General features: G+C 43.5%; 5 protein-coding genes, 4 non-coding genes and 1 pseudogene across 10 annotated transcripts; 1 reads left to right on the top strand and 9 right to left on the bottom strand.

Annotated features, from left to right (window-relative positions):
* Positions 1-35,890: 35,890 nt before the first annotated feature.
* On the bottom strand, positions 35,891-61,554 carry Nop58 (NOP58 ribonucleoprotein). Of its 2 annotated transcripts, none has more exons than XM_048344946.1 (15): positions 61,308-61,554; positions 57,496-57,572; positions 55,814-55,866; positions 49,079-49,200; positions 47,944-48,080; positions 46,589-46,653; positions 45,974-46,108; positions 44,975-45,120; positions 43,753-43,879; positions 41,652-41,815; positions 40,012-40,146; positions 39,727-39,788; positions 37,414-37,547; positions 36,841-36,977; positions 35,891-36,534 (listed from the first exon to the last, which is right to left on the bottom strand). In XM_048344946.1, exons 1-15 carry the CDS (start codon positions 61,350-61,352, stop codon positions 36,484-36,486), a joined length of 1,590 nt encoding a protein of 529 aa, XP_048200903.1. In that variant the 5' UTR covers positions 61,353-61,554; the 3' UTR covers positions 35,891-36,483. The 2 variants fall into 2 exon arrangements, with proteins under 2 accessions (XP_048200903.1, XP_048200904.1); XM_048344947.1 differs by lacking the exon at positions 61,308-61,554 and adding an exon at positions 55,495-55,611.
* On the bottom strand, positions 43,585-43,668 carry LOC125350965. The gene has a single exon (XR_007210869.1). It is a non-coding gene; the product is annotated as a small nucleolar RNA SNORD11 (small nucleolar RNA).
* Positions 44,839-44,921, bottom strand: LOC125350966. The gene has a single exon (XR_007210870.1). It is a non-coding gene; the product is annotated as a small nucleolar RNA SNORD11B (small nucleolar RNA).
* LOC125350960 lies at positions 55,630-55,714 on the bottom strand. The gene has a single exon (XR_007210865.1). It is a non-coding gene; the product is annotated as a small nucleolar RNA SNORD70 (small nucleolar RNA).
* Positions 56,434-56,522, bottom strand: LOC125350959. The gene has a single exon (XR_007210864.1). It is a non-coding gene; the product is annotated as a small nucleolar RNA SNORD70 (small nucleolar RNA).
* A 7,784-nt stretch (positions 61,555-69,338) lies between the features above and the next one.
* Sumo1 (small ubiquitin like modifier 1) lies at positions 69,339-86,393 on the top strand. Its single transcript, XM_048344948.1, has 5 exons — positions 69,339-69,489; positions 78,407-78,481; positions 79,896-79,973; positions 80,471-80,542; positions 85,562-86,393. The coding sequence occupies exons 1-5, from the start codon at positions 69,478-69,480 to the stop codon at positions 85,628-85,630; spliced, it is 306 nt and encodes a 101-aa protein (XP_048200905.1). The 5' UTR covers positions 69,339-69,477; the 3' UTR covers positions 85,631-86,393.
* A 2,776-nt stretch (positions 86,394-89,169) lies between these two features.
* On the bottom strand, positions 89,170-187,143 carry Kiaa2012 (KIAA2012 ortholog). The gene is made up of 23 exons (XM_048345740.1): positions 187,060-187,143; positions 185,622-185,903; positions 173,765-173,924; positions 171,390-171,542; positions 166,495-166,637; positions 165,291-165,474; positions 164,853-164,995; positions 162,002-162,170; positions 158,090-158,236; positions 156,644-156,808; positions 153,287-153,400; positions 140,522-140,606; positions 132,506-132,566; positions 116,956-117,093; positions 109,906-109,978; positions 101,799-101,883; positions 98,790-98,955; positions 97,968-98,079; positions 94,747-95,084; positions 92,058-92,260; positions 91,348-91,520; positions 90,660-90,867; positions 89,170-89,631 (listed from the first exon to the last, which is right to left on the bottom strand). The coding sequence occupies exons 1-23, from the start codon at positions 187,141-187,143 to the stop codon at positions 89,493-89,495; spliced, it is 3,525 nt and encodes a 1,174-aa protein (XP_048201697.1). The 3' UTR covers positions 89,170-89,492.
* A 17,754-nt stretch (positions 187,144-204,897) lies between these two features.
* Positions 204,898-205,492, bottom strand: LOC125349934 (stress-associated endoplasmic reticulum protein 1). Its single transcript, XM_048344199.1, has one exon. The coding sequence runs from the start codon at positions 205,332-205,334 to the stop codon at positions 205,134-205,136; it is 201 nt and encodes a 66-aa protein (XP_048200156.1). The 5' UTR covers positions 205,335-205,492; the 3' UTR covers positions 204,898-205,133.
* A 22,732-nt stretch (positions 205,493-228,224) lies between these two features.
* On the bottom strand, positions 228,225-233,170 carry Fzd7 (frizzled class receptor 7). Its single transcript, XM_048344949.1, has one exon. The coding sequence runs from the start codon at positions 232,142-232,144 to the stop codon at positions 230,420-230,422; it is 1,725 nt and encodes a 574-aa protein (XP_048200906.1). The 5' UTR covers positions 232,145-233,170; the 3' UTR covers positions 228,225-230,419.
* Positions 233,171-251,134: 17,964 nt separating this feature from the next.
* On the bottom strand, positions 251,135-256,167 carry LOC125350848 (annotated as a pseudogene).
* Between the last annotated feature and the right edge of the window lie 32,191 nt (positions 256,168-288,358).

Below are 288,358 nucleotides of genomic sequence, written 5' to 3' on the forward strand. Positions count from 1 at the left end.
TAAACAACTTTATTTATAAATACGGAACACAAATTGACAGGGGCTGGGAATATAGCTTGGTGGCAGTGCACTTCACAAGATGTTTGAGGCACTAAAGACCACCTATAGCACCACAAAACAAAAACAAAACCAACAACAAAATGGTAGGTAAAGGGGGCTGGGAACATGGCCTAGTAGGAAGAGTGCTTGCCTCCTATACATGAAGCCCTGGGTTTGATTCCCCAGCACCACATATATAGAAAATGGCCAGAAGTGGCGCTGTGGCTCAAGTGGCAGAGTGCTAGCCTTGAGCAAAAAGAAGCCAAGGACAGTGCTCAGACCCTGAGTCCAAGCCCCAGGACTGGCAAAAAAAAAAAAAAAAAAAAAAAAGTAGGTAAAGATCATCCAAGTGTTGGAATAAATAACAAGGGAATGAAAACAGGAACAAAATGGCTTGATTGACTACATGGTTAGAATCCTGACAGATTCTTATTTAGTGTTAAGTGAGTCTCATCATTGGGTTCCCAGTTACGCAAAATGAGTTTTGATGGTTGGAGCTATCTTACCATGTTACTGTCACATGTGAAATAATATATACAAACTGTATGGCCCAAGTGAAGGGCAGTTAAATCTTGCCTTTTTAAAACATCTGTCTTGGGCTGGGGATATAGCCTAGTGGCAAGAGTGCCTGCCTCGGATACACGAGGCCCTAGGTTCGATTCCCCAGCACCACATATACAGAAAACGGCCAGAAGCGGCGCTGTGGCTCAAGTGGCAGAGTGCTAGCCTTGAGCGGGAAGAAGCCAGGGACAGTGTTCAGGCCCTGAGTCCAAGGCCCAGGACTGGCCAAAAACAAAAAAAACAAAAAAAAACATCTGTCTTAGTCTTACATTGTGTCAGGACATTTATCCTAAAAATAAATCCACTCATTAAAGCACATACTTCATCAGTAACTCTAGCTCTTATCTTTTTCTTTTTAAGAGTTTTGTTTCTTTTTCCAGTCCCAGGACTTAAATTCGGGTCCTGGGCTCTCTCCTGTTCCTGAGCTTCTTGTGCTCAAGGCTAACACTCTACCGCTTGAGCCACAGCGCCACTTCTACTCTTTACTGTTTATGTGGTACTGAGAAATCAAACCCAGGGCTTCATGCATGCTAGGCAAGCACTCTACCACAAAGCCACATTCCCAGCCCCAAGAGGCTTGTTTTTTTTTTTAATGGTATTGGGGATCAAATCCAGGGCCTCATATGTGCAAGACAATTGCTCTATCACTGAGCTTTACCCAAATACCCAAAAGAGATGTCAGATGACACTACAATCAAGCTGTACATGTACTTAAATATTTTAAAACATATTTCAAGTTAGGAAACATCTCATCAACTATTGTGAACAAATTTAAAACATATTCTGGAATGTTCAAGAAGCACAAAAAGTTAAAATATTCACGTTTTAAAAATACATAACATGGGGCTGAGAATATGGCCTAGTGGTAGAGTGTTTGCCTGGTATACTTGAAGCCATAGGTTCAATTCCTCAGCACCACATATATAAAAAAAAAGCCAGGAGTGGCACTGTGGCTCAAGTGGTAGAGTGCTAGCCTTGAGCAAAAAGAAGCCAGGGACAGTGCTCAGGCCTTGAGTCCAAGCCTCTGGACTGGCAAAAAACATAATAATAATAATAACATGTAGATAGTTATTTTAGTTTGGTTTGTTCATCTAACAATTGCTTTATCATCTTTCAAAAAAGAAAATAGCTGTGGACTGGGAATATGGCCTAGTGGCAAGAGTGCTTGACTCGTATACATGAAGTCCTGGGTTCGATTCCCCAGCACCACATATATAGAAAATGGCCAGAAGTGGCGCTGTGGCTCAAGTGGCAGAGTGCTAGCCTTGAGTGGGAAGAAGCCAGGGACAGTGCTCAGGCCCTGAGTCCAAGGCCCAGGACTGGCAAAAAAAGAAAATAGATAAGCACCCATGGCTCACTGTAATCCTAGTTACTCTGAATTCTGAAATTTAACGATCCCAATTCAAAGCCAGCATGTATAGGAAAGTCAGTAAGGCTCTTATCTCCAATTATCCATCAAAAAGCCATAAATGGAGCTGTGACTCAAGTGGATCAAAAAAGGTAAGCAACAGTGCCCAAGTCCTGTGTTCAAACCCCAGTACTTGCACACACAAACATAAAATAATTCCAATGAAGCAAGAGCATTCTTAGTTTTGCTAACGGACATGACGTAAGGAATGCTGGGAAATCATTCAACCTATCAATCTTCTCACATGGAAAATACACACAGTAAAATGCACCCACTTTACAGAGTTGTTATGAGAACTAATTAAAATCTTTAAACTGCTTAGAAGTTCCCATAGGCAAGGCAGGCCAATCTGTCAAGGAGAATTAAGTAAGGCATATAAGAGAAGATATCGGTCATCTGAAAACTGAAATTGTCTCTTGCTATGGGACTTGAATTTGGACTTGGCAAATGTAATTTAGCAGAAGGAATGCTGTTACACAACTTTTTTTTTCTTTTTTTTTTCTGCCAGTCCTGGGCCTTGGACTCAGGGCCTGAGCACTGTCCCTGACTTCTTTTTGCTCAAGGCTAGCACTCTGCCACTTGAGCCACAGCGCCACTTCTGGCCATTTTCAATTTATGTGGTGCTGAGGAATTGAACCTAGGGCTTCATGTATACGAGGCAAGCACCCTTGCCACTAGGCCATATCCCCAGCCCCTGTTACACAACTTTTAAGATACATATTTCAAAAGCATATAATATTCTCTTCTCATTATTTCATTCATCACAATATCTATATATGTAGTACCAACCACCCACACATAGTGCTTAATTCATTATTCAAATATATATACCGCAAGCAGACCCTTTTTGTGCCACTAAATTTTTTTTTTGCCAGTCCTGGGCCTTGAACTCAGGACCTGAGCACTGTCCCTGGCTTCTTTTTGCTCAAGGCTAGCACTCTGCCACTTGAGCCACAGCGCCACTTCTGGCCATTTTCAATTTATGTGGTGCTGAGGAATTGAACCTAGGGCTTCATGTATACGAGGCAAGCACCCTTGCCACTAGGCCATATTCCCAGCCCTTTATGCTTTTTATGTAGTGCAATTGTTAATAGTTTTGTTTTTTTTTTTTTGTTTTTTTTTGGCCAGTCCTGGGCCTTGGACTCAGGGCCTGAGCACTGTCCCTGGCTTCCTTTTGCTCAAGGCTAGCACTCTGCCACTTGAGCCACAGCGCCACTTCTGGACGTTTTCTGTATATGTGGTGCTGGGGAATCGAACCCAGGGCCTCATGTATACGAGGCAAGCTCTCTTGCCACTAGGCCATATCTCCATCCCCTGTTAATAGTTTTTTAATATGAAATTTCAGAAGTACTGTATATGCCCCCAGAAAAACAACTGCTAGTTTGGTATATATTTTTTCACTTTTCCCTTTAATTAATATGCATATATATACATATACACAAATATATATAAATACAAATTTTATACATACATATGTTTAGAGTAACTAATGCAGCTCACACCCGTAATCCTGTCTACTCAGGAGACTGGGATCTGAGGATCTCAGTTTGAAGCCAGCCCTCACAGGAAAGTCTGTGTGACCCTTTTCTCCAATTAACCACCAAAAAGCTGAGGTAGAGCTGTGGCTCAAGTGGTAGAGTGCTAGCCTTGAGCAAAAACACTATGGAATAGCACCAAGGCCCTGAGTTCAAACCCTAATACCAGCACAATAAACAAAACTATGGTAATATGACACTGCCTTTATTATTGTTATTTTGTATTTAAGTTTTGAATTGAGAATTATGAATCCTACCTACTTTACTCTTTTCCAAGATTATTTTGGCTTTACTAGGTTTCATTCCTTTCCATATGAAATTCAAGATGAATTTACCAATTACCACAAATAAGACATCTGGGCTAGGCATTATGGTTCCTAGTACTTGGGAAGCTGAGGCAGCATTTGAGGACAATCTGAGCCACATAGCAAGATCCTGTATCGGAAGAACAAGTACAACAACAAACTAGCTGGAATTACTGCTATTCAAATTTCACTGTTATTTATTACACATTATTTCTTTTAGGACATTTACTATGCCAGTATTATCAACAAATTCCAAATTTACTATTTTTAGCTTTCTAACCTAGTAACAGGATCCTAAAATTACAAAATTTGTGGACTCTTATCTTCCATATCCTACTTTGCATAAAAGATCCACATAATTTAACTTAAAGAACCTTTTTATAAGAAAAGGTACAACACGGGCTGGGAATATGGCCTAGTAGCAAGAGTGCTTGGTTTGATTCCCCAGCACCACATATATAGGAAAGGCCAGAAGTGGCGCTGTAGCTCAAGTTGGCAGAGTGCTAGCCTTGAGCAAAAAAAAAAAAGCCAGGGACAGTGCTCAGGCCCTGAGTCCAAGCCCCAGGACTGGCAAAAAAAAAAAAAAAAAAAAAACTATAATGTGAGCTGGAGATGTAGCTTGGCATCGAATACTTGCCTAGCATTCAATCCTACAATAAAATAAAAGGAAAGAAAAAACACCACACAATATCAGAAATATAGAGTTTAATCCCAATGAGTTTTAATAAAACATTGTTTTCAACTTCTTTTCCTGCTTTTTTATTTAAACATTATTTGAGAAAAAGCAACAAGGATTCTTTGCTCCCATTGAGGCTTTTTTAAGTGGAGCTCTCGCCTGGCAAATAAGACCTACACCCTTGAGAAATTGTCATCTTAAAGCAGAGGTGGGAAGAAATCAGCCTGCAGGTGCTTGGACTGCATAATAGAGCTGCATAATCAACTGCAGGTGGTGACTGAAACCAAGTAATAAGCAAAGGGTGAGCCTCACTGTCTGCAGGACTCAACTTGATACGAAATCAAGGGAATTCAAAAACAATCTCTAGCAGTCCAGGATTTGGGCCTTTGTTTTTCAGAACATGGTAATAATTTTTCACAATCTTTTTCTTGAACTTTCTGTTTGTAGGTCCTGCCTTCCTGAGGATTCTTTTGACAGTCTTTCATTGTGTCTTCCTGAAGGTCTAGAAGTACAATTAAGCAAATATGAGGCCTCCTTCTAGCTCTGGAGAGTAAGAGAATAATCCCAGAGCTAGTGAGCAAGATTTTTTAAATAATTATTTATTGTCAAAGTGATGTACAGAGGGGTTACAGTTTCACACGTAAGGCCATGGGTACATTTCTTGTACTATTTGTTACCTCCTCCCTCATTCTCCCCTACCCCCACCCCCTGTGAGCAAGATTTTTGTTAATGTCCTTATTATTCCAGTTAGGGTCAAATTAAAGGTTGCAGACCCATTCTATGATGCTACATCAAACTAAAATACTATGATTACTGTTTTACTCGAGAATTACCATTATTAAATCAGTCTCCAGCACTAAGTACCCTTTCTTTACCCTTAGATTAATATCAGTCTGTTTGGCTCTTGTCACAAAGGGAACAAGGTAAGCCTTATTTATCTTGAGATAAGCAAAGTTATCTTTGCCACATCTACTTGTACCTTTCTTTCCCATTTTCCCAGGAACCTAGAATTCTTTTTTTTTTTTTTTCTTTTTGGCCACTCCTGGGGCCTGGGACTCAGGGCCTGAGCACTGTCCCTGGCTTCTTTTTGTTCACTAGCACTCTACCACTTGAGCCACAGCGCTACCTCTGGCTTTTTTTTATGCATGTGATTCTGAGGAATCAAACCTACGGCCTCATGTATGCTAGGCAAGCACTCTACCACTTGGCCATATTCCCAGCCCTGAACCTAGAATTCTTTTTTTTTTTTTTTTTTTTGGCCAGTCCTGGGGCTTGGACTCAGGGCCTGAGCACTGTCCCTGACTTCTTTTTGCTCAAGGCTAGCACTCTGCCACTTGAGCCACAGCGCCACTTCTGGCCGCTTTCTGTATATGTGGTGCTGGGGAATTGAACCCAGGGCCTCATGTATACGAGGCAAGCACTCTTGTCACTAGGCCATATCCCCAGCCCCCTAGAATTCTTATACTAGCCTTCTTGCCTTTAATTAATCTGTATATAAGCCCGTCTATATTAAGATATTGGTGTTATCTTAATCTTTGGGTTATTTTTATTTTTGTCAGGCATGGGGCTTGAACTTGGGGCCTGGGTGCTGAGAGCCACCAGCACTGGCTTTTTTGGGGGGATAGGGGCCAGGGGAGGCTATTTCTATTTCAAAAGAAACATTTTATAATTGATACAAATGTATATTATAATTTATGCTTATATTTTATACTTCTACATTTATAATTTATAATATAAATATACTTTATATTATTTCCACCACGTAGAAAATACTTTTTTTCTCCTTTGGTGGTACTGGGGTTTGAACTCAGGGCATTGTACTTACTAAACAAGAGCTCTACCAATTGAGCCACTTCAACCCTAAAGTCCTTCTCTTTCTGTTAACTGGGCTGGCCTATCTCCCTCCTTCAAATCCTCGCTTTCTTTAAGGCTTCTTAGTAAGACTCTCTAAGAAAGTTTCTATTCTCTCCTATGATCCTTGTAGCCTTTTGTGCTTTATTCTTCTTGTTAATTTTTAAGGTTGGCCTTTTTTTTTTTTTTTAATCAGGGGGCTTGAACTCAGGACCAGGGCACTGTCTCTGAGCTTTTTCACTCAAGTCTAGCACTCTACCACTTTGAGCCATAACTCCACTTAGGGTTTTCTGGTGGTTAATAGGAGGTAAGAGTCTTACGGACTTTCCTGCCTGGGCTGGCTTTGAGCCGTGGTCCTCAGATCTCAACCTCCAGAGTAGCAAGGAATTCAGGCGTCAGCCATCCATATCTGGCTGATACCATTCTCTTTTAATTCTACCAGCCCTTTTCTCTTCTTAAATTATGGAAGGCACACTCTCACCTCTGAGCCTTTGTGCTTGCCATTTCCTGTGTATGGAAAGCTTTCTCTCCTTTCCCATGTCTTACCTCTTCACTTCCTTTCGCCTCTGCTGAAATGCCATTACCTCCTCTGGCTACTCTATCAAAAAGAGCTCTGTTTCCCTTGAAATCATTTATCACTATAGAAAACTATTTATTTGTTTTGGGATTTGTTTCTCCCACCAGAATGTAGTCTTCATAAGTAAATGAACTCCATTGATTTTGTTGTTGTGCAGAACTGGTATGGGTCCTCAGTAAATACTTGTGGAGTGAGTCATGAATGAAAGGCCTTGGAGCTGTGAAATCCTCATCAGCCTTAGTTTCTCAGCATATTACAAGAATCAAAGAACCTCCTGTTGAGCATCAGAGATTAGGAGAGCATGGGCATAGATGAAAAAGTACTATGAGGGCTAGTTGCAAGTTAATAAGTTATTCTATGTGCTTTCGTGGACTCTAGCAGTACATATGAATCTCCTTGGTCAGATGCAGAGGAGTTCATTACTCTTGGCACAGTAGCATGAGCACTGACATTGATTCCTCTTGCCTACGAGTTCCAGTGGTGAAATACAATGAGCCCAGATGACACCTGTACCTGAGGAGGGCTGCGTGACAGGAAAGGAACCCTGAGACAAGAGCTCAGCACTCTGTGTCTGTGTCTGTGTTCCTGGGGCTTGACTTCAGAGCATGGGTTCTGTCCCTAAATTGATTTGTTGTTGTTGTTGTTGTTGTTTTAGTCAGTCCTGGGGCTTGAACTCTAGGCCTGGACGCTGTCCCTGAGCTCTTCAGCTCAAGGCTAGGACTCTACCACTTTGAGCTTCAGTGCAACTACTGTTTTTCTGGTGGCTATTTGGAGATAAGACTCTCAGAGACTTTCCTGCCCAGGCTGGCTTTGAACTTCAAGTGTCAGATCTCAGCTTCCTGAGTAGCTGGCATTATAGGCATGAGCCACTGGTGCCCACCTCAAATCTAGCATTCTACCACTTTAGCCACAGCTCCACTTCTGGCATTTATTTATTTATTTATTTATTTATTTATTTATTTATTTATTTATTTATTTGTGGTATTTAATTGGAGGTAAGAGTCTCAAGGAGCCAATTAATCCCAGAAAAATCTGGAAGTAGACCTGTGGCTCAAAGTCCTACAGGGCTAGCCTTGAGCAGAAAGAGCTCAGGGACAGTGCCCAAGCCCAGAGATTGAGCCCTAGGACCAGAGAAAGAGAGAGAGAGAGAGAGAGAGAGAGAGAGAGAGAGAGAGAGAGAGAGAGAGAGAGAGAGAGAGAGAGAGAGAGAGGCTCTGCCTACATTACATAGTTCAAGGGAGAAAGTCTCATGGACTTTTCTGCCAGATCTGGGTTTTAACTGGCCTCCTGAGTAGCTATGATTATAGGTGTGAGAGTGACCGGCACCCCACTCGGCTCAGCACTTTTTAAACACAGTAGCAAACATTGTTATAAGCAACAAACAAGTCAATTTCTCTCCCTCTGGAGCGTGCTTCTTTACAGTTAGTCACTGTAGTCACCTTGACCTACCTTGTTATCTGTGTGACTAGATATAAAAATTGGTTTATTAAGATGTGATTTTCGAGGCTGGGAATATGGCAAGAGTGCTTGCCTCCTACACATGAAGCTCTCGGTTCGGTTCCCCAGCACCACATATATGGAAAACGGCCAGAAGGGGCGCTGTGGCTCAGGTGGCAGAGTGCTGGCCTTGAGCGGGAAGAAGCCAAGGACAGTGCTCAGGCCCTGAGTCCAAGGCCCAGGACTGGCCGGGGGGGGGGGGCGGGGGGGAAGATGTGATTTTCATTGGAAGTGGGCTCAAGTGGCAAAGTGCCTGTCTAGCAAGACCTTGAGTTCAAACCTCAGTACAGCCAAAATAAAAACACTTCCACCAGGGCTGGGGATATAGCCTAGTGGCAAAAGTGCCTGCCTCGGATACACGAGGCCCTAGGTTCAATTCCCCAGCACCACATATACAGAAAACGGCCAGAAGCGGCGCTGTGGCTCAAGTGGCAGAGTGCTAGCCTTGAGCGGGAAGAAGCCAGGGACAGTGCTCAGGCCCTGAGTCCAAGGCCCAGGACTGGCCAAAAAAAAAACAAAAAACACTTCCACCAAACTGTTTTATATCAAGAGACTGCTGAGTTGCATAGTTTGGCACACTTAGTAAGAGTTCAGTGATGTCAGGACCCATGGCAAAGTATGTCCTAACAGAGACAGCAGAGTTATCACTGAAGGAGAATGACCCTGAATGCCACCCATTTCACACATTCCCACTAGACATCAAATCCTAGCTAAGAGAAGCATTTAGTAGGCGAACATCTTCAGGACATTTCCCAGCTTTTTATATACAGATCTGAACAATCAAATATAAAAAGTGAAAGAGCATGGAAAGTAAAACAAGCTTCATATAATTTTGTTTGTTTTGATAAAAGTGTATTGTGTAGTAGTTATGTGGCAATGTTTGCAGTGTCTCTAGGGCTTTTTATCAGTTAAGAGTAGCTATTAGGCCAGCAGTGTACTTCAATGATAGATCATCCGCCTACTGAACACAAGGTCCTAAGTTCAAACCCCAGTACTAAAAGTCAAAAGAAAACAAAAAACAAAATAAACAGCACTAGAGTCATTTTGTGTGTGTCTGGAGAGGAAATAAAAGCTCCCCTTGTCTTTTATTAAAAAACATAAAAACAAGGTATGATCTCTTTTGAGTTTCATTTTATTTTTCTGAAAGAGTAAACTTAAAGGAACTTGAAGCCAGAGGCTGAAGGCTCACACCTGTAATTCTAGCTACTATAGAGATTGAGATTGGAGGTTTGCAGTTTCAAAAGGCAAGTCCATGAGAATCTTATCTCAAATTAAATTACCAAAAAATCTGAAAGTGGCGCCGTGGCTCAAGTGGTAGAGTCCTAGCCTTGAGCAAAAAGCTCAGAGACAGTGCTCAGACTGACCCCCCCCCCAAAAAAAAAGAACAGCAAAAACTTTTCTACACTGTTGCACCACTACGCCTCTCACCCACAGCACGGTATGGGGTCTTTTTCCCATCGGAACAAACCTGTCTCTGAGAAGTCAGTTCAAAGATGAATAAAAGAGAAAAATGATACTTGGCTCTGCCTACTTTACATGGTTCAAGGGAGAATGCATGACATGAAAGCCAAGAACGTTAGCACTTCTAAGGCCCTTTAGTTACCATCTAGTCCCACATTGCATTTTACAGATGAGGAAACTGAGGCTGAAAGCTTTAGGACCTGGAAGTAGCCATGGCTTGGCACATTCCCTGTCTCTACTTCATTGCCTCATATTACATACAAAGGATTTCAAAGATACAGGGCACCTTTGTTAAGGTTCTTTTGATTGCAAGCAGGAGAAAATATTCTAGCAGGTAATTTATTATAAAGACACAATGACAAAATGTAGTCAGGCCTCAGGAGGGCCGAGCCAGGAACTAGACTGAGACAGCTACTTTATCAAAGTCTCTCTGTATCTCTGGAACCATGTGGTCTCTAGTCTGTTTAAGTTCTTTGTTCCTGTAGCTTCCTCTACCTCTCTACATTCTTTTCTTTTCTTTTTTTTTTTTTTTTTTGTTGGCTGGTCCTGGGTTTAAACTAGGTGCTGTCCCTGAGCCTCTTTGCGCTCAAGACTAGTGCTCTACCACTTGAATCACAGTGCCACTTCTGGCTTTATCTGAGTAGTTAATTGGAGATAAGATCTCATGGACTTTCCTGCCTAGGCTAGCTTTGAATTAGGATCCTCAGATTTCAGCCTCCTGAGTAGCTAGGATTACAAGTGTGAGCCACCAGCACCAGCCTCTCTGTGTCGTCCCTTCCTTCCTTCCTTCCTTCCTTCCTTCCTTCCTTCCTTCCTTCCTTCCTTCCTTCCTTCCTTCTTTCTTTCCTTCCTTCCTTCCTTTCTTTCTCCAGTCCTAGGGCTTGAACTCAGGGCCTGGGCACTGTCCCTGAGCTTCTTTTGTTCAAGTCTAGCACTCTACCACTTGAACCACAGCACTCTACCGTTAAGCCACATTCCCAGCATCTCTATGTTCTTAATGGGAAAGAGCCATCAGGTCTATTTTCGTTACCTGATAGTCTGGTTTAAGCACTTCACTGAAACAAAGTAGATCTTTGTCTACATTTTCAGAAGAAGAAATCAGACTGGTTCATCTTGGGTCAGGTGTTTACTCATATCTGATCCAATTAGTTATGGCCACCAAGGCAGAGGGTAACATCGAATGAATGGAGGGATGTCTCTACTCAGGATTAGCTAAACTGTGAGGTTAGAGGAGACAGCCTTCATCAGACTGCTCTCAATTTTGACATCAATTATACCTTTGAGGGGTTGAGCAAAATACCCCATAGTTGATAATTCTGCCAGAAGAATCACAGAAATCATGGAGAAATTGTATACTCACAGATTCTGTTTATCACAGGAAAGGACAGAAATTAAAATCAAGCAAGGAAAGAGACCCCTAGGAGGCTCGTAGCCTGGGTTCTGGTTACCTTCTCTTTCCCTGTGCAGTCATGGATGGCATTACTCATCCTGGTCACCGTGTGATAAGATTCACAATATATTTATTGCCACCCAGGCATGCTTGTGGAGTCTTGACATCCAAAGTCTTTATTGGGGTTTGCTATGATATTGCTATGTGATTGACATTCAGTCTCTCCATCTCCCAGAGGTCAGGCCATCAGTATTAGCCCTCCAAAGATCAGATGTTGTGTCCTGTGGCCTTTTGTTCTAAATCATATTGCTGGGCTGTCCAGTGGAAAGAGCCTTAGAAAAACACTCCTCTCTCAGGCAGGGCTTTGCTCTCCCATTTGCTGAGGACAGAGGGACAGACTTCCCTTTAAGTAAATTTATCTTTCTTTTTTTCTTTTTGTGGTACTGGCCATTGAACTCAGGCCCTCATGCTTGCTAGGCAAGTACTCTATGACTAGAGCTACAATGTCAGCCTAATGTAAGTTCAAAAAAAAATTTTTTTTGCTTGTTCTGTTTTTTGCCAGTCCTAGGGCTGGAACTCAGGGCCTGAGCACCACTGTCCCTGGCTTCTTTTTGCTCAAGGCTAGCACTCTACCAATTGAGCCACAGTACCACTTCTGGCTTTTTCTATATATGTGGTGCTAAGGAATGGAACCCAGGACTTCATGTACACGAGGCAAGCACTCTAGCACTAGGCCATATCCCCAGCCAAGTTAAAATTTTTATGTTGTTTCTGGGGCTTGAACTCAGTGCCTTAAACCTTTGCTAGACCTTTTTACTCACAGATATCTCTACCACTTGAGCCACAACTCTATGTCTAGCCTTTTGTTGGGCAACTGGAGACAGAGTCTCAAGGAATTATTTGCCCAGAGTGGATTTGAACCACAATCTTCAGATCTCAGAAAGAAGCCTGGCATCAGTGGCTCAAATCTGTAATCCTAGCTGAGATCTGACATTCATGGTTTGAAGCCAGCCAGGCAGAAAAGTCTGTGATATTCGTATGTCCAATTAACCACCAAAAAGCTGAAAGTGGAGCTGTGGCTGAAGTAGTAGAATGCCAGCCTTGCATGAAAAAGCTCAAGGACAACTCCCAGCTCCAATACTGGCACATAAATAAAATAAATCATAAACACCAATATTAGCTAAGTCAGATAATATTTTTCTTCCTTTGGAATTTTTCAGCCTTTATATATGCCATATATCATACTTTGTTATACTTAACTATACAGTTCTTTAGATATATTCCTTCTGCCTCTATTTTTATATCATAAGCAAAGACCATACTCTTCAACTGCTTCGGTATTTACCTTGGCACCAGCTATAAAATAGATCCTATAAATAAATTTAAAAATCATGTTGAATGATTTCAATAAAGACCTAAGAAAGTGGGATTTGCAAACCTTTATGTTCTGGAACCAGTTAAATTTCATTTAGTTGCTATGGCACAGATTACTGACTTAAAAATATACAATGACATTTACAATAGCAAAAAAGCAAGTTAAATATATATTAAGTATACATAGGCAACATAAGAAATATGTTAATAATATATCATTGAAACACACACCCACCCTAGAAGGTGAAAAGAACAAATTATTAAAAGTAGTTATCACTGACAGACTATGGATAAATTGTTCCTTATGCAGATTTTTCTATAATGAATCCATACAACTAGTAGAATCTTTTACTGACAGACTACGGATAAATTGTTCCTTATCCAGATTTTTCTACAATGAATCCATATAACTAGTAGAATCTTTTAAACAAGTATTAATAAAATTTGTCGGTGGGTGTAGGTGGCTTATGCTTGTAATCCTAGATATTCAGAAGGTTGAGAGCTGAGAATTGCAGTTCAAAGTTCATGCAGGAAAGTCCTTGAAACTCTTATTTCTGTGTAACTACCCCAAAAGCAGGAAGTGGAAGTGTAGCTCAAATAGTAGAGCATTAGAGCATTAGCCTTGAGCAAAAGAAAAGAAAAAATTAAGGGGCCAGGCTACTCAGTACGCTGAGATCTGAGGATTGTAGTTTGAAGCCGGCTGGGGCAGAAAAGTCTCCGTGAGACTCTTATCTCCAATTAACTACTCAAAAACCAGAAGTGGCACTGTGGCTCAAGTGGTAGACCACTAGCCTTGAGCACAAAGAAGCTCAAGGAGAGTGCCCAAGCCCTGAGTTTAAGCCTCAAAATTGCAAAAATGAAAAGTTCAGGGACACTGCTCACACCCTGAGTTCAAGAACCAGGACTGGCACCAAAAAAAGCAGGAGGAGGGGAAGGGGGAGAGAGGGGAAGAAAAGATAGAAAGAAAAAAAAATTAAATGTGTTACAGGCAAGCCATAAATCATTATAATATCAATACATTCATATTAGAAAAACATTACCCTTTAAATTGACATCATCTCTTTCAGATTCATTGGGGGATTGCTTAGTGCAAATATGAAATGCTAAGAATAAAATTCATGGCCATGAACTACATAGCAAGACTTTTTCTAAGAGAAAGAGAGAGAAAGACAATGAGAGGTAAAAGTACCTCTGAGGTTGAGTGGCCATTTTGCATTTATATATTTTAGAAATTTTATTTTTTAATTAACTTATTATTATTAGTGGTAGTCCTTGAATTTGAACTCAGGGCCTCTCACTTACTAGGCAGACAGTCTACCACTTGGGCCACTCTGCCAGGCCCATGTAGAAGTTTTATAAAAATAGGGGTATGTTAGAGAGACACAGGCTTGAAGGCCACTTGAAAGAGCTCTAAAGGCCAAAATAGGTAACACAATATTAGACTATAACTTAAAAGGGCTGGGGATGTGGCTTAGCTGTAGAGTGCTTACCTAGCATTCATGAAGCCCTAGGTTCAATTCCTCAGTACCACATAAACAGAAAAAGCCAGAAGTGATGCTGTGGCTCAATTGGTAGAATGCAAGCCTTGAGAAAAGCAGCTCAGGGATAGTGCTCAGTCCCTGAGTTTAAGCCCCAGGACTGGCAAAAAAATAAAAATAAAAATTCTGAGGACTGGGAATGTGGTTTAGTGGTAGAGTGCTTGCCTTGGATGCATGAAGCCCTGGGTTTGACTCCTCAATACCACATAAACAGAAAAAGCCAGAAGTGAGTCTGGCTCAAGTGGTAGAGCTCTAGTCTTGAGCATAGTGAGGCTCAAGGACAGGGCCCAGGCCCTGAGTTCAAGCCCCAGGACTAGGAGAAAAAAAAATTCTAATAGAAAATAAGAGAAAAGGGAAATCTTTGCAGAAACCATAGGTGGCAAATGCATTCTTAAATAAATTACTCCTCAAAAGTGTTCTAACAAAAGATTAAGAGGGGGCTGGGAATATGGCATAGTGGCAAGAGTGCTTGCCTCCTACACATGAAGCTCTCAGTTCGATTCCCCAGCACCACATATATGGAAAACGGCCAGAAGGGGCGCTGTGGCTCAGGTGGCAGAGTGCTAGCCTTGAGTGGGAAGAAGCCAGGGACAGTGCTCAGGCCCTGAGTCCAAGGCCCAGGACTGACCAAAAAAAAAAAAAAAAAAAATGATTAAAGGCTATGATGGGGTAGGTCCCTTGAAGAGGCTCTCTGATCTTTATAAACTGTGTTTTGGGAACAGAACATCTTAGCATTTGGTCTAAGAACTACAGGTTAAGTACTTAGGAAAAAATTGTCAATCCAGGCACTGGTGACTCATGCCTGTAATTCTAGCTACTCAGGAGGCTGAGATCTGAGGATCATGGTATAAAGCCAGCCCAGATAGGAAAGTATGGGAAACTCTATTTTTTTTTTTTTTTTGGCCAGTCTTGGCGCTTGAACTCAGGGCCTACGCTCTATCACTGAGCTTCTCTGTGCTTGAGCCACTTGAACCATAGCGCCCCTTCCAGCTTTTTCTGTTTATGTGGTACTGAGGAATCGAACCCAGGGCTTCATGCATGCTAGGCAAGCACTCTACCACTAAGCCACATTCCCAGCCCTGTGAGACTCTTATTTCCAATTAGCAGCCAGAAAACTGGAAGTGGAGCTGTGGCTCAGTGTGGTAGAGCACTAGCCTTGAGCAAAAGAGCACAGCGACAGTGCCCAGGCCCTGAATCCTAGCCCCACAACTGACAAGAAAAGAATGGTCTAAATGTTCACCTAGGTACTGCAAGAGCCTGTCTGTCCTTGCCTGTGGCTTTATTCATCTGTCCTTGTTTTCTGATAGGTGCTGGGATTTGACATATAAAAAGAACATTTTCCCGCTGACTACTGCTAGCCTGGGGCTTCTCAGGATCGGGGCCTGAGTCTAGGTTCTGGGAGGGCCAGCAGACGCATGATTATGCACAGAGCTTTCTGTCTGATTGTCCCATCCTCCACTTGGCAGCACAAGTACAAAGTTCAGGAGATAAAAGGCTTCCACAATACCAAACCAATGGAAGTCAAAAAGATTCCTGAAGGTGGTTAGGTCATAACGACAATTTCGCTCTTTCCTTTTTCTCCTTTCTTTCTTTTCTTCACATTTATAAATCAGGCAGGATTTTGAATCCCCTGGGCTGTTTTCCAGCTTTATATTCTAGGAGAGCAACAAAGAATTTGGTGCAATTTTAATTGCTTCCAAGATGAGCAGAATCCCTGGAAGATTCTTTTCTAGCTTCCTAGGAAGGGAAGAAAATAAGGAAGCAGTAGAAAAAAGTCTCTTTCTCTGATGCAGCATCATTGTCCCCTACTTCATATTTACTTTCTTCATTGATCAAGGCGCTGCCTCTGCTGAAAAGCAAAAAAGAACTCCCTACTTGGACCCATAAATGAACTAAAGGCAGGATAAATACTAGCCATTCTTGCCTCCATTTTGTATCTATGTCCTTTGCCCTGAGCTATTTTCTCTAACATTCCCTTTATAGCCATTGTGAATCTAGCAATCAGCTGACTGGAGATCAGACCACACGCGGCTTGTCAAAGTCTCTTTCTGTAAAAAGGCCCTAGTGGCCACCCTGGGACAATGAGCCATTGCACCACCTGCAGACACCTCTACCCACTGGACAGGTGTTTGTGACTAGACCCTTTATGCAAAGCTCTCTCTCCCTTTCCCCAGTTCTTTGTTTACTCCTATAGCTCTCCTCTGTTACCTGGAAATGACTAAGGATGTTCTGAAGTGCTGCCATATAATTAAATCTTCTTTCTCTGCCCTTCACCATATCTCTTCATTGGTATACAGAAGCAAGTGGCAGAGCACATAAATTGTAGCCCACATCTGTAATCCAATCACTCAGAAGTCTGAGGCAGAAGAATCACTAGTTCAAGACAATCCTGGAGTTGGGGCCAATAAGGAAAAGTAATGGAGTGCGTGAATCTGATCAAGGTACTTTGTATACAAATATGGACGTGTTAAAAATGTAACTTCTTAGCCAGGCACTGGTGACTCATGCCTGTAATCCAAGTTACTCAGGATGCTGAGATGTGAGGATCGAGGTTCAAAGCCAGCCTAGGTAGAAAAGTCCATGAGACTCTTATCTCCAATGAACCAACAGGAAGTAGTGCTGTGGCTCAAGTGGTAGAGCTCTAACCTTGAGCTGAAGAGCTCAGGGACAGTGCCCAGGCCCAGAGTTCAAACCCCACAAAAGACAAAAAAATAAATTAATTAAAAAATGTAACTTGGGGCTAGGAATGTTGCTTAGTGGTAGAGTGCTTGCCTAGCATGCATGAAGCCCTGGGTTCAATTCCTCAGCACTACACAAACAGAAAAGCCGGCGGAAGTGGCACTGTGGCTCAAGTGGTAGAGTGCTACAGCCTTGAGCAAATGGAAGCCAGGGACAGAGATCAGGCCCTAAGTTCAAGCCCCAGGACTGGCCAAAAAAAAAAAAGCCTGGAAAGGACCTCTGACTCAAGTGTTAGAGGACTAGTCTTCAGAAAACAACAACAATAACAAAAAATGTAACTTTTTTGTGCATCTAATTGATGCTAATAAGAAATGTGTGTGGATGGGGAATAAGGAAGAAACAAACAAAGAAGTAACAAAGAAAAGGTAGTTGTTTTTTTTGTTGTTTTGTTTTGTTTTTTGGCCAGTCCTGGGGCTTGGACTCAGGGCCTGAGCACTGTTCCTGGCTTCTTTTTGCTCAAGGCTAGCACTCTGCCACTTGAGCCACAGCGCCACTTCTGGCCATTTTCTGTATATGTGGTGCTGGGGAATTGAACCCAGGGCCTCATGTATACGAGGCAAGCACTCTTGCCACTAGGCCATATGCCCAGCCCGAAAAGGTAGTTTTTTTTAAAAGAAATTTTATAGTCCCATTAATATTATTTTGTTTCTCTTTTTTTTTGTTGGCCAGTCCTGGGCCTTGAACTCAGGGCCTGAGCACTGTCCCTGGCTTCCTTTTGCTCAAGGCTAGCACTCTGCCACTTGAGCCACAGCGCCACTTCTGGCCGTTTTCTGTATATGTGGTGGTGGGGAATTGAACCCAGGGCCTCATATATACGAGGCAAGCTCTCTTTGCCACTAGGCCATATCCCCAGCCCCTTATTTTGTTTCTTTTGTTAGACTGCTAGGGATAAAAACCCAGAATCTTTTGCATGCTAGACAAGTGCTTTACTGCTGAGCAATATCCTCCCCATTCTTTAGGCATTTGGGGTTTTGTTGTTGTTTTGGTGCCATTATTGGAGTTTGAAACTAGTGATTCAAGCTCTTGCTTATTTTTGTTCCACTCAAGACTGGCACACTACCACTTGAGTCACAGCTCCACTTCCAACATTTGACTGGTTAATTGGAGATAAATGTATCACAGACTTTTTTTGCCCAAGGTTAGCTTCAAACTGTGATCCTTAGATCTCAACCTCCTGAATAGATAGGATTCATGTGTGAGCAATGGGATCCAACTGCCTTGGACTTTTTAGACAAGGTTTCAGTGTATCTCATGCTGGACTCAAACTTTTTTTTTTTTTTTTTTTTGGCCAGTCCTGGGCCTTGGACTCAGGGCCTGAGCACTGTCCCTGGCTTCTTCCCGCTCAAGGCTAGCACTCTGCCACTTGAGCCACAGCGCCGCTTCTGGCCGTTTTCTGTATATGTGGTGCTGGGGAACCGAACCTAGGGCCTCATGTATCCGAGGCAGGCACTCTTGCCACTAGGCTATATCCCCAGCCCTGGACTCAAACTTTTAAGCCTTCTGCCTCTTCCTCCAAAGTGCTAAGATTATAGGCATGTGCCACAATGCTGGTTTCACAGTATCCTTCAAAGCAAAAAAGTATTGATGAAGCTCTATTTATCTTTGTCCCCCTCTTTCCCATGTGTCAATTACAGTGGTAATATGAAGTGCAAAAGGGAATGAAAACTAAGTGTACAACTCAGTAAGTGCTCAATAAAGGTCATGTTCTATGTATAGCAGAGTGTACAGAGTACCTGCCATCTGAGGTCCTCCTGTATTTATAGTCTCTTCAGACTCTAAAAACGAGTGTTGCAGGTTATTTGACACTAGTTGCCCACTTTCACATACTCTTTTCTTAGGGTTTTGTTTGTTTGTTTTGTTGGTCATGGGGCTTGAACTCTGGGCCTAGGCACTTTCCCTAAGCTCTTCAGCTTAAGGCCAGTGCTATACCACTTTGAGCTACAGCGTCACTTCCTGTATTCTGGTGGTTAATTGAAGATAAGAGTGTCAAGGACTTTCCTGCCCAGGCTTGCTTTAAACAGTGATCCTCAGCTCTCAGCCTCCTGAGTAGCTAGGATTATAAGTGTGAGCCACTGTGCCTGTCTTTCCTTAGGTTTTGAATTACCAAGCTTATTCAGTATCATTATATTTTGACACTGTAACTAGCTCATCTGGAATGAAGCCACACCCCTTCTGTTTCTAGAAGCCTCTCAGTAGACATCTGACTTCCAAGGAACTAATAAGAGCTGGTCTGGATGACAACTTTCAGGTCAGCAAAGACTTTGGGCTGTCTTCTTTGGGGCACTTAGCTTTTTAAATATTAAAGACTATTTTTTAGAAGACCCTCTTTTAAAATATATGTTTTATGTTCACTTAAGAACCATACTTATGGGCTGAGGATATGGCCTAGTGGCAAGAGTGCTTGCCTCGTATATATGAGGCCCTGGGTTCAATTCCCCAGCACCACATATACAGAAAACGGCCAGAAGTGGAGCTGTGGCTCAAGTGGCAGAGTGCTAGCCTTGAGCAAAAAGAAGCCAGGGACAGTGCTCAGGCCCTGAGTCCAAGGCCCAGGACTGGCAAAAAAAAAAAAAAAAAAACATACTTATCTGGCACTGGTGGCTCATGTCTGTAATCCTAGCTACTCAGGAGGCTGAGATCTGAAGATCATAGTTCAAAGCCAGCCCAGGCAGAAAAGTCCATGAGACTCTTATCTCCAATTAACTACCAGAAAACAGAAATGGAGCTGTGGCTCAAAGTAGTAGAGTGCTAGCCTAGAGCAGAAGAGCTCAAAGGCTACATCCAGGCCCCGCGTTCAAGCCCCAGGACCAACAAAAACAAAAACTCATACTTTAGAAATTGGAAAAGGCATGGCTTAGTTGGCAGAGCATAAGCCAATTATTGAAAGCATCAGGTGTCAAATTCAAGGTCTAATCTTGGGACTTAAAAAATTCATATTTTAGCTGGGTTCTGTAGCTCATGCCTGTAATCCTAGATACTCAGGAAGCTGCAATCTAAGGATTGAAGTTTAAAGCCAGCCAAGGCAAGAAAGTTCAAGTCCATGAGTCTCTTATCTCCAATTGACTACCAAAAAAAAAAAAAAAAAAAAAAAAGCTTGAAGTAGAGCTGTAGCTCAAATGGTAGAACACTGTCTTTGAGCAGTCCCCAGGCCCTGAGTTCAAGCTCCAGCACAGGCACAAAAATTTTTTTAAATTATAATTTAGGGCTGGGAACATGGCTTAGTGGTAAAGTGCTTACCTAGCTTGCATGAAATCCTGGGTTCATTTCATTAGCACCACATCAACAGAAAAGGCCAGAAGTGGTGCTGTGGTTCAAGTGGTAGAGAGCTAACCTTGAGCAAAAGGAAGCCAGGGACAGTGTTCAGGCCCTGAGTTCCAGCTCCAGAACTGGCAAACAATAGATAGATAGATAGGTAGATAGATAGAAAGACAGACAGACAGATAGATAGACAGACAGAGAAAGATATGTATATATATAGTTTAGCAGAGCATAGTGGCTCATGTCTGTAATCCTAAATTAACAGTCATAAAACCAAAAATGTTTAGTGCTCCTTTGTAAAAACAGTCCACCAATCCCTGGTTTGGGTTATTTGTTTGTTTGTTTGTTTGTTTTTGTAGTGCTGAGGACAAAAACCCATGACCTTGGGCTATGCTAGGCCAGTGCTCTACCATAAGTGATATCTAGTCCTTCTAGTTCAGATGAGGAGAAAGTTTTGTGATAGGATTTTAATAGTGGGCATCTGCAGTTAACAGAGTGTCTATGAGTTCCCTTTTGGCAGACATTAGAGTGGTTGGGTTGTGATTTTGAACAGGTAGTGTTTGAATAGTAGGGAATGACTGGTCTTCATGCCAGGATCCTGGAAAGTCTGTTCCTCCAGGCCTGGACACTGTAGTTTTGTCCTTGGGCTCCAGCCAGTCGCCTACAGATGGCCAAAGGGAAAAAGAAGACTGCAATTACCTGGCAGTATGCCCAAGTATCCCGCCTCCCCCCCTCCCCCAAGTTTGGAGCTTGAAATTCCTGGCAGTAAAAGAAAGGATTTCCTCCAGAACACAATTACAGTAATGCTTTGGCCAGCCAGTCCCTAGGTTTCACAGGGTGGGAAAACATCTGTGGTTTGGGAAGAGGAAAGAAAGCTCAATCCCAAGAGCTGATGAGAGATTAAGACAAACTCTAAGGGAGTCTCTGAGAAGGAGAAAAGCACATCTGGAAGTAGAGAAAGAGGAGCAAATTCATTAAAGCTATCTGGGCTTTCTTTCACATCCCTCACTACAGATCACTTAAGACCAAATCACATCAGTTCATCACAGAGCATTTTCACAGTGTGTTAAGCAGGTAGAAGCTTCCAGTTCTGTCATCATAACTCTTCTGTGATTCTAATTCTTCTGGTATTGAATAAGGATGAGACCTGACTAACTTCAAAACCAGGGGGCAATTTCTCAGCTTGATGTGTAATCAGGGGATTTTGGGAGAGCCATGTGCAGGGAACTGTAAGTCTCAATCTGTTCATTCATACTTTGTGCTTCCCACCTTGTTCCTTCCTGGAAAAGCCATGCTGATGACAATGTAGAAACTACAAAACTAATGTAAAACATATGCTTCATAGCTGGGTATGGTGGTATATACCTGTAATCCCAGCTATTTAGGAAGCTGAGGCAGAAGTACTTGGTCCCAGGTGTTCAAAGACAGCTCAAGCACACATGGTGGATCACAATCTATAGGAAACCAACCAACCAAGAACCAACCAACAAACAAGCACAACAAAACAAGTAGCCAGGTCTTGGAATGTGGCTTAGCCAGGCATAGTGCTTGCCCAGCATGCACGAAGCCTTGGGTTCAATTCCTCAGCACCACATAAACAGAAAAAACTGGTGCTGTGGCTCATGCAGTAGAGTGTTAACCTTGAACAAAAAGAAGCTCAGGGACAATGCCCAGGCCCTGAGTTCAAGCCCCAGGACTGGCATAAACACACACACATACTCACGCGCACACACACACAAAACACAAGTAGCCAATGATATAAAATATGTCTTATATCAGTCTTTGGCTATCAGTTCATATGTGTATGCATGCGTATGAAGCAATGGCTCACACCTATAATCCTAGATGCTCAGGACTCTGAGATCTAGAGGATCTGGCAGATTGAGGTTCAAAGCTAGCCTGGGCCAAAATGTCCGCAAGATTCTTCCAGCAAAAAGCCAGGCTAGAGGCATGGTGTGGCTTAAGTGGTAGAGTACCAATCGCAAGCAAGCTGAGCATGTACAAGACCCTGAGTTCAAACCCTATTATACTTAGGCATAGGCTTGGAATCCCAGCATGTGGGATTTCTGAGTAGCTCCCGCTAAAGAAAATAGGTTAAGCTGGATGAAATGGTGTATTCCTGTATCCTATCTATTTGAGACAGCTGATATTGGAAGGATTGCAGTTGGAGACCAGCCTGGGCAAAAAGTTTGCAAGACCCTATATCAACACATGAATACTGGCATGAACCCCTCTTCCCAGACATGGCAGGAAGCATTGATGCGAGGATCTGGGTGAGAATAATGAGGGCCAAAAGCAAGACTCCATCTCAAAAATAAACAAAACAGGGCTGGGAATGTAGCCTAATGGCAAGAGTGCTTGCCTCGTATACATGAAGCTCTGGGTTCGATTCCCCAGCACCACACATATAGAAAATGGCCAGAGGGGGCGCTATGGCTCAAGTGGCAGAGTGCTAGCCTTGAGCAAAAAGATGCCAGAGACAGTGCTCAGGCCCTGAGTCCAAGCTCCAGGACTGGCCAAATAAATAAACAAAACAAAAAATGCCCAGAAGCATGGCTCAAGTAGTAGAGCACATATCTAGCAAATAGATTAAATCTGGCATGGTGGCATAGGTTTATAATTCCAGCAAGAAGTAGAAGCAAGGGCTGGGAATATGGCCTAGTAGTAAAGTGCTCGCCTCATATACATGAAGCCCTGGGTTCCCTTCCCCTGCACCACATATATAGAAAACGGCCAGAAGTGGTGCTGTGGCTCAAGTGGCAGAGTGCTTGCTTTGAGCAAAAAGAAGCCAGGGACAGTGCTCAGGCCCTGAGTCCAAGGTCTAGGAGTGGCAAAAAACCAAAAAAGTAGAAGCAAGAGTACTGTGAGTTCAAAGGCTAGCCTTACAATGGCAGGGTACAGCCATGTACCACCACACAGGAAACTTTTGCATAAAGTACCTTGTCTGAGTTTCCAAGTTTTCCTATGAGAGAAACAAGAAATTATTTCCATTTTATAGACAGGAAAAATGAGGCTCAGAAGGACACTAGTTGACTTGTTTAAGGATACAGCATATTAGGTGGTGAAATGCAGCACTTTTACATATATTATTTTCTCTGACCACTGGTTGAGAGCTTTTTCCCTTTCTGACAGCTGGCTTGTGGCCTCTCCATCATGCCTAGCTGGTTATTACCATGTTGCTGGCCCAGCAGATTTGAGGATATAAATAGATGCATTTGTTGTCTGGCTGATTCTTTTCCTGGAGTCAGGCACATTTTTACCAATGCTAGGAACCAAAGCCTTCCGTTGGCTTGGCTCAGGTTAAGAAGGCAGATTTATGAGGTTCCAAGAACACACAGGATGGGTCCCCTTCTCCTCATCTCTCCTCTTCCTCCTCTTTTTCCTTCTTTCTTTCTTCCTCTTCTTCCTCCTCCTCCTGCTCCTGCTCCTCCTCCTCTTTCTTGCTACTTCTGGGACTTGAACTCAGGGCCTGGATGCTGTCCCTTAGCCTCTTTGTGTTCTACCATTTGAGCCACACCACCACTTCTGGCTTTTTTGAATAGTTTATTGGCAATAAGAGTCTCACAGGGACTTTTCTGCCCAGGCTGGCTTTGAACCACGATCCTCAGCTCTCAGCCTCCTAAGTATACAGAATTACATGCATGAGACACTGGTCCCTGGCTTTCTTTACTTCTATGATAGATCAGCTCGCCTGGTGAGTAGGACATCAAAGGAAGAAGGTTTCAAGATGTCAAGACAGACTGTACTGTACTGGAATGCAGCTTTATTTCCAAGTCCATTAGCTGCCAAGGAGAGGGGTCTCTGTTGCTACTTCTGTTTTCTAATGCATTCAAATGAGTCAGTAGCTCATGGTTAGTAGAGAAAGGGATGACCATTTCCATTTCCCAGGGCTGGGAATATGGCCTAGTGGCAAGAGTGCTTGCCTCGTATACATGGGGCCCTGGGTTCGATTCCTCAGCACCACATATACAGAAAATGGCCAGAAGTGGTGCTGTGGCTCAAGTGGCAGAGTGCTAGCCTTGAGCAAAAAGAAGCCAGGGACAGTGCTCAGGCCCTGAGTTCATGGTCTAGGACTGGCCAAAAAAGGAAAAAAACCCAAAACTCCATTTCCCAGCTTTGTCTTCCTAATTTCCAGAATTCTGGTCTTTACCTGTGATCCCTATTGGCTATATCCCTGTAATCTGCCTTTCTCTGGCACTGCTGGCTCATGCCTATAATCCTAGCTACTCAGGAGGCTGAGACCTGAGGACTGCAGTTCAAAGCCAGCCCAGGCAGAAAAATCTATAAAACTCTTCATTTCCAATTAACCGTCAAAAAAGCTGGAAGTGGAGCTGTGGCTCAAAGTGGTAGGGTGCTATTCTTGAGCAAAAAAGCTCAGGGACAGTGCCCAGGCCCTGAGTTCAAGCCTGATGACTGAGAGAGACAGAGAGACAGACAGACAGACAGACAGACAGACACACACACACACACACACACACACACACACACACACACAGAAAGAGAGAGAGAGAGAGGCAAAGAGACAGAGACAGAGACACAGAGACACACAGAGAGAGATGCTTGTTTTGTTGGCTTCTGTGCCAGTCCTGAGGCTTGAACTCATAGCTTTTTTGCTCAAGGCTAGTGCTCTACAACTTAAGTGACAGTGCCACTTCTGGCTTCTGGGTGGTTAATTAGAGGTAAGAGTCTCATAGGTTTTCCTACCTGGGTTGGCTTCAAATCCTGATCTCAGCCTCCTGAGTAGCTATGATTACAAGTGTGAGCTACTGGCACCTGGCTTAGCAGGAAGTTTTGATGTCTAAGGTTCATTTTGTCCTTTCTGAAGGCAGCAGCTGCCATATTTTCTGCTTCCTGAACTATCTCTTTCATCCAGCAAGTGCCTGACATGTAGTGATGTCCCAAGTACTTATTGACTAAGGACGTCTTAAAGATCATGTAAAATTTAGCTAAGAGCAGAATTAAATGCAGGCTTGACCCTGGGCTTGGGAGCTATCCCTGAGCTTCTTTTTGCTCAAAGATAGCACTCCAGGGGCTGGGGATATGGCCTAGTGGCAAGAGTGCCTGCCTCATATACATGAGGCCCTGGGTTCGATTCCCCAGCACCACATATACAGAAAATGGCCAGAAGTGGCGCTGTGGCTCAAGTGGCAGAGTGCTAGCCTTGAGCAAAAAGAAGCCAGGGACAGTGCTCAGGCCCTGAGTCCAAGGCCCAGGACTGGCCAAAAAAAAAAAAAAAAAAAAGATAGCACTCCACCATTTGAGCCACAGCACAACTTTTGGCTTTTTCTGAGTAGTTTATTGGAGATAAGAGTTTCATGGGCTTACCTGACTTCCAACCATGAGTCTCAGATCTCAGCCTCCTGAGTAGCTAGGATTACAAGTGTGAGCCTCCAGCACCTGGCCACACGTCTATACCTTTAAAAAAGACTTTTTAGAAATATATTTATTGCCTGGCTTATGAAATGGTAAGCCCCCTGCACAATACCTTAATAATAATTTAAAAAACACTTTATTATGAGAAAATCATACGATTGGCATCATATATCTATATACTACATATCTCAACAATGAACTTTTTGTATTTGTCTCATCTACTAACAGTGATACATTCTGCTGAACCGTTGAAAAATAACTTACAAACATCAGGATTTCTCCCCAGCAGAATGTGCCTTTAAAAATTAAAGACAGGGGAAGGGGGAGGCAGGGGAAAAATGAGGGAGGAGGTAATAAGTTGGATAAGAAATGTTTGTTTGTTTTTGGCCAGTCCTGGGGCTTGGACTCAGGGCCTGAGCACTGTCTCTGGCTTCTTTTTGCCCAAGGCTAGTACTCTGCCACTTGAGCCACAGCGCCACGTCTGGCCATTTTCTGTATATGTGGTGCTGGGGAATTGAACCCAGGGCCTCATGTATACGAGGCAAGCACTCTTGCCACTAGGCCATATCCCAGACCCTCTGGCTTCTATTTGCTCAAGGTTAGCACTCTGCCACTTGAGCCACAGCATCATTTCTGGCTGTTTTCTATGTATGTGGTGCTGGGGACTTGAACCCAGTGCCTCTTGTATACGAGGCAAGCACTCTTGCTACTAGGCCATATCCCCAGCCCTGGATAAGAAATGTACTCGCTGCCTTACATATAAAACTGTAACCCCTCTTTACTTCAGTTTGACAATAAAGAAAAAAAATTAAGGACATGCTGGGAATGTGGTAGAGTGTTTGCCTAGCATGGATGAAGTCCTGGGTTCATTCCTAAGCACCACATAAACAGAAAAAGCCAGAAGTGGCAGTGTTGCTCAAGTGCTAGCCTTGAGCAAAAAGAAGCCAGGGACAGTGCTCAGGCCCCGAGTTCAAGCCCAGGACTGGCAAAAATTAAGGACATTTTCCTATAAAACCACAATACCATTATCGCATCTAAAATTTTAACTATAATTTTCTACACTCATTTAATGCTCAGTTCATATTATAGCTTTTCAAACTGTCCTCAAGATGTCATTTAAAAAAATGTTAAGTGACTTTTAAATAGTTGTACAAAGGGGCTTCAATTCAACATGTCAACTTATGTGTACAATGCACCTTGTGTCTCAAAACCATGGTAAATCAAAGTTCAAACACTGTATGACTTTTTTTCCCCTGTACTGGGGTTTGACTCAGAGCCCCATGTTTGCTAGGCAGGTGCTCTACCATTCACACCAACCCCTACCACCTCGCAGCCATTTTTGCTCCAGTTATTTTTCTACATGAAGTCTCATGGTTTTTGCCTGGGCTGGCCTATACTCTGATCCACCTAGCTATAGTTTCTGAATAGCTGGGTTGACAGGTATACACCATTGCATCCAACTTTTTGACTGATATGGGATCACACCGGACTTTTTGCCTGGGCTGATCTGGACCCAGGATCTCTGCCTCTCAAGTACTACCTGTGTGTATGTACTACCTGTATAACCAGCTGTACCCAATGCTTTCAAATCCCTTCTAATCCAAACTAAGGACCAAAAAAGTCTTTCCAGTAAAAGACCAGTTAAACTCTTTACAAATTCTGGTGTGGATGCATATAAACTTAGACATACAGTATACACAGTATACTGTGTATGCAATGAACGGATATGGCTATATTCTCAATAAAATTTGTTTATTAGTGTTGACTAGATTTTGGGCCTCAAGTGGTACTTTGCCCATCTCTTCCCTATGCTTTCTTTTTGTTGTTGGTTGTGGGGCTTGGACTCTGGGCCTGGGCACTGTCTGTCCCTGAGATCTTCAGCTCAAGGCTAGTGCTCTAGCACTTTGAGCCACAGCTCCATTTCCAATTTTCTGGTGGTTTATTGGAGATAAGATTGTCACCAACTTTCCTACCCGGGCTGTCTTTGAATCACAGTCCTCAGATCTCAGCCTGAGTAGCTCAGTGGAGTGAGCCACCAGCAGCCAGCCCTATACTTTCTTTAAATAACATATTTTAAAATGTTTTAATTTGGAAGCCAGTGGAGCACCTGCCTAGCAAGTAGGAGGTTATGAGGCCCAGCATAGCCAAGTAACAAATTTTTTAAAATAAAATTTTCACCTAAGTGGGCTGGGAATATGGCCTAGTGGCAAGGTGCTTGCCTCATATACATGAAGCCCTGGGTTCGATTCCCCAGCACCACATATATAGAAAAGAGGGGCTGGGGATATAGCCTAGTGGCAAGAGTGCCTGCCTCGGATACACGAGGCCCTAGGTTCGATTCCCCAGCACCACATATGCAGAAAACGGCCAGAAGCGGCGCTGTGGCTCAAGTGGCAGAGTGCTAGCCTTGAGCGGGAAGAACCCAGGGACAGTGCTCAGGCCCTGAGTCCAAGGCCCAGGACTGGCAAAAAAAAAAAAAAAAAAAAATTCACCTAAGTAATCAATAAAATACTAACAAAACTATCAATAATGACACAATGAAATAAGAATAGTTTTATTTTGAATTGTTTACCTAATTATGAAGAATCTGAAGTGTTGGAGCTCATACTTGTAATCCTGACTATTCAGGAGGCTAGTAAAGATCATGGTTCAAAGCCAGTAGGGATGGAAAAGTTCTTGAGTGAAAAAACCAAGCAAGAGCACGAGGCATTGAGTTAAGCCCCAGTACCAGCACACATAGGTAGGTGCACACGAGCACACACATCTACATACACATTCACAATGATGAACAAAATTAGTGATAAGGGCTGGGGAGATAGCCTAGTGGCAAGAGTGCCTGCCTCGGATACACGAGGCCCTAGGTTCGATTCCCCAGCGCCACATATACAGAAAACGGCCAGAAGCGGCGCTGTGGTTCAAGTGGCAGAGTGCTAGCCTTGAGCGGGAAGAAGCCAGGGACAGTGCTCAGGCCCTGAGTCCAAGGCCCAGGACTGGCCAAAAAAAAAAAAAAAAAAAAAAATTAGTGATAATGACATAAACCAGTAATCTTTTTTTTTTTTTTTTTTTTTTTGGCCAGTCCTGGGGCTTGGACTCTGGGCCTGAGCACTGTCCCTGGCTTCTTTTTGCTCAAGGCTAGCACTCTGCCACTTGAGCCACAGCGCCACTTCTAGCCATTTTCTGTATATGTGGTGCTGGGGAATCGAACCCAGGGCCTCATGTATATGAGGCAGGCACTCTTGCCACTAGGCCATATCCCCAGCCCTAAACCAGTAATCTTATATCCCTAACTCACTGGATTTGTGTGTTCTCAGCAAAAGACACAGTGAAATTCTTTTGTCCCCTTTCCCATTCTTAATTTTCTTGAGACAGTCTCCCAAATGTAGCCCAATATGGCCTCAAACCTACAATCCTCTAGCCTTCACCTCTTGTGAGGAGATTACAGATGTGTAGTTACTATGCAATCTGAATCTGATTACTTCCTATGATGTTGATCTAATTACTTCCAATGATGCTGAAAGAGATGTATCCAATGGTCAGTTAGATTACATGTGTTTCTCACTTTTGCTAGGGGAAAGGGCACATGTAGTATTCTGAGTATGTCAACATACACTACATGTGTGTTGACATGTGTGGTAAAGAATTGAGAATCTTCCTTTGCAAGTGATTCTTCCTATAAAATCAGACAAGCTCTCAAACATGTCAGTGTCCTTTGTTGTCTCATTTACAGACATGGCTCTCAAGTATTATGACACTTGAGTAATCAGGGGCTGTGTTTTTACTAAGCATTTGTTGGCTTTTGGTTATTATTAAATTTTTTTTTTTTTTTGCCAGTCTTGGGGCTTGAACTCAGGGCCTGAGTCCTGTTCCTGAACCTCTGTGCTGAAGGCTAGTGTTCTACCACGTGAGCCACAGCACCACTTCTGGCCTTCACTGTTTATGTGTTACTGAGAAGTTGAACCTTGGGCTTCATGCATGCTAGGCAAGCAATCTACCATGAAGCCACATTCCCAGCCAGTTTTGGGTTATTTTTTTAAAATAAGGAATGCATTCAAAATGATACTAACAATATAGGAGGATTTGTTATGGAACTGGACATCTTGACCAGATGAACACTTGGAGCCTATAGCTTTGTGCCAGCATAGTAGCCCAGGAATTCTACAGAGCCATTTGCAAAGCAACTGGCAGGTGGCCTGTGGGGCTTGACGCTTTGCTTGAAACAGGGAATAGAACTTCCCATCTTAGGACCCCCAAGCTTGTGTGAGCCTGAGGTGATCTATTGAAACTTGTCCCTCTACAGGAACAGTAAACTCACTGCTAACACTCAAGCCATTTGCAATCTTTTCTTCTTTTTTGCCAGTCCTGGGGCTTGAACTCAGGCCTGAGCACTGTCCCTGGCTTTTTTTTTTGTTCAAGGCTACCTAGCACTCACCTCTTGAGCCACAGAAACATGTCTAGCTTTTTCTGTTTATGTGGTGCAGAGGAATCGAACCCAGGGCTTCATGCATGCTAGGCAAGCACTCTACCTCTAAGCCACATTCCCAGCCCTTACGTACATTCTTAAATGAAAATATCCCCATTATCTTATGGCTGCTAAGAAAGTGTTTCCTCATACACTAACTTGCCCTTCTCAGTATCATAGAACACTAGTGTTAGAGGTATTCTGCCTCCTTTCAAATCCTATTGTTATTTAAATGACACTGATCATGTTATTAACCATTCAGTGCACGTTTCCAAATGTATAAAGCAGGTAAAGCAACAGTACTTGTTAGAGATAGTTGTGAAATAAAATAAGTCTACAGGCTGGGTGCTGGTGGCTCATGCCTGTAATTCTAGATACTTAAGGAAGCTGAGATCTGAGGATCACAGTTCAAATCCAAGGCAGAAGTCTCTAGGAGACTCTTACATCCAATTACCTATACAAAAAACAGATGTGGCTGTGGCTTAAAGTGATAAAGTGCTAGCCTTGAGCAAAAGAAATCGAGGACAGAGCCCAGCCCTAGGTTAAGCCCCACATCCAAAAATACATACATACATACATACCAGTGCTGGACAGTGTTCCATAAATGTTAATTATCACTTTAAGCCTCATGCTTTTTATTTCTCATGTTGGGCGGAGTTGACCTGACTCCATCTTGATTAGGGTAACATGGTAGCAATTAAAATTAAGTATTAGGTCAACCTGACCCCAAAATTCTGCTTCTGTAAATGGCTTGCTTAACTTGTTTGTTGCTTGGTCTACCCCCTGCATCAACCCCCTACATCTGTGCTACGCTTTTACCTTTATAAACCCCAGCTCCAGGACTGTTAAGAGGTTGCAGTTTCAGCCCGCAAATTTGAGCTGTGTCCCTGGGTGGTCAGTTTGCTTTTTGCTTCCCCAATAAATCCATCTTTTTGCTTGAGACTATCGCTGAGTGGTGGACTCTTAGAGGGACATGGAATCCCTTCCCTTGAACCTGTAACACTCCTAGTGGAACACTTATTAGACAAGAGCTCTACCACTGAACTCCCAACTCTGTCTGTTTGTCAGCCATGGGGCTTGAGCTCAGGGCCTGGGCATTGTCCTTGAGCTCTTTTGCTCAAGACTAGCACTTTACCACTTTGTACCACAGCACCACTTCCAGTTTTCTAATGGTTAATTAGAGGTAGGAGTCTCACAGACTTTATTGCCTGGGCTAGCTTTGAACCACAATCCTCAGATCTCAGCTGCCTGAGTAGCTAGGATTACAGGCATGAGCCACCAGCATCTGGCACTATTTTAAACCTATATCCTCCACCAGGGCAATTCTGCATGTAGTAATGTATTCCATTTAAAATCCAGTAAAATAGATTGGCATTTGCTGTGCTTTGTGGTTGAAAAATAAATAGTAGAGGCTATTTGGCTATGAAAGTTAAGGCTGGTATAAACAATAATTTAGCTCCCATCATTAAGTTTATAGCCAATCACAGTAAGACCAGGAAATGCTTAGCCACTTGCACAATGTCTGGGACACATCCACAGATGTATCATCTTACCAGTACCTTTCAGATCTCTCAACACTGTTCATATGGTTTTCATGAATGTGTGCTGCTTTAAAATTTCTCACATAGTACTGTAAACTCAACTAAGTTTTCCCTTCTTATACTAAATAAACATAGAACACTTGTAGAATCAACAAATTCATTCCTCCAATTTTTTTTTTTTTTGGCCAGTCCTGGGCCTTGGCTTCTTCCCGCTCAAGGCTAGCACTCTGCCACCTGAGCCACAGTGCCCCTTCTGGCTGTTTTCCATATATGTGGTGCTGGGGAATCGAACCGAGAGCTTCATGTGTAGGAGGCAAGCACTCTTGCCACTAGGCTATATTCCCAGCCCTCCTCCAATTTTTTTGTTTTTGCTGGTGCTGGTATTTAATCAGGACCTGGGTGCTGTCTCAGCTTCTTTTGCTCAAAGCTAGTGCTCTACAACTTGAGCCACAGTTCCATAGCTTTTTGGTAGTTAACTGCAGATAAGAGTTTCACACTTTTCTGCCCATGCTGGCTTTGAACCACCATCCTCAGTTCTCAGCCTCCTGAATAGCTAGAAGTACAGGCATGAGCCACTGGTACCCAGCCTAAAAGCAAATTCTTACACACACAATAAAAAATGATCATCTTAATCTTGCCTTACTTATGTAGGTAGATACCCCCCAGGGGCTCAATTACCTATGGCCAAATAGCACAGCTGTGACCAGCTGGTATTCTAGGTGCTCCTTTTACCAAAATGCACAGGCCTCCTGATACCTTGGCCAAGTAAATTCTAGTTGAAAAACTCCTAGTTAAGACAACAGTAAGGAATACTGGTAAACTATCGAGTTGGTAACCCCTAACCACCATACACAATGACAATGTGCCAAAAAATATATTATTGGGGGCCTAACCTAGACTTAGTGAATTAGAAACTTAACTTTTATATGGCCCTCCAGGGCTGGGGATATAGCTCTAGCTCAGGGTAAGGTTTATGTTTAGCATGTGAAAAGCCTGGGTTCGGTCCCTGGTACACAGACACAGACACACACACACTTTTGGCTGTTCTGGGACTTGAACTCTGCCTCTGATTCTCAATTTGTTGCTCATGGTTGGTGTTCTATCACTTGAACATGCTTCCAGTCTGGTATTTCTTCTTCTTTTTTTTTTTTTAAGTGGCCATGGGTCTTCGACTCAGGTCCTGGGCACTGTTCTTGAGCTCTTATGCTCAAGGTTAGTGTTCTACCACTTTGGGCCATGGCTCCACTCAGTCTGTTTTTTATTTTTTGGTAGTTTAACTACAGATAGTGTTTCAGACTTTTCTGCTCAGGCTGGTTTCAAATTGCTATCGTCCAGGCCTCAGTCTCCTCCATAGCTAGGACTACAGCTGTGACCACTGGTGCATCACTACATTCTTATATATTTCCAACTTCTCTTTAAATTCAAACCAAGCAACCAAATTGTGGTAAGTCTAGAAAAAAAAAGTCAACCTTTTGGTAAAAGAAATGACTGGATCAACAAAAAATTACTGAAAAGGAGCTAAGGGGTAGAATGCATCACAGCATAAAGTCCTGGGTAGAATCACCAGCACTGTAAAAACAAAACTGACAAAAACTACAAAAAATAAGAATCTGAAGTTAGTTGTATTTAAAAATCGATTAATATGCTGGGCACTGGTGGTTCACGCCTGCAATCCTACCTACTCAGAAGGCTGAGATCTGAGGATCACGGTTCAAGGCCAGCCAGGGCAGGAAAGTCTGAGACTCTTATCTCTAACTACCAGAGAACTGAAAGTGGGAGCTGTGGCTCAAAGTGGTAAGAGTGCTTAGCCTTGAGCTGAAGAGTTCAGGGACAGTGCGTAGGCACAGAATTCAAGCTCCACGACAGACATGACTTTAATATCCACCACTGAAAATTAAGGCCCGATTATATGCCAGAAACAATGGCAAACAAAACAAAACAACACACCATAGGCTCACTGTTCAGGAATGAACTTATCAAGGAATACAGCAAAAACTTCAAAAGAAAGCTCCTAAGAAATATCAATGTTCAGAGCAACTAACTTGGGGATAAGCAAGTTCTGAATGTAATTTACCTTATTACTCTTTACTGCCCTAAATGTGGATCTTCATCTAATACCACTTGAAGTATGATAAAAATGTGAAATCACTGGTTTCACTCAATGTGGACAAGAGACCTATATATATTTTATATTTTTAGGCAATTCATATGCATGAGAATAGTGCTTATTCAAAAGTGCTTGCCTCGTATACCTGAGGCCCTGGGTTCGATTCCTCAGCACCACATATACAGAAAATGGCCAGAAATGGCACTGTGGCTCAAGTGGCAGAGTGCTAGCCTTGAGCAAAAAAAGGAAGCCAGGGACAGTGCTCAGGCCCTGAGTTCAAGCCCCAGGACTGGCCAAAAAAAAAGAAAAAAGAAAAAAACAGAAGTTGCTGGTGGTATCCTACCTACTCAGAAAGCTGGGATCTGAGGATTTCATTTTGAAGCCAGCCTGAGTAGGAAAGTTCTTGATTCTTATCTCCAATTAACCACCAGAAAACTGGAAGTGGAGCTGTAGATCAAAGTGCTAGAGTGCTAGCCTTGAGACCCTTGAGCAAGAGTACAGACAGTGCCCAGGAGCCAAGTTTAAACTCCAAAACAGACAAAACAAAAACAAAACCCCAACTATATTGAAAAGGCATTTTGCTTCATTAGCACCAAGAATCAGAAATTCCTTTTGCGTTAGTCATCTAAGTAATTAAGACTCCAGTTCTTAAGAAAACAGAACTGTGGGATTTCAGCAGGCGTTCCCAAGGCCTGTAAATTATTGAAAATAGAAGTTTATTAAACCCAACACTCAAAGAGCATTAGACACAAAGATTTTTGTGTATGTGTGTTATTGGTCACAGGGCTTGAACTCAGGGCCTAGGTGCTGTCCCTGAGATTATTAGTTCACTTTGAGCCACAGCACGACTTCCTTTTCAGGTGGTTAACTGGACATGTGTCTCACAATTTCCTGCATGGGCTGGCTATGAACCATAGATCTCAGCCTCTTGAGAGGATTATGGGCATGAGCCACTGATGCCTGGCTGTGTTTGTATGCACATCTGGGTGCTTGAATTTAGGGGCCTGGGCATTGTCCCTAAGTTTTTGCACCCAGGGTTAATGCTCTACTGCTTGAGCCACAGCTCTACTTCTGGCTTTTGGGTGGTTAGAGATAAGCATGTCATCGCCTTCCTTCCTGCCCAGGCTGGCTTTGAACTGTGCCTGACACATGTAAAGCTTTTGACTGAATTAGCTCCTTAGCACTCCTATTATCTTCAAAGGTTAGAGCAAGGTGCCAACAGCTCATGCATGGAATCCTAGTTACTCTAGGCTGAGATCTTAGACCCAAGGATTGCAATTTGAAGCAATTCTTTGGGGGAGGAGTGGTGTGACTTAAGTAGCAGAGCACCAGCCTTGAGAGAAAAGGCCAAATCAGCCCAAGTTCAACCTCTAGTACCAGTGTGTGTACACACACACACACACACACAGTTAAGATGTATTTCTTGCCAGACACCAGTAGCACATACCTGTAAGACTAGCTACTTAAGGAGGCTGAGCTCTGAGATCACAGTCCCAAGTCTGCCTGGGCAGGAGAGAAGTCCTGGACACTCCCAATTAACAACCAAAATCCTGGAAGCAAAGCTGTGGCTCAAGTAGTAGAATGTCAGTCTTGAGCAGGCTCTAGACCCTGGGTTCAAGCCCCAGTACTGGCACAAAAAAAAAAAAAAAAAAAAAAGGGTGTGGGTTAGGGGGAAGAGTACAAGGCAATGAGTTTGAGTCTCAGCACCACAAATTTTAAGTTAAAATAAAGGTCCAAAAATAATTTTGTTGTAGCCAGTTACAGTGGCTTATGCCCATAACCCCAGCTATTCAAAAAGTAAAGACCAGGAAGATTGTGCTTCAAGGACAGCTCAGGCAAAGGCTTAGAGATTTCAACTAATAAAAAGCTAGGCATGGTGCCGGGAATGTGGCTTAGTGGTAGAGTGCTTGCCTAGCATGCAAGAAGCCCTGGGTTTGATTCCTCAGCACCACATAAGCAGAAAAAACTGGAAGTGGCTCAAGTGGTAGAGTGCTAGCCTTGAGCATAAAAGAAGCTCAGGGACAGTTCCAGGACTGGTAAGGAAAAAAAAAAAGAACAACAGCTGGGCGTGGAATCATGCACAAGACAGTGGTTCTGCTGCCTGGTCAAAACCAGACTTTACTTGAAATGGGAGCACAACTCCAGGGGTAGAACACTTGTAGACCAACATTAAGGCCCTTCATTCAAACTGAAATACTACAAAAAGATTTTGCTACATTTTTAAAGAACAGTGCACACTAAAGTTACAAAGCCATATTTTTTTCCTCTGTGAAAGGATACCAAAATTTCGGCACATCTTTTAAAATTTGACCAAAAAAATCTTTATTTAAATAAGAGGCAGAAGGAGGTTAAACAGAAGAAGTGAAAAGTCAAAAAAAGGCAACAAAAGCACAACAGCAACATTCTCAAATTGGTCCCACTGATTTCCACCTTGCAAAGAGAAGTTCCAAACTAGATAATAGGAAGTCACACTTTAGCAATAATGATCAGACAATCATCAAATGCCAAACAAATATACAGGGCTCAAGATTCTCTACCTAAAATGTAAAGAGATCACAGAACTGCCTTATAATACAAAGAATATACCTTTATTTTTTTTTCACATATCAATACCTCTAAGAACTGATGACATGATGAAGTTAATAAGAGTTGATGTCAAGATGCCAAGGCCTCAAAATCTATGGATGATTAATCACTTTAATTCAGCCTACTCCTGTATTTGGAGTGCACTTCTGGTATACTCCTAGAGTCATAAACATGAAGTGTCCAGGTGACAAATTTATGGTTCCTTTCATTAGTCGTCAGTGTCTCTCTTTTTTTTCTTTTTCTTCTTTTTCTCTGGACTCTGAAAGTAAATAGAAAAATGATTTTGAAAAAGCTGTAATTGTATGGATAAACAACTTTCCCTAACAAAATGCAGAATAAAAAAATGCCAATATAGTGAGCTTTTTACAGATCATATTTTCTTCCTCAAAGCAAACTCATTTTGAGGTAGAAAATGTGGGACACTGCCCTTATTGTACAAATAGTTTTATATTTAGCTTCTCTGTGAAAGAAAGCCCTTTATTCAACGACCTGCTCATTTCTGGCAGAGTAGATTAAACTACTGAGACCCTGACCACACAGAACACCGATATTAAAAACGACATACAGAAATTGCTGTGCTGGTGCATGGTTCTTCCTCAGAGACTGGTTCTTCCTTAATGTGTTTCTTTTTATCTTTCTTCTTCTTCTTCTTTACAGATGTTTCTTCTTCTACTATAACTACATTTTCATCCTCTTCTTCAGCTAAGTAGAAGAAAATGTAAAGATACAACAATGAAGCATTTTATCAGGAATTTAGTGTGAGGAGTCTCACTCCTTTTTGTCTAACTCCCAAATAGCTTATGTGTTAAGAAATTGAAGTTTCTGTAAGTTTACTGTTTAATTGTATATATTCTTTTGAAATCTGACATACTTAACAGTAACTTCCCAGGCAACTAATATGATATTAAACTACCCTTAGCCCATTAGCTTTGCATGGATGCAATGGTATTTCTTTTAAAAATTCCAAGTTCTAGAAGATTTACACTAATTATAAGACATTGTGGTGCACATCTCAGCACTCTGGGATACTGAGGCAGGAGTGCTGAAAATTAGAGGCCAGTCTGAGATACCTAGTGAAACCCAGTCAACAAATAGTAATTATATCATTACAAGTTTTTAATTAAAAATGCAAACCAACCTTTAACTTTGATCTTAGATTTTTTTGCTTTCTTCTCGATTACTTCATCGTCTTTATCTACCTCCTCGATTTTGCGTTTTTTAGAACAGGTTGGAAGTGTAGAATCACCAGAAGGATCGTAAGTCTTCACTTCACTGAAAGAGCCAAAGATCTTAGAAAATCCCTGAAATCACCTGCAACTGAAATAACTCAAAAAACAAACAAACAAACAAAAAAAAAAGAAACTGGGGCTGGGAATATGGTCTAGTGGCAAGAGTGCTTGACTCATATACATGAAGCCCTGGGTTCAATTCCCTAGCACCACATATATAGAAAATGCCCAGAAGTGGCGCTGTGGCTCAAGTGGCAGAGTGCTAGCCTTGAGCAAAAAGATGCTAGGGACAGTGCTCAGGCCCTGAGTCCAAGCACCAGGACTGGCAAAAATAAATAAATAAATAAAAATAGATAAATGAAACTGCTACAAGAGAATATTTACTTACAACCAACATACACTACTGCTGTTTTTTTTTAAAAATAGCTTATGGCTGCCAAAGTTGTTAATATTTTTGCCTTCCCCCCAAAACAATGCATCCCAATCACCCTCACTGGCTTTATCAGTCTCCCCATCCCACTATTCCTCCTCAAAACAATTTTAACAGGTTTAATTGTTGTTTCATACATACAAATAAAGGTCTAAGTAGACCTACAGATGAAAGGCTATAATCATTTGATTTTAAGAACAAAGGTCCAGACATTTGTCAAATAAACATACAAAAAGAAAAATGTAATATTTTTCTATGGTAAAACGTAGAAAATATATAAAGTATAAAAAATAAAAACAAAAGTTAGTTGAAGAGCTAGGAATGTGACTTAGTGGTAGAGCGCTTGCCTAGCATGCACGAAGCCCTGGGTTTGATTCTTCAGTGCCATATAAATAGGAAAGGCCAGAAGTGGCACTGTGGCTCAAGTGGTAGAGTGCTAGCCTTGTACAAAAAAAGCTCATGGACAGTTCCGAGGCCCTGAGTTCAAGCCCCAGAACTTGAAGAAAAAATAAACACAAAAAGGTAGCTGAAGGCCAGGCACTCAAGCCTATAATCCTATATACTCAGAAGACTTAGATTCATAAAGACAGCAATTCAAAGCCAGACAAGGCAGAAAAGGCAATATATAAAACTCAAGACAGACCTAAATTCCAGGATAAAAAAAGGTAAGCTGGTTAGTAAACTGAATTTAGGAGTATCATCATTCCAAGTCAGCCAAGGTAGAAAGACTATGAGACTACTTCATGTCAATGGAAGCCTAAAATATGCAGATTAGGTATGTCCCAGGGAGAAGGCAAGACTCAGTTGAGATGAGGCCCAGGTTATAATCAGGTACTACTAATGAAAATGTAATGCAGTCAGACACTGGTGGCTGGCAGTTCAAAGACAGCCAGGGCATTAGGCTAGATTCTTATGTTCAATTAACCACCAAAAAAATAAGAAGCCCACAGTGGAACTGTGGCTCAAGTGAAATAGTGTTAGCCTTGAGCAAACAGAGTAGCACAGAGTACTCAGGCTCTGAGTTCAAGATCCAGGATTGGCATAAAAAAAAGTTAATGTCCTTAAGAACACATTTGAGGGGCTGGAAATATGGCCTAGTGGCAAGATTTCTTGCCTCGTATACATGAAGCCCTGGGTTTGATTCCCCAACACCACATATACAGAAAATGGCCAGAAGTGATGCTATGGCTCAAGTGGCACAGTGCTATCCTTGAGCAAAAGGAAGCCAGGGACAGTGCTCAGACCCTGAGCTCAAAGCCCCAGGACTGGCAAAAAAAAAAAAAAAAAAAACAAAAAACTGAATGTGTACACTTAATACTGATATATATATATAAATAAATACTGATAATTATTTAAAATGCTCATAGGTTTGAAATAGTCTCATCACAAAAAATAACTTGTAATCAATCAATGCTAGCATGACTTAGTCATCCCACAAAGTTAAACAACTTTCACTTCTCCATTGAAAAAACGTATATATAAAGAGATTAAGTGGAAACTGGACCTGAATACAAGTCTAGGCACTGTTCCTGAGCTTTCATGCTCAAGGTCACCACTCTACCAACTGAACCACAACTGCAATTCCAGTCCTTCTGGAGCTTAAAGAATCTCAGGAAGTTTCCTGTCAGGGTTGGCTTATCCTCAGACCTTAGCCTCCTTGGTAGCTACAATTACAGTCAGGGGCTACCACTAAGCATGCAACTAACTGAGTCGTGTATTTTTTTTTAAGTCTCTCAATAAGTTAATATTCAAATGAAAAACTGTTCATTCTCTCTAAAATATACTCACTCACCTTTTGTGTTCATACTTTTCTGCTTTTGCCAACGCCTTTCCTGATCCACTTATTTTTCTTATCTAAAAAGAATGAAATGATTGTTACTGTATAGCTATATCTTAATGTCAAAATTTTTTAGGATATGCTAAACTCAGGAGCTGTTAACAGAATGCATAAAAAGTGTGTTACACATACCAAAATGTTTCACAAAGTAACAAATTATGCTACTACCTTCAGGAAACTACTCACAACTTATAACCTTTTGACAGGGAGTATTTGTAATAAGCAGGATGTGGCTCTTACCCCTCTGTCCTCCAAGCTTCTCAATCTGGCCTCTAATTTGGCTCTGTTCTCAACTCCCATTGCGGAACTGGAATCTTCACCAAAAGCATCATAACGAATAGCCAAAGCAGTTTTGGCTGCCAGCATCCGAGAAATCTAACAAGAAGCATCAATTCAGAGGCAGTCAGACCTTTACTACATTTGGAAAATTCTCTCAATAGTTTGTGAATGAGAAAACTGCAGCTAATTACCATATCAAGGCTTACTGTAGGACATTAAAATCAGGATTTTTTTAAATCAACCACCTTTGTCCTCACTTGCTTGGCAAACACTATCACTATGAGTTATACCAACAGAATGACCTACTGTATTTGTTACAAAAGAATGGCAAACTATATATCATTTGATACTTTGATAGATACAGGTAGATAATTCTTATCTAGCTCAAACCAATTTTCATTGTTCGTGAGTTTCTACTTGGTGATACTATTTTTATATCTTGAATAAATTTAACAGCCTTAAATATTTTTGATTCATTTTTACACTGATGTTTAATTTTATTTCCATTATTAGGCTATGAATTTTGTTTAACCACAAGTTTATGTACTCCAAAAAAAACTGAAACCTAAGCTGGGCACCATGGCTCATGCACACCTGGAATGCAGCAGCTACCCAAAAGGCTGAGATCTGAGGATCATGATTTGAAGCCAGCCCAGGCGGGATAATCTTAGAGAATCCTATCTCCAATCCACTACCAGAATACCACAAGTGCCCCTGGGGCTCTAGTGGCAGCACAAATACAGGCAAAGGGACAGGGCCCAGGCCTCACTTCAAGCCCCAGAACCAGCAAAGGAAAAAACAAAGAAACTAATATCTATTTAATTCCAGAATATGTGGGGCTAGGAACGTGGCTTAGTGGTAGAGTGCTTGCCTAGCATGCACGAAGCCCAGGGTTTGATTCATCAGTAGCACATAAATAGAAAAGGCCAGAAATGGCACTATGGCTCAAGTGGTAGAGCTCTAGCCTTGAGCACAGAGAGGCTCAGGGACAGTGCCCAGGCCCTGAGTTCAAGCCTCAGGACTCGCAATTTTTTTTGTTTTAATCTCAAAATGTGTTATTTGCCATTGACAACAAAACAGATCTCTACATCTAGTTATTGAAGGATTCAGTGAAGTCTTACTTATGTATTCAGCCCAGTGCATATGCTATTGTTGTACACGCACACACACACCATCCATAAAGCAGCAAGAGAAACTGTGCTGGTGGCTCATTTGTACAACTAAGATCTAAGAATTGCAGTTTGAAGCCAGTTCAGGCAGAAAAGTAAGTGAGACGCTTACGTCCACCAAAAGCTGGAAATGGAGCTTTGAGTCATTTGATAGAGCATCAGCCTTGAGTAAAAATGCTAAGTGGTAAGTGCCTAGATCCTGAATTTAAGCCCCAATATTGGTGTGTGCATACATACAATGCTTGTAATAGGACAAAAGTTTCTAACTTTCTGAAGGTGCAAAAATACCTTTTCACTTAAAACAATGCAGTATCTTCTAATCAGAAAGACAACGAAGATAAAATGTGCAACTAAATACAGAATAAAAAACAAAGTGAAGGGTTTTTTTTTTTTAAGTATAAATACAAAAAGCCTAGCTTCAGAAAAACTCACCTTTCCTTTGTTTTTGGGACTTGTCTGGCCTACCAGTGAGGCATGATAAATGAGACCATATTTAGGTGTGTCTCGCCTAGACTTGAGGGCTCTAAACAGTGCCTTTTCTGCTCCAAGAATCTGAACTGTAGATGCTGCATGCTTGGCCAAATTCAAAAGAGAACCTACAAAAAAAGTTATAAAGATTGTACTTCCAGGTTACCTAGTTTCAAAGTTCTTTGTATAAACATGAGATACACAGTATAACTAAAGCCTCAATAATAAATTAAACCTCACAAAACAGAGTCTTGTTTTGAATTCTCTGAAAATACAAGTGCTTTTTTTGACTCTTCAAACAAATGAAAGGTATATGGTAGATGTCTATGACAAAATAAAAGTTAAGCTGATTATAAATTCTATGTTGCTCAGCATTACTGGCTCACACCCGTATAATCCTAGCTATTCAGGAGGCTGAGATCTGAGTTTAATGTCAAAACTGCAGGCAAGGGCTGGGGATATAGCCTAGTGGCAAGAGTGCCTGCCTCGGATACACGAGGCCCTAGGTTCGATTCCCCAGCACCACATATACAGAAAATGGCCAGAAGCGACGCTGCGGCTCAAGTGGCAGAGTGCTAGCCTTGAGCGGGAAGAAGCCAGGGACAGTGCTCAGGCCCTGAGTCCAAGGCCAGGACTGGCAAAAAAAAAAAAAAAAAAAAAAAAAAAAAAAAAAAAAAAAAACTGCAGGCAAAAAAAAAACAACCCTTGAAACTCCTAATTCCGTAACTTCCAAAAAGCTGGAAAGTGGAGCTGTGATTCATGTGGTAGAACACTAGCCTTGAGCAAACAGTGCCCATGCCCTGAGTTCAGGGCCCATGACCAACACAAACAAATATCAATGGTTACCTATGTGCCAGAGATGGTATTGCCATTCTATATTAGCATGACAGACACTGTAATTGCTCATTATCTAGACATCAAATATCCTACTGCCTTAGACATGTATAAAGTTAACACTTCATCCCTGTTTCAGATATAAAGAAGTAGGCCCAGAAAAATAAGATGCCTTGCCAAATGTGTTGCAGAATGCTTTATCAGAAAATACACCAAACATTTCAGTTAAAAATCTTGAAATGCACCCAGGTGCAGGTGGTTCATGCGTGTAATCCTAGCTACTCAGGAGGCTAAGATCTGAGGATCATAGTTTGAAGTCAGCCCAGGCAGAAAAAGTCCCCATGAGACTTATTTCCCATTAGCCAATCAAAAACCAGAATGGTGCTGTAGTTCAAGTGGAAGAGTGCTAGGCTAGCCCCAAGCACAAAGAGGCTCATGAACAATGGCCAAGCCCTGAGTTTAAGTTCAACAATCTAACCCTCCCCCACAAAAACCAACTCAAAACACTAGTAAATATTTAATGTGTAAAAAAAAACCTTATTAGTTTATGCATCTACAAATTTAACCCACATGAGTTCATAAAGACAATAAAACCAACCCAGATGATTACAATCTTATAGCCAGTCAAGTGCTATTTCAATTAAAAAATGAATATGGGTGACACTTAAGAACCCCTAATGAATTTTCTGACATCTCTCCAGTAATACTGCTATTTCTTTATTTTTATATTATTTTATTTTTTTGGCCAGTCCTGGGCCTTGGACTCAGGGCCTGAGCACTGTCCCTGGCTTCTTTTTGCTCAAGGATAGCACTCTGCCACTTGAGCCACAGCGCCACTTCTGGCCATTTTCTGTATATGTGGTGCTGGGGGAATTGAACCGAGAGCTTCCTGTGTAGGAGGCAAGCACTCTTGCCACTAGGCCATATCCCCAGCCCAATACTGCTATTTCTAAAAACTATATTCAAATCTTGGTTGTAAGGTTTTCGCTTTTGGTGCTGAGGATTAAACACGTCTTAATACTATAGGAAATGCTAGTCATATCATTTTGACAGTGGAACACAAGTGTCTCAGAAGAGGTAGTGACTAAAGATGCCTTCATTATCCAAAAGGTAATCAGGCAAACAAATAAAAATCATCATTGAACACTTGGTCCTTAAGTCTTTAGTAAGGACAAATTAAATCACCAAACATCAAATATTCATTCTTGCATTATCATATCAAAACTGTTACCTGCATGAGCAATAAGCCGTGCTCCAACTAATTCTCCAACCATGACTGTAACATTGGGTGCAATGGCCATCATTCGATTTTGCAGATATTCATATAGCTGGGTTCTATATTCAGAGATTTCAATCACCTAGTATAAGGAACAAAATGAAGTTGCAAACAAGTTACAATTATAAATCTAGTAAGATACTGGATTCTAATAGCTAGACAAGATGCTACAACCTATAGTCCCAGTTATTCAGAAAGCTCAGGCAGAAGGATCATTAAATTTAGATGATCAAGCTGCCTAGGCAACACGGTGAGATGTCTCAAACTACAAACAAGTTCCCTTAAATTTCTCAACTATCAAAAACAGTTTGGTGCTGGTTTCCCATAAAATATCCTGAGGATTATATTAGAATAGTGCATGCAGTCATTTATAATAATTTCTATAGATAACAGGTTAAGTGTTAGTCATACTATCCTATTTATTTAAAAACTCCAAGGGCTAGACATTGTCATCTTTTCTAACATTACTGGATAACTATCTCCAAATTTTGAGATAAAAGACCATGGGTTATAAATATAAAACTCAAAAAAGTAGCTTGTCATACCTTTAAACCTTATATATATTTTGTGCCAGTCCTGGGCTTGGACTCAGGGTCTGAGCACTGTCCCTGGCTTCTTTTTGCTCAAGGCTAGCACTCTGCCACTTGAGCCACAGCGCCACTTCTGGCCGTTTTCTATAAATCTGGTGCAGGGTAATCGAACCCAGGGCTTCATGTATACAAAGCAAGCACTCTCGCCACTAGGCCATATTACCAGCCCCTACAAGCCCCTACTGGGGCTTGAACTCTGCACCTCATGGTCTCCCTAGCTTTTCTGCTCAAGACTGGCGCCCTACCATGAGCCACAGTTCCAGTTTTTGATAGAGATAAGTCTGATTTGTCTGCTGAGGTTGGCGAACCTGGATTCTCCAATCTCAGCCTCCTGAATGCGAGCTTTTATGGTTCTGTAATAAATTTTATTAGTTCACTATTCAGACAATAAAGCTAATTATATAAATTATTCTACTTTAGTATCCCCCTGACTACTACACAGAAACACGTAAGATGGCATCAGATGAGGTAGTGACTGAATACCCTCATATTTGCTTTCAGGTGAACAGAGTGTAAAAATCATCATTGCCATCAGAAAATTATTACAGGGCTTGAAAGACAATATATTCTATACAGGTGCAATTTACCTGGGTGCAAAGATGCAGAATGTTGCAAATATCTTCTTCAGAAACCTCTGTTCCCATAGATATCTCTGCAGCAGCTTTCACTTCAGCTTCCACTTCCTCTGGCAGTAATTCAGAAAGTGTGGCAGAGGCATAGTTCCTCCTGTCGCCTATGGAATGTTTGCAGAGGATGAGGAAGAATCATTCTTCAACAAATTGTTAAAATCCATCAAACAGTCAAAAGAAAAAGTAGCACAAGCCAATGAAAAGATGCCTAAACAAAACAAAGTGAGTAAGTTTGATCTACTAGTTTTCCTAAGTAAAGGTTATTAGAGATAAAACTCTCTCAAACAATCCCCCTTCAAAATAACCCACATCTATTATTCTAGCTACTCAGGAGCCTGAGGTTTGTTATCAAGGTTCAGCATTAGCTGGGAAAGATAAATGCAGCAGAGAAGCCCATGAGATTCTTATTTCTAATACATCAGCAGAGTTGGGGTGGGAATGTGTCTTAGTGGTAGAGTGCTTCCCCTAGCATGCATGAAGCCCTGGGTTCAACTCCTTAGTACCACATAAACAGAAAAGGCCAGAAGTGGTACTGTGGCTCAAGTGGTAGAGTGCTAGCCTTAAGCAAAAAGGAAGCCCAGGGACAGGCTCAGCTCAGCTCAGCCCAGCTCAGGCCCTGAGTACAAGCCCTAGACTGGCCAAAAACAACACACAAAAAACCCCAGCAGATATGAATGTAGAAGATGGCTCAAGCAATGGCACTAGACATGAGCAAGAGCCAAACAAGTACAAGAAAGCTAGGTAACTCTGCTCCCTATTGGATAGGTCATCAAAATCAAAATTAAAATCCATTTGACATTTACGGATTTATTTCCCAAACCTATAAACTTTCTATATCTAGGTAACTAACTAGACTGGAGATGTAATTCAAGAGGGAAAGTGCCTGGGGATCTCAGAGAAATAATTACTATTATCCATGTTTTGGGGTATAATCAACTAAAAAGGATAAACACTTACCAACTTTCTGTAAACATTTGCAGTATGTCAAATTATCTGAAATAATTTTTCCTAATTCAGGGAAATGCCAACCATACCACTCCCTACATCGCATAATGTAGTTGTTCAGTTCTTTATCCAAGTCATCTAATAAGGCTAGAGTAGATTAAAAACAAGACGAAAGTACATTAAGAAAATTGTATTATTTAAAATATAAAAGATTTACCTTTAATCAATTTCAAGATTAAGTGATACTAAGCAGATTTCAATATTGTATACTAATACTATCCATTTCCAGAACATTTTTCAGAGTCCCAAATGAAAACTCCATACCCTTTAGTAACTCTGTACTAGCCTTGTTATACCATTTTCTTCTATGTACATTTGCCTATTCTATATATGTACCTCCTCATAAAAGTGGAATAATATTTCATTTGTTCTCTCAAGCTCGGGTTTATATATATAAAATACTAATAATGTGATTCACATTATTTCCAGCAAGTCAACTTATGGGTAGTTTCACTGTTCTCTATACTTACTAATGTTAGAATAACAAGTCTCAATAGTAGCAAAACAACACACACACAAAAACAAAACAAAAGAAATGGATTAGATCTTGTCATATACTGTACTTACAAATTGCCTGAACAATCATTGTGTCTACTTTATCAGCACTAAATTTCAGTCGGTATCGAGACAGGCTGCGGAGAAACACATGGAATAAAATTAATAACATAGCATCTAAAAAAAGTATTTAAGGTTTTTCCTTTGCTGGTTCTGGGGCTTGAACTCTGGGCCTAAGTGCTGTTCCTGAGATTCTGTTTACTCAAGGTGAGTGTTCTACCACTTAAGCCAATTCTGGCAAATTGAGTAGTTTACTGGAGATATAGTCTGATGAACTTTCCTTCCTGGGCGGGCTTCGAACTAAGATACTCATATCTTAGTAACTAGAACTACAGGCATGAGCCACTATCGCCCAGGTATATCAATATTGCCTGGCCCTGAGCACTTCAGCTCAAGACTAGTGGCTCTACCATTTGAGCCAAAGGACCACTTCCTGCTTTCAGTTTAAGTATGAAAACAAGCTAGATACGAACACACTGAAAAATCAGAGTATAAACTTTTTTAAATGTACTGTTTCCTATTGTAATCTAATTGCATTTTCATAACATGAATTATTTTGTGTATGACAAATAGTTAAAAGTTATATTGGCTCTTATTTGTTGGCCAGTCCCAGGGCTTGGACTCAGGGCCTGAGGTGAGCACTGTCCCTGGCTTCTTTTTGCTCAAGGCTAGCACTCTAACTCTTAAGCCACAGCGCCACTTCTGGCCTTTTCTGTTTACATTTGGGAAAAGCCAAGTGAGTAGATTAAATGACATATGACTTAGCAGAGATTAAAAAACAAAAACAAAACAGGGGCTGGGAATATGGCCTAGTGGCAAGAGCGCTTGCCTCCTACACATGAAGCTCTCGGTTCAATTCCCCAGCACCACATATATGGAAAACGGCCAGCAGGGGCGCTGTGGCTCAGGTGGCAGAGTGCTAGCCTTGAGTGGGAAGAAGCCAGGGACAGTGCTCAGTCCCTGAGTCCAAGGCCCAGGACTGGCCACAAAAAAAAAAAAAAAAAAAAAAAAAAAAAAAAAAAAAAAAAAAACCAATAAAATTGAATCAAACTATGGTAGAGAATTGCTACAATAATAAAGAGTCCAGGCAAACAGAGCCAGATGGTGTGGTTTCCAATCCTGATTTGACTACTTATCAGCATCAATTTCTGCACAATATGATCATCTTCATAACCAGAACACTGCTATATAAGCTATTAAAAGATGCTGATTCCGAAGTGGCTATGGCTCCAGGGGTAGAGAAGTGTGGCTATGGCTCCAGTGGTAGAGAACTATCCTTGAGCTGAAGATCTCAGGGACAGTGCCCAGGCCCAGAGTTCAAGCCCCATAACCAACAGCAACAACAAAAAAGAGCTGACTATTCTCACCTGTGTGCCAATCCAAGACACATGGCTGACATTTCTCGTGGCTCTACTCCAGGGATTAATCCATCCATTTGTGATCGGATTCCTCTCATAAGTTCATTAACAACAGGACTATGAATACAACTCAGATTCAGCTTTTCCTACAACAAAATTTGTATTAAATGAAAAATGGCTCTCTTGAAGTTATTTTGCATATATTAAAATACTGATACTTCTCAAACTATGTCTTGTATTTTATAAAAACTACATAGGGGGTCTGGGAATGTGATCTAGTGGCACAGTGCTTGCCTAGCATGCATGAAGCCCTGAGTTTGATCCCTCAGCACCATATAAACAGAAAAGGCTGGAAGTGGTGCTGTGGCTCAAGAGGTAGAGTGCTAGCCTTGAGCAAAAAGAAGCCAGGGACAGTGCTCACGCCCTGAGTCCCAAGCCCCAGGGCTGGCAAAAAACAAAAATCTTCCTAGAACCAAAAACCAATACTAAGAGGGGCTTTTGTTATGTCAGATTATGTAACAACATAACTATGGGTAATTTAATACACTCAAAGACTTCAATCAAAAGTCCCAATCCTTAGGGCCCTTACAAATAAACATTAGTATACCTTAAATAGTCCCAAATACATATATGAAAGATTATATACTCTATAAACACTGAAATACAAGTTAAAGCAGAATATACACAGTGTTAATAGATTATATAACAAGGTTAAAGGTAATTTTTATGTTTTTGTTCATCTGTATTCTACACTAAACAATAATTACGCTTGGTTCTGCCAATTCTAGTGTGAATTATTAATGGCCTAGTCAAACAAAGACCAGTATATAAGTGAGGACTTAAGACAAATTGTAAAGGTTAAGATTTGTAGTTACTAACGTATGAAACTAACCTCTCTGTACATCAGTTTGATAATAAAAATTTGAAAAAAAATAAATAAAAATAAAAATCTGGAAAAAAATAATTATGAAAAAGGGGGAAAAAAGATTTGTAGTTACTTTGCCATAGGAGATCTCACTAATAGGCATAAAAGAAAATAAAAGAAAGCCTTTCTCTACTAATTTATGGGGTGCTGGGGAATGAACCCATAGCTTCATGTATAACATTTGACTTTTACCAGTGAATATCAACTCCCAGATTTTACCTTTATGACCCCTCCCAGTTTAGCATCAGCCACTGCCAAAGGTTCATGGGCTTCTTTTACAATTTTCTTCAAAACTTTCTTCAGCTGCTTATTCATTTTTCCCTCCATGAGGGCTGTGAATGCTTTTCAGGAAGAAGGAAAAAATAAAGATTTACTCACCATCTTTTAACTAAGAGCTTATCTTATTTAAAATTTACAGTAAAGTAAGTATTTCCTTCAAAAGGCTTCAATTGAACACCTCTTCTGAAAGAGTATGTGTAACAATCACATAAAAAATGATAGCATGCTCTGCTCTGGTAGCTCACGCCTGTAATCCTAGCTACTTAGGAGGATTCTCATCCTGGGGACTGAGGTTCAAAGCCAGCCTGGCAGGGAAGTCTGAGATTCTCATCTCCAATTAGCCACCAGAAAACTGGCAGTGGAGCTGTGGCTCAAAGTAGTAGAGTGCTAGATTTGAAGAGCTCAGGTATAGCACACAGGCCCAGAGTTCAAGCCCCATGACCAACAAAAACAAACACAAACTGATAGCATGGCTGGGTACTCAATTACAGATTCCTAGCTACTCTGGAGGCTGAGACCTAAAGACTGCTACAATATCAATGGAAGGAGGCATTTTTTCTAATGTGCTTGCCCATGATGTGCTAAGTCTGATCCTTAGCATCAAAAAAAAAAAAAAAGGGCCAGGAGTTTGGCCTAGTGGTAGATTGTTTGCCTAGCATGCACAAAGCCCTGGGTTTGATTCCTCAGTACCACATACATAGAAAAAGCCAGAAGTGGAGCTATGGCTCAAGAGGTAGAATGCTAGCCTTGAGCAAAAGAAGCTTAGAGACAGTGCCTGGACTCTTGAGTCCACGCCCCAGGACTAGCAAAAAATAAAAAAAATTTCGTCCATTAAAAACAATTGCTTAGGGCTGGGGAAATGGCCTAGTGGCAAGAGCGCTTGCCTCGTATACTTGAAGCCCTGGGTTCGATTCCCCAGCACCACATATACAGAAAATGGCCAGAAGTGGCGCTGTGACTCAAGTGGCAGAGTGCTAGCCTTGAGCAAAGAGAAGCCAGGGACAGTGCTCAGGCCTGGAGTCCAAGGCCCAGGACTGGCAAAAAAAAATAAAAAAATAAAAACAATTGCTTAGCTGAGATCTGAGGATCAGCTTGAAGCCAGCCCAGGCAGTAAAGTCCCCAAGACTCTTATCTCCAATCAATCACAGAAAAACCTAAAGTGGCTGTGGCTCAACTGGTAGTGTTAGCCTTGAGAAAAAAGGAACTCAGGGACAGTACCCAAACCCAGAGCCAGGCCTCATGCCTTTAAATCCTACCTACTCAGGGGGCCGAGAGCTGCTGAGGATCACAGTTTGGAGATAGCCCAGGCAGAAAGGTCCATGGAGACTCCAATTAAGCACCAAAAAGCTGGTGGTAGAGTGTTAGCTCTCATGTGACACTAGCCTTGAGTGAAAAAGGTAAGGAACAGTCTACAGGCCCTAGTTCAAGTCCCAAGACTGGCACCAAAAATAGACAGCTTAACATTTACAAACACTTATCTCTCTTTTAATGCAAGTTTGCTGTCCATTACATGTAACATAAAAAATCTTATCAAGACTAAAAATAAAGCCAGGTACCAGTAGCTCATGCCTGTAATTCTAGCCACTTAAAAAGTAGGCCGAAATCTGGATATAGAGGCTGAGATTTGAAGCCAGCCTGGGCATCTCACCTCCAATTAATCAATAAAATGCTGGACTGGAAACAGCTTATATAGTAGAGAATCAGCCTCCCCGCTTCTCCCCTGGGTCAGGGGGCTTGAAGTAAAGGCCTGGGCTTTTTTGCTCAAGGCTGTATCACTCTACCACTTTGAGCTACAGCTCCACTTCTAGTTTTCAGGTGGTTCAAATGAAAGTCTTTATAGCCTTTTCTGCCTGGGCTGGTTTTGAACCACTATCCTCAGATCTCAGCCTCCTAAGTAGCCAGGATTACAGGTGTGAGCCACCAAGGTTGAGCTTAACAGTAGTTTTGATAGAAAAAGCCAGGCAAGAATTGAAGCTGAGTTCAAGATCCAATACAAAAGAAACAGAAGGAAAAGAAAACCTACCTCATGACTATTTCAAAAAACTAAGTAATTTTTAAATGAGCATAATTCTGAGTACCACTGTGTCATCTATCACCTATTGATATTAAAAGGGTGCTTTGTAGTCAGGTGCTGGTTCAAAGCCAGCTCACCAGGAAAGCCTGTGAGACACTTATCTTCAATTAACCAGCAGAAAACCAGAAGTGGTGCGGTGGCTCAAAGTGGTAGAGTGCTAGACTTGAGCCAGTGCCAGTCCCTGAGTTCAAGCCCCACAACCAGCAAAACTTAAAAATAATAAATGCGCTGTGCTTGGGCAAACATTAGGCTTATCCATTTAGTATGTTTAATAAGAACTGATAAAAAGTTTGGAGCACAATATTCTGCAAAGCATCAAGCTACATCCCCAGCTGTTGAACTGTCAGGAGATAGAGGAAGCTGAGTCACTGAGGTGTGACCCGGAAGGACACACCAGGGCCTTGACCTCTCTCCACTGTTTCCTACATGAGTTGAACAGCTTGGCTCCATCACAAACTTTCTACAATGATGTTTAACTTTACCATAGGCCCTAAAACCAACGGAACTGAGCGATCATAAAAGGAATCCTTCAAAATTCTCAGCCCAAATAAATATTTCCTCTTTAAAGTTGATTTTTCTCAGGTATTTTGTCCAGTGGTAGAAGGCTGACACAATTAGTAGACATGTTGTTTTAAAGTTTAAATTCATGAAAAATGAGGAATAACTAAATGACAGAGATTAGGGATTAAGTTAGTTATTATACTAATTAAACAAGGCAAGAGGGCTAGGAATATGGCCTAGTGGCAAGAGTGCTTTGCCTCATATACATGAAGCCCTGGGTTCGATTTCCCAGCACCACATATACAGAAAATGGCCAGAAGTGTCGCTGTGGCTCAAGTGGCAGAGTGCTAGCCTTGAGCAAAAAGAAGCCAGGGACAGTGCTCAGGGCCTGAGTCCAAGCCCCAGGACTGGCCAAAAAAAAAAAAAGAAGAAAGAAAGAAATCCAGAAGCAGCTGGGTGCTGGTAGCTCATGCCTATAAGCCTAACTGTTCAGGAGGTTGAGATCTAAGGACTGTGGTTCAAAGCCAGCCCAGGCAGGAAAGGCTGTGAAACTCTCATCTCCAATAAACTACTCAGAAAAAAAGCCAGAAGTGGAGCTGTGGCTCAAAGTGGTACAACATCAAGGCCCTGAGTTCAAGCCTTAGGATTGGTACAAAAAAGTAAGTAAGTCCAAGCTGGGAATATGGCCTAGTGGCACGAGTGCTTACCTCATATACATGAAGCCCTAGGTTTGATTCCTCAGCACCACATATATAGAAAAGGCCAGATGTGGCACTGTGGCTCAAGTTGGCAGAGTCCTAGCCTTGAGCAAGAAACCATGGATAGTGCTCAGGGCCTGAGTTCACCCCAGGACTGCCCTCCCCCCCCCAAAAAAATGCAGTTTATCTATAAAGAGGCTATTTTTTTTAAAAAAGTAAATAAATCCAGTAGAGGCTACTTGGAACCTGGAATGCAGCAATCCTTCACAAACCCAGGACTTGGCTACATCATAATCTATGTGAACAATGCCCCCTAGAGTAGGAAGAGAGCTAATTCAGTATTGCATGTTTTACCAAGTTCAGCCTAAATAATTCTCCAGTACATTACTATAGTTATGCTTATGGCTGTAGGAGGCTGTTTACTGATACGTTAATGAAGGAGCACTAGCACCATTTATATGAAAAATAAACTAGGTAAAAAATGTTAGAAATAAGCCTCTTCAACAAATAGTGTTGGGAAAACTGAACATTCATTTAAGACTGAAACTGATCTGTCCCCTTGCACTAAGATCAACTAAAAATGAATCAAGACCTCAACAGACCTGAAACCTTGAAACTACTACAAGGAGTAGGAGAAACATTAGAACTTATTATCAAAGGCAGGAACTTCCTGAAGATAGTTCCAGGGGCTTGGCAAATAGGAGAGACTCAACCAATAGGATTGCATAAAACCAAAGTTTCTGCACAGCAAAGGACAGAGTTACTCTAGCCTAGAGAATGGGAGATCTTTAAGTAGCTGTATATCCAACAAGGGCCTTGAAAATGATTATGCGTGTATATAAAAATGAGTGGGGGTGGGCTGGGAATATGGCTAAGTGGTAAAGTGCTCACCTTACATACACGAAGCCCTGGGTTCAATTCCTCAGCACCACATACATAGAAAAGGCCAGAAATGGCACTGTGGCACAAGTGGTAGAGTGCTAGCCTTGAGCAAAAACAGAAGTCAGGGACAGTGCTCAGGCTCTGTGTTCAAGCCCCAGGGCTGGCAAAAAACAAAAAAACAAAAACAAAAGAGTGGGGCCTAATATCCAGAATATACAAGGGGACAAGAAATTACTCCAATATTTAATAACTCAATAAGTGGACAAAGGAGCTAAATAGACTTCACAGAAGAATGGCCAGTAAAACAAATGAGGAAAGGCAAATCAGAACATTATGATTCCATGTCACCCCAGCAAGATTAGCTATCAAATGCTGGAGGGACTGGGAGAAGGAACCCTATTACACTGTTGGTGGAAATGTAAACTAGTGCAGCTACTTTGGAAGGGGGTTTGGAGATTCCTCAAAAAACTCAACATAGAACTACCCTATGATCCAGGGGTACCCACTCAGGCATCTATCCAGAATATTTCAAGTTAGGATATGGTAAAGACAATTGCACATATTGTTTCACTATTCACAATAGTTAAGGGAAGGAAACAGCCCCGATACCCTACAATGGATGAGTGGGTTAATAAGCAAATGTACATATACACAATAGAATTTTACTCATTTATTAGAATATTGTCATTTGCTGGAAAATGGGTACACCTGGAAAAATTATGTTAAGTGAAGTCAGTCACAGAGAGACAAACAACATGTTTTCTCTCCTATATGGAAGCTAGACTCTTAAAATACGCAAACACACAAAACTAAAGAATTATATATCCTGTAACTCCTCTAAACAACTACTAAATATCAGGAATCAAACACATTTGGGAGGAGGGAGGATAACTAAAGAAGAGTGCAAATTTATTCATCATATTCAATGTATACTATGTAAAGACTAAACTATGTAACTTGAGAGTAGGAATGGGAGGGGAAAAACAGGTCAACATTGATCAAGAAGCACTGTGAGGGAACAGAAGACACTGTACAAAAGAAAATGTACTCATTATCGGACTCATGTAATTGTAATCCCTCTGTACCTCACCTTTACAATAACAATAAGGTAATTTTTAAAAATCATTGTACTTATAACCTGACTTAAGGAATTGTAAACTCATTGTACAACTACTTAGTGATAAAACAAAAAAGGGCTGGGAAGGTAGTTTAGCAGCAGAGTGCTTGCCTAGCATGCTCGAAGCCCTGGGTTCAGTTCCTTAGTACTACATACACAGAAAAAGTTGGAAGTGGTACTGTGGCTCAAGTGGTAGAGTGCTAGACTTGAACAAGCTCAGGGACAGTGCTGAAGCCCTAGGACTGGAAAAATAGTAAGTAAATAAATTAAGTAAGCTGGCTCCATTGCTTAATCCTCTACAAGGATATTCCACTAACAGTCTAACAATTAAATGGATCCCTAGTTTTCATACTGAGAATCATGTATATTCTCCCTACAGTTCAAAATTAAATAATTTAAAGCCATAGTTTCCTACAGTTCTCCACCTTCAAATTTTATCACCAAGTAATTGGCTGATTTGTGACACAGATTTTAGGCAATATCTGCCCATCCCATTTTGATAAACACACATAAGCATGTTTAAGTCACTTCTAGTTAGGCAGCCCTATCACTTTATGTATTTTGGCCTACAGAGAAGTCTAGCTGAAGGATATTTAAGTCATTCATTCCTCTGAATCACTAAAGTGTATGAAGATGATGCTACTTTATAAACAAAACTCCTATGCCACTAAAGTTTGTGTATATAAAAAAAAATCCATGAGACTGGGAATATAGCCTAGTGGCAAGAGTGCTTGCTTCGTATACATGAAGCCCAAGGTTCGATTCCTCAGCACCACATATATAGAAAAGGCCAGAAGTGGCACTGTGGCTCAAGTTGGCAGAATGCTAGCCTTGAGCAAGAAGATGCCAGGGACAGTGCTAGGCCCTGAGTCTCAAGCCCCAGGACTGGCAAAACAAACAAACAAAAAAACCCAAACTAATCTATTAGCTTTCCTACCACTTTAACAATACTGACATGCTTTTCTGAACTAAAAATGTATACCAGAGAGCATTATTATTAGTTATTTCTTCTACTGTGAATCCTGGCTATTCTCAACTTTACCCTCAATTAAAATGACCAGAGCTGTGTACTTGACCACATTACCTTGGTCCTTTGTAGGACAGCTTTTACTGAATTGTGCTTCAGCATTATGCTGTTGGTATCCACAGGGAGATCAACTTAATCACTTCTCACTCTCATCACATTGGGGGGGAACCAGCCCTATGGGGAAAAAGCTAACTCAATGTTGTCTCAGTGGTAGTGACGAATGAGTGATATCACTTAAATTCAGTTTCAATGAGAATGCATCATTGACAACATTGAATAAGGTTAACTCAAGGCTCTATAAAGTTTTTAAATAAGGAAAACAAATCAGCAATATTTAAAATTGAGAGAAAAGAAAGCATCGCATTTCTTACTTTACCTGCTAATGCTTCTGCTGTATCCTGAAATTTCTCAAAATGCTTTAGCTTTACTCTAGAAAAATAAAAGAGAAATAAGAAAAAAAGTTGTTATACACAGCACAATGATTTTTCAAAAGCTACACAGCCAGTAAAGAAAAGTTGAGTGTTTCTCAAGTATATATTAATAAAAGAAACTCGCCTGCAGTTGAAAATTGGGGTGCAATGTCAGGATATTCTACATAAGATGGCCCATTTTTCCAATGTTGGGTGAGCGATGTTTAGACTAGTATACAGGCTTTGAGGAAAACATAGGCCAAAAATGAATATGAAGATGAAGATCAAACTCTGCAGCTTTAAGTTGGATTTAGACAGCTTTTACTATAATAGCATAGAATATATCTAAGAACAAGTATTTGAGTTTCTAACCCAGAAATCTCATGATATTAACTTGTCTATTTGTAAATGCCACTAAAAAAATAGCTATTCTTAGATCACTTGTGTGAGATGTAACAGTTTACATACAAAGAAATGTATGTCAGCCACACATCATAGTACAGTATTGGAGAGGCCCAGGCAGCAATTTTGGGTTTGATGACAGCTTGGTGGGGTACATAGTGAAAGAAATGCAGAAATAAGTTAATTCATTGTTGTCTCAGTGGTAGTGACGAAATTTTGAGTCAGATCACTTAAATTCAGTTCCAACAGGAATACATCATTGACAACAATGAACCAGATTAACCCAGAAAAGCATTTAACTATTTTAAGAACACTATTCTTCCATTTGCCTAAACCAGTTTTGTCTAAACAAGGTTCTTTTACTGGGCTAGGAAATATGCTGGAAACATGCTTGTATACTTACCAAACAAAGATTTAAGAAAAAACAACAATTTCATCTTGTTCTCCCCAAGCCTACCTCCATGAGACACTCATCTCCAATTAACTACCAGAAAACTGGAAGTGGGAGCTGGGGATATAGCCTAGTGGCAAGAGTGCTTACCTTGTATACATGAAGCCCTAGGTTCAATTCCTCAGCACCACATATATGGAAAAGGCCAGAAGTGGTGCTGTGGCTCAAGTTGGCAGAGTGGTAGCCGTGAACAAAAAAAGAAGCCAGGGACAGTGCTCAGGCCCTGAGTTCAAGCCCCAGGACTGGCAAAAAAAAAAAAAAAAAAAAAAGAAAAGAAAAGAAAAAGAAAGAAAACTGGAAGTGGCACTGTGGCTCAAAGTGGAAGGTGCTAACCTTTAGTGAAAAGGCTCAGGGTCAGTGCTTAGGCCCAGAGTTCAAGCCCCACCACTGACATTATCTCACTGTTTGCCAAGATTTCCCCAAATCTAAAGACATACTATCATTCGTGCAGTGCCACAGTGATAGACATTTATTTTTTGCCACTACAAATGTTACCAAAAAAACCCTGAATACTCTTTGGCATTCCCCAAACAAAATTCATAATTATATGTGGATCCTTCCAAGGACCGTAATACTTGCTCAATGAGTATTTCATGAGTAATAGCCATCTCTCCTCCCATTCACTGCTTCAGCTAGATATCAAAGATGGGCTACATCCACTTTGTCAGTAAAACTTGAGGAAATCAGGCATACCCTTCTAGGATTTACTTACTATTTTTTTAAACAAAGAGCAATGAAATAGAAGAAATAAATGCTATGAAATAGGTAGAAAACGTAAGTTTCAAGATCACTTACATTTTATTTGCTTTCTCTGGAGTTTCAAACTCTTTCCACAAACTATCAACTTCTTGAAGTTTCTTCTCATTTAAAACCTGCAAGAAAATATTTTAAGGTTTTTTTTTCTCCCCACCAAACAGTGTAGGCATAAATGGCTACATTCTTTCCCTTTTTGTTTTTGTCAGTCATGGGGCTTGAACTCTAGGCCTGGGTACTTGTCCCTGAGCTCTTTTGCTCATTTACCACTTGAGTCACAGCTCTACTTCTGGCTTTTTGGTACTTAATTGGAGAAGTTAAGACTTTCCTGCATGGGCTGGCTTCAAACCTTGATACTTAGATCTTAGCCCTCTGAGTAGGTAGGAGTGCCTTGGCCCTGAATTTAAGCATAGAACCAGTGAGCATATGCATGCATACACACAAAAACCAAACAATGTAAAGAGAGCATGATGAAGTTATTTCTCCCACCGAAGCAACAAGATCATTGTCTCATATTGAATAAACTTTTCATTAAACTATTAATGTTGGATGTGGTTGGGGGGTCTTTGAGAACTATCGTGCTGTTTGTATTTAAGTTTAGGAATATACTATATACACTTTCATGGAGACATAATTCTCTAGGCTTCAACAATCTAGAATTGTATGTTTATACAACTTTTTGTCCTATTTGTTAGACGTTAACAAAATTCATTTTTTTTCACTTAAATCCAGAGTAAAAAAAATAAAAAAGCCAGGTGTTGGTGGCTCACACCTATAATCCTAGCTACTCAGAAAGCTGAACTGAGGATCTCAGTTCAAAGCCAGCCAGGACAGGAAAATCCAGGAGACTCTTATTTCCAATTTATACTACCAAAAAAGCCAGAAGTAGAGCTGTGGCTCAAGTGGTAAAACACTAGCCTTGGGTACAATACATTAGAGACAGTGTCTAGCCCTTGAATTCAAGCTCCAGGACACCAAAAAAGAAAAAAATATATAAAATACTGTGTTTAGTGAAGCATATCTACAGATATCATGCATATCGTAAGAAAATACAAATTTTTATCAAACCCATTCCACAGGGCATTAACACCTGCTGTTAGAATCTAGTATGTATTGCACAATAAATAACAATACAATATTACAAATCAAATATGTGGAAGAAAATTTTAAGGATTCTGTTACTTAGACTTAACCTTTTGGAAGAGGAGATAAGAGTGACAGGAGGGACTTGGAATATGGCTTAAGCGGTAGAGTGCTCCCCTTTCATGCATGAAGCCCTGGGTTCGATTCCTCAGCACCACATAAGCAGAAAAGGCCGGAAGTGGAGCTGTGGCTGAAGTAGTAGAGTGCTAGCCTTGAGCAAAAAGGAAGCCAGGGACAGTGCTCAGGCCCTGAGTCCAAGCTCCAGACTGTCAAAAAAAAGGTGTGTGTGTGTGTGACAAAAGGCTGCATACATGTGAACAAATAAACAAATCTCCTGGTTCAACTAATTGATGCCAATAAAAATGCGAAAACGTTATTAAAACACTAGGTATATTTACAGGACTTGAAAAGTTGAAGTAAATCAAACTAGAAGACTACGAATAATATAGTTTTGGTAATCAAAAATTACAGGCTTCTGGGCTGGGGATATAGCCTAGTGGCAAGAATGCCTGCCTCGGATACAGGAGGCCCTAGGTTCGATTCCCCAGCACCACATATACAGAAAACGGCCAGAAGCGGCGCTGTGGCTCAAGTGGCAGAGTGCTAGCCTTGAGCGGGAAGAAGCCAGGGACAGTGCTCAGGCCCTGAGTCCAAGGCCCAGGACTGGCCAAAAAAAAAATTACAGGCTTCTAATAATTCTACTGTGTATCATGAAGAATCCAGACATTCTCTCAAATTTCATGGATCATGGTAGTTTCAACTTTTAAAAATTGTTCAGATAAGGTAACCCTGTTTAAAAGTTGAGGCTCCCAAAAGCATGTGTTTTCTAGCTGAAAAGTGTATTTGAAGATAACATTTAGGTAAGAAAGTTGGCGTACTTTTTTTTTTTTTTTTTTGCCAGTCCTGGTCCTTGGACTCAGGGCCTGAGCACTGTCCCTGGCTTCCTTTTGCTCAAGGCTAGCACTCTGCCACTTGAGCCACAGCGCCACTTCTGGCCGTTTTCTATTATATGTGGGTGCTGGGGAATTGAACCCAGGGCTTCATGTATAGGAGGCAAGCACTCTTGCCACTAGGCCATATCCCCAGCCCAAAGTTGGCATACTTAAAAAATACTATCACCGGTTCTTAAACTGAAGTTAAGCAATGGAAGTGTAATAAAATTATAGTGACTCGTGTATACTAAGTTTGCTAATATTTTGATATTGGAAACAAAAACCTGGCTATTATGTTTCTAATCGAGCTAGGACATATTGAAGTAACATTACAAATGAAGTTACTAAACATAGAACTTCTCTATGACCAAGTCATACCACTCTTGGGCATCTACCCAGAACATTTACAAGTAGATACCGTAAAAAAACTTGCACATCCATCCATGTTCACGGCTACACTATTCACAATAGTCAACTTATGGAAACAGACCTGATGCCCGACAGCAAGTGTGTGGATCAATAGTGTGGTATATATACAATGGATTTTACTCATCCATTAGAAAGAGTAAGATTTTGTGTCATTTTCAGGGAAACGGACAGACCTAGAACAAATCATGCTAAGTGAGTTAATGCAGAGAGATAAATGGTGCGTGTTTTCTCTCATATGTGGAAGCTAGGCCTAAAATATAACTGGATAGGACAACCTATACAGGCCTTTAGGTATCCACAGACTGAAAGAGGATACCATTAGAGAAGGAACCCAAAGATGTAACTTCCTCAAAATATTTAAAATACTGTTTACTGAAACGAATTCCAGGAAATGGAAACATATTTGGGGGCTTGGGCTCTTTTTGCTCAAGGCTAGTGCTTTACCACTTGAGCCACAGTGCCACTTCTCGCTTTTCCTTTTTATGTGGTACTGGGGAATCAAACCCAGAACTACATGCATGCTAGGGAAACTCTACCACTAAGCCACATTCCCAGACCTGTTGTAACAATTTTTCAAAGCAAAAATAAAAGAAACCTTGTCCCAATTTTCTATCACCAGCAGCTTTCTCACTTAAACTTAAAAATGATGAACTACCCGATCCGCTCAATTATATCACACCATTAAAAAAGCAAGCCTCACAACCCAAGCTGGAAACCCTTCGTAATTAAGCATGCTAACAATATAAAAACGCATTTAACCCTACAGCAGTCTTGTCATTTCTACCTTCAACATTTCCCAGTGTTTCCCTCCTTGCCAACTAGAATCCAAGCAATCTCATCTTGCCCCCCCCCCACCCCAAACTCCTTTTCTTGCCTTCTCGCAACCTAGTCTCCACACAGTAACCTCATTCAAAGACAAATCATATCAAAGTTCCCGATCATTCCTAAGAACACTCACATTTAAACTCTGAGCCTGGGCGCGCGCGCGCGTTCAGTGACAGGACTCGCCAAGCACGTGCGAGGGCCTGCGTTTGATCTCCAGCGCCGACATAGCTAAACTAAAATCCCAACTCTACACCATCATTTGCAAAACTATTTAGTACGACTCCAGTCCATGTCCAACTGGGATCAAATCTTCCGAACAGAACGGGTAGACCCCCCAAATGGCGGGACCACGTGTTCACTGCAAACACCGAGTTCTCAGGCTCCCCACTCATTTTCCGAGCCTTGGCGGCTCCAAAAACTACTCTCAAGATCCCGAGACGTTTGGGCCCCTTCTACGGTCCCTTCATCTCCCCCCGTCTGCTCAACACAGAAATTCTTCCTCACACACCTCAATATTCCACCTACCTTAAAGATGGCGTAGCCAACGGACGTTTCAAACAGCACCAACATGGTGAAGGTCGGTCAGGGCGCCCGCCAAGACGTCTGTAACGAGCAGAGGCTAAAACGCAACTTTTACAGCCACGAAAAGAGCCGCCAGGCCGCGGCGGGGGACAAGATGCGCACGCCTCCCTGCAGAGAACTGCTGCGCACTACCACGCGTTCCACGCCGAGCTGCACAGGAAACGCAAATAGGCGCCTCTCCGCGAGGATTCTGGGGCGGTGATGACACTTCCGGTCGGAGACTATCGCGGCGCTAGCAGTCACTTCCCGGGATGTTCCCGCCAGCCTAGACATGGATGGAGGAGGAGGGGCTAGAGTGGTGTGGAAATATCGCGAGATATCCTAGGGGGCTGTCCGAGATTTGACTCTGGGAAAGGCCGAAGAGTCGGCTTTTCGCTTTAAAGGCTCCCCTCACCCTTCGAGATGTATATGTGTATATAAATGCATGTGTTCTGATTAGTTTTTTGGAAATGTGAGTCTCACGGACTTTCCTGCCCTGGACGGCTTCGAACTGCGATCCTTAGATCTCCAATTAACTACTCAAAAATCGGTAGAAAAGCTGCGGCACAGAGCGGTAGAGCGCTAACCTCCAGCAAAAAGAGCCAGGACCCGAGTTCAAGCCCCAGAACCGGCAAAAGGAGATAAGGGAATCTAGGGGGCGGAGAAGCATGGTTCAGATTGGCTGTATTCACAATCCATCACAGCCAGAGAGGCAAAAAAAAAAAAAAAAAATCGGGAGAGACATGAATTAAAAAATGAGATGGAAGAACTATATTTATAGGGGCTGGGAATATGGCCTAGTGGCAAGAGTGCTTGCCTCGAATACATGAAGTCCTGGGTTCCATACCCCAGCACCACATATATAGAAAAGGCCAGAAGTGGCGCTGTGGCTCAAGTGGCAGAGTGCTAGCCTTGAGCAAAAAGAAGCCAGGGACAGTGCTCAGGCCCTGAGTCCAAGGCCCAGGACTGGCAAAAAAAAAAATAAATATATATATATATACATTTATAGTATATTAATCCAATATTTTTCTGTCTAGTCTCAGCAATAGTGCCATTTGCTAGAGTGAATTATCTTTTGGTCTTTGTTTTTTTTTGGGGGGGGAGGGGTTGCAAGTTCTGGGGCTTGAACTCAGGACCTGGGCACTGCCCCTGAGCTTTTTTTGCTCAAGGCTAGCTCTCTATCACTTGAGCCACAGGGCCACTTCCAGCTTTTTCTGTTTATGTGGTACTGAGGAATTGAACCCAGGGTTTCATGCATGCTAGGCAAGCACTCTACCACTAAACTATTTTCTCCTTAATTAGGTAATTCTTTAACTGAATGAATGCTTACTGGAAGCAAATATTTTCCTTTTATGTTGCTTAGCATTGTTTCTCCAAAATTAAATTGAGCTACTTATTCAGCGAGAAATCGCTTTATAATGCATTTCCCAGAATCAGTCCTTGAACAGTGTCATTTACATAATCATCTCAATGATACTAAAGAACTGACTCTGATTTGAGATTTGAATCTTGGCCAATTACACCGATTGTCTAGAAATTCCCTCGTGCAAGAAAAATAAGAATCAGTATTTTCTTAAACAGGTCAAGGAGAGAAGTACAAGAAACAGAATATGGGAGACTAATATGAAAGGCTTTGGATTTGGAGCCCCAGTACCTTCACACACACAAAAAAAACATTTAAAAAGCTCTGTAGGGCTAGAAATGTGGCTTAGTGGTAGAGTGCTTCCCTAGCATCCATGAAGCCCTGAGTTTGATTCCTCAGTACCACATAAACAGAAAAAGCCAGAAGTAGCACTGTGGTTCAAGTGGTACAGTACTAGACTTGAGAAAAAAAAAACAAAACCTAGGGACAGTGCCCAGGCCCTGAGTTCAAGCCCTAGCATTAATAATAATAGTAATAATAATGATAATCACAACAACAATAGTAATAAATTAAAAGTTTTGTAAACAGCCTGAATAGAGTTTGAACAGTCTAAAAAGTTTCGAGGCTAGAAAATGGGAGAAAGTGAGGGAAAGGGTAGTATTGTCCAAAAAGAAATGTACTGGTTACCTGACTTATGTAACTGTAACCTCTGTAGATCACCTTCATAATAACAATAAAATTTTTTAATTTGGTTGTGCATTGGTGGCTCACATCTGTAATCCTAACTACTCAGAGGCTGAGATCTAAGGATTGAGGTTTGGAACCAGCCATGGCAGGAGAGTCTGTGACACTCTTAATTCCAATTAACTTCCAGAAAACCAGAAGTTGAGCTGTGGTCCAAAGTGGTAGACACTACCCTTGAAAGAAAAATGCTCAGAGACACAATCAGGCCCTGAGTTCAAGCCCCACAACCAACAAAAAATAAAAAGTCTGGAGGCTAGTTTACTCAGGAAACACAGAAGATGTGGGTGAATTGTATTGCCTAGCTCTATAATCAACTCAAGAAAGTCTCATGTTTGGCTAGCTAAAATATAATTACACTCTTTCATCAGTTTCTTGTGACCTTGACCTATACCTAATTCAAATTCATGGTCAAAATTGTTTGTGTGGCTGGGAATGTGGCTTAGTGCTAGAGGACTTGTCTAGCATGCATGAAGCCCCGGATTTGGTCCATCAGTACCACATAAACAGAAAAAGCGAGAAGTGGCGCTGTAGCTCAAATGGTAGAGCCCTAGCCTTGGGCACAGAAAAGCTCAGGGACAGTGCCCAGGCTGAGTTCAAGCCCCAGGACTAGCAATAAAAATAAAAATTAAAGTTTGTGGCTGGGCATCAGTGGCTCATGCCTGTAATCCTAGCTACTCAGGAGGTTGAGAAATCTGAGCGTTATGGTACAAATCCAGCTTGGACAAGAAAGTCTACAAGAATCTTTTTTTGGAGGCCAGTCCTGGGGCTTGAACTCAGGGCTTGAGCACTGTCCCTGGCTTCCTTTTGCTCAAGGCTAGCACTCTACCACTTGAGCCATAGTGCCACTTGAGGCTGGGCCTTTTCTGCTTATGTGGTGCTGAGGAATCAAACCCAGGGCTTCATGAATGCTAGGCAAGCACTCTACCACCATCCACATTCCCAGCCCCCAAACTTTCCTCTTTTTAAGTTGGTAATCTCAGGCATTTTGCTACAGTAATAGACTTGACCAACATTAATGGCTACTGCATCAATAGATAACAGGAAGTTTTCAGCTTCACTATGATCTTATAGGACCACTTTGTATGGGTAGCCAGTCATTGACTATAATGTTATTGTGTGAAGTATGCCTTTAATTCATATTGAGTTATTTGGGAGTCTTTAACTTCCATTTCTTATATAATGGGCAGGAAATGTTTCTATCTTCCATTTTTACCCGTTTTAATCCTGTCATACTAAGATAAATCCTTGCTAAAACGTAGATATGAATGTGAGAGAACTAGGGCTAGGAATGTAGCTTAGTGGCAGGGTGCTTGCCTAACATGCTTGAGGCCTTGGGTTTGACTCCTCAGTACCACATAAATAAATAATAGGTAAAAAAAAATTTAAAGAAGAATTAAAAAAAAAAGAAGAGAGAACTAGTGAAGTTGAAAGAACGAATTAGGAAAAAGTACAGACTGAACATGATTTTATCTCTTTTTTTTTTTTTTTTTTTGGCCATGGTGCTTGAACTCTGGGCATGGGCACTGTCCCTGAGATCTTCAGCTCAAGGCTAGTCCTCTACTACTTGAACCACAGTGCCACTTCTGGTTTTTCTGGTGGTTAATTGGAGATAAGAATCTCCTGGACTTCCCTGCCTGGGCTGGCTTTGAACCTCGATCCTCAGATCTCAGCCTCCAGAGTGTTGTAGAGCTGACTCCATCTTGATTAGGGAAATATGGGTAGGAAATATTGGGGGGAATAGTTGATTCCATCTTGGTTATTAGGTCAACCTGACCCCAAAATTCTGCTTTTATAAATGGCTTACTTGTTATTTGCTCTACCCCGTGTCAACCTCCTACATCTGTGAATTTATTGTGTGCTCTACCCCCTGCGTCAACCCCCTACATCTGTGCTACGCTTTTACCTTTATAAACCCCAATTTGAGGACTGCTTGGGGTCACAGTGTCAGCTCCTGAGTATGCATTGTGTCTCTGGCCGGTCAGCCTGCTTTTCACTGTCGCAGTTCAGCTCCCGAGTTTGTGCTGCGTCCCTGGCTGGTCAGTTTGCTTTTTGCTTCCCCAATAAATCCATCTTTTTGCTTGAGACTGTCTCTGAGTGGTGAACTCTTGGAGGGACGGGGAAATCCTCTCTCTCAAACCCCATAACATTTCTAACCCCGTAACACAGAGTAGCTAGGATTACAGGCATGAGGCGTTGGTGCCTGGCTTTTGACTTTGCCTTTCTAAGCAACTGATTTTTGCTGGTTAATTGGAGATAAAGAGTCTCTTAAGATTTGTCTGCCTGGGCTGGCTTCCAACTGAAGGTCTCATATCTAAGCCTCTTGGGTAGCTAGGATTACAGGCATTGCCACCTGCATCCAGCACCCATTAATTTCTTACATGGATTGAAACTGTTAATTTCAAGGGAAAATCCCAAATATATGAATGTCATTACATTCCAATTTTGCACAGCAGGTTTTATGAGTATATATTCTTTCTTTCTCTTCCTTCTGCTTCCCTCTATTCCCTTCCTCTCCCTTTGTGAGACCTCTTCTCAATGGAAAACTAGGTACTATGATGTGGGTGTTTTTCTAGGAAGGCTAACAAGAAGTCGAAAATAGACAGATAATTGGCCAGGCAAGCATCTAAGCAGGAAGTAAGACTATTACAAAATAACCAGTGCAAAAAGGAGCTACAGATATGGCTCAGTGGTGGAGTGCCTGCCTACCAAACATAAGGCTTTGAATTAAAAAACTATGTACTTCCAAAAAATAAAAATATTTCTTAGATGCGCACTGGTGGCTCATGTCCATAATCCTAGCTACTCAGGAGGCTGAGATCTGAGGATTGTGGTTTGAAGCTAGCCTGTGCAGGAAAGTCTGTGAGACTCTTATCTCCAAATAACTACTAGAAAACCAGAAGTGGTGCTGTGGCTCGTAGCCTTGAGCCCAGGCCCTGAGTTCAAACCTACAACTGATAAAAAAATAAAAAGTTTCCAAGTTTTTCTAAACATTCTAAGTTATAACCTAATTAACTGCCAAAATGTGCTAGTGATGTCATCTCCATTTCCATCTTTACTACTATTGATCCAATTCTCACTGTTGTTTATCTTCTAGAGTAATAATGTGCTTCCTATTATAGGCCAACCTACTATAGGCCTTCTTGTACCAGTCCTGGGACCTACACTGAGGGCTTAGGCACTGTCTCTAAGCATTTTTGTTCACGAATAGCACTCTACCACTTAAGTCACAGTTCCACTTGGGGTTTTTGGTGGTTAATTGGAGATAAGAGTCCCATGGAAGCTGGGTGCTGGTGGTTCATACCTGTAATCCTAGTTACTCAGGAGGCTAAGATGTGAGGATCGTGGTTCAAAGCTAGCCCAGGAAGAAAAATCCATGAGACTCTTATCTCCAGTAAACTACTCAGAAAAAGCCAGAAATTGCACTGTGGCTCAAGTGGTAGATCATTAGCCTTGAGAAAATGAATTTCATTAACAGCACCCAGGCCCTGAGTTCAAACCCCAGGACCAGAAAAAAAACATCTCATTGACTTTCTGGACCAGGCTGGCTTAGAATCTCAAGCCTCACATTTCAACTAGGATTTCAACTAGGATTATAGGCATGACCCACCAGCCCTTCCTTTTTGTTGTTGTTGATGATGGTACTGATACCAGAGATTGGACTCAAGGCTTTGCACATTCCCACTTTTTGCTAGCTATCTGGATGGAGTGTTAAAGACTTTTCTGCTCATGTTGGCTTTGAACCAAGATTCTCAGATTTCAGCTTCCTGAGTAGCTAAGATTACAATTGTGAGCCACCGACTCCCTGTTCCTATTTACAAATAGTTTCATACTTCCCCTACCCATCTACTTACAGCTCTTTTCCTTTCAGAATGAGCTGCAAATTTCTTTAAATGGCTTCCCAGGCTCTCTGTGAATATATCCCCACTTTCCTCTGTGTTTCACTCTCACCCCTGATTTCCCGAACTAAGCTTGCACAGAACTTGTATAGAACTTGTCATATCTGTTCCTTCTCCACAGCCCTATATTGCTCATACTTTGTCTAGCTCATCAGTTTGCAAAGTATGGCTTATGTACTGCTGGAGGACTCAAAAACTTTTTTAGAAATGTGCAAGGTCTTTGTAGATAGGATTAAGTTAAGCAACGGTTTGTTAGGCAGTCACTACCATTTGAGCAGTCCTTTAATATTCTTTGTGAAGAGATGTAGCCATTTCTTCCATGTATAAGACATAGCTTGGGAAACACACATATTCAGGTTAGTTCATTTGTGAACTTGAGACAAATGGGAGCCACCCAAAAGGAGGGATAAAACAATCAGATGCTGGCAAGCCTCTTTTCTATAGGGACCATATTGTTATCCTGGGTAATGCCTAGATGACCTAGCTGAATTTCTTACCCTATTCTTGTTTATCCTTGAGGCCAAGATGCCTGTAGACCTGGTGGGCTACTAGAAACTGGTTGGATTTAAAGATGGATGCCAGAGTGACCCCCAGACCAGCTCCACCTAATACCATCTGCCTGCTGATAACATACTGCTGGGGCCATAGTACTGGACAAAAACCAACATGACCACTGAAAAGAACCATAATAGGTGGGCTGGGAATGTGGCTTAGCGGTAAAGTGCTTGCCTAGCATGCACAAAGCTCTGGATTTGATTCCTCAGCACTACATACACAGAAAAGGCTGGACGTGGCTGTGGCTCAGAGGTAGAGTGGTAGCCCCAGGACTGGCAAAAACAAACAAGCAAACAAAAAAAAAACAATAAAAGGAGCAAAAAGGGGCAGCAGTTTCTGGATGAGTTTTGAGAAGTTTTTGCCCATTAACAGAAATACATGAAATTTCCTCCCTTTTACTAGTGTCTCTCTTTTTTTTTTTTAGCTCTATATTTACAACCTCTAAGTCCTCTTTCCTCATTACTCCCAGGGTTGAAAGCTGATTTGTGAGGTTATCTCTCATTTCTTTTTGTCAGTGGTGGGCTTGTGCTTTCACTGCAAAGTCAACAAAGGACATAAATGAGGACTCAGAACTCACAGCAGCTATAAAGTTAAAAATGCTGCAGACGTGTTCTACTCACCTAGTGGCAAGCTTGGGCCAGCCTCCTGAAAAGCTGCCTTGCTTTAGTAGTCAAAGCTGACCAATGAGCTGCCTACAGCTGAACGCGGACGTTGACTGAAAACTCCAGAATCTTGAAACCCTCCCTTCATCCCCTCCACCACCCCCGCTTAAAAATAAAAGTTCTTGTTATTTTATGTACTCAAGATTCAAAACATTTACTCTCTAATTTGTAGCATAAATAACTATTAATGTAAGACTTTTTTTTAAGCATTTAAAAATTAGTGTATACTTATAGGATCAAGAATCCACAAAAGGGAGCAGTGGCTTCATAAAGCGCTATCCTTGAGCAAAAAACACTCAGGGCTATAGCGCCCAAGTCCTGAGTTCAAGCCCCACGACCGTAAAAAAAAAAAAAAGACTGTCGCACTGTTGCTTTTGCTGTGGCGATCAATCAAGGTCACCTGTTTGGCCGGGAGGAGGTGCAGGTAAACAAGAAATGTTGGTTCTTGGGTAAGTGTCAATATTTAGGAAGAGTTGAAGAGCAATCTAGGAGGAGACAAAAGCAGTATCTAGGTTCAGAAGGCCGCCAGGATGGCTACCCACGTCCAGACGCCAGGCCCTAGGCCTTTTCCTCTCGGCTGGGTGGTGAAAGTTCAGTCCGAGGTGCGGAGGCTTCTGGTTCCCGGGGGAGCCGAAGGAGCCCCCAATTCCCTGCCTCAGCCTCCGACAAAGCCGCTACTCACGGCCGGCCGCTTCTAGGCCACTCCCCCAGCTCGCTTTCCCGCCGCCCTTTACCTCTCCTGCACGCCCCGCCCCCGTGCGTGTGGCGGAAGTGACGCAAGGCGTAAGCGGAAGTCCCTGCAGCCGCGGTGTTGTGCTGTGGGGAAAAGACACGGATTTGTAAACCCCGGAGCGAGGTTCTGTCCGCCCGAAGCCGCCGCTGTGCAGAGACCTCCGGGTGAAGTCACAGTCACCATGTCTGACCAGGTACTGGGCGCGGAGGTCTCGGTGGCGGTCGTCGGGGCCTGGCGCCGCTGGCCCTCCTGCTGCTCGGCCGAGCGCGAGCGCGGGTGGGGGGGGCCGGTGGTGGCTGGTGGAGACGCGGGGGAGGGGAGCGTGAGGTGGGGGAGGGGGAGGCTGGTGGGGGCTGGGCCGGCATGGAGGGGAGCCGGCTGGGCCGGGGGACTCCCGGGCCTGTGGCGGGGCTCCGGGCGCCGCCCCTCTCGGGGCTCGCTGCGCATCCCCAGTGCTCGGGCGCTTCTGGTCGCAGTCTTTTTACGTCGTCCCACTTCTTTTCTCCCGGGTGGACCAGGTGCAGAACCCCGCTTCCACCTCCTGAGAGAATCCCCCGGGAACCCGGCCGTCTCCTCCAGAGGTCTGATTGCAGAAGCAAGGCCTTAGGCCCCAGTTATGTAACGGGAGAGAATCTCTGCCTGGGAGTCTCTGTGTCCCTGAGAAGTGGCTGCACTCTACTTCTTGGTTCTTTGGTCCGGGCAGAAGGAGACCCAGTCTCATGTTGCTGAGAACTTAGGAAAAGCTTCTTTCAGTACGGTTTGTTGCTAGGGCCAGCTCCTCCCCCCCCCCCCCCCCCCGCTGCTTTCTTCTGTAGCCTTTTTCCATCTGGGGGTGCAGCGCTGTCTTCTCTGGACTTTCCCACTTCTTACTCGGGATTGGCTCATCGACTCTCCAGTTGTAAGAGAGCACTCAGAATACTCAGGAAGCTAGACCAAGACTGTTGAGAGCAACAAAAGCCATTTTAGCTAAGCAGTAACTTCCAAATGACTGGTGCTTTTGAGGAAAATAGTAGGAAAACTGTAGAACAGTTTCAGAATAATTTGAAAAAGCCGCCAGTGAAAGGCAACGTGCTCCATTTCAGGGTTAGTCTCAAGAATTTTGCCTGGATTTATTATTCGATTAGGAGTGATTGATTTTTTTTTTCTCTGAAGATTTTATCTTGTTCTAACTAACCAATTTTGTGGCTCGTTTTTAATCCTCAAGGTTTTGCTCTGGTCTTCGTTCAGATGACTTTGGGTTTTAAAAGTACTTTTGGACTTAGTGATAATTCAGAAAACGTTTTAATTTCATGATGTACTTGAACTTTTAAATTTAACACAGTTATTCCCTTGGCTTTTAACCCAGTTTTGTACCAGTTGGTGAGAGCAAGTGATTTGTACAAAATCCTTTTTTTTTTTTTGTTAGCCCTGGGGCTGCACTCTGGGCCTGGGTGCTGTTCCTGAGCTGCTTTATGCTTTAGCTCAAGGCAGATGTTCTACCATTTGACCCACAGGGCCACTTCCGGGCTTTTTTGTGTAGTTTATTAAAGATAACAGTCTCAGGGACTTTTCTACCTGCTTTGGCTTCGAATTGCGATCCTCAGATTTCAGCCTCCTGAAGTAGCTAGGATTACAGGCATGAGCCACCGGTGATTGGCTTACAAAATGCATTTTAAAATCTTACTATCTAGATTGGTTTTGGATTTATTACTAATAATATAGATTAATTCCCAAGTTGGCATGAGAATAGCATTATTAGTGTCTCCCTAGGCAGTTACTTACTTTGTTGCCAGGGAGGAAAGAACAGCTGTAAATGCTTAGTCTTTGTCAGCCTTGTATTTTGATGCTTGAACATAGCTAGAAAGCATGTTGAAGTTTATGATAGCCTGATAGAATAATTTACAGAGAGAATAGTAAAAGTAAATTGTAGAATTATTTTTGCTCCAGTTTGAAGTCAGATTAAGAAGGAAGTAAAGAAATATTTAAATAAGGGACAAAAGACACATTTTTTTCCCCAGGGGTATCTTTGAGGCCTTAACTCTTAATACTAGGACATTATTCTTTTGGTTCTTTTTTTTATTTTTGTCATTTTAAGGTTTGAACTCAGGGCCTCATACTTGTTAGGCTGGTGCTCCACCACTTAGCCATGCCTTCAGCTCTGCTTTTTGCTGGCTATTTTGGAGATGGTATCTTTCAGACTCATTTTTCTGTGCTGGCTTTGGACTGAGATCCTCCAGATCTGTCTGTCTAATCCTAGGATTACAGGTGTGAGCCACCTGGGCCTGGCTACTCTTATTCTTTGGTGGATGTTGAGTGAAGTTTTGGGGGGTTTTTTGGTCGTGGTGCTTGAACTCTGGGCCTGGGTGCTGTCCCTGAGCTCTTCAGCTCAAGGCAAACTACCACTTCAGCCACAGCGCCACTTCCGGACTTTTCCTGCCCTGTCTGGCTTTGAACCACAGTTCTCAGATCTCAGCCTCCTGAGTAGCTAGGATTACAGGCGCCAGGCTTGAATGAAGTTTTCTAACTCTGATAGGCCACAACACAGTAAAATGTAGAAGCAGATGTAAAAAAATCCAGCTTGCTTTTTAAAAACTGAGCCAGACATTGAAGATATTTGCAAAAATGCAAATTTTTTTATTGGAAATTAAAAAAAAAATTTTAGGGAGGTGTCAGTCTTGGACTTCAACTCAGTGCCTGGGGCTTGTCCCTAGGCTTTTTCACTCAAGGTTAGTGCTCTGCAACTTCGAGCCGTAGTGCCACTTCTGGTTTTCTGGTGGTTAATTGGAGATAAAGAGTCTCATGGACTTTCCTGCCAGGGTTGGCTTTGAATCAAGACCCTCAGACCTTAGCCTCTGGAGCAGCTAGGATTACAGGTGTGAGCCATTAGCTCCCAGTGTGATTTTTTAAAAAAAACTATTTTGTTTTATTTATTTATTTTTTGCCAGTCCTGGGGCTTGGACTCAGGGCCTGAGCATTGTCCCTGGCTTCTTTTTTTGCTCAAGGCTAGCACTCTGCCACTTGAGCCACAGCACCACGTTGGGGCTTTTTCTGTTTATGTGGTACTGAGGGGGCTAGGAATGTGGCTTAGTGGTAGAGTACTTGGCTAGCATGCTTGAAGCCCTGGGTTCAAGCCCTACAACCCACCAAAAAAAAAATTACAATATTTTTCTATGTTTTTCTATTTTTTTCTCCTCCTTTTGGGGGGAGAAGGAAAGTGGAATGGCAATGTGATAGGGTTCTCCTATGTAGCCCAAACTGCCCTCCAACTGTCCTCCCAAATGCTGGGATTACTGTGTGTACCACCACACTCAACTACAACATTTTATCCTGTATCTTGGTGCAGTTTGTGCAAATGTGTTAAACTTGTGAAAATTTCTGTAGACCTTGTGTGTATTTTTTTGTATGTATATTAAATTTTGGTAGAACCTTTTAAATAACTGGTCCTAGGTATTCAGAACAATGAGCTAAGAGAACAGAACTCCACCCTTCCTTCCTTTAGGTCTTTCCTTCAAGGTCTTCTTTGGCTCAGAAAAGGCAGTGAATGTATAAATAAGGGGGAAAATTCTGAAAAAGCATCTTAAAGAAAACATGGCCAAGGCTGAGAATGTGGCTTAGTGGTAGAGTGCTTGCTTATCTGGTGGTTTGTCCACTAACCTGTATAGTAGTTATGTGTTGCAGAATCTCATTGCTATATGTTATTTCAGTTTCTGGAGTGAGTTTACTTATCCTTCTGCTTTTGAAGGATATCAAATTAGATTTCTAGGATTTTTTTTTTCCAGAGACCAGCTTGCTATTAACTTTTCTCCAGAAACAAGTCTAGACATCATTAGTTCAGGGATGATGGATCATAAAAATAGAGAGGCTTGGGGGGGATTAGAGGGGAGGGAAGGTGGGAGAAAAATGAGGCAGGAGGTAACAAGTATGACAAGAAATGTGTGTAACTGTAATTCTTCTGTTCATCACCTTGACAATAAAATTAAATTTTAAAAAATGGAGAGGCTAGTGAAAGTGTTAGCTTATCTTTGGAAATTTCAAATCCTAGTGTTCACATGTTTTTATGAAATTGAAGTGAATTATCTCTTGTTCCCAGACATGAAATAAAATACTGAAAAGATAGTTTCTTGAACTATTGTGTACAACAGTCACAAGATCTTTACTTAAACTGGCTATTGTGTACAAACATGAAGCATGAGTAAGATTTTGTAGTTTCATACTGGAAATACTGCTTTCAGTTTGTTAAATCACTTAACATTTAATGACCTAGTATTGCCTGATATCTTTCTGCAGGAAGTTATGTCTGAATGGTATTGAAAGAGGGAGTAGGTTGAGAAAGCAGAGATAATTGAGATAGAGGATGTGTATTCAAGGAACTATAAATAGTTTATGATGACTGGAGGATAGAATACTTACAGGAGAGATAGGAGATTAAAGATGGATTGCAAGGCAAGAATCAGCATAGGAAAGATCAGTCTCTGTCAGCAAAGGAGTTTGAATTTAATCCTTAAGATTTTAAGCAGATCAGATTGTAGAGACATAGTATTGATAGCAGTTTGGAGAATTAATTGAAGGAGCAAGAGTATTAAAACTGTTCCAGTAAAGTTAATGATCAAGGAGTGCCTGAAGTAAGGCAATGGAATAGACAGAATGGGATGTGCATGATAGCCACTAAGGATTGTTAGAATGATGAATGATTAAGAAGGTTAAGGGGCTGGGAATATGGCCTAGTGGTAAGAGTGCTTGCCTCCTACACATGAAGCTCTCGGTTCGATTCCCCAGCACCACATATATGGAAAACGGCCAGAAGGGGCGCCGTGGCTCAGGTGGCAGAGTGCTAGCCTTGAGCCGGAAGAAGCCAGGGAGGGTAGGGTGCTCAGGCCCTGAAGTCCAAGGCCCAGGACTGGCCAAAAAAAGTTTATGAACTGGGCAGGCTCATGCCTGTAATTCTAGTTACTCAGAAGTCTGAGATCTGAGGATCAGATCAGCCATGAGAGTCCGTGAGACTCTTATCTCCAATTAACCACCAGAAAACCAGAAGTAGCACTGTGGTTTAAATGGTAAAGTGCTAGAGTTCAGGGACTGTGCCCAGGCCCAGAGTTCAAGCCCCATGACTGACCAAAACAAAATATAAAAAAAAAAAAAACCCAAGAAGTTTAAGAGAGCCAAATGCCCGTGGCTCATACCTGTACTACTCAGGAGGCTGAGATTTGAGGATTGTGGTTCAAAACCAGCCAGGACAGGAAAGTCTGAGAGAGACTACTTCCAATAGCACCAAAAAAAGTTGCGAGTGCTATCCTTGAGCAATAAAACTCGGGGACAGTGTCCAGGCCCTGAGTTCAAGTCCCAGGACCAGCAAGAAGAAAAGAAAAAAGTGAAAAATAGTTTGAGGGAAACAGAAGCCAAAGATGCCCCCAAGCCTCTGTTGTTGGCAGCTGAATGCTTGTTATGTAAACAGGACATTTATTGTAATTGGGAGTTAATAGGCTTAAAAAATATATTTTTTGTTTTGTTTTTAGTGCTGGGGATTGAATCCATACAAGCATACATACTAATCCACACTAAGCTGGGGATTGAACATACTAAGCATACATACATTTTATGCATTGAGCCCAAGTTCTGTAGTTAGTTTTAATTTTGGCTTTCAGAAAGATGTTAAAACTTATAGAAGAAAAAAAAAAAAAAAAAAACTTATAGAAGAGTTAGGTTTTCTGTTCAGTTTTGGACATTTTCATATTAAGATACCCAAAAGGGACATTAGCCCTGGCACTTGTTTGAGTATTAAACAGTAAAGTTGGGAAAGAAAGACAGGTGTAAGATATCACAAGAAATGTACACACTGCCCTACTATGTAACTGTACCCTTTTTGCACAATACCTTGTCAAAAAATTTTTTCTATAGCCTAGTGGCAAGAGTGTTCGCCTCATATACATGAAGCCCTGGGTTCGATTCCCCAGCACCACATATATAGAAAATGGCCAGAAGTGGCACTGTGGCTCAAGTGGTAGAGTGCTAGCCTTGAGCAAAGAGAAGCCAGGGACAGTGCTCAGGCCCTGAGTCCTACGCCCTAGGACTGGCAAAAAAAAAATTTTTTTTTCTTTAATAAATTACAAAAAAAAAGAAATGAGGGGAAAAAAACCAGTAAAGTTGTCAGGTTGGAGAGAATGATCGCTACATATACATATATATGTATGTATATGTGTGTGTGTGTGTGTGTGTGTGTGTGTATATATATATATATAATTTCTCTACTCCCATATCCAGATGTGGGGCTTGAACTCTGTCCCTGAGCTCTTCACCATTTTACCACTTAAGCCACAGTGCCACTTTTGGTTTTCTGGTGGTTAATTGGAGATAAGAGTCTCAAAAGATTTTCCTGCCCAGGTTGGCTTTGAAACGTGTTCCTCAGATCTCAGCCTCTTGTGTAGCTAGGATTACATGCGTGAGACATGTTGGAACGTGGCCTGTAATTAATATTTGAGAGGTACAGTAAAGAGCAGAAGATCTAAGACCATTAATTCGTTGTTTTTTGTTTTTGTTTTTTGCCAGTCCTGGAGCTTGGACTCAAGCAGGGCCTGGGCACTGTCCCTGGCTTCTTTTGCTCAAGCTAGCACTCTACTTCTTGAACCACAACACCACTTCTGGCTTTTTCTGTTGATGTGGTACTGAGGATTCGAACCCAGGGCTTTGTGCATGCTAGGCAAGCACTCTACCCTTAAGCCACATTCCCAGCCCCTAAGGGCTTTAATTCTGAGAAAGACTAGCCTTTATGAACATGACAAGATGAAGAGACAGTAGAATTTTGGAAGCCAGATAGATTTGAAAATGTCCACTGAATTGAGCTTTAAGGAGACCAGATAGTAACTGTTGGTGAGGTCAATGTGGAGTGTAATGGTGAGGCTTAAACCAGTGTATAGAGGTTTTGAGGGTAAAAGTAGGGAGAGCAAATAGTAATTTTGTTGTTGTTGGTCATGGGGCTTGAACTCAGGGTCTGAGCGCTGTCCGCAGTTCTGTTCCAGGCTAGTGCTGTACCACTTTGACCTACAGCTCCACTTGTTTTCTGGTAGTTGGAGATAAGAGTTCCAAGGACTTTCCTGCCTGGGCTGGTTTCCAGCTGTGATCCTCAGATCTCAGCCTCCTGAGTAGCCAGGAGGTGAGAGCCACCCGTGTCCTGCTGATTTTTTTTTTTTTTTTTTTTTTTTTTTTTTTTTGCCAGTCCTGGGGCTTGAACTGGGCATGGACACTGTCCTTGAGAAACTAGCATTCTACCACTTTGAGCCACAGAGCCAGTTCTGTTTTTTTCTGTTATGTGGGTACTGAGGAATCGAACCCAGGGATTCATGCACGCTAAACATGCACTCTACCACTGAGCCACATTCCCAGCCCTCTGATTTTTTTTTTTGTAATACAGTACTTCAGTTTATCAGTTGATGCAAATTGATGAAAGAATGAAATAGATGTTGTTGAGATAATTTAAGGATAAAGGGAGAGTCCAGTTCATGGTAGGTTGCCATCCTGAAAGTACAAGGGCTTGAATTCATGTCCCAGTTATCACAGAAGAGAGAGGGGAAGGGAAGTCCAATTCAACCGAATCCTTGTGTTCAAAGTTAGTGGTAAGGTGGGTGCTGGTATCTCATACCTGTAATCCTAGCAAGGAATACAGGCATAAGTTACCGATGCCCACCTCCAATTTTTTTTTTTTTTTTTTTGCCAGTCCTGGGCCTTGGACTCAGGGCCTGAGCACTGTCCCTGGCTTCCTTTTGCTCAAGGCTAGCACTCTGCCACTTGAGCCACAGCGCCACTTCTGGCCGTTTTCTGTATATGTGGTGCTGGGGAATCGAACCCAGGGCCTCATGTATACGAGGCAAGCCACTAGGCCATATCCCCAGCCCCCACCTCCTACTTTTTGTTACTCACCTTTCAAATTCGAGTCCATTTCACCTGATTTTGTTTTCCACCAGACCTTATCTTTTTTTTTTTTTGCCAGTCCTGGGGCTTGAACTCAGAGCATGAGCACTATCCCTGGCTTCCTTTTGCTCAAGGCAAGCACTCTACCGCTAAGCCACATTCCTGGCCCCCAGGCCTTATCTTCAGACTTGTATATTAATGTTTCAGGTTTGAAATACTAAAATTGTCTAAAATACTAGATGTAAAACTGAGTCAACTGTAATATACATTAAGTCTATACTTTGATTTTTCTAAATTATCTTTGCTTCTGCTGTATAGTTGATTTACATACCTTAGTAAGCATTTTTTAATTGGGATAAATGCTTCAGGATAGGCTGTGAGTGTTGGATTTGGAATGTTTGACCATGAATTTATGGAGGATGAACTCTGTGTAGTTAAGAGGAGTTGATTGTAGAGCAGTTTCTAAGTTGGTTCCTATGTCCAGCAAGCAGCATCATCATCCAATAATTTGTTAGAAACATGCTCAAACTGTCCTCCCTCAAATACCTCACTCAGGTTTGAACTTGCCTTGCTTGGATAGCTGTTCTACCATTTGGGCTATGCCTCCAGGCTGGTGTTTATTGATGCAATTATGGGGCTTGAATTTAGGGCTCTAGAGTGCTGTCCCTGAGCTCTATTTTGTCAAAGCTAGTGCTCTGCCACTTGCCACAGCTCCAGTTCCAGCATTTTGTGATAAATTTGAGATGAGTCTTAGACTTTTCCTGCCTTTGCTGGCTTTGAATTGCAATCTTTAGATCTCAGCCTTTTGAGTAGCAAGGATTACAGGGGTAAGCTGCCTACTCCTAGCCAACTGTTGTTGTTTTTTTTTTAATTTTTTATTTATTCGTTTTTGTTTATGTGGTACTGAGGAATCGAACCCAGGGCCTCATTCATGGTAGGTAAACATCCTGCCACTAAGCTACATTCCCAGCCCCCAACTGTTTTTAACAGATGCTTTGGGTGTCTTTGATGCATAGTAAAGTTTTAGACCATCACTTTGAGTATGATGATAAAAAAGACCTCTTCTAGATTTTTAGTGAACCTGGATTTGGGAAAGTAATTGACTTAGGACTATTTTGCAGAGAAAGAAATAATTTCTGTATTCGCAGGTGCAGATTCTATACTCTAAATAGGTGCTCATAAGTAATTAAGATATCATTTAGCACCTTATATCTTGAAATTTCTTTCAGGAGGCAAAACCTTCAACCGAGGACTTGGGGGATAAGAAGGAGGGAGAATACATTAAACTCAAAGTCATTGGACAGGTGAGTTTCTTCCCTCTCCCCCTCTTCTCCATAATTAGTCTCTATGGTATGAACAAAAGTAAAAAAATATGGTTAAGACAAGTTATTTTAAAAATTGTATCTTTACCATAATGCATCTGTTGAAGGAAGAGGAGGCTGATATTGGTTTTTTGGTTGTTGTTGGTGGTGGTTGTGAGGCTTGAACTCTGAGCCTGGGTGCTGTTCCTTAACTCTTCAGCTCAAGGCTTGGAGATGAGTCTCAGTTTTACATCCAGTCTTTCCTGCCTGGGTTGGCTTTGAACCACTATCCTCAGATCTCAGCCTCAGTAGCTAGGATTATAGGCGTGAGCCTCTGGCACCTGGCTTGACATTACTTTATGTTCTTTGCTTTAGATTACCTTAATTTTTCCAAATAGAACTCTGTTCTTGATTGGCATTTGTGAATCAATCCTTTTCTTTTCTCCAGTCCTTTTCTCTTCTGGCATCTCATTTCTCTAGATGTTTGTCTGTGTCTTATTAATTCCTTTGGATCTATTATTTTATGATATGTGTCATTTGCTTAAGTTTAACCATTTTCTGTGCCTTTTTGATAGGAGGGGTTCACTTGTTTTGAGTTGCTATTAGAAGTTTAATTTTGAAGAAATGCATCCTTTTTTTGTTGTTGTTGTTTTGTTTTTTGCCAGTCCAAGGGCTTGAACTTAGAGCCTGAGCACTGCCCCTGGCTTCTTTTTGCTCAAGGCTGGCACTCTACCACTTGAGCCACAGCACCACTTCTGGCGCTTTTTTCTATATGTGGTGCTGAGGAATCAAACCCAGGGTTTCATATATACAAGGTGAGCACTTTACCTGTAGGACTTATTCCCAGCCCGAAGAAATTCATTCTTTAATATAAAAACTTATACTGATAATTTATTTTTGTGTGTGTATGCTGGTTCTAGGACTTGAACTCAAGGCTTGGGTGCTGTGCCTGAGCTTTTATTGTTCAAGGCTAGTGCTTTACCACTTGAACCACAGCTGTACTTCCAGTTTTTTAGTGGTCACTTGGAGGTAGTCTCTGAGATTTTCCTCTCTGGGCTGGCTTTGAACTGTGATCCTCAGATACTGGTCTCCTGAGTAGCCAGAATTACAGTGGCTCAGCTTATACTTATATGATAATTTTAGCTTCAAAGACTGATTATCTTTGTTTTATTAAGCTTTTTTTATAATAGGTAAATAAAAAGGCTTATTTTATAATAGGTAGATAAAAAGCACCTATGAGGATAATTTGAGTGTTTTGATGAATTCTGTTAATGATAAAGGAATATTTTAGTGGAAAAATGTGACATGGTTAATGTTTCTGTAGTATACATGTAATATAGATAATTAAGTAAATTGCTTTACACAATGTAAATAATTTATACAAAGAGAAATAATAGTTTTTCTTTTATCTCTTTAGGATAGCAGTGAGATTCACTTCAAAGTGAAAATGACAACACATCTCAAGAAACTCAAAGAATCATACTGTCAAAGACAGGTTTGTGGGCCTGGAAATGTGGCTTAGTGGTCAAGTGCTTGCCTAGCATGCATGAAGGTACTCAAGAAACTGAGATCTAAGGATAGTGGTTCAAAGCCAGCCTGGGCAGAAGAATCCTCAAGACTCTCATTTCCAGTTAACCAGCAAAAAGCCAGAAGTGGGCATGTGGCTTAAGTAGTAGAGCCACTGTTACGAGCCAGAAAGCAGAGCAAGAGTGAAAAGCCCTAGCTAGGTTCAAGTTCTGGTACTGCCATTTAAGAAAAGAGAAAAAAAAACACTTCTGGCTTTTGGATGTTTAATTGGAGATAAGAGTCTCTTACTTTCCAGCCCAGGCTGGCTTCTATCTGTGACCCTCAGATTTCAACCTTTTGAATAGACAGGATTATAAAAGTGAAGCCACTGGTACCTGGATTAGTCTTTTTTTTTTTTAATATTATGGTCTCTTGGTTGCTCCATATGAATTTAAGATTTACATTTATTTGTTTATTTCTTTTCAGGGAGTTCCAATGAATTCACTCAGGTTTCTCTTTGAAGGTCAGAGAATTGCTGATAATCATACTCCAAAAGAAGTGAGTAGCCTCTTAATTAATTTTTTTTTTTTTTTGGTTGGTTGTGGGGCTTGAATTTTGGGTCTGGACACTGTGCCTGAGCAGCTTTGCCCAAGGCTAGCACTCTGCCACTTGAGCTACAGCATTACTTCCAGTTTTCTAGTGGTTAATTGGAAATGAGTCTCCCAGACTTTCCTTCTTGGGTTGGCTTCGAACTGTGATCCTCAGATCTCAGCCTCCTGAGTATTTAGACAGATGTGAGCCAACAGTGCCTGCTGAATTAAAAGTTTTAAGTTAAAAAAAGAAATAGGGGCTGGGGATATGGCCTAGTGGCAAGAGTGCTTGCCTTCTATACATGAGGCCCTGGGTTCAATTCTCCAGCACCACATATACAGAAAATGGCCAGAAATGGCGCTGTGGCTCAGAGTGGCAGAGTGCTAGCCTTGAGCAAAAAGAAGCCAGGGACAGTGCTCAGGCCCTGAGTCCAAGCCCCAGGACTGGCCAAAAAAAAAAAAAGAAATAAAGGGGGCTGGGAATATAGCCTAGTGGTAAGAGTGCTTGCCTTGTATACATGAGGCCCTAGGTTCGCTTCTTCAGTACCACATATATAGAAAAGGCCAGAAGTGGCGCTGTGGCTCAAGTTGGCAGAGTGCTAGCCTTGAGCAAAACAAAGCCAGGGACAGTGCTCAGGCCCTGAGTTCAAGCCCCAGGACTGGCCAAAAAAGAAGGAAAGAAAGGTGTTGGGATTGTAGCTCAATGATGAAGCATGTGCTTATCACACAGAAAGTCCTGTTTTTTTTCACCAATATTACAGAAAAAATGTGTGTGACACATGAATGCATAAATGTACATATATTTTTGGGAGTATGCTGGGGTTTGAATGCAGGGCCTTGTATTTGCTAGGTAGGAACTATCAGTTGTGCCACTCTGCCATGTCCATCTGTCTGTCTGTCTGTCTAATCTATAATCTGCAGTCCTAGGGCTTGAACTCAGGGCCTGAGTGCTGTCCCTAAACTTTTTGCTCAAGGCTAGTACTACTTTGAGCCACAGTTCCACTTTTGGTTTTGTGGTGGTTAATTGGAGATAAGAGTCACATAGACTTTCCTGCCAGGGCCGGCTTTGAACTGCAGTCCTCAAATCTCATCCTGCTGAGTATATAGGATTACAGTGTGAGCCACCAGCACCTACCTGGTGCTTGTTAACTTTTTGTTTAGTCTGACCTGAAACTTAGAGCTTTTTGATCTCTTATCCCATCTCCTAAGCTAAGATTATAGGCATGAACCACTGCATCTGGCCAAAAGAAATGAACAAATTGTCTGTTCAACAATTTGGTTCACAGGTACAAAATATCCTTGCATATTCATTGATTGAAGTGATGCATCACTTATCAGAGCCAAATGTCTTTTTTGGTCAGTCATGAGGCTTGAACTCTGGGCCTGGGTGCTGTCCCTGAGCTCTTCCTACTACTTTGAGCCACAGAGCCGCTTCTGGTTTTCTGATGGTTAATTGGAGATAAAAACTTGTGGACCTTCCTGCCTTGCCTAGGCTGGCTTTGAACTGTGATCCTCAGATCTCAGCCCCCCGATTAGCTAGAGTTACAGGTGTGAGCCACCAGGGTCCAGCCCAAATGTCTTTAAAAACAATTTTTTTTTGTGTATGGCTCTTGAGCTGAGGGCTTCACACTCTCCCTTGGCTTTTTCACTCAAAGCTGGTGATCATACCTCTACTTCTGGCTTTTTGACAATTAATTGGAGATAAGAATCTCATGGACTTTTGGCTTGAGTTAGCTTTGAATCTCAGTCCTCAGATCTCAGCTTCCTGAGTAGTTAGCATTGTAGGTGTGAGCTACAAGCTTCAGCTTAAAATATCTTTGTGCGTTTATCTTTTTTCTTTTTTGGTAATACTAAGACTTGGGGACTCAACTCAGGGTTTCACGATTTAACTTTTGTTTTGTTTTGTTGTTTTTTTGCCAGTCCTGGGGCTTGGGACTTAGTGCCTGAGCACTGTCCCTGTCTTCTTTTGCTCAAGCTAGCACTCTACCACTTGAGCCACAGCGCCATTTCTGGCTTTTTCTGTTTATGTGGTACTAAGGAATCAAAACCAGGATATCATGCATATTAGGCAAGCACTCTACTGTTAAGCCACATTCCCAGCCCATGATTTAACTTTTTTTTTTTTTTTGCCAGTCCTGGGCCTTGGACTCAGGGCCTGAGCACTGTCCCTGGCTTCTTCCCACTCAAGGCTAGCACTCTGCCACTTGAGCCACAGCGCCGCTTCTGGCCGTTTTCTGTGTATGTGGTGCTGGGGAATCGAACCTAGGGCCTCGTGTATCCGAGGCAGGCACTCTTGCCACTAGGCTATATCCCCAGCCCCATGATTTAACTTTTAATAGTTTATTAGCCTTGTCTTTCCTGAAATTTATTATTTTATTTATTTATTTATTTTTTGCCAGTCCTGGGGCTTGAGCTCAGGGCCTGGGCACTGTCCTTGAGCTTCTTTTGCTCGAGGCTTGCACTCTACCTCTTGAACCACAGCACCACTTCCAGCTTTTTCTGTTTATGTGGTTGGTGCTGATGAATCGAACTCAGGGCTTCATGCATGGTAGGCAAGCACTCTACCACTAAGCCACATTCCCAGCTCCAGAAATTGATATTTTTTGAAGACTGTGAACCAATTTTTTGAGTTTCTTATACTTTGGGATTGTCTTTTTCCTCATACCTTGACACAAGCTGTAGTTTTGGCTACAACACATAGGACTTATCTCAGGGTATAATAATTTGTAGCACATGAAGTCCCTTATTGATGATAGTAATATTTATTGTGCTGGTCCTGGGGCTTTAATTTCCTGAGTTTTTCGGTTCATGGTTAGTGCCCTAGCACTTGAGCCACAGCTTCACTTTTCTGGCTTTTAATACCACTGGCTAGGTTATGTTAAATAATTTATTTTTATGCCAGTCCTGGGGCTTGAACTCAGGTTTTGGGTGCTGTTCCTGAGCTTTTGTGCTCAAGGCTAACACTCTTATACTTGAGCCCAGCTTCACTTCCAGCTTTTGATGCTTAAGTAGAAATAAGATTGTCTTTCCTGCCTGGGTGAGGCTGGCTGTGAATCTGGATCCTTAGATCTCAGCCTCTTTAAGAGCTAGGATTCCAGGTGTGTGCCACTGGTACCCAGATGGTGATGTTAATTTAGATCACTCAGTTTTTGTTATAATCGAATTATGCATAGGCATATACTTGGAAACTTCGTAGATATTCTTTTGTGATTCTTTCATTAATATCTGTCACTTTTTTTTTTCTTAATTTTGGTCATGGGGCCTGGACACTGCCCCTGATCTCTTTTTGCTCAAGGCCAGCGCTCTACCACTTTTGAGCTATAATTCCACTTCCAGTTTTTTAGTTGAGATAAGTGTTTCCTGGACTTGCCTACCCTGCTGGCTTTGAACTGTGATTCTCACATCTCAGCCTTCTGAGTAGCTAGGATTTCAGACATGTGCCACCAGTGGCCACATTTCATCACTTTCTTTTACTGTCTGTCACAATAAGATGCTTCAAACTCACCTTGTACATTCCTTGCCGTAATTTGGCATAATCTCTGGCCTATCTTAGATATTTAATACATATTATTGCTACTTTATCTTGAGTTTAATTTAGCACATTTACTTTTCAGGGAAATTTTGAGGCACTGGGAAAAAGTATTTCAAGAGCAACTTCCTGGTGCTACTGTTCTCATGTTTCTACTGATGTACTTTTGTTATTGTTGTTGCTGGTCCTGGAACTTGAACTCAGAGCCTGGGCCCTTATTTTTTTTGTTCAAGACTAGCACTTTGGGGCTGGGAAAGTGGGTGGCTTAGTGGTAATAGAATGCTTGCCTAATATGCGTGAAGCCCTGGGTTCCATTCCTTAGCACCCCATACACAGAAAAAGCCGGAAGTGGCACTGTGGCTCAAGAGGTAGAGTGCTAGCCTTGAGCAAAATCAGCTCAGTGACAGTGCCCAGGCCCTGAGTTCAAGCCCAGGACTGCAAAAAAAAAGAAAGACTAGCACTTTATCACTTGAGCCACAGTGCCACTTCAGCTTTTTGCAGGTTAATAGGAGATGAGTCTCAGACTTTCTTGCCCATACTGTCTTTGAACCCTTTGAACCTTGATCCTCACATCTCAGCCTCCTGAGTTGTTAAGATCATAAGTGTGAGCTGTGCCCCAGCTCAAATACTTATTAAAGTTTGTATTAAAGTTTGAAAACACATGCTGTCTTCCTGATTTGAATGTTTGGAATTTTATTTCTTTGTACCGTTTACCCAGACTATGTGATATACACATATACACATATGTGATATACTAAGTTAACCTGTGCTCCAGATACTGGAGACTAAATTCAAGGCCTTGCACTTACTAGGGAAGTGCTTTTCCAATGAGCTAAATTCCTAACCCCAGTAGTTTTAGTTTTTATCTGTTTTCTTTTTAGCTTGTGCTAGATTTGAATTCATCGCTTCAAACTTGCTTAGATGGCACTCTTCCACTTGATTCACTCCTCCAGCCTGGGTTTTTTGCTGGTTATTTTGGAACCAGAGTCTTTTGGACAGGAAGTCCTTTTCTGTCTGGGCTAGCTAGCTTCATTCAGAATGCAGCTCCCTGGATCTCAGCTTCTTGTGAAGCTAGGATTACAGGTGTGAGCCACTGACATCCTGTTAGCACTTTGGTTTTATATAGTGAATCGTTTGGGAAATGAAATTGACATAGGAGAGTAAAATGGCTTGGATAATCTGAATCAGAAGGAGGACATAATTCTATGGTTATTCTGTTTCTGGTGTTGGAGGTAAGGGTGTTTGAACCTAGAGCCCTGGACATGGCAGGTAAATCACTAAGTGATATCCCCAGCCCTTGTAGGTTCTTTAGATCAAAGAAAATAGGATTCATAGAGTGCAGTTAACTGTAGAGCACTGTTGTTGCCACTTGCACTTTAAAATGGTGGCCACATAATTACAGCTAATTTTAAAATAGTGCATTTATATTCTATTACTAACATTTTTCTCCTCTTACAGCTGGGAATGGAGGAAGAAGATGTGATTGAAGTTTATCAGGAACAAACGGGGGGTCATTCAGCGGTTTAGATATTCTTTTTATTTTCTTTTTCTTTTGCCTCAATCCTTTTTTATTTTTAAAAATAGTTCTTTTGTAATGTGGTGTTCAAAATGGAACTGAATACTGGCACTCCATCTCTTTAAAACATCTGTTAATTTGAATTCTAGTGCTCATTATTCATTATCATTTGTTTTCATTGTGCTGAATTTTGGTGATCAAACCTCAGCCCCCTTCACATTGCCCTCTCATTTAAAAAAATGACGTATGTGCACAGAGAGGCCACTTTTCAGGACTGCAATTTTAGGTAAGATCGACCAATGCGAGTGTTCACAAAGACTTTCCAATTGGCCCTGAAGTTCTAGCATGTGATTGCCTCACTCCTGGACTATGACTTTCAGTGGTAGATGGAAGTTTTTCATAGAACTGAACTGTAGGAAAATGACCTTTCCTTAACTTGAAGCTACTTTTTAAAGTCTGAGGGTTTGGACCAAAAGAAGAGGAATATATCAGGATTGGAATCAAGCTGGCAGACGTGGTAAGAGTGATGCTTAACTCCAAAGATGGCTTCACTGAAGAGAAAGTGTTTTAAGATTTAAAAAAAAAAATCTTGTCAGAAGAACCCAGAAAAGTTCTAATTTTCATTAGAAGTTAATAAAGTTGTTGGTGAAGAAGTGTATACAACAGAACACTGCTCCTTTTGATTTTATTTGTACTTTTTGGTCTGGGACATGGGTTTTAAATGGACACTGTCTGTACCAGCCTCATTAAAATAAACAATATTTGTAAAAACTGCATTAGTACTCATTTTATTTTAAATGTATAAAAGAAAAAAACTAAAGGTTTTCTTGCATAGTACTGGAAATTATTTGTATATGGTACAAATATTTCTTCAGTACTATATGGTGATGATGTTAATAACGTTCACTGAAAGTTTTCTAAAGTGCCTTCTGAATCAAGGATTTAATAAGACCATAGTATTTTTTTAAATACACAATGCTTTGCTTTTTTTAAAAAATGGACATTCCTGTATGGTGCATTTAATGGTAGTTACCCAATTCTGTTGAATAAATGGGCATGCCAAAATTTTTAATTGATTTATGGTGATAATTTCAGTTACTTTAACAGTTTATAAAATGTTTAGTTAAGGTTTGCTATATTTTATATTTTCCTTTTAGTTATGTTCCAAATCTTTAAACTTTATATGAAATGAAAATACCTTATTTGTTCCCAGTGCTTAACTTTTCCTTTTAACTCTAGTGAATCACAAAATTCAACATATCTCTGCATATATACAATCCTATTTCCACTGTTATCTCAGGTAGGGTGCCTCTGAATACTTGAAAGAGCAAGTAAAACCTAACTTGGATAGGTTTTATGAACTACTTGTTGAAAAAAGTAGATTGGCTTGATTTTTCTCTCTTTTTTTGGCCAGTTCTGGGCCTTGAACTCAGGGCCTGAGCACTGTATCTGGCTTCCTTTTGTTCAAGGCTAGCACTCTTTTACTTGAGCCACAGTGCCACTTCTGTCCATTTTCTATATATGTGGTGCTGGGGAATGGAACACAGGGCTTCATGTATACGAGGCAAGCACTCTTGCCACTAGGCCATATTCCCAGCCTCTGGCTTGATCTTATAGACTTAAAAGATTTGACTCTAAATGAAAGAAATGATTTGAATTATGTAAATTAGAGTTTTGAGACTCACTTTACATCATAAATAGTACCTGGGAAAAAGATTCAGTTATAGAAAATTCTCATGAGTTGCCTTTATTTATTTTTGGTATTGAGCTTGAACATTGTCCTTTAAATTTTGTGCTCAAGGCTCTAGTGCTCTCTCACTTGAGCCACAGCTCCACTTCCAGCCTTTTGTAGTTAGTTGGAGATAAGAGTCTTCACGGGGGCTGGGGATATGGCCTAGTGGCAAGAGTGCTTGCCTCCTATACATGAAGCCCTGGGTTCAATTCCCCAGCACCACATATATAGAAAACGGCCAGAAGGGGCGCTGTGGCTCAAGTGTGGCAGAGTGCTAACCTTGAGCAAAAAGAAGCCAGGGACAGTGCTCAGGCCCTGAGTCTAAGCCCAGGACTGGCCAAAAAAAAAAAAAGTCTTCACGGATTTTATACCGAGGCTGACTTTGAACTATGATCCTCAGATCTCAGCCTTCTGAGTAGTTAGGACTACAGGCATAAGACACTGGCACCTGGCAAGGTGCATATTTTTGCCACTATTGAAAGAAAAACTGGCTATAAGAAAAACTGGCTATCTCACCTATCCAGAATATGTAGTTTCGTTTACATTTCTAAATGTCTTAAGGATTATCAGCATTTAGGTGGAGATGAGTGCAGAAGTAATTTTGTTCATAGTTTTTTGAATTAAAAATTATTGTGTTCTGCTATGGCTAACTTAAAAATGGGCTTATCTGATAAAATGGACGCTTCAGAGCAAAAATCTAATAGGGCATCACATTTGGAAAGGGACTGAATAGCACTCAGTGTAGCTTGTCTTTCTGGTGCTTGACTACAACTTTGTACAGTTGTAAAATTAGGGAGAAAAGGTTAATAGTGCTAATTTTCTCTACCTTCAGTGTTCATTCTTCTGTTCTTGGTTGAATTATTTCAGATGCTCTTATCTGTTTAAGTACTATTGGATAAATTAGATAAATGTGCATATAGGATCAGTAAGCTAAAAAAAGTTTAAATGATATTTGAATTTATAGCATTTTGGCTGTTTTGTTCTTGCTTTATATACAACATGGAGTTAAAAGTAAGCACCAAGTCTAAACAAGTCCATCAACAATATTGAATCCAAATTAAGGTTGTAGAGCTGTTTTTGAAGAAGTCAAATACTTGATGAACATTAGTGAGAAATTGGAGGTTATTACCTGCAAATACTTTTTCTACTATGGCCAAATAGAGTTTAGGACTAAGGGAAATTTGTGGGAAAATTCAGGTTCAAGTGCTGCTTAACATCCTTTTTTACATTTTGTTTTTAAAACTTGCATCTCCTTTAATAGTATTCTGTGAGACTTTGTTAAATGTTTAAGACAATTGATCCAATTAAGACTGTTTGTGTGATTTTTTAAATAAAATTTGTGAGTTGGTACTTCAAGGCACAGAAGCAAAATTTCAAGTTCCTTTTTAGGGCTCAAAAATAATCCTGTTAGAGCTTTGTGATGTGGAAGTGTTCTACATTAATACTGTCTGATAAAGTAGCCATATGTGGACATTGAGCACTTGAAGTGTGGATGCTTTGACTGGAGGATTGAATGCCTTAATAGCTACATGTAGCTATCTTGTGTAACTGTGCTGCTCTGGACTCTTTCCTTCTAGGCTGTGAGAGAACTGCCTTTTGCTCCCAACCCCTTTTAAAATTATCTTTAGTATTAAGGAGCAGTTTATGAAATATACTATGCATCTTGATCAGTTTCACCCCTCTCAGCGTTTTCCTTTTGCTCAAATGAACATTTCTCATGTGATTACAAAGACATTTAATGGTTGTGGGGTTTTGCCTTATAGGGATTTCTCTATGAATCAGCTAATTCATAATTTAACTGGAACGATTTCAAACACATTAAGTGGAATGAAAGAGGTTGAACATCCTAAGATTTACTGTTTCAAACTGAAATTATGGAATCTGGGTAATTTTATGCACTGAAGCTGAAACTAGTTCTAGAGAACATAGATTTTAAATAGGTGAAGAGCATTTGGGTAGAACAGAGTGTGTGTCGTGTGCAAGGGTAGTTGGGAGTGGAAGGTCCAGAGGAAAAAGTCAGGTATGGGCTCAGAAAAGCCAAGTGAAACTGAACTAATAAGGTTCAGGATGGAACTTTATTATGAAAAAAAGTTTCTCTTTTGTGATTACCTCTCAACTTACTTTTTAGTTTTCTTCTAGCCTTATGGTCTGGGTATTTGTAGGAACTGGAAATAAGAATAAACCCATGGTCTGGAAATGTTCTGTGTCCACTTCAAGCCACTGGCTTCCTTATGGAGTTCTCGGTTGAAATGAAATTGTTTCTCCAAAGCAGCTTTTTGCCTAAGGAGACAGCCCGGCCCCCGGTTGAAAAATAAGTAGCCTAGAAATTAACTTTGTAAGTTGGTAGAACTTTGGATCTGAATAATCATTAGACTTGGGTTTTAGATCATATCCTGGTCATTTAGTAAGTAACTTTAGATGAAGTTTAGGGTATCCTGAGTATCTTGGGTTTTTGTTGTTGTTTTGTTTTGCCAGTCCTGGGGCTTGAACTCAGAGGCTGAGCACTGTCCCTGGCTTCTTTTTGCTCAAGGCTAGCACTCTGCCACTTGAGCCACAGCGCCACTTCCGGCTGAGGAATCGAACCCAGGGCTTCATGCATATGAGGCAAGCACTTTACCACTAGGCCATATTCTCAGCCCCCTGAGCATCTTGTTAAAAAAGCAAAAATGAAGGCATAATTTACAGTTCTTAAACTTGTACTGCTGGAAGGAACTTTCTTGTTTTAGAAATGAAGAACGCAGGCTAGAGCAGTTACCAGTACCTGTGCTGAGCTGGGCTGGGTGGCTCATCCTTTAATCCTAGCTACTCAGGAGTCTGAGAGCTGAGGACTTTTGATTCAAAGACAGCCTGTGCAGAAAGTCTGTTATCTCTAGTTACCCAGTCAAAAGCTGTAAGTGGAGCTTTGGCTCTAGTGGTAGAATGCTAGCCTTGAACAAAACAGCGTTAAGGGACACCACTCTTAAGTTCAAGCCCAGAAAAGTACCTGGGCTAATATCACACAAGTGAAGATGAAATCAAGTCAGTTGGTATTGTTTTAATCTTTGATAGAATGAAGTTGAATGAGGTTCTGTTCTTCACTTTCTGTATGTGTGCCAGTACTGGGGTTAGAACTCAGGGCCCAGGCACTGTCCCTGAGCTTTTTTGCTTAAGGCTACCTCTCTACCTCTTGAGCAGGGTCCTGACATTTCCCTTAACTCATATTCCTTCCTTTGGGAGGCCTCCTTTTTTGTTAAGCTCCTCAAGGAGGTTTCTCCCCCTGCGGCCCCCCCCCCCCCCCCCGTGGCTAGTATTGCCCAAATATCCAGTACCTGGCTTCCTCCTGGGCTTGTTTCATGGCTTCCTCCATAGCCAGCTTTGCTTCCTCTTCCTTTTGCCTTCTCTCCTCAGCCTCTAGCCGAGCCTTCTCTTCTGCTTCCTGTTTCCTCAACTGGTATTCCAGTCGTTCTTCTTCAGCCATTTCCATCAGACGTTTTTGTTCTTGCATTTCCAGTTCCTTCTGCCTCTGCTTCTCTTCCTCTGCAAAATAGAAAGGGAAGCAAGTGGGCTCAGCAGGGTGTGTTAATGATCCTTGTTGCAAAATCGTGATTCCTAGGGACTCTGAGAAATTCTGCTTTGTTATAGGCTGCCAGATCCTCCGTAGATTTTCAATCCCTGAAGGGTGGCCTGAAGTCATTCAGATTCCTGTGACTGCCTATGAGGGAAGGAAATAAGGAGTAAGTCTGTACCTACAACTTAGATGGCAAAAGCAAAGCTGAAAGGGCAAAGGGGTTACTGAATTGGTAGTGAGACCCTAGAATCTTTTCCACAAGTTTTTTGTTGTTTTAGTATTTTAGGTTACAGCAGTTCACCGTAATCATATGTAATAATCACTTCGAGAAAAACATAAGTTTATACATTTAGAGTGCTTCATGCACTATTACCTAGGGTAGGTATACATGTACACCCACAGAGTATTTCTGTGATGGGAAATACAAAGAACTCCCAAGAATCCCTTACCAGCCTTCTCAGCTTGCTCCTGCTGCCTTTTTCTATGCATTTCTTGCAACTTCCTCCGAAACTCCTCTTGCTGTTGTCGGGCCCTCTCCTGGGCTGCTTGCAACTGGAGCCATTGCTTTCTCTCCCCCTCCTGCTGCTGCCTCTGTTTTTCTTCCAGTCTCTGTTTCTCCAGGCTGAGGAAAAAAAAAGAGGCAGGGAAATTACAAGAACCACTAGACAATCCAACAGGTAGTGCCCCCTGCAGGGCTTTTGTAGCCTCCAGGCCCTGGCCAGCATCCAGCTGCCCACAGTGAGATCAGTTTTTCCATTGGAAGCCAGGATTGAAATACCAAGAGGCAAGAACAAAGCATTTGAATCATAAGCCTAAGAGTTCCAGTACACAGTTCCCCTCTTTAAGTTCTCAGAGCTTCACTTTCCATTACAAAATGGAATTTGAAACTCTGGCCTCATGGTCGTGGAGATGAGTCAAGCCTAACGAAGGACCTACTGCAATGCAGACTGGCAGAACTTCAAAGAACATTTGCTGTACTGAATCTCAGTGTCTTTCCAAGAAGACCCATCCGAATCTCTCGAGTGTCTTCTGAGGTCAAAATGGAGTCTTAGCTCTGGTCAAGGCTGTTCCTAGATAACCCTGGGGAACATGAGTCTTAGCCCCTGGAGCTAAGGAGATCTGTCTCCAGCCTTTTCCAGTCTGCTCTTAACAGACTTACCGGATTTCTTCGGTGCGTCTCTGCTGCTCCAGCTCCAGCTCCTCCTTCATCTTCTCTGCTCTCTCCATGTGCTCCTGCTGCAGCTTTCTTACCTCTTCCTGCTCCCTTCTCTTCCTCTCCACCTCCAGCTGCCTCATCTCAGCCCTTTCTGCTCGAAGCCTGTCCCTGGAAGCCTTTTCCTGCTCCTTCTTAGCGAGAAGGGCCTAAGGGATAAGAATGCTTTTAGTGGGAGCTTGTCTCTAATCCTAATTAAAGAGGGAATCTCGCCTAATTAGATTATCTGATCAATCCAGTTATCAATCTAATTATTTAGTATAATTAGGTAACCAAATCCAGTTGGGTGTGGAGTCCTGGCAACTCTTAATTTCACATAAACTTTTGTCACTACTTGTCTGGCCAGTGGGGTGCTGGTTTCACTTCTTACTTGCTTTGAGGTTTAGAGATGGCAACTCAATTTCCCTGATACAGTTTTCTTCCCAGAGCTACTACCAGGGTTCACAGAAATAATGAAGATGACAAAATAGTGTTCAAACTAGGCTCTGATGGCTGAGATCTGAGGATCATAGTTTGAAGCCAGCCCAGGCAGGAAAGTCCATGAAACTCTTATTTCCACAATTAACTACAAAACTGGAAGTGGAGCTGTAGCTCAAAATGGTAGAGCACTAGCCTTGAGCAGAAGAGCACTGACCAAAAGAAAAAAAAAAAAAGTTCATTATGTGCCAGGTTCCACAGTTTAACCCTACCTGTACTTGAAATTGTCCAAGGCTCAAAAAAGAGGGGGAGGGCAGTGCTCTTCCCAGATCAAATAAATGATATCTTTAACTCGAGGACTACCTTTATTTATTTTTTTGACAGTCCTGGGACTTGAACCCAGCCTGGACACTGTTTTTGTGCTGCTTCAGCTCAAGGCTAGCACTCTACCACTTGAGTTACAGCACCACTTCAGCTTTTCTGTTTTTGTGGTACTGAGGAATAGAACCCAGGATTTGTGCATGTTAGGCAAGCACTCTACCAAGCTACATTCCTCGACCCTACTTCTCTCTCTCTCTCTCTTTTTTTTTTTTTTTTTAAGCTTCTAACTAGGGCTGGAAACTACTATGACCAAAGAGGGACCATTTTCCAGGAGCACTTTTAGGTATGGAACAGTCAGATTCACATTTAATTCTAGAAACCCACCATTTCTTTCCACTGACATAATGTTGTAGCTTTCTTTTTCATTGTAATGCTGCTGCTTCACTGATATGTCCAAGGAGAGCTTTAAAAGGTAACTCTTTCCATAGGACTCTATCCATCCCAGAGTAGAAATTTCAAGCTTTTAAGCTTTTGTAGAAGCAGCAGAGTACTGTGTAGTAACAATGAATCTAAAAATTTTGATGATCTAGCAGACATAAAGTGCCCACAGATTAAATTTTTCATCATTTGTGCAAAATTCTGTAATCTAGATAGTGCAGAGGGTCTGCAGACCATAAAGGAAAAAGGAAATCTCTTCTGGAAAACTTTGTACTATAAAATAAGTAGTCAGTACTTTAAAACAGTGACAAGAGCTTTCAATTTGAAGTTTAGTTGTTGGCTCAACCACTCAATAGTTGTGCAATATCTGTCTAATAACTGGCTTTTAACTCAGCTTTAATCTCCAGGCTTGTAAGCTGAAGCTTGTCACAAGAGACTAACAAATATGGCTTTAAAGGTTGAATGTGATTTAGCTACATTTACCAAATGGAGATATAATTTACAAGATTTTAACTATAGCTGTATGTATTTAAATATATTTTTTGTCTATAAGTCCTCCAAATACAGTTCAGCCCTTACATCTCCCTGGGCTGTGTTAGTCTTCTCTAGAAATGGTCTTTCCGCATAGTATTCTTCCTGGTTAATTGCAGAGAATTTCAAGGGTAATTTCTCTTATAGTTGCTTTTTTTTCCCCCTCCTCTTTAAGTATCCACATTGCCCCTAGAACAAGGTAAACATTTTTTTTTTTTTTGGCTAGTTCTGGGCCTTGAACTCTGGCCCCAGGTGCTGTCCCTAAGCTCCTTTTTGTTCAAGGCTAGTACTCTTACCATCATTTGAGCTACAGCACTACTTCTGCCTTTATCTGTGATTAATTGGAGATAAGAGTCTCACAGACTTTCCTTCCCAGGCTGGCTTTGAACTGAGATTCTCAAATCTCAGCCTCCTGAGTAGGTAGGATTACAAGCATGAGCCACCACTGCCCAGCACATAAAACACTTTCTAAAGCAGATGTATGTGTACGAACTGCCTTCGCTTTAACTGTACCGCAGACAAGCAGACTCCGAAAGGGAAAATTTCCATAGCTTTTGAGAGGCCAGGAGATGAGCGCTAGGCCAAGTCAAGGTTGTGTGCTTGTTTCTGATGGCCAGTGTTTGCTAGGTCCACCCCTGTCTGATGAGACCTGAGCCTGGCAAGGATGGCTGGGGTGCCTACCTCAGTTCTTTGGGAGGGGTTAGTACTGCCCATTGGTTTTGTGTCTAGCAGAATGCCTCATTTCAGAGGGGGTAAGGCCTCTGTCCCTTTTTCTTTAAGCTTCTCTGGCTTCTACCTAGGGTGCAGCCATCAAAACAGAACAAATAAGATTGTTATTCCATGGAGCTCTTTTATGACCATAGCTTAATTAGGTGCATTTTCAGTTAAGTGAAGACCAAACCAAGATGAGAGACAATGTCACCCCTACCTTTGCCAGGTCTTCAGGGCTTTTCTCTTCCTTATATTCCATGTTGTCAGTGACAGTCATAGGCTGAGTGGGTGAGGACCTTCTGTCTATAGAAACTTGTGTCTCTTGGACATCATATTGTGGAGAAAACCAAGGGTCTGCCTCTGTAATAGAGTGTGAACGGATGAAGCCTCTTTCAGAGGTGTCCCCAGCTTCTCCAAGTGGGCCCCTGGATCCACTTAGCTCTGCTGAGATCGCCACATTCTTTTCCTTTTGTGTCTTTTGCCTTTTGGTCCCAGGTTTTTTTCCTTTGGGAATTGTCTCTGATTTCTTGTCAACTGTGAAGTCCTTTGGTTTTTCTGTGGGGAAACAATTGGGGACAGAGATATAAATGAATTAGGAAATGGGATCTCTCTTCATCCTTTCAGTTACTTTCCAACTTTTTCATCCACTGGAAGAAGTGCAGATTCCCGAGGCCTAGCTCTAGAACCTGAGTCTATTGTGACAGCGTTTTGAGAGTAGTACTCAGACTATCCATTGAGACACAACTTTATTCCTATGTGAATCAACTATCAGCAACATTGCTATTCAAAAAGTATTTCTGGGTTTGGGGATGTAGTTTAAGGGGAGAGCACGTGCTGAGCATGTGGGATGCCCTGGATTCAATCATTCCCTGACCTCTAGTGGAGTGGGACTTTCCAGAAGGACCTCCACACACCTCTGGAAAGCACTGCCCTGAGCATCTTACTTGAGGTTGCAGCTCTGATGAGGTTTACTACTCTGTGGACTTCCTCAGCTCTTTTTTAAGGGTCACAAAAATTTGTTTTTCTTAGCCCAGCCAATGTCATGAGCTACACAAATGTAAACTTAGCAAGAGTTTAATGATGAAAGCTTCAAGAATAAATGCCTAGGAGGTATATCCTATGTTGGCCTTCCAACAGCATTTGCTTTGTTTGAAGAGTCTTCTGAATCTTGTGGCCAGACAAGGATGGGCATATATATATATATATATATATATATATATATATACATATATATATATGTATATATATATATATATATATTTTTTTTTTTGCCAGTCCTGGTGATTGACCTCAAGGCCTGGGCACTGACCCTGAGCTTCTTTTGCTTGAGGTTAGCACTCTACCACTTGAGCCACAGCACCCACTTCCAGCTTTTTCTGTATATGTGGTACTGAGGAATCAAAGCCAGTGCTTCATGCATGTTAGGCAAACACTCTACCACTAAGCCACATTCCTGGCCCCTCTTCCTAGCTTTTCAAGGAAACAAACATGCATAAAATTCCAGAGGATTTTTTGCTTTAGCTCTGAAAGAAAAAAAAATCTATATATTCTACACCATCCCTTTTCATAGGGATAGAGCAGGAAATGAACAGGCTTGTGAACACTGCAATACAAACAAACTTCAGCCATGATGGCTTGGGTCTCAAGCTAGACCCCAAAGTACAGTAAATCTGGAAGGATGTGACCTCTAGTATGGCCTCTGTGGCTAGTTCAGGTACCTCCTGTGATGATTCCCCCAAACTGGGTCTCAACCAACCACACTCGCCCCCCCCCCCATAATTGTCACATCTGATCAACACTGGATTGTCACCTCTGATATCTCTATCTCCTCTATGTCTCCAAATAATCTGTCATCACTGAATCTGAGCACATCTCCAACTGGAAATGAGCTCACTGGTCAGTACTCAAATTGTGGTTTGCAGGCTAAATATCCCCTATCTGAAATGCCTGGGACCTGAAGTATTTCAGAGTCGGGTCTGACTTTGAAATATTTGCATCTACATAATGAGCTATTTGGGAGATGGAATCTAAGGCCCAAGACATTTGTTTATGTTTCATATACCCCTGATACACATAGCCTGAAGGTAAATTTGTACAGTATTTTTGTGCCTGAATTTTGACAGACTTTTAACATGAGTTCAGGTGTGGAATCCACTTGTAGTATCCTTTTCCTGTTCAAAAATAGTCAGATTTGGGGACATTGTGGATTTTGAACTTGTATGGTATGGATCTCAATCTGTAGATATAAGTTCATGGAGGCCGACTGAAGACAGTGTGACAGGGAATCAATCCTTTCCTATTGATTGAACGTATCTCTTTACTACTTGTTTTTTTTTTTTTTTTTGGCCAGTCCTGGGCCTTGGACTCAGGGCCTGAGCACTGTCCCTGGCTTCTTCCCGCTCAAGGCTAGCACTCCGCCACTTGAGCCACAGCGCCGCTTCTGGCCGTTTTCTGTATATGTGGTGCTGGGGAATTGAACCTAGGGCCTCGTGTATCCGAGGCAGGCACTCTTGCCACTAGGCTATATCCCCAGCCCTTTACTACTTGTTTGACTTGTGCCAGTTCATGCTTTCTCAGCCCAGCCTCTACATGAACAGGATGGTGGCACCCTCTTCTTAGAAGTGCAAGGGCTTCATGCAATCACACATTCAGACCTCCTAATGAAGTGGCTGTGTAGTTTTGGAGTGTGTTATTATTTAGACTCCTGGCTCCCCTCTATTCCTGCCTAGTAAGACATTGTCATGAAGTGAACTGTGACACTGTCTTAGCTTGGTAGTCAAGGAGACTAGACAGACAGCTTGTCCCCCAGGATCTGTGCTAATTTTCTATACTGCCTCTCCTACAGGAGCCTTCTGGGTGGTTCTCTCTCTCTGTCTCTGTCTCTGTCTCTGTCTCTGTCTCTGTCTCTGTCTGTCTCTCTCTCTCTCTCTCTCTCTGTCTCCCTCCCTTGCTTTTTTTTGCTCTCATTCTCTTTGGCAGTACTGGGGTTGGGACTCGGTTTTGCCTTTGCTAGGTAGACGCTTTATCACTGAGCCATGCCTTCAACCCTTTGTTGGTTGTGGGGCTTGAAGTAAGGGTCTGGGTGTTGTCCCTAAGCTTTTGTGCTCAAGGCTAGCACTCTACCACTTTGAGCCACAGCCCCACTTCCTGGTTTTTCTAGTGGTTAGTTGTAGATAAGAATCTCTTGGACTTTCTTGCCTGGGCTGGGCTTCGAACCAAGATCCTCAGATCTCCGTCTGCTGAATAGGTAGGATCACAGTTGTAAGCTACCAGTACCTAGCATGCTCTCTCTCTCTCTTTCTCCCCACCTCTCTCTCTTAATGTGAAGTTTTGATTTTTGCCTAGGCCAACCCAGAATACAGTCCTCCTGTTTGCATTCCTACTCTCATGTAGATGACAGGTATGAGCCACATGCCCAACTTGAAAACACTCTCTTACCCACAGCCACTTTTGCTGCCCTGGAGACTTTTCCTTCTGTCTCATTGGATGCTTTGGTCTTCATTGCCTTGATTCTTTTTTTCCCCTTGGCCTTGTTGATCAACTCTCCCTCCTAAAGGTGGGAAATTAAGGAAAAGGGACTATGACACATGTAGGGGGGAAAACCCTACCAAAGAAAGATTCTGTTAAACAAGACTTAGAATGTATATGGATGTATATGGGGTATGGATGAAGCAGAAGAGTGAGTCTCAGAGAATATGGAGGTGGTTGGGAGAGTCAAAGACCAAGCCTTCCATTTTAAATGGCTAAGTAGTAATAGCATAGGAGAAGAGAGAAAGAAAATACACTGATGACCCAATTTCTTTTTTGATGCTAAATCATGGACTACAGAGCTGGATCAAAGTGAACCAGTTTTCATGTTAGGTAGATTGGTCCAACTGTTTTCTATCAAAACCAGCTTTGTTCTCTTTTGCATCACTGCTAACTTTTAGGAAGTCTTGGGAAGGTGACCACAGCCCATATCTGTCTTCACCTTTCCCCTGAGGCTGTGATAGACAGCATGGCAGTTCCTCCTAAGAGTGGGACCACGGACACCCTTCTCAGTAATTTTGTAGAAATTGAAAGTGGTCTCTGTCCTTCAGTAGGATGCAGTGCAATGCTGTGGTGCAGGGCGTGGTGAGAAGACCACAGCTGGACTTCAACAACTACTTGTCCCTTTGTTCAGTGCTCTGGTAGAGTGAGTAACCTATACACTGATACATAGTGACCCCAGCAGGATCCAGGTGGAGCCTCTGGATCAAGCCACTGAGCATGTGCACTTACATTACTGATGGCACTTGGTGCCTGCTGGTTGGACAATCGTGGTGCAGTCTTCCCTTCTCTTACTCTTGGAAGAAGAAATGTGTCCATACTGCCCAACTGCCCTGGTGACTCAAGGCCAGGTCCTGGCAGTCTTCTGTGTATATGGTATCCATCATTATCTCTGCCCCTTTGAAAACAGCAAAGCAAGAGGACCTCATGAAAGAGCAAAGTGTCGGGGGAGAGAAGAGAGCAAGTGATCAGATGTCAACTGAGCATCTATTCTCTGCTGAGTACTTGCGTTTGGCAAATGTAAGCAGCTTCTTTCCTTGGGATATCCCAGGGTCAGGAAGATTAGAGAGTTTTTTACTTCTGAAGTTTCCTTAGAGTAAATCCTAAAATGAATTCAGAGAGGGGGTGGTGGTAATAATTGCCTCTTTGTAGTTATGTACTTTTATGCCTTTTGTTGGATGAGATGAAACTTTGTCATTAAAATTTCTTCTATCAAAACCAGATAACCGCTGGTGACTCATGCCTGTAATCCTAGCTACTCAGGAGGCTGAGATCTGAGGATTGCTTTCGAAAGCCAAACAGGGCAAGGAAAGTCAATGAGAATCTTATTTCCAATTAATCACACACACAAAAAAAGTGCCAGCAGTAGAGCTTTGGCTCAAGTAGTAGAGTGCTAACCTTGAGCCAAAAGAAGTTCAGGGGAGTGGCCTAGGCCCTGAGTTCAAATCCTAGGACTGGCATACACACAAAAAGAAATTTCTTCCAGAAAATTTCAATTTTCAGTATGAGCTGAGGAAGACTTACAAAGTACTTATTAGAAACTATCAGTTCCTTCCTCCCTCCCTGTCTTCTTCCCTCTCTATCTCCCTTATAGGGGTTTGAACTTGGCTTCTAATTCAATCAGTTTGCTTGCTCAGCATGCCCCAGTCATGGCTTTTATTTTTTATTTTTTTGTGAGGCTTGAATTCGGAGCCTGGGCACTGTCTCTGAGCTCATTTTTGCTCAAGGTGAGCACTCTCCAACTTTGAGCCACAACTCTACTTCTGGTTTTTGAGTGGTTAATGAGCAGTTAATCGGAGATAAGAGTTTCACAGGGACTTTTCTGCCCCGGCTGGCTCAGAACAGTGATATTCAGATCTCAGACTCCTCAGTAGCTAGGATTCCAGGCATGAGCCACCAGCCTCTGGCCACCTGGCCTCTGGTTACTTGTTGTTTTGTTTTGTTTTGCTAGTCCTGGAGCTTGAACTCAGGGCCTGAGCACTGTCCCTGGCTTCTTTTTGCTCAAGGCTAGCACTCTACCACTTGAGCCACAGTGCCACTTCCGGCTCTTTCTATATATGTGGTGCTGGGGAATTGAACCCAGGGCTTCATGTATATGAAGCAAGCACTCTACCTCTAGGCCATATTCCCAGCCTTGCTCTTTCTTTTTTTTTTTTTTTTTTTTTTTTGGCCAGTCCTGGGCCTTGGACTCCAGGCCTGAGCACTGTCCCTGGCTTCTTCCCGCTCAAGGCTAGCACTCCGCCACTTGAGCCACAGCGCCGCTTCTGGCCGTTTTCTGTATATGTGGTGCTGGGGAATCGAACCTAGGGCCTCGTGTATCCGAGGCAGGCACTCTTGCCACTAGGCTATATCCCCAGCCCTGCTCTTTCTTTTGAGACAGGGTTTTAGTTTGTCTGGCTCCAACTTTCCACTCTCCTGACTGCCTCTCGAATGATGGTGACTGTACTTGGCTTGAGTTTTATGTTAAGAAAGTTATTATTAGCATATATTAATAATATAATTCACCATGAAAATGGTGCTGGTTCCATATATGTATCTAGTGTTCTTTGAACAAATGCATTCCTTCAACAGCCTCGTTTGTTCTTGGTCAGATTCAGCCACTCATGGGTTATGTACTATGGTGGTTTTGAACGTTACCCACTTGTTCCCTGGGGGTAGAGAGGGTGGATGTGTCTTGGAATAGCAGCAGTGATGCTGTTTGCCTGTGGTGTACCAGTCTTGGTTCAGAGCATTTTCTCTTCTTAGCTAAATCAGGATATTTATTGTGCTGAACTAGCATAGGGCCTTGCTGTGGAGATTTGAGAAATACATCTTGAATGAGGTAAATGGAATTTCCTGTAAATATATGAGTCTTTAAATCATTCAGTGTCTCTCTATAAAAACTCACAGAAGTCTCCTTTAGAATATAGTGCTAGGAAAACATTTATTTTCCCTGAGGAGCAGGTATGCTATAAATAATTACCATGGACCTAGTCATAATCACCGCTTTCTCTCTATATTTAGAAATTTCTGTATTAAATTTTAAATTTGTTCACAATGACTATAATGACTGTTGTGGGGTATTTGCTAACCCTCCATATTAAAAATATTCTCTAGCCATTTCATCTTTTTTGATGGCAGGTAGTACTGTTCAAATATGTAGCAGGAAAAGATAAGGCATAGAAATGTACAAAGAGAATTCCTTTAGTCATCTAAGCACCTTTCTCTGTTTTTTGCTGGTAAACACAAAATATTTTGACCCAGGAGGAGAGCAGTTGCACCCCTGAGCAGGTGGAGCTGGTTCTCACCAAGGTCATGACAGGCTACAGTTCCAGATGGAGGCCCAGGTGAAGACCCCCCAGCTGCCATGCTAAGAAGGGCTCTGCTCAAATGACGAGTTGTCTGGCTGAGCTGCTGGCCAAAGAGCTGACAGTAAGCACACAGGAGTATGCAGGAGGTGCTTAATGTATGTCTCACTTGTACTGGTGTTACTATTGTCATATGATTTCACCCAGAACTTTCTCCAGCCTCTCTGTAGATTTCAGGTATGTAGACAAATGGAAAAGGCTACTTCCATGGCAGCTTGTAGATTTCACTCTCCACCCATTTGACCAAAGTGTGGTCTTCCCCAGGATTCTGTTCTTTTAATGTCAGCTATGAGCCAAGAACACTCAGAAGACAAAAACCCACAAAATTCATTGAAAGTAAAGAAAAATACAAAAATGCAGACAAATCCACATCACCATAATTTTGAGTACTTACTTGTTTCTCACAGCCTCAGGGGTCTGGATGGGTTCAGCTTGGGAAGCACTAAGAGGGTCAAAGGTTACACTGGTTGTCTCCGAGTCTGTGGAAACAAAGAGCATCTTCTATAAGCAAAGCATACAGGAACATGTCCTGGGGAGATTTCAGATCTGCTGAAGTGTCTATCTGGTGAGTAGTTCATGGTGCACAAGAGATACCTTACTTAGGGAATAAGAAAACAATGCAAAAAACCAGTGCTGGCACCTGCACCTGACATTAAAATTACTATTAAAACATCATTTGGGAAAGTGACATCACAGTAAGAATCAAAACTCAGAAAACAATTCTAGACTTTGATCGAGAATCTCAGCCCAGGGCTGGGAATGTGGCTTAGTGGTAGAGTGCTTGCCTAGCATGCATGAAGCCCTGAGTTTGATTCCTCAGCACCACATACACAGAAAAATCCAGAAGTGGGCACTGGGACTCAGGTGGTAGAGTGCTAGCCTTGAGCAAAAAGAAGCCAGGAACAGTGCTCAGGCTCTGAGTCCAAGCCTCAGGACTGGCAAAAAAAAAACAAAACAAAACAAAAAACAAACAAAAAACCCCAAAACAAACAAAAAGAACCTCAGCCCCAAGTATGGGACTGTGGCTTAGTGGTAGAGTGCTTGCCTAGCATACATGAAGCCCTGGGTTCGATTCCTCAGCACCACATAAACAGAAAAAGCTAAAAGTGGTGCTGTGGCTAGCCTTGAGCAAAAGAAGCTCAGGGACAGAGCTGAGGCCCTGAGTTCAATCCCCAGGACTGGCAAACAAAGAACCTCAGCCCTAGGAACTTACTCTACAGAAATAATTCAAAAGAAGAAACAACCAGGCTGGGAATGTGGCTTAGTGGTAGAGTGCTTGCTTAGCATACATGAAGCCCTGGGTTCAATTCCTCAGCGCCACATAAGCAGAAAAAGCTGGAAGTGGCTCAAGTGGTAGAATGCTAGCCTTGAGCAAAAAGAAGCCAGGGATAGAGCCCAGGCCCCGAGTTCAAGCCCCAGGACTGGCCATAAGAAGAGAAGAAAGAAAAGAAAAGATGAAACAACTGTTTTTTTTTTTTTTGACCAGTCCTGGGGCTTGGACTCAGGGCCTGAGCACTGTCCCTGGCTTCTTTTTGCTCAAGGCTAGCACTCTGCCACTTGAGCCACAGTGCCACTTCTGGCCATTTTCTGTATATGTGGTGCTGGGGAATTGAACCCAGGGCCTCATGTATACGAGGCAAGCACTCTTGCCACTAGGCCATATCCCCAGCCCCGAAACAACTGTTTTGTTACAAGTTAGTTAATGCATTATTGTTCATAATGAAAACTTAGAAAGAGCTTAGCAAAAATGATTTGGGAAGTAATTTATGATGTATTACTTTGACATATAAAATATGTTTAAGAGGGCTGGGGATGTGGCCTAGTGGCAAGAGTGCTTGCCTCCCATACATGAAGCCCTGGGTTCAATTCCCCAGCACCACATATGCAGAAAATGGCCACAAGTGACGCTGTGGCTCAAGTGGCAGAGTGCTAACTTTGAGCAAAAAGAAGCCAGGGACAGTGCTCAGGCTCTGAGTCCAAAAGCCCCAGAACTGGCAAAAAAAAAAAAATGCTTAAGAGATAAATAAGCAATGTGGAAAGTAAAATGACAAACTAGATTATAGGAAAGTGTATTAGAACTCAATTAAGTCTCTATGGATAAAGATCGGAAGAGAAGCCAGTTGCTGGAAGCTAATGCTTCCAAAGCTAGTGATTCTGCAGTACTTGTGGTTTGAAGCCAGCCCAGGTAGGAAAGTCTGCTGTGGTTTAAGTGGTAGAGGGGTAGCTTTACAAAAGATGCTCAAGGAAAGGACCCATGACCTGAGTTAAAGCCCTAGGACTGGTACCCTCCCCCCCCCCCAAAAAAAAAGAGTTGGCTTGTGATATAGCCAACTTATATGTTAACAGAGGTTAATTCTTGTCTACCATGGGCTTGTAGCACTACAAACACACAAAACTCAAATATCATCCTATGAGGAGAGCTTATGCATGCCACAGCATGTGTAATACTATAGTTAATCCACTTTTCAGTGTTCAGCCAGTCATACCCTCCCTCCCACAATGTCCTGGGCCTCTTGGCAAGTTGGCAAAAGTTCTCTTTTTTTTTTTTTTGCCAGTCCTGGGCCTTGGACTCAGGGGCTGAGCACTGTCCCTGGCTTCCTTTTGCTCAAGGCTAGCACTCTGCCACTTGAGCCACAGTGCCACTTCTGGCTATTTTTCTGTATATGTGGTGCTGGGGAATCGAACCCAGGGCTTCATGTATACGAGGCAAGCACTCTTGCCACTAGGCATATCCCCAGCCCAAAAGTTCTCTTTTGCCATTCCCAAATGTTCAGGATGGCATTCATTCTAGGTTTTTTTTTTTTTTTTGGCCAGTCCTGGGGCTTGAACTCTGGGCCTGAGCACTGTCCCTGGCTTCTTTTTGCTCAAGGCTAGCACTCTGCCACTTGAGCCACAGCGCCACTTCTGGCCATTTTCTGTATATGTGGTGCTGGGGAATCGAACCCAGGGCCTCATGTATATGAGGCAGGCACTCTTGCCACTAGGCCATATCCCCAGCCCCTCATTCTAGGTTTTGGAAGGGGAACATGACTGTTGATGCACAATGTGGTTAAGAAAAGTGAAAGTCTGTTTAGGGCTGTACTTGGGAATTTATTTTACTTTAGAGAATATGTAACATTAACAGAGAAGAGGACCTGATTAATTATCTCCATGAAAAGAATTCTGTGTGGGTTTCTTTTGTTGTTGTTGTTGGTGGTCATGGGCTTGAACTCAGGTTCTGGGTGCTGTCTCTGAGCTTTTTCACTCAAGTCTAGCACTCTTCCACTTTGAGCCGAAGTGTACTTCCCATTTTCTGGTAGTTAATTGGAGATAAGAGTCTCATGGACTTTTCTGCCTGGATTGGCTTTGAACTGTGATACTCAGCTCTTAGCCTCCTGAGTAGCTCGGATTACACCCTGCCCTGGGTGTCTTACTTAAACCTTTCCCACTCAAGAAAAAAAAACAAAACGAAGACTCACTTCTCTTCATAATTACTTCAACCTTGAGTACAAGGCAAATAGGACCAGCAGGGGGAGCCTTTGCATTGACCAATAGCAGAAATTCTACCTTGGTATAATTTCACCATTTTGATTAGAATTGAAGATGTGCACTAGAACAGAGTTATTTCTTTTAATCAAACAACATGATCTTAGGCAGTATTGGAACAAACTAAGACAGAGCTTCGAATAACAATTTATGCTTCTAACTGCTTAAATAAATAATAAATAAATCAATAAATTTATTGATTTGCCAGTCCTGGGGGTGGGACTCAGGGCCTGAGCACTGTCCCTGGCTTCTTTTTGCTCAAGGCTAACACTCTGCCACTTAAGCCACAGCACCACTTTTGGTCTTTTCCACATATGTAGTGCTGAGGAATCGAACCCAGGGCTTCATGTATACTAGGCAAGCACTCTTGCCACTAGGCCACATTCCCAGCACAAATATATAAAATTTTAAATATATAGCATATAAGAAATATTCTGGGCGGGCACTGGTGGCTCACACCTGTAATCCTAGCTACTCAGGAGGCTGAGATCTGAGAATCTCGGTTCAAAGCCAGCTGGGGCAGGAAATTCAGTGAGACCCTTATCTCCAATTAACTACCAGAAAATCAGAAGTGGCATTGTGGCTCAAGTAGTAGAGTGCTAGCTTTGAGCTGAAGAGCTCAGGGTCAGTGCCCAGGGCCAGAGTTCAAGCCCCATGGATTTCCTACTTAGTGTTTTAAGACTGAACAGTTTGCCACATTTGATTCACATTTCTTTTTCTAAATAAATAAAACATTGGCTGGGAATGTGGCTTAGAGGTAGAGTGCTTGCCTTGCATGCATGAAGCCCTGGGTTCAATTCCTCAGTACTACATAAACAGAAAAAGCTGAAAGTGGTGCTGTGGCTCAGGTGGTAGAGTGTTAGTCTTGAGCAAAAGAAGCTCAGGGACAGTGCTTAAGCTATGAGTTCAATCCCCATGACTGGCAAAGCAAAAACAATAATTAAAAAAGCCAAAATACCTTAAAACATCTAAATCATTTGAGTAGCTCTCCAGAGGTTTGTCTGCCTTTTATGCACCCCTATCTTGTGGTTCCTCTGCCTGCTTTTCAGAGCTTTAGACCTTTTAGCTCTGCAAGTCCCTTGCTAAGGGTGGACCCACAGGAGGTCTCAGAGCTTGGAGACATCACAAGCCACCACAAAGGGGGAAAGAAAAGACTCCAAGATACAATGCCAGGAGAGCTACCTGCAGGATTGAGATCTGCTTGGGTTGGGAGCTCATCCAAGAAGCAATTGTTTAGTGAGGGTGGGGGATGGGGGTGATCCTGCTGAGATGAATGAGAGGTACTAGTCAGTAGTTCTGGAGGGCAGGGGCTGGGAATGGAGCCCAGCTCTGGTCACAAAGGCTGCCAATGGAAAGCTGGAGGTCAAAAAGCACAGTCTCATTGTCTGTCACCTTTGGTCTTTTCCTCTCCTCCCTTGGTTGTCTATACTTATTTTCCTCTTAAAAAAAAGAATAGCATAGGCCCCTAGGCCCTGGTGGCTCATGCCTGTAATCCTAGCTACTTAGCTTGAGATCTGAGGATCACGGTTCAAAGCCAGCCCAGGCAGGAAAGTCTGTGAGGCTCTTATCTCCAATTAACTACTCAGAAGAAAACCAGAAGTGGGGCTGTGGTTCAAGTGGTACAGCACTAGTGTTGAGCAAAAGGCCAACAACCAGGCCCGGAGTTCAAGCCCTAGGACTGACAAGAAAAAAAAAAAAACAAAACTGAACAATTGTCAGAAGAATCTCTTCATTCTCCAAATGGAAGGAGGGAGGGAAAGAGAAAGGAAGGAAAGAAGAGATATTTATATCTATATCTGTATCTATATATATCTCTGTCCTGGGGCTTTAACTCTAGGTTAAGCCTGGGTGCTGTCCCTAAGCTTCTTTTTTTGCTCAAGGCAAGCACTTTACCACTTGAGCCATGGTGCCACTTCTGCTTTTTTGAGTAATTTATTGGAGGTAAGAGTCTCATGGAGTTTCCTGCCCTGGCTGGCTTTGAACCGCTATCCTCAGATCTCAGTCTCCAGAGTAGCTGGGATTACAAGCAGGCATGAGTCACCAGTGCCCAGCTGAAGGTTTTATATTTAGGATATTAACAGTTTCCCCTGCTGTGTGGACACATGCATGTAGTGTTTTTAGCAAGCATGCCCACTTCTCACCGGAGGCTGCAGTGGTTCACTGCTTAAAATTAACCATGAAGATCACTACTTAACTTGGGATTGAAAAAACAAACAAACCACCAATCATGACAATTACCCTTAAGACCTATGCTAGAGTAAGAGTTGAAAAAAGTTCCTTAGCATTCCCTCCCCTTTTTTTTTCCTTCAAAGACTTGAAATCTTTCCGAAACATTAGCATTTATCATTCAGGACAGCAATGCCATCTTTAACTTTCAGCAGCGATATTTCATTGCATTAGAGACTGCCTAACATTTGTGGAACTCATCTGGAGCCTGCTCTGCTGTCATGAGACAGTCTGCTTGGCTCAGTCATGGCTTGGTTTTGGCCATGTTCTCTGCTGCCTGAAATCTCCATTGCACTTGGCCAAAACTTTAGGGCCTTGTCAGTGTTCACATTCTGCACATGTGATTTACAATATGGAAGATCTGAAGATGGCAGTGCATTTCTCTGGCTAGTGTCACTCAGCTCTGAAGATGGAGGGGACAGAAACAATATGTTAGCAGAAGCCTTGCTTAAAACCTTGGCCAAACCCAGGGATCAGATGACCCTATATTATTATTATTTAATACCCAGAAACAATAGGATCTTTTAAAAATCAGTAAAGAAAAAAAAGGGGGGGGGGCTGGAAGTGTGCCTCAATGTAAAGTGCTTGTCTAGCATGCATGAAGCCCTGGGTTCGATGCCTCAGTACCACATAAACAGAAAAGGCCAGAAGTGGTGCTGTGGCTCAAGAAGTAGCTAGCCTTGAGCAAAAAGAAGCCAGGGACAGTGCTCAGGCCCTGAGTCCAAGCCCCAGGACTGGCAAAAAGACAAAACAAAACAAGAATCAGTATAAAATTTACTATTTTTGACAGATATCGATGGTAAAAAGTAAAAACAGAAAAAGATCATAAATCTGTGAGTTATAGCCTCCCTTATCCCATAGGGATCTGTCCAGAAGGGACAGGATGGGTCACAGTGTCATTTCACAGGAGATTGTAATGTCCAAGGGAAAATTAATACCAATTAAAGGGCTCTTTGTGTGAATTATTTTTATCTATTTATTGGGTGCTAGTCCTGAGGCTTGAACTCAGGCCCTGAGTGCTGTCACAGATAGATAAGCAGTATTGACTATGAGAGTATAGGTATTTATTTGTGTAATGTCCAAGGAAAAGTTAATATCCACTAAAGCGTTCTTTATATAAATTATTTTTATTTATTTTTTGGATGCTAGTCCTGAGGCTTGAACTTAGGGCCTGAGTGCTGAGTTCTGTCCCTGAGTGGGTGCTCAAGGCTAGTGCTCAACCACTTGAGCCATAGCTCCACTTTCAGCTTTTCTGGTGGTTAATTGGAGATGAGTATCATGGGCTTTCCTGCCCAGGCTGGCTTCAAACCATGATCTTCAGATATGAGTAGCTAAATTTACAGGCTTGAGCCACCAGTGCCTGGCTTATGTGAATTATTTCTTTTCTTTCTCCTCTCTCTCTCTCTCTCTCTCTCTCTCTCTCTCTCTCTCTCTCTCTCTCTTTCCCTCCCTCGCCCTCTTCCTGGGAACTGTCCCTGACCTTCTTTTGCTCAAGGCTAGCACTCTACTACTTGTGCCACAGCGCCGCTCCCAGCTTTTTCTGTTTATGTGGTACTGAGGAATCGAACCCAGGGCTTCATGCATGCTAGGCAAGCACTCTACCACTAAGCCACATTCTCAGTCCTCTCTCTCTTTTTTTATTAATGTATATTAATTGCATAAGGGAGCTTTATTGTGATATCATATATGCATACAATGTACTTTGATTAAATTTACTCCCTTTATTACTCTTTCTTAAAGGTGAATGATTTCTTTATGCAGCCTAACGTGGAGGAGCTGTTTCTAGCCTCAGTGGACAGATGAGGACTCTTGGTCTAGGCATGGAGAAGTTAAAGAGGAAGTCTCTCTCCATAGACCATGGTCTCACTCAGCAGCTGTGGGTCTGAACTGCTAGCTTGTACAGAACATGGCATGTGAATTACAAAAAGAATGGGCTCCTTTTGTTAACCCAGGCCAGCACTACTTGAGTAACTTGGTCAGAGTCCAGCTCCCACAGGCTCCCTCTGCTGGACACTTTTGTATAGCAGAAATTAGCATCTTCCTCTTGTTTGGCTAGACCCCATTATTACCACCACCATCAAATGCAGTCATTTTTGGAGGAAGCCACCATCGAGCTGCTGTTGCTACCCACCGTGGGTGATGTGGGCTGGATGTCTAGGTAATGGTCCCTGATCATTGTGATGTCATTCCTCCAGGCCATAAACTTTAGCTCTCTTACCTGCACAACCAACCCCATCCCCATGAAAACAGGTGGAATAGAGGAGGTGGTGGCGGGGCTCATAATGACCCCAAAGTCTCCACTCTCTTGCATCAACCCTACCTCTGTAGGGAAGAAATCTTTCAATAACTCAAGGACAGTAAGCATGTTACTCTCTTTTGCTTGTGTTACACATAAACAGAGGCAGATTCTAGTGGCACTTTTTACTTTGTTCTTTCAGCCCCAACCCAAGGGGAAGCAGAATGGGTTATTTCCATTAGCATCATTTTTTTTTCCAGTCCAGGGGCTTGAACTCAGGGCCCAGGCACTGTCCTGAGCTTCTTTTGCTCAAGGCTAGCACTCTACCACTTGAGACACAGAGTGACTTCCGGCCTTTTCTGTTTATGTGAGGAATTGAACCCAGGGCTTCATGTGTGCTAGGAAAAAATGCTACCAGTAAGCTACATTCCCAGCTCCATTAGCATCTTTTAGCAGCATAAAAGTCACCAGACACTTATAATAAGATTACCCAATCCAAGCCAGCTGTCCCTACCTGGGCTGAGTTCATCACTTTCTTTGAGGGTTCCTCTTGGTTCTTCATGAGAGTCCAGTTTATCTTCACTTCCCTATTGGGTTAACATACCATAAAGAATTTATCAGACAAAAATCAGGCAAACGCTCCTGTGACCCATGCCCTAGCTTTGTTAGTTGCTGCTTTTCTTTCTTTCTTTCTTTCTTTCTTTCTTTCTTTCTTTCTTTCTTTCTTTCTTTCTTTCTTTCTTTCTTTCTTTCTTTCTCTCTCTCTTTCTTTCTTTCCCTTCTTTCCTTCCTTCCTTCCTTCCTTCTTTCCTTCTGTCCTTCCTTTTCTTCTTGCTTCTTCTCCTTGTTTTTTCTTGCTCCTCTCTGTCCTTCCTTTCCTCCCTTCCTTAACCCTCCCTTCCCTCACTCTCTCTTTTTCTCTCTGTTCTAGGGACCAAACTAAGGACCTCAAACTTCCTAGGCAAGCAGTAGTTACAGTTTGGATACAGTTTGGATAGAAGTTGGGTCCCTTTAAGTGGGTGCTAGTGGCTCATGCTTGTAATCCTAGCTACTCCGGAGGCTGAGGATTAAAGTTTTTTTTTTTTGGCCAGTCCTGGGGCTTGGACTCAGGGCCTGAGCACTGTCCCTGGCTTCTTCCCGCTCAAGGCTAGCACTCTGCCACTTGAGCCACAGCGCCGCTTCTGGCCGTTTTCTGTATATGTGGTGCTGGGGAATCGAACCTAGAGCCTCGTGTATCCGAGGCAGGCACTCTTGCCACTAGGCTATATCCCCAGCCGAGGATTAAAGTTTGAAGCAAGCCCAGACAGACAAATCCATGAGACTCTTATCTCCAAGTAACTGGAAGAAAGCTGGAAGTGAGGTGTGGCTCAAAGGGTAGAGTACCAGCCTTGAGCAAAATAACCAAGGAGAGCATGACACCCTGAGTGCCTTGTACTGGTACATGCATGTGCGTGCACACACACACACACACACACACACACACACACACACGAGGAGGAGGGGAAAGAGAAGGAGGACAAGGAGGAGGAAAGGCCCATGTGTTGATAGGCTGGTCCCCACATGGCCAACTGTTCTGAAAAGTTCTGGAAATTTTGAGAGGTGGGACCTAGCTGGAGAAAGTAGGTCATTGTGAATAAATTCTCGGGGGTATCTTATCTCTGGCCACTTGTCTCTCTTTCTGCTTTTTGGTGCCCATGAGAGGAGAACATGCTTCTGTAGCCATGAGTGTGCCTGGGGCCAGCTCTCTGAAACCATGAACCTAAATGAAGTCTTTCCTCCTTCAAGTTGTTCTTTTGGGTGTTTTGGTCACAATGATGCCAAAGTAACTAATACAGCCACTGAGCTATGTATGCCCTGCCTTTCTTTGTCTTTGTTAAGTTAGTTTAGGAGGTTGCTACCTATATAAACAGCCTTAAAGACATGGGCAGGCCGGCAGTGGCCCTGCGCACTGTTAAGGTTAGTTGTACTCATCGGGATGAGACCTTTTCCTTTCTGTGCAGTGCTGACTGCATCGTATGTGCAGGAGTTTTCTGAGGGAAGTTGAGATGAATGTCACAGGCCCAGGCAGAGCACAGGAAAGGAAGCAGATCTCCATAGACTTGGCAGACATGGGTATGACCAGAGCAGAGACCAAAGTAAGAAGTGTGGGAAGGAGTCAGATCCCCCAAAGCCCAGTAGCCAAGCTAAGGAGGAAGGCATAGAGTATTTAAAGCAGGGAAAGCAAAGGGTCAAAGTGGCCTTTTGTGGCAGAACAAGGATTATCCTAGATTGGGTTTCTTATCATATTTGCCCTCTCCTCCTTCTTTCCCTGTGTCACATGAGTTATTTACAATCTCATCACCCAGAAATCTCCCTAACAGTGCTTCTCAACCCAGGCTAAACATCAGGATTATTAGAAGAAGTTTTTTTTTTGGCCAGTCCTGGGGTTTGAACTCAGGGCCTGAGCACTGTCCCTGACTTCTTTTTGCTCAAGGCTAGCACTCTACCACTTGAGCCACAGCGCCACTTCTGGCTTTTGTTGTTGTTGTTTTCTACATATGTGTTGCTGAGGAATCGAACCCAGGGCTTCATATGAGGCAAGCACTCTACCACTAGGCCATATTACCAGCCCCTAAAAGTTTTTTTTTTTTTTTTTAAAGGATTTCTAAGACTTAAACCCAAGCAAGAAAATCAGACTCTGGAGCTAGGCTGTTTTTAAGACCCTCAGGGTGATTCCAACATGCAGTGGGTTTGCTAACCATTGCCCTCTGTGGTTGGAAGGGCAGCTTCCAAGTAGCCAAAGAAAAGTGGCAGGTGAGGTGGAGGACCCAAGAATAGCCCCATGTGCCTGGACCTTTGCCCCCACAACCCTGGCTCTAACCACACCTTCTAAGGGAGCCTTAGAAATCTCTCTGGATTGATTTCCACCCTTTACAGACAATTTTACACTTTACTGTCAAATCCCAAAGTGCTTTGGGAAGTGACAATTCATCATCTGCTAATTCAGCAGATTATTTTTTTTCCCCCCTGAGTTTCCTCCCTGGCTGTGGCTGTTTACCCTGTGTGTTTCCCACTTGTTATCTTAGTGCTTATAGCTGACATCAAAGAGCAAAGGCACACAAATCATCTTCCTTCTTTTGGGTTTCTCATTTTGGAGACAATGCAGATGTGGCCAGGCTCACTAAAAGAAAATTCATATCTGAATAAAAAGAAAAAAACCCCAACAACTCTGCTTCTAGCATAGTTAACTGCTATTTAGATGACTACAGAAGAGATTAAAAATAATCCTATTTATAAAGCCTTTTAACAACAGGAAATTGAATGGGAAGAGAGAAACAATTTTCCTCCTTCAGAAGAACTTCAAAGCTAGCCAGTGCCAGTGGCTCACGCCTGTAATCCTAGCTACTCAGGAGGCTGAGATCTGAAGATTGTGGTTCAAAGCCAGCCTGGGCAGGAAAGGCAGAGAGACTCTTATCTCCAATTAATCAGCAGAGAACTGGCGCTGTGGCTCAAAGTGGTAGAGCACTAGCCTTAAGCTGAAGAGCTCAAGGATAGCACCCAGGCCCAGAGTTCAAGACCCAGGACTGACAAGAAGAAGAAAGAAGAAGAAAGAGGACGAAAGAAGAAGAAAGAGAGAGAAAGAAGAAGGAAGAAGCAGTAGCAGCAGCAGCAGCAGCAGCAGCAGCAGCAACAGCATTTCAAAGCCCCAAAGTATCAGTCATCATTCTTCATTCTCAACAATGTGCATTGCTAAGCCTTCAGAGATGAAGAATATATTTCCTATGTCATGGATGAGGTAAATGGAGGCAAAGAGAGTGTGGGATTTGGAAAGAATTCTCAAGTGTGAATCCTTGTTTAAAAAAAAATTCACTTGGGGTGGGAATGTGGCTTAGTGGTAGAGTGCTTGCCCTAGCATGCATGAAGCCCTGGGTTCGATTCCTCAGTACTAATCAACAGATAAATCTGGAAATGGTGCTGTGGCTCAAGTGGTAGAATGATAGCCTTGAGCAAAAGAAGCTCAGGAATAGTGCCTGGGCCCTGAGTTCAAGCCCCTGGACTGGTAAAAAAAAAAAAGTATTAGTTTTAATTCTGTCCATTTGAATAGTATGCTGCTTAGAAGTGTCAAAAGGGATATAATTTTTTTGTTATTTCATGTAAGCACATAGGAAATAACAGACCTAATGTCATTCATTTGTTGCAACAGACTGAAAGAAACTTAAATGGCCTGTGAACTGGAGATTAGTAAAAAAAAAAAAAGTATGGCAATTTATTTATACAGTAGAACATCATGCAACCATTTCAAAGATTATGAAGCTGGGGGCAGTGGCTAAAACTCGTCCTCTTTAGCTACTTGGGAGACAGAGAGGCCTTGGTTGAACGCAAGCCCAGGCATAAAAGTTTGAGAAACTTCATCCCAACCAATGACTAGATGCAGTGTCATGCATCTATTATTACAGCTATAGGGAAACACAATGACTGGGTGCAGTGGTGTATTTCTTTCATTCCCGGTGACCAGGGGAAGCACAAGTAGGATTGAAGAGGTAAAGTAAACCCCATTTTCAGGCAGCCCCCGTTTTGTTGTCTGTTTAAACTATGAGTAACCCAGGCCACCAATTATCCCGGCTAGCAGGACAAGCTTATTAGGGCCCAGCTGGTCAGGAAACTCCCTGCTTAACTCTAACCGCCTGGGAATGCTTAACTCTAACTGCCCCGGAATACCTCGAGCCCTGAGCCAATCAGATTTGTACCCGTATCCTAATCTTGCTTGAACACCTGATTGCTGTAACTTTGGGTTTTTGCCTTTATAAGCTCTGTGAAATCTCAGCTCAGGGCCTTCCTCCTAACCTCTGCTGTGTTGGTGGGTAAGACGAGGCCTGAGTTGCAGCTCGCCTGAATAAAGCCTTGCTTTTGCATTTCGGAACGTCTGGTGGTCTTCTTGGGGGTCTTCTCGTGACATGGGCATAACAGGGTGACTGCAGCTCATTCTGGCCTGGGCATATGGAAAGACCCTACCACAGAAATAACCAGTGAAAGCTGAGCTGGTGATCTACACCTATATTCCTAGATACTCAGGAGGTTGAGATCTGGAGGACTGGGGTTCAAAGCTCAGACAGAAAAGTCCAGGATACTACAATTCCAAAACAGTTAACAAAAAAAGTCAGATTGGAGGCATAGTTTAAGCAATAGAGCACTGCAAGCAATCTGAGCAAGTGCAAGGCACTGAGTTCCATTAAAAAGAAAAGCCAGTAATTTCTTTATGAATTAACATAGAACTTCAAGTAATACTTTGTAAAGCTGTATGCTAATGGCTCACAACTATAATCCTGGCTACTCAGAATGCTGAGATCTGAGGATCACAGTCTAGGAAGGAAAAACCTGTGACTTTTTTTTTTTGCCAGTTCTGGGACTTGAACTCAGTGTCTGGGCTCTGTTCCTGAACCTCTCTGTGCTCAAGGCTAGCATTCTACTACTTGAGCCACAGTGCTACTTCTGGCTTTTTCTGTTTGTGTGGCACTGAGGAATCAAACTCAGGGCTTCATGCATGCTAGGCAAGCACTCTTCCACTAAGCCATATTCCCAGCCAAACCTGTGACTCTTATATCCAATTCACAACCCAAAATCTGGAAGTGGAACTGTCTGTGGTTCAAGTGGTAGAGCTCTAGCCTTGAGCAAAAATATGCTCAGGAACAGTGCCCAGGCCCCAAGTTCAAGCCCCAAGACACACACACACAGGAGAAAGAGAGAGAGAGAGAAAGAGAAATACTAAGTAAAGAATAGAAAGGGGTCTGGGAATGTGGCTTAGTGGTAGAGTGCTTGCTTAGCATGCATGAAGCCCAGGGTTCGATTCCTTAGTACCACATAAATAGAAAAAGCCAGGAGTAGCACTATGGCTCAAATGGTAGAGTGCTGCTAGCCTTGAGCAAAAAGAAGGTCAGGGACAGGGCCTAGGCTCTGAGTTCAAGCCACAGCACTGGCCAAACATAAAGAATAAAAAGGCTCTGGGTAGGCATGGTGGCTTGTGCCTGTCATTTTAATTACTGGGGAAGTTTGAAGCCAGACAAGGTAAAAAGTTCACAAGACTCCATCTCAACTAATAAAACCTGGACATGGTGGTGTGTATGTATCATCACAGCTACATGGAAGCATGAATAGGAGGATGGAGGTCCAGGCTGGCTGGGCATAAATGTGAAGTTCTATTTTAAAAACATCTAAAAAGTGCTGGAGGTGTGGCTTAAGTGGTAGAGCAGCTATCTTGCAAGCAAAGGCTCTGATTTCAAACTTCAGTACTGCCCTCCCAAGGGTTTCTTTTTACCACACTATGTACTTTGTTTATCTGTTGTGTTTAGCATCTTTTCTGTCTTGGAGCAGAGCAAGGAACTTGGTCTGGTGTGTAGTGTGTGTGTGTGTGTGTGTGTGTGTGTGTGTGTGTGTGTGTGTGTGTGTGTACTGGGGCTTGAACACAGGGCCTTGAGCTCTTGCTTGGCTTTGTTACCCAAAGCTGACTCTACTTCTGCCACACCCCTACTTGAGCCACACCTCTACTTCTGCCTTTTTTTTTTTAACTGGTTAATTGGAGATAACAGTTTCATGGACTTTTTAGCACAGTCTGGCTCAGGAATGAAACCCATGTCTCAACTCAAAATTCATTTATGAGGTCTGGGAATGTGGCTTAGCCGTAGAGTGCTTTCCTAGCATGCCTGAAGCCCTGGGTTCGATTTCTCAGTACCAGCCTAGGAACTAAATTATTGCTAAGAAAAAAGGGGACCATTTCACCGATGGAAGTTCTGTTCTCCCTGATTCTATCTTTCAAAGTCCCTTCTTTCAAGGGATGGTGGCCTTGAAGGTAGAGTGATTGAAGCCTTCCTTCCACGGCAACCGTTTCTGTTCCTGGTCAGTTTCTTGGATTCCATGGTCATATGTTTTTAGTTCAGTCAGCTCTGAAGGGTGAAGAATGGGTGGGGAAAGGCTGAGGGTTGAACTGGATGGGTTAGTTCTTGGAGCATTTGGTGAGCACCCTCCACGGCTGTGGGCTGTGTTAGAAGCTGGGATGGGAGGAAATAGCATAAAAATAGACAAAAATATCCTCACTAGAGTGCTCAGTGCCTTAACCAGAAACCAATCAGTTTTGAGAGATCAGCTCTTGCAGAACAGAAAACAAAGCCAAATAGCTTGAAGTGAATCTATAGCTGATTTCTAAATAGTTAACAATCAGACTTCTCCACAACAGGTATATCAACTTTACCAAGTAATACTTGTAAACCAGTAGCATTGTTAGTTACTGTGGAGATAAAATGAATTACATTTGCCTGTTTGATAAGGTGATTCAAAGTTATCCTTCTCTATTCCCTGTCCTCTACCACTCTAACCAGACACCCAACTGATTTGTCCTCGATGGCTCGCTGAGATTACTGTCCTAATTTGTTCTTTCTTCATCTTGCTACCAACTGCCTTATTTCTATCCCTTCTGATAAAGCAGAAGCACCCAGGGACTTCTGAAGCTGTTTTTACACCATGCAGAAGTGTGTTAACTGGAATTCCTGTGTATGTGTCTATAAAACCCCTCGCCTTCTCAGTGTGAGTTCACCTTCAGGAACGGCATCATGTCGATGTGCAGCTTGCACGTGTAAACTTCGGTTTCGTTTGAACATATCAGCTCTTTATTTATACAACTTTGAGGCTCTCCCGTCTTCTGAGCTGCTGCCTCCAAGGACTGCCTGGCTCCCTGGGAGAGAAACAGAAAGCCCAGCTTTCACAAGAACGATACACATGGTGACAAGAGCCAGTCCAAATCCCCTAATATTTATAAAAAGCAAGTTCTTTTCAGCACTCTAGCACTAGTAGCAACACATCTATTTTTATTACCACCAAAGACACAGGGGACCCATAGGTGTAGAGAACAACGGAAGACTGGTTAAGAATGTCCACAGAATGTGGGGGGGAAGGAGCCTTCCAGGCTTGTAATGATTTCATTTAATCCTCCCAACCACCCTGTGAGATGAGGGGACTGAGAGGCTCTGGGAGGCTCAACAACTTTCCACAAGTCAGTTAGCTGGCATAGGAAGGAGCTAAAATCCCTGTTTAAGGCTCCTTTTCTTTTTTTTTTGGCCAGTCCTAGGGCTTAATCTCAGGGCCTGGGTGCTGTCCTTGAGCTAATTTGCTCAAGGCTAGCACTCTACCACCTGAACTACAACTCCACTTCCATGTTTTTGGGTAATTTATTGAAGAAAAGAGTCTCACAGACTTTCCTGCCCATGCTGGCTTTGGGCCGTGATCCTCAACTTCCGAGGAATATGGGTGTGAGCCACTGGTGCCTGGCTTGTTTTTGTTTTTGAGACCAGGGGTCACTGTGTAGCACAGGTTAGTTGTACTCGTGATCCTACTCTTAGCATTTAGCATATTGGAATTATAGGAGGAGTATATCACCATGCCCAGCTGTTGTTGTCTGTAACCAGTATTTCAACTGGGTTTATGACACTTTTCTCATTGGCTCCCTACCAACTGAGCCATGCGTTCAGTCCCTAAGACTCCTTTTAAAACGAGATTTCTATAGTTTCCACAAACCAAACCTGCCCTACAGCAAATAGGGTTATAGTAAGATTCTAATTCATTTCCAAGCTGGAAACGTATTTGGCATATTAGAAAACTTGATCTGAGCCAGGCACAGTGGCTCATGCATATAATCCCAGCTAATGGGAGCGGAGATCTGGAGGATGGAGGTTCAAGGGCAACTTCAATGGCAAGCACCTGTGGTCTCAGCTATGTGAGAGGTTGTTGGTGGCCTGTAGGCTTTACTCCAGGCCAGCCCTAGGCAAAAGAAATGGCAGACCTTACTTGCAAAACAAAACAAAGAAATAAATAAAAAACCCTCACCAACAAAAATAAACTCAAGAGAAAAAGGGCTAGAAACCAGGACATTTGGCTCATGTGGTAGAGTACTTGCCTAGCAAGCATAGGGCCCTAGTTCAAACCTTAGTATTGCCCTTCCCACTCCCCTGAAACTCTCCCCTCTCCAAAAAAGGGAGGAGGGAATGTGACTTGAACAAATGTGGCAGAGAGGCAAGGAGACTGGGCCAAGAGGAGCCTGGGAGGCCTGGAGAGACTCTGATATTTGGGGCTAGCTCTCGGCAGTCACCACCATGCACAATTTGATCTGAAAGTCACTTTCCAGCCCACGCCCCACCCTGCAACTGGGTGATCTTTGCAAGATGCAGACTGACCACTCCTCTGCTTAACACTTTCAAAGACTACTGCCAATGGGCTTAGGTTTACGAGGCCCTTTTTGCATGGTTCTATCTCTCCAGTGTCATTTATTGAGTATTAACTCCCCCACTCCTCCCAGTACTTGGGATAGAACTATGGACCTCATGCTTACTAGGCAGGCACTTTACCATTTGAACCAGGCCCTAAGCCCTTTTATCCTTCTTTCACATAGGATCTCGTGCTGTGGCTGGCCTTGGATGCAGATCTTTCTACTTCCACCTCCCAAGTAGCTGGGATTATAGGTGTGTACCACCATACCAGCTTTAAGTGTCTTTTCTGTGCCACGCAGAATGCCACATGCAGGTAGAAGTCTCCACTGTTATGGAAAGTGTACCTCTCTTTCACTGAGAGGGAAGAGAGAACAAAGAAGGAAATGGAGTTTAAATGAGTCAGAAGGTGATACAGTCAGTCTCCCCCCATACTGTACAGCGGTGAAGCTCTCTGAGGCAGCAGCCGTAGCTGTCTTGTTCCCAAGTCACAGCAGTGCTTGGCTCAGGATTCAGATACACAGCTTTTATGTAAGGGATACATAAATGAGGACAGCTGAGGCAGCTAATGTATAGCCCTTCTCATTGGAAATGGTGGGGGGCAGTGAATACATTTTCACAGGAAGTGTGCATTGACCTCTGGAGGCCTGACCTCTGCAAGGCACTGGTCCCTCATTCCCAGAGGGAAAAGTTGTTATTTTTTCACATTTGACTTTCTGGGGTCACATACATTAGTGTGCTATGAGATCACCCTGGGTGGGGACTTGATCATCTCCATATTTTCTAAGAGACTAACTCTCAGACGTCTGTCTCTCTGGGCAGTCGTAAACTCTCCCTCCCATAACATTTCTATTACTTGTAAGCATTCACAAAGAATTAGCAATTGCTGGGTTACCACAAGCAGCCATCATTCCAACGAACACCCACACCCATTCCCTTTGTTTTGAAGTGTGGCTAGAGATAAGGATTTTTTTAAAAAAAGAATACATATCCAATTCTTTGTCATCTCAGCCATATATCTGATTAGCTTCTCAGGCAGAGACATCCTCTCCTCTTTTCTAGATCAAATGGAAGCCTTTGGTCCAAGTCAGACAGAGCATTTCCATCTTCCTAGCCTCTATAGCCTTGCATGAAACATGGATGGAGTAACAGAAATCCAATACTACTGACTACTGATTTAATTATCAGTATTTCTCCATTATTCCTAAGGAAGACTTTGTAGCAGGCTGGAAGACAAAAAGCACAACCAAGACCAGTTTCAGTGGCTGGAATCACTTTAACTCTTTCAGTGGGGCTCAGACTGAAATGGGGAGTTTGGGGGTTTTGAGAAAAGTTGACTGGTAAATCTTTTTCTATAATAGTTCTCTTGACTGACTCATCTCCTTAATGTTTAAGGCCATCAATTCTACTTAGAGAGATGTTTTCAGTGAAGTCTCTACAGCACCTGGAATGTACAGTTGTGATTTCACTTATTATTTTCAAGAGTTCTAGCAAATAAACGATAGGGAGAAGCAGTTTGGGAGATGGGAGGAAAGAAAAGACTAAACACAGAAAGACGATTCTGAGAGTTATTGATAAGAGAAGACAGAAAGTTGAATCCAGGAAAGCAAGTCATGTGCTTGGGTAGTTTTTATTTAGTCATTAAACTGGTATTTATTGAGTACCTTACCATGTGCCAGACAGACAAGCACATAACAAAGCAGGATGATTTTAGATGGTGACTCATCTATGAGACGATGCAATAGTGATAGTGGATAGGGGGATGGTGATAGGAATGGCAAAGAATGAGTGATATGCTGGTCAGGTGGTCAGGGAAGATGAGGACTGAGGTGATCACCTTTGAGCACCAAATTGATCATTCCTGATCAAAGTGATCGGGAATGAGTGACTTTCTGGGGTGCTCAGGGAAGAGCTCTCTGAGGTGGTGGCACTGGAGTCAAGACCAGAAGGAGCCAGTCAGCTGAGCACTGGTGGCTCACGCCTATAATCCTAGCTACTCAGGAGGCTGAGATGTGAGGATCGACGTTTGAAGTCAGCCCTGGCAGACAAATGAGAGAAACTCTTACCTCCAATTAATTAGCCAAAATGTGGAAATAAAACTGTGGCTCAAGTGGTAGAGCACCAGCCTTGAGTGAGAAAGGCAAGTGGTTCCTGAGTTTAAGCCCCAGTGCTGAAACGTTGGGGGAAGGAGGAAGGGGATGAGCCAGCCCTAGATGTATCTATCTTTAGCAGTCTCCATTATGATGATCTGATTGTTTGGGGGGTGAACTGAAGCAGGAACTCTTTGAAAAAGAAAGTAGAGTCCTAGCCTGCTCTGCCCTAAAATTCTGGGCTCCATCCTTGGCCTTGTGAGATCCTTTCTGTTGTGAAGGTACAGTAATCAAAACTGACACTCAAATCTCTTGAGCATGTTGAGAGCAGAGACAGCAGGTTAAGCAGGGGCCAATGTCTCAAAGTGTAGGAAGGAGAAAAAGAAAATACAAGGCCAAATGGAAGGGAGGAACATGGGAAATAGAGGACTAGAATAAAGCAGAGATGCCTAAAGTTGTTTTGTTTGTTTGGTTTTGTTTTTGTACATACTTTGGTGGGGGTGATTCAATGACTAATGGAAAAGGTGAAAAGTTTAGCAGAAAGTCTAAAGCCATCCTTGCCTTGTACAACAAATTGATGGGAATAAAAAAGGTTTTTAGGTCTGGGGATATGGCCTAGTGGCAAGAGTGCTTGCCTCGTATACATGAGGCCCTGGGTTCAATTCCCTAGCACCACATATACAGAAAATGGCCAGAAGTGGCGCTGTGACTCAAGTGGCAGAGTGCTAGCCTTGAGCAAAAAGAAGCCAGGGACAGTGCTCAGGCCCTGAGTCCAAGGCCCAGGACTGGCAAAAAAAAAAAAAAAAAAAGTTTTTAAAAAGCCATCCTTTCATCTATCCTGTATACCTATACAGTATTTAAGATTTTTAATGTTCAGCTTAAAACACCTGGAAGCCTTTCTGTTTAGTAAAAGAAACAATAGCGATTAATGAGTTAATTTGGTAAAGCTGATTTGAATTGCACAGGAGGCATTTCATAAGGGCTTGGCATTAAAATAGCTATCTGACATTTAAAAGGAGATGACTGTTAATGAATTCAAGAGCTAATCTTACACTCTAACCAAGGGAGAGCCGCTGGAAAATCCAGGCTGTAAACATAACGCCTTTCAATTGAGATATGGGTATGCAAATATCCATGGGACATATACAGTAAAACTTAAAGTGCGTATCATTAAAATTAAGTAAATAATTTATCATTTTTCTTTCATAGGCTTGGATTTTGGTATCTGAGCTGTGGACCCAGGGAAAAACCTTTTCCCCTGTAATTTTTTTTCCTTCTCTTTCCACTTGGCATATTTTGAAGGGTCACTACCACGAGTTAGCTTGACAAGTTGGCATGGCTGACTTTGAGGGGGATGAGATTCTGAAGCCAGAGCAGCGACCATGACACGCATGGCTCCTGAGGTCCCCAAAGACAAGGATCTGTCCTGTAGGCATCCCTCCCGGCCTCCTGACGTCTCCCACTCCTTTCTAATTGGGGTTCCCCACCTTTGTAGCTGCCGCTTAGCCGCTTAATGGCTCCAAGGAGAGCTCTGGTCCCTCATTAAGGAGGCTGCAACCCAGGCTGGCAGTCTACCTGCCTCCCACGCGGCTCACAACTGCTTTCTCCCCGAGCGCCACGGCCCTGCCAAGAGGCTCTGGGAACCTGTGGGCAAGTTGGGTGGGGTGGGGGTGGGGTGGGAAGGGTAGAGAGAGGCGGGAATCTTCGTGCTGCTGGGGGCCTTTACTGAAACCTCCAAGGAGGGATAGACAGAGCGTCTTCATGTTGTCACATCAAACCTCTGTGCACCCAGGACATTCGAATGGAAAAGAGTCGCTTCTCTTTCTGATTACCAGTCTCCCCACTTCTCCTCTGGGCTCCTCCAATTCCCTGGTAGTAGGAGAGACTTACTGGGAATGGGGGAGAAGTTAGTGCTAAGAGTTGAGCTTCTTCCTCACCCCCAAAACCATCTCAGACTGAATCCTGGAGATGACCATTCCTGCCTGGAGCTAAGGGCTGGCTACTTTCCCTGTGTTTGGCCTTCTTGTTCCCTAAGCAGCCTATGGGCCCTAAAATTGCAGTATAATTGGGGACACAGGTGAAAGCTAGCTGTGCGGAATATAACTAGCTTCTCTGAGGAGGCTGCCTACCAAGGCTCTGAGGGCCTGGCCCAGGTATCAACCTCGGCTCATCTGGAGCCCCAGCAAGGCTGATTCTCCTCCCCCCCCAACCCCAGCCAGCCCCCTGGGCTCTCCTCCAAAGACTGTCTCTATCTCTGCACCTCATCCCCTCTAGGGTCCGCCCCCCCCCCGCCCCCCCCCCTCCAGGAAAAGCTCTCCATGGCAGAGTGCCATAGGCGACCTCCAGATCTCAACAAACCAGACTGCCTCTTTCCAGGTCCCCAAAGCACAGCCTGCTTCTTTCCACCATGAATGTTCCAGCAGATCCTGTGTTGGTCACCTGGGTTCACTCTGCCCATCTCAGTCACCTGAGGTCCTACCTCACATTCTTTTCCCTTTTTCTTTTGTCTGTCATGGGGCTTGAACTTAGAGCCTGGGTGCTGTCCCTGAGATGTTTTGCTCAAGGCTAACATTCTACTACTAGAGCCACAGCTCCTATTCTGGTATGTGGTGTGTGTGTGTGTGTACGCATGCACACACACACTGGAGATAAAAGTCAAAGCTAGCCCAGCTTTGAACCTGGATCCTCAAATGTCAGCCTCCTGAGTAACTAGGATTAGAGGGGTGAGCTACCAGAGCCTGACTCTGTCTTATTATTATTATTATTTTTTTAAGGTTCTAAGGGTAATGTGGTACCCACAAAATATCTGAATGGATTATTTCAGGAAAGCTTCACCAGTGGGCACAGTGGAGATATGATTACTTTTAGCTAGAGAAGAGATTTCTTGTTCTCCTATCAGGCACTTTCTCCATTAATTTTTTCTTTTTACACCTTAAGTCTATAAAAAGAGATTTTACATTCTCTTAAGTGTTTAGCAAATTAGCCCAATAATTAGCAATCATGGGGGTGGGGGAGAAGGACAGCAACCTTAGCCTTTGTGAGGGGTGACTTGTTAACTTACTAAACTTTCTGTGCCTCAGTTTCCCTACTCAAAAAATAGGGCTCATCTCACAGCTCTTCTCCAGGAGCTATTGAATAATGAAACCTGGGATAATTCCAGAGCTTCTATTATCTGAAAGTTAAATCTTATCCATGGATTCTAATTGATATTGTTCTCAATTTAATTAAGTGCTTTGTTGACACAACAAAATCATTGTTTATCTGGCTTAGTGGGAGCTGCAGGAGAAAGCTTTTGAGCCAAATGAGTGATCTGCTCCACCCCTAGGGAGAGAGCAACTGGGGTTTTCTGTGAGAGGTTCGTGGTTGTGTTTAGGTTGGAACCTGGATGGATTGGGGTAGTGACACACCCCTGGCTGACCTGGTGCTCCGGGCTCCATGTTCCTACCTCCCCTAGACTTCTCTTTGGGAGAGATGGCAAACAATTATTTAAAAGAGAAGCTAAATCACAATGGCTCATGAGTGGAATCTCTCTAATGGGCAGAATTTTAAGCAGTGAGCAAAGCAGCTGGCTTGGAAGATGCTTACAGCTGAAAGAGGAGTGGGGAGTTGGGGGTGGATAGATCGGCTCCTGCTTCTTGATTTCTCTTTTTTTCTATGTCTGCACACTAATATTACTTACAAGCTCTGAGTCCTGTTTTATTATGTCTCATCTAATCTTTGTCATAAACCCAAGGGGAAATATTATCCTTTTACCCATGATGAAAACTGGGTCTCGAAGATGATTAAATAAACTTAAAAACACACAGCCAGTAAGGAAGAAGAGGGGATCTAACTAAGGCAATGTGGGATGTAGGTCTCTTCATAAGCCCACATCTCATGTGTGAATGGAGTCCTTCTGGTTCTCATATCTGTTCCCTCCTGTGTAAGATGGAAATAATAACTGGACTCACTATTGGGCTATTAAAAGGATTAAGGAAGATGTTCCTAAATTATGTATACAAACCACTGGCTGTTATTTTCTACCACTCAAAAAGACGCCCCCCCCCACCCCCAAGTTAACAGGGAGATAGCTGTTAATACTTTGGATAGCTACAAGGAGGTTTACTCTACTATTCTCTTCATGTTTACATATGTTTGAAATTATCTATAATAAAAAGAAAAAGGAATTAAGTAAGATGATATTATATTGCTGGCAACCAACAGATCAATAAATATAGATTCATTGGAGTAAGAGTCATAAAAAGTCAACCAAAAAGTTGTGATGTTGTAATCAAAATCAAACCCTTTCAGGAAGTCATCCTTAAATCATCTAGGGAGCTTGGGGGCAGATAAAGTAGTTCTGTGGGTAAACCTGGACTAGATGAAGTTTGTTTAGATCTTCAAAAAAAAAAAAAAAAAAGCCTTTGAGGCGCCTGTAGCTCACACCTGGAATCCTGGCTACTCAGGAGGCTGAGATCTAAGGATTGTGGTTCATAGCCACCCCAGGCAGGAAAGTCAGTGAGACTCTTATCGCCAATTAACCACCAGAAAACTGAGTTTGTGGCTCAAGTGGTAGAGTGCTAGCCTTGAGCTGAAGAGCTCAGAAACAGTGACCAGGCCCAGAGTTCAAGCCCCATGACAAAAACAAAACAAAACAAAACAAAAAAACAGCCTTTGAGCTGTGTGCTGGTAGTTCACACCTGCTATCCTTGCTACTCAGGAGGATGAGATCTTAGGATCTCAGTTCTAAGCCAGCCAGGGCAGCAAAGTCCATGAGACTCTTAGAATTAACCACCAGAAAACTGGAAGTGGTGCTGTGGCTCAAAGTGGTAGAGCATTAGCTTTGTGCCAAAGAACTCAGGTACAGGGCCCAGGCCCTGAGTTCAAGCCTCACAGGACTGACAAAGGAAAAGCCTTTGACCCAAGTCCTAAGACCAAAGCTGTTTATCAACTGGGGAGTGGGCAAGGGAGGCTGTGTCCTGGAGGAGAGTTGAGGGAAGACAGTTGGGAGCACAGGGCACTCCTCCCCTCTCCATGGGAAAGAGTTCTGGTTATCCATGCAACAATCAATACTACTCAGCTTCACAGAAGTCTCCAGAAAGTCTGCATGGGACCTAAAACTTTACCAGACAGCAAAATACCAAGTATCAACTGGCTACCAATTGTGAGCAGCACCTAACCACTGAAAGAGTTGTGAGGGAAATGCCGGTTGAGCCTCAGTATCACCGAAGATAAAACAAGAGCATCTCCTGCTTTAAGGATTGTAAATTCTCCTGTGAGTGATGAACTTCTGAAGATTACAGTCCTTCTAATGAAGAAAATTATTTGACAATTTTTTTTGGCCAGTCCTAGGGCTTGAACTCAGGGTCTGAGCACTGTCCCTGGCTTCTTTTTGCTCAAGGCTAGCACTCTGCCACTTGAGCCACAGTGCCACTTCCAGACATATATAGTGCTGAGGAATCAAACCCAGGGCTTCATATATATAAGGTAAACATTCTACCACTAGGCCATATTCCTAGCCTTTGACAATTTTTGTGTGTTTTTTTCCCCACATGTCCAGGACTGTGCTAGACACAAGAGATATAAGGGTGAATTCAGCAGGAGCTAACCCTCAGTAGGTGGTTCTTTTAGATAACAGTTTTGCTGAGGTTCATCACAGGCAGGGTTTGGGATGGCTTGGTTAGTCACTGAAACAAAAGATTCTGTTAAGCCTTTTACTCAAGTGCATGTATGGGTCTATTGTCCTGAAAGAAGAAGGCTGACAAGAGACATGAATGCCATCTGTGAAACCCTCAAGGAAACAGAGACATACACGTTTTCTTCTCCCCAAATCTTACCACACTAGGATTACAAACGAGTCTTTGAAATCTAGGAGTATTTAGACATGTGAAACCAAGTATGAATTTATGCTGCAGTCAACTCATGAGATGCGAGCTCCAGAGATAGCATAGGGGAAATAGAAGTGGCTTTGTGAATAGAGATGTGATTGCAGTGTAACAGGATTTGTAGGACACTACTAAAGTCCTAATCCCCACAAAGCATCAAAACAAAACACAAGATAAAGCACGAGGGAAAGGGTGTTTGCTCTCCCTAGGCTGGAGATGGTCTGAACAAAAGGGGAATTGACTAGGTGAAGATTGGTGGTGCTTTCTTTCTTGTTTTAAACAAAGAGATGCAATGACTCCTGGGAAATCTCATTAAGGTTGGAGTTTGTTCTTTAAAGCTCTTCACTGACAATCTCTGCCTTGACAGCTTTATAAACCAGTGGGCCTGAGAGTTCCTCTTATCCCAAGCTTACACACATGGGCCTGGATGGACGGGGAAACTTCCATACTTGCGACCAAACTTTTCACAATAATAGGAAAATTCATTATCTCTCTGTCCTAGTCAGAAGAATAAAATGTTGAAGAAGGTGTTAAGACTCCTGAAAGGTAGATTCAGAAGATAGCTGAATGAAACCTAGCAGCAGAATAAAATTTAATTAATGTTATATATTTTAAAGTGTTTCAGTTAGGCAATAAATTTTTTTTTTAAAAAAGAAAAGAAGAAAAAAATAAAGTGTTTACAAACTGATGGTGTAATGGTGTCAACTCCCGTTTAGCTTGTTGTATATTTGTGCGCTGTGAATTATTGTGTGTTCTAAATTATTTTAAACCACATTTGGATTAAACTAGCTCCTTTCATAATCCATCCCCCACCCTTTATTTCATTCATTTATTTACTGCCTGTCTTGAGATCTGAACTCAGGGACTGGGTGCTGTCCCTGAGCCTCTTTGTGCTCAAGGATAGTGCTCTGCCATTTGAGCCACAGCACCATTTCTTGCTTTTTCTGAGTGGATTATTTGTTTGTTTGGTTTTTTTTTTTTTTGCCAGTTCTGGGGCTTGAACTCAGGGCCTGAGCACTGTCCCTGGCTTCTTTTTGCTCAAGGCTAGCACTCTGCCACTTAAGCCACAGCACCACTTCCGGCTTTTTTTTTTTTCTATATATGTAGTGCTGAGGAATTGAACCCAGGGCTTCATGTATAGGAGATGAGCACTTTACCACTAGGCCATATTCCCAGCCCCTTCTGAGTGGATTATTGGAGATGAGAGTCTCACAGATTTTTCTTGCTTCCTTTCTCACACTATGGAAGTCATGCCTTCAGTTTAGCATTTTGCTGTTTAATTGGAGATGGAGTTTCTTGGACTTTTCTACCCAGGCTGGCTTTGAATTTCTATACTCCAGGTTTCAGATTCCTGAATAACTATGATATAGGTGTAGGCCTCTAGTACTTGGCTTAACAACCTTTGCTTTTAATGCCTGAATTAAATCTCTGTCATAATCCTCACTCTAATGTTAGAATGGTAGGCTGTTTCCATTTTTCTGTTTTCTCCCTGGGCTGGCTTTGAACTGTGATCCTCAGATCTCAGCCTCCTGAATAGCTAGGATTATAGGTGTGAGCCACTGGCACCCAGCTTGCTTTGGTTATTTTTGAGATAGGGTTTCAAATGTATGTCCAGGATGGCCTAGACTTTAATTCTCTTGTTTATGACTCTGGGAGATCTAGGATAACGGGTATATATACCTTGGAATCTAGGTTTTCAATGGCAGAGACAGAGGTCTCAGGACCCGCCCCTCCCCCCCACCCTTGGACTGGCCTCAAACTATAATCCTTCCCATCTCAACCTCCCATGTAGCTAAGATTGCAGGCATGAACCACCATGTAAGGGCTTCTTTTGCTTATTTTTTTCTAGTTCCCAAAGTTTTTCTTTCAAAATGTAATATAATCTTTACCAAGTAATGTTATAATACTTTACTGCTAAAGTTAATGAAATTATTTTACTTTTTTTTTTTTTAAAGTTTCTCCCTGCACTGCATCAGTATGTTAATATTTCCTCCTGGAATTTCCATTTGCAATTTAAACACTCTTTTTAGGTCCTGGTCACCTCATCCAACCTGCAGCCTCTCTGCAGACAAGGCCCTGGGGAAGAGGAAACTCGCTGGCGATTGATGTCAGGACCCACAGAGGGAAGAGCAGTCCTGGGTCTCTGAAGGTATCCTAGGAACTAATTTCTCTTAATCAAATGGAGGGCCTGGGGAGGAGCCACAGGCAGACAGGGAAATAAATCTGAAGGAGAATACCAAATTCTGTGCTGACTGGGAAGGACCTGCATTAAAAAAAAGGGAGGGGGGGCATCTACTTCAGGATTTCAGAACTGGCAGGCTCCATCCACAGGCAGCTATTAATATGCAAAAAATGCCTTCATAAATACTTGATTCTGTTCACAGTGGGGAGGCAGTTCATTTGAAAGAGGAAATGGGAGCTTGGAGTTGAAACATGTCTGCTTGTCTCCTTTCCCTTTTTTCCTCGCTCTTTTCATCTCCACACTTCCCCTTGTAGTTCGCTTCCCCCTCTCCGCCCCTTAACCCCCTCTTCCAACTCCTAGAAGTTGCTGATGGCAGCTGCTGTTCTCCTTTCATTGAAGGATTCACCGCCCAGGCCCTGATCCTCGGGTCAGGTGAGAAAGGAGGGGATCTAAGGCACGGGGGTGGGTGACCTGGGGGTCCCTTGAGACTGGACTCTCACCCTTCCCGCTCCCAGGAGGATTCCGGTCCCACCAGTAGGGGGCGCCCGAGGCAGCCCGCAGACCTGGGTGACCGGGACCCCTTTCTACAGAGCTGAGTGGATGGCAGGGTCGGTTTCCCAATCTGCGCCTGTGACTTCTCCTTACGGGGTGGTGGTGATGCCAACATATTCCCGATTTGAGATACTTTTCCTCTGGGCTAGCACTGTGAGAAAAATGTCGAATTTCATGGGATAGCATGGATGATATAGCCAGATCCCAAGGAGGGAGGTGGGGCGAGGGTGAGGGACAGGGCAGGCAGGCAGAGTCCCCGGAGAAAAAAAAGCAGGGCAGAAAGAACTGCTGGGGCTGATGAAAAGCGATTTTGTGTGCTCTCCTTGCCTGCTTCAGGGCAGCGGAGGCCGCAGCATTTTGCCAGTGGCCCATCGAGGTAGGTAACTCAAATCTGCTGGGCAGAAATTTGTTTCTAAATCCTTTCCAGATGCTTTATGGTAAACATGAAATTAGTCATTTATGTGGAGTAGGAAGTAGTTAAAATTGGAGTCAGTGATTAATCTAATAAAGGGTCATTAGCCTCAAGAAGTAAGGGGCGGGGAGAGAGGGAGGCCTGGGAAGGACCTCCACCTCCCCTCCTCTACTTTCTCTGGCTTTAGGGGCTGGTGGGGCTCCCTAGATTTTCCTTCAAATGATTTCTCTTTGCTACTCATTGTAAAGGAATTACGACTATGTGACTTTAACAAGTCAACTGGTTTCAGTGGGGCTCTGTACCCCATCCTGCCTCTCCCCCTTAATTTCAAAAAGGCCCATGAAGTATCAGAGTAAGCAGGCTGGCCACAGCAAGAAAACTCAGGATTGGAGTTTAAGACCCAACGTTTAGGCTCTTTTGGGGTGCTAAGTCTAGGGCTTATTTTGACATTGCTGAGTCACTCATTGATTGCCCGTGATATTAAGTCTCCTCAGATGTAGCCATGGGCTGTCTGAATTTGGAGTGCTTTCAAGATTTAGGAGGCATTTGAATTGGACTTGTGGATTGAGGCTGAGATCTGAGGATGGCAGTTCAAAGCCAGCCCCAGCAGAAAAGTCCATGAAACTTTTTTTTTTTTTTTGCTAGTCCTGGGGCTTGAACTCAGGGCCTGGATGCTACCTGTAAGCTCAAGGCTAGTGCTCTACCACTTGAGCCACAGCAACACTTCTGGCTTTTTCGGTTTATGTGTTACTGAGGAATTGAACCCAGGGCTTCATTCATGTGAGGCAAGCACACTACCACTAAGCCACATCCCCAGCCCCTCTATGAGACTCTTATCTCTAATAAATGACTCAGGAAAAGGCAGAGGTGGCACTGTGGCCTAAGTGGTAGAGCACTAGCCTTGAGAGAAAAACCTCAGGGACAGTGTCCAGGCCCTGAGTTCAGGCCCTAGGGCCAACACCAGAAGAACAAAAACAAAAATGCATTACAAAAAAAAAGTAGATGTTGGTTCTGTGGTTTCTCAGTAGCAGAGGGATGGCCCAAGCTATGTTTTACCTCAGAGGAGGCCTGATGAAGAAAGGCCTGGGGTTTTAACAGTGACAACTCAGCTCCTGTTTCAGAACTCAGCTCAGACACCCAGATAAAAACAACCTCATTTCTATTATTATTATTATTTTTTTTTTTGGCCAGTCCTGGGCCTTGGACTCAGGGCCTGAGCACTGTCCCTGGCTTCTTCCCGCTCAAGGCTAGCACTCTGCCACTTGAGCCACAGCGCCGCTTCTGGCCGTTTTTTCTGTATATGTGGTGCTGGGGAATCGAACCTAGGGCCTCGTGTATCCGAGGCAGGCACTCTTGCCACTAGGCTATATCCCCAGCCCCTCTATTATTATTTTTAAAGAGTTCATGACAGAGGGGAAAGCTAGGCAGTGGCAGAAAGTTGGAGAAAAGGGAGAATTGGAGATATACCCTGGAGGCTCTTACATAGCAGTGAGACCTAAGTCCCCTTAAGCCCCGTGCTCTGCCTCAAGTGCTCTGAGTCTCTGGATTCAACTCTAGGAATTTCCCTGAGATGTCTCTCTAGGGAGACTCTGGAGATAGCCACAGAGCTACGGATGAAGGATCAAACTTATATCTAGTCTGCACAGACTTCTTTGAACCACTAATAGATATTTCCAACTCATCCAGATGAAGCATTCCCCCTCTTCTTCATGATTACTTTTTTTTTTTTTGCCAGTCCTGGGCTTGGACTCAGGGCCTGAGCACTGTCCCTGGCTTTCTTTTTTGCTCAAGGCTAGCACTCTGCTACTTGAGCCACAGTGCCACTTCTGGCCGTTTTCTATATATGTGGTGCTGGGGAATCGAACTCAGGGCTTCATGTATATGAGGCAAGCACTATTGCCACTAGGCCATATTCCGAGCCCCTCATGATTACTTTTTTTTTTGTAATTTATTTATTAATTAAACACAAATTTTTTGACAAGGTGTTGTGCAAAAAGGGTACAGTTACATAGTAGGGCAGTGTGTACATTTCTTGTGATATCTTACACCCTGTTTTTCTTGCCCTTCCCTAGGTCAGGTAGACATATATACAATACACAATGTACCAAGAACATATACAGTAGCCACGTGGCCTACGCCCAAGAAAATTCGCCTAGGGCTTTTGTTTTGTTTTGTTTTTTGCCAGTCCTGGGCCTTGGACTCAGGGCCTGAGCACTGTCCCTGGCTTCTTTTTGCTCAAGGCTAGCACTCTGCCACTTGAGCCACAGCACCCCTTCTGGCCGTTTTCTGTATACATGGTGCTGGGGAATCGAACCTAGGGCTTCATGTATGGGAGGCAAGCTCTCTTGCCACTAGGCCATATCCCCAGCCCCCGCCTAGGGCTTTAAATGTAATGTCGATATTAGACAATATGTCGATTACTTTTGCATTTTTAATTCCTTGATTGTTTTTATTTCCCTCCCCATTAGTACTGAAAATGCATTCTACCTCAATGGCTGACACATTTGGGTGTCCTTATAGCCCTCTAACTTCACAGAAATCTAGGCGAGGCCTGCTTTGCTTATTCATACACACAGGCAGCCAGACAATACAGTTCCAACAGAGTTAAGAACTTCCAAGCCTAGGAGACCTCTGTGATATAGTTTATAAGTAAATCCTTCTCTCATTCTACTGATTAGGTAAATGAGGGCCAGAGAGATGTAGAGGCTTACCCTAGAGTCACACAGCAAACATAAGAACCCGAGAGTCTTGATTCTCAACACTGTCTATTCAGAGTCAATATTGTACCTGCTTCTCTGTTGTTTGGGTCAAAGGTGAAGCCTCATAAAGACTCATGTGAAGATTGGTTCTGGACTCAGTGTTTGCTATGATGAAAATCAGAGAGAAAAAGGATACAGGTCGTCAGATCAAGGTCTTATGAATTTGCACATGTCCTATTCACATACACACCAAATTCTCATGTATATTAGATTATAAACACACATGTACTTATTCACATATATTCACATTTGCTCATTAAAAACACTCATAGCCTCTACAAGCATGATCTAAACAAGTGTTAAATACATTGTTATAAAAAATTGCTAAGACCTTATGCTTAAACTTACATTTTCCTTGTTTTGGTTGCTTTTTAAAAAGGACAAAAGTAAGTTCTTTGTGTTATTACAATTCAGATAAAGCTGAAATTAAAAAGGAAATATTGATGGAAAAAAACCTGCTGATGCTGTTGAATATAAATTTTGTATGATCGCACTTCGCTGAAGTAGAAAAATGTTTCTGCAGGCAGAGAGAGAGAGAGATATCAGAGACTTCCCTTTCCTCTTATAATGCGGCAGTGCAAGAGGGGTGGGACCATGAAACAAAGGCAAAGATCAAAGAAGATATAGGAGGAAATACATGGGTGTCACGAACCAGCCACGAAGCTGGTGACTATCCTCTATGGTTGTGGCTATCACTGTGCTCTGTGAGCGTGGAAGCTGAGACTCACAAAATGGGCTCATTCACCCATGCTAGTTAGGTACCGTGGTCACTAAAGGGTAGGGCTTCTTGCTGTTCCTCCACTGCAAATAACTGTAATATTTATAAAGGAAGGCTTATTAGAGGAACAGAGTCAGCTAACACATGGCTCTGGTGATAAAGATTTTACTCTCTTCTATGGGACCAGTGTTCACGTCATTTTTTTTCCTCCTTTTGTCAGTTGTGGGGCTTGAACTCAGGGCCTGGGTGCTATCCCTGAGCCTCTATGTACTCAAGGCTAGCATTCTACCACTTTAGCCACAGCTCTACTTCTGGCTTTTATGTGGTTAGTTGGAGATAAGAGTCTCATGGCCTTTTCTGCCCTAGCTGGATCCTAACAGTCAGTTATCTTCCGGTCTTAGCCTCCCGAGTACCTAGGATTACAGGCGTGAGCCACACTGGGTGTGGATGCCCGTGCAGTGCTCACATCTTTGTGCTCATCAATATCTGTTTAAGAGCCGACAGCTGTGTGTGGTTCTGTATCTCTTCCCCTCACCCTTTCACCCCCAAGTTGTGGGGCTTGAACTCAGAGCCTGGGCTCTGTCCCTGAGCTTTTTTGCTCAAGGCTAGTGTTCTACCACTTTAAGCTACAGCTTTACTTCTAGTTTTAGGTGCTTAATTGGAGGAGATAAGAGTCTCATGAACTTTCCTGCCCAGGCTGGCTTTGAACCATGATTCTCAGATCCCAGCCTCCTGAGTAGCTAGGATTACAAATGTGAGCCACCAGTGCCTGGTTGACATTTCTTATTTGAATTAGCTTAGGGGAAACTGAGGCCCAGCGAGTGGTTGGCATACAATAGGCTTAGAGCCAGGCCTTGAAACAGTGTGGGACCAGAAACTGGAACCCAGATGTCCTGACTTTGGCTTTGCGCTTTTCCTCCACATCAGACGGCCTCCATTAGCTATGCCTGAGCTTGCCACATCGCAGCTGCCTGGCTGCGATCCATCCTATGGACAAATCCAACCCGGCAGAATGGTGTTGTGATAAGGTTCACTTCACTGTGGCTTGGAAAAGAACCATGGGTCTCTTCGAAATGCAACTTATAAATTCTAATGCATAAGGGAAGTTCTTGTAACACCAGAAGAATGAACCAGTCAGCCAGAGTTCAAGAAATGTAAACACATTTTTAGATAGGAGACTGAAAAAAAAATCACTTAGGACTTTTCATCTCTTGGGTCAAGACCTTGGTAATTTACTGAGGTCTAAACCGTCAAGGAGGAGACATGACTCTAACTGCATTCCTGGGAGATAAAGCAATGGGGGTGGCCAAGCTCCTTCTTGGAACAATACAGCAAGATCTCCTCCTGCTATCAAATCAAAGAAACCGATGAACCTATTGACTGACACAGGGTCTAGTCCTTATTTAGGAGTCTTAAGCATAGACCTTACACCCTACTGCTTCTGGGCTGCCTGAATCAGGATGCTCAGTCTTTCTGTGATGAACATTTCTACCATGAAAGAGATAAACAGAAAACACATTCCTTCCTCGACTGCCCACCACCAGGCCTGAGCAGATGTTCAGATGCTAGCATTAATCTACCCGCAGGCTTTTAGTGAGGAGATAGCCTTCGTGGCAGATAACCAGGCCCATTTCTGGGGTGACCCCTCCTCCAGAGGTCTCATCCCAAGCCCCTTCTGTCTTCTCCAAATCATGGGATCCTTCACCAAACACTCACAACTTGAAAAGCAGGAAAGAGCATCTGGTTCTAGACTGACATCCCGCCCACCAAGTTTTCTTTCTATTTATATCTGTGTTGACACTGTTTAATTTCCAAATCGGAAACAGTCCGATTTATGCCCATTTGTTTCAGGGCACTTAGTTCTTTGGATATGGGAAGCTGCCTTGATGGGTCTCATTTGGTGCCAGAATAGAACCCTAACTCCAGAGCCATGGCGCTCCTTCCTAAAGGTGTGCCAGGGCTTGACAAAGAATGTGTGGCCTGGAGGCTCCGATGTGGCCCACATCCCACGGTTACCTGGACAGTAGCTGCTGGTGATGCTGGCATGAGCTCCCTGAAAGCTGATTGGGGCTCCTCCTCCCCTATATCCCATTTCTCAGGCTTGAGGACCCCTTGGTGGCCAATGTGCTATCATGGAATCTTCCTCTTAGCCTGCAGTGTCTCATCATTGGAGAGCCATTGTATCACTGCCCAGCGAGCCCAGAAAGCATCTTTGCCTTCTCATTGCACTGCACACAGACTTGTTGCTTCACAGCCAAGCCCAGAAGGAGACCACCTACATGTCAGCCCTGATACCTTCATGGTTTTTTGTGTTGGTCATAAATGGAAAATGCAAGGGCAAATTCCAGATTCTTAAAAAAAAATTCCTTCCAGTATAAAATTAACTATAAAAGGAAGTATAATTCTAGTGCTGCTGACCTTTCCTTAGAAAATCTAAAAATACTTTATTTTGTATGATTTGACTTAAGATATCTATGACCTATAGACTGTTTGCAGTGTTAGAGTAAATTTCAAGTCTGCTTGTTAAATGCAAGAAGACCAAGACTCAGCTGGCCTTTTGATAATATCATTATCAACCTTTTAGGACAAGATTTAGGACTTTGTTTATGGTACTTATTTTCTCTTTAAATCTTCCTTGGTGGGAAGGAGAGTGAGATAGGTGTATCAACAGTTGCTAGAGAGCTGAGAAAGCTTCCAACCAGAGATCAGTCCCTGGGAATTCCAATTAAGGAGTCAAGTAGATGGATCTAGAAAATAAGTCAGTCTAAATTTAAGTATGGAGGCAATATTTTTCTTCTCATTTGGCATAACAACTTTTTTTTAATTTACTTACATTTTCTTAGACTAAGGCTAGCTAAGTCTCAAGTGCCCAGGTTTTATTTGGGGAATACTAACTTCGTTTAAAAGTTCATAATTGTTTTTGCCAGTCCTGGGGCTTGAATACAGGGCCTGAGCACTGTCCCTAGCTTTCTTTTTTTTCCCCTCACTTGAGCCATAGTACCACTTCTGGCTTTTTCTGTTTATGTAGTAATCGAACCCAGGGTTTCATGCATGCTAGGCAAGCACTCCACCACTAAGCCACATACCCAGTCCCCATAAATATGTAAATATATATATTTATGTATATATATATGTAGACATATATATATATATATATATATATCAAGCCAGTCCTGGGGCTTGAACTCAGGACTTGAGCACTGTCCCTGGCTTCTTTTTGCCATTTGAGCCACAGTGCCATTTCTGGTCTTTTCTATATATGTGCTGCTGAGGAATCTAACCTAGGGCTTCATGTATAGGAGGCAAGCACTCTTGCCACTAAGCCATATTTCCATCCCTGCCCCCATAAAAATATATTTTTTAAATGGAGAAGTCAAAAGGTATGTGACAGTTTACCAAGCTCCAAATGGAAGCTAAGCTGCAAGATGGATGTCAAGATGTGTATCAACACAATGTCAGTTATACAAGAAACCTTCCAATCAAGATGCATCATGGGGTAGGGGGAGACCAATGGAGGGAGGAAGGGGAAGCAAAAGTAGTCATTGTACAATATTCAGTGTACATTGTACAGTATTCAATGTGCATTATATGAAAGTTAAACTATATAACGAGGGTATGGATGGGATTGGGAAAGATGAGGAGAATGATAGATGTGGTACCATTGATCAAGATGCATTGTATTCATAATCTGACTTGTTGAGCTGAAATTTGTTTTACAAGTGCTTAAGATAAAAACAAGAGAGATGTATCACAGAATTACTGAGATGTCGAGATAACTTCTTTAGCTGCTGCCTAGAGCCCTCAGGAACTGCTTTCAATAGGAGCTGCATGCTTCACATTTCCCTTCCCTACTTGCATACTGGGTCTAGTCACAATTTGGTTACATTTCTCTCATGCCCCCATGTTCTGCAATCTTCACATAGTCCTTTTCCCACGGGTATTCTTTCCTTTTTATTTGGCCAGCTCTAACAAATATCCTTAGAAACTCTGCTTAAGTGTTCTCTCCTTCCACAAACCTTCTCAACCTTCAAACTGAGTTAGTCTGCCCTTATTCATAGCCCTCAACTCATTCTCCCCTGTAGACATCTTTAAGGCACAGACTCTGTCTCTCATCTATACTGTGTGTGTCTGACACTGGACAGTAGTACATGGCCAGTTAGCTAAATTAATGAATAAGCGAGTGAGTGAGTTTCTTTGTGCTTGGTAAAACAGACTCACTGATTCTGTTTGTTGAGCAAATCTGATTCTGGTGTTTACATTAATTTTCAAATGAAGAATTGTGGAAGAAGTGGCGCTGTGGCTCAAGAGGTAGAGTGCTAGCCTTGAACACAACCCAACATCTGAGTATAAGCCCCACAATTGACTGACAGAAAAAGAAAAATAGAATCTCCTGGATTTTGGCCAGGAATGTGGCTTAGTGGTAGAGTGCTTGCCTAGCATGCATGAAGCCCTGGGTTCAATTCCTCAGCACCACATAAACAGAAAAAGCTGGAAGTGGCGCTGTGGCTCAAGTAGTAGAGTGCTAGCCTTGAGCAAAAAGAAGCCAGGGACAGTGCTCAGGCCCTGAGTTCAATCCCCAGGACTGGCAAAAACAACAATAACAACAACAACAAAAAACCCCAAAACAAAAAGAATTGTGGAAAACAAGTCATGGGGATGTTATGTGAGAGAATCAAGAGGAAGTAAAAGAAGAAAAGTCCTTAAGAAAAGCCTCATGAGCCGGGTACTGGTGGCTCACACTTGTAATCCTAGCTTCTTAGAAGGCTGATATCTGAGAATCATAGTTTGAAGATAGCCCAGGCAAGAAAGCTCATGAAATGCTTATCTCTGATTAACTACCAAAGGCCAGAAGTGGAGAGGTGGTTCAAATGGTAGAGGCAGTAGAGTGTTAGCCTTGAGCAAAAAAGCCCAGAGACAGCACCCAGGCTCTGGGTTCAAGCCCCAGGACTGGCACAAAAGAAAAAGAAAAGCCTATGTTTCTTTTGGGTCGTTTTTGATGAGAAGGTAGCACCTGTATCAGAAGGGTAATGAAATAGAAAACAGTAATTATGTATTACTGGCTAATGAAAGTTAAAACACTTTATCATGGACTGGGAACATGGCTTAGTGGTAGAGTGTTTGCCTAGCATGCATGAAGTCCTAAGTTCGATTCCTCAGTACCACGTAAACGGAAAAAGCCGGAAGTGGTGCTGTGGCTCAAGTGGTAGAGCACTAGACTTGAGTACGGAGAGGCTCAGGGACAATGCCCAGGTGCTGAGTTCAAGCCCCAGGACTGGCAAAAAAAAATGTGTTTAGGGGCTAGGAATATAGCCTAGTGGTAGAGTGCTCGCTTTGTACACATGAATCTCTGGGTTCAATTCCTCAGGACCACATATATAGAAAAAGCCAGAAGTGGCACTGTGGCTCAAGTGGTACAGTGCTAGTCTTAAGCAAAAGGAAGCCAGGGACAGTGCTCAGGCCCTGAGTTCAAGCCCCCAAACTGGCAAAAAAACCAAAACCAAAACCAAAATGTTTTATCACTTTGACAGAATAAAAAAAGCTTTAAACTTCATGCTGAGGAATCTCTCTCTCTTTTTGGACTCCATCCCAGCTTACAATGCCATGTGCAGCGTAAGCACAACCCTCCCAGTGAATGGTGAGAGAAGCAGGTGCTTGCTCCCCATCCTGAGAATTTCAGAAATCACTGTGTTTGTGGATACCCTAGTTCTGTCACATTTCAGGTCAAACTGAAAGCAAGAGTTCTTCAGATTACTAGTGAATCTACAAGTAAATGAATATAGTGATTTATGAAACGACTTTTCTGACAGACCATTTAACTTTCTTCCATCATGACTCCCAGCAATTAGTCCTCTTTTTAGAGCCATTAAAAATCGGTATGTAGGGGAGGGAGAAAGAGGGAGAGAGAGAGAGAAAGAGAGAGAGCGAGCAAATCAACCTTCTATATTTTGAAAAACAAAACATGGGGGTAGAGGGTGTGGCTGGAGTGGTAGAGCACCTGTCTAGCAAGTACAGGCCTTGAGTTCAAACCCCAGTACTCCTCTCTCACAAAACTGGAAGAGCTATTGAAGATGCCTCAACCAATATAGAACACAATAGTTTTTGTGTGTGCTGGTCCTGGGGCTTGCAGGGCCTGGGCACTGTCGCTGGGTGTTTTTGCTCAAGGCTAGCACTCTACCAAGGGGAGCCACAGCTCCTCTTCTGGCTTTTTGGGGTGACTTAATTGGAGATAAGAGTCTTATGGACTTTCCTGCCCAAGTTCACTTTGAACTGTGATCCTGCTATCTCAGCCTCCTGAGTCACTAGGATTATAGGTGTGAGCTGCAGGTGCCTGGCTTCAGATCACAATTTGGATCCATCACTATCCTTTATCACTTCCATTGCCACCATCATCATCACCATCACCGCTATCACTATTGTCTTCCTCACTAGGGGGGGTTTATTGAAGAGCTGCTCTGGTCCAATTCTGATGTGTGAGAGTGAATAAACTGAGGTCAGGATGTCTGCTGGAGGAAGATGGTAAGGGTCTGTGCAAGAGCCCCCTCTGCTTACAGACTTCATGATTGGCAGGTTAGAATTGAGCCTTTTCGCTTACTTTTGCAATATTTACAAAAACCCAGTTCTTCCAGCCAGCTTTGGCTCTGGCTCAGGCCTCAGTCTGTTGCTTGCTGTTAGGATGGCAGCTTTCTCATACAGGATTCATCTCCCCCCACTCGCCCTGCCAAATAAGCAACAAGGAAGACCACACACATTTCCTTGATAATCAAAGAGTATTTTCAGGCATGAGTGTCTCTAAGTAATCATTCCTTCTCTTTTGTTTGAGGCAGAGGCAGCCATGTTTTTGGGTGGAGGGCAGTGACAAAGTTTTAGCTCATATGCATATTTCTCCATGGAGGAAACGAAACGTAACAAAGAATCTTAAAAGAGACAGAACTAGCCTTAGTCCTCAACTTGAGATACAAATTGCAGGGCTTTTTCCAGACAGGTTCCTAGTGTGTCGTTGTGCAGACTGAGTTGTACACACGTGTAGGGGGCAATGTCTACCTCATGATCCTGGGAATTGTGCAATGTCTGACCTGCAGACACCACTGGACATTACTACAACTTGTCCTCTGCAAGCCAGCTAAGCTCAAGCCCTTGGCTCGAGTTGACATCCCTGATATTGATACTCAGATCACATCATATGGGGCTGCCAGGAGTAGCTCATGAGAAATCCCCAGCTCTTGGGCTTTTGAGGATGTGCATCCAGTACATTTGGGAGTGACATTTGGGGGTGTCTCTGGTGGTCTAGATAGGAAATAACTTATGATATGGGGAATTCATGGTGACTTAGGGGGAATCTTCCCTTTCAGGAGATGCTGACTGTTTGGCCCTTCCTCTGCATGACTGATATGTGAATGGACAGATTCATAGGCTAAAAAAATAATAAGGAATTTTACCTAAGTGTGTGAAAAGCTTGAAAACAATCCATTTTCCCCTTCTTAAGCACTCACAGCAGAGTGGATGCCTTGAGGTTTAAGCCCCTCAAGGTATTGGATGGTTTGGGGAATCTATAAATGCTATCCTGGAGAGAAGGTGATTCAAGCAGCCATCAAGGAGAACACTGATATTTAAGGGGGTGCAGGCCTGTGATGCTGAAATTCTGAGACAGAACATTGACAGAGCAAGAGCACGAAACGGTTAATGTGTGCCACATGCTAGGAGAGGCCCAGATTTGAACAGCAGATGCGGGGGGCTGGGAGGGGGGAGCTCAGTGTGCTCAGACAAGCAGGAGGCACCCCAGTCTCTGGCTGTATCTCCATATGAAGGGTGGATTGGACCAGGGCAGATAGGAGGGATTTCAACCCAAGAGAGAGACAGGCTTTCTCACAGCTCCTGATGAAGTCATTTTGCAATCTGTTAGAGTCACCTGGGGTGAGAACTCGTTTCCTAGCGGTCCTTGTCAGTCAGAATAAAAACAATGCTGTTTTAATGGCTGAAAAAAATATGAATGACAGATCTGAGAAAGACAGATCAGGGGTGAGATAATGAACAGCAAGACGATCCGTGAAGTGGATCTTAAATGGAGAAAGAACAGGTTTTTTTTTTTGTTTTTTTTTTTTAAAATAGAATTGTGTATGAGTACATGTGAGAGATAGTACCCATGGTTAGCTCCAGATACCTTCACTTCTTTCTTCCTTTTAACTTCATTGTCTCATTACCAATCATAAGTACACCAGAATGCAACCTTGGGGATGGCTTTGCATGGCCAGTTTGCTTCTCAAAGCTGTGCGTACACACAACCCAGGCAGAACCCACATTGTGGGATTCTGGGACCCGGTGGTGGAGGCGGGGGGTGGGGGGGAGCCATAATTAGTGTTAATTGTTGACCCTACAGTTCAAGAGAATGGAAAAAAAAAAGAGAACAAACATTAATTATTGAATAGGGACCTTGGAGACAGACACTGTGGATTAAAAGGAGAGAGATAAATTGCATAATGAATGTTAATTTTCCCTCTAAGAATTGAGTGGTCGGTGGTTGAAAGGGAAAAAGGGCTAGCACAGTCCTGAAAGAGAAACGGAGGGGAGAGGGGAGATGGTTACAGAAACACTTTCCATCATGGCTCACCCCTGGCCCTTGGCTTCCTCACTCCCAACAACTTGGGGGGGGTGTGTGTTTCCTCACAACTCTTATCTACCACAGTTTGTCTACTCGGAAGTTCAACCATTTCCCTTACAGCTCATATGCCAGAAACCAGCCATACTACATTTCCGACAAGCCAGGAGGCAGGATGCTGGCTTTTTTTTTCTTTGTGCTGACTTGAATGGAGAGAGCCCCCCACAAATGCAGTCCTGTGGGTGCTGCTGCTGAGGCACGGAGGCGCCAGGACAGCCATAGTTGTTTCTTAATTACAACACAGGAGCCACAAAGGACCACCCTCCCTCCCCGAAAGAAAGAACAGAATAAAGGTAATTGTAACCAGTTTTGTGGAGAGTCCACAAACAGCCCTGCCCCTCCAGATGCTCTGGTTGCAGAGAGCTGGTTGGCAGCCCCCCTCCAGGCAGCAGGCCTGGGGACCTGCCATTTTCTGATCACCTCTGTCTGCCAGCCACCTTGTGCCCAGCAGTTGATATATGGGTGATTTTGCTGTAGCTGAGCTTTCTGCCTTTTCTCTCACCTGTTCCTGCCTGCTGGCATGCACCTTGGGTTGTGTGATGTCTCTCTTCCAGCATCTGTGATTCTTGGTTACCTAAAGGTAGCATTTCAGCTCTGTCCTGGCACACAGGATCTTACCTGTTCTGGCCCTTCAGTCCTGTTTCCTCCTGCCGCCCTCCTCCCATGAGGCCCTGTCACCCAGTTCACTCACACCTGGCCACTCTTCTTTTCTCACAGGTTCTCTGTGCCCCCACCTCTTTGTCTTTATTCATACAAGTCCCTCAGTAGACTGTGCTTCCCCCCACTTCTGTTTCTCTGCTTTTCAGAGGTCAGTGCAAACGGAGATTGCAGAGTGAAAGCCCTTCCCAGTCTCCTGTGCTAGAATTAATCACTCCTCAGTTATGGACTCATTTCTATCTTGTGGTAGACTTGCTTGTGAATGGATTTTCCACATGGACTTGAGGTCCCTGCGGGCAGCAGCTATAGGGCATGGCATAGATTCTTGGGAAGAGGGGGTGGAGATAAGGAAAGCACACAAGGAACAAACCCTATCAATAATGCCCTTACTACATAAGTTAACTTCCTAGGTTCCATCTCAACAATTCTGTGAAGTATTTTCATATCCAGCCAGGGCCTCTTGAGTGTGTTCTCTCAACATTAACATCCTTCCCTGTGCCTTGCAAATGGTAGGTGTTCCGGACATTGTACTGAAGTAGTCAAATAGACATGTAATGGGCTTTCTCTCCTTTAGGTCCAGTGGTGTTTCACATTGGAATTTTACTTAATACTTGACAAAATTGAGTAAAAGCATGGCCCGGTTTGATTTTCATTGGCAGCTCTCATAGTTGTATTATATTAAGGTACAGGGTACACAGCTGTAACAAGGTGTTACATTTATTATAAGTTAAACATTATAAGTGATTATAAGTTAGACATTTATTTTTGTTTCACCAGGGGTAAGTGGACTGATTAGAGTGGTTCACTTCCATGAAGTTATTTGGGTACCTGGTTCTGTATGTCTTACTGCTCTATCATCCCCATAGGGTATTTTCCCCCATAATGAAAGCACAATCAAATCAAAGGCAAAAGAAGGGGGTCAATGATAAGGAATTGAACTGGAAGTTGCCTACATTCTTTCATCCATATCTTGTTAGTCAAAACTTAGTCATGTAGCAATATTTAGCTACAGGGATTCTGGGAAATAAAATATTTAACAAGATATTTATGTGTTCAGTTAAAAGTTTATGATGGGAATTCTATTAATAACAGGAATTATAGAGGAACAAGGGGCAAGAGAGTAAATAGAGAGAACGATGATCAAAGGACATTATACAACAAAAACAAAAAAAACCCACAAAAAGTAGATGATATAAAGTTACCAAAATACATAAAGACCATGTGGCTCATGCCTGTAATGCTAACTACTCAAGAGGCTAAGATATGAGGATCACAGTTCAAAGCCAGCCCAGGCAGGAAAGTCGTGAGACCATTAATGCCAATAAACCATTCAAAAGCTGAGAGTAGAGCTGTTGCTCAAGTGGTAGAGCACTAGTCTTGAACAAAAGAAACTCAGGGATAGTGCTCAGATTCTGAGTTCAAACCCCAGGACTGGTACACCAAAAAGAAAAAAAAAAAAAGCTATAAAGGCTGTGCACTGATGGCTCATTCCTGTGATCCTAGCTACTAAGAAGACTGACATCTGGAGGACTGGGAAGCAAGCCTGATCCAAAAACTCGGAGAGACACCATCTCCAAAGCAACTAGCAAAAATCTGGCATGGGAGCATTGTTCAAGTGGTAGAGTGCCAGCTGAACAAGAGGCCCTGGATTCGAACTCCAGTATCACCAACACCCCCATCATCATAGAATCTACTATTTTATACAATTGATAAACATTTTTTTTTTTTTTGGCCAGTCCTGGGCCTTGGACTCAGGGCCTGAGCACTGTCCCTGGCTTCTTCTTGCTCAAGGCTAGCACTCTGCCACTTGAGCCACAGCGCCGCTTCTGGCCGTTTTCTGCATATGTAGTGCTGGGGAATCGAACCTAGGGCCTCGTGTACCCGAGGCAGGCACTCTTGCCACTAGGCTATATCCCCAGCCCCAATTGATAAACATTTTAAGGTGTCTTACGAAAGAAGACTATCAAGAAAAAAAATTTAACTTGAGCTTCAGTGTTTGCCTCTGATCCTTATGATTTAAGGCTCAAAGGCAGATTTATTGAAAAGGCTATCCTTCCTTCCTGTGTGGAACTGCTTTGGCATCTTTGTCAAAGATCATCATGTAGGTCTATTTCCGCATTCTCATTTGAGGTTCTGTTTTTGATACATACATATTTAAAATTATCATATATCCCTTGGTGAATTATTTACTTGATGATGATGATAATTTTTTTATTTTGGTGCCAGTCTTAGAGCTTGAAATCAGGGTTTGGGTGATATCCCTGAGCATTTTTGCTCAAGTCTATCCTTCTATCACTTGAGCTACAGCTTTACTTCTGGCTTTTTTGGTGCTTCACTGGAGATAAAAGTTTAACAGAATTTCCTGCCTGGCTTGGCTTTGAACTGCAATCCTCAGATCACAGCCTCCTGAGTAGCTAGGATTACATGCATGTGCTTCTGGCACCCAGTTCTAGTAGTTAATTCTTAAATAAATTATAACCTTATTGTTACGTCTTTCAAGATACCTTATGGCTGTCACTATCTCTCTTGGATACCCTTTAATTTTATTTATTTATTTATTTATTTATTTATTTATTTATTTATTTATTTGCCAGGACTGGGCCTTAGACTCAGGGCCTGAGCACTGTCCCTGACTTCTTTTTGCTCAAGGCTAGCACTCTACCACTTGAGCCACAGCGCCACCTCTGGCCATTTTCTATATATGTGGTGCTGGGGAATCGAACCCAGGGCTTCATGTATAAGAGGCAAGCACTCTTGCCACTAGGCCATATTCCCAACCCTACCCTTTAATTTTATACTAATATACCTTTCTCCATTGTAAAGTAGATCCTGCTCAATATTAATACAAATATATACATGGATATTTTCTTGTAGAATGCTAATCTATGAATTGTTTGGCAAGGGCTTAAAGGATTAAAGGAAGAACAATATGTGTATGAAATCTGAAGTGGATTAGAAAAGAACCTGCATTTTCTTAGGGGAAAAACCAAAAGAAGGATAGAAGAAAGCCTGGCGCCAGTGTCTCATGCCTGTAATCCTGGCTACTTAGGAGGCTGAGTTCTGAGGATTGTGGTTCAAAGCCAGCCTGGGCAGGAAAGTCCATGAGACTCTTAGCTCCAATTAACCACCAGAAAATTGGAAGTGGTGCTGTGGCTCAAGTGGTAGAGAGCTGGCCTTGAGCTGAAGAGCTCAGGGATAGCGCTCGGGTCTAGAGTTCAAGCCCCACTGACAAAAAAATAAAATAAAAATAAATACATATATAGAGAGAGATTAGATACTAGGGAACAAATTGACATTTATGGGCTTTCGCTGCAAAGACTGTGTTTTCTGGGATAGTCAGAAATAGATGAAGGGGATCTACCTATATGAATATGAAATTTAGAAGGGGAAACAAAGAAAAGCCAGTGAGAGAGTACCTGGCAAAAAGGCTAGGCAATCATGTGTGGCACGTAAGGGGGCAGCAGTGAATGTGGCTGCTATGGACAGGACAAATGTCACCGCGAAGGCGGGAGGACTTCAGCTGGTGTTTGAAGCCTGAAAACATGGACAAGAGGGACTAGAGGTGATGTGGTGTAATAGAAGAGCTCGGACCTAATTGGGTTCAGGAAAATTGGAGTTAAGCCTTGAATTTGCCATGTCAAAGTTGTATATGGTTAGACACCAGGGACTCACACCTGCAATCCTAGCTACTCAGCAAGCAGAGGTCAGGTAGATCGGGGTTCCAGGCCAGTCTTTGCAAACAAATTTGTGAGACATCATCTCAACAGAAGAGAAAGCTGAACGTGCTGAGATATGCCTGTTATCCCAGCTACAGCCAGAAGTATAAAATAGGATTGCTGTTCAGGCTGGCATGGGCAAAACACAAGACCCTAGGAGAGGTCACAACGTGGTGACAATGTCACCTTTTCAGCTAAATATAAGGCTGGAAGATCTTTGTGTTTCTGAGAATCACAAGAGGTTTTCATCAAACGAAAGGAGGGAGTATTCCTAGTGTGTGGACTGAGAAGCTAGCTCTCTCTTTGTAGCTATCTGAACACCATCCAGTGTGGGCCTGGGAGCCCTTGCTCGTTCACCAAGGTGAGAGAAAGGACCTTGCTTCTTTGTAAAGACTGGAACAAATGCAGCGGCCACAGCCAGCCTTTCTGTAACCATTCAACCCCTGTGGTTCATGTAGTTCACGTGACAGATCCAATTTAGTCCTGTGCTTAGAGATTGGAATCTCTTATAATTACTGGTCAGGGTTTAGGATAGAGCAGAAACCACTCAGGTATTTGTTAGGGGACAGTATTTACAGGGGTGTTACAGCAACTGCCTGTCCTCATGCTCAGTCTTTGTAAGCTCAGAGCCAGCCATCTGTTGCCCCAAACATGGACATTTCTGCTCTCCAAGTCTCATGCAATCACACCTAACTGGCAGAATGTAATTTGTATCCAGTCCTGTAGCTGCAAGTGTTATCTAGGAAATGTAGTTTTTAGCCTTCTAGTGTCTACAGTACAAGAAGGCCCACTGCAAGGAAATGCGGGGTGTCCAAGCCATAACTAGCCATATTTTCTTCTATGCAAACATTTGACCATTAGAACTGGTGACATCTGCCAGCATTATTTCTTACGGGTTATTAATAAACACTGGACAAAAGGAACGAGGAAAATTATTACCACATGAGCCTCCTCTACCTTCTACTTCTTTCTACCCAGAGATGGATGTATTGCACACTCTCTGATTCAGAACTGATGTTTAGAGAATGAAAAGAACAGTCATCAGTTAATGAATGGCTGAGATCCTGGTTCAGGGTTTAGCAACAGAACTGCCCCCACAGAGAGAGTCTCCTTGGGGAAGGGCATATTTAGAAACACACACTGTTAGAGCTGGAAGGAACTGTACAAATCATCAGTTTAGCATTTTCCAAAGTATGTTCCAAAAGTGATTTAGATTCACATGATGCTTTGGAAGGAGAAAAAAAAAGTATTCAGTGGTCAAAAAAAAAGTTTGGCAAACAGTGTATATCTTCATGTCAAAGAACTATGATTTGAATGAACAGTAGAGAGGTTCAATGAAGTCCTATACAAGGAATTGTTTTAGTAAACTTGGTCCCAAATATAGTTGACCTAAGAACTCATCTCTCTTTGCAGACTGCTGGTTAACCTTTTGAGGTATTGGCATGCCCCCAGGTCTGCACTGAGATGGTGGCACGCAATACCAATTTCCTTCTTTCTTTCTTTCTTTCTTTCTTTCTTTCTTTCTTTCTTTCTTTCTTTCTTTCTTTCTTTCTCTCTCTCTCTCTCTCTCTCTTTCTTTCTTTCTTTCTTTCTTTCTTTCTTTCTTTCTTTCTTTCTTTCTTTCTTTCTTGCTTTCTTTTTTTGCCAGTCCTGGAGCTTGAACTCAGGGCCTGAGCATTGTCCCTGGCTTCTTTTTGCTCAAGTCTAGCACTCTACCACTTGAGCCACAGTGCCACTTCTGGCTTTTTCTATATATGTGGTGCTGGGGAATCAAACTCAGGGCTTCATGTATACGAGACGAGCACTTTACCACTAGGCCATATTCCCAGCTCCCAACTTCTTTTTTGCTATAGGAAGAAGCTGAGGTTTAAAGGAGTGGAGTTGTTTGTCCATGACTACAGCAGCCACAGGTAGTAAAACCCAAGACTTGGACATCTAAAGGAATTCTTCAGATCTCTAGGGATCATCTTTAAGGCAATAGCAGCCAAGAGATAGGCTACTCAAGGGAAATCATACTCTGTCCAAAATCCCACCAGCATAGAAGGGTTCTTTCATTCATGGGGGCTCTACATGATCACAAATGACAAATGGGATAAAGAAAAAATTGCCAACCATCAGTGTGTGGGGATCATCAGGGATATTCTTGGACCATTCCATGTTCTGTTTACCACATACCATCTGGAAATGACATTAAGTATATTGTTATCTGTTAGTGCAAAACAGGTCACTCCAAAAGCTTGTAAGACAGAACAATAGGCCTTTATTATCTTTACCACATTTTTGGTGGGAATCTGGGAGATGCTTAGGTATGCAATGTTTCATGAGTTCAGTCACAATGTCAACCTGGGATATGGTCATCTGGAGACTTTACTAGGGCTGCAGAACAAGCCTGAAATGTCCGTTCTGCTGGCAACTTTATGTCAGCTGGTGATCAGCTTTCTCTAGAGAGAATCACCCAAGCAAAGAGAAAGCCTCAATGTCTTTATTGTTTGAATATGGCTTTTCCCTCCAAAACTCATAGTGAAATTTGGCCCCCCAAATAATGGTATTGTGAGGTGATGGGATCGTCAAGAGGTGTTTGGGTGATGAGTGCTCAGCTTGACTGGGATTAATGCTCTGTCATGGGTCTGGTTTTGTTCCCTGGAGTGACTGCATTCTCATGCTAAGGGGACTGTGCTAGTTATTCTGAGAGTAGTTTTTTTGGTGGTACTCAGAAATGAACACAAGCTTATTAGTTGGCAGTCTGCTTGCACCATGACCCCAACATTTTTTTTTTTTTTTAGATTATTTTCAGGTAGTCTTGTGTTTTTAGACTGGGGCTAGCCTCAGACTGTGATTTTCCTTCCTATGGACTCCCATATAGCTGGGATGACAGGCCCATACCACCATACTTAGCTTGTTTGTTGAGGTGATAGTGGGTTCTTATAAATGAGTCTGTCTCTCATGTTCTCATTCTTTTGTACTCACTTGATTTTTTTTTGGCCAGTCCTGAAGCTTGGACTCAGGCCCTGAGCACTGTCCCTGGCTTCTTTCTGCTCAAGGCTAGAACTCTGCCACTTGAGCCATAGCACTACTTCTGGCCGTTTTCTATATATGTGGTATTGGGGAATCGAACCCAGGGCTTCATGTATACAAGGCAAGCACTCTTGCCACTAGGCCATATTCCCAGCCCCACTCACTCAATTCTTTTGCTGAGCGTTTGCCATGTTATACTGCAGCGTGATACCCTCACCAGGAGCTGAGCAGGAGCAGGCACTGCTCTGGCTTTCCAGCCTAAATCTCTATTCTCTTTCTTTCTTTCTTTCTTTCTTTCTTTCTTTCTTTCTTTCTTTCTTTCTTTCTTTCTTTCTTTCTTTCTTTCTTTCTTTCTTTCTTTCTTTCTTTCTGGGCAAGTGCTTTACCACTTGAGTCATGCTCTCAGCCTTTTTTTTTTTTCCATTTATTTTCCAGAAAGGGCCTCTCACTTTCATTGGGGCAGGTCTCAGACTGTGATCCTCCTAGTTCCACCTCCCACAGAGTTAGGATTACAGATATATCACTATGCCTGACCAATTTCTATTCCCTGATCTCAGGCATTCTGTTTTGTTATGGCAGAAAACGGTGGGTTAAGACAGGCTCAATTTCAGAAGTTATACACCATCAGTTCTGTCACAAGCAGTAGGTATTAGAAGTGAGCCACTGTATCAAGCTCAAACTCAAGAGAAGAGTTAAATTCATATCAATGAATATGTGGCCACAAGTTAAGAGTTACAAGGGAGAAGGAGGCTCATTAAATGACAAACATACAAACAACGAAGAAACATTTTGGGAGTAAAATTCTGTTTAGGATAATAGCAAATGCTAACTAGAAGCTAAAAGAGACCAGGGATTTAAATTTTCATGGGATCCAAAGTCTCAACCTTGGCAAAGACAGCTTTAAACTTCTTGTAATAAAAAAACACAACAACTTCTGAATAAAAGAAATTCTGAGAGTAAATGTTTATTGCTGGCACTATGACTAGAGAATAAAAGATTTGTATCTGTATATGTAATTCAGAGAACATATCCAATGTTTTGATTTGCAACCTTCCTACTTAACTTTTCCTTTCTTAAGCCTTTGAATTTTCTATGTGTTGCAATATTCCAACATGATAGACAGGATTGAATTCCAGCTCCGGTCTTCACATCCTTATTTTTTTTCTGAAGAGTATATTCATTTCTACGTTGTCTGAATGCAAGCTATCATGATCTGATTGCCTAAGAATTTATTTCCAAATAGTTGTTGACAGAGCCCGAGAGTCTCAGAAAGATCAGACAGATCATATTCCTTCCCTAGGAATTTTTTATTAAGGAAGAAAGAAAAAACAACCCTAAAGTCTATGATCCCCAAAGAACTTTCTTTTGTGGCATCTCGGGTATTCAGTCAACCAACAAGCATTTCTTGGACATATGCTGAACAGAAAAAGGACTCATATTTGGGAGCTGAACAGAAAACAGATGCAGATAAATACCATGATCACCAAGGTGGGATGGAGAGGAAGGACTTGAAGCTGTATCTTGAGAGAAAAAAACATAGAGACATCACCAAAGGGATGGAATACAGTGGGAACTGAGACTGGGAGAAGAAATTGGACATAGATCAAAATGGATTTGAGGTTGGGGATGTAGCTCAGTGGCAGAGCACTTGCTTAGCATGCCCAAAGGCCTTAGGTTTAATCCCTGATACCAGAGAAAGAAGGGGGAGTTGAGGGGAGAAGGGCAGAAGGAGTAGGGGAGAGTTAGTTTAATAAATCAAGCTGCAAATCTGTTTTGGTTGAAGCAAATCAGTGGAAGAGGAAATATTTTTGAGTCAGTATACTGCCTTTCAAATCAAACCAAAGCAGACTACAAGGAATGAATCAGCTCTCCTCGCCCCCCCCCCCGCCCCCCCGCTCCCTAAAAAAAGACTTTTTAATTTACTGCTCCTTGGAAAGCTGGACCTGTTCTATGGACCCTTGTAGGGAGATGTAAGTTTAAAATCTTTCTCCACCTTCCAGGTGGTGAAACTAACTAGGTGGACTAACTGACCAATGGATTGATTCATTAGTTCATTCAATAAGCATACAGTGAATGCCTTTTGATTTGAGAAAAAAGCAGGATTCAAGGTAATGCCCATGGGCCTGGAAAATGATGGTAGGCAAGTCCCCATTTATTCAGCACAAGTTTAATTTCTCTCTCTTGTGCAAATTATTGAAAGATTTTCAGTGACCATTGACTATGACCCTGCTCTGTACCTAGCAGGGACTGTGTTAGGTGCTAGGGTAAAAATAGAAATTGTGTACAGTATTACATTGGCAATGGTGACAACAGACTTAAAGGCTAAATATTCCTTCTCCTGCTTCTTGCTCTTGCTTTGCCCAAAGGGAAACCATTTCTTCTGGAGTAGAGTGACCAAATGTGTAGCAAACAAATTCACATTTACTTTCCAACTGTGCTAAACTGACAATTCCTTTCACCTGTCTCACCCCTGCTCTCACAGATTCAGAACCAAGATATTTTATTTATTTGTTTCTTTATGTGTATGTATGTGTGTGCTGGTCATGGGGATTGAACTCTGTGTGTGTGTGTATGTGTGTGTGTGTGTGTGTGTGTGTGTGTGTGTGTGTGGTGTGCTGGTATGGGGCTTGAACTCAGGGCGTGGGTGGTCTCTCTGAGCTTTTTTGCTCAAGGCTAGTGCTCTACCATTTGAGCTAGAGGTTCAATTCTGCCTTTTGGGAGGTTGTTAACTGGAGATAAGAGTCTCATTGACTTTCCTTCCCCAGGCTGGCTTTGAACCACAACCCTAAAACCTCAGCCTCCTGAGTAGGTAAGATTACAGGCTTCAGCTAAGATATTGGCTAGACCCAATATACTTTTATACCCATCTCCTGGTATAACTCAAATGTTGATGGAAGTTCCTTTTTTTTTTTTTTTTGCTTGTTCTGGGGCTTAAACTGAGACCTTGACACTGTCTCTGAGCTCCTTTTTGCTCAAGGATTGCACTCCATCACTTTAGCTACAGCACCACTTCCAGCTTTTCCTGTGATTTATTGGAGATGAGTCTCACAGACTTTCCTGCCTGGACTGGCTTGAACCACGATCTTCAGATCTCAACCTTCTGAGTAGCTAGGATTACAGGTATGAACCACCAGTGCCAGGTATGATAGAAGTTCTTTGAGGCTCAGTTTGCATTTTACATCTTGGGAATCCATGTATGAAGTGGCAACTAAAGTGGCAAAAGATGGGCTGTCCAATTCAGCCATCAGTGGAAGGGTCAGTCCTCTCACTTTGGATGAGGAACTGTGAACTCAAGAAGAATGAGGGATTGACCCAACGTCATCAGGAGACACAGAGGACAAGTCAGGGCTACTCAAATCTCCTTGCTCTGATTCTAAGCCCTTTCTATTAAGCCAGTCATACGTGATATAACCAACCCACTCCATACTTGCAGCTTTTAATTTCCCTCATCCAGGGCCTGCTGGCCGCACAACTCATGCATGCACATAGGGTGGTTGACAATCATCACCCTCTGCCTTCATTTCTTTCTTTCCTTTGCGAAATGGCTTTTGCCCAGAGCCAGCATCTCTTTTCCAAAAAGTGAGCATGCCAGAAGGGGTTTTGGAAACTGCTTTGCTATCTGTCAGGAGCCAGGTGATTCACAGCCGAGAACCAACACATAACAAGGATACCTGATTGCATTACCAATTAGCCATCTCCACCTCTGCAGGGTGGTTGGAAAGAAGAGAAGAGGCAGTGTTTAGTTTGGGCAAATACCAAGAGGGCTTTATCATCCTCATCAAGGCCTCAGCGTGGCACAGTAGACTTCTTGCAAGCCTTTCTGCTGGAACTCCCATCTCCAGATGCTTCAGCAAGAGGGAACTTGTTACTTGAACATAGGGTTATTGTGTCTGAACGACAGAGGCACCTCTGTGTCAGCGAGAGGGAAGAAACGGGCAGCCTCGTGTGTCTGATTTTAATGATGTCTCTGCTGCTGGGAAAGTTTGGGAGCTGCAGGTACATACATTCTTCCCCTTTGAAAACAAGGCTAATCCAAGTGACTTATCTTACCTGCTGCCCCCAGTGAGACCGCCTCTGTGCGCATGAGCCTCGGGAGGGATAGGCAGATGTTTTCTTCAACCGGATCCAGCAAGCAGTATCCCAGTGTGGGATCTCTGGAATCTTCTAAAAAGAAGCCGAAGCAGGGACAGTGTTAGCCTTGGTGCAGGTGAGGGGGGCTTAACAAGGATCTGGTTCCCCTCATCTGAGTCAGCATGTACCCATAATGCTGTGCTCGGGTGCCTGCCAGAGTACAGGGTAGAAGGCCTACTTCTGGGATATGGCAGAGCAGAGCCATTGTTTAGGCCTTGTCTTCCACAAGGAGCAGCCAGGAGCCTGGACTATGCTTTTTTTGGGGTGGGGGAGGGTTTGCCTGTAGTGAGATTTGAACTCAGGGCTTGGGCGGTACCCCTTAGCTTTTTCACTCAAGGTGGGCATTCTATCACTTGAGCCATGGGTCTACTTCCAGCTTTTTGGTGGTTACTTGGAGATAAGAGTTTCATGATCTTTCTTTTCTGGGGTGCCTTCAGACCATGATTCACAGATGTCAGCCTCCTGAGTAGCTAGGGTCACAGATGTGAGCCTCTGGAACTTGGCTTACCATGACTGTGTCCTTGAATTCAATTCCATCCTGACATTATCGACTTGGACACAGTTTTAGATCCCACAGGTCAAGGGATCCAGTCCACAAAACCACTCCCATTTCACAAGCCTGTTGCCAGGCCTAGTCTGTGGCTTGTGATTCTGAGTGACTATATACACTGGAGTTTCCATGACTCCTTTCTTGTATTTGATCATTTGCTAGGACTGCTCACAGAACTCAGGGAGATACTTCACTTTACCAATTTGTTAGCAATGATATTGTAATGGATACAGCCAACCAACAGATGACAAGGTATATAGAGCAAGCAGCAGAGATCTGGCACTTTCTATGCCTTCTCTGAGTATGTGACCCTCCCAGTACCTCAATGTCAAAAGAGCAGAGGTCTTGTTATTCAGGAGAATTTTTATTTATTTATTTTGTGCCAGTCCTGGGAGTTGAACTCTGGGCCTAGGTACTATCCCTGAGCATTTGTGCTTGAGGCTAGTGCTCTACAGCTTTGAGCCACAGCTCCATTTCCAGCTCTTTTTGGTAGTTAACTGGAGATAGGAATCTTACAGACCTTCCTGCCTGGGACTGGCTTTGAACCACAATCCTCAGATCTTAGCCTCCTGAGTAGATCAGATTATGGGTGTGAGCCACTGGTGCCTGGCTGTTCTGGAATTTTTTTTTTTTTTGGCCAGTCCTGGGCCTTGGACTCAGGGCCTGAGCACTGTCCCTGGCTTCTTCCCGCTCAAGGCTAGCACTCTGCCACTTGAGCCACAGTGCCGCTTCTGGCCGTTTTCTGTATATGTGGTGCTGGGGAATCGAACCTAGGGCCTCGTGTATCCGAGGCAGGCACTCTTGCCACTAGGCCATATCCCCAGCCCTGTTCTGGATTTTTTACTGAGCTTGATCTCTACTTCCTAATCCCCAAATCACTTGGTCTTTCTGGAGACTGGCCCAGTCCAGAGGTTATTGAGGGGCCTTATCCTAAGTCATCCTATTAGCACAGACTCAGTTGCTATCAAAGGGGTTCCCTATGAATAAGAAAAGATAACTCCTGTTACCCTGGCAATTCTGTGGGCTTTGGCTCTGTGACATGAACCAGGGACAAAGAGCAAACAAATTTCACATTAACACACACTTCCACATCTTGAAGGCAAAGGAACTAAGAGTATGACAAGCTACCTAGCAGCTAGAGTACTTAGGGGTACACACAGACACAGATGCACACACACATGCACCCCAAGACACAACATACACACTTACAAATACACACACATACATATTACTCAGCAGTACTCACAGTTAATTGTATGTGCTCACATATATCCATGTATGCGGTCTCAAGGCAGGCTTGTACACCCCCCACCCCCCGCATGCAGGCAAGCCGGTACTGTGTGCATACATGTATACACATGTGTCATGAAGGCATCCTATTTGGACCAGATTTTGCCTTTATAAGGATGTCAAGAATAAGTGTGTGTGAGTGTGCATGCACTGTGGTTTGTCCTAGGCTGTAGGATTTCTTGGACTGCCCTTGGTGTTGATAGTTCAATTCTTCGGGCTTGGTTCTGACATCAGAATTAGAAGGGTCTGATTGCCACTCTGTGTAAAAGGGTGGGGCTGAGAGAGGCTGTCAGTTTGAGGTGTTTTGGGGCAAAGGATAAAAAGATCAAGGAGAGGAATGGATTTGATTTTGACCATCTCAGCCTTGAACAGAACAGTTGTAAACAGACTAGAGTTATTGATCTAGGTATTTAATGTATGCATACAGGCTTCAACTATACATGCTTTTGGAACAGAGTGAGAAAAGAGAGAACACAGAAAGGGGCAGGGAGAGATTGATCGGCTGAGTTATGTAGAAGAATCCTGACCCCAGAGAGCATGAAGTGAAAGACCAGCTATCTGTTGTCTTCTTGCAGGCTCTCAGTTCCCACGTCCTTTCAGAGTGAGCTGCTCACAGCCCCGAGTGTGAGTCTGCTGTAGACAGAGAGGCCTCTTTCTTCACACAGTCTGTACTCCCACACTTGCCAGCTCCTTCATCTTTGCTCCTACTCCTAGTGGGGAGGAAGGGGCCCCTGGCTTTCTCCATGGAAAGAGCAGAAGCAGCAACTGGCCTGTACTTTTCCGAACAGTGGCCTGTCCCTATGCCAATGGCACCTTGGTAGGGGTTTTTGGGGGGATAATTCAGATTCCTACAACAGTTCATGAGCTACTTTCAGGTCAGACAAAAACTTCAGGCAGTTGGCTGCTAGTGCTAGTTCTTACATTAGTGCTCTTGGAAAAGCATCTTGGTCCTTGGACTGCCACCTCCTTCAGGATGAGAACCCTAAAGCACAGAGGGCGTGGCTTGCCTGCCTCACCCTCCAATGGGGTCTAAGCTTCCTTTCCTCCCTGAGAACAGGCCTTGGCTCTTCTCTGGGCTAGGGAGTGACTTGTCATGGAGGACCTGGCCTACTGGCTGGTCCCTGAACCCCTGAGACAGGCTCTGGCTCAGTGCAGAGTTTGTCTACTGTGACCTCCAGGAGCAAAGGGAGTGTTACCACATGCTGCTGCCAGGCTGAGGAAAGCACCAAACAGCCTGGCATTGCATGTTGGTGCAGCAAACCCTCCAAACATGTACTGACTCTTTAGGGAAATGCGCAAATGTTAATCCCATTGAAACACAGCCAGTTCCTTCTTTTCAATGAGGCACTTACATCATGGCTGCCATGATGCCCTGGACATTTGCCACAGACAGGCCAATATGGGGGGAAGGGTTCCTTGCACCTGGGAATGATTACCTTGAACTGCTGGCAGTGCCCCCACATTTACGGGACACGTGGGGATGTTGCAGTCTGATGTTTTGGGGCTGATCAGGTCCCCCTGGCTCTCTGGGCTTCTTTTTCCTTTGATGGGAGGTAGAAGATCCAGTGGGGGAGTCCCAGTCTGGGACAGACCATCTTCATCTTCAAAAGCAAAAGGAGAAAAAGTATGAGGGAGAAAACTTTTTTTTTTCCCTTCCTGTGACAGAGTCTTACTATGTAGCCTTGGCTGGCCTGGCACTCAGGATCCTCCTGCTTCCATTTCCGGAGTGCTACAGGATTATAGGAATGAAGCACCATGCCTACCTAGCCTGAGTGAGAAAGCTTCTGAATCAGCAGGAAGGAGAGTAAATCTCTTTGCTTTTTTTTTTTTTTTAACCAGTCCTGGGGTGTGGACTCAGGGCCTGGGCACTGTCCCTGTCTTCTTTTTGCTCAAGGGCAGGTAGCACTCTACCTCCTGAGCCACAGTGCCACTTCTGGCTTTTTCTGTTTATGTGGTGCTGAGGAATTGAACCCAGGGCTTTGTGCATGCTAAGCAAGCACTCTACCACTAAGCCACAGCCCTGAGAACAAATCTCTTTACTAACTCCACTGATTGGCCCTGGGTTTAAGATGATGTTTTTCACTTTTGTTCCTCTTTTCCAGTCCTGCTAAGGTCCTGTTAATTTTCTGAAGTGTCATAGCTATTGTAGTTAGGAGCATATTCTTACTTTGGGAAGTTATGTACTAATAGTAAATAAAACATTCAGCCTACAATGACCAGATAAAAGCAGGTAAATGCATATATGTGCAGCTCTGTGTTTGGGAGATAAGTCTCACGGACTTTCCTTCTTGTACTGGCTTTGAACCAAGATCCTCAGATCTTAGCTTCCTGAGTAGCTAGAATTACAGGTCTGAGCCACCAGAGCCTTGTTATTACTTGGCATTTGTGATCTTGTACTTGCTTTTTACAAAGGAGGCTCAATTTTCTGGAAATGGGTAACTTTCTAAATATGGCCTATTATTTCCAATCTCATGAAAATACTTAAATATAGATTAAATACACCAACATGTATAATTGCAAATGATCCTATGATGTCCTGAAATATTGGAATAAAGTCAAATTCATATGCATAAACAGATTAGAAATGAAACTTCATTGTTTAAGATGAGGATAACTATAGAGCATGCAGCAATATTTTGGTGCATTTGGTGCAAGCAAGGTATTACGGGAGAAGATTTAATAGTAAGTAATTTGCTAACTAGACACTAAGTTAGCTATTCTGAGGCACTTTGGTTAAGGTAACTACTGCCTGAACAAAGTGGATGGGATGCACTAACCTAGCTTCAAGCCTCCTTTTTCTTGGCTGTAGGCCCTGCTGTGTCTTGCCTTGCTTTCTTTCAGGGTAAGAGTCCTGTGGGATGCTTGAGGAAGGAACGAAGTACCTTGAGACAAGGGTGACTCTACACGCATTTCCACTGGGATGTGCACGGTTATACCCTTTGGCCTTGCTACTGATGTATGCTTCAGAGGAGGCCTCCATAAAACCTTGGCCTCTTCCATTTCTGTTTTTGGCTCATCACGCAGAGCACCTAGGAGACAAAGAGAAAACCAAGCTGTAGTAGATGACTGTTGGTTATGCCCAGTGTCTCTTATTTTGGGGGACTCACTTCTCTCTTGATTAAACTGCATGCCCATCCCCTGACTCTAGGAGTGGCTATGTCACTGAGCCTCAATAATGACAGTCCCTCATTGTTTTAGGTATGATTGGTTCCAGGGTGGGGCACATGACTCAAACCTGGCCAACCAGAGACAACTGGCACTGTGGCAAGAGCTATTAAAATACATATCCTTTCTTCAGTGAAAAGATTATCATGGACTTTTCTGGAAGACAACTTTGTTACCACATAGTGAGAGCCTGCTATGGGGGAGAAGTCAATAGATATGACTTAGCCAAATTCTGGTCTTGGAGTTAGCTTATCTTTACACAGATTGACTCCATCCCCCCCCCCCCCATCTCTTGTCTTATTGCCTTTATGCCTTTCTTTCTTCTTATAGTTGAGGTAAGGTTCCAGCACTGGTAGCTGAAAAAGTCCTCACTGATGTTCAAGGAAGGAAGAACTTAGTGGCTTCATTGTTTTTGTATTTCATCCTTATTTGCACTTGCCAGTCTGTTGGCAAGTTCTCTGTATAGAGTGGCTTTAAGAATCTGGCTTGTGATGGCCTAGTGGTTTTCCCAACGTTTCTGTCAGAGTTATCATGGAAACTAGTCAGATTTAACAATCCACTCTTGTGAGTAGTCTTGTCTCTCTTTGTGTTAAGTATTTCTCTTTGTTTGACATTTTGACATCTAGGCCTTATTCGGGAAAACCTCTGTGGAAATGGTCTCACTTAGGCCTAGCTAGTTCTTAGTGGAAGTAAATAACTGGCCTGTGAGTGCACCTGTCAACATAAACCAGTGGATCCAGTGTCTCCAACTCCCTACTTACCTCCTTTCATTGAGTACTTACACTCCTGAGTCACTATCCTCCTGCCCTAACCACTCCACAGCCAGTACCAGACACCTAGGGACATCTCCTGTATCCTAGAGTCCACTGAGTTATTCAGACTAGCCAATCTGTGCCCATTCTCGCTGCCCAAAACACAAGACTCGACCATGCCCTGCTTCTGACTTCTGCCACCCTGAGCCTTCCCAGCATGGTCCTGCACCAGCTGATATGTCTCTTGGAACCATGAATGCCAAACTCTTCTTTCTTCTCTTTTTGTTTGTTAGTCATGGGGTTTGAACTTGAGGCTTGGGCAACTTTCCCTGAGCTCTTTTGCTCAAGGCTAGCACAGTACCATTTTAAGCCATAGCTCCACTTCCAGTTTTCTTTTGGTTAATTGGAAATAACAGTCTCACAGACTTTCCTGCCTGGGCTGCCTTCGAACCATGATCCTCAGATCTCAGCTTCCCAAGTAGCTAGGATTACAGGCGTGAGCCAGCAGCACCTGGCCTCAAATTATCTTTTTAGTGGAATTGTCTCCTATCTTTTGGCCTCATCATATTTGAACAATAATGTCCTATATTTGAATATACTACATTGTCACTTTAAAGAGCTGAGTAATTTTTAAAAAATCTATGTATAAGGGCTGGGAATATAGCCTAGTGGCAAGAGTGCTTGCCTCCTATACATGAAGCCCTGGGTTCGATTCCCCAGCACCACATATATAGAAAATTGCCAGAAGTGGCACTGTGGCTCAAGTGGCAGAGTGCTAGCCTTGAGCAAAGAGAAGCCAGGGACGGTGCTCAGGCCCTGAGTCCAAGGCCCAGGACTGGAAAAAAAAAATCTATGTATAGTAAAATACCCAGATATTTTGTTTGTCTTCTTGAGACAGAGGCTTATTAACTAACCTAAGAGCTGGGGTTATAGGCATGCACTATGCATGGCAAATATATAGATGTTAAAAATATAATTTATTAAAGTTTTGTTGCCTATTTGTTTGTTGAGGAATATAATTTTTGTTGTTGTTTGGCTTTTTTTTTTTTTTGGTAGTACTAGGGTTTTAACTCAAGGCCTTGTACTTACTAGAAATGAACTTTGATAAGTGTATCTATCCACACAATCAAGATTTAGGCTTTTTTTTCTAAAGTCCTGAAGCTTGAACTCTGGGCCTAGGCACTGTCCCTGAACTCCTTTTGTTCAAGGCTGGCACTCTACCACTTGAACCACAGTGCCACTTCTGGCTTTTTCTGTGATTAATTAGCGATGAGTCTCATGGACTTTCCTGCCTGGGTTGGCTTCAAACTACAGTCCTCAGATCTACCTCCTAAGTAGCAAGGATTACAAATTTATGAGATCCAAAAGTTCCCCTGTGCTGCCTTCCATTGGCTTTTATATTCACCAGATTTCTTATTCCAAGGAGCCTTGGATTCCCAGAACTCAAAATTCCCTAAGAAAATCTCATAGCTAGAAAGCTTCAATACCTTCAAAACTAGAATCACTGTTACCTTAGACTACCCTGTGAAATTCCAGGAGCAAAAACCTGTCTTGGGCAGAAATGACTTGGGGAAGCCAGAAAGGATTTCTCCTTTCTATGCCTCATAGGAATTCATCTTTCCCTGGTCCATGCTTTCTAAGAATTTAGCTTAAAGGCACAAAGACCTCTGTCCTGACAAGTGTTGTACAAGTCATCGGTTATATAATAACCTAGAAAGGACAAACTTTTCTCTTTTATTAAGTGAAGGTCTAAATTCCCAGGATTTCTTTTTTTTAAACCTTGGCTGTAGAAAACTCAATTAAAATCTAGTGTTTACTGAAAGCAAGAACTTGTTGAGCTCAGCCTTTAAGAGGAAGAGGTAGAAGGATGGTGAGTTTGAGGCCAACCTGGGTTATATAATGAGACTCAAAAAACAGACCAACAAAATACATGGATACTTCACTGTATGTAGATTTTCCATTTCCACCTTCTGGTAGCATCAGTTTCTTTTGCTCCTTTTAACCAAGTTTTTCCTCTTCAATTTCTTCTTTTTATTAATTAAATTTTGTTGACAAGGTGTTGTGCAAAAGGGGTACAGTTACATAATAAGGCAGTGAGTACATATCTTGTGATGTCTTACACAATTGAAGATATCTCTTCAATTTCTGTATACTGTAGTTACTTATTTTTGTAAGGTGCCTGAAAATCCGCCCTGCCCACCCCCACCCCCCGCCCTGCTGTACTGAGAATTGAACCCAGGGCCTCACACTTGCTAAAAAGTGGTTAATAATTAGAACTATACCTCTAGCTCCATTTTTGTGTTGGTTATTTTTGAGGTAGAATCTCACTTTATGCCTGGGGCAGCCTGACCGGTAATTCTCCCACTTGTGTTCTTCTATGTTATTGGGAATGACAGGCACATACCACTGTATCTTGCTATTGTGCTTCCTCCCATAGCTGGGATAAAGGACACTACCTTACCCAGCCATTGGTGGAGATGGGGTCTTTCAAACTTTTGTTCCTAGGCTGGCCTTGAGTCCACCTCCCAAGTGGCTAGTATTACAGGCTTGCACTACCTGGCCCAAATTCTTGCATCTTTACAACATCTACAGTGCATTATTTACTTATTTATATGTGTTTCTTTCTACCTGATCTTTCACAGTTTAATAAGATGCATTGCTCAATGAAGGACCCGATAGATATTTTAAACATGGGATTGAATATGGCAGAAAAGATATACTTCTAGATTTTACCCATGATCCTTCTCTTAAAAAAGACTCTGATAAAGATGATGCTAGGAAGCTTGGCCTTGAGTGTTGGGATGGCAAGGCCCCAAATCTCAGTCCTTTTTGGTGTGCCTGAGTTCTCCCAGGAGTTTCCACCTACAGGGGACCTACCTCTTCTGCAGGCTTTTTCTTTTGGGGGGTGTTGAGTGTGGAAATGAAGCTCCATTGGGATGATGAATAGCTCTGTTGGGGGTTCATTGGCTTTAAATTGGCATCTCAGGGGGTCAAGAACTCCGGGTAGTTCTTTTGAGACCGGAGGTAATTTCAAAGTCTTTGGTGCCTGGAGAAAATTTAAACCAAAATGACATGGCAGGTATCCAAACTTTGCTGCCTGCAGGGACAACAATATAGTATCTTATTGTGTTTCTTGCTTAGGACCTGCTGGGAAAAGTGAATCTAGCCAATTGGATGCTGGGTACCTGACTTCAGAGCAGCTGCTTCTCTTGTCTCCTTGGAGCTGATGCATGCCCTGTTATTCCTGTCTCTCAGTCCTCTGAGGGCTATCAGCAACGTCCGTTTAAGAGCCTTTGAGAGGACAATCTCTCCACCACTGTGACTGGGGAAACAGATATGGGTCGAACTAATACAGCTGAGATTTCTATGTAGTGAAAAGGAGAAATCTTTTCCATCTTGGTAAAGGAACAAGCAAGGTGCAAACCCGTTGTTCAACTTTTCAGATTAAGAAGTGACAGAAAACGGGAAGATGCATTTGTGTCTGTTTACCTCATGTAACCTGTCTAGGCCTCAATTTCTTCCTGTGTAAAACATAGCAATCATACTAACTACCTTGTAAAGTGCAATTAAATATGCAGTCACACTAGTGTTTGGAAATAGGGCTCTCTCTCTCTCTCTCTCTCCTTTCTTTCTATGGTACTCTAGGTCAAACTTAGGACTTTGAACATGTTAGGAAAGGACTCAGAACTCTTGAGCTGCATCCCTGACCTTGGTTTTATGAGACAGGGTCTTTGTAGCTCCAGCTGGCCTTGAACTTGCTAAGTAGCTCAAGATAGCCTTGAACTCATGATCCTTCTGCCTTGGCCTCCCAAGTGGGGGGATTAAAGGCATTTGCCACCACAGCTGGAATCTATTGTGTGTGTGTGTGTATGTGTGTGTGTGTGTGTGTGTGTGTGTGTGTGTAAATATATGCTTTATTTATTTATGTATAGAGAAGACTCTCCTCTCATTACAGTTTAATTTGGTCCTTAGTAGAAAGTCTAAGCTTCCCCATACTTGTATAATTTAAACATAGCTGAAAAAGAAACACTGAGAAAAAGAGAGAGAGAGAGAGAGAGAGAGAGAGGAAAGGGAGGGAGAGAGAGATATGCAACATGGGAAGTAGAGGCTCCTGTTTCCAATTCAGAAGTTGCTGAAAATTTCACTTTTAGTTTGCAACTTTCAGCACATGATCTTGGCTCTATGAAATATATTAGGTGCTGGATTTCAGAGAGTTCTGTTTCACAGGAGGAAAAATGAAAACATTCTCCCATTTTTCAGTGCTCAAAAGAAGAAAAGTGATCAGAAACACACATAGGCATCCTGCATACTTAGAGAGTTGATTAAGGAAATTCTACCCAATTTATGCAGGGTCATATTTATAATTTTGAGACATTAAGAAAATGATTAGCCAAACACATGCACATAGGATCTTTATGTTCCTGGAGACCTTCCCTGTCCAGGTGCCGGCTGCCCACCAACTGCCCTTTTGTGAATACTGACCTTGTGCATTTTGTTAGACAAGGATTGCATTGAGAAATCTGTGTGGAAACTCAAATTATTTGTGTGAGGTAGGGCTGACAAGTCAAGACTTAATTTCTTTATTCCAATTAGAAATTTACACAGAGGTTTAATATAGTGGAAAATATTGCTTTCCTCTGTTGAGTGAATACATGGGTTGAGGGAAGGGACTCTTTCCTCTGGGCCTGGCTCCGTGCTGGGTTGACCCAGTGTGAGATCAAGGCTTTTCCTTAGACCGGTGGGGACAATGGTAGGTCAGGCCTGCCTTTTACTCCTGGTCCAAAGGAACCTGGGAAGACAAAGTCCATCTAGGGTTGATGGAAAGGTCTAGCTAAGTTCAGTCACAGGGAATTTGAGAAAATTCTGGACAGACTGAAAACATCTCACCGTGGTACCAGGAGCACAGAGGGTGCCCATGACTCGTTCAGGCCCCCTTCAGATGGCACGAGTCTTCACAGTTAACATTCCACTAGTTCCCAGTTGGACCTAAGATATGCTCCTAAAAGTACATCATCTCATCCTTTCTCCAGCTTTGAGGTTGGCATCATTAGCTGGCATACAGGTAAGGTCACTGTGGCTTAGTGCAGGAGTGACCTGTTGGTATTTACCAGCTGCTTCATGGCAGAACATTCTGGAGTCCTTGTGTATTCTCATTCATTATTGATTCATGCCTCCAAACCATGGAGACATATCAAATGTGAGGCAGGACCAGATTAGAGACTGCCAAGGACATCTTTAAGGAAAAAGGTGTTCTTGATTTCTGAAGGGAGTTGATAAATTTGCCCTACATTTTGCGAAGGTGAGAGACAGAGCTTCTATTGAACTGGATTCCCCACCAGCATTGTGAATTTGAAGTGGATCAATTGCTTTTAAGGTCAAATTCTATCCGTGTGTGTGTGTGTGTGTGTGTGTGTGTGTGTGTGTGTGTGTGTGTATGTTTAAACCAACCCAGTTCCTTAACAGAACAAAGGATTCTGTTGAATCCAGAGTGTCATAATAACATATGCTTTAAGGTATAACTGAGAACAGATGAAATTCCTAGCATTTTATGATTTCCAACATTAAATGACTACAGCTCCATTCCGACTCCACCTGGGGAGCTCAGATGTTAGGGGAACTAGTCTTCTGTTGAGATACCCCCTTGAGTCTTGAGATTAGGATTAATCCCACACAGATGTGCATGTACACACACACACACACACACACACACACACACACACACACACACCTTGGTTTTCTTTGCATCGGCAGGTGTGTTTTGTTCTAAGCCAGTGGCAGATGGTATAGGAGGGAGAAGGCATCCTTCAGCAGGAGGCTCCTGTGACAAGTGGCCACCTCTGGCCTGGCTGGGTTTCCTGTTCCTTTGTTTGTCTGTAGAAATGAGAGCTTGTTAGAGGCAGCTATTGGGGGATAACAGTTGATTTTCAACTTTTATCATTTTTTTGGCTGATGAAAATAGTCAGGGAGAGTGCTGGGCACTGAGATGGCCATAGCTTTAGCTAAGGCAGGATCAGGGGACCAAAGTCTCTGTCTCACATCCAGCTGGACTCTGGCAGTTATTTTCTAAGGTGAGTCAAGAAAGTGACATTCAGTGTGCTTGTGTTCTCAAGTGACTCTGAGGGATTAGATCTGCCCAGCCCAGTGAGGAAGACATTTGCCTTCTTACCGCTGAGATCTGCCTTTCTATTGGGGAAAGCGCCTCCATAAAATGTGATGTGGGATTTGTCACTCAGGAACTGAGAATGACCGATGCGGGCATGCCCAAGGGCCTTCCTGCAGGTTTGCTGTGTGCTTGCATTGTGGCTTTCCTCTGAAGCGTGAATACAAAGGTGATTCCCTGTTGATGTATCCTAGGGAACAACAGATGCACAGTCCTGTAAATAGGCCATCACAAAGGAACAGAACAACTTCCTGTAGCAGTCAGCCCTTGTGGCTAGATTTGTGGACCCAAGGATGAAATTTCTTTTGCAAGCTGGGAAGACAAATAAGGTTATAATAGTAAGCTCTCTAATACTGTTTATTAGTCTGAAACACTTTATGATTGGTGATAGACATATAACTATGAGTGCTTTCTTACCAATACAATTGAAAAATCAAAAGGAAGTGGTTGCATTATCATAAAATATCTCTCCTCTTCCACTGTGTGCTTCTTTTCCCTCTTCCTATTTTTCTTGGCATGTGACCTGCTTAACCAAGCAAGTTTGTTCAAGATGGAAGCAGGTATTGTCTGTGTTGCTCTGAATGTTATTGCAACACACACACACACACACACACACACACACACTCCTTAGAGTTTAGAAAGCCTTTTTACATTTTAACTCACTTAATCCTGTAGTGGCCATATATATATGTATACATATACATATATATGTATATTTATATACATATATATATGATTACAGTTTCATTTGGAAGATGGGCTCAAAGTTGGAAAGTTTCTCAGATAGGTTTATTAGAACTAGCAAGCAGTAGACTCAAACTAAGGCCAAGAGATCTTTTTTTTTTCTTTTTCTGGACAAGTCTTCCACTGCCTAGGTGGGGCTGAGGAGTCAGGGAGAGGGGCTGTGATCTTGTAATGTGAAATAACATGGAGCTAAACAGAATCAAGCTGATGACTTCTTAGCCATATGTGTACTGTCACTTTCTGGGAAGATTACATATTTCCCAAATGCATTTGTCTATAGACATCTATTCTTTTTTTTCAAGGAGCATCTGACAATGGTAGGATTAAACAGGTGACATTTTGGGTGAAAGTAGCCAAAGGGTCAAATCGCTCTTTTCTAGAGAAGCCCAAGAAATGATGAAGGGAGAGAGAATCTCCTCTAAAGTCAAGAAGAACAATGACAGAAGGGAACCAACAGAAATGGTACCTCGGCCCGGGCTTCATCTTCTTGCTGGGGCTGCTTCCTGAGTGGTAGCAGGTGAGTCCCCTGACTGCCATGGTTCTGGGCCGTAGAGCTATGATCCACATATTGAGCAGGCCCAACTTCTTCTTCATCCAGGCCCTGTTGACCTACAAATGTGACACTGGCTGAGCTGGACAAGGTGGCTGGGAAATAGGCATGGTACTGCTGTTGCTTCCTCTATACTTAGTGCTTCTCAGAACAACAACAAAAAAAAATGTTCCTTCCTGGCCCTTGTTTCTCCTGCCCGCCCCCTTTATTTTTGTATTTCTGATAATGACTCCATGGAAATGGCAGCTCAAGGTGTCAGGAAATTCAGGGTGGAAGCTTTGCTACCTGGGCACAGTTTCCTCATCTGTAATATAGATTGAATTCTTACTCTTGTTTCCTTGCTGAGGGTTCAGGTAGTGACAGTGACAGCCCTGTGTGCACTGTGAGGATGGTGGATGGTGGTGGTGTTCCCCACGGTTATCCTGAGCTGTTGTTGTTGAGATACTGAGTCTAAAGCAAGCTTTTGGGGTTCCTGGGAATCCCCTGGTTGTTTACTTGGGAAAACCTCTACAGAGAACAGTGGAGCTGATCTGCTTCTTAGCACTGTGGATTTACCCTGTCTGCAGCCCTCAGGAAGGATCTGAGTCAACAGATGACTCTAGCATAGTTAACAAATCTTTCACCAATGGTTTAAAGGGTCCTGCAGCAATTTTCATCACTTACTCAAGGTAGATTTATTGCTGAAACATCCTGGCAAAACTTTCTTGTTTGGAGCCAAGCTTCAGTCATACCTCTACTCCCAGCATGCAACTTGGTGAAACAAAGTCGGATTGTCTTTCAACCAAGGGCTCCGCATGCCTTCAGAGGTTCTTATGGGATAGGGACCACTGGACTTGCAGAGTTCATTCTCCTCCCTCCCAGTTCTGTAATCCACCTTCCCTTTAGGCTCCCCAGTCTTTGCCTGCCTTCACCATGGGTACCACTGGGCTAAGAGTCAAATGCCCATAGGTGAGGCTGCTCCCTCCCTCCAGCTCTTTTCTTCTGCTCATTGGCTCCTGAAGGTCACTGTGGTTTGAACTTGTTCCAGGAGTTCTGGTAAATGAGAGGCAGGCTGAGGCTTAGGTTCAGAAGCCTGCCTAGGCTTTACTAGTCTAGGAAGCCTAATGGGCCCTGGGGATTCCTCATTAGTCTCATTAGCTTGCCTCCCAAGAAGACCCTTACCCTCACAGAGTATAGCACCAAGGACCTTTTTTTTTTTTTCTACTCTAGAATGACTCATGGGTGTTAAGCTAGATGGCTGGTCTAGCTTTCTTGGTCATGTTCACCTGGAACCAGATATACTGCCGGGGGTGGAGGAAGTGAAACTCCAGCCAAATGGCCACTTCCTTAACTGGCTTATACCTGAGTGTCTAAGATGGGCATGGGCATTATAGGTAGGAGGCTTAAGGGAGGTCATTTCCTTTTGGCCATATCCCAGATGAGGGTAAATATGTGATTCAATCTATGTATTAGTTATCAAGAATTTTTTTCTCTGTAAATATCATTTGGTGCTCTCTCTCTCCCTCTCTCTCTTTCTCTCTCTCTCTCTCTCTCTCTTTCCCTCTCTCCCTCCCTCTTTGCCAGTCATGAGGCTTGAACTCGGGGCCTAGGTACTGTCCCTGAGCTTTTGTGCTCAAGGCTAATGCTCTACCACTTGAACCACAACTACACTTTCAGCTTTTTGCTGGTTGATCAGAGATAAGAATGTCACAGACTTTCCTGCCTGAGCTGGCTTTGAACCACTATCCTTAGATCTCAGCCTCCTGTGTAGTTAGGATTACAGGCATAAACCACCAGCACCTGGCTCTTGGCTCATTATTTAGGCTTCATAGAAACAAGTTTGCAAGAAAAATACTGCAAGTTTCAGTTGTTGAAACTTAGCCTGTTTGTCCCTCAAACTATGGGTTCAGATCATTTGAATATGTGGACTTGGGATAACAATCTAGAGCTTTTTCATCTCTGTTCTCACCTGTAATTTCTCACAACCCACAGAGGAAGAAATGAAAATAACACTGCTCACATTTGACAAAAGATTGAACTGAGGAATCAAGGAGCACAGTGACATGGCCAGAATTTCATTGTTGGGGGATCTGGGGATGTAGCAGGATGTTTTTACTTCTGCAGATGAAGTATTTGGCAAAGAGAGGGAGGCTAAGGGAAGATTGAATTAAAACTATCCATCAGAGCTGAGTGCCAGTGGCTCATGCCTATAATCCTAGCTACTCAGGAGGCTGAAATCTGAGGATTAGGATTCAAAGCCAGCTCAGGCAAATAAGTCTGTGACATTCTTATCTCCAATTAACTAGCAAAAAGCTGAAAGAGTAGCTGTGGCTCAAGTGGTAGAGCATTAGCCTTGAGCACCAAAGCTCTGAGACAACAGAAGGACCTGAGTTCAAGTAAAACAAACACACAAACCTATGTAACAGAGCTCAAGCTAGAGCCTCTGAGTTCCTTGACCTTCCTTGAAAGTAGATTTTTCTGATGCTTGTGACCATGGGCAATTGGGCATTGTAATTAGTAATTATGTTTAAAAAACAAAAAGCTAAGGAAGTCTATAATTAACATTTATTGAACATATACTATGTTATGTGCCAGGTATATCATTAGTTCATTGAACTCCCACATACATCTCTGTGAAGTAAAAGTGGTATTCTCACCCCCATTTTGTAAATGAGGAAAGTGAGGCCCAGAAAGGTCACATGGCTTGGGATCTGGTGCTAAGGGTCATGTGTTGAATCCCTATCTCCTACTGTGTCACTGTGTTCTGCTTGATTGTATCAGCTCCTTGGTAGACGACATCATTTGGAGAAGTCACTGATCCCTTGCAGTGCAGATGGCACCCTTAAATGGAAGCACCTCAATCACTGTCCAGTATTTAGGGGCCCTAGGGTATCAAAGTATAAGGACCTTGGTTGAAATGGTAGGAATTTTGGAAGAGAGACAGCATACAGCAATTGTGAGCTAGCATGCCACCCGGGAAAGCACTAGGGTCCCATCCCGGTGACATGGGGTGGACATGGGTCCAGAAATTTGAGTTCATCACTGCCCTAAAATCAAGGGGTCTCAGTTTTGATTCACAGCAACAAAGTACACAGAGACCCTCACGTTATATATCTGAGGATTCACTTAAAATTGCTTGACCAACCTCTTTTTAAAATTTTCTTATTTTCATCTTTGGTCAGTCATGGGGCTTGACCTCTGAGCCTGGGTGCTGTCCCTGAACTCTTCCACTCAAGGCTAGCACTCTACCACTTGAGTCACAGCACTGCTTCCAGTTTTCTGGTGGTTAATTGGAGATAAGAGTCTCATGGACTTTCCTGCCTAGGCTGGCTTTGAATGCAATCCTCAGATCTCAGCCTCCTGAGGAGCTAGGACTACAGATGTAAGCCACTAATGCCGGGCTTGACAAACCCTTTTCATGTAGACAAGTATCTTTTTTTATTTTTATTTTTTGCTATACCTGGGGCTTGAACTCTGGGCCTGGGTGCTATCCCTGAGCTTCTTTTGCTCAAGATTAGAGCTCTAGCACTTGAGCCACAGCACCACTTCTGGTTTTTTGGTGGTTAATTAGAGGTAAGAGTTTCATGGACTTTACTGACTGGGCTGACTTAGAACCTCGATCCTCGGATCTCAGCCTCCTGAGTAGCTAGGATTACAGGCCCCAGCGCCTGGCTTTAGGCAGGTATTCTTAGCCCACCCAGGTTATGACCAGAATTCCTAGGCACCAGTGTTGAGACTTGTTTGATGGTGCTAGGCTCTAAAAAAACTATCTTTTCCCAGGGCAGGGCATGATCTGCCATTGCCATTGTTTCTAGAAAATTCCTTTTTGATCTTAGAGAAATTGCCTTTCTATTGTATCAGGCTCGTGTTCTTTCCTTTTCTCAAGATCCTGGTCTTTGTCCATTTTTGCTGATTGGGTATCTTCCCCTCATCTCCTTCATCAAAGGCAACTGCTGGCTCTTTTATTACTTCAACTTCCCCAAAACACTATTGACAGGTAAAATCCCCACAGTGCAGAGCAGCTCACAGGTAGACCACAATCATGTGCTGTGCAGTGATGACATAGATCCTAATGTGCTCCTTACAGAGATGAGCACACAGAAGCTCAAAAGTGACTCGCTTAAGATCTGACATCTAGTAAATAAGAAAACATCCATGGCAATGCACATTTCTGATTCCAAAAGCCTGCTTTTTAAAAACATGTTATTACCATAAGAAAATCATAGGGTTCAAGAATATTAGAGTAGGGCTGGGAATGTGGCGTAGTGGTAGGGTGCTTGCATAGCATGCAAGAAGCCCTGGGTTCGCTTCCTCAGTACCACATACACAGAAAAAGCTGGAAGTGGCGCTCTGACTCAAGTGGTACAGTGCTAGCCTTGAGCCAAAGAAGCTCAGGGACAGCGCCCAGGCCCTGAGTTCAAGCCCCAGGACTGGCAAAAAAAAAAAAAAAGAATATTAGAGTAGAACAAACCCAGGATACCATCTAAAATCTATAGTTCAGACCTGTGCAGTTCAATAAATAGCCACTAGCCACATATAACTATTGATATGTAAACTGAGAAAAACTAAATGAAATAAGAAACTCTGCTTCATAGTTGCAGTAGTACATTTCAAATGCTCACTACACCCAAGCAACCACTATATTGAATAGTACATAAAGAACCTTCCATTACTTCCAACAGTACTATTGGACAGTACTGGACTAGCCTAATCCCTTATTTTGCAGATGAAGACAACAAAACCTAGAATCTGTAGTTATTATTTTGAAAACTCTATTTTAAGGTGTTCAGAAAACCAAGCACCTGAACACTAGCCATAAAATCAACATGTACCTTGATCAAAAGGTTTTCCTTGTTGAATCCAAAATGGAGGGAAGACAGGCAGGAGATGGTATTTGGGGGGTACACTTGAAAGATCCTGCTGTGGCCTGCGATTCTTTGGCACATTAATTCTGTCCTGGAGCAGCACAGAATCCTTGATGTATCCTGAAGGGTAGGTCAGGTAGTTATTGGTAGCATCTAGCTTTCTGGAGATGACTATAAGTTCCCTCACTAATTTTGGCTTGGACAGACATTAAAAAAGAGAAGGATTTAAAAGAAAATAATCAACTAGAGACCATGGAAGTTTCTCTCTCCAAGGTCTTGCTTGGGTACTTCTGGTCCTCTGTCTTGTGTGTGCTTCTTCCATTTCTCCATTCCCTAAAACTGGAAAACAAACAAACAAACAAACATGGCTGCTGTCTTGGCATTGTGTTGCTGCTTGCGTTGTTCCAGGAGGGGAGATTCAACAGCAGTGATTGTATCCTGCTGGCTCCTTTAGTCCTCAGGATCAGCAGCATTCCCAATAGTCATTTCTTCAAGTATTTATGGAAAGCTTAAACAACAGTCCTGCCCCTCTGCTAGGCACTTGGGTAGAGACAGAGGAGCTACACATGGGTCCCCTTTAAAGGCATTCATCATCTGTTGTAGAGACAGCTTTCCTGTGCTTAGCTGTGTACTGGTAAGATGTCAGAAAATGAGAAACTTGCTATTGTCTGGAGTTGTCAAAAAAAAAAAAGTCTTTGTAGAAGACATGGACTTGAAGAGCTTGGGAGGGTTTATCATGAAGTGGAACCAAAAGGGGCAGAGAGCATACTAGAATCATGAAGCTGGTCACCTCTGAGATGGGAGAGGAGAGCATGGTAAGGACACTGGGCTAGAGTGTGGCTTCCCACCAATGTCACCACTGTTGCTCCAGCTTGAGGGCATCCTTTCAAGGGGGGACTTTGGCAAGGGGCCTCTTGCATCTAAGCGTTCTTTGCTTAGGTCACATATTTAGCCATATGGTTCCTAGGGAGGGGTCTGAGACATTTTGTGTTGTGTAGAGGGATCTCCAGCCTTAAAGATGTTGGGCCTAGATTATAAGGCAGTGGTCTGCACCACCTAGGCCCTATCCAATGATAAATATATTTTTGGTTAAGAGGCACTTCTCTCACAAGTGTCAAATAAATACAATCGTCTGTATGTACATGGAATTGTCACCAAAGTTAAACCAGTTGCCACCCCAGCCCACATCTCTCATTTTGCTTCAAGTTAGTACTTACTGGGCAGAGAGATATTTTCTCTCCTTTCCCAGGGTAAACATATAAAGTAAAAAAGAAAGCCAGGATTCCTTTGGTCTTCTCTGTTAGTTGATGCTAAAAAGTTACAAACATCAGCGTGGGAACTGGCCCAGCTTACCCTAACCCCTCATCCACAATAAGTATGCCAGATAAAATACAGGATGCCCAGCTACATCTAAGTTTCAGATAAACAATGAATACCTTTTTTTTTCTTTTTTCTTTTGCCAGTCCTGGGGCTTGGACTCAGGGCCTGAGCACTGTCCCTGGCTTCTTTTCGCTGAAGGCTAGCATTCTGCCACTTGAGCCACAGCGCCACTTCTGGCCTTTTCTATATATGTGGAGCTGAGGAATCGAACCCAGAGCTTCATGTATAGGAGGCAAGCACTCTTGCCACTAGGCCATATTCCCAGCCCCAACAATGAATGCTTTTAAAAGAAGATGCATTTGTGCTAAATCTTGCAAGTTTAAGTGCGTGGAGATATGTGTGCCTATGCTAAGTCTGGCAGTTCAAATCCCCATTTCCTGTTTTTGAAGTCTATGCAGAGTGAATTGGAGTTTTCCAGTCTACAGAAGAATGCACCACACTCCGGAGGGGATTTTGTGGGAGAGCTCCATATTTGCATTTTGTGAGAGAGTTTTCGCGTTTGCATTTCCTGGAGGACCTGAGATCACCTGAGACAGAGCCACTAAGTGTTGGGAAGACTGTGAGCAATATTATTAGGGAAGATCTCACATCTGGTCCCAGCTCTGCTTTTGGCTAAATGACTTTGGATAAATACTTTGCTTCTTTGTATCTCTCTCTCCGCCACCTCCCCCAGCCCCCCCACACCACTCTTCACTCTGAGTCCTATGAATGGGGAAGATTGGGTAGAAAGTTTGGGCTTGGTGTGTGGTATGTGAGGTTCTGAGTGTGAGGGGTGGAAGTAAAGGTAAGGCTCCTGGCTGCCCTTCCTTCTGCAAATGTGGAGGAGAGAAAGGGTCAGACAGGGTGTGTTGGAGGCCTGTGGGCTACCGGGGCAGGGGGACTTGGCTTTAATACCAAACTGGTTTGATATTTCCAGCAGAAGGAGAGATGCTGAGGTTCACCCCTCCCACTTCCCCACTGACCTGCATACTGGAGTCTGTACATGGTGTTGGGGGTCCATGTCCTCAAGAGTCCTCGCAGGTATCTCTTGGCTGAATAACCAGGCTGGATCTGCCGTTGGGCCTGGATCCCGGGCTGACTTCGGAAGTAGAGGTAAGGTTGCCAGGCAATGTCCTGTTCCCTCTGTGGGGACATCAGTCAGGAAACAGCACAGCTGCAGAGCCTCCAAGCCTCTCAGTAATCCAGAGATGCCCAGAAGGTGCCAGAAGGCACCAAAAAACCAGATGCCTTGGTTAATAGACATAAACCTGGAACCCACAGAGCAAAGCTGGGAAAAGTCCCTGCAGATTTTCAGTTGGAAAGAGAAGGAGGAATGATGAATACCAGACCCTATGTTGAAGACAGAGCCTCAGAAGAAAACCCATTACCCAGTTCAGCCTGAGGAAATCATGTTTCAATCCCTCCAAAAATGTCTCTGTCCTGCAGTGGGAAAGCTGGTGTGTAAATCAGCCTCTGCACTGTGTTTTTAACACAGATATTGGGACAGACACACAGGGAGCCTGGCATTTTGAAACTATTTGGCTTGATTGCATTTCATTTCAGCTAGCAGAGTTTTCTGAGAACCTTTCTGGCAAAGTCGGTTCTGCCATGCATGACTTTGTGGGAGGATAAATGGATAATAACATCATACAATTCAGTAGGAGTTTATATTATTTACAAAGACCTTTTACCTCATTATAATCTTAAAAGGTGGAGTGAGTTAACACTTAAATGATGCAGAAACTCTCAGGATGATTGGTTAAGCACAGATTAGCAAACATGTGGTACCTGTATTGATATCTTTGCCCCTTTGTCCATGGCAGGCATCACTAATCAATCGTGGCATTCTTGTTATCTGATTGAATATAATCTCAGAATCCATTCTGCATTTTTTTGTGTGTGTATTGGCATCTGGACTTGAACTCAGGGCCTCAAACACCTGCTCATGGCTGATACGCTATCACTATGCTGTGCCTACAGCCTTCGTTTTTTCTAGTTAATTGGAGATGTAGTCCTTGGTGGAAGGATTCAATGAACCGAGCTATATAAAGTACATGCTCAATACTTGCCGTAGGTGGTTTAAAAACACCTTTCTGTTTATTGTTAATTAGTCTGTCACTTTGATCCTCCATTCTCCCACTTAAGAATACTTGTGACTGCATTGGGCCTATCCAGACAATACATAGTAATACCCTCATTTTAAGGTCATCTGTCCTGACAGCAATGGAGCACACACCTGTAATTGCAGCACACAAAGAGCAGGGGTAAGAAAGTGAGAGTTCAAGGCCAGCCCTGAGCTACATAGCAAAACCCAAACTCAAAAAACCAAGAGCTAGGGCTGGGGATATGGCCTAGTGGCAAGAGTGCCTGCCTCATATACATGAGGCCCTGGGTTCGATTCCCCAGCACCACATATACAGAAAATGGCCAGAAGTGGCGCTGTGGCTCAAGTGGCAGAGTGCTGGCCTTGAGCAAAAAGAAGCCAGGGACAGTGCTCAGGCCCTGAGTCCAAGCCCCAGGACTGGCCAAAAAAAACCCCAAGAGCTAGGGATGTAACATATATAACTATGTATAGAAATAAACACAGAACATGAATCTAATTAAAAATCTACTTAGTATGAGAAGGTGGAAGGGTAAAAGGAAGATAAAAGGTGAATAAATTTGAGATACATTGCAAGTCTACATAGAACTTTAAAGAAGCTGTTGATCAATGGGGAGGGGCAGAGAAAGAAACAGGCTATATTTGGGTTGCTAATCAAATAGCCTTTTGGTTTGTTTGCTTTTTTTGTTTTCAGAGCTAGGGATTTAATCCAGAGACTTGCACATGCTAGGAAAACACTGAGCTCATAAGTCAGAGACGTTATTGGGGGAAGGGAATAGTCTACTATTTTTGTGTGCTAGTCCTGGGGCTTGAACTTAGGGTCTGGGCACTGTCTCTGAGCATTTTTTGTTCAAGGCTAGCACTCTATAACACTCAGCTTGTTGGTGGTTAATTGGAGGTAAGAGTCTCACAAACTTTCCTGCCTGGGCTAGCTTCAATTCATGGTCCTCAGATCCCATCCTCTTGAGTAGCTAGGATTACACGCATGAGCAACCAGCACCAAACTGTGTCTTGCTTTTAAATCTAGGCTACTGCTCTGTCTTTTTTTTTTTTTTTTTTTTTTTTTTTGCCAGTCCTGGGCCTTGGACTCAGGGCCTGAGCACCATCCCTGGCTTCTTCCCGCTCAAGGCTAGCACTCTGCCACCTGAGCCACAGTGCCCCTTCTGGCCGTTTTCCATATATGTGGTGCTGGGGAATCGAACCGTGAGCTTCATGTATAGGAGGCAAGCACTCTTGCCACTAGGCCATATTCCCAGCCCCTGCTCTGTCTTTTGATTGATAAGACTGTTAAGATTTAACATTAATATCAAAAGGTATATCGTATTTCCTTTGATCCTTTGCTGTCTTTTTTCTTTTTTCAGCTTTGGGACTCTACTAATCTGATAAGTTTATTCTTTTTTGTATTTTTCTGTTTTGCATTTTCTTCTGTGCATTAAGATTCATTTCAGTATTTTTTACAGGCTGGTTTAGTAGTTTTAAGTTCCTTTAGCTTTTGTTTATCATAGATGATTTTTATTTTTCCCTCAACTATGAAAAATAGTTTCACTAGACTACATTGGCAAATGTTCTTTTAGGGCTTGAATTTTATGCCCTTCCCTGCCCCTCCTTACAGTCATTATTCTAATGGGTGTGCCCATTATATGTTTATTCTCTTCTGCAGCTTTCAATATTCTGTCTTTATATATGTATATATATATGTATATATATATATATATATTTTTTTTTTTGCCAGTCCTGGGGCTTGTCAGGGCCTGAGCACTGTCCCTGGCTTCTCTATGCCCAAGGCCAGCACTCTGCCACTTGAGCCACAGCACCACTTCTGGCCATTTTCTATATATGTGGTGCTGGGGAATTGAACCCAGGGCTTCATGTATACGAGGCAAACACTTTTGCCACTAGGCCATATTCCCAGCCCCTATAAAAAATATTTTTGAGACAGCCTGTTTCCCAGACTAGCTTTAAACAACTGGTCTCAAGTGATTTTTTTTCTGCTTCCTGATTAGGTGGACTATAAGCATTTCCAAATGAGCCTGGCTTAATAAAAGAAAAAAATAAGAAAATGCTTGAAGTGATGGAAATGCTAACTACCCTGGATGTATTATATATATATATATATATATATATATATATATATATATATATATATATATACACCCTGCCCTCCATAGGTATATACAATTAAAATGATGATGATGATGAGAGGCAGTCACCATCCTTGCCTTCTTTATACTTGCATGGCACACCAGTTTAGTCCGTGTTTTCTCAGACTGTTTTATATCAAGTGCTACTGGGACATAAATCTACCTTTCTCATTAGATCTCACACTCCTGTTAGTTACAATTATGCTCTCTTCCTGCCATAGTCTGGCAACTATCATGATATCCAATGACTGTAGAAATCTGTTACATGTCAGCACTACTCTGGCACTGGCTACTTAATAACTGCACACTAGTCGTTAATTCAGTTGAATGGAAAGATGTAATTATTTAATCTCTAGTTCCCCATGACTCCCTGCCCTGTTCCCAGCAGTTCTGATTCCAGCCTGAAGTCCTGCTCTCAGGAATAGGACTGGTCTTAGTGTACTCTGGCAAAGAGCGAATGTTAGCACAGACAGTGACTATCCACTGTTGTACCTACGTAGTTGTGAGTGGAGACAGTCCCGGGACTGTGCACCTGGACAGAGGTGGGGGCAGGGTGAGAGGGGAAGAGATGTGACATCACAGCTGAAAGCCTGAAAAGACTTCTGCAGGCGCTACCTGGCTTAAATCAGCCTTGCACATTTTCAGCCAGCCCCTTTCTCTGCAGGTCTAATCGCTAAGATTTTGTGCTAATGATGCAATCTCTCTATACATCATTGACATACCAGGCCATATAGAAGAAAATAATGAAACAATTAAAATTTTCTCATGAATGCAATATAGTAACAGGTTTTGATTCTTGATCAAATAATTTGGCATCAAAGGTTTTTTTTCTTTTTTTTTTTTTAATGCTAGTCCTAGGTGCTGTCCCTTAGCTTTTTCACTTTTTCTCTCAAGCCTTGAGACACAGCTTCATTTTTTTTTTTTTTTTGTGATTAATTGGAGCTAAGAGCCTCATGGATTTTTCTACCAATGTTGACTTCAAACTGCAATCCTCGGATCTCACTCTTGTGAGTAGCGAGGATTACAGACGTGAGCCACCAGAGCCCAAGTAAATGCTTTTTATTTTGATGAAATCTAACTTATCTATTTTTTCCCTTTTTGCTTATGTTTTGGTGTCATAACCAAGAGGTTGCCAAATGCAAATCGTGAAGCTTTTCTCCCAGGTTTTCTTCTAAGAGTTTCAGTTTTAGCTCTTATATATTTAGGTCTTTGCTACATCTTGAGTTCATTTTTTAAATAGTGTAAGGTAAGAACCCAACTTCAGTTTGGATACTGGCACATGCATGTGTGCGCGTGCACACACACATGCACAAAATTAAAAAAAAAGGTTTTGTGCCACAAAAGACCCTATTATGTGGGTGCTGGTGGCTTACACCTGTACCCCTAACTACTCAGGAGGCTGAGATCTGAGGATGGTGTGGTTCAAAGCCAGCCCGGGCAGAAAAGTCCATGATACTCTTATCTCCAGTTAACCACCAGAAAACAGGAAATAGTACAGTGGCTCAAAGTAGTAGAGCACTAGGCTTGAGCAAAAGAGCTCAGGGATAGTGTCCAGGCCCTGATTTCAAGCCCACCATCCCCAACAACAAAATGATACTATTAGAGTGAAAAAATGACCTGCAGAATAAGAAGAAATATTTGTAAAATTCATTTAGAATATTTAAGAACTTTTACAACTCGCCAATAAATACTGGCCCAATTTAAGAATTAGCAAATAACTTGAATAGATATTTTGTCAAAAAGGTGCTCCAAAATTGAAGGTTTTTTTTTCCTCCTAAAGGACATATAAATAATGGCGATGAAGCACATGACAAAATGCTCAATGTCAACTGTCTCTAGGGAGGTGTAAATCAAAACTGCAGTGAGATGCTTTGTCACTATTAGAATGGTTACCATGAAAATTAAAAGAGAAGACAAAAGCCCAGTGTGAGTGAGGATATAGAGAAATGAGAACGCAGAATTACCATGTCATCTGCCATTTCACTTCTGGATATAGTCATAGAAGAACTGAAAGCAGAAATACAAACTGATACTTTTGTACTTGTGTTCTTAAGACATTCTTCATGGTAGCCAAAATTTGAAAGCAATCCAAGTGTCCTCCGATGGATGTGTGCATTAAGAGAAATGTGATACACACATACACAATGGAATATTACCTAGATTTCAAAAGGAGTGCAATTCTGGTACATGTTGCAACATGAATGAACTTTAAAGACATTAGATTAAGTGAAATGAACCAGACATGAAAGATCAGACACAGTGATCCCACTCACGAAGTACTTAAAGGAGTTAAATTCATAGAAAATGAAGTAGAAAAGAGGATGTCAGGGACTGGGGGAATGAGATGTTAATGTGGAATCGACACACAGCTTCTGTTAGGTAGCATGAAACAAAATTTGAAAATGGATGATAGTAGTGATTGTACCACAGTGTGAATGTACTTCTTGTCACTGACTAGTACGTATAATGATAGTTAAGATGGTTGTCATGACGTCAAATGAGTTAATAAGATATAAAGATTAGAATGGTGACTGGTATAATAGAAAGTTCTAGGTAAGTGTTAGCTACTATTATTATAAAACAATATGTAGTATAAAATATATAGTAATATATAATATAACTATATAATTTATGTTTGCTATGCAAAGAAGCTGATGGATGAAGGACATAAAGGCTTGACAAACAAGAGTCTATTGGATCATATATAAGGTGAACTATAAAAATGTTGTCCATAATGATTGATTTTAATGAAAATCTGATTTGTTTCCTTAGAATTATAAAAGGGTTAGCTTAAGGAATATTTTACAAAATTTGGAGAAGACCCCAAATTTTCCACTGCTTTTTTATGCAGTGCTGGAGATGAGCCCCCCAAGTTTTTTTTTTTTTTTTTTTTTTTTTGTTGTTGTTCTAGGGCTTGAACTTAGAGCTTTGTACTTGTTAGGCAGATATTCTACCACTTGAACTACATTTGCCACCCTTTTTGCTCTGATTACTTTTGATATAGGATCTCACTTTTTGTCAATCTGGCCTGGACTTTGATCCTCCTAGTTGTGCTTTCTGTTATGAGGCTAGATGCATGCTAGCACATCAGCATTGCTGCTGCTGCTGTTGAGACTGAAGATCTCTCAAGTTTCTTTCTTTCTTTCTTTTTTTTTTTTTTTTTGGCCAGTCCTGGGCCTTGGACTCAGGGCCTGAGCACTGTCCCTGGCTTCTTCCCGCTCAAGGCTAGCACTCTGCCACTTGAGCCACAGCGCCGCTTCTGGCCGTTTTCTGTATATGTGGTGCTGGGGAATCGAACCTAGGGCCTCGTGTATCCGAGGCAGGCACTCTTGCCACTAGGCTATATCCCCAGCCCCTCAAGTTTCTTGTTCAGGCTGGTCAGGGTCCATGATTCTACTTCTCTTAGTCTCTCTAGTAGCTCCGATTACAGATGTAAGCTACTGTGCTTGTCACACCACAGCCACTTTTTATGAATGCAGTGAAAACTGGGAGTTGTATTTTTTCTTCAAGGAACATGTCAGTAGTGGAACTTTGAATTCGGTTAGCTGTCCAAGCTCCACTTATTGCTCTATGGCTTAGTTGTATAATTTAGGTAAGTTATTTCATGTCAGTCTCTATTTTTTCTTCCTTTAAATTGGAGGCAATCCTAGCACTCAGCTAGGACTATAGATGGAGTATACAAATGGAGCGATGCTAAAAATGCTAAAACAAACAAACAAACAAAAATAAATAAAACCAAAAAACAACTGAGGCCCAACAAGAGATGTCAGTGTGTGAGTGCTGTAGACATTACTTTTGAACTCAGAGGCTGGGCTGACAATGTTTCTCTTACAACTACGTTTGTCATAGCCTCTACCTCTGCTCAAATGAATGCACTGGAGGAAGAAGAGCACAGCCTGTCACTTTCTCCCTCTCACATCCCTGCTGCCTCCATGACACTTTGTGGGACAGACATTAGATAATATGCTGGGTGCCAGTGGCTCACACCTGTAGTCCTAGATATTCAGGTGACTGAGATCTGAAAATCACAGTTCAAAGCCAGCCTAGGCAGAAAAGTCCACAAGCCTCTTACTTCCAATTAACTAGCAAAAAGCTAGAAGTGGAGCTGTGGCTCACGTGGTCGAGTGTCATCCTTGAGTGGAAAAGCTAAGGGGCAGTGCCCAGGCCCTGAGTTCATGCCCCAGTATGGGAACAAACAAAACAAAACACCAGGTAACGTTTTTACTTCTTAGGGACCCAACCAAACAAATAGCATGATTGGCAAAGTTAGCTTCCATCCTCCAGATGTTTTGCTAAAAGAATAAAAGGTAATTTACTATCCTTCCTCCTTTTTTGTATTTCCTACTTGATGATGAGTCTGTTATGCTTAAGTAGAAAAAAATGAATGATTTGCATAGGTATTTCTCACACTATTTTCTTACTTGATGGATAAGCTGAACATTCCTTCATGGGTTAGACACTGGCTCAACATAACGAATGATTAAATGCTGTGCGTATTAGGATGCAGGGAGAAACTAGACAATATGGAACCAACATGGAGCCATTCAGTAGGACAAGGCTGACAGCACTTTTAAATGCAACTACATTTATAAGGGAATTTGGTTGAATTCTGCTACAATTGTCTAAGCTGTCTGTCTTTCAGTGAGATCGAGAAATGATATGCCCTGTGAATTTAATTTTAAGACAGATAATTTTAATATAGAGGCATTGCCATGATTTGCATGTGTCCTGTAAAATTTCGCATGTTGGACAAGTTTGGTAAAAACCCATTAAAATGCCATGTAACCACTAAGTATAGTCATGGACTAGACTGTTGATATTATTTTAGAAGATGAGTCTTTGTGAGGTAATTAGAATTAGATGAGGATGACATTAGTGATGTAATAAGAAGAGGAAGGAAGAACTAAGCCTGCTCACTTGCTCTGTCTTTCTACCTATATTGTCTGCCATGTTATAACGCAGCAAGAAGACCCTCAGCAGATGTGGAGCAGATGCCAATACTATGCCTGGGAGCCAAGCAGCCTCTAGAACCTCTGCTTTCTGTATACTACGCTATCTATTATATTCAGCTACAGCAATGGAAATTAGACTAAGACAGTCATTTGAATATTTTCAAAATTGACTCTAAGTATTGTCCCCTCAGAGTTATATGATGTAAACCTTTATATTTTTCCATACAAAAAGCATTTTGATAATTTAATAATATATATAATCAAAATGCTTCAAAAAAGATGAACATTTGAAAACTATTACTAGCCTTACAATATTCTAAAAATGTAAGAGTATATTTGTAGGAATATACCAAAACAATTTGAAAATTGCTTAATATTTACGATGACTTGAAAGACATTATGGAATTCTGCTATGTTAAAAGAGTATGACTGATGATCATTTAAAAAAATCACAAATTATAATTATCTAGGCTTTATAGCTATTTTATTTCGAAGTATGGAGAAGCTGAATAAATAAGAGGCCTCAAGTGTTGTAGGGAGTACAGCTGAGTCGATCTTGACTAGAGAAACATGGTAGGAAATGTTGGGGGGAGTAGAGCTGACTCCATCTTGATTATTAGGTCAATCTGACCCCCAAATTCTGCTTCTGTAAATGGCTTGCTTAACTTGTTTGTTGCTTGCTCTACCCGCTGTGTCAACCCCTATATCTGTACTACGCTTATAAACCCCAACTTGAGGACTGCTCAGGGTCACAATGTTAGCTCCCGAGTCTGCACTGTGTCCCTGGCCCATCAGCCCGCTTTTTATTGTCACAGTTCAGCTCCCAAGTCTGTTCTGTGTCCCTGGTCAGTCAGTTTGCTTTATACTTCCCCAATAAACCCATCTTTTTGCTTGAGACTGTTTCTGAGTGGTAGAGTCTTGGAGGGATGGGGAATCTCCTTCCTCAAACCCCCTAACACAATAATAGTTTTAACCTTAGGAAGGTTGAACAAAATTTCCTCTGTTTAAATACAACAACCAAACAAACAAAGCAGCAAGCAAGGAACATATTTCTATGTATCTAGACATCTGAGAACTCTGACATGGAATCTCTTAGTTTAACTTTGCTCCTTAGGAAGTGAAGCCATGGGAAAAGGTACAGAATAGGAAGGCATAAATTCCAGAGAAATAACTACATTGTGTCACCAGACTAATACATAGAACTGGAGATTCTGGAAGATGCTTTAGGCACGGAATTATACTTCCTTAGAACAATCTAGATTCTCCCAGGTCTGAGTTATGTAGGTTTTGTGATCTTCATTTGGGCTCTTTTATTTAGAATATAGGTTTGTTTTTTCTTTTTTTTTTTTTTTTTGCTAGTCCTGGCCCTCGAACTTTGGGCACTGTTCCTGGCTTCCTTTTGCTCAAGGCTAGCACTCTGCTACTTGACCCACAACGCCATTTCTGGCCATTTTCTATATATGTGGTGCTGAGAAATCGAACCTAGCCCTTCATGTGTACGAGGCAAGCACTCTTGCCACTAGGCCATATTCCCAGCCCCTTCTTTTTACGTTTGACCTAGCTTATTTGGACAAAGAAATACTGACCCTGAGAAAGATATTGTGGTTATTGGTAGGCTGAATTTGTATCACAGTTTGCTAAGCAAGTACTCTAACACTGGTGGTGATATAGAGTTTGATAGTGTCAGGTTTGAATCCTGGCTCTCATTTACAAGGCTTCTGCCTTGGGCAAGTTACGTAACTCTGAACTTTAACTTCTTCTTCCATGAAAGTAGGCCAATATGTTGGGTCATGCCTATAATCCTAGCACTCAGCACACTGATACAGTAAGATCACAAGTTTGAGGCCAGACAAGGCTACAGCATGAGGTCCTATCTCAAAAAAACAAACCTCCAAATAAACAATCAAACGAAGGAGGGTGCTATGGAAAATCATATCTCATAAGGCCATTGCAAGGAGTAAACAGAACAACAGCCATAAAGTCACAGCAAACGTTTGATAACCATTTTCAAAAATTTATGATTTCAAGACAAAGAATAATTGGGCATTTGATCAAGGTCCCCTCTGCTATGAAAGAGGGGAAGCAGGTTGAGGAGTCTTTTCTCTTGGAAGTTTTGTCCAGGGTGGAGATGGATGATAGACTGTCCAATAATGATAATGACAGATATTCTAAGAAACATTGAAAACATCATGCATGACCAAATTACTCATTCCACAAACATTTAAGGCAACAGTTTCAACATATTCCCTTCCCTAGAGATGGGGGTTGGCTGATGGTCAAAGAGATGAACAATCAATGCATAACAGAATGGAATGTTTACAAAGGATGAATCCATGAGGTACATCTGCCTAGGAGAGGAGATGCCTTTAGTAAGGAGATGATTTTTGTTGTTGTTGGTGGTGGGCATGGGGCTTGAACTCTGGGCCTGGGCCCTGTCCCTGAGATCTTTTGCTCAAGGCTAGTGCTCTACCACTTTGAGCTGTGTTTTCTGGTGGTTAATTGGAGATAAGAGTCTCAGGAGACTTTCTTACCCCAACTGGCTTCAAACTGTGATCCTCAAATCTCAGCCTCCTGAGTAGCTAGGATTACAGGTGTGAGCCACTAGCAGGAGATGATATTTGAGTTGTATTTTAAAGGAGTCAGTTAGCTGTAGACGTATGTGTCAAAGTGTGGTCATAAAAGGGGGCTGTTGAGATGAGCTAGTCAGTCACATTGGTGGTTGAGGCAGTAATAAGAACAAGTGGCAGATGTGGCTAGACATGGGAGAGAAGGCCAGTGTATGAAGGGTCAGGTGTCAGAATCTAATGCTTCTATTGATCGGCAGAAACTATATAAACTTTGGAGTTACCCACTTTCTCTAACCTAGAATTCCATGAAGTGGCATGTGTAGGTTTATAAAGCAGGGGCCATGTGTACAAAGAACATCCGGGGGGGGGGGGGGGCGGGGGTTATTATGCTTGTGGCGAGGAGACAGAATGCAAGGTTCCGATGAAGTGTCTGCTGACCTGAATCTGTCTGAATGCTGAAAGGGACTTGTGTTACTATAATGGAAAGTAACTAAAAGAGGTAACTGTTCTGCTACTATAACTAGAAATACAAAACGCTGGCACCAGAGCACTTTATGCGTTCAGAGTCCTTTTCCATGTATTATCTATGTAAGCCTCATGATGATAGCGGGTGGAAGGTCTGCCTAAGTGTATAATTCCATCCTAGAAATGAAGGAATGGGGAACTGAGGTTGTCATTCCTTTTTCATTTCCTTCCTTCCTTCTTCCCTCCCTCCCTCTCTCTCTCTCTCTCTCTCTCTCTCTCTCTCTCTCTCTCTCTCTCTTTCTTTCTTTCTTTCTTGTCATTCATGGGGCTTGAACTCAGGGTATGGGTGCTGTCCTTAAGCTCTTTTTGCTTGGGGCTAGTGCTCTACCACTTTGAGCCATAGCACCACTTCCAGTTTTCTGGTGGTTAATTGGAGATAAGAGTCTCATGGACTTTCCTGCCTGGGCTGGCTTTGAACCATGATCCTCAGATCTCAGCCTCCTGAGTAGCTAGGATTATAGGCATGAGCCTAACAGTTCATACCTTATTTAGGAAAGAGAAACTGAGACTAGATTTACAGGTATGCAATCTCTTCTCCAAACTGCTCTGCCTACCTGTTTCCGTCCATATGCCAAGATGGCTTTTTTGAGGTCTTGAAGTGTGTGCAGTTCAGGATCCAGCCTCTTTCTGTGACTTTTGGGGCGGTAGGGTCCTCTTCTCTCTTGGGACGGCCATGATGACATAGCTAAGCCTTCTGAATAGAGGATGAGAGCCCCCTTCCTGGTGCTGAATGTCTTTGGAAGAAAGAGGTTCCAGCAGTGCTGGTCAGCACTGCCATCATCCTGAGGTTTGCTGACCAGGATGTAGTCTTCTGGGGATTTCCAGTTCAAGTAATCCTGCAGTGAGAAGAAGCTGCCTCAATCTGTACCTTCTATAGCAAATACTCCTATGCAAAGTGCTTCATCTTAGTTTTCAGTTCCTGATGTTTCTCTGAAGTGTTTGTATGGAATTGTGGAACATAATTATTCTTCTCCCCACATCTCAAGATTAATTAGAACCTAGGCAATCATCCTGTTTTATTCCATACAACGTTCAGGAGAACTATTCATGTCTGGAGGCTTAATAGGGTGGAGTACGGGTTACAAGCCAGTTAAAGTTTCCTGGTATGCAAGTAGTCAGAATTATCAAGGGCAGCAGATAACTTTGAAATCAGACCTCTACTCATTGGGAGTTTAACTTGGAGAAAATCATCTAAACCCACCACTTCTTTATCCAGAAGAATTCCTATACATTCCAGATGCTATGTAACATTACTTAATTTGGTTCTTTAGGAGCCTATAAAGTGGTATTATATCTCAGTAAGTAAATGCCATTGGCCATAGTGATCCTTTGAAATTTTATGTCTTTTTAGCATGGTTAAAGGTCAAATATCAGGACAATCTTCCTTGACAATGGAAATCTCTGTTTGACCCACATTTGCAAAGCATCTTAAGTAGATTTCTTATCCCTAGCAGGATTCAAGACATAAGATTCCAGGGCAATAAGGAAATTTTGCCACCTCTTTAAAATCCGCCCCCCACCCTTTGGCTTATATGAATCCTGTGGGTTGAGTTCCAGAAAGTTCAAGGAAGCCACTGAAATAGCCTGAGTACACACAGCATTTCAGCTGCAGAGCCTGATTTCTAAAACCCAAACCACCTTTTGCTTGCCTGGAACCCTAGTGGGAATTCTGGTTTGAAACCAAACAGTCTAAATTCCAAACAATTTGGATTTTCCTTTAGTCTCAAGTAAAGGAGCTTATAAGTCAGGGTGCAAGGGAAAGGAAAATGGCCCAATGATTATCTTGGGGTGTCAGACAAACTATATCACTTTCTTGAGTTGCATGACGGTAGGAAGATCTACTAGTGATGCCCACCATCTTACCACCTTACTGCCAACACACACCAGACCACCCCCATTTCACTCCCAAGTAGAAAGACAGAGCTTTTCCTCCTTGCCCACCCCCTTTCTAAGTGTGCCTCTTTTTTTTTTTTTTTAAGCTGTAAGACTCACCTCTGGTTCAAAATAGACTTCCAACTTCTGTTTGCTCTGGACCAATTTCCCATGGCCTCGGCTCAGGAGAGAGAGGTTCAACATGTTTTTCCTCTACTACTGCCTCTCAAGAGCAGTTCATCTTGGTTTTGAAGGCTCAAAAACGGCTCACACCTCAAGATTTCTGAAGCTCAGCAGCAAGCTGAGGGAAACCACAAACACTGGGCCTTTTATGACATAGATTTTTTTCCCCTTCTTACAGCAGCTTCTTAGTAACAACCAGCCACACAGTGTAGACAGTGTGCATCTTTGTGGAGTGAAAAAACAAACTCCATGCCCAGACGCCTCAAGTCCTGGATTGTCTACTCTGTGGACACCCGCCTCTCCCTCTCCTCCCTGCCGAAGCCCTTGTTGTCCCTTGGTCCTGGTTGCTCTGTTACCAGTTGTGTGCATCTACCGATCTGGGCCCCAGTGGGTCCTCCTCATTGTGAGCAGAGGTTGTTTCCCGGTTGCTATGGCAGCACAGGGAAATGTCCCTCAACCCAGCGGAGGCAAGGCAGAGACAGCTGGGGGCAGTGTTCCTTCACTGGCTGGGGTGGCCATGGGGAATATGCACCAGATAGTAAAAGGACCAGGCTCAGATCGCAAGTCTTGGTAGCAGGGGTGGAGGTGTTTCTCTCCCTTTCTTTTCATTCTCTGTATACTCATCTTGTTTGTCTCCTGATGTGAGTCTGTCAACTAGAGGTTCCTGGATTGGAGAGGTTGTCTAGAGCACCAATGCCACCTGTGATGTTTTCCTTGGCTGCATCCTGCAACCTCTGAACTGGACATGAAGGCTCTCTGTGGGAGTGACAGCTTCATCAGATTGAGTAGGAAATACCAGGAAACTCTAGTTTCCTTCAAATGGTTCTCAGTTGAGCAGCTCTCATCTTCTCAGAGTGTTGGCAGAGGGAAGGCGGTGGGTCAGAGGCAAGAGGACTGAAAATCTCGATGGGGGTGCATTTTGTCATCATGACTGGAGACCGCTGTTGGCCCTCAGCAAGCAAGAGCCTAGGATGCGAAATAGTTTGCAATGTGTCTGTTTTATGTAATGGATTGTCCACTGGGATGCCAGTACCATCTTATTTGAGAAATACTGCCATGACCAGGGCTGTTTGCTTTTCTTTGATGCTGACGTCATGAATACAATACAAGGGGGACCAGGACCAGGGAACAAAAAGACTCCTTTGCTGTTGATCTAGAACCCTGCCTTGGCCTGAGAAAGCAAAGTGCTCTGCCATCTCAGCCTATGGGAGTATCCCCTGCTGGCCAGTATTGAGAAGTGCAGCAGGCTACTAGCTTGCGTTGTGGCTCCCCTCTTGGTGCCTTTCCCTTGAGCAGGCTTGAACACTCATGTGAGGAAGAACTAGAGCTCAGGCTGTGAAGCGGGCTTGCTATGGGGAATTAAGACAGTGAATGCAAAGGCTCAAAACTGAATTTAGTCAAACTGACAACGAGCTAACATCTCACACCGACTAGGAATGCTATAAAATGAAGAAGAGCTGGGAATATGGCCTAGTGGTAGAGTACTTGCCTCACATACATGAAACCCTGGGTTCAATTCTTCAGTACCACATATATAGAAAAAAACCAGAAGTGGTAGAGCGCTAGTGGTAGAGCACTAGCCGTGAGCAAAAGGAAGCCAAGGACAGTGCTCAGGCTCTGAGTTCAAGTCTGAGGACTGGCAAAAGAAGAAGAAGGAGGAAAAGGAGGAGGAGGAGGAAGAGGAGAAGGAGGAGGAGGAGGAGGAAGAGAGTAACAAGTATTTGGTGAAGTATTTTGGTATGGAGATATTGGAGCCTTTGTGTATTGTCACTGGGAATATAAAATGATAGAGGATTGTAGAAAATTGTATGGCAGTTCCTAGGAAAATTAAACATAGCATTAACATATGGGTATGTAGGCTAAAGAAGTTTTGAGTCTCAGAGTTTTTATTTATTTATTTTATATTTAGTCAGTCCTGGGGCTTGAATTCAGGGCCTGAGCACTGTGTCCCTGAGTTTCTTTTTGCTCAAGGCTAGCATTCTACCACTTGAGCCACAGCACTACTTCCGGTTTTTTCTGTTTATGTGATGCTGAGGAATCAAACCCAGCACTTCATGCATGCTAGACAAGCACTCTACCACTGAGCCACATTCCCAGCTCGAGTCTCAGAAATTTTTGTAAACAGTCTAGAGCAGCACTGTTGTCAAGAGTCAAATGTGAGCTGGGTATCGGTAGCTCATAATCGGTAGCTATAATCCTAACTACTTGAAAGGCTGAGGTGTCAGGATCATAATTTGAAGCTAGCATAGGCAGGAGACTCTTATTTTCAATTAGGCACCAACCCCTCACCCCACACCAACAAAACCCAAAAACTGAAACCAAAAGTGGAGATATGGCTCAAGTGCTAGAGGGCTAGCTTTGAGTAGAAAAGCTCAGCAACAGCACCCAGACCCTGAGTTCAATCCTTAGACCAGCATACACACACGCACGCACACGCACACACACACACACACACACATACACACACAGAGTCCAAAATGTCAGAGTGCCTTGTGTCCACTGAAAAATGAGTGATTGAACAAAACAATGTGTCTACTTGAAATATTTCACAGCCCTAAGCAGAAAGGAAATTCAAACACATGCTACTTTATTTATTGGCCTTAGAAATCTTATGCTAAATGAAATAAGGATACACACACACAAAAAAAACCCAAACCACTGGGGGCTGGGAATGTGGTTTAGTGGTAGAGTGCTTGCCTTGCATACCTGAAGCCCTAGGTTGGATTCCTCAGCACCACATAAACAGAAAATGCCAGAAATGGCACTGTGGCTCAAGTGGTAGAGTGCTAGCCTTGAGCAAAAGCCAGGGACAGTACTCAGTCGCTGAGTCCAAGCCCCAGGACTGACAAAAAAACAAGAACAAAAACAAAATAAAAAACATTTTGTGATTCCACTTATGTGAAGTACCTTAGAGTTGTCAAATTCATGGAGAAGGGGATGCAAAGTGAGGATTTAGTAGGTACGCAATGTCCATTTGGGAAGATGGAATGTTCTGGAGATGTCCTTGCAACAATGCCAAAGAATTATAAACTTGAAATGACCAAAATGCTAAATTTTACATTATACGTATTTTATCACAATTTAACTTTTTCCAAATATATAGCCAGAAATCCGAAATGCTGATGTTAACACTACATAATCCTACCAGTCAGCCTTGTGGTGAAGTGACTCCTCAGAGCAGTGAGACAACAATCTGCTAAACCAGAGTTCTGCAGAGTCTCAGGCTACTGTTTCTTCTCCCTTCCCTTTCATCACTCCTTCAAAATACAAAAAGAACTCTGCAAGCTGGGCACTGGGGGCTCACGCTTGTAATCCTAGCTACTCAGGAGGCTGAGATCTGAGGATCGTGGGTCAAAGCCAGCCCGGGCAGAAAAATCTGTGAGACTCTTAGTTCCAATTAACCACCTAAAGGCTGAAAGTGGCTCAAGTAGTCGTGCTAGCCTTGTGCACAAAAGCTCAGGGACAGTGCACAAGCCTTGAGTCCAACCCCCAGGACACGTTTCCTTCCCCTCCCCGCCCCCCCCCCCCCCCAAAAAAAAGGACTCTTCAGCTGGGTGCAGGTGGCTCACACCTGTAATCTTAGCTACTCAAGAGGCTGGGATCTGAGGATCGAAATTTGAAGCCAGCTTGGGCAGGAAAGTTCACAAGATTCTTATCTCTATGCACCAAAAGGCCAGAAGTGGAGCTGTAGTTCAAATGGTAGGGCACTAGTCTTGAGCAGAGAAGCTCAGGGACAGCATTTAGGCACTGAGTTCAAGCCCCAGGACAAGTACTAAAAAAAAAGAAGACTTCACAAAAATGTTCTGCTTATCATATCTGAGACACAATTCTGAGTGGAGGAAAGTAGGTACTATGGGAAGGGAGGTCGGGGGATGGGTGGGGTGAAAGGCCACAGAGACAATGGACATTCTGGGTGGATGGGATAGAGCCATTGTTTGCTGGGGAAATGTGAGAAGATGGCAAGGAGGGATTAAAGAAAACATTGCAGGAGATGGGATAGCATAGTTTAGGTCCCAGGGGAAGCGGAGACTTCTTGATGTGACCCAAGCCAGGAGTCATCTGGGCAAGGTGAGATTAGAGCGAGAGAGACAGGACAGTTGGCCAAGCCTATATGAGGCTGCGAGGACCCTGGCTTTTATTCTTTGGATAGTTTTATCAAGAGGGAAATGATATGATTCCATCTAAGTTGTTGAGTAAGAAAACCGGAGAAACTCATAGAAGATGAATGGAAGGAGAATGCTTATCTCATGAACCTCTGGGTGAACTTTCAGGATGTGCGGCTCCGCCTTCCCTTGGGTTTGCATGAATTTGTTAACTAGGTCGGGAATAATCACTGACCACTGAGTGAGACCTAGGAAGTGAGAGTCTGTGCCAGCTGCAAGGATATGGCAATCATACCACTAAGGAAATGCCAGTGCAGGAAAAGAGAGGAAAGGGGCCCACGGGGGACAAGGGTGGAGTAATAGAAAGGGATCTGCACGAGACCCCTATCGTTAGCTGGGGGATGATTTCAAGTTTCTCCCAGAGAAGTTCTTTTCTCTGAGTTTACAAAGGGTGGTCAAGTTCACCAGGTTGAACTGAGTCTAGGTTGAGCGAGTGTCTCATTTGGGAAAAGACTCCCCACCCCCCACCCCAGGTGTCCATGTAGCCCTGCCAAGGCAGGAGCCAGGCCACCAAACCTCTTTGAGGTTGTAATCTGTGAGCAGCCGGACCACAGCCCAAAGCAGGCCTCTTCTAAAACATGGTGTTTACATCCATGCTGTTTAATATGGACAATGAACAGATCCACAGATCAATTAATAGACATTTAAAAGCATTTACTCAGTCCCCACAACAGTTTATAGAAAGTGCATTTAGAAAGCAATCGAGGTTATTGCTATTCTAAAGTGCTTGGGGATCCCAGATGAAAGGCCCTTGTAACTGGAAAGTATTTATAACTCAAGAAGAAACCCTTCACACCCATGTTCTACCGCACCTACACCGTCCCCAGCATGCCCGGCCTGTCAGCCCATGCAGCGTGCCTGTTTAAATTACACTGTAAATTCTATAGGGTGGAGACCTTGTTTTTATGGTTTGTAAAGCATCGTGAATAACCATAGCACTCTGTAAATAAATAGGAACCACATGAAACGAAGAAAATAGATGCTCGTCCATGGTCCTATCTCCAGTGCATTCAGGAATGTGTCCTTTGTTCCAAGTGTGTGTGGGTGAATGGATGCCACTCCGGAGAAAGGCCCTAGGACACAGTGTCGGGATTTTCATTTCTTCTTTTTAAAGAAGTGTGATGACGTATACAGCTGAGGGAAGCTGGGAGGAGGGCACAGTAGAGGGGGCCCGACAGCTGCAATGAACGTTGATGAAAGCAAACTAAGCAACTCAAGGGCAGTGGGGGAGGGAAGAAATGAGAGAAAAAGAAGGAACAGATTACAGATTAAAGAAAAGGAAAGAAATGTACCTATCACCTGACCTGGAAGGAATTGCTTTATTGTTAATATTCATAGAGTTCATAAGCATTGTAGACTAAAATGATGGTGTCCATCATTGGGAAGGTTAAAAAAATGACGGAAGCAAAGGGGGGTAGTTTGGGAGGAGGGGAGATGGGAGAAAAATGAAGAAGGGGGTAACAAGTATGACAATAAATGTATTCACTACCTTAAGTATGTAACTGTAACCCCTCTGTACATCATCTTGACAATAAAAAAAAGTGTGATGAGTCAGATGCTAGTGGCTTATGCCTATAATCCTAGCTACTCAGGAAGCTGAGATCTGAGGATCATGGTTCAAAGCCAGCCTGGGCAGGAAAATCTGTGAGACTCATCTCCAATTAACCAGCAAAAAGCTGGAAGTAGGAGTGAGGTTCAAGTAACAGTGTGCAAGCTTTGAGTGAAAGAGTCAAGTAAGAGCATACAATCTTGAGTTCAAGCCCCAAGATGAGTACACACACACAAAGAAGTGTGCTGCATTTTCTAGTACTTCTGTTTAGGAGAAGAACCATTGGTATTGCCCTGACTTCCGGAATCAATGCAGAGAGATTTACACAAAGCCACACAGCACACCAGAGGGGACATGGGACCTCATCCAAATTTTGGTCTAAAGTCCATCCTGCTTGGAATAGTGGTAACTACTCATAAGAATCTCCCTTGTGGAGTGTGCTAGATGTCTAACTTTGTTCAGATGACTGCAGAACCTGGAAAAGCTGTTGTTGCTATTGATGCATAACATACTGCTATTATTGGCCTTTTTATTTTTATTTTATTTTATTTTATTTTTGCCAGTCCTGGGCCTTGGACTCAGGGCCTGAGCACTGTCCCTGGCTTCTTCCCGCTCAAGGCTAGCACTCTGCCACTTGAGCCACAGCGCCGCTTCTGGCCGTTTTCTGTATATGTGGTGCTGGGGAATCAAACCTAGGGCCTCGTGTATCCGAGGCAGGCACTCTTGCCACTAGGCTATATCCCCAGCCCTATTATTGGCCTTTTTATATAAATATAAATAGATACATATACATTATATATATAATTTGAATTTTTGGAAACTTTAGCTGTGCTGTCAACTTTGGAAAAAGTATCCCAGTTTACCATGTTGAATTGGCATTGTACAGAAATCAATAGCCATATTGGTCTAGAAACGTTAAACTTATTTTTTTTCCATTTGTACGTGGATAAATGCACTGTACTAAATAGTTAAGGTCTTATCTATATGGGTATGATTACAGAAATGAATAAAGTATTCTCTAAATAATGGGGAAAAAAAGACTCTCCATTGTCGGGGGAGGTGAAGAGGGAGGGAAAGTGGAAAAAAATGAGGGAGGAGGGGCTGGGAATATGGCCTAGTGGTAGAGTGCTTGCCTCGTATACATGAAGCCCTGGGTTCGATTCCTCAGCACTACATATATGGAAAGAGCCAGAAGTGGCGCTGTGGCTCAAGTGGCAGAGTGCTAGCCTTGAGTAAAAAGAAGCCAGGGACAGTGCTCAGGCCCCTAGTTCAGTCCCCAGGACTGGCAAAAAAAAATTTTTTTTAAATGAGGGAGGGGGTAACAAGTTTGACAAGAAATGTACTCACTTCCTTACGTATGCAACTGTAACGGCTCTGTACATCACCTTGACAATAAAACTAAATTGAATTAAAACAGTAATTTCCATCAAAAAGCAAAAACAAAATAATCTCCATTGTGGTAAGCTTGCAGCTGTCAGGAAACAAGGCTGCCATGGTTTATGCCTTATAGCCATAAAGTGCTGGGCACGCACAAGGCTTCTCATCTGCCAGCCAGGACTCCCAACCATGATTGCAAAGTTGTGCGGGATAAACAATTCTCAGTGTCTTAACCTCTTGTACCTAGGGCAAGTGTAGTGAGGCTGGAAGAGTCAGACACAGTGCTGTCTTAGAAACATCCAAGGCAAGTTGTATGAGGGAGTTCAAATGAGTTTTAAAAATATGGACTGCATGAGGCTGGGGATATGGCCTAGTGGCAAGAGTGCTTATCTCATATACATGAAGCCCTGGGTTCAATTCCCCAGCCCACATACATATAGAAAATGGCCAAAAGGGCTGGGGATATGGCCTAGTGGCAAGAGTACCTGCCTCATATACATGAGGCCCTGGGTTTGATTCCCCAGCACCACATATACAGAAAACGGCCAGAAGTGGCACTGTGGCTCAAGTGGCAGAGTGCTAGCCTTGAGCAAAAAGGAAGCCAGGGACAGTGCTCAGGCCCTGAGTCTAAGGCCCAGGACTGGCCAAAAAAAAAAAAAAAGAAAAAAGAAAATGGCCAAAAGTGGTGCTGTGGCTCAAGTGGCAGAGTGCTAGCCTTGAGCAAAAAGAAGCCAGGGACAGTGTTCAGGCCCTGAATCCAAGGCCCAGGACTGAAGAAAAAAAAAAAAAGGACTGTGTATATGACAAGCATTGCTGTATCATGAAGCTCTTTTTTACTGTGTATCTTTTAAGTAGTTGTACAAAGGGGTTTAAATCCACAAGCCAGATTATGAGTACCATACATCTTGATCAATGTCACCCCTTCAATTGTTGTTTTCCATCTTTCTCCATCCTGACCTTCAAGTTATGCGGTTCCGTTTTTATTTACATAATACAAAAATATGCTTACACTTCCTCCCTCCATTCATGTGTGCCCCCATTTTCTTTCCAACAAATTATGTTTTAGTGACCTGGTATTTTGTCCTGGCATTTATTTTGTTTGATGGGTTGTTAGTTGTTATACCATTAGAGTTACACCATTGGACTCCTCCCTTGAGTATACCATCCTTTAGTCAATTTGTTTGTGTATATGTATATATACCCCTGTTTGTACTGTCATGTATGTTTGTAGTTTAGATCTAATTTCCATATATGAGAAAAAAATATGTGCCATTTGTCTCTCTGAGGCATCATGTAGCTCTTAGCATTTACTGCTTTTTATTCTTCCAGCTAGACTAAAAGTCTTTGAGTGGTACAGATTTTATCTTACTTTCCTTAACACTCTCCATAGCACTTCTGGCTTATAGTAGCTGCTGAATGAATATTGGTTGCTTTCCCTTTAAAAGGGATGTGTCATTATCTTTGAGCCAGTATGGAAGGTACATGAAAGAAGGGAATGAGGTCAAAGTCTGTTTTAGTAGCTAGTAGTTTGCCTATCCATAGGACAAAGCTTAGACCCCCTAGGTTACACAGGCCAACCCATCTAGGACTTGATAAACAAAGGCTGGTAGGGCAGCAGCAAACTCAGTGTGGGATATACAAGCTTCCCAACTTGTTGGGAGAAGCACAGACTTGCTAAGGATGAGCATGCGGCTTGTTCAGAGGCTACGGTTAATTTGTCCTGTGGCTCAGGCCAGATGTGACAGAAGAAAAGGCAATAAAGAGTACTCTAGAATCATAGCAAGGGAGAAAGTATTGGCCTAGGCTCCCTGCTTTCTTTCTTGGCTTAGGTATAAATCATGGCCTCATGGCCTGGCTAGTTGGGGAGGGGGACACTGGAGAGCCATTTATTTGAGATCTTTTGAAGGATTTGCTTTGGGAGTCTAAAATATTTGGCTATGCCTTTGCTCCAGGCTTTATTTTATTAGTGGAGCACTCACAGTAATTGCAAGCTTTTAAATTTATGGTGGAGAGATAGTATGTTTGTAGACAAAATAAAAATCACACATTCTTGGTTCTTTCATGACCTGGGGAAAATTAATCATTGTTAGGCCAGTGGTTCAGTCATGGGGGCAAAAGTGACATACTTTGATGGGAGCCACTTGGAGGGGAGGGACAAGAGCAGGTATGAGTTTGGTTCTAAAGAGAGACTCTCAGAATAGATGTCACCCACTGAGACCATATGGATTCTTAGCATTTAGAACCATTGGATGGCTCATACCTGTAATCCCAGCCACTTAGGAGACTGAGATCTGAGGATCTTGGCTTGAAGCTAGCTCAAGCAAGAAAGTCCATGACACTCAGATCTCCATTAACCAGCAAAAAGCTGGAAGTGGAGCTATGGCTTAAGTGGTAGAATGCTAAGCCCCAGTACTCTGTCTGTCTGTCTCTGTTTCTCTCTCTCTCTCTCTCTCTCTCTCTCTCTCTCTCTCTCTCTCACACACACACACACACACACACACACACACACACACATCTAAGGGACAGTGCCCAGGCCCTGAGTTTGAGCCTCAATACCAGTATTAAAAAAAAGAGAAGAAGAAAAAAATAACTGTTGAATATTACAGTGGGAAGAGGGTTTTTTTTTTCTGTTATTGGTTTAATCACAGTTAAGCTTTTCTTTTAATTTTCATTAACTATTGTTACAATGATGTTGATTTAATTAATGTCACAGGCATACACCAACATACCCAGGTACTGGTGGGGATGGAGAAGGGGGTCTCCATAGCTTTTTACTTGAGTTACCTTGAACCACAATCCTGCTGATCTCTGTCTCCCAGGTAGCTGGGATTACAGACATAAGCCACTGGACTTGGCCTGCATTAGTGAGATTTTGATGTTCAAATGGAATCCCCACCCTTGGTCCTAGGAGAGTTGGAGCTGACAGTCTGAGGTAGAGTAGCACTGGGTAGCCGGGGTGCTTGGATCATTGCTCCTCTTAGGGTCTACACGCTACTAGAGTTCACCTGATGAACCAGGGAGCCCCTAGCCTGCAGGATACCTTGTTGCCTAGCATTCAACTAGTATGATTTCCTGGGGACAGCTGGGCATCAGGTCCTGCTGTGAATGGAGCTGATTTACAAGTCAACCTGCAGAGACTGGCTAACCAGGCTAGGTGGGGATGGGCCCCGGGGTGATGTCTGAGTAGGGATTGGTGGAAAGGGGAGAGGAAGAGGGGGAATTCGAGGGGGCATGCATCCCCTGGGAGGAAGGTCAGTAGGCCTGTTCACAGTGGCTTTGTTGTTCCCTTATTTTCCCACAGAGTCAGCCTGTGCCCCATACACCTCTGGCTAGGCTCAGAGGCTCTCTAAGCATCTGTACAGGGAGAAGGGAAGCACTTATTCATCTCACAGAGCATCCCTCCCCCAGTCTGTCCTCCTAAGACTAACAGCCCAGATAAAATTGCGCCTTGCTAGTCACTGGTGGGTCAGCTTGTAATCTTAGCGACTCAGGAGGCGGAGATCTGAGGATTGCTGTTAGAAGCCAGCCAGGGCAGAAAAGTCTATGAACATCTTATCTCCAATGAATCACCTCAAATCCAGAAGTGGAGGTATTGCTCAGTGGTAGAGTACTAGCCTTGAGTGAAAAAGCTAAGGGAGAGCATCCTGGCTCTGAGTTCAAGCCTCAGTACTGACACAAAACAGCAATAACAACAAGCAACAACAACCACAACAAAACTGCTGGGCCTCATTGTGTTGAGAGGAACCATCATTGTTTAATAAGCATGACTCGACATGAGCAGGGCCCTCTGCAGAGCTGCGCTCCCTCCTCGCTGGCTCCTCCTCATGTGCACCTCCCATGCCAACCAGCTGGAAAGCAGGATTCCGAGGGAGCCAGTGGTTAAGCCGGGAGCACATCTTTGAAATGGCGGTTCCTGGGGGAAGGGCTGACAGCAGGGATGCCTTGGCTCCTTGGGTTTTATGATCCTCCTCCTTGACTCATCCTCTGAATGTGGTTAGGTGCGCAAAGGGTTAACAGGCCTTGCAGGACTCAGCTGCCAAATACACTTAATGCTCAGTCCAGCACTCCAGGCTTGTATTCTTATGCTGCTGGAGTGGCCTGTTCCTGGCATCTGGTTCCCTGGCAACAGCTTTCATTGGCTCATTCAAAGTCTTTTCTTCTTAAGAAAGCTCCTACTGAGAGGCCCACCACCACTACTAATCACCATCTTCCCTCGTGTTTAGGATGCAGCTGGTATGAAAAATAGCATCTGTGGATGACTGGGGTGGACTATATACCTGCTTTGTCCTGATTTTCAACTGGACATGTTAAAAATTACCTGCTTTTCCACGGGGACAGAGGAAAAGGTTCAGACACAAAGTTTCCCAGAGCTGGAGTTCTTTGTTTAGTAGAAATCCCTAAGTCCCTATGATTCATGACTGGCTGTTTCCAGGGTTGATCTGTGACATAACTTGTGAGCTCCCTGCTTTGATAAGGGGCGTGGCGGAGCTGAGGAAGCTCAGACAACGAAATCCAGATTGTGGAAGGCTTTGTCATCCTGTTTCTCCCCTACCCCTCTCACCCCAAGCTGGGCCCAAGTCAGCTTCTTTCAGAAATTGAGGTATCTGGTGGTGGCCCCACCCTTCCCTAGAACAGCTGAGATTTGCTGAGAATATCAGGCAAAGCAGTTCTTCATGCAGTATTCAGGAAAGAAAAAAGAATAGTAAAGACAAACATTTTTGTGTGTGTGGATATTCTCAGACTTATTGGGAATTTTTGGATTCCCTTGTTTCCTTTGGGGAATAAATAAATGTAAAGCAATCGGGTACAGTTGAGGAAGAAGGCAAGCTACTCCATTTGTGTTTGATCCATTTAGTTCTTTTCCCCCCTTACACTATATTTCATCTCACAGAAATCTAAGCATGTAGCAGAATCAGGAAATGAGAATGTTTAGAGTCCTCTGTATAAAAGATGTTCACTTCGGGCCTGGCCACCCGCTGTAATGTACGTGCTGCTCTGCCCCTTTGGTTTCCTTGAGAGACGAAGTCATCTTAGTGGTCATGTGGAGCTGCGTGGAGACAGTGGATAACAGGGACAGTGGCTGTGACTGGTCTGCTTGAGCCTGAGGGCGTGAAGATGGAAATGAGAAGATAATATTTATAAGAACAAAATTCCATAGTTGGGCATTGGTGGCTCATGCCTGTAACCCTAGCTACTCAGAAGGCTGAGATCTGAAGATCATGGTTCCAAGTCAGCTCAGGCATGAAAGTCCATGAAACTATTATTTGCAATTAACTGAAAAACAAAAGCCAGAAGTGGAGCTGTGGCTCAAGTGGTAGAGCACTGGCCTTGAACAAAAAGCTCAGAGATAACTCCCAGGCCCTGAGTTCAACATACACACAAAAATTCCTTTCTCTTTCCTCAGACCCAAGAGTTAAGTTGAAACAGAGGTCTAAGTGAGTGAATTGGAAACTTTCTCTCCCCTTTGGAACCTTTCCACATGGGATTTTATGAGATTTTTTTTTTTTAAATTAAAAAGGAACCAGGTGCCAGTGGCTCACTCACACCTGTAATCTCAGGAGGCTGAGATTGAGGATCATGTTTCGAAGATAGCCTAGGCAGGAGAGTCCAAGAGACTTCTTTTTTTTTTTTTTTGCCAGTCCTGGGGCTTGGACTCAGGGCCTGAGCACTGTCCCTGGCTTCATTTTTGCTCAAGGCTAGCCACAGCATCACTTCTGACCTTTTCTATATATGTGGTGCTGAAGAATAGAACCCAGGGCTTCATGTATGGGAGGCAAGCACTCTTGCCACTAGGCCATATTCCCAGCCCCCCAAGAAACTTTTATCTCCAATAAACTACTCAGAAAAAGCTGCAAGTGGCACTTTGGCTCAAGTGGTAGAGTGCTAGAGCCTTGAGCCAAGGAAGCTCAGGGACAGTGCCCAGGCCCCAAGCTCAAGCCTCATGACTTGACCAAAAAACAAAAACACAGTACAGAGATGACAGGCTGTCTATCATGTCCAAGTCTAAGCACTTGGTAGTGGATGCCTAGAATGCTAGATTGAGAATAATTCTGCCGATTTCTGGACTAATAGTAAAGTGCCCCACGGATGATAAATGATGCCTTCTAAGACAAGGGAGCGTGAGCTGGGGTACATATGCTGTGACTTGCCAACTCAGTGTTGAGAAAGGCACACAGTTCTCATCCTGGGGTGTGGACTTAATCATTCTTTTTTTTTTTTTTTTTGGCCAGTCCTGGGCCTTGGACTCAGGGCCTGAGCACTGTCCCTGGCTTCTTCCCGCTCAAGGCTAGCGCTCTGCCACTTGAGCCACTGCGCCGCTTCTGGCCGTTTTCTGTATATGTGGTGCTGGGGAATCGAACCTAGGGCCTCGTGTATCCGAGGCAGGCACTCTTGCCACTAGGCTATATCCCCAGCCCGACTTAATCATTCTTAACCATGCCTTTCAGCATCAATCAATGTCAAAAGTTAAAGGAGTATTCTAACTTCTTGTTATAGTAACCCTATTTCCTGAATCCAAAAATGCCCTATCGTCTAGTTATATATACCCTTGATTTAACACACACAGAATTTAAGGAGAAAATTACAATGTAAATGTCATTTTACATATAAATGTATTTTATATATGTGGATATATGTATTATGGATGAGTGCATTTTATTTTGTATAGTTTATTTATTGTAGTGCATTATTTTTATAGTTTCGTTATTATTATTGCAGTTGTTGCTTGTTTTTGTAGTTTAGTTTATTCATCCAGACCAGATGCAGTGGCTCATGCCTGTAAACCAACTAACTACTCAAGGCTGGAGATTGGGAAGATCTTTGTTCCAGGCCAGCCCAGGTTGAAAAACTATAGGCATCCTATTACAACAACAAAAGCTGGGCTTAGTGGTCATCCCAGCTATATAAGGATAGCTTGCATAGACTAGACCATTGGGCAAAACAATTCCAGATGCTACCTGAAAAATAATGCAATAAGGGCCAGCAGTGTGACACAAGTGGTAGAGTGCCTGTGTAGCCAGTGCTGTAAAACCATAATAATAATCATTATTATCTATATATTCCTTTCTAATACCTCATCCAATGTTTGAGAAGACTTTCTGAGGGAGTGTCTTGGGGTTTCTGAGTGATTGGTGACCGTTGGCATCGTAAGGATTCTTGACTTTGATCAAAGTGTCGGTCCAATTATAGAATACCAGGGTTCCATTTGTTTTACTCTTTAGTGAAAGCCAGTTTTGATCCTTCCCTAATTATATAGTTGCCTTCTAGAAGGTAACAGCTTTTTTTTTTTTTTTAAGTCACCCAGAAGCTTCTGAAAGATTTTTGGTACCCAAAAGTGACTTGGCAATAAATGAATGACCCTACCAAACTCCCTTAATTTTATCTGTCTGCCTACCATCTATCTATCATCTATTTATCTCTGTTTATTTAATTTTGTGCCAGTGTTAAGGCTTGAATGTTTGAACTTAGGGCCTGGGCACTGTCCCTTAGCTTTCTCACTCAAGGCTAGTGTTGTACCACTTAAGCCAGAGCTGCACTTCTGTTTCTGTTTTTTTTTGTTGTTTTTTTAAGTCCAAGGACTTAAGTCCAGGACTCAAACTTGGTATTTGATGCTTTTGCTCATTGGCTAGCATATCACTCTTCCAAATGAGCCATGCCTCCAACCCCAATCTAGGTTATTTGGCTTTTTGGTTTGTTTTGGTTTTGATTAATTGGATAAGAGTTTGTAGATTTGTCTGGCTAGGCTGGCTTCGGACCTTCATCCTCAGCTCTCAGGCTGCTGAGTAGGTAAAGTTACAGATGAGAACCACTAGCTACCCCCCTTAACTTTATTTATTTTTTTTTGCCAGTCCTGGGGCTTGGACTCCGGGCCTGAGCACTGTCCCTGGCTTCTTTTTACTCAAGGCTAGCACTCTGCCACTTGAGCCACAGCACCACTAGCGCTACTTCCAGCTTTTTCTGTTTATGTGGTAATGAGGAATTGAACCCAGGGCTTCACGCATACTAGGCAAGCACTCTACCACTAAGCCATATTCATAGCCCCTCCCCCCTTAACTTTAAACATCTGACTTCTCCTGAGATTTGTTAGTTTTTCTTTTACATAATCACAGGGCCCATTGTGTAGTCTGTAACCTTCCTTCAGTGTCTTCTGAAGCACTCAGTTAGTGCCTTGCTAGAAGACATGAAAGTCTAGTCACGCCTTGGGTGATAAATATTTGCTTCACTTACTGTCAATATGCCTTGCTAAGTTCTCCCCTGGGGCAGGTGATGGAAACAACTCTGAATCTACTTGCTCTCCTGCCAGCAGGTGGCAAATTTTTTCTGATATGAATTGTAAGCTGTATCCCAACTCTAGCAATGGGAAAATATGAATGAATATAACTCAGGATAAAGGGAATAAAATAGATATCTATATGAGGAAAACCCCGAGGATTCAGGCTAAGATTCTAGTGCCTGGAGTCAGCAAATGAGGTAAGCTGCCCTGCAGTCCCTCAGAGAATAATCTTAATGGCTTTCACTGTACTGGGTGGCTATATATTAAAAAGGTAAAAAATATTATTTAAAAAAGAATCTGAATTAGAAATTACAGACTGAAGTGGTGCTGTGGCTCAAGTGGTAGACCACTAACTAGCCTTGACCTGAGTAGTTCAGGGACAGCTCCCAGGCCCAGTGTTCAAGCTCCACAACTGATAAAAAAGAAGAAAAAAAAAAGAAATTACAAATTAAGTGGGATTAGGTGTAGTAGTATATGCCTGTAACCAGAGCCGTTGGGAGGATCACAAGTTTGAGGTCAATCTCGGCTATCCAGCAAGGTGATTTTGTTTCAAAAACAAAGCATGTGTAAGACAATGCTATGAGAGTTCAGAGCAATATAGAGCACTTTAGCATGCATAATCAAGTAGATGCTGAAGAATCAGGTGCTGAATGGGGCCACATGAGAAGAGACAGCCAATGGTGGCTAGGAAAAAGGACCAAGTAGGAGGAGCACCATTGACCTCAGGCCTGCTTGCTACTCTTTGAGGTCAAGCGTCCCACAGGCCACTCCCGGTAGAGACTGAGGGCAAAGAGGTACAGTAGCAGCCAGGCTCGGCCTTATGGGACCTTGCAGATGTAGGGCTCCTCTGGTAGGTGGCTTTGGCTCAGGGACTCCCATTGGCCTTACAAAACTTTTTTTCCAACTGCTCAGCAGTCTTCCATACTTCTACCCAGCCTGCGTCCTTCCTTCCCTCTCTCCTTCACACGACGGGACCTGTGCCCTGGCTCCCTCCCCATTTTCCTTCACAGGTGTTTTCCTCAATAAATCTGCACATCTAATCCTGTCTTGGAATCTACTTCGTGGAGGATTCAGATGGACACATGATCCTCACAGTAGTGCCAGGGCGGTATCCCCAGTGCATTGCAGACCGCGTGTTTCATTTGCTGTATTTTTCTTGAGGCCTTCCATGGCCTTCCCAATGACCACTGTTCCTCACCCATTACTACTATAGGATCTAATTCTGATAAGAGGCATTTTTATTGTATTGTACTTTAAATTTGATATAGCATTTGAATTTGTTTCTTTTTTTAAAGTTATCTTTAAGTTGTGTAAAGGGGTTTCAGCTTTTTTTTTTTTTTTTTTTTTTTTTTTTTTTTTAATGCTGATCCTGGGACTTGAACTCTACAGGCTGGGCATTATCCCTGAGCTTTTGTGCTCAAGGCTAAGACTCTACCACTTGAAACACAGCTGTACTTTTGGCTTTTTTGGTGCCTAATTGGAGATCAGAGTCTCATAGACTTTCCTGCTTGGGCTGGCTTTGAATGGGGATCCTCAGATCTCAGCCTCCTGAGTAGCGGGGATTAGAGGTATGAATCACCAGCACCTGGTTAATTGATGTCAATTTATGAATATAATATATCTTGATCAGTGTCACCACTTCCAAGGAGACATTTTTAAAATGCACATGGGAAATTGTCAATGAGAAAAAAGAAGCAGACCTACAGAATGACCAGGATTTCTTTTTCTTATTATTGCAGTAGACACACACACACACACACACACACACACACACACACACACTGACATATGTGTGTGTGTGTGTGTGTGTGTTGTGTGTGTGTCTGTATGTATATATATACAGCACTGGAGTTTGAATAAATGCTTGCTAGGCAGGCACTTAATCACTTGATCCATGCCCCCAACTCTGTTTTGCTTTTGTTCTTTTTTGAATAGGGTCTCACATTTATGCCTGGGCCAAACTGTACTGAAATCTTCCTATTTACCCAAATAGCTGGGATGGTAGACACATGCACAACCACATTTGGCTTTTTATTTGTTGAGATAGGATCTTCCAAATTCTGGCTACATCTGGCCTTGAAACAAGATCTTCTCAGTCTTATCCACCTTGAATCACTAGGATTAAGGGCATGAGACATGGTACCAGGCTATTTTAGTTATTTTTAGTGAGCTTTTAATTTAAAATATCAGAAAGTTGTATTTTATTAGTAGAACTTTTTTTGTTCAAAACCCAACTAGAGTTGGCTGTTCTTTTTCATTCTTTTTCTTTTCTTTCTTTTTTTTTGCCAGTCATGGAGCTTGAACTCAGGGCCTGAGCACTGTCCCTGGCTTCTTTTTGCTCAAGGCTAGCACTCTACCACTTGAGCCACAGCTCCACTTCTGGCTTTTTTTTTTTTTTTTTTTTTTTTTTTTTTGGAGCTTAATAATCAAATTTTATTGCTTTATTCATGTGCTTTTGCAAGGCACTGTGGTATGGACTAGGAACCCTGGAATGACTCGTGAGGAACCCTGGAATGACACAGGAAGGAGGATAGGAAAGCCACTCTGAGGCAGGATGCTTTACTGAATGGTTCTTAACCGAGGCATCAAACGTCAGGAATGAGTTCAGGCTAAAATTCACAGGAGAATGGAAACATCTTAGACTGTCACTTCACATGCCCATCCTGATACTCTGAATAATCTGGAAAATGGCCGAGCCGCAGACGACGAAAATGAAGAGCGCCAACAGCCAAGGGCCCACCGAGGCCTTCTCTTCGGGGGCGTTCCTCGAGGTCTTGGCGACGTTGCCGCGCTGGGTGATGTTCTTGCTGTGCTTCTCGTTGGCCATCCGGATCCGCTGCTTGGCGACCATCTTCGCGGGCACCGCCTGCCGTGCGCTCGCGGCCTCCCCGGGCCGCCGGGGCGACGAGGCTCCCGGGCTGGGCGCTCCGAGAAGCCGGCCGGGTACGGGCGCGGGCGCGGGCGCGGGCGCGGAAGGAGAGCGGGGCCGCCGCCGCGAGCGAGCGTGAACGCGAGGTCACTTCTGGCTTTTTACATATATGTGGTGCTAAAGAATCAAACCCAAGGCTTCATGTATATGAGGCAAGCACTCTACCACAAGGCCATATTACCAGCCCCTTGGCTGTGTGTGTGTGTGTGTGTGTGTGTGTGTGTGTGTGTGTGTGTGTGTGTGTGTGTTTGCTGTTCTTTTGATGACATGGAGCTTTATTTCAGGAGCACGCACAGAATCAGGGACCTGCATAACATAGAAGATGTTATTGCTACTTCTATTCCAAGGCCTCTAAGATAGCCACTCTTGGTGCTTGGCATCCAGAGAAAGATGATCCTCTTTTCTATCCCAGTCCTAATTCCCAGGGGGAAATCACTCTAGGCCAACTATCTCCTTCACATCAACCAAATGTGGAGCAGGCTGGAGGAAAATGCCATTGCGATGGGGTTTGTTATCACCACACACATTCATAGAGGAGGAAGGAAAGAAGGTGGCTGAGAAGACAACATCCTATTTAATTTCTCCCACACAGAATGTGTTTGTAAACTCACTGCTGCTCAGTCAGGCAAACTCCCACACCCCTCACTCTTCTGCAAAATATGATGATCTTTCCTCAGTAGATCAGAAAGGGAATGAATTTCTATCAGGGAACATTATCCTTGGATTTAATTCACGTGTTTGTAGTTGGGCTTGATCTCAAGTCCCTGAGCTCTTTGGCTCAAGCCAAGTGTTCTACCACAGCTTTGAGCTACAGCTCCACTTTCAGTTTTCCGGTGGTCAATTGGGGGACTTTTCTGCCCAGGCTGGCTTTGAACCCTGATCCTCAGATCTCAGCCTCCTGAGTAGCTAGGATTACAGGCATGAGCCACTGGTGCCCAGCTTTCATGCAGGTTTTTAAAGCTTCAGTTCCATTGGGCTCTACATCTTCAGAATTACTAGGCATCCTCTCCCACAGGCTTGGATCATCCGACTTGCTGGGCTGTGCTTTCAGGTACCTGTTATTTCTCAGACCAAAAGGAATCTGCTTGGCTGAGGAAGAAGATACTAGATTTAAACTTTGGAGACATGAGTATCTTTAATTACATGCCACTTCTTTTTTTTTTTTTTTTGGCCAGTCCTGGGCCTTGGACTCAGGGCCTGAGCACTGTCCCTGGCTTCTTCCCGCTCAAGGCTAGCACTCCGCCACTTGAGCCACAGCGCCGCTTCTGGCCGTTTTCTGTATATGTGGTGCTGGGGAATCGAACCTAGGGCCTCGTGTATCCGAGGCAGGCATTCTTGCCACTAGGCTATATCCCCAGCCCCTACATACCACTTCTTTATTTTATTTATTTATTTTTGCACTGTAGCTGCTTCAAGTAGCTCTTCAAATAGGGGTTTAGATAAATGAAGGTCATTTCTGTTGAGCATTTCTTTATGGTTAACGCTGTCTTCCCATCTGAAACTCCTTTCTCTCCTTCCTTCCTCCCTCCCCCCCTCCTCCCTCCCTCCCTCCCTCCCTTCCTTCCCTCCCTCATTTCCTTGTTTTTTTCCTTCCTTCCTTTCTCACCTTCCTCTCCCTCCCTCCCTTCCTCCTTCCCTTCTATCCTTCCTTCCTTCCTCTCTCTTTCTTCCCCACCCTCTCTTCCTCCCTATTTGCCTGCCTTCCTGCCTGCTATCTTTAATATATGCTTAATAACGTGTATGTGCCAAGCACTGAGCTAGGATTTGGACAGACGATATAAACAAACCCCAGTTCCAGCTCTTAGAAAGCTGAGTCCCCTGGGATAGCAGACATATAAACAGACAGTTAGAATGCTACATTATAGTCTTTGGTCACAGATGAAGATATTTCTATGAGTAAGTTCTTTCTTTGCACCAGTCATGATTGTTTTCCCTCTCTCCTGTAATTACATATTGACATTTCTACAGGGAGTAAAATCTTCTTGAAAGAACACATTGAATAAATTAGTTTTGCTCTTATAGCCATTCTGACAAAACTTTTTTTTTCAATAGAAACAGGTTTGGGAGCCAATCCATCAAAAAATATTTTTTGAACATGTAGTATATGCCAGGATCTGTGCTAGGAGCCTGAATGGGTGACAGTGAGCAAAGAAAAAAAAGCATATCATTACAAGTTGTAGTATGTTCCAAAAAGAAATTGAATTGGGAACTTTGCTGGAGAACAATGGGGCTGGTGCTGTGTGATGCAGAGAGAAAAGGAGCCGGCAGGGCAAGTACAGGGAGTGGTAGGATGCGCAAACCCAGACCAAGGCTGGCAGTGAGACGCTTGCTGTGCTCCTGATTCCTGATAAAGGCCAGGAGACAAGGAGAAAGGAAGGAGAAAGCTGAGGATAGTAATGTCTATTAGTCCATTCCCCTTTCTAGAGTGACATATTAAGCCTGGGCCCTTTGCTTTAAAAAGAGATTTCATTAGGTTGCAGTTTTAAAGATGGAGAGTTCTCACAGCATGATACCAGATCTGGCAAGGATCTTGTGGCAGATGGTGTCACAGTGGTAGGAACACATGTGTAAAGAGCAGGATGGTCACGTGGCAAGACCGCCAGACAGGAAGCCAGACAGGAGCCATGTTTTCTCTTTCATAACATCTCTCTCTTAAGAATGAACCAGGGACACCTGAGAACTACCTTCCAAGGGCAAGACTCCCAATGACTGATGACCTTCTATTGGGCCTCACCTCTTTGCCACACTGGGGACCACACTTATAACACATGAACTTTTTTTTCTTTTTGTCGGTCCTGGGACTTGAACTCAGGGTCTGGGTGCTGTCCCTGAGCTTCTTTGTGCTCAAGGCTAGCACTCCACCACTTGAGCCACAGAGCCGCTTCTGGCTTTTTCTGAGTAGTTTATTGGAGATCAGAGTCTAGTAGACTTTTCTGCCCAGGCTAGCTTCAAACCATAATCCTCAGATCTCAGCTTCCTGAATAGCTAGGATTATAAGTGTGAGGCACCAGTACCTGACTCAACTCATTAATTTTGAGGGACAAACCATGTGAAACCATAGCAGGCTAGGCGAGGTCAGATCAAGTGACTTCTTATGTGTTAATGTAAGAGGTTAGTGATGGGAAGACATTGGAGTTTCTTTTTACTTTAATTTTTATTGTTATTATAAAGATGATGTGGGCTGGGAATATGGCCTAGTGGTAAAGTGCTTGCCTCGTATACATGAAGCCCTGGGTTTGATTCCTCAGTACCACATACATAGAAAAAGCCAGAAGTGGTGCTGTGGCTCAAGTGGCAGAGTGCTAACCTTGAGCAAAAAGAAGCCAAGGGCAGTGCTCAGGCCCTGAGTTCAAGCTGAGTTCAAAGATGATGTAGAAAAGGGTTACAGTTTCAGAATTCAGGCAAAGTGTACATTTCTTTCTTTTTGAACAATACCATCCTTTCCCTTGCTCTCTTTCAATTTTCTTCTTTCATCCTCACCTACAAGTGACATTTCAGGTTTTAAAGCAGCAGAGTGACTTACAGGAATTTGTGCTTTAAAGTTGTGGTTCTGTCCAGGCATGGCGGCACACACCTGTAATCTCAGGACTTGGGGAGCTAAAGCAAGGAGGTTCCTGAATTCTAGGCCAATCTGGGCTATAATAGTGAGTGTGAGACCAACTTGAGTTATATATTGAGATTCTGTCTCAAAAAAACAAGGATTAGTGATATAGCCCATTGGCAAGATTTGCTGGAGGATTTGCTCCAGCACTGCAACAGACAGACAGACAGACAGACACACACACACACACACACACACACACACACACACACACACACATTCATCACTGGTTCTGACTGTTGGGCATAGTTCATCTTCTCTGATGGGAATAGGTCCTCTATGCACTCATTTATGGGTGTCTTTTGGGAGGGGGGGGTTGTGAGAGTTATAAGCCCTAGAGTAGGGGAGAGAATTTGCTCATTTGTCCTGGCTCGTGGTCTGGTCCAGCAAAGATGGAAAGAAGGAAACTGGCATATAAATGCATGCATGTCCCTTCTGAAGAGAGCTGTAGGAACTAGCGAGGAATTCAGAGAATAAATCATCCTACGACCTCATGTGACAGACAATTGTCTGCCATTGCTGTCCCCATTGGCCAGTCTATGGGGGCCTCCAAGAGCATCCCAGGTACTCTGGGATAGGCCAGGACAGCCTGTGGAATTTGGAGTCAGACAGGATTAGGTCATAATACTGGCTAAACATTGCCATATGATCCTGGGTGGGCTACTTAATGTCTTTGAACCTCATCATTCTATGAATCTGAACTAATACCATTAACCTTGCAAGACTGTTGTAAGATTAGACTGTTGTAATCTGCGCCACGAAGGAACCCTGCCAATGAGTATCTAGTTCATCTATGTATCGATATCTGTATATCTATATCTATTTATATCTCTTTCTATCGACAGATAGGCCCTTTCTATCATTAGAGAGATAAATATAAATAGATTGGTGGGCTTGTTAAGGCCTTTCTGCCTCTGCCTCCCTTTCTCACCCAAACATTGTATGAAGAAAATGTCAATTTACTGGAGCTTGGAGTAGTAAGAAACTTTGAAACATGCCTCTGCTTTCAAGTGAGTTATGGATTTATTTTTACTTTGCACCTTAAGAGTTCCTATGGAATGCAATCATTTTTAGCAGGCAAGTGGTTGCGCTGCTTTTGGGGAATTTGAGATCATCAGGAGGAGAAACATGCTGTCCTCCCCTCCCCGCTTTGTTACAGCTCCACCCATGGACTATGTATCAGAATGCCAACAATGCAGTTTGCAAATAATCTCCGTGAGCTCCTGGAGCCACAGCCTTTGGTGCTGTGAGAGCTTTGGATGCTAGGAAGGTAGGATTTGAGAAATGCCTTCCAGGATCTTGATGGACTAGCTCAATGCCAGGCTCCTCCTGCAGCCCCCGGGGCCCTGCGGCCGTGAACGCCGCCTGGGGAGGCTGCCTTTGAAAGTTGGCATTTTCTTGGGAGGAACTCAAGTCCCCACGGCGGGCTGACTTGGGTTGCAATGGAAAGTAGATTCCAAAGCTGCCCCTGGAATGTGAACTTTTCCTGGAACCCTTCCATGCTGCTTCTTAGAGAACAGCAGGCATCAACGTATTCGCACCAGGAGTCAATTAAAGAAACCCAAATTATTGCCATTCCAATAAGCAGTGATTTCTCTTCCTTTGCAAATCAACTTGTTAGGATGGCCTCAGAACCAGGACTAATTACACAATCAGATAGCATAAATCTGATTAGAAGCTTTTCGTCTACTTTAATTAATTTACCCCTGCAATCAAAGCTATTTTTAGTAAATGTTAAATATGTATTTAAACAACTTCAATGTATGTCTTTTCTAAAACCTGCTGAGATTCTCTTTCATTCATCCTTACTCTCTTTTGATGAGGCATGCTCCTAGAACACAATATTCAGATGAGAAGATTTGAGTGAATTGTATGGCTCTGTTCTTTAGTCTATAATATAAATACATGTACATAACACAAATACACAAAGATCATAGGTAGATACAATGGAGGTCATGTAAGGGTCTGTAGGGTGGGTCCACTGGATAGAAGGAGGAGGACGTAAAATGGCAGGAATATTAGCAGTTGGAGGATAACAAGCTGTCAAACTTGTCTGAAATAAGACCTTCCAAGTGTGATCATTCTTGCCAGTTACTCAGCTCTTGCTCCTCTTCTTCCCTCCCACACATCAAAGACAATTTCCACATCCCCAGGTGCATCTCTGCTCATCCAAAATATTGCAATCTAGTGGTTGCAATAGCAATATTATTGGTAGTAGAAAATATCTTTACTTAGCACAGTGCCTGGTATATAGTAGGTGGCCGTTACATGTATGGAAGGAAGGAAGGAAGGAAGGAAGGAAGGAAGGAAAGAAGGAAGAAAGGAAAGAAAAGAGGGAGAAAGAAAAGGAAGGGAGGGAGGGAGGAAGAAAGGAGAGAGGACAGGAGAGAAGATTGTCAGATGATATGGTTAGGATGCAATGAACTCTTTGAAAGGTCATAGTTATTGTTGAATCAGTATACTTAAACCAAATGCAGAGCACCGACTGCCATATGGCATACTCTCACTGGGTATGAGTCACAGGTAAGTGAGGGCAAATTCTTTCTCTTCTGTAGTAGTATTTCTTGTGTCACCTTCATATTGATGAGAATTATTGCTGTTATATGGGCCCCTCTCAGTTCATTATGTCTTGGTCAATTCTGATAATACTTTGATTTTTTAAATTTTTGTTTTGTTTGCCAGTACTGGGGCTTAATCTCAGGGCCTGATTACTGTCTCTGGCTTCCTTTTGCTCAAGGCTAGCACTCTACCTCTTGAGCCACAGTGCCACTTCTGGCCCTTTCTATGTGGTGCCAAGGAACCGAACCCAGGGCTTCATGCATGCTAGGCAAGCTCTCTACCACTAGGCTAGGTTCCCAGCCCCCTGATAATACTTTGAGATTAAAAAAAAAATTAACTTGGCACTGGGGGCCCACACCTATGATCTGAGCTTATCAGGAGGCTGAGATTTGAGGATAGTGGCTTATAGCCAGCCTGGCAAGAAAGGTGAGCCAGCCATGAGACTCTTATCTCCAATAAACTACTCAAAAAGATCTGGAAGTGGCGCTGTAGCTCAAGTGGTAGAGCCCCAGCCATTAGCTTAGAGACAGAGCCCAGGCCCAGAGTTCAAGGCCCAGGACTGGAATAAAAAGGTTGAAACATTTCAGTTTGGCCACAACTTACTAGTTGTAGAAATTACTTCACTGCCTTTAGTAAGTTTTGAAACCAATGGTCCTGAAGCCAGTGGCGTTATATTTTTAAATCTGTGTTTATGAATTTGCCTACACCAGTAGAAAGAAAGAAGAAATCCTATGTATTAATCATTCCTAAGAGGTAATAAAAAAAGTTTTAAAACTCCAAAAATAAGATATATTTTCCCATTGACATGTTTTAATGATGCACATTGAAGTTATATACAATGAAAGAATTCTTACAATATGTACGCACAACAAGATTGGGGACTGTCAAGGACAGGCCTGTCATCAAATGTGCTCAAATGATGTTTGCACTGCTCCAGGGGAGGTGATAGGAGCCATTTATCGCGAGATGATAGGGACCACTTTATCTGAGTCCCCAACTCCTCAAGAGACCTCCCATACTCTCTTCTTAGAGAAAGAATCCAATTTGGCCAAACAGTGATAAGAAAGAGGACTCACAGCTATGACTGGGCCCGGGCTGGCCAGGCTGAAGCTTGATAATGTGTAATAATATCTCCTGTTTACATAGGAGCCCTTTCCTGGGGGCAAAGTGCTAAACCACCATTATCTCATTAACCTGTCCTGTGACCCTAAGAGAGGCCAAGTTGACTGAGGCTAGAGGTGAGTAGAAAAGAGAAGGGACAAAAGAGTTGGGCTTGGAGCTCAGGCCTCTACATTTCCAGCCCAAGTCACTCTCCCATACCTCTTCTTGGTTCTCCCTACACTGGAGCTGTGATCACTGGAGTTCATTCCAAATGATGAGGGCCTGGTCATCTGATGTGGCCTCCTTTAAAAAGGAGAAATAATTCTGTTGTTTTTCTTCTTTTGGTGTCTAATAGGTGACCATATTAAGTATTCTACTTGCACCTTCTAGTGCAGGAAATTATCACTGTGGCTCAGTGGATTCCTTGAGGGTCTATAAGTAGAAAGCCATTGCTGCAATGTGGGCACATAAATATACTAGACTTACACTTTTTCCTCAGGACTGAGAATGTAGCTTCTATTAGATTACCTTAAGGATCTGTGATTCCTTGCAAGGAACCTTTACATTCTGTGTTTTGTTCTCTTGAGCTCTCTGAGATAGGGTAGCCATTCAATGGAAAATTATCAGAGTAATTAGAATTCTGACCATATATTCAGTTCTAGTCTAGTTAGGAGGCCATTGAGTGGGAAAAAATGGATTTTTGTTGATAACCTATAAATCATATATCTGAGTGTCAATACTTGGTTTATTTGGCTCAAAATAATTTTCTATGAGTGATCTATTACACCCATTCTTTTAGGCATTTATCTACCATTCACTGAGTGTGTTACTTTCTTAAGGCAGATGGCCAGATGAACACACACACGGCTTAAACAATAGGCATGTCTGCTCTTCTAGTTCTGGAGACTAGGTGACTGGCGTCAAGACATCAGCAGGGCCTGCTCTCTTAGAAAGCTCTAGAAAAGACATTTTTCCTACTTCTTTTGCTTCTAGAGGTTTCTGGCAAAGCTCTGTATTCCTTCCCTGGTAGACACAGACTCCAATATCTCTGTCACCTTTTCTTTTCTTTTCCTTCTCTCTCTCTCTCTCTTTCATTTCTTTCCTTCCTTCCTTCCTTCCTTCCTTCCTTCCTTCCTTCCTTCCTTCCTTCCTTCCTTCCTTCCTTCCTTCCTTCCTTCCTTCCTTCCTTCCTTCCTTCCTTCTTTCTTTCTTTCTTTCTTTCTTTCTTTCTTTCTTTCTTTCTTTCTTTCTTTCTTTCTTTCTTTCTTTCTTTCTTTCTTTCTTTCTTTCTGCCAATCCTGAGGCTTGAACTCAGGGCCTGAACACTGTCCCTGGCTTCTTTTTGCTCAAGGCTAGCACTCTACCACTTGAGCCACAGTGCCACTTCTGGCTTTTTCTATATATATGGTGCTGGGGACTTGAACCCGGGTTTCATGTATGCGAGGCAAGCACTCTATCACTAGGCCATATTCCCAGCCCCTCTGTCATCTTTTCTGTGGATATTTCCTCTCCATTTTAGGGGTCCCTCTATTTCATATGACCTGTCTTAACTAATTACCCAACCGCAATGACTTTATTTCTAAATAAAGTCATATTCTGTGGCTCTTGAAAGGACACGAATTTGGGGGAGGGGAGGGAGCGCTAGTCAACCTAGCAGACTGAGTATCTGTATAAGAAAATCACCGCTCTCTAGATATCATCAGTACTTAATGATCTTTTAAAACCACCTAGTAATGGCCAGGAGCTGGTGGCTCATGTCTGTAATCCTAGCTACCTACTCAGGAGGCTGAGATATGAGCATCATGGGTCAAAGCCAGCCTGGGCAAGAAAGTCTGTGAGACTCTATCTCCAATTAACCACTAGAAAACCGGAAGTGGTGCTATGGCTCAAAGTGGTAGAGCACTAGCCCCGAGCAAAAAGAGCTCAGGGACAGCACCCAGGCCCTAAGTTCAGGCCTTATGACTGACCAAAAACAGTGAAAAATAAAAATCCAGTAATGTCCCTTCTTTTGGGAGTTGCCCTAGGGTAGTGCAGAAGTATTGGAGGGAACTGGGATATATGTAATAAAGAGCTTAAACTATCTTTCAAAAATCCTAACACTGTCTGATGCCAGTGGTACATGCCTATAATCTTAAATACTTGTGAGACTGAGATAGTTGGGATTGTAGTTTGAGGAGAGCCTTAGGAAAAAAAAGTCTGAGAGATTGCTTCTCAATGAAGAGCTGGAGGTGATGGTATGTGCCCATTATCCTAGCTTGTTGGAAGTCTAACATAGATGGACTGTACCCAGATATGATCCTGGGAAGAAAGTAAGACCATATCTCAAAATTATCAGCAGAAAATTGAGCAAGAGGCAGGGTTCAATGGTTAGAGTTTCTGCCTGTCAGGTACCAGGATAGCAGAAAAACAACTACAATAACCACAACAACCAAAAAACAAAACAAAAACCCCTGTAATTCCTACAAATTCACCCTGTCACCAAAATATGATTTTTTTGTGCTACATGTGTATATAGGACATCAGTAGCAGGTCAGCATTCCCAGAGTTCTCATTGCATAGCATGAACAGCAAGAGAAAGGCAGAGGGCTTCAAGCAGAGACCACAGAGGGCCTTGTGCACTGTGCTTAGGGATTTCAATGTGGAAGAGAGACAGTCATGGTGCATTTTCCAGCTTCCCACTGGTCCACTGGGGGGCAAATTGGACAAGAGACTAAAATAACCAGGGACTAAAGGCAAGGAGGCTAGTTATGGGGTTACTGTGGTGATCTAAGGAAGAGGTGGTAGTCCTGGGGAGGAACTGTTAGATCATTAGCTTCAGGGGGAGGATCATGCTGGATTGGCTGACTGAAGGTAAGGACAGAGCCAAGGATGATAAACTGCAGTTTTCAGTAGGATAAAATATATAGCACTAGCTATTGGCTCCCAGGCTATTACCTTGTCCCAGCAGTCCATGGTGCCTCTTAAATACTAACACCCTACCAGGCTGCCTGGGAGAATGGGGAGCGAGCCACTGGCAGCCATCAGACACCCTGGTTACCTGCCTCATGCCTACATTCCTACAGGAAGCAACAGTGACAGCTCTCCAGGGTTGCTGTGTCTGCCTTACCTTATTTTTTTTCCAGCAAGGCTGATATAGAGACTTTGAAACATCCTGTTCTCTTCCCCAAGATGCCCCTGGGAGAGAAAGGGGCATTCCTGGCTAGGAGGTTAATGGACCTGGGAATCTTCTTGTGTCCCTTTATCACCTTAACTCTAGGTACTCAACCACTGAAGATCTTTCTCCACATGGGATAACAAGTGTAGCAATTACTTTCGTGTTTGGAGAAGACCATTCATGCCTTCTCCTCAAGCAACTTCTGGACTCTTTCTGGAACCTGCTATCACCACCTCTCCACTCCCTCATCTTCAAGGGGAGTTTGGAAGAAGCCAGGAGTGACACAGGCTTGGATGCTGACTTCCCGGAGTCCTCTAGCAGGGCTCCCCTGCAAGAGGCTTATGTAAGACGCAAGGAGGTGAGCTAAATCCAAATCAGTTCCCTCAGTCTATCAGCTCCACTGGCCATAATCCTCCGGCGACATGCTGTCACATGGGGCAAGGTCATTAGCCAGAGGTCATGGAAAAGCAGGGTCTAATTCCTTGCTAACAAGTAACACATGATATGGAACAAATGTGTTTGAATCACAAAAATGCTAATCACGGTTTCAGTGATATTTCAAAGAATGAGGGGCAACTCTATGGAGACCAATAATTTGGTAGTCAGGATTGGAGGAAATGGGAGAGGGATGCAGTACAGAATAGGAATCAAGGGGTCTTCGGTACGTTAACCTTTTGGTGTCTTGGCTTTTCCTATCTTCAAGATGGGGACAGGAGTATCTATCTCAGAGAGCTGTTGAGAGGATGGAATGAGATAGGATGTGTAGAATGCTTAGCTCACTCCACATAGGTGCCTGTTACTTTCAACCTCCAATGGCTGATAGCAGGAAAGGACAGTAAGAAGTCAATGTATATTCAGTTTGTTGTCAAAATAGTGATTGAATAAAGGCTTAAGAAAGGTTTAAGGTTAGTGTCTTAAGAAAAGGTTATGAAAATCAAATGAATGTCCCATGATGCCTTTACAGAATGTCCTCTTGCTATTTTGTTTTCTGGCATTTTCCTTCATGGGTTTTCCCTTTCCCTTTAACCTCCCTCCCTCCCTCCCTCCCTCTCTCCCTCCCTTTCTCCCTCCCTCCCTCCCTCTCTCCTTCCCTCCCTCTCTCCTTCCCTCCCTTCCTTTCTTTCTTCTTTCTTTCCCACTACTCCTACTTCTTCTTCCTCTTCTTACTCCTCCTTCTCTTTCTCCTGCTCTTTAACCCAATTCATCTTTGTTTCTTTTTTCTTGAAGCGTGAACAGGTAAAATCTCTAGGTTAAAATAAGTATCCCCAAGGAAAGTAAAGCTAGCTCTATTTTCATTTTTCTGATATTAAGCAAGAAATTATATGCTCTAGTTGAACTCTTTCATTTTAGGAATCAGGAGGTCAAAGATCCATAATATTCACCCCTTCCTAGCCCTGTATTAACTGTCTTGCAGGTGGAACTGGTTGAAGACATTTATTCACATGCAGTTATTCAAGCTTAATGTTCTGACTAGCAGAAATAGTATTTTATAATTTTTAAATAATAAAAAGCAATTTAAGTAGTTTTCTTATTGTACAACAGAGAATGTAGTGTGTGTGTGTGTGTGTGTGTGTGAGAGAGAGAGAGAGAGAGAGAGAGAGAGAAAAGTACTGGGGCTTGACTTCAGGGCCTAGGCACTGTCTCAGATGTTTACTCAAGGCTAGTGCTCTACCACTGGAGTCACAGCTCTACTTCTTTTTTTGCCAGTCCTGGGACTTGGACTCAGGGCCTGGGCACTGCCCCTGAGCTTTTTTTGCTCAAGGCTAGCTCTTTATCACTTGAGCCACAGGGCCACTTCCAGCTTTTTCTGTTTATGTGGTGCTGAGGAATTGAGCCCAGGGCTTCATGCATGCTAGACTAGCACTCTACTGCCAAGCCACATTCCTAGCCCACAACTCCACTTTGTGATTGGTGGTTAGATAGAGATAAAGTCTCATGGACCTTCTTGTTCAGGTGGGCTTTGAACCTCAATCCTCAGAGCTCAGCTTCTTGAGTATCTAAAATCATAGGTGTGAGCCACCAGTGCCCATCTGAGAAGGCATTTTGTTTTTTCTCAGTAGCTACTTCAACTGCTCAGATTCAGTCCACTGGTCCTAAGAGACAGGCTTAGGAGAGTTATAAATAAATAATTGGGTTGGTTTGCCCTGAAAGGGACTTGGTTATCTGAAGAAAACATTTTACAGCTTGTAGACCAAAAACCAATTAGTGAATGGGGGAATTGTCTGAAACTTTCTTCTCCTCAGAGATGAAAGGACTGAATTCTTGCTATTTCGCTTAATTCTTACAGTGCTGTAGTTTCCCTTCTTATATGAACTAAGAATCCATTTTGGTTCAGGAAGATCTCTTCAGCTGACCCTGAATGAAGAATGCAAAGGTTTAATTTTCAGCCTTCTTTTCTGTCAGCCAAGTGTGCTGACAGTAAAATGAAACTTCTTTGTGACTGCAGAGGAAGGTTTGGTTTGAAACATTTGTTCTCATTTTCTGGGCTCTGCTGACTTTATCAAGCCATTTGGTTTTTGAAGAATGTGGCAAGAAGGACTGGCAAATGCATGCTGTGCTCGAAGATGGAGATGCTGAAAGCTGGAGGTGCTGATTGCCCATTTATATGGCATTGTCTTTCTAAGGAAGTGTGTACCTTCCTAGCTTAACTGCTTTCAAGTTGCAAGTGCTAACTGGGATGAAATGGCAACAAGGCATGCTTTCATGACCTCTTTTCTGCTAAGCAGTAAAGAGTCTCACTGGTTTTTTTTTTTTTTTTTTTTTTTTTTTTTTTTTTTTTTTTTGCCAGTCCTGGGCCTTGGACTCAGGGCCTGAGCACTGTCCCTGGCTTCCTCCCGCTCAAGGCTAGCTAGCACTCTGCCACTTGAGCCACAGCGCCACTTCTGGCCGTTTTCTGTATATGTGGTGCTGGGGAATCGAACCTAGGGCCTCGTGTATCCGAGGCAGGCACTCTTGCCACTAGGCCATATCCCCAGCCCAATTGTTTTTTTTTGTTTTTTTGTTTTTCCAGCCCTGGGGCTTGAACTCTGGGCCTGGGGATGTCCCTGAGCTTCTTTTTGCTCAAGGCTAGCACTCTACCATTGAGCCACAGCGTCACTTCCTGCTTTTTCTGTTTATGTGGTACTGAGGAATCAAAGGTAGGGTTTCACGCATGCTAGGCAAGCACTCTACCACTAAGCCACATTCCCAGCCCTGGTCTTGGTCTTTGTGTAAAGGCATCATGTGACATTCATTTGACTTCCATGTCAACCATCCAACCCTCATAGAAAGATAACAATGACAAAAGCTTCAGTAACTGTGGCATTTCAATGGAGGGAAAGGGTCTGGGGAGGAAGAGAAGGGGAGGGAGAAGAAGAAGGAGAGGGAGAGTGTTGAAAAGTGTTTGTTTTTAAGACAGTGTGTTATGCAGCCCAGGTTGGTCTGGAGCTCACAATCCTCTTGCCTTTATTTCCTGAGTGCTGGGATTATAGGTATGAACTACCAAACTCAGCTAAGAAATTATCTTTTTGTTATGGACAAAATTTTTAAAATTATATGTTGACTTTCAGGTTTTTCCTCTTTAAGTCTGCCTCCATTCGATTCACAAAGCTTGAACTACCCAACTCAAGGCCCTTTTGGTTTGAAGTCATCTATACACACAGACACAGACACACACACACACAGGCACACACACACCACCACCACCAACAACAACAACAATAACTTTTTACATATTTTATGCATGGAATAAATTTCAGTGAAAATCTAGACTTTTTAAACAATCTAAAGCTCACTTAGGCCCTTAATAAACTAAGGAATAGTCATTCTCTTCATAGATAATAGGATACTTGTTCAGGAAAAAACCTTCTGGGGTCTCATTTGCCAGGTTCTGTTCTGAGGTCTCCTCAGATGGAATCCCAGTGGCCCTGTACCCTGTGGGCAAACGTTGTAAGCCTGCAGAACACACATGGGCCAGGGGTACAAGATCCTGGTTCACCCTGCCATTCAGCGCCAGAAACAGGCAACACCCTACCGCTTCCTCTGCAGACGCACTGGATTTATCCTTCTTGAAACTCATGGAATTATTTGTAGGTATAAATGTGTGTATGTATATAATTAGTCCTGGGGCTTGAACTCAGGGCCTTGTGCCCTTGCATGTCCTTTTCTGGTAACAACTGTCATTCTACCACTTGAGCCATGCCCCCAGTCAAGCATTTTCCTGGTTAACTGGATATAAAATCTCAGTGACTTTTCTGTCCATAGTGACTTGGAACTTCAATCCTCATATCTTAACCTCCTGAGTAGCTAGGATTAGAGACATGAGCCACTGATACTAGGCTTATTAATAATAATAATAATTAACAATAACAAAAATGCTGCCTTCAGAATGTACACTTCCTAGATAATTTAACCACATACTCCGTGATTCTTCTTTTTCCCCCTAGTTTCCCCTTTTAGGCCTCCATGGTCCCTCCTTCTGTGCCTCAGTTGCCCTTTCTGGTAAAGGGAATTTAATGTGGGAAGCTTGCACAGCTTTCCCTTGAGTTCATGTCCAGGTGTACAGCATAGTATGATTCCAGAAGTTCATGTGCGGAGCATGTAAGATGAGAGGAATAGCAATTTCTATCCCCGAATGTATGGACTAAATGACCCAATCAGAGTGCTTAACACAGAACTGATGCGTAATCAGCAGGTGTGGTGCACATCTGTAATCCCATTACTCAGAATACAAAGGCTGAAAGACCTTTTTGAGGCTAGCCTGAGCTACATAGTGAGACCCAGTCAATGGTAATAATACTGAGAAAAAAAATCACTTCTTATATAACAACTATCAATGTTATAATTTCATGATCATCTTGATAGATGTAAGAATAATAATGTATTTTTGTGACTCCCAACATGGGCCTCCAGGAAGGGGGTTTCTCATGTTTGTTTTTCTCATGTTCCCACTCACTCACCAGAGGGGAAAGAGGCTGCCCTGGTCAGCAAGAAGCTGAACTTTCCCACTATTCTACCCTTCAGAGCCAGCCTCTCCTTAGGGTTGGAATGGGCAGGCAATGAGCTGGTGGCACAGAGGAGATAGACCTGTTAGGGACTCTGCAAGGGACTGGCAAGACATCTGCACAACATCTCCAGCTCATTCTGGCTGCCAGGCCTTCCAACCAGATGTAAAAACTCATGCAGAGCAAGCAAGCATGGGAACTTCAATCCTTTAGAATCAAAACAGCACTTGGGAGCCTACCGATTCTGATTCTTACTAAGGGAGACACCCCCCCCCCCAACAACAACAACAACAACTTTTGGGAACTAATAGTGAAAATCCCCTCCACAATTCCATTGTATCCTGAGTAAAATTTTCTTTCTTCCCTTTGAGTGGTTCTGGATTAAATTAAAAAGAATAATAGAGAATGGAAGACATTAGGCCTTGGTAAATATTTGTGGCATGATGATTAGTGACACAGCCAGAGCTCCCCACTTTACCTTGTAGGGAATATCCTCATGTATCTAGTGAGGACCAATTACACTGTCTCCTACATTGTTGGGATAAATAAGTGAGATCATTAAACATTGAGCATAATGTTGCTGATATTGACTTGTTGCTGATATTGACTTGTTAGATGCTAAATACCATGGTTAGGGTTTTGTGTGGGTTATCTTACCTACTATACCATATTGTATCTATATAGTCAGTGCTCAATAAATGATATGAACTATAAAGATAATACTCATCAGCCTAGCACTGATGGCTTATGCCTATAATCCTAGCTACTTAGGAGGCTGAGATCTGAGGATCATGGTTTGAAGACAGTGGGGGCAGGGAAGATCATGAGACACTTATCTCTAATTAACTACCAAAGAGCCAGAAGCAGAGCTACAGCTCAAGTGATAGATCACTAGCTTTGAGCACAAAAGCTCAGGAACAGTACCCAGGTCCTTAGTTCAAGTCCCAGGACTAACACACAGACACAGACACAGACACAGACACAGACACAGACAGACACAGACACAGACACACACTCATATCAACAAAGAAGCACCTTGGTGATATGTCTTCCCTTGGTGACATATTTGTGCCATCATGCTCTTTCACCAAGCTGATCCAAACATTAGCCATACTTCTGCCCTCTTAGGACACTATTTCTGGCCATGCCACATATTTACATCCACCCGCTCTGGGGTAAAGGTGACCAGATTCAAAGTCTTCCAAGGATTTGGATGGATCATTTATTGTGGCTTAGCCTGCCATTGGTTACTTGTGACATAAAACACACTATTTCTACCTCACAGTCCAGTGCTTTCCTCACCTCTGAATGCCATCTGATCAAGACACCACCTCCATTTGTTAGTGCTTTTAAGACCTGGGGAGAAAGATGCTTTGCAAACACAGAGTGTGGCCTTTTCCAGCTAATCCTCACTCTGCCCCCACCTCCTGGAGCTAGCAGAGGGCATACTTGCAGGTGGCAGCCATTGTGCTAGTCACAGGCACAGTGCATAGCACGTGGTGGGCCCTCCAGAAACCATCTGTTGGAGCTGAAGAGGATTCATGATTTTAGCTCAAGGTCATGTTCTCTACATCTGCTGAAAAGTAAAAAAACAACCCAACAATTCGGAGACCAGCTGCCACTTTCTCTCCTTCCAGCTACTCCAGACCTGGAAACTGAGACTAAATGCTAGATGCTGTTTGTTTTCCTTTAAAAATCAATTAATAGGTTAACAACCATCAAATTAATGTTAATTTTTGAATTAATTGTTTTAATTAATAATATTAATTGATTAAATTTATATTTAAGTTGATTATTTTACTTAATAAAATCACACACACATATATAAAATTGGTACTAGGTTATATAGCATATGCTTTTGTTGGCAGAAGTGTATTCTCTATTCCTTGCCCCACCATACTTTGTAAGCATATTTTTCCTTTGGTTGAATGGGACTCCAGAATCTGCAAAGCGAAGCTTAAGTTTGGGGAATCACATTTTCTAAGAGTGAGTAGAATTCGATCTTTTTGAACAGCTCGCCTGTTTTGTGGACTCTAGGGAATCTTATCTCCACCTTCCTCCCTTTGTCCTGTCTCCTAAATGCCTTTTCTTGCTTCTGATACAATTATCTCTCCAGCCCACTTCTTGAACTCTAAGCTGTATCTGATGCCAGGCAGAGCAACACAAAGAGCTTCTCAGGTGAGCAGTGTGAAAATAAGTTCACCCGGGAAGAGACTGACTTGAGCTCTGCAAAGAGTTCACAAAGTGAAGCAGACTCCAACGCAAGCACGCTTAAACTCCTCAAGACAGCTTTAATTTTATTTTGTTGGAAGTCTCTTGAAAGGGGCTTTCAGAAATTAGAGAGGCATTTAAGTTCCTGTCTATGCATAGCTGATCAGAGTCCAGCATTTCAATCATTTCAAATATAAGTTTGGTCTGGAAATATCCAGCACCAGAAATCCTAAGTTTAGGGCTGGGAATGTGGCCTAGTGGTAAGAGTGCTTGCCTCCTATACATAAAGCCCTGGGTTCGATTCCCCAGCACCACAGACATAGAAAAGGCTGGAAGTGGCACTGTGGCTCAAGTGGCAGAGTGCTAGCCTTGAGTAAAAAGAAGCCAGGGACAGTGCTCAGGGCCTGAGTTCAAGCCCCAGGACTGACAAAAAGAAAAAAAGAAAAGAAAAAAAGAAAAAGAAATCCTAAATTTACCAAGACTGTGGCTAAGCTAGGCTGGCAAAATGGTCACATGCTTGGAAAGGACCCGAACTCGAGACTCTATGGACTAAAACTTCTTGGGTTGTTTTTTTTTTTTTTTTTTTTTTTGGCCAGTCCTGGGCCTTGGACTCAGGGCCTAAGCACTGTCCCTGGCTTCTTCCCGCTCAAGGCTAGCACTCTGCCACTTGAGCCACAGCGCCGCTTCTGGCCGTTTTCTGTATATGTGGTGCTGGGGAATCGAACCTAGGGCCTCGGGTATACCGAGGCAGGCACTCTTGCCACTAGGCTATATCCCCAGCCCCTTCTTGGGTTGTTTTATGTTGTTGTTTTGTTTTGTTTGAGACAGACTTTCACTATGTACCCCAGGGTGGACTAGCACTTTTAATCCAATTGCCTCAACCTCAAGAATGCTGGGATTACAGGTACACACCACCATGCCTGGCTATCTTGGTTTTATTTATTTATTTATTTTGTTTGCTTTTGGCTGATCCTTGGGGCTTGAACTCAGGTCCTGGCCTCTGTCCCTGAGCCTCTCTGTGATCAAGGCTAGCACTCTATCACTTGAGCCACAGCACCACTTCTGGCTTTTTCTGTTTATGGGGTACTGAGGAATCGAACCCAGTGCTTCATGCTTGCTAGGCAAGCACTCTATCACTAAGCCACATTCCCAGTCCCCATCTCAGGTCTTAAGGAAGATAACCCACAGTAGAGATTTTATCTCTCTCTCTCTCTCTCTCTCTCTCTCTCTCTCTCTCTCTCTCTCTCTCTCTCGATTCGCTAATATTAGCCACCTGTGCCCGCCTAAGATTATTATTTGTTAACATTTTGAATTGGCCAACATTAAAGTTCATTTTTCTCCAGAGGATACGCTGATGTTGGTTGAAGGGTGGGACTCACTGACCTACAGGAGATCAAAATCAGCCAGCCGGAGATTTGAAAATCGCTGTGACGAGAAAGTTTAGTACCATACAACACATATTCTCATAATCATAGGTGCTGGAAGAGGGGCTTGGCCTCAGTACTGGCTGCATCCTGAGCAAGCAAGGCCCACAGAGGCAAGAGAACTGACCTAAAACAGTGCAAGCCTGTCACATAACCTGAATGTTCCAGGGAAGGCCAGCTGACAGGCTACAAACAGTGCCTTGAGAGCCTGACACTGGAGGCTTACATCTGTAATCCTAGCTACTCAGGAGGCTGAGATTTGAGGATTATGGTCCAAATCCAGCCCAGGCAAGAAAATCCCTGAGACTCTCATCTCCAACTAACTACCAGAAGGTTACAAGTGGTGCTGTGGCTCAAGAGTTAGAGTGCTAGCCTTGAGCCAAAGAGCTCAGGAAAGCACCCAAGTCCCAAGTTCAAGTCCCACGACTGACAAAAAAAGAAAAAAAGTGCATCAAATCCAGTGTGAACACAGAAGTTTCATCTTCTTCTACTTATGTCTCTGTGCTCATTGAGTCTTTCAGCTTCTTCATTTTTCAGACAGAAATTATTTTTCACATTAGCCTTAGAGTAATTATGAGGAAAAAGTCAAATAATGAGTCTTTAAAAACACTAAATGCCAGAAAACATCAGGCAATATTATTTTAATAGTACTTGTATCTCTCTCATGACCATTGCCAGGATGGACTGACACTGTGGTTAATTCCTTATTCTTCCTTGGGAGATGTCATCCTTACCCTGAAGTAGGACTAGTGTTACTATTTGCAGATAATCCTAGTCTTTCTCACGTGCATTCATTGAGCCTCTGGTACCTTCTACCTACTGGCTGTTGATCGTGTTTGTAGAAATGGAACACTTGTAATAAACTATTATCAAACATGGTGTTAGTCTCTACCATGGTGGTATTGAGAAAATTCTAAAAGACTTCAAAACAAAAAAAATCAACCTAAGAGAATAAGCAGCACAGTGTACATGTACTAAAAAGAACTGACATTTTCAGGATACCTTCTAACTAGTTCACTTTCATATGCAATCCGAGGAATACAAGTTCAGATGTAAGAAAAGTTTTATGTTGAGAAGAATTTAATGAGCTAATAGCTCATGCTTGTAATCCTAACTACTCAGGAGACTGAGATCTGAGAATTGTAGCTCAAAGCCAACTGGGGTAGGAAAGTCCATATGACTCTATCCCCAATTTACCAGCAAAAAGCTGAAAGTGGAGTTGTGGCTCAGGTGATAGAACACCAGCTTTGAGCAGATAAGGGTATGGCACAGCCCTCAGGCCAGGAATTCAAGCCCCAGTTTGGGCACACATGCACACAAAAAGAACTAGAAGTAAACTTTATGAAAGGAGTTTAATGCACTGAGGGACTAAGAGGAAAATAGATCCCATCTATGAGTTATTTATTTAAGTGCACAGAGTTTTGGGTCCCTTCTAGGATTTCCTGGAGCCTGGTAGACTGGAATTCACTGTGCACATATGCCTATATATAAATATACTGCCTATAAATAGCCACCTGCCTTTGCAGTGAAATTAAAGATGGGAGAGTTGGAGATTTCCCCAGGATAATTACAGGACTCAAACCCACACCCGTTATATGACTATCATTCTATCCAGCAAGTTTCTAATATCACCATTTTACATCAAGCATATTCAAAAAAATGTTTAATGGTAAGATGTTAACAAGGCAATTATTTTTGGCCAAAAATTTCTCACCTACTTAACTTTAAAAGATTAAGCATGGCATGGCGTGGGATTGTTGTATAGACTGGTTTTGTTTTATAAACTGCAGAAAATTTTCACAAGTGTTTCCGCTCCTTATCTGGGGATTAACACCAACTTGCTGCCAATATTTTTCTGAAATTCTCTATATGCTCTTTGACAAATTTTCCTTCACATATTTTCTGCTAAAATGCATCTCCTTAAGAAAAATCCTCCACTGTCTATAATTCTTAGGTAAGACTTCATAAAGAAGGTGTCACCATGTGAGAGGAATTAAAATGAACACTTTCATCTCTGCTTACCAAAAAGGCAGGTAGCAATTTCTTCACGTGCTGTCTTTGTTCTCCAGCTAAAGACCAACATCACTTCATCTTTCAGAGCCCAGCCACACTCCCGCAACCCTGACCAGAGAAGGGCCAGGCCACAGGGTTCCCCAGAAGGGCCTAAGTGCCTTTAGCACTTAATTTGCAAGAAAAAAGCCCTCCAACCCCATTGGGAACCTTCCACTTACTCTGAAAGCAAATATTCTTAACAGGCCCGTATTAGCAAGGTGTTAAAAGAGGCATGCTTTAACATAAAGGGTGTCATTTTATGAGGAAAAACTGGATAAACCTTAAGAGACTTGAAGTCGCTATTTTCTTTCTTCCTTGATGCCCAAATCTCCATGGGGGAGGCTAACTTCACCCTCATAGTGAGGTTCAAAACCCCGGAGGATCATAAAGACAATGTGCTTTGCCCCAGTGTCTACACAGGCAGCTTCCTCCTCCTGGAGGGATCTGTCTGTCACTGGTTTTCCTTCTAGCACTTGTGAAAACCCAGCACCATGTGTGTAAGCCTGCTAATTAAAACAAAAACACAACTGTTTCTGTTATGCTTTTGGGGAAACAGCAGAACCCAGCCTGCTGCGGGGTCTCCACGGCTGCTGGGGGAGGAACTGGCACCTGAATTGAACAAGAGGTGGGCAGAAAAAACCCTGGGAAGGAAGAGGAGGCTCCTGGGAGTTGGAGAAAGCCTTGAGCAGCCCCCTAGGAACAGTGTAATGTCAGCAATGTCAAAGTGTTTGGGCCGAGAGAGGCCTTCCCAGCCCTGTGGGATTCCTAAGCTGGCTCTTCCACCAGAGCAAAGAATAGCCCCATGGCTCCAGAGGCCACCCCAGGGTCAGGCGAGGCGTCTATTTCTGCCGGAGCTGCTGAGTCACTGCAGTCGCTAGTTCAGTTTACCTAGAAGGTAGTGAAGCCTTCAGCTCAAAGCTCTAGAAACAGGCTACTGCCCTTATCTGGAAGCATCTGTGGACTTTCACTACAGCTAGCACACCCAAGGCATTTAAGTATTAACAATTTAGATAAGGTGCCTTACAAGGTACCTATCTCCCTAGGCCACAAGCTCATTAAATTCTCCTCCTCTCCCCCAGGCTTGAACTCAAGGCCTGCTTGCTTTCCCTGGGCTTCTTTTGCTCAAGGCTAGTGTTCTTGTACTTGAACCACAGAGGTTTATTGGTGATGTTTCACTGCCTGGGCTAGTTTTGAACCTTGATCCTTAGATCTCAGCCTCCAGAGTAGTTAGGGTTCTAGGAATGGGCCATGGGCACTTAGCACCTGAATTATTCCCAAGGGGCTGGGGTGGGAAGCTCACCAAACAAACATAATAAGTCACAAAATATCTTCTAGCCATTCATTCATTCAGTGATGGCCTTCCTCTCCTAAGGGTAGTGAGCTTGGATCACAGGGCTGCTCTGAGGAAGTGTGTGTTCCGTACCTCTAGCAGGTTGTCCAAAGCTTGAAGCGGAAAATGCTTAGGGTATGTGGAGCAGGCGTGGAGAAGCAGGAAGCAGCCACAAAATTTCAAGAGTCCAGACCTGAATAACACACGTCACCTTCACCTTTGGAGGACACACCCAATGATATCCCTCAGATGCTTCCATAATATTATGCATATATTAGTAATATAATTATTATATTACATATTTTAATATAGTATTATATTATGCTTCCATAATACAAAGTTTTGGGTTCTTTCCCCTGCTTAATAGCACAAGAATATTAAGGTAAATAAACCTTCTGTGTTTTTAAAAAAATTTATTTGTGATCTGTACATATGATAAAGTGGGGCTTCATTGTAGACTTTTAAAGGCAAAACAAAACAAAAATCCAAAGTAAAAATGTATAAATACAATATATATTTTCTTACAAAATGGGAGATTTACAAAATATACATACTGCACTTGTCTTTATTTTACAAATTTCACATGCACTTAAGAGATACAACACAAAAGATGCCAAAACCTGTGTGGTGGCAGGTAAAAAAAAAAAAAAACTACCAAAACTGACTCGTGAATCAGTTTTGAAGGTTTAAAAAACACAAGGTCAATTTTTAACTTTAATGTAAGAGCAGCTCCTCAACTAAATGTTACACATATTAGGTAACTTGTACTCTGGACAGTAACCTCTGACGGGCCCTTGAAAGCTGCTCTGAGAATCAGTGTGGTAAGATTGGAAGGCAGTGTCGAAGCAGAGTGACGGTCAGCTCCCGCGATCCTCAGTTCAGTTTTACATCATTATGCAAAAGAATCAGAGTTCTAGCATAAGGGGAAAAAGTACATGATTTAAGATTAATAAATTTAAGTCTTCTAGCACATTTCAAAGAACTCCAGGATCACTTTGAAGTTTACATTCTTTTAATGACTTTCTTTAAAAAAATGGGGCCTATAGTTCAAACTTTCTGCTTCATTTACCATCATTTCTTTGGAGCGTGGATCACCCCCACACACACCTAAGCAGAGATGGGGGTCAGTATATACGTGATGTTTTTTATAAACACATATATGGAACTAAAAAAGTAAAATGGTTGTTTACCTTTTAAATTGAAAAAATTTTAACTATAGAAACTTTAAATTTAACCTTTAAAATTTTAACTTTCCTTTATGAAACTGTTGAGGGCATTCTGCTTTTGTCTTTATCTCGAAGTATCCCAATTGGGGGGGGGGGGGGTGTTAGGATGAAGGCCTAAATGTAAGCTTATAGCCAGAAAAAGAAAAAAAAAAAAAAGGAGGGGGAGGATTACCCTAAACATTTTAACAGAGCCTGTTGGATCATATGTTCTGAATTAAACCTGCTTTAAACAAACAAAACCCCTTGCATTTCCTTTATCCAAGTCAGATCCGCGGGCTGAAAGGGTATGCAAGCACATTGCCCTTTACTTTTCCTTAAAAAGGAATGTTTGTCTCAACCAAATTAACAACTAGAAGGAAAACTCATATTTGAGCCGATTTGCCTATAAAAGTTGCTGTCTTCACAGTTATGCCTTTCTACAGGGACACTTTTGTTTCCTCTTTTGTCTCTTACAACAAAGACAAGAGGGAACACACATTCCTGCTTGGAAAAGCAACAAGTCATCACTTCTTTTCAAGGTATTAAACCCAAAATCAAAACACCCTTCCTTCTGCCGGCTGCCTTCCCAACAAAACGACAAAAGTAGCCGAAATATCTCCTCCTCCTCCTCCTCCTCTCCACGGCCGCATCTTGAAATGTGATCGTCATTTCTTCTGCATCTCCACGTCAGGACTCTAGCAGGCCGGCCTCCCAGCACTTCCAAATGCTTATTTTACAAGACTTGAAAGGAGTAGGGGAGGCAAAGCAGGCGGGAGGGGGGGGGGGCGGAGAGACTGTAATGTCTGACCCTGGAAATTAACCCATCTGGGCTCCAGTTTGGCCCTAGTGAAAAGAGATTATGGTTTGAACACTGCTTGACAAGGACACCGCAGGGGTCCTCCCTCTCCCCAACAAAGCCTCGGCTGCAGACAGGGCTGCACCTTTTCGGCGGGCCTCACAGGAGTGCGGGAGGCCGCTCGCCGTGCAGCGGGGGAGGAGGGCGGCTCGCGGCCCCGGCGCGGCGCAGAGCGGGGCAGAGCTCCCAGCCGCGGCTGCTGGGCTCAGCCGACTGCACAGGCCTTGGCCGGCCCAAACCTCACAACCGGCATCTCCTCCTCCTCCTCCTGCTGCAAGTCTCTGCCAGAAGTCTTTCCATTCTTTCTACCCAGCCTCCTCTCCAAACCACCCGTCACTTCCAATCGCTTCTCTTTTCCAGGTCAATTCTCAGTGGAGGGGGGTGGATTACGAAACCAAGCTCCCCCCTCCCCCCGCCAGCTCCCCTCAAACCAACACTTGGTTCTCTTTAGTGAGAGCCTCTGCGCCCCCCCCCCCCATTGCAAAAGGGTCCGGGGGTGGGGTGGGGAGCGGGCTGGGAGAAGGGCCGCCGCTCATACCGCAGTCTCCCCTTTGCTACTGTGGCTGAGTCTGTGATAGAAGCGGCGCCATGACTGCAAGGTCTTGCCGGACCAGATCCAGAAGCCGGTGGTGATGCCCACGATCATGGTCATCAGGTACTTGATCATGAAGACCGTGAAGTCGGGGCTCATGGGCGGGAAGTGGCCGGGCGGGCAGGGAACGGCGTAGCTCTTGCACGTCTGCAGGAGCCAGGTGCGCTCCCAGTGCTCGCGGAAGGCCTGCTCATAGAAGTAGCAGGCCAGCACGATGGTGGCCGGCACGGTGTAGAGCACGCTGAAGACGCCGATGCGCACCATGAGCTTCTCCAGCTTCTCCGTCTTGGTGCCGTCGTGCTTCATGATGGTGCGGATGCGGAAGAGCGACACGAAGCCGGCCAGCAGGAAGGACGTGCCGATGAAGAGGTAGACGAACAGAGGCGCCAGCACGAAGCCCCGCAGCGCGTCCACGCTGGACAGGCCCACGTAGCACACCCCGCTGAGCAGGTCCCCGTCCACCTGGCCCATGGCCAGGATGGTGATGGTTTTGACGGCGGGCACGGCCCACGCGGCCAGGTGGAAATACTGCGAGTTGGCTTCGATGGCCTCGTGGCCCCACTTCATGCCGGCTGCCAGGAACCAAGTGAGGGACAGGATAACCCACCAGATGGAGCTGGCCATGCCGAAGAAGTAGAGCACCATGAAGAGGATGGTGCAGCCCTCCTTCTTGGTGCCCTGCGCCACCGTGCGGTAGCCGTCGTCCGAGAAGCGCTCCACGCAGACGGCGCGGTCCTCCAGCAGGAAGCCCGCCACGTGCGCCACGGCCACCATGAAGTAGCAGCCCGACAGGAAGATGATGGGCCGCTCGGGATAGCTGAAGCGCCGCATGTCCACCAGGTAGGTGAGCACGGTGAAGAGCGTCGAGGCGCAGCACAGCACCGACCACACGCCCACCCAGAGGCGGGCGAAGCGCCTCTCCTCCTCCTTAAAGTACATGAGGCCGTTAGCCCGGCCCGGCTCGCACGGGGCGCCGCAATCGCGCTCGCCCAGGAAGCGGTAGCCCAGGTAGGGAGGCACCTTGAGCTGGCGGGGACACGAGAAGGGGAAGGCGGGGCGGCCTCGGCCGTCGGAGGCCCCCGGAGGCAGCGCGGTGAAGGGCAGATCGGGCAGATAGGGCGCGGTAGGATAGGCGGTGGGATTGCCGCCCGCGCCCCCAGAGCCGTCCGACGTGTTCTGGCCCACGCAGATCTCGCCGGCGCCGTGCACCGGGAAGTTCTCGCAGCGCAGGCGCTCCGGCCACTGGAAACCGAACTTGTTCATGAGCGCCTCGCAGCCCTGGCGGGCGCGTTCGCACAAGGAGCGGCACGGCGGGATGGCCTGATCTAGCACGGTACACACGGGCGCGTACATGGAGCACAGGAAGAAGCGCAACTCCGGAGAACACTGCACCTTCACCAGCGGGTAGAACTGGTGCACCTCGAGGCCCGCGTCCTCTTGGTTCGTGTGGCCCAGCAGGTTGGGCAGGATCGTCTGGTTGTAGGCGATGTCCGTGCACAGCGGGATGGAGATGGGCTGGCAGAAGCCGTGGTCCGGTACCGAAATGCCCTTCTCGCCGTGGTAAGGCTGCGCCCTGGTGCCCGTGGGCAGCGCACCCAGCAGCGCCAGCACCAGGGCGCACAGGCCCAGGGGCGAGCGCGACGCCTCTACGCGGGAGCCCCGCATCGCCGGCCGCGGGTGCAGCGGCGTTCTCAGCTGTAGAAGCGAGGGGAGACGAAGGGGAGAGGCGTGGATACAGGGAGGCGCCGCCGCGCCCGGCGCATGGGAGTCCTCCCGGCGCCGGGGCCGGGCCGTGGGCGGCGCGGAGCGGAGGGCGCTGCCTCTGGGTTGCCTGCGCCGCGGGGGCGAGGCAGCCAGCCGCGGGGGCGCCGCAGCCGCCTCCGCCGGGCCCTCGCGCGGCCGCCGGGGAACCAAACGCGATGTCCGGGGAGAGGGGCTCCGGGAGGGGCGGGAGGCGCCTTCCCGTCTCCGGCGAGACGTAACGGTGAGGCTTTCTCTGTGGCGAGGATCAACAAGCGTCTCCGGTTACCCTGCAAAGTTTGTTCAAGTCTCTCGACACCCCCCCCCCGCCCCAGCGCACAGCAATGCGCACGCCCCCCGCACCCAGTCCGGCCCCCTCCTGGCGAAAACCCGGCGCCGACGCCTGCGCTACCCCGCCGCTGCCTCGGCGGGGCTGCTCAGTCTCCTGGCCTCGAGGCTCCGCCGGCCGCCGCCCCCCTCCTTCGCCGCCTGCTCCACACCCCCTCGCCTCCTTCGGCCCCCAAGTTTCAGTCAAACGGCTGGTTCTAGCTCGGAGTTCCGATCGGCGCCTGAAAGCCAGGAGCTGGGCGAGTTCTTTTTTGGAAATCCGTTTACGCCGCGTCTCAATCTGCGAGGCCCTTTAGCGCCCGAGGCCTGGACCCGGCTTCTCCAACTCCGCGCTGCCCTGGTCGGCGAGTCCCGACGCCAACAGCCGCCGCCGCCGCCGCCGCCGCCCGCCGGGAACGAGTGCGGAGTAACGCCTGGGAGACGTGCTAGTGGCCAGAAGAAGCGTCGGGCTCACAGGGTTCCGGGCCGCCCCGCCCCCTCCCCTCCCCCCATTCACAAACCACTCGGGGGGCGGGCCCCAAGACCCCGGGAGGCCCAATGGGGGCCTTTGTTTTCTCTGCGGCCGCCTCCCTATTGGGTGGAGGTCGGAAGGGGCTGGCGAGGGAACGGGGCGGGGAGGGTGGGGGGGTGGGAGGCGAAGTCGGCTGCGCTCTGGGCGGATTCCTGAGGGGAGGGGCAGAGAACAGGGAGGGAAAAGTTAGGGAAAACTTTTACCCTGAATTCGCTCAGGAGAGAAAAACGCACCAGAAAGGGAATTTGTTTGAAAGATTTGTTCCTCTTCCGGGCACAGTAAAACACACATTCCTGACCAGAAGAGCGCATTTGCCAAAGCCTTTTGCAAAGAGAAGCTGAGAATAGAGCAGCGACTCCGCGGAGAGACGTGACCCGCGAGTCACGTTAGCGGTGCCTGGTCTGCAAAGGCTGGATTTGGCCGGGGGGAGGGGGGGAGAAGGAGAAGCGGGGACAGGGTGGCGGGAGGGGGGGGGGGCGGCAGGGGAAGGTTTGGTTAGCTGGACCCTAACTATAGGTTCCAGTACCGAGGGAGAAAGGAGTGCGACTTGCAAATCGCTTTTCTTTCCCCAGACTCCTGCAGAACACGTGAGGCCACAATCCCGTCTCGCTCCCCTCCCCCAGTTGTAAAACAAGGAGGAGGAAGGGCCGCCTCGGGGGAGTAACTGGAATCGGCCGAGGGGTCGACTTGAGGCGAGAGGAGGTGCAGGCCCTCGGTGGAGAGGAGAGGACCCGGGGTGGGGGTGGGGAGGTGCCCCGATCGCCGAACCCAGCCACCCCCGCCCGCGCGCCCGGCCCGGAGTCTGGCGAGCTGGCGTAGCTTTCGTGAGCTTTTTGCTAATACTGCGCTGGGGGAATGGTTAGGAAAGTAACCTGAGACAGTGCCCCGGGAACTGCGCGTACGATTTGCTGGGCGGCTTCGGTTGCCCTGTTTTCCTTACTTCGGTTGGGAATGTGATGTGGCCTTTCGAGATCCCATCTCTCTTGCAGAAGTAAATCATTTGATCCTCCGTTTGGAATCTTTGTAGAAAAGTTTTTCTTTTTTTAAAATGCGTATTAGAAACCGAGGCATTTGGTAATTAAAGGGCTTTCAGAACACAAAGAGGGGTTCTTTTTCTTTTTCCCCCACCTCAGAGTAGAGTTTTCCATCGGAAAACGTTCTTTTGCTGCAGGCAAACGTTCTTTTGTTCTCAGTCTCAAACCTTTTCTAGCCTGCTCGGGGCACTGGGCGCTCACGCGCTCTCCGGTTACCCCCGACCGGTCGAAAGCCACCGACCGGCCTCCCCGAAGCCCCCTCGAGTCAGCCAGGAGCATCGGGAATTCCTGTGCAGAGAGGGGACACGTTGAAAAAGAAGGAAACAAAATCTCTGTCTGTCTCTCTCTTTGTTTTTTGGGTTTTTTTTTTTCCCCTTTTGATTTATTTATTTTGCCAGTCCTGGGGCTTGAACTCAGGGCCTGAGCACTGTCCCTGGCTTCTTTTTGCTCAAGGCTAGCACTCTACCACTTGAGCCACAGCGCCACTTCCGGCCTTTTCTATATCTGTGGTGCCGAGGAATTGAACCCATGGCTTCATGTACAGGAGGCAAAGCTCTCTACCACTAGAACAGAGTCCCAGCCCACACTCAGCATTTTTGTTTTATTTAAAAAGGGCTTGGAAATATATATATATGGAAATGGTGCTGTGGCTCAAGTGATAGAGTGCTAGCCTTGAGCAAAAAGAAGCCAGGGACAGTGCTCAGGCCCTGAGTTCAAGCCCCAGGACTGGAAAAAAAAAAAAAAAAACCAAGCAAACAAATAAAAAGGACTTAGTTCAGGTGCCCTGAGCTGAGGGACTTCCAACCAAGTTGTATGATGGCAAAAGTTGCGGCTTCTGATGGGCTTCTTCAGCTAGGGGAAAACACACACACACACACACACACACACACACACACACACACACACACACACTGCTAAAATCTAAGACAATGAATTGAATTCCCTTCCTGGCAGACTGGGGCTTTTGCTGTTTTTGTTTTTCTCTTATTTACTTTTTGTTTCCTTCCGCTTCACAATTCTTTGTGAATTCTTCACATTTCCATTCCTGTTAATGGGTCTAAGGCTTTACTCCTTTGGACCCAGGTAGGGTGTTAGACTGCTCACATCCTGCATCCGGCCTCAACAGAAGTCATCTCTTATTTTGTTCCTTGTAAGCATCCTTTTCCCTTTCACGCTGGATCTCTTCCCCCCCCCCCTCACTTTGGTATCTGCCTCAAAGTAATAAAAGATCAGTGATACAGTGTGTTCTTTTACAATGTTATATTCTTCTCTTGTATTTTTTTCAAGGTCTCCTTTTCCCCTAAATTATTATTCTGTTGCCTACTATAGTGTTGTGTTGAAAGATCTTGTTTAAAAGCAATGCTGCCACTTTGTTTTGTTATTTAAAGTGTGTGTGAGGGGGTTAGATTCCTTTTCTAAATCAAAATTTCATGCTTATTCATCAGGCCACCGATCTAAGTCATCTTTGCTTATTGAGGGAGAAATACCAAGCACTGTAATTAAATAAATAAAATGAAAATGGATAAGATAAAGCACTGTCTCAAATACAACTAAAACCAGTTAGTAGAAGAGTCTCTGTCCTCATTTTATAGCCTCAAGGCAGCTCAGATTTCAGGTGATAAGGATAATAGTTTTTTTTTGGGGGGAGGCTCTTAAAAAATACAAGGCACAAATGACAAATTTCAAATTTTAAAAATCAAGCTATGCATCTGAGACAGGAAACCCTGTGCAGATGGAAAATATCACATGCTCTCTTGGATCAGACCAGTGCAAAGTAGCAGAGAAGCAAAGGTAGATTTTTGTTTTCTCTCTTAGCTCACCCAATCATCTTTTTTTACAAACTAGTATTGAGTTAGGGATACAGGTCAGTGGTACAACCATTGCCTAGCACCTCTACCTCTAGTACCACAAACAAACAAAAACGAGTCTTCAAGCCAAAATTAGTCCCCCAAAGTACAAATTTGTTCTTTGTGAGACAGTGTTGTAACTTTCCATGCCTTGCCTGATATAGAATGCTTTGATTTCAAGGAAGTAAGTAATAAAAGGAGTTGATGAGAAAAAGTTAAGTTCATGTGTAAAGAGCAAAAACAATCTGTTCTTTCAGCCTTAAGATGAGTATGGCAACCCGGAGTCACACTCTGTCCAGGAAGAATTTTCTTTCCAAGCAACACCTTCCACACCCAATTCCCAAAGCCACTTATGGGTATCATCTTTGGAAGGCTAGAGGTGGAAAATTTTGTAACTGTCTGCTGCAAAACTTCCAATTGTCCCTGCCCTTTAAAATAACAAAGACTTTAATTTCTTCACATCATTGTCTTAGGGACCCACAGAAAAGTGATGCTATTCATTAGCTCCTATTCATTAGCTGCACTTTTTCAAATGCTACTTATTTTGGCTGCTTACCAGGTTTATCTAGTTGACTTGCAATCTGATGTCAGGCAAAGTTGAAAATGGTCACCTTCTGGTAAAACTTCAGCTGCAAAGGATTACTCATGCAAAACCAGAAAGGACATATTTTAGCACTCTCTCTCCCTCTCTCTCTCTCTCTCTCTCTCTCTCTCTCTCTTTCTCTCTTCCCCCCTCCTTCCCCCCACTACTCTCTCTCTCTCTCTCTTTTCCCCCTTCCTCCCTCCCCACTCCAATATTGGGGCTTGCATTCATGTCCTTGAGCTCTCATTTGGCTTTTGTTCTGCTCAAGATTGGTGCTCTACCACTTTAGCCACACTTGCACTTTTGGCTTTTTGCTAGTTAATTTTTTTGCTAGTCTCACAGACTCTCCTGCCCTGGCTGGCTTTGAACCTTGGTCTTGAGATTTTAGCCTTCTCAGTAGCTAGGATTATAGGCATGAGCACTGAGCTCAGGACTTTAGCAGACAATTTTGACATTGTAACAATGAGGACTTGGGATATCTAGTTCCAGGTTGCTATTGGCTAATGATCATTTTTGCTGGGGATCATTCATTTCCAAATGAGAACATTTTTTTCCTCAAAACACGTTGAAATATCATGAAAAGAATATCCAGAGCCAAAAAGAGGAAGGCCACACTATAATCTTGTTTGATGTGTAGGTCTCATTCTGTAGAGATGATTCAGATGGCAATTACAGTTATTGAATCGGACCATTTCCCTTGCTGCTTGGGAGTTTTATTAGTTGTCTATTGTTGTACAAGAAACATGCCCCAAATTCAGCAGCTTAAAATACCAGTGTCTCCTTGTTGCTAAATGTCAGGATTTGGGTGGACTTAGCTTGGCCCTCTGGTTTGGCGTGTTTTCCAAGCCCAAAGCCAGGTGTTGATGGTGCTTGCAGTTACCCCAAGGCTCCACTGAGGATCACTTCCAAATTCACAAGACTGCTGGCAAATGTCAGGATTCCACTAGTAGTTGACCAGAGCTCTCAATTCCTTGCCATGTGAGGCTCTCCTAAGGCACACAAAACATGGCATCTTGCTTCCTTCAGATCAAAGACTTAGAAAGCAAAAGAGAGAGCAAAAGATGGCAATCCAGATGGAAGCCACAGTCTGTCTGTCATCTTATCTGGGAAGTGACATCCTGTCATTTTTGCCATCTTCAGTCCCTGCAGAAACAAATCACTAGATCTAATTGCACTGAAGAGGTAGCAGCAATTAGACTAGGGTGTAAAAGTCCATGGAGGGTGGGGGAGGGTGCTGGGGGCATTTCAGAAGTTGCTGATTACCCGAGTTAGTCATTTCTTCCTTGCCACAGGATTATGAAGAGTAGGCCACAGAGAGAAACTGCTCTAGGTTTTCTGACTTGGGGGAGTTCAGGGAAAGTTTACAACTAAAAACACACTGTGGACTGGTTATGGTGCTACTTGCATCTAATAGTGTCAGAATAGAACCCTAATTCTGGCCAACTGATCCTCCCCTCCTTCCCCAACACAGATCTTTGGAGGTGGAGGAAGTTAATTGATGAAAGATTATCAGCAATCCTGGAAAAGGAAAAAAATCAACTTCCCAGTGCAGAGGGTGGCTCATTTGGAAGGATCGAATCTCTATTTACAGGACACCATTGTCTGAGAAAGACGTGGGCCCTCTGGGTTACAAGGTGAAAGCACAGCTACTTGGGTCTCCACTACTGTTGTATGCAGTGCTGAGGTGTAGGATGGCTGCAGAGGGCCTGGTACAGACTGGTTTAGTTTGGCTTTCACCGCTGATTTCCTGTCTTGCCTCTGGCAAGTCACTGAACCTCCCTAACTTCCCCAGGGTGTAGTGAGAAGGAATGGCATAAGACTTACAAAATGCTTTATGATCCGTGGGCAAAATAAATAAATAAAAGGCCAAGTTAGAAGCATATTTAATGGCTTCGGGTCTTTGCTGAAGTTGTGTTTTTTTTTTTTGTTTTTTTTTTTTTTTACAATGGTATGCTGGCAAATGTTTAACAATGACGCTTCAGCCAAAAAAGCCTTGATTTGTACACTTGCCAATTTCCAGGGTGCAAATCCTGCTACCATGGCCAGTTTCAAGATTTCTAGCCAACATGATGGTAGTGAACTTGGAGTCGGAGAAAGATGCACAGAAATCACTTCCTAAGATCCTAAGAGCTGACTGGAGCACACCTCTACTCTAGGCTTATAATACTTCCTTCTGATTATGTTGAGTGTCAAAAATAGTCATATTTTATTTATTTATTGTTCATACTGGGGCTTGAACTTAGGGCATCACACTTGCTAGGCAAAAGCTCTATGACTTGAGCCATGCCCCCAGCTCTTCTTGCTTCAGTTATCTTTTTTAGAAAAGATCTCATGCTTTTTCCTGGTCCTACCTGATCCTCCTACATCCAGCTTCCATACAGCTGGGATTATAGGTGTGCCTCATCACACCTAGCCAACAATAGTCATAATTTAAATATAATTATGATTTACATAGTATGAAGTGCTTCAGACACAGTATCTCTCATTTCATAACAAATCTGTGAGATTCAAGGTATGTATTTCTTTTTGTAGTAGCCAAAAATAGACTAAAACTTAAATATACTACCATTCTTTACTTCCTACTACACTGATACTTGATGTCCTTGCAGTAAAGATGGCTAATTTTTTCCTTTCATATCAAAAGCTATACCAAGTTTAGAGATGTCTCAGAATTCTTAGCATGGAGTATCAAGCCTCGGTTAGTGATAACTTCTTGAATATTGACCTATACAGGTTCACATCCACTTGAAAGTGTCTATTAATTTTCTCTAATTTCTTAAGAATCGATTTGATTCCCATTGCTGACACTGTACTAGTGCACTGGATTAGAAGAGATGGGGGTCTGTATTCCTATTCCACTAGGTCAGGTTGGGAACTTGATGGTTTATCAGGTTCTCTCCATAAGAGAATCTTGGCAGGCCATCCCAGCAGAGAGCTAGGAGGATGACTGTAGGAGCCAGACTCAGAGTACCCCCTGAGAACCTTCTAGAAAAGTGAAGATGGGAGCTAGAGTAGTGGAACCCTTGTCAGACTGGTTATCTTCTGAGGGCAGGGGAAAGGAAGAAGAGGAAAAGGAGAGGAGACAGGGAAGATGGAGATGGAGGGAGGAGGAAAGAAACAGAGGAAGAAAAAGGAAGAAAGGAATGACAAATATACCTATAACTATGGCGTGTGTGTGTGTGTGTGTGTGTGTGTGTGAGAGAGAGAGAGAGAGAGAGAGAGAGAGAGAGTTGGATACATGTCTAGCTGCATAAGACACTGGTCTTGAGACCTAATTTCTAAGGCTTGAGTTTGCAGTGGCTACTCTGAAACATAACAGCTGTTACTCCCAGAGTTCACTTGGTAGCACTTCTTTAGACTGACTGCCATTCGTGTAGCACGTGAGCCCGTGGCCTCACAGATTGTGTCAGGAAGAGATGAAATGATCCAGCCATGAGTTTGGCTGGCATGAGACTACTGTCCCACAGATGTGCCTGCTGCATACAGCCTTGCCACCTAATGACGTGTTCACTGGGGAAGAGAGTGGAAATACTCAAGGAGAAACTGCAAAGTAGTCAGTGAAAAGGAAAAGGCAGAAACCAGGAAACTTGGAGGAGGCCAAGTGCTGTGAGACAGTAAGGTCAACAGAAAGAGCAATTTGATGATGGGGACAAGGGAAGAAAGGATGGCAGGACCCTGTTATAGGGTTTTGGAAAACTAAGGAGAGAAGGAAAGGAAGAAAGAGGGGAGGGAGAGAATGAAGGAAAGAAGGAAAAGAACCAAGGAAAGGAGAGGAGGGAGGAAACATACCTCCCAAGAAGAGAAGACAGAGAACAGGTCTCATAGGAGCTATTTGCAGGCTCTGCCTGCCCTCAGAATCCTATTATGGCCCCCAGTGACACCATCTGTTTACTTGTCCATCACTGGCAATGAGAGGAAAGCTTACCAAGCAAAGAGCCAGGGCCTACAAGGACTGAACACCTGGTGTCTTCTGACTTTCCTTAGAGGGGGACATCCACAGCTTCAGCAGGCTGGCCATAGGCTACCTCCAACGGAGGAAAGGTGTCCACTCCCAGTGGGTGAGCAAGGCTCAGTCTTGAGGCCACCCTCCCCTTGCTCAATGGTCTCAATAAAGAAGTTCAGAATATATTCCCAGGACTGCAACTGACACTGAATTGACGGACTGCAAGTGTTGTAAGGTAAGTGTTATTATCTCTAGAGGTTCAGACGACCACTGTTCTCTGGGTTGTTAGGGAAAAGGAATATGCTGAGGCCTGTATTATATACAGCACAGTGTGGCGTACTCTCTTTTTCTCCCACTGTCATGGACTCCTCTGGCTCTGGCTGTATGGAAGGCCAACTGCGATGAAGATCTCATTTCCCAGCTTCCCTTACAGCAACCACTGAGTTCTGGCCATGAATGTCAGAAATAATATTGAACTCCATTTAGAGGGGGTGGGTGGAGCCTCTTTCCTTCTCCTGGTGGGAGGAACTCCAAAGTGACCTTTAAAAAGGAGCAGCTGGGGGGCTGGGGATATAGCCTAGTGGCAAGAGTGCCTGCCTCGGATACATGAGGCCCTAGGTTCGATTCCCCAGCACCACATATACAGAAAACGGCCAGAAGCGGCACTGTGGCTCAAGTGGCAGAGTGCTAGCCTTGAGCGGGAAGAAGCCAGGGACAGTGCTCAGGCCCTGAGTCCAAGGCCCAGGACTGGCCAAAAAGAAAAAAAAAAAAAAAAAAAAAAGGAGCAGCTGGGGGCCAGTGACTCACACCGGTAATCTTAACTACTCAGGAGGCTGAAATCTGAGGATCACAGTTCAAAGCCAGTCTCAGCGGGAAAGTCTGTGAGACTCTTATCTATAACTAACCATCAAAAAGCGAGCAGTGGAGCTGTGGCTTAAGTGGTAGAACACTAGCTTTGAGAAAAAAAAAAAAAAAGCCAAGGGATAGCACGCTGGCCACTGAGTTCAAGCTCCATTACTAGCACAACAACAGAAGACCTAGAAGGGCAGAGATACAGAACTAGCCAGTCTGGAAGACCTGGCAATCATGAGTGACCTACAAGCCAATTGCACGTCCACAACAATTCATTGCTATTTCTTCTAAATTGGACATAAATTGACATACACAGGTGAAATTAAGTGAGCTAAAGAAAGTGGCATGAAGAATAACTCAAATGATTTACTCAAAGAATAGCTCATAGCTCAAAGTGGGGAGTAGTAGAGAGATGAAAGTGAAAAAACAAAATGCTTCCTGGTTCTCACTCCTGGAAAGTCTGTTAAAAGCTCCTTAAGGCCAGGCACCAGTGGCTCATGCCTATATTCCTAGCTACTCAGGAGGCTGACATCTGAAGATCAAGGTTCAAAGCCAGCCCAGACAGAAAAGTTTGTGAGACTCTTATCTCCAATTAATCACAGAAAAAGCTCTAAAGTGGTTGAGTGCAGTACTAGCCTGAAGCAAAAGAATCTCGGAGACAATGCTTTAGTCCTGAGTTCAGTCCCCAGGACCAGCAGAAAAGAATGATAATAATAAAATTAATTAAATAAATAAAAAGGTCAAGAGGTGACAACATGCAAGGATCCAATGTAGCTGATGAGAAAACAGGGAAGTATTTATTTCTTTAGGAAAAATACATGAAGTTTCTTCCCTGTCTTCTTGTTTTTTGTGTGTTTTTTTTTTTAATTTTTGTTGCTGATTTGTTCTCTTTTCTTTTTATCCCGTTGGTTCATTTATCTGTCTTTGGGAGGGAAGGGGGTAAAACATATGGAGGGACCAAGGGTGAACAAGTGCATCTGTGGTAACTCATTAGACACTGTGTTTGTTTTGTTTTTGTTGTCAGTCCTGGGGCTTGAACCCAGGGCCTGAGCACTGTCCTGGCTTCTTTTTGCTCAAGGCTAGCACTCTACCTCTTGAGCCACAGCGCCACCTCCGGCTTTTTTCTATATATGTGGTGCTGAGGAATAGAACCCAGGGCTTCATGTATACAAGGTGAGCACTTTACCACTAGGCCATATTCCTAGCCCCTTCCCTGCCTTCTTGTGTGCCGCTCTGCTCTGAGATGGATGTGGAGGTGTGTCTCTTTCCAGATCATCCCTTGGAGGGAAGACTTCAGATAGAGTGAGAGAGATGAGAAGAATCTCTGGGCTCCTTCCTATTCCAGCCACTCACCTCTTGGCCTGGTCCAATGAGCTCAACTCCTCTGTGTCTTTCAGATTTGGCCCAGCTCAGATAAACACTGGCTCTTTGTGGGGTTCCTCAACTAAGTATGCACTTCTCAGTTTTGTAGAAGAGGAACCTGGCTTTTCCTACAGTGATGGCTGGCTCCCACCCGTGGGGTGTGACTTGAGTTAAGAAGGCCTGCGTCAGACACTCTGGGTGTTCCCTTAAGGGCCACTTGCCCATGGCTTTTTTTCCCTTTCACATTTCCACTTAGTCCCCCTCCCCCTGCTTTCCCTGTCTCTTTCCTATTATTATAAATAGCACTTAAAACTCTAGAGCCAGGCTCTTCAATTAAGGTGTAGACAAAGTGGTTTGACTCCACTTGATTAAAAACGCTGTGAATGGGAGCAAACACAAATCTCAAAACATTTGCCTTTCAAAGCCAGAGGATCAAGAGAGAGAAACTGTTACGCGATCTCCAATTTGCCAGATGTCAATTTAAAGGGGCCTAAGAAGTCCTAAGCCTTTGTTTACCAAAATTCTTGCTCTGAACCCAGTGGAACTCAGGACCATGGCTACCTGGCTTGAGAGACCACCAAAAGGCCAAAATCAGATGGGAAGGGCAGCACGGGACTGGGACTAGTAGGGGGGCTGTGGGGGGGGGAAATCCTTGGAATTTTGTTTTGTGTTGTTGTTTTTCCTCTTAATTATCTGGGGGCAGACCTTCCAGAAATTGGTTCACTTTGCAGTTGGGAAATTTACCCTTAATCTCCACAAATGAGGGCAATCAACCCATTTACTAAATAAACACTGATGGGACGGACTAACAGTCCCTCTTTGTGATTTAATTTGAGAATGACTTCACCTGAGAAAGGAGCAGAGGCGTGGCGGGGCCAGTGACCTGGTGGGGGCCTCATGCAAATTGGAAGATTAGAGGTGGCTAAAAGAGCTCCCTCTTTTAGATAAGGGAGGAGATAAAGCTAGAGAGGGATTTCTTTACTTTCGTGAGAAAATCTCGAGTCCACCTCTGCTTTGGTTTTTCTTTTTGAATTTATGTGGGGAGCTCTACTGGATGACATTCGTTTCGGCTTTGAAAGTGTGAAGCCGATTCAAACAACTGTTAGAGAAGCAACTGTTAGCAGCTTCTGAAAAGGATTGGAGAAGCCCTTTTATTAATATGTTGGGGAATCTTTCCTTGCATTTCCTTCCCTTTCTCCATTATCCTGTTTATTTTTAATCATGGAAGTATATATAGGTTCCAGGCACTCAGCTGCAGTGGATGCAGTGGTAGACACAAAACAAGTGCTCTATAAATGAATGAATGAATAAGGTAGAGCTTAAATGGAAAAGGGTGTAATAAAACATCATTGCTTTTGTTTATTCTAAAATACACATTTGAACCTACCAAGTGTCTAGCACTGTGCCAGATTTTGAAGAGTAATACGTATGTCCCCAACATCTTAGATTTTATTACAGTCTTGAAAAACAAATAGTTTTGCTGTTTGGTTTGCTTTTACAGAGACCTTCAGTTTGTCTCAAATTTATAAAGTTTGTCACTGAGCTAGGAGCCAGCCAGTCCTTTGATTCAAAAAGGAGAGACAAGCTGGGCACTGGTGGCTCATGCCTGTAATTCTAGCTACTCAGGAGACTGAGATTTGAGGATTGAGTTCAGAGCCAGCCAGGGTAGGGAAGTCCATGAGACTTTTTATCTCCAATTAACCAAGAACCCCTAAAGTGGGGCTGTGGTTCAAGTGGTTGAGCACTAACCTTGATCATAAAAGCTCAGCACATGAGGCCCCCTGAGTTCAAGGCCCAGGACCTACCTGCACAAGAAAACAAAAACCAAAAACCCTTGGGGCTGGGAAATGGCCTAGTGGCAAGAGTGCTTGCTTCTTATACATGAAGCCCTGGGTTGATTCCCTAGCACCACATATATGGAAAACGGCCAAAAGTGCGCTGTGGCTCAAGTGGCAGAGTGCTAGCCTTGAGCAAAAAGAAGCCAGGGACAGTGCTCAGGCCCTGAGTCCAAGTCCAGGACTGGCCAAAAAAAAAAAAAAAAACACCCCAAAAACCCAAAAACAATGAAGGGGTTGCATTGGAGAGTACTTCTGGGATTTGTCAGAAGGAACCACAGGGAGAATTCTTTCCTTTTATTTTACAGGTGAGAAAACAGAAGCCCAAGATGGTAGTGAATTGTCCAAGGGCTGATGGACTGGAACAAGAACTTCATGGCCTGTGGTTTATCCAAGATCCTTGCACATCATGGGCCAATCATATCCTCTCTGCTTCCTGCCCACCTCCACTGGGAAGGGGTGCACTAGGGTTTAACAGCAGTTAAACCTCCTCACTGAGTGTGTGTGTGTGTGTGTGTGTGTGTGTGTGTGTATGTGTGTGTGTGTCTCTCAGGGAGACCTCCTGGCAGGCTGTACCTTAGGCAGCACTGCTAGCCTGTAGCCTGAGCTGACCCCACACAGCTGGGCCTCCTCAGAAACCACTGTTGGGGTCCAGCCTGACCTCCCCACACACACAGCAGGGGAGGAACATGGCTGTTCCTGCTGGCTGTCTGAGCTGGAGAAGGAGCTGCTGGCCTTCTCCAGTGACCTCCAACAGAGCTGCTGTCAAAAAAAAGGACTTAAGACAGGCGGGAGAGGAAGCATCAGGGAAGAAGGTAAACAAAAGAAGCGGCTGACTTCTCACTCTAGCAAAAGGAGCTTTGGTCTACCTGTGAAACTTCTCTCCTCCTCTTCCCCTAGCCTTCAGTTTACAAGAGTCCAGGCTCCAAGCAATGGCTTGTTATTTTAGAGCTCTGCTTCTGAGGACCATATTGGTCTTGTTGTGTTTTGGCACCCAGAGTTGGTGAAGCCCTGACTTTAAATTCCAGCTGACCAGCTGAGAGTGAACCAGCTGACTGAATCTAGTGTCTGGTATTCGTCAGATGTGTACTATTTCTATTAATAGCTATCATTTATTTAATGTTCATTGTGCCCACCATGGTGCTAAGCCCTTAACCTATACCAATGTATTGTTTTCTCCACAGCAGTACTTCCAAGTGGCTACTTTTCATCTGACCCATTTTATAGATGGAGAATCCAAGATCCAGAGTCATAGCACTAGCAAGCAGTGGAATAACACTTTGAACTCAGTTTTTATTTTGTTGTGGGAAGGAAAGAAGGAGAGGGTAGAAATTTAACAGCATATTTCCAACAGTGTCCCAGTGTGAGCTACCTAAATACCTATGTATGTCTGGCCTGGAGAAAACCCAGCCAGCCAGTGGACCTCAGGACCAGTTTGTGTTTTCTATGAAAGCTTCAGTGAAGACACATTGAAAATAATTATTTGTATAAGCTGGGCACTGGTGGCTTACACTTGTAATCCTAGCAAATCAGGAGGCCGATATCTAAGAAGCATAGTTTAAGTCGGTGAGAATTAGCCACAATTTTAAAAAAGTGGTGCCGGGCGCTGGTGGCTCACTATTCCTAGCTATTCAGAAGGCTGAGATCTGAGGATCATGGTTCAAAGCCAGCCAGTGCAGGAAAGTCCATAAGACTCATAACTCCAATTAACCATAAGAAAACTGGAAGTGACACTGTGACTCAAGTGGTAGAGTGCTGGTCTTAAGCAAAAAAGCTTAGGGACAGCCCAGGCCCCAAGGTCAAGCCCCAGAACAGCACACACCCTCACAGACACAGACATATACACACACACATGCACACACACACACACACACACACACACAGACACACACACACCATACAAAGTAATGAGTTTTCTGTGACATTCTTCATATAGGCATACCATGTGCTTGAGAGGGGAAGGGCTTGAAAGGCTGGAGCTCTACCACTTGAGCCACAGCTCCACTTCTAGCTTTTTACTGGTTCATTGGAGATAGTGTCTCATGGACTTTTCTTCCTGGGCTGGCTTTGAACCTTGATCTTTAGTTCTCCACTTTCCAAGTAGCTAGGATTACAGGCAAGAGCTACCAGGGCCTGGCTAATGCTATATACTTGGAGCACTGAAGATGTGTTTCTGTCTTCTTTCTCTGCAGCCAGCTGTCCAAGACGACACCACAGGGCCAGGAAGTTGGGGGGCTGTCAGTCATGGTAAGGTGTGTAGGACGCCAACCCCAGTAATAAGCTTATGATTCTCATTCTTCTGGGTGTCTGGAGAGCTTTTTCATGAACTGTTTCAAATGCTGCTAGTTTTAGGGTCATGAGCACTTCTCTCCCTTTTGTTTAGAGAGGCACAGTTGAGAGCCCAGGTTTTGTGGGTTTGAATCCCTTTTCAATGCTTGTTAGTTATGTGGTTTTGAACAAGCTGCTTTAACTGGGGCCCTCAATTGGATCACCTGAAAATGGGAAGAATAACAATAACTAATACCTGCCTTTTATGGTTGAGAAGATTAACTAAAAGAGATAATAGGTCAAACCTAATGTCTGTATGTGTTCAACAAAAAGATAACAGAGTAAAGGCTTAAAAAGGCAATTCAGGATAACAAGAGATGGAGTTTCTGATTCCTCAGAAGGCTGCCAGCATCCTCTCTGCCCAGTTGAGAATGAAAATTCAGCAGGAATGGCTGGGTGGGAGGAAAGTCATTCTTTCATCTGAATATGTCCAATGAACTAAGAAGCTGAAGAGATGGATATTTATAAGTTGCTACAGCCCACAGTAGCTGTGGAAGATTTCCTTTCCAAATCTGGATGCATACACCCCACGGAAAAGATATTTTGGGCCTCCTATGTTTATTTCTACCCATGTCCTTTTTAGGTGTAGGTCTTTAAGAATCAAGAATTGTGCTAGGTATAAATGAACGAATGGGGGAGGGAATAGACAAAGAGTACCTTCATTTAAGCCCTAGGTAATAGGTACATAGAGTTTATCAACATAATCACAATTTTGAGGGAATTTGAACTTCTGATAGAAAACAGAAAAAAATTGAAGTTGCAGTGGTATGTTTTCACCATGTTTAAATTGGCTCTGTGTGTGTATATGTTTATTTGTGTGTGAGAGACAGATTGTGTGTGTGTGTGTGTGTGTGTGTGTGTGTGTGTGTGTGTGTGTGTGTGTGTACTGGGCCTTGAACTCAGGATCTCATGCTCTTACTTAGCTTTTTTTTTTTTTGCCCAAAAGCTGGTGTTCTACTGTTTGAGCCACATCACCACTTCTGGCTTTTTTGCTGGTTAATTGGAGATGAGTCTATGGATTTGTTTGTCCGAGCTGGCTTTAAATCTTGATCCTGAAATCTTTGTTTCTGGAATAGCTAGGATTATGGGCTTGAGCCACCAGCACCCAGCTTCAGTTTGCTTTTGCACCCAGCTCAATTTCATTTTTTGTTCCTTTTCTGCCCAGTTCATTAGAAACATAGCCTCTCTGAAATGCTTGACAGACCACTTCAGATACACACTGCCTGCATTTGATGTTCTCCATGTTTACAAATGGAAGAGTTCGAAATAGTTATTTGGTATCTACAAGTTTCTTGCATCAACTATATATTTGTATTTCCCAGGAGGTTTTACACAATGGCTTAATAAATCTGTGTAGAGTAAATCAACTGCTATTTTCTACCTTTTTGGTCTTTTTTTTTAAACCCTAGGCAGTTAAATTTGTTGCTTTCATTTTCCTCATTACAGTTTCTGAAAACATAAACCAAATTTGTGTTTAAACATGTTTGCAAAATAACAATTAAGGAATTGGAGATATAGCCCAGTGATGGCTTAGCATGTACATGGCCCTGGGTTTGAGCCCCAGAACCAGGAAAAAAAAATTACTACAAGATTGCAGACTGTTGCAGTGGCATTTATACCTGTCACTATGGCCTTCCCCTTGAATAAAGTCTACCTTACTATCTTGAAAAGACTAAACTCTTCATTATGGATGGCTCAGTAATGGCATAATTAATTGCCTATGGTTCATGAGGAACAGAATTTGATCTCTAACACTGCAAAACAAAAACAAACAGAAAGTGCTTTGGGCTAGGGATATAACTCAGTGAGGGTTCATGCTTCAATCCTGGGTTCCATCCTTAGCACAGGACACACAAGAACAAACACATCCACAAATAAACACACCCAAACCAATTACAAAAATGCTGCTTTATGTTGTAGCCTTTTTTTAAAAAAAATTCATAAAGTAGTGAAAGGCTTTGAGCACATCAAGTGTAGGATACCATCTTGCTATTTAAAAACCACAGGTTTTTGTTTTGATAAACTAAATAGTCTAATATATATTATATATATGATGATATATATATATATATATATATATATATCAATGGTGCCAATGTGTATTTTCAGTTTCTTTTGTGGTGCTAGGGACCCAACCCAGAGCCGCATACATATTAGGCAAATTCTACCACTGAGATAACATTCCCAGTCTCTCTAATATCTTTTTATCTGCATTTCTTCAGATGTAGAAATAATGTCTAAGAGATGCTAAATAGTTTCCCCAAGATCAAGAGCAGGTAACTCTGAGGGCTGGGATTAGACCAAAGCAATTCAACTGCAGAAACAGCTATGTTGCGATCCTAGTAACACAGATTCCTATATGCTACTGGCCAATGAACCCTTCTGACTGGACAGATCTCATTTCTGCCTGAACCCCACGGAGAGAGGGCTGTCTTTAAAGATTCTCATTTCCTGTTTCAGAAAGCTTTAATTGTTATAAAGTCCTTCATTATATTGAACTGAGATCTACCTCCCCAAGGCTTCCATTGATCTTCACAGAACAAATTTAATCTCTCTTCCACAAAACCACCCCTCAGGTACATGTGTGCCACCCCCCCTTACACCTCCTCCTCCACAATGGTTTGTGGGAACCCTGAAAGCAGGCCCTCTCATGTTTCCTAGCACCCAAAGGACAGAGGCTGAAGCTGAGGCTGAGGGGGAGGCCAGACAGACTTATACTGGAGGTGGGATGTTAAATCAGGTATTGGCAATAGCTCCTAAGCAATATTCTGGGGAGGGGGGAAGGGATTCTCTGGGAACCAGCTAAGCACCATCCCTAAATACCACACTTACCTGTAACACGGACATTGCTAAGATGTAATTGACTCTCAAAAGTGGGGAGCCGTAGCCAGGCACCAATGGCTCATACCTGTAATCCTAGTTACTTAGGAGGCTGAGCTCTAAAAGCAATTTGAAGTCAGTATGGGCAGGAAAATCCTAGAGTCTCTTAATCTTCAATTAACTACCAAAAAGCTGGAATTGGAGATGTGGTTTAAAGTGGTAGAGGGCTAGACTTGAGCAAGAAAGCTTAAAGACAGCACCTAGGCCCTGAGTCCAAGCCCAGGACCTATATAAATAAGTAAAAAGAAAAAAAAAATGGATGGGTCCAGCGGAATAGTAGTAACTCCCAGCTAGTCCTTATTCCAACTTAATGGGAATCCATGGAAAAGGGAATGATACACAAATCATTAGTGAGGATGAGGCCTCAAAAGACCCCATAAAGGGGAGGGTGGAAAGCCTGAATGAGGGGCAGAGGGGATCTACAGCAGGAATGATAAGGTAGCACTCAACAGGTTTGATATCAGACCCTTGCTAAGTGCAAGATCATAAATGAATATTCTGGTCTTGGCAGGAGAGATCCATAAGGGCGGATTTTGAAAACATCTTTTTACCCTATCATTGCATAGGTCAGAATTCATGGGAGTGTTGCAGGATGGGGCTAATAGTAAAGTGGCCAAGGCGAACTCCCCTAGAAAAGTGGTCAAGAGGGAAGAGGAGAAGCATCGCCTATGGCCTTCCCCTTCACCCTTTGGTAACTACATGATTAAATAACTCAATGTCAGCAGCAGTGATCATTCCAAATCCTGTCTGGAACCATAGATGCTGTGGAGAGGCAGGAGAAACAGTGATACCATGATGCTTTCATTGTGTCCAAATGAAAGTGTTCATGCATCCAGGCAAAGCACATGGGCCAGGCTCTGTGTGTCCCTACAGATGGATAGAAAGGTACACAAGTCCCTGTGTCTGGCTATCCCTGTGGAAGGCTCTGTAAGAAGCTCTTAGGGCTCCATTCTCCTTCCAGGGCATTGAGGAAGGAGCGCGGAAGGTGACCTTGTCCTGTGCTGTTGAAAGGGTAGTCGTTGTGCATGAGGACAGCCCACGATGCCTGTCATGGATGTGTGAGCTGTGTGGTCACAAAGTGCTTCTCTGAAAACCCTTAGAACTGGTGGAACCCCTCATCAGACAGATTCCCCTTTGTCTAAACCTAGATATTGCTTTCTAAGGGCACAGAGGGTAAGACTAACCTGTCAGCATCCCTTAGAATCTGGGGCCAAGCCTTTGGGCCTTTGAGCAGACAGGCATTCCTCATCCTCTCAGCATCTCACAGTGATTAACATAACATGACGCCAGGCCCATCAAGATAAGGATCCTAATGGTCACAATGGCTTCCCGTTCTCCCCCGCCCTTCTTTATTGCTATCCACTTTCCTGCTCACTTCCAGCAGAGAAGAGTTTAGAAGCGTGGGGCTAGGGCCAGCCGTACTGCAGGCAGCTCCCCGCAAGGCGTATGCAAAGGCTCCAGGGACAGGAGGCATTTCCCTTTAATAAGCTTCTCACACTACATTAAAGATAAAAGGGGAAGGGAAATATTTATATTCTGACAAAGCAGCTCTTCCCTTCAGGCTCTTGTTTTATTTATTAAGTTGCTCTGTCCCTCTCAGTCTTTCTTTCTCTGTTTCAGAGGCTAGGCATTCATAGTCCATCTCTCTTTTAGTCATTAATTTTGTGGGCAAGTAACAGTGACAGGAGGACTTTAGAATCAATGTCAAAGAGATGGGATTATAGGTAGGTGTCATTCCCAAGTGAGACAAACAGCTGTTTCTCAATCCTCCTGGGACCTGCTTCCATTTTCACCCTTACTATACAGCACTTGGTTGGTAGAGATATAATAACTTAGATGCATGACTACAAACTCTGACTTTTTTTTTTAGCTCTTTGTGCCAGTAGGACTTGAACTCAGGGCCTAGACACTGTCTCTGAACTTCTGTGCTTAAGGTTAGTGCTCTACCACTTTGAACCACAGGGCCATTTCTGGGTTTTTGTTAGTTAATTGGAGATGACAGTCTCAGGGACTTTCCTGCCCCGCTAGCTTCAAACTTCAATCCTCAGATCCCAGCCTCCTTGAGTAGCTGGAATTACAAGCGTGAGTCACAGATGCCTGGCAGAAGTGTTCCTTTTTAGGGAGGTTTATTTCTTCCTGCTAATCTGCCCAGAGCTCATAAAACACAGATATGCTGTTCTGAATATTGATTCCTCTTTTTGCAAAGATTATCACTAAATTTTCAAGCCATCTACCATTCCAGAGCCTAGGGATATTGTTATGGTTTCAGCCTCTGAGATCCCCATATACAACCTCTTCCTAGTCTGCCTAGATTAATGGGGAGACAGGGTTGGGGTGGGGTGGGGGGTGAGGGACAGGGATGGTAGTAGTTTAGGTTCTGTTCTGTGGACTTGGGTAGGAAATAGGAATAGAACTTCCAAGATTTATTTCAATGACTTCTAAAAAAATGATACAATTATAATGAATTAAAAATTCAAATTGGGAGTTGAATGGCTCATGCTTGTCATTCTAGCTACTCAGGAGGCTGAGATCTGAGGATTGTGGTTCAGAGCCAAACTGGGCAGGAAAATCCATGAGACTCTTACCTCCAATGAAGCTCCAGAAGTAGAACTGTGGCTCAAGTGGTAGAGCACTAGCCTTGAGCAAAAGAGCTCAGGGACAGAGCCCAGGCCCTGAGTTCAAGCCCCACTACCGAAATAAATAAATAAAATTCAAGTACAAGGACAGAAAACAAATGATCTACCTACCCACATAAATGGGAACAATGTGAGACAATAGTGTAGGGCACAGGCTCTGGAGCCTGAGTTCTTGGGAGCATCTCTGTGTCTCACTTTCCTTACTTATAAAATGAGGGTGATGGGGCTGGGAATATGGCCTAGTGGTAAAGTGCTCCCCTCGTATACATGGAGCCCTGGGTTCGATTCCTCAGCACCACATATATAGAAAAAGCCGGAAGTGGCGCTCTGGCTTAGGTGGTAGAGTGCTAGCCTTGAGCAAAAATAAGCCAGGGACAGTGCTCAGGCCCTGAGTTCAAGCCCCAGGACTGGCAAAACAAACAAACAAAAAAACAACAAAATAAAACGAGGGTGATAATATCATTTACTCCTTAGAAATCAGGTGAGGATTACATTTGTAGATGCAGGAGAAAGTACTTAATATAGTGTTTGACTCATAGTAAGTCTATACAAGAATGAACAATTATTATTTTTTTGGCCAGTCCTGGGGCTTGGACTCAGGGCCTGAGCACTGTCCCTGGCTTCTTCTTGCTCAAGGCTAGCACTCTGCCACTTGAGCCACAGCGCCACTTCTGGCCATTTTCTGTATATGTGGTGCTGTGGAATCGAACCCAGGGCCTCATGTATACGAGGCAAGCACTCTTGCCACTAGGCCATATCCCCAGCCCCAAGAATGAACAATTATTATCATCCACACGTAACCAATGAGTAACATTTGACCCATGCATTATAGCCATGTACATAGACAATGTGAATATGAATAATTAGATTCAATATTTATTGCTACTCCCTCCCCTCCTGATTTTTGTGCTGATTCTAGGGCTTGGACATGGGTCTGGTCCCTGAGCTTTTGTGCTTAAGGCTAGAGCTTTACTACTTGAGCCATAGCTCCAATTCCATTTTTTTGGTGGTTAATTGGAAATAGTTCATAGACTTTCTTGTCTAGGCTGGCTTGAACTGAGACATGAAAATCTTAGCCTCATGAGTAGGTAGAATTATAGGTGTGAGCCATGTCCAACACTGCTCCTTCTTGTATGAGAGCTTTCATATCATTAGTTCTCTAACTTGATCAATTCCTTCCTTCCTTCCTTCCTTCCTTCCTTCCTTCCTTCCTTCCTTCCTTCCTTCCTTCCTTCCTTCCTTCCTTCCTTCCTTCCCTCCCTCCTTCCTTCCTTCCTTCCTTCCTTCCTTCCTTCCTTCCTTCCTTCCTTCCTTCCTTCCTTTCTTCCTTTCTTCCTTCCCTCCTTCCTTCCTTCCTTCCTTGCTTCCTTCCTTCCTTGCTTCCTTCCTTCCTCCCTCCCTCCCTCCCCCCTCCCTCCCTCCCCCCTCCCTCTCTTCTTCCCTCCCCCCTCTTTCTATTTTGTGCCCGTCCTGGGGCTCCTGGAGCACTGTTCCTGAGCCTCTTTGTGCTCAAGGCTAGTGCTCTACTATTTGAGCCACAGCACCATGTCTGGCTTTTTCTGAGTGGTTTATTGGAGATAAAGACTCTCACAGATTTTACTGCCCCAGCTGGCTTTGACCCATAATCTCAGATCTCAGCCTCCTGAATGGCAAGGATGACAGGCATGAACCACTTGCGTGGCTTGGTCAATATCTTGAATGGCCGTAAGTAGATTCTTCTCCCCTTGTCTCCTTCACTGGGAAGGTCTCACGGGTGCTGTGTTCCCCAAATTCTTTCATAGTTGAGAATGTGTGGCTGGACCCTCTCTATGACTGACTACTTGGAATGTACAGTGTCCTTAAATATTTCTCTCTCTCTCTCTCTCTCTCTCTCTCTCTCTCTCTCTCATAGGTCATTTTTCTGCATTGAATTTTGCTATTTAGAAAGATGAAAGTAGGCATATAGTTTCCCATTCTTGGGTCCTGGATTTTCTTTTGGAATGCTTGGAGAATTCTTTCTTTATTCTTGAAATCTTACAGATGGTTTTATATCAATGTTTCCTATAGTTTAGAATGGACCTTTTAAACTTTCAGGTTCAAGTGTTTGTTGAGTTTGGTGGAAATTTTCTATTTTATGTTGTCAAATATTTTTCCTGTTCTACATTTTTGGGGGGTGGGTGGGTGAGGGAGGAAGGCTCTTCTCTCAGATGCAGATGATGACTTTTATTTATAGTTGCTTTAATCCTTTCTCCCTCTTTTTATTACTTCAAGTACTTTCCAGATGTGTTTATTTTGAGAACTGGTCTTTTGTGCTTCTATTATTTAACTCATTTGCAGAAGATGTTTTGATCTCTTTTCCTTCCTTCCTTCTTTCTTCCCATCTGTCCTTCCTTCCTTCCTTTCTTTCCTTTTGTTGGTACTGGGGCTTGAACTCTGGGCCTGGGTGCCGTTCCTGTGCTCCTTTTGCTCAAGGCTAGCACTCTACCACAGCCCCACTTCCAGATTTTTTTGTTTATGAGATACTGTGGAATTGAATTCAGGGCTTCATGCATGCTAGTCAAGCACTATATCACTAAGACACATTCTCAGATCTCTCTCTCTCTCTCTGCTGGTATTGAGCCTTTATTCCCAGGCCTTTTTTTTTCTCACAGTTGGTACTATACCACTTGAGTCATGCCTCCAGTTCTGCCTTTTTGCTCACTAACCAGAGAGATAAGAATATCTTGCAGTTTTGTCTGTCTGGGCTGGCTTTGATTCTTAATTTCAGCTTTTTTTTTTTTTTTAAACTTCATTATATTTATTTATTTATTTATTTTTTGGCCAGTCCTGGGCCTTGAACTCAGGGCCTGAGCACTGTCCCTGGCTTCCTTTTGCTCAAGGCTAGCACTCTGCCACTTGAGCCACAGCGCCACTTCTGGCCGTTTTCTGTATATGTGGTGCTGGGGAATTGAACCCAGGGCCTCATGTATAAGAGGCAAGCTCTCTTGCCACTAGGCCATATCCCCAGCCCCAAGATCTCAGCTTCTTGAGTAGTTAGGATTATAGGTGTAAGCTGGTATCACACAGCCATATATCAATTCTTTTTTTTAAGTTTATGCCTGTTATTAATTCATACATAATCACTGTCTTCCAGTTTGTTGAAACAATTAGACATCACTTGCCACAAAGTCTGTCAAAGTGGCTAGCCATAAAAACTCCAGCACCACATTCATATGAAGAGCACTCTCGACAAAGACAGCTACTTTTGCCATTTTCACCCATGTTATAGTATTTCAGGACAGCCAGCTCAATTTATTTCTCTAATGCCTGTTCTTCTTTGGAGTGGTGTAATACTTTTTTTTTTTTGCCAGTCCCAGCCTTGGACTTAGGGCCTGAGCCCTGTCCCTGGCTTCTTTTTGCTCAAGGCTAGCACTCTGCCACTTGAGTCACAGCACCACTTCTGGCCATTTTCTGTATATGTGGTGCTGGGGAATTGAACCCAGGGCTTCAATTATGCGAGGCAAGCGCTCTTGTCACTAGGCCATATCCCCAGCCCAGACTTTTTTTTTTTTTTTTTTTTTAAGCTCTGCCACCTAGTCTTAACATTAGAGGAAGAATGGACTCCTGTTGAATGTTGTAGTCAGATCAGGTATGATCCTCTTCTGGCTGCTTACCAGCAGTGATCAGTCTTTGCTGATCAAGAGAAATTCCTTCCTTATCTTGGATCTTGACCTTTACATTTTCTGTAGTATCTGAGGGTTTAACCTCAAATGTGATGGTCTTCCACCTAAAGGTTTTTGACAAAAATCTGCATGCTGGCTGTGGTCCCATCACTGATGGGAATGGGAAAAGGATTGGGCTTCAGCTCTTGATTACATCTTTGGCTGCCTGTTTTCTCCTTTTATCTCATCCATCCTTTTGCTAGTTGTTTCAACCTCAAGATTCCTGTGTTTTTTCCTGAGGGCTAGCAAAGAGGCAGAGGAATCTTTCCATTCCTGACACGGATAGTGCAGCGTGGACGCAAGAACACACACAAGTTAAATGAGAATGCAAACCCTGTCAGGTGGTACTGTGAATGTCTAGAAGGAGTTATGGAAGAGCTGGCTGGGATGCTCAAAGGCTGGCATAGAAGGCTGAGCAGCTTGTTAGTGCGTGTCCTGTCTGTTGAGGTCTAGGGAGTCCTAATAGAGGGCCAATGATGGCTAGTGGGTGGGCATCACAATGTGGGTGGGAGCTACAGAGGCACTGTTCATTTGGCTTAGAGTTTGGGTCCTCTGATTTCATACAGTCAAGGCTCATATCTTTCTTATCTGCAAGCTGTGTGACTTTGGGTCAGCGACTTGATTTCTCTGAGCCTCATTTTCCTCACTGGTTCACATGGGAATAAGTCATTTCAAGGTGTTGCTAAATGCAGAGTAAATGTGATGACTGTCTACAGAGCAAGGCAATTAGCACGTTGTAATGAATGGTGGCTATTATTGTGGAGGCCCTTGAGTCTCTAACTAGATTGAGACTCTTGGGGGAAGGGATTGGGGTTGTATGTTATTATTCACACTATGCTTTACATATAATAAAATGATCAATAAGATGTATGATGAGGTTATTTTTTGTATTTGGTTTTATTTCATTGGAAATAGTAGATACTCTAACTGACTCAAACTAGGGATGGATGGACTATAGCCTATAGTTTCAATACAGCCTATGGTCTGGTTGTGCATAGTTGATAAGAATGGTTTTTACTTTTTTTCTCTCCCAGTCCTGGTGTTGTGCCAAGTCGCGAGATGACCACCAAGAAGGCCACCGAGACTCAGACGTTCTGAAATGCAAAAGCAAGGCAAGGCTTTATTCAAGCGAGCTGCAACTCGGGCTATGTCCTACCCACCGACACAGCAGAGATTAGGAGGAAGCCTCGAGCTGCAATTACACAGGGCTTATAAAGGCAAAAAACAAAGTTACAACAATCAGGTGTTCAAGCAAGCAAGATTAGGACACAGGTACAAATCTGGTTGGCTCAGGGCTCGAGGCATTCTGGGGGCAGTTAAAGTTAAGCATTCCCAGTGGTTAGAGTTCTTGACCGACTGGGCCCTAATAAGCTTGTCCTGGGTTTGCTCACAGGGCCTGCTTATCTCAGGTTCACGTGGTAAAGTGGGGTTTGCGTGGTAAAGTGGGGCCTGACTTCAAAGTCTGGCACTTCATTTCCGCCTTTTCTCTTTGGTACCTTGGGAGCCAATCATGGCTCCATTCTGTACGTTTCAATGGCTTGCATGTCTAGGGGATGATATAGAGATAAGGCATGGGCCAGTAGGGCCCAAAGTAGTAACCAAAGGGCCTGTCACCATTTCTCACAAGTACAGTCTCTGTACCTCTGGTTTGCATGCCTCTAGTTTATCCTGCCTCATCTTCCAAAAAAACAACTCTGATCCCTCGGTTTTAAAGGGGGGCTGATAGGTGAAGATCATCCATCTTCTGTAACTTCTTCAGGCTGAAACATTTTTTTAACTATAGTTCCTCTTTAAAACAATGCAATAATCCTTTAAAGCATTTGGTAATGCCCAAACTTGATGACCATTTGAATTTAAACTTAAACTCACTCAATTTTACATCATACTAACAGTCTTTTTTTTTTTTTTGGCCAGTCCTGGGGCTTGAACTCAGGGCCTGAGCACTGTCCCTGGCTTCTTTTCTTTCTTTTTTTTTTTTTTTGGCCAGTCCTGGGCCTTGGACTCAGGGCCTGAGCACTGTCCCTGGCTTCTTCCCGCTCAAGGCTAGCACTCTGCCACTCGAGCCACAGCGCCGCTTCTGGCTGTTTTCTGTATATGTGGTGCTGGGGAATCGAACCTAGGGCCTCGTGTATCCGAGGCAGGCACTCTTGCCACTAGGCTATATCCCCAGCCCCCTGGCTTCTTTTTGCTCAAGGCTAGCACTCTGCCACTTGAGCCACAGCACCACTTCTGGCCATTTTCCGTATATGTGGTGCTGAGGAATCGAACCCAGGGCTTCAGGTATACGAGGCGAGCACTTTTACCGCTAGGCCATATTCCCAGCCCCATACTAACAGTCTTGAACATGTTCACATTCACACATGCACACACACATACATATTCAAAAGATCTTAAAGTGTGCAGAATAAGCATCAGGCGTACATTTTCCAGTGGCAAGAGGTATTTTGCCAATCTTACTCCTGCAACATCCAAATTTTAAGACAAAAACCTTTAACAGATGATTTTAGCATTCTCCAGCCTCATTTTCCAGGGCTTGATAGTTTTAGTGAAACATTTTTAGTCTTAGTAAAACATTTTAGCACACCAAATAATTTTCTGCTTAAGAAGGCTGGGTGGGGGTCCCCCTAGATCAACTAGTTCCCTCCAGGTGTCTGAGCTATCTCCTTGACCTTCCTCCAGTGAGCTAGGGTCAAATCTAGGGGGCTAGATGGAGGTCCCCAAGATAGAACATTACCCATACCTCTGATCAGATGTTTAGTTCAAAAGGCTACAAAAAAAAAAAAAAAAACCACAACACAACACACAGGCCTGAGAATAAGAAAAGCTATGAGTTGGAGATCTCCTAGGTTGGCCCACAAGCCTCCTCCTGCAAGCTAAGCAGCAGGAGCAGACCTAAGTTGGCCCACAACCTCCCGCAAGGGTGCAGGAGGGGTGGACTTAAGTGGACTCAGGTAAGGGTGGAGAGTCTGGAGCATTCCCCAGTCTCCTCGGGATTGCCGAGTAAGCGTGTCCGCTTTGACAACCCCTTTAAGAACCCCTTTAAGAAATAAGCAAAAGCAAAACAGACAGACAAATTACAGGACAAGACAAATGAACAGTGCTGTTTCCTTACCTTCGGGGTCTGGGGTCTCGGGGGTCTCTGGGGCGATCCCGGATGAAACCCCAAACATTGTGCCAAGTCGCGAGACCACCAAGAAGGCCACCAAGACTCAGACATTCTGAAATGCAAAAGCAAGGCAAGGCTTTATTCAAGCGAGCTGCAACTCGGGCTACGTCCTACCCACCGACACAGCAGAGATTAGGAGGAAGCCTCGAGCTGCAATTACACAGGGCTTATAAAGGCAAAAAACAAAGTTACAACAATCAGGTGTTCAAGCAAGCAAGATTAGGACACAGGTACAAATCTGATTGGCTAAGGGCTCGAGGCATTCTGGGGGCAGTTAAAATTAAGCATTCCCAGTGGTTAGAGTTCTTGACCGACTGGGCCCTAATAAGCTTGTCCTGGGTTTGCTCACAGGGCCTCTTTATCGGAAAAAATGCCTTAAGTTGGGGTCACATATTCTTGCGCATGAGCTGCAAATAATCAAGTTTACACAAAAATTCAGCATCATCCAATTCAGCAAGCAATTCAGTCTGAAGGCTAGGGATAATGGGCGGGAGGGGGGGGTGGTACCCGTACATTATTTCAAAAGGAGTAAAGCCAAGCTGATAGGGAGAATTTCTTCCTGTAAGCAGAGCAAAAGGAAGGAGTGACACCTAGTCTGCCCCAGTCTCTAAGGCCTATTTAGTTAAGGTCTCTTTTAGAGTCCGATTCATTCTTTCTACCTGTCCTGAACTCTGGGGTCTATAAGCACAATGCAATTTCCAATCCGTCCTCAGTGCAGCAGCTATTCCCTGACTTACTTTTGAGACGAGGGCCGGTCCGTTGTCCGACCCAATGGTGGATGGGAAGCCATACCTGGGTAGGATTTCTTCCAGGATCTTCTTAGCCACTACATTTGCAGTGTCATGCTTTGTTGGATAAGCTTCAACCCATCCTGAAAAGGTGTCTACAAAAACTAGCAAATATTTGTATCCAAATTTTCCAGGTTTAAATCTACTTCCCAATACACATCTGGCCTATCCCCACGGAGGCGAGCTCCTTTAGTAATTGGTTGATTGGGGGTGTTGGTGAGCTGATAGGCCTTACAATTTTTAACAATATTTTCAATAAGTTGGTCTCCTTGTCTAATTTTTGCTTTGGAGTGTCGGAGCAAGTCCTGCATTCTTCGGGTTCCCATGTGAGAGGCTCGGTGGATTCTCTTAAGGATCCCCTTACCCAGCCCTTGTGGCAAGATGTTTCCCTTCACAAGTTTTCCGCCAGTCATTGTTTCCTTCTCTGTCCTGGGTTTTGTGGGCCATGGCAATTTTCTTTATCCATTCCAAGTCTTCTTGGGAATACTGGGGCACAAGAGGCAAAGCTCGTGGCCCTGGGTCTACTAGAGTCAATATAGAAGCTTGACCATCTCAGCAAACCCAGGTATCCACAGCCGGCAAAAGCCTGCTGTTGCTGTTCCCAGGAACTCTGACTTGTCTGGCTGATTTAGGCACAGGGATTTTCAGCACAGTCTCTTTACGTGCATCTGACAGCCAATGCTTGCCCTCTCTTAATATGAAGCCCAGATAGGTGACTTCAGTTTTACAAATTTGTGCCTTTTAACATTCTAGTTTGTGAAAGCTAGCTGACTAGCTGGGGAACTGATCTCTGATGACCTTTGCAGGCCTTTAACAGATCTCAGTAAGGACACAATCTCAGGTCTACAAGCTTTCTTTCCTGAACAGATGTATCAGCTTAAAATTCTCACTGCCAGCCAGAGCTTTTTTAAGACAAAAACCTTTAACAAATGATTTTAGCATTCTCCAGCTTCATTTTCCAGGGCTCGATAGTTTTAGTAAAACATTTTTAGTCTTAGTAAAACATTTTAGCACACCAAATAATTTTCTGCTTAAGAAGGCTGGGTGGGGTTCCCCCTAGATCAACTAGTTCCCTCCAGGTGTCTGAGCTATCTCCTTGACCTTCCTCCAGTGAGCTAGGGTCAAATCTAGGGGGCTAGATGGAGGTCCCCAAGATAGAACGTTACCCATACCTCTGATCAGATGTTTAGTTCAAAAGGCTACAAAAAAAAAAAAAAAAAAAAACCACAACACAACACACAGGCCTGAGAATAAGAAAAGCTATGAGTTGGAGATCTCCTAGGTTGGCCCACAAGCCACCTCCTGCAAGCTAAGCAGCAGGAGCAGACCTAAGTTGGCCCACAACCTCCCGCAAGGGTGCAGGAGGGGTGGACTTAAGTGGACTCAGGTAAGGGTGGAGAGTCTGGAGCGTTCCCCAGTCTCCCTGGGATTGCTGAGTAAGCGCAACCCCTTTAAGAACCCCTTTAAGAAATAAGCAAAAGCAAAACAGACAGACAAATTACAGGACAAGACAAATGAACAGCGCTGTTTCCTTACCTTTGGAGTCTGGGGTCTCAGGGGTCTCTGGGGAGATCCTGGACGAGCCCCTAAATGTTGTGCCAAGTTGCAAGACGACCACCAAGAAGGCCACCGAGACTCAGACATTCTGAAATGCAAAAGCAAGGCAAGGCTTTATTCAAGCGAGCTGCAACTCGGGCCACGTCCTACCCACCGACACAGTGGAGATTAGGAGGAAGCCCCCAGCTGCGATTACACAGAGCTTATAAAGGCAAAAACAAAGTCACAGTATCAGGTGTTCAAGCAAGCAAGATTAGGACACAGGTACAAATCTGATAGGGCTTGAGGCCTTCTAGGGGTGGTTAGAGTTAAGCATTCCCAGTGGTTAGAGTTCTTGACTGACTGGGCCCTAATAAGCTTGTCCTGGGTTTGCTCACAGGGCCTGCTTATCTTAGGTTCACGTGGTAAAGTGGGGTTTGCGTGGTAAAGTGGGGCCTGACTTCAAAGTCTGGCACTTCACTGGGCCTTGAACTCAGGGCCTCAGCACTGTCCCTGAGCTATTTTTGCTTAAGGCTAGCACTCTACCACTGGAACTACTGCTATACTTCTGGATTTTTAGTGGTTAATTGGAGATTAAAATCTCACAGACTTTCCTGCTCTGGCTGGCTTTGAGCTACAATCCTCAGATCTCAGCCTCCTGAGCAGTTAGGATTATAGGTATGGCCATCAGTCCCCAGTTAGTTTTTACATTTTTAAAATTTATGGAAAAAGAAATCAAAAGAGTATCTTAAGAAACTTGGAAGGTATATGAAATTGAAATTTCAATGTCTAGGAATACAGTTTTACTGGAACATAGCCATCTTCATTCATCTATTTGTGAGGCATGGCAGGTATTGGCAAACTTTTTCAATAAAAGCCAGATCGCAAGTATTTAAGGGCTAATGGACTCTATGTCTTCTATGGCAGCTCCTCAACTCTTTCATGGTGGCATGAAAAGCAGTTGTGGGCAATAAGCTCTAGGAGAAAAGATCTAAGGACAGAAAACAGAGTCCTCTAGAGCTCCTAGACAGGGAGCCAGGTCTTTTGGAGACTACACATGACCATAACCAGCCAATATTAGGATTTTGGTTAACTTACTTCATTCTCTAGGCCTAATTGTCTGGGAAACAGAGGACTGACTAGATTTGGGAGACCTAAAAAAAATAAAAACAGGTGTGGTGGCTCAAAGTGTTAGAGCACTAGCTTTGACAAAAGAGCTCAGGAATGCACCCATGTCATAAGTTCAAGCCCCACATCTGACACACACAAAAAAGAATGATGAGATGAATTTGCTCCAAGTACATTAAATCTACCACAATGAACTCCTTTGTACAACTCATGAATACTGATAAAAAGAGGGAAAGGGGGGCTGGGAATGTAGCTTTGTGGTAGTGTTTGCCTACCATGCAAGAAGCCCTGGGTTTGATTCCTCAGCACCACATAAACAGAAAAAGCCAGAAGTGGCCCTGTGGCTCAAGAGGTAGAGTGATATTCTTGAGCAAAAAAAAAAAAAAGCCAGGGACAGTGCTCAGGCCCTGAGTCCCAAGCTCCAGGACTGACAAAAAAAAATACATATCTATATATGTAAAATATATATATATTATATATATAATAGCACAGTATCGGAAATAAAGAAATGAGAAATTTTTTAAAAAGAGGGAAAGGCTTACAACCTGCCCACCCCCTCCCCAGCTCCAAGACTCTGCTGTATTAGCCCAGGTTCACCTCAAACTCACAATTCTGCTTCAGCTCTCAAGATTTACAGGAGTGTGCTATCATGTGCTATCATTCTGCTTGGAGGCTTCTTTTAGCTCTAAAATTTCTATTTTTTAGAAAAATATTGCTTTTTCAGTTTAATAACCTGGCTCTATTCTGAAGGTGTTTGTGGCCATTAGAATATTTCAATTGCAAGCAACAGAAGTCAAATCTAGATAATTTAAGCAAAAAGATCTTGACTCTAAAGATCTGCATGTAGGTCACAGAAATAAAGGAAAAGCAGAAAAATACAGGCATCACAAATGAATGAAGAATCTCTTCAGGTTGCTGTATAATCTAGATTGACCTCTGACCACACTCAAGATTAAAATACCAGCGTTATGTTTCTAGTGCAGACCCTGCCCCCACATATTCTCTCTTTCTCTCTCTCTCTCCCTCTCTCTCCACACACACACACACACACACACACACACACACACACACACACACACGCACTCACAACTGTGTCTCACAGGGAGTGATGGTTACCCAAAGCCAGGAGTTTTGACTAGGAAAAGGGGAAAGGGGTGGTGAACAGTCAAAACAAAAATGACAGATGCCCACACAGTGAAGACCACAGCTTTTTAAAGTGCCAAACATTGGAGGAGGAGCCAGTGTTTCTTGAATCATTTGCTCATTCTCCCAGGAAATACTGAACTTGTGAATGACATTTTGGAGAACACAAAAGAATTATAATAATGACTTGTAAGACTTTTAGGAAAGGAAAGGGTACTCAAGAAGACTTGGGAATAGAATTGCAGTCCTTTTTCAATTTGAACCATTAAACTCTCACATGGCATATGCCACTGCAACTCATTTCAGGAGAGATGTTAAGCAATTCTCTAATTATATGTATTACACCACGGGCAGAGGATCCTGAGACAAGTGACTTTTCTCACATGTCAAGGAGCAGAGCTAAAAGCAGGACTTGACTTCCTGACTTGAGTAACTGTTCTGAACCAGCTGCCTAGCAACCATGGCCCAGGTTCAGGAGCCAACCACCCTGTAAGCAGGCTCTGTGCCTGGCTCCCCTACTAATTGTGAACTTCTCAAGGACACAATTTCTCCAGGGGTCTCAGAAGACATTGGGCACAGGGCAGTGAGGAATCTACTCGATAGGTTCTTGCGGATAAAGCCTAGGCCATCTCTAGAGTGTAGTAAGGAGGTCAGATCTGGCCAGTGCCATCACTGGCCACATGGTGAGATGTACTACCTGGCATCTTGTCTTGATGGGTGTGCCTGGATTCCTAGAGGAAGGAAAGTCCCATCCCTAGGTGATGGGTATTCCCCAATCCTTGGAGACAGGGGTGTGCCCTTGGCCTATAGGTTACTGAACCTGTCAGTCAAGTGCCTGAGCTTCCTGTGACCCAGCCCCCTGACCTGACCCTACTTAGGGTCAGGCCAGCTCAGGTGCCATCACGCCTGCCACTTGTCTCCATGTTCCTGACCTGTGTCCTGTCTCCTGGCTCGTCTCTGGTCATCATGGCGTCCCAAGTCAGCTCTCCATTGGAGCTGAATTGGTTTGTTGTTATTGTTTTTGTTCTTTCTTTCCTCTCTGGTCTGTTTCCTGACAATGTTAAGGGTATTTGTGAGCTGCGGGCCTTTGTAACAACTGACTGTAGACTGCTAATGCTCTAATAAAGACTCCAAGATTCAATCCTTTAATATGTTGCTTCTTGGATAATTTATCCTATAACAAGAGGAAGAGTGGCTCTTAAGAGCATGGAAACTATCCTCAGCCATTGTCAGCCAAGCCTGTTCTTGGGGGATAGAAGGACCAGAATTCAGAGACTTTTTAAAATAGGAGATTGAGCTGCAGGCTCCCTGGTGTTCATATTGGAAGACTTAACTGGCCCAGTGTGCACGTTATTACTTCTGGCACATAATGAAACATGATGACCTCACAAAGCAAACCAGTGAGTGTAATTGTCTCCATTCATCTCTCCCCCTCTCTATGGGAAAAAGCTATCTTAAAGCCTCCACGTTTGCTCAGGAGGAAATGTTTACAGAAATTTGTCTTCAATCAAGTCCTCGTGCATGTGTGCACTCTTTGTTTAGAAAAACGCAGCAGTTTGCTTGACTTACCTTTGAAGGCTTGTGGCCAGGCCTTGACTCAGCTGTCTGCCATTCCATAGCAACCCTGGGCTCAGGCAGACCCAGCCCTCCAGGGCCAGAGCAAGCCAGGTCAGCCTCACAGCGGGTCCCTGGGAGGGTGGGCCTCAGAGGCCACCAGAGCAAGATTTATGAAGTAGAAGGGCCACTGCTCTTCTTGTTATTTATCCTTACTTATTCGAAAGGGGTGAGGGGTCCTTATTACTATCTTTTTTTCCCCCTCAGGCAGTGAGCCTGTTCCCCAAAGCCTAGGTTTATGGGAACACAGGGATTTTGAGCTTCCATTTCACAATTGTCTGAAGGCATGTAGAGAAATCCTCAAAATTAAATTAACCTCAGTTCACTTTGGTTTAACAAATCCACATCACTTTGCCCTGTAAGGAGTGAAGGGAGAAAAGTTGAGAAATCAAAGACTTTAGAGATTGTCACACCTCTAAAAAGATTGGCTCCTTTGGAGCTTATGTGAGGCTGGTTCATCACCCTTTTTCTGATCTCATGGCAGCAATAGTGTTGATTTGTTTAAATAAAGTTTTTATTTTAGTTTTCTTATTGTGTGTGTGTGTGTGTGTGTGTGTGTGTGTGTGTGTGTGTATACCAGTGTGTAGCTTTACCTCAAGGCCTCCTGTAGAGCTTCCCTTTTGGTTTCTTAGCTCAGGGCTGGTATTTTACTGCTTGAACCCCACCTCTACTTCTGTTTTTTTGCTGGTTAATTGGAGACAAGAGTCTCAGGGATTTTTTTTTTTTTCAGCCTGGGTAAAGTTGAAATTGAGATCCTCAGATCTCAGCTTCCTGAGTAGCTAGGAATACAGGCTACTGGGGCTGAGCAATCTCCAACTGTTTTTTCCTCCACTTTCTCTTAAAAATGTTTCCCAACCTCTTTTTTTTTTTTTTCTTCCAAACTCATTTAGAGAATGATTTAAATACTAGGAGCATCCAAAGAATGTTTCAAGTTTCCATTCCATCAAGTGGCTCTGAGGAAAGAGCAATTTAGACAGGCACACCCAAGGCTGTGGGTGGAATCTGCAGCCCAAGGTGGGGTTCTTCAGCACTCCAGCTGAGCTGAGCGCCTTGCGGGAGGTTTGCAACACCAGCCTGTGACTTCACAGGGTGAAGGATGCTTGAAGGAGCCTAAGAAGAAATGGAGAGTGCTGGAAAGGATTCCCAGGTGGCAACACTTTCTCTGAGGCTGAATTTGATGACATTCCCTTGCCTGGTATTAATATTCTGTTCAGAGGGAAATTTTGACTAATCCTTCTCCTCTACAGAGAGTGGGAAGCTTGGAGTAAAGGAAAGTTTTTCAGCAAGGAGGAACCTACTAAAAGAGAGCTTCATCAAGCAGGGCGATTCTTTCTGCAGTGTTTTTGTTCATCAAATAAAAACCTTTGCCAGGACTGGATTCCAATTTATTTGTGTTTTGTCACAGGACAGTCAACTCCTAGGTTAAGAAAAATGTGGCGGTGATGGGTGGGTGGGGGGGACCAAAATACCAAACCCCCAAACCTTGTTCCAAACTATATTAATGTCTAGAATCCTTTAGTTTCATTTGTTCCACTGGAATTGGTAGCCATCAAATGCCTCTTGAAACTTTTTAGTGCCCAGCATTGTGCCTGAAGGCCTGCAGATAATTACAATAATAATGTGCAGCTTTGCAAATTGGCACGAGTGACGTGTAATACCACAGAAGAAAGGAAGATTCTGAGCCTTTTCGGTAAATCAGCCATCCTTTCTAGTTCTAAGAGAAAGCTACCAAGATCTGTTGATGTAATCCCTGTGGGCGTGCTGTCCCCAGGCAGGATGGCCCTCTGTCTAAAGTCACTTCCTATCTTGTCACCTTTGTTTCTCTTGATCTGTAAAGGTCAATTTGACAGAGGGATTGCATGTAAACCTTCGCAATTTCCATTTGATCCTATCAAGGAGAGAAGAAAGGATTACGTTTGAATTGTGAGAAGGTTCAGTGGCTTGCTTCACAATGTGCTACTGCTAATCAGGGGTGGTATGTTTTCTGACTTCTTTGGAGAGTCTGATTGTGTAAATTAGTCTCATTCTGAGCTTGAATCAAACAAGCCTTGAAGGCTTGAGGAGGTAAGTTAGCTGTGTATTAGACCACCTTATTTACAAAGTAGTGAAATCCTGAAGGAGAGCATAAAAAGATGTTCTTGAATAGTGTTAGCTCAAGGGAGTACACACAAGGGAGTAAACCAACTGAGTTAGAAACAGGTGGATTTGCTTCTCTTGAAAGACTCCTTTGTTAAAATAGTTATCAGGAAATGTTTGGTGTGATGCAATTCAGCCTGTATTCAGCTAGCGTTTGACATTATGGCTCGTAACTACACAATCTAGAATAGTATGCATGCCGTGGATAAAAGTCTTCCCCTGGCTAATGTATCCCAGCAAGCAGCAAATAAAGAAAATCTGTGCACTCTACCATTTGAGCCATACCTCCTGCCCTTTCAGCCATTGAATATTTTTTCAGACAGGTTCAATTTTACTGTGCCATTCTTGAACTACTGCCCTTACTACCCCCTTTTCCCATATAGCTGAAATCACAGACATGCCCCGCCATGCCCAGTTTGTTAAGATGGAGTTTCGCTCTTTGCCTAGATTAGCCTCAAATCTCTATCTTCCTGATCTCTATCTCCTGATTTCTACCTCTTGAGTAACTGGCATTACACCCGTGGGGTATCATTCCCAACAAGAGTTCTGGGGCTGGGGGGGGGGGGGGGGTGCGGGCTTGAATTCAGGACCTGGGCTCTGTCCCTGAGATTTTTATTTTTTTTTGCTTAGGGTGAGCTCTCTAACACTTGAGCCACAGTTCTACCTCTGGCTTTCTGCTGGTTAGTTGGAGATAAGAGTTCATAGACTTTCCTGCCCAGGCTGACTTTAAATCAGGATCCTCAGATCTCAGCCTCCAAAGTAGCTAGGATTACAGGCATGAGCCATGGGCATCTGGCTTTATAGTTCTGTTTTTAAATCATTAGTTTGTTCTAAAAACTATCATTGTCATTACTACCACCAACAAAATTCCCTGCTCTACCAATAACTGGTTCTAAAAATAAATATCTTATTTCTCCATTAAAATTCATATAATCTGACTTGCTTCTAGTTCCTAATAAATAAGGATTCATTAAACTATTAAGCTAGAAAAGGACATGCCAATATTGGTCCACTTAAACTGGCTCATGCCTGTAACCCTACCTGTTCAGGAGGCTGAGATCTGAGGCTCAAAGCCAACCCGGAACAGGAGAGTTTGTGAGATTCTTATCTACTTAAAAACTACCAAAAAAAAAAAAAAAAAGCCAGAAATAGAGCTGTGGCTCAAGGGGTAGAGTGCTAGTTTTGAGCAAAGGAAGCTCAAGGACAAATCCCAAATCCTACACTCCAAGTTTGAGCCTCTGGACTGGCGCGCACACATACACACACACACACACACACACACACACACACACGATTGATCAACTCTACAGAAATGTGACTCATTCTAAAGTTGTATGTATATGTGCATATATGTCTAATCTTTTTCTCATCACTACAAGATACTAAGTAGTCTGGAATTTCCCCTAGATTCTTGCACAGAACTTTGTGTTCAACAGAAGCAACTAGCTGGATACACAGTATCAAGCACCTTCTATACATGGTTGGGCAGATAAACTTTCGAGTCAAGATTATCTATAAACAATTTCCTTTATGGCTTATAAAATATAGTATGGGACCTATTTCACTAAATCTAACGTGGCTAAGTTTTCCTCCAACAATGGAGATTGCTATTTTGTTTGTTTTTGCATGTATGTACATATATATGTACACACATATATGTATTTATGTGACGATGTGTTTTGTGCTGTAGCCCAGGCTCCCCTTGAACTCAAGATTCTCCTGTTTCTTCTCTCAAGTGCTGGAATTACAGGCATAAACCATCATACTTGGTTTCTTGTTTTATGTTTGGGGTTGGGAACCAGATGAACTGGCTGGACCTTAATAGAGGCTCAATGTATCCTAAACATTTATTTTTCAAACCCTAGCTTTGTGTTCTCCTGAACATGCTCTATCATAGAGAGATACGAGGGACGTAAAAGCAGCTGAGGCCACAGCAGGCTTACGTCCCTATTCTACTGGCTCTGAGGTCTCAACTTAGAGATGGGCCATCAGAACAGCTACTCTTTTTTTCTTTCCTTTTTGGTTCTGATTGAACCCAGAACCCTGCCCAGCTGAGGAAATGCTCTACCACTGAGCTACACATCCAGCTCAGAATTACTATTCTTTTTGTGTGTTTTTTTTTTTTGGCCAGTCCTGGGCCTTGGACTCAGGGCCTGAGCACTGTCCCTGGCTTCTTCCCGCTCAAGGCTAGCACTCTGCCACTTGAGCCACAGCGCCGCTTCTGGCCGTTTTCTGTATATGTGGTGCTGGGGAATTGAACCTAGGGCCTCGTGTATCCGAGGCAGGCACTCTTGCCACTAGGCTATCTCCCCAGCCCAGAATTGCTATTCTTGAAAGTCTTATTTTTCTTTTCTCTTTCTTTTTAGTGGAGAGCCAAGTGCACAGAGTTAAATATGCCTCATTTGATACATTATGAAGTTACAGTAAATATTTATTGAGTTAATGTTTGAGATATTATTAGTTCAGTGGTTCTATTGATTCTAGCTTGAATATAAACTATTTTTCTTTACTGGGAAGAAGAAATCAGTGGTCTAAATGGCTTGAAGTAATAGCAAATCATGTGGGGAAAAAAGGATTAAAAAAGAAATTACCAATATTTTTAAGAAGTGGAAAAATAAGACAAAACTTAGACTACTTAGAGAATGTCTCGTCATAAATAGTCTAAATTTCTTAGACCAGCAATAAAGGTCATTTTAATACCATCACTAATCATTTGGAACACTCTGACATCTTTTCACTTCAGTATTTGTATATTTAGTAGAAACTCTTTAAAAAGTCATGCCACTAGCCAACAAAAGTCATTTCATGGTTATGATGTAATTGTAAGGTCATATTTCAAGGCTGTCAAGATCAAAGACTTGAAATATGACTTACAAAAACATTCAGGAAAGACCCCGCCAAACAACCTTTAGAGGTCTTAACCAATCGCATTTCATCTTTAGTTTTCCTTAGATTTTTAAAAACAGAATTATACAAATGATACAATCTCCAGAGACACATGAATTAAAATTAAGCAGTAAAATAAATAATCCTAGAAAAAATTACTTCTTTTGATTTAAACAGTGGGAAGTAGCTGTAGTAAATGAATTGGAAAAAAATGGAAAACACAAATTGTGAATTGAGGGACTAGGGATATAGCTCAGTGAGGAATTTACTAGAATGCACAAAGCCCTGGGCTCAGTCCCCAGGACTTCCCCTCTGTATATATATTTGTGAGTTGGGTCCAACAACAAAATATGGATTGGGAAAACTAACTTATGCTTATTGTGTTGAGTGAAGGAAAGAAAAATAATGCATCACGAATGTCTTCCTGAATCTTTCAATCTGTAAAAACTAAAATTCTTTCTGTACAATAAAAGCCAAATTGACATCAAGTTTTCTTTTCTTTTTTGTCAGCCTGGGTGCTGTTCCTGAGCTCTTTTGCTCAAGGTTAGCACTCTACCACATTGAGCCACAGTTCTATTTCGGGTTTTCTGGTGATTAGTTGGATATGAGTCTCATAGACTTTCCTGCGGAGGCTAGCTTTGAACTGCAATCCTCAGGTCTCAGCCTCCTGAGTAGCTAGGATTACAGACAGGAGCTAATTTTTCTGTATGTTTGATCACTGTAAGCTCAGCTCTGAACTTGATCTGATCAGAATGGGCTGAATGCAGAGTAAAACCACAGTTTTATTCATGTTCTTCTACTTCTCTAAGGTGATAAAGAGGGGAGACATTAGTCCCTTCTGACTTCCTTAAGCTACAACAAGAAAACAAAACAAAACGGAAAACTAATATAAGGCAATTTTGGCTGCTGCTGATTTTTTTTTTTTTTAATCATGGGCTGTCAAGCTTTTTAGAAAAAAATAAAGGAGAAAGACGTGTTTGTGATGCGTCTTCCCTGTGGAAGGAAGTAGGACTCCAGCCCATCATCTTTCATTTTCTGACAGATTTGGCAGGAAGCGGCCATGTTCCCAGAGGTGAAAGAACTAACTGAAGAACACATAGAAAGAAAAAACAAAATAAAACTGAATTATGTTTTTCCTTTAGAAAGGTAGAACTTTTGCTTTTGCTACTAAAAAAAAAAGCCACCTCCAGTGAAATATTCCAATTGGTATGATATGATTGATATGGAGAATAAATGATAACACCATGGGCCTGGACATTCATTCCCTTTGTGACTGCTAATGGATTAGCTACCTTGCTCTTTCATTCTCAGCATCTGTCACACAGAAAATGGACAAATGAGAAATGCATAGATGAATATAGGCCCATAAAATCTGTTCTGAAATGAACTGGATTTTAAAACCACAGTCACACAAGCAGTTGGGGGGCAATGGTCTCTCCACAGAAGAACTTTAAGGAAAGAGGAACTGGGTAGATGATGGTGGAACCCTTTGAGGGATGAGTGGCTTTGGGAAACAATGATAGTGGTGGTAATCCCAGGTTCACTGAAGTCCTCCCCAGACTCAGTGGTGGGTCATGCAGTCTCATGGCCATGAAGAACCTACCAGCGACCACAGCTATCACAGGGAGCCCAGATGCACACAGTCTGGGTTGAGTGGAGCCTTTCCCACATTGTGGTCAATATACGCTGCAGCTGGCTACTCAGGGCATTGTCTGCTGTGCGATGACAGTGTGATGGAAGAGGTTTGCCTCGCGATTGCGCAGTCCTGCCAAGCACCAGGAGGTGCATGTCCACATTTACTCAGCTGCTCCCCTGAGGACACCCTCCCCCCACCCCTGCAGCTTGGTGGGGTCCACAGAAGTGGGAGGTGAGGCTGAGTGTGGAGGGAATCTCTAATGTGCTATCGTGGCCCATTCATCAAAAGGAAACTATCAGCAAATCTCATGCATATCTTCAGCATAAACTCAATGACATGCCTCTCTTTAGGTGGTGGCAGGGTCTGGCTGGACCCAATGGTCTCATGTCCATGCAGTTAACCAATAGGGTAATTGAGGATGTGGAAGATAAAGTTTCTCTGTCGGGGAAGAGATTTTGAAACGGGCTTTAAAGACAAGAGAGGGGGGTCATTGTCAGGCATGGGTCTCACAGGGAGACTTGAATCTAGCTGAACACTTAATCAAAGGCTCAGACTGGAAACTCTAGACTCTTTGGTCAGCAGCACCTGGAGGCCCAGGACTTCCCGGTCTCTCTTTGTCTGGGCAGCAATCCTTTTGGTATGTCTTTCATGGGTTAGCCCTGGATTAAGTGGGGGTTTCTTTCATTCTCTGGAGGTTTCTCCTCTGCAATCCAGCCTCCCTCACCAGTCTCCAAACAGGTTAAATCCAGAGGCAATTTTCCTTCTTCTCACTTGGCATCTGACTGAGTTATTGTGGGCCAACGCATGTTGTAAGAGGAATGTACTGCACACGTGTTGGTTCTCGTGAAGGAAGACTCCCACATTCTTCTCAGAGCCTAAGATTGTGCTGGCTTGAAGCAGAAACTCACTTAGAATATACAAAACAATGGACTAGGATGGCTGTCTTAACGGATTCTAGGAAGACTGAAATTCTTTTTTTTTTTTTTTTTAATTTTTATTGTCAGGGGCTGGGAATATGGCCTAGTGGCAAGAGTGCTTGCCTCCTACACATGAAGCTCTTGGTTCGATTCCCCAGCACCACATATATGGAAAATGGCCAGAAGGGGCGCTGTGGCTCAGGTGGCAGAGTGCTAGCCTTGAGCGGGAAGAAGCCAGGGATGGTGCTCAGGCCCTGAGTCCAAGGCCCAGGACTGGCCAAAAACAAAACAAACAAACAAAAAAATTATTGTCAAACTGATGTACAGAGAGGTTACAGTTTCATACGTTAGGCATTGATACATTTCTTGTACTGTTTGTTACCTCCTCCCTCATTTCTCCCTCCCCCTCCCCTTCCCCTCTCCCCCCATGAGTTGTTCAGTTGATTTACACCAAACAGTTTCGCAAGTATTGCTCTTGTAGTTGTTTGAGACTGAAATTCTTATAAGCAACTTTCTTTTTGCTGCATTGGTTCTTTCTTTCATTCGTTTGTTTGTTCCTTCCTTCCTATACTAGGGCTTGAACTCAGGGCCTTGTTTTCTCTCTTAGCTTTTTCACTCAAGATTGGTGCTCTACCACTTGAACCACAGCTCTACTTCTGGCTTTTTGCTGGTTAACGGGAATTAAGAGTCTCTTGGATTTGTCTACTCAGGCTGGCTTTGCACTGGATTCCTCAGAACTTGGCCTCCTGAGAAACTAGATGTACAGGCGTGAGCCATAGACTCCTGGATGGCCTCATTTCTTACAAGTGAGAAAAGGTGCGGAGACCCGTTTACAAAGTCAGGGTGATAAATGCAATCTTTCCCCAAGAAGAGGGACTGAGGTAAGATTTCTACCTTCTTCTTTTCTTCTAGGTTAGCCGGCTTATCATGTTTCTAGGGAGAAAGAAAAGAGATATTTCCCAGACTAGCCCAGAGAAGATAGTTAAATAAAAACCTGGGCCTCTGGGTACTTTTGACTAGAGTCTAGTGGCCTTTTGACCTTTCAAATACTACCCCAAGATATTTTTTGTACTCACTCACTGTTGAAGTATATTGAAGTGGGATAAACATAAAATAAAATTAAGGTCATAAATTTAACAATCATACTTGCTTGTTCTTAGAAGCCATGAAGAACTTATGCCCAAATTTCTATTTTATCTGTAACTATAACTTTGTTTTCACTAGAAAGGGAAGTTCCTCCAGCAGAGGGTAATTTAATTTTGTCAGTAACCAGACACATTCTGTTTAGATTTGGAATCCTTTTAAAATGGGAGCTTCTATCAATCACTCGCCCCAAGCATGTTTGGATTATGGGCTCTGCTAAAAAAGAGGCTGTCTGCTTATTGATGACTTGGGGACAAGAAAGGGAAGGATGTCTTATCTGTAGCAGTTTCCTAGAAAGAAATATTATCAATATCCATGGGTTAATTGGCAGGAAATGGCTGGCCACAGCTCTCTTGCCACGCGGCCTCCTCTGTCCCATGGGACTGGACACAGCCTTTTCTGTGAATGGCCATGGTTGGACACTGCCGTAGGGAGAAAATTCCAGCAACAGTGAAAACATCACTTTCCACTTCATCACTAGAAGCCAAACACAGAAACCATATTCAAAGAGTCCTTTGTCTACAAGATAACGTGGAATTGGAAACTTGTTTAGCCAGATTCTCTTGTTACAATTTACTGCTTCATCCAGTGGGGGGCAGGGAGAGACACAAACCATCAATAATAGGCTAATTCCCACAGGAAGCTTGACATCTCCAAAGGTGTATTTCAAAAGAAATCCTTCCTCTACCTGCACCTCAGCTCACAGTGCGGAAAGATGGACCTCGGAAGACTGCTTGAGTGCTCACTTAGGAGGAGGGAGGGGCCCATGCACAAATAACCACAGACAAGAGTGGGTGACTTGGAGATGAGAGAGGAGAAGGTACCAAGGGTGGTCTTTATTCAGATCACCTTATCTCTCAGGTATTAAAGGTGAACAGAGACAGCAAGGAGAGAGAGAGAGAGAAGAGAGGGGAGGGAAGAGAGAGGAAAGGGGGGAGAGAGACAGACAGACAGAGAGGAGAAGAGAAGAGAGAGGGGAGGGAAGAGAGAAGAAAGGGGAGAGAGACAGACACAGACACAGACAGACAGACAGACAGACACACACACACACACACACACACACACACACACGATGGACAGACTTCTCCCCCAGTGCATTCCTGGGAGAACAATTGCCTTTGTTCACAGTGTGCTAAGAGCTGCTTGGGAGAGCAGCTCCGGGCAGGTTACAGCCTGTGTGTGCTCATGAGGTCTCCTGGTGACCCAGGCCCAGGTGGGTGGGCTTGGAATGCTGATGGTAGAGCAGGGCTTGAGGGGGTGTTTGAGCCCATTATCTGCCTGCCAGCACCCAGAGTTCTCATTGTGTGGTGTGTTCCTGAAGCCTCTTCCCCGGTTCCTCCACCCCTCCACCCCCCACCCCCCACTCCAGGAGCTGGGCTGTTAGGGGTAGACTGATATACTGACTGCCTGTGTTGAGGGTGAGGTGGCTCTGGTCCAGGTTCCGCCATAATTCATTCATTAAGAAATTTTGTTACTGACTTGTTACCCAGAAACAAAAAGGCCTAAAAAATATGTCACGTGTCTAGAAAAGGAGAGTGCTAAACTTGAAGGCAACAAGGAAAAATATTCACAGAACACATGTAAACAAAAAGAGGGGTTGGAGGGAAAGTCAGAATGCAAAGGAGAGAGGGTGTCTAGGAGGCGAGAGAGGTTGTGCTTACAGCTTTGATTCCGCCCTGGGCTCCTGTCTTCTGGGCCCAATATAACACCTCTTACTTTGTCCTTTGCGACTTCTCTGTCTTCGGGCAGGCAGCAGCCTCCCCAGTGTCATGTCCTACTCTTCATTCCCTCCCTTCCTGCTCACTGTCCTCAGATATGTCAATCACGTTCCTGCTCTGAGATCCACCTTTCCTCCCTTGCCCCCCCCCCCCCTTCCCTCCTTCCTTCCTTCCTTCCACCAATCATGGGAATCAAACCCAGAGTCCTGGGCATGCTAGGCAAGCACTTTACCTCTGAGTTACCCTCCCAGCCTTCCATGTCAGAAGCTTTGGCCTGTTATTCAATACAGTGTCTCTTCAAAGCTTAGAATATTGTCATGTGCATAGTGGATACATAGCAAATATCTCTGGAATCAATGCATTTATTTATTTATTTTAATTTATTTTTGCCAGTCCTGGGGTTGAACTCAGAGCCTGAGCACTGTCCCTGAGCTTCTTTTGCTCAAGACTAACACTCTACCACTTGACTTACAGCACCACTTCCAGACTTTTCTGTTTATATGGTGCTGAGGAATCAAACAAACCCAGGGCTTCATGCATGGTAGACAAGCACTCTACCACTAAGCCACAGTCCCAGCCCTAATGAAATTATTTTTAAAACATATTTTGAAATAAGGATTTAAGAATCTATTGATGTCCTAAGTTAACACTGAATATTTAATGTGGATGAGAAAAAAAGAACTTTCTTGAAAACATTTATATGGAGAGAAAGATGCAAGAATCTATGAAAACTTTGTGGTACTAGGGTTTGAACTCAGGGCCTGTACTTCTTAAGCAGGTTCTCTACTACTACTTGAGCCATACCTCAGACCTCTCCCCCTCCAAAAAAAAAAAGTCTTAAATTGCTGTATACAGCCCAGACCTGAGTCAGGCCAGTGGTGTTATTTAATAACTTAAATGGTAATTGAGCACTTCTGCAATCTGTTAGTCTTAACCCTGGGGAAAGGCTGCTCAGGCCAGTTGATTACAACCCAGCTGTGCCTCAGGCCATAGGTTCCTGCCCTGTGTGAGCCTGTCAGTTTTGTTCTAGCCAAACTCCAGATCTGTGGCTCTCACCTTGGTTTCCTTCCCTGGCCAAATGTGATGGTAGCTGGTAGTCTCCCAAAGAGATCACTCAAAAAGAGACAAATAGCTGGGCACTAATGGCTCACTCCTGGATTCCTTGCTTCTCAGGAGGCTGAGGTCCGAGGACTAAGGTTCAAAGCTAGCCTGGGCAGTAAAGTCCTTGAGACATTTATCTCCAATAAACTACTCAGAAGAAGCCATAAGTGGTGCTGTGACTCAAGGGCTACAGTGCTAGCCTTGAGCACAAAAGCTCAGGGACAGCACTCAGGCCTTGAGTTCAAGCCCCATGACCACCAGAAAGTGAGATCAACACACACACATACACACACACACACACACACACACACACACACACAGAACACTTTATGCACAGCCATCATGGCTGGAAAAGCCCTCCCACTAGCTGCTGTAACTACAGAGCCCACACTTGGTGGAACCAAGGGGCAAGGACTGTTGTGGGCTGAGGTTGGAGGCCTCAGAGATGGTCTATAAATTCTCCTGGCCTAAAGGTTGGTTTGTCAGGTCCCCTGGACCCACCTTCTCCAGGTGGCATCTGGAAAAGAAAAATCACCCGGCTGACTTATACCAAATCTATGTAAAGGACTGTAAAAAACCAAAATAAAACATAGAATATTCTGTCCCAGTTGTCAAATGAAAAGAGCTTTCAAATATGCCTGAAGCTTTTAGAGGGCCTCTCTGCCCAAAGCCTTGCCCTGGTATTTCTCAGGCTTCCTTACCATCTTGAAGAGCTAAGGAGGCATAGGCAGAGGGGGCAGAAAAAAAAAGAAAAGCAGAGGCATACCATGTAATTCAAGGCCACGTGTGTCCACCCCACTGACCAGACCCCATTGGGCACCGTCTTTGCTGAGATGCTTTGCCAGTTGAGCAGTGCCTGTGAGCCCTGAGATTCAGCCTAGGAATGAGACTTTTAGCTCTGGGTTCATGGAGAAGCTGTGGATTCTCCAAAATGAGGAGCAAATTGTAATTGGGAGGAATCTGAAACCCACAAAACAAAACATTCTAGGCCCTTTTTGTTTCCTGTTTTCAGAGAGAAGGTGTTAGATCTGATACAAGAAGGGGGAAGCTGAGCAGGCGGCTTGAGTGGAGCTGACTGGGGGCTGGGTTGTCAGTGAAGACCAGCATTTCCCTGACACTTTATGACAGGCCTCCTGGGGACTTCTAGGGACCAAGATTTCACATGTGCTTCATTTGTTGCCTGTCGCAGGTAACAGGTTGTTCCCTGGGTTTTGGGTGGGTTTGATTATTATTTGCTTTTTTTTTTTTTCAAAAGCCAGGTAAAATGGTCTGGAAGAAGTCCCTTGGTTTGAATCTCAGGCGCTCAGGCCTGAGCATAGGTTACAGGATCAGTATCAGGCAAGTGAAGACACATAGAAAAGCTTTTCTTTCTTTTTATTTTTTAAAATTGCTTTATTGTTATTATAGAGGTGAGATATAGAGGTTACATTTATATGCATCAGGCAATAAGCACATTTCCTTTCATACTGTGTCATCTGTCCCTCATTCTCTCCCTCCCTCCCTCCTAACTCCACCCATGAGTTGCATTGTTCACCTTCATCAACGTCCAGGGCGCTCCACTGCTCTACTTTTTCATCTTTTTTCCTCGGATTCTGTGCCTCCCCCCCCACCAGATGTGCATGCAAATACACTGGATATAAGGGCAAGAATACAGAATCATCAGAAAAAGGAAAAAAAATTAAAAAGTCTTTTGTTTTTCTATCTTTGGAATTTGTTTCAGTATGTACACTATTTTACATAAATATGAAGAGGCACTTAGGCATTGTACCTTTGTGATTCTTTCCTTCTTTTTTGCCAGTCCTGAGGCTTGAACTCAGGGCCTGAACACTGTCCCTGGCTTTGTTTCGCTCAAGGCTAGCACTCTGCCAACTTATGTGGTGCGGAGGAATCGAACCTAGGGCTTCATGTATATGAGACAAACACTCTTGCCACTAGGCCATATTCGCAGCCCCTCATTCCCTCCTAATTAAAAAGTTTTTCATTCTATAGAAAGTCAGGCCTGAGCAACCCAGGGTCACAGTGTATCTGATTGGAAGGAGTTGAAGTCTCCAAGCTACTTGAAGACTTCCAAGCAGCTGGTTACAGATTTTTCACCTTGAGGGAAACTGAGGCAAGAAGTTGCTTGAAGCCTCCCTTAAAGGTTATGCCAGGAGTGTCCGTTGGTGGCCAAGTCCCTTCCCCGAGCTGCAGCATGACTCTCCCTTCTGGTATGTTTATGACAGCTCAGGAGGTAATCTCACATGTCAGCATGCGCTTTCCGGAATCCGTGCATCTCATATTCTGGGAAAAGCAGGCAGCGGGGGTGAAGGTAAGACAGGAAATCTTTTTGGAAGCTCTGAAGCCATTCCGGTTTTGGAGCATCCCCAGCAACTCCCACAGAGTCAAGCCTTTTAAATTGCCTTTTGGGGAATGTTGGACAGAGCAAGCTTGCATGGGTCTGCTCTTGCCCAATTCCTTTCTGCAGACCCTGTGAGAGGAACAGAGCAGCGCCCTGGGGAAGAGGAGAGCAGAATGAGCTGATTGAGGGCTGTGGGCACAGACTGGCCTACTGCCACTATGCTGCTTGTCAGCAGGCTGCAGGGTGGCTTTGCTTCTTGGTTCCCTCACAGAGCCAGAGGGGCTGGGAGCCAGGGAGAACATTTCTACCCTTTGGGAAATGCTAAGTCTGTCTGGCCTGCCCTACAGCTTGTCACCTTTCACTGAAAGAACTTTCCTGCCACTGGTCATGGCTGGGGCTCTGTTGTTATAGATAGGGGATGCTGGTCCTGGACTGGTCCTCCTTTGCGGTGCGTTCTTGGGAGAATACATGCTGCTGACTGTCCGGCTAGCATCACTCATCCACCTTGCACACATTGACGCGGAACTCTCTCACTGCTCTGTGAACACTGATGTGCTATAGTGTCACCTAGAACTTTTGGGAGTGCGGGTCTACTATTCTCAGGAAAGAGAGGCTTGGAGTGAGGACATACCTTACCCACGTTTGCTCAAGAAAGCTAGGTTTAAGGCTCGGCTCCACCACCACCTTGTCAAATGACCTTGAGCTAGTTAACTTGACCTGGCTGGGTCTCTTTCCTAGCCTCTCCCAGGGAATGAAAAAGGAACCTAGTCCACAATGCTGGTGTGAGAAATGAATAGGGAACTCCAAGGGCTCATATTGGCCTTCTGCTCACAGAGGAGCTCACAGTAGGACTGTCTCCTTCTTAGAGTCTGTCAGTGCTGATGTATCGGTCACTTTGTACTGTTGGCAACAAACTCTGCAATGGTGTAAAGACCTCAGCATGGTGCAAGTCCACGTCGTCCATGTGCTGCTCTTTGCTGCCCATAAAATGCTTCCAGGAATCCCTGTCGCCTTCCATCCTCCCTGTTTTCCCCTTTGGTAGTCAAGAGAATTCTCCTTGATTGCATTTTATCAAAACAGATCAGAGAAGACCTCAGTTAAAGATGGGCCTCAAGCTGGGCACCGGTGGCTCCTGCCTGTAATCCTAGTTACTCTATGCCAGCCTGGGCATCCATGAGACTCTTATCTCCAATTAAGCACCAGGAAACCAGAAGTTGTACTGTAGGGCAAGTGGAAGAGTGCTAACCTTGAATGGAAAACAAGGAACAGGAACAGTGCTCAGGCACTGACCAAAAAAAGCTCCTTGACCAACAAAAGAATAGAAAAGAAAGTCATAGGTCTCAAAACCTAGTCCTCTACATCCATCTTCATGTCCAGTCTGTCTCCATCTGCTGCCAACCAGAATATTCCAGTTGGTCGAATTTTCTAGCTTTATTCCGACTGACTCTGGGAAAGGAGAAACTTTCACCTCTCTCAGTGAATGGAAATCACCTTCCTTCTTACCCTCCGATCTGAGGGCTGATTAAAAGGAACAGACAGACAGTTCCCAGCTCCAAGGCTGGCGCTACTGGCAACTTCAACAGCACAGACACCATCAATTGTGTTGTGGTGGCTGAAGGGATTTATGGACATTTTCAGCGGTTCTATGGGCACAGACCCTGGTTCTAACTGAACAGAGCCTAGAGGAAACACAGTGGCCCTTGTTAACTGGGAAGAATGAGTTTAATGTATACTGGGTGAGGCTGAGGGGTTTTGAGGGGTGCGGGGGGGGGGGGGGGGGGGGGGGGGAAGGGGAAAAGACAGAGGAAAAGAGGTTCGCCCTGTTAAATATTTACAATTTGAGCCTTGGTCTTGTGGTTCCAAAGGTGGTGACAAGAGGGTAATTTCTGTAATATATTCCTCCCTCTAGACCCACCTTGCATGACAAACTGCAGTAGATACAAAACACTGCTCATGAATATTTATCAAGAAACTCCCCCTGCCCTTCGGAAACTGAGGCTAGTGCTAAAACTCTTCCTCCCCAACCCTCAAAAGCAAATACCAACCCCCTGCCCTATTCCACCCCAGGAAAACCCTGGAGCTCAGAGAATGTCTGCATCACAACAGGTCAGAGGGCATGGCCAGGGGAGGGGTCAGCTTTGTTTCCACTCTGTTGGTGAAAGCCCAACCTTTATGGAACTTTTCTAGTTGCATTTTGGGCTATTTAGCTTCAAAAACAAAAGATTTATTTCCCCTTCTTCTCCTTTTGGTTTTTGTCCTCCACTGACAGGGATGACATATGCAGGTCTGGAGGCTGTGCAGGCCAAGCCAGACTCTCTTCTCTCCTGAAGAAAAAGATAGGCTCTTGATGAAAAGAGGGACAATGTGTGTGAAGCCAGCACAAGCCTTCCCAGCATCCACTGTTCCTCCTCTCCTTTTTCCAATACAGAAAGAAAAGACAAGGGACGTGGTGAAGGGATACACTCTAGCTGTAGGACCTGTGTGTTACATGAGGCATGGCCAGCTGTTGCCTGATACTGCATCATTCTGTGAGATGAGGCATGTAAAGTTTCCTTCCTCCCTCCCTCCCTCCCTCCCTCTCTCCCTCTCTCTCTCTTTCTTTCTTTCTCCCTTCCTTCTTTCCTTCCTTCCTTCCTTCCTTCCTTCCTTCCTTCCTTCCTTCCTTCCTTCCTTCCTTCCTTCCTTCCTCCCTCCCTCCCTCCCTCCCTCCCTTCCTCCCTCCCTCCCTCCCTCCCTTCCTTCCTCCCTCCCTCCCTCCTTCCCTCCCTCCCTCCCTCCCTCTCTCCCTCTCTCTCTCTCTTCTTTCTTTCTTTCTTTCTTTCTTTCTTTCTTTCTTTCTTTCTTTCTTTCTTTCTTTCTTTCTTTCTTTCTTTCTTCCTTCCTTCCTTCCTTTCATTCTTCTTTTCCCTCCCTCCTCCTCCTCCCCCTCCTTGTCCTCCTCCTCCTCCTCCTCCTCCTCCTCCTCCTCCTCCTCCTCCTCCTCCTCCTCCTCCTCCTCCTCCTCCTCCTCCTCCTCCTCCTCCTCCTCCTCCTCCTCCTCCTCCTCCTCCTCCTCCTCCTCCTCTTCCTCTTTCTTTATTTTTATGCTGGTACTGGGCTTTGAGCTCAGGGCCTTAAACTCTTACTTGGCTTTTTCACTCAAGGCTGGTGCTCTACCTCTTGAACAACATTTCCACTTCTGGCTTTTTGCTGGTTGGTTGAAGATAAGAGTTACATGGACTTTTCTGTCTGGGCTCGCTTCAAATTGCAGTTCTCAGATCTCAGTCTCCCAAGATGCTAGGATCACAAGTGAGGGCTACTGGTACTCAGCTAAAGGTTCTTTTTAACAGATGGAAAAACTGAAGCTCATAACTAACTCTACCAAGGCAAAACCATTGTTCAAACCCAAGGTTCTGTCTCCAATCACAAGGACTTTCTCAACAGATAGACTTAATAATACGATTTAAATTTCTTGGAGTCATACATTCCAAATCTGTGGAAGAAGGGCATCTTCCATTCAGATCTTTTAAAGCTTTCTCTCACATTGGTCCTTTATGACAGCCAATTAGAAGGGTGTCCTATCATGGCTGTACTGTGGGACGAAGCCTCAGTGGTCATGATCTAATTGAGGATAATGAGAGTAGGAGGTATCCTGACCAGCTGTGTACACACCTGTGCATTAAAGGGTATACACAAAGCAGGTATTTGGACAGGAATTTCTAATTAGATCCTTTGGGATTAGCGATAGGTGACTTAAGACATTGTACTTTCTGTCTCAACTCATCTTTTTTTTAAAAATTTTTGGATAGAAATGTGTATTTCAATTTCTTGAAGGCAGATGGAATTTTCTGGTGGCTACCATGATGTGACTATTCTTTTTAAATTTATGTATTTATTTTTGTTGATCTTGAATCGGGGCCTGGGCACTGTTCTTAAACTTTTTTGCTCAAGCTAGTGCTTTACCACTTTGTGCCACAGAGCCACTTCCAGTTTTCTGGTTAATTAGACATAAGAGTCTCAAGGACTTTCCTTCCAGGTCTACTTTGAACCAAAATCCTCAGATCTCAGTCTCAGTAGCTAGGATTACAGATATGAGCCACTGGCTCCCGGCTTATTTTATTTGGAGATAGAGTCACTCTCTATATCCCACACTGATGTCAAACTCCAGTCTCAGTCTCTTGAGTTCTGAAAGATGTGTACCACCATTCCCAGCCTATGTATTTAGCTTTAGTGGTGATATACCTAAGGGACTGATCTGCAGCCATAACAACTTACTATTTCAAGGAGAGGGTCTGGATGGAGAAATCCAAGGGTGAGGTGCCCTGGTTGGAGTCTGAAAAGCACAGATGCTCTGGTTTGGTGGTGTGAGCCTTTGGTACTAGGCTCACCATCTGTCCTTCTCTCGTGCCTTTTGTTTGTGGATAGGAGGGAGCAGAGGGCATGGGGAACGAAGTCGGCTTGGTGCTGGCTTCATTTCCAGATTTGTGACATCACAGGAGCTGTTGCCAGAGGTGAACACTGTGGGAAAGTTGCTTCCTTCCTGTTCTCTGCTTGCTGCTCCTGCCATAACAACCAGAGGCAGACTGGCTCAGAGATGGGGTGGGGAAGAGGTCAGCAGGTGAAGTGGTGGGATGAGACTCTCTCAAGGAACAATTTTCCCCCCCAATTTTGGGGCTTCAACTCAGGACCTCACATTCACTTAGCTTGCTTGGCTGGTGCTCTGCTGCTTGAGCCATGCCTCCATCCTTGGGGTGAAACTCTCTAGCTCTTCCATATTGGGGTCTTGAGAAGTTGATTTATCTCAGTGGCTGTTGACTTATGTACAAAGTGGGCACATGCTCTCCCATGGTAGAATATTGGGGAAATGCTCATGCTTTGTTTTTCCTCCCCCTCCCCCCCAAAGAAAACAAAACTGGGAGTACAGAGAATGTGAAAACTGCACAGGGAAAGGTAAACTCTTGCAACAATCTGTTGCTGGGAAAAGAGAGATACTCAGAATCTGTGTGCAACGCCCCCGACTCCCCACCCCCCCTCCTAGCCTCAGCCTGACCCCTGTGGGTTCACTGCTAGAACGCGAAGCTCTAAGCAAAGCCACGTGCTGTACACAGACTGCTTTAGAGCAAGCTCTGCTCAGGCCACCAGGTGGATGACCTCTCTGATCCTCGGGGAAACCAAAGTCCAATGAACTTGGCAAGGTACAGCCATATCAGGAGGCCAGCTCTGAGGTCCCAAATTGCCTAAATCAGCAGTGATGGGGTGGGGGGGGCTCCCCCTGCAAGGGAGCCAGAGTTATAAAACAGTACAAGAGTCTGAGTATTCACCTGATTCTGAAAGGCATCCAGGATGTCAGAATTGGAAAGGGTCACGGGTCATGTCAGAGAGGAAAATGACCTAAAACAATTGTGGCAAGGACAGAGAAGCTGTGCCAATGTCCCAACATGGAATAACATGGAATAGGCAGGAGTGAGTGATCACGAACCTCCCAGGGCTCTGCAGACTGTGTGTGTGTGTGTGTGTGTGTGTGTGTGTGTGTGTGTGTGTGGGAGGGGGGAGGGACAGGGAGCTGGTGCTTACCCTGAGCACGACCACATTACTTCTTGTTGCTAGGCTTTTGGATTCTTTTTTTAAAATACATGATCTAGGTTGTCAATCCAACTCTAATTAAGGCCCAAGTTGCAGATTGTGACAAATACAAATGTCGGGCCGGGGGGGGGGGGGGATGCTAGACATACTTAGAAACTTAAAAGGAAACAGGCCCCTGATTCCTCCCCGCCACGCGGGGGCGGGGATCAGGAGATTTCCTTCACTTAGTGGCTCACATTGAGTCCCTGTGTCACCACTCTGGCCTTTTGCCTGCCCTAGTCTCAGCAATGGTAAGAATCTGAGAGTGACAACCTAACCATTACAGCATGTGGTCTGTGGCTACACACTAGGCCCTATGCTGAGTCTCCTCACTGAGGAGCTCCCAACACCTTCAGCATACACCTAGCTGTATCTGCCTGGATTTGTCCAATCCTTCTAACCTGTGTCTGTGGACTGTCCTGCCATCTTCTTTCTTCTTCCTTTCTAGCTTGCATTGCAGAGTGCAGCTGAGAGCTACCCTGTTGTTACTCTAGAGAAAAATGGGAAGAGACTGGGCACCAGTGGCTCATGCTATAATCCTAGCTACTCAGGAGGGTGAGATCTGAGTATCACAGTTCAAAGCCAACCTGGGCAGGAAAGTCCGTGAGGCTCTTATCTCCAATTAACCACCAGAAAACCAGAAGTAGTACTGTGGCTCAAAGGGGTAGAGTGCTAGCCTTACTCTAAAGAGCTTAGGGACAGTACCCAGGCCCAGAATTCAAGCCTTACTACTGACAAAAGAAAAAGAAAAAAAGAAAAAAAATGGGAAGAATGTATAGAAGCCAAGATAGATTAGCTGGTGGGTTGTGCTATACATGTGTATATTGGGGTGTTGTATAATACTGGGTGCTATGTAACACTGGATGTGTGTGGTGATGCCGTATCATGTTGAGATATTGGGGAGTGTTGGGGGTAAGGGTAAGACTTGTGGGTTATATGTGACAGAAGGAGAGCAAGATTCGATCTCATGCTTGGCTAGTCATTTCTTGGTGAGGGACTTCACTCTTCCTGCCCAAATCCCAACCCTTGCTGTTCCCCGCCTGCCACAGCCTTCTCAGACAGAAGGAGATGGCACAGCTGGCCCTGCCCCGCTTTCCTCCCTGACCTTGATGTGAGGCTGGGAGCATCTGCCAGGCTCAATGCCAGGAAGCAAGGGCTGGTAGCGAGGACTCAGGGCACAAGCATCTTGGCATGAGCCGATGGATTTACAAAGGCTCCGCACTAAGCCATCCCTGTGATAGAAATATGCAAAACAATGGAGGATTTGCCCAAAATTTGCTTTGTAAAACCCATTGGCACGGCAGAGAATATATATCTTTGTACAAAATACCATATGTTACCCCAGTGATAACACAAGGTAGTCAATGCTTACTAAGTATCAGGCACTGTTTTAATAATTTTCCATGTGTTACTTAATTTAATACTCAGGACAATTCTATAATTATGTAGTGGCCCATCCACTCCCTGGAGGTCTCAAGACTGAGGAGGTGAGAGTGGCTTCCCAGAGAAGGTAATAAAGGCTTCAGCTGAGTTTTATTTAGATCAGAGTTTCCATGGTTGTTTTCAACAGTCTAGGACTCAGCCTGTTGGCTGGCTGGTGTTTGTAGCAAGAATCTTTCCTATTGAGGCCAAGAGAAGATAGTCCAGAGGAGGCAGGCCTGAAGAGAAGACAGGGAGGCAAAAGGCAATGTCTTTCTGGTTTGGAAAATAAGTCATCTTTCTTTCCCAAAACCAATTCCTTTGCAACCTGAATGTTTAAAGAAAAGAACCTGTCATTAAAAAACAAAGGAGTTTCAAAGGAAAACTCAAAGCTACCTTTTTAATAGATTCAGAAGCAGATGGAAACTCATTGGATCCACAACCCCCTTACATGAATTTTCAGAAAACCCTAGTTAAGTGAGCTGGGAGGGCCATGTTCTTAAGATGTTAAGAGATGAGTGGAACACAAAGTGGCTCTGAAGATCTCAGGAATGCAAAAAAAAAAAGAAAAGAAAAGGAGGATATCAGAAGGCAAAAGGGGTTGGAGGCGAAGTGTAGTTAGTGGTAGATTCCTTGCTAGTAGGATGTGCGTGTGAATCTTGGGATTTCACCTCAGCATCCCCACCCTCCAAAAGTTAAAGGGATTGTTTAAGCTTGGGGTTACCAGATGAGTAAGGAAAAATGTCTAATTGTACCAGCTTGTGAAGAACAGGAAAAAACAAACCAACATTTCTAGCTACTGAGGAATTCTCACTGAGCTCAGACAAGACAATGGACTTATTTACAGGTGCCCTGTGGGGTATGAATTGGGAGGAGCTGGGAGGACCTGGCTCCAAGAATTTTTTTTGATTGGAAAGTGGATCCTTGGCAGAACTAGAATCTGGTTAGTTCCAGATTTCTTAAGGAGAGAAAGAAAATTACCTGGGGCTCTCATACAAGAGTCTGCTTCTGTTGGATATAACAAGAATTGTCTCTGTATTTGTCCCAAGAGTAGATTCATGAAGGACATCTCACATTTATGTTCGCTTGTGTCCTTGCCCCAGCCCCTGTGTCCTCAGGGGTCCAGGAGGGCGACCACAACTGATCGTTCAGAGCAAACGATGAACCATAAGAGGCCGGGCAAAAGTGGCTTATGCCTGTAATCCTAGCTACTCAGGAGCCTGAGATCTGAGGACTGAGGTTTGAAGCCAGCTTAGGCATCAAAGTCCATGAGACTCTTCTCTCCATTTAAGCACCAAAAACCCTGAAGTGGAGCTGTGGGCTCAAGTGATAGGGCTCTAGCCTTGAGTGAAAACAAAACGTTCAGAGCCCAGATCCTGAGCTTAAGCCTTAGCACTGGCCAAACAAAGCAAACAAGAACTAAAAGAAGCGGACTTCTGAAACAGATTCAGAAGCAGATGAAAACATACAGATCCCCCAACAAGGCCCAGAAAGCATGTCAATAGAATAAATTAGATTCATAATAGAGGTTGGTCCGGGGAGAGGGGGACTGGAAACGTAAGCCTGCCCCACAGAAGTTTGGAGGAGTGCCCTCCTGCTTTCTTCCAGTGTTCTCAACCAGATCGAAATGGCAAGGGACTCCGGGATCTTTCTCCCACAGCCTGGAGTCCAGTCTGCTCAGAGTTGTTCCTATCAGGCCAGAAGAGTCCAAAACCTAATGAGTTTGCAGAATACAAAGATTTGAGGACCTGGGTATAGCTCAAGTGGTAAAGCACTTGCTTAGCAGGGGCAAAGCCCCACATTGATCCTGGCATTACAAAAATGATGTTTCCCTGTATGACTCCTGGATATCACACCTTCCTTATAAGGTTGCTCCCTCCCCCATGGCCAGGGAGCTGTGTGTCACCTCATCCATCAATGCTTTCTAGTCTGCGGTCAGCCAAAATGTCTCTCCCTATCTTCCAGTCCCCATTTCTCCCCCTGCATGACTCCTGTAGTCCCGATGATACTCTTTGTCACAAAAACACTGG

The sequence above is a fragment of the Perognathus longimembris genome, chromosome 4, assembly GCF_023159225.1.
Source record: "Perognathus longimembris pacificus isolate PPM17 chromosome 4, ASM2315922v1, whole genome shotgun sequence".
Taxonomy (NCBI): Eukaryota; Metazoa; Chordata; class Mammalia; order Rodentia; family Heteromyidae; genus Perognathus; species Perognathus longimembris.

Bases quoted from the DNA above. Each gene is read 5' to 3' on its own strand.
- Kiaa2012 (XM_048345740.1), bottom strand. From the start codon at position 187,143: ATGTTGAACCTCTCTCTCCTGAGCCGAGGCCATGGGAAATTGGTCCAG. The intron at 173,925-185,621 runs GTAGGCAGAGCA...ATGTCCCCACAG, and splicing joins TGGCATATGGACGGAAACAG to AGGGAACAGGACATTGCCTG. The intron at 156,809-158,089 runs GTACTTCGTTCC...TTGCTTTTGAAG, and splicing joins AGAGTCACCCTTGTCTCAAG to ATGAAGATGGTCTGTCCCAG.
- Sumo1 (XM_048344948.1), top strand. The intron at 79,974-80,470 runs GTTTGTGGGCCT...ATTTCTTTTCAG, and splicing joins AATCATACTGTCAAAGACAG to GGAGTTCCAATGAATTCACT. The intron at 80,543-85,561 runs GTGAGTAGCCTC...CTCCTCTTACAG, and splicing joins ATAATCATACTCCAAAAGAA to CTGGGAATGGAGGAAGAAGA.
- LOC125349934 (XM_048344199.1), bottom strand. From the start codon at position 205,334: ATGGTCGCCAAGCAGCGGATCCGGATGGCCAACGAGAAGCACAGCAAG.
- Fzd7 (XM_048344949.1), bottom strand. From the start codon at position 232,144: ATGCGGGGCTCCCGCGTAGAGGCGTCGCGCTCGCCCCTGGGCCTGTGC.
- Nop58 (XM_048344946.1), bottom strand. From the start codon at position 61,352: ATGTTGGTGCTGTTTGAAACGTCCGTTGGCTACGCCATCTTTAAG. The intron at 40,147-41,651 runs GTGAGTTTTTCT...GCTTCTTGTTAG, and splicing joins GTCCCAAAAACAAAGGAAAG to ATTTCTCGGATGCTGGCAGC. The intron at 36,978-37,413 runs GTTGGTTTGCAT...TCTTCTACTTAG, and splicing joins ATCTAAGATCAAAGTTAAAG to CTGAAGAAGAGGATGAAAAT.